Genomic DNA, 288358 nt, shown 5'->3' with positions numbered 1-288358 from the left:
GCTAGTTAGCTAGCTATCTCTCTTTGCTAGCAAACGTAACATTGCCTCCAAAACTGGTAAGGTGTCTCCACTACTATTTTTTTTGAAAACTTTTGTGCGGTCTCCACTTTCCTACTGTTCCAGTAAGACTGCAAAGTTGTAATGTAATTAGGGCTGTGGCGGTTATGGCATTTGGGGTAGTAGTTAATTGTCATGCAAATGACCAGGGTTATTGTTATTTTTACCAACAAATATGTTGAGATTATAATGTATTATAATGCTTACATCATACCTAATGAATGCAACACAGCTTTGGGTGACACCCCCATCTCAAAAGCAAATCGTTTTGACTGCTTGGAACTATAGAAAATGAAGCTTCCCCACCCGACAGTGACGTACTGCTCGTAAAATGATTGCTGTCCTTGTTGAGAAAATACCAACTTTACCCTCTTCATGTAAAAATGTGAAACTGCTATTGTGTAAACTAGATCTACTTGAAAAGGAAGTTGAATTCCCACCCCGCCTAAACTGAATGTATGAAAGCTCATCTTTTTTTGGGGGGTTCACGGTTACTGTTGATAATTGTCGATTACACTATTATACGAAAATTGTGTCAGCCCTAAATGTAATTATTATGGAACATTTGGTGCTAACATGACTGACAGTTGAACCTAACTGTATTCTATGTAGATTCTATACAGCTCTGAGTATCTTGGCTAACCGTTGGGCGGTCTGTCTGCGTTGGGGTGTTGTGTTAACTCCCCCATTCCCTCCCTCTGTCCCCCGTGGGACACACTGCTGTTACACACGCAGCCTGAGGAACTCACCCTCCTGCTGATTCAGCTCCGGAGGCATCAGGCAAAGATGGCCGCCGCGCGCCACCACACGCTAACCCAGCTACAGCACTTCAACTACAGCCCCTCTGGCCCTCACCTCCGCGCCACCAACAACAACCCCCTCTTCTCCTCTGGCCTTTCTTCTCTGGGGTCCTTACTAGGCCCCCCAGGCCCCATGGGCCACGGCAGCAGCAGCCAGGTGTGGGCCCCCAGTACACCTGGCCTTCTTTACCCCACTGATGTGAGCTCAACCTGGGCATGGCTGTTTGTGTGGCCTGGCTGGCTGCTCCCCCCCTAGCCGCCCATAGTGCCTTTCTATAAAGCCATGGCAACATGTCGTGGTTTTTGTACTCCCAGCTAGGCCGTCAAGTAGCAGTGTACTGTGTGTTAGCATGTTGTGCTAGCTAGCTTCCATACAGTCATCCCTGTCTGGTTGGCTTTAGGTGCAGTTCAATTTTTTTGTATCTGCCTGGGCTTTGATGTCTCTCGCAAATTTTTTGTGTGTTTTTGAAGTGTGTTTGGCTGAGATGTTGCTAGTTTGCTTCAAAGTGGAGCCGTATTTGGGCTTGTGATCTTGGAGCTGCTGCTTGTAGCGGGCTTCATTTCTTATTTGCACGTCTTGCGTCTCAGGTGGCATAACATAGAGAAGCTCATGGGTGAATTGTGTGTGTGTGTGTGTCTTTGTTCTCTCTCTCTCTGTGTGTGTGTGTGTGTGTCTTTGTCTGTGTGTGTGTGTGTGTGTGTGTGTGTGTCTTTGTCTCTCTCTCTCTGTGTGTGTGTCTTTGTCTCTCTCTCTCTCTCTCTGTGTGTGTGTGTGTGTGTGTCTTTGTCTCTCTCTCTGTGTGTGTGTGTCTTTGTCTCTCTCTCTGTGTGTGTGTCTTTGTTTTTGTGTGTGTGTCTTTGTCTCTCTTGTGTGTGTGTCTTTGTCTCTCTCTCTGTGTGTGTGTGTCTTTGTCTCTCTCTCTCTGTGTGTGTGTCTTTGTCTCTCTCTCTCTCTGTGTGTGTGTCTTTGTCTCTCTCTCTCTGTGTGTGTGTACGTGCGCGCGCTTTGGATGACATGAGGGTTTTGTTTGACTTTTTTGCAATTTAATGTTTTACTCATCTTATAACAAGCCTAAGAGATGACAATTATCAATAGCCTATTCTTGAAAATAGGCTTACAATCATCTCACCCATAATTCATAATCCATTATGAATGATTATAGAAGAACGTGCAAATCATTATTATGCATTCTATAACCCATTATGGTAGATTCTATGTTAATGAGTAGCGCTATAGACACTGAGTATACAAAACATTAGGAACATCTTCCCCTTTTGCCCTCAGAACAGCCTCAATTCGATGGGGCATAGACTTTACAAGTTGTCGAAAGCGTTTCACAGGGATGCTGGCCCATGTTGACTCCAATGCTTCCCACAGTTGTGTCAAGTTGGCTGGATGTCCTTTGGGTGGTGGACCATTCTTGATACATACAGGGAAACTGTTGAGCGTGAAAAACCCAGCAATGTTGCAATTCTTTAGACACTCAAACCGGTGCGCCTGGCACCTACTACCATACCCCTTTCAAAGGCCCTTAAATCTTTTGTCTTGCCCATTCACCCACTGAATGGAACACATAGACAATCCATGTCTCAAGGCTTAAAAATCCTTCTTTAATCCGTCTCCTCCCCTTCATCTACACTGATTGAAGTGAATTTAACAAGTGACATCAATAAGGGATCATAGCTTTCACCTAGATTCAACTGGTCAGTCTATGTCATGGAAAGAGCAAGTGTTCCTAATGTTTTGTACTCTCAGTGTAAATCCAATGTATTATTATCAATGATTCATTCAGCAACTAATATCGACTATACAGTTAGATCTCTAATATGAAAGTGTATAGATTTTAAAATTCTATACACTTCCATACCGGAATGCCATAAAGCTTTGATTGACACTTCTCTGTTTCTCTACTCCACCACGAAGGTTGACGATACTTACATGCAACTGAAGAAGGACCTGGAGTATCTAGACTTGAAGGTGGGAACTGGCGATGGAGAGTTGCTCTCTCTCCTCCTGTTGTTTCCCTTTTAACTCCTCCTCCACTTCCCTCTCTTCCTCCTCCTCTTCCCTCTCTCCCTCCTCCTCTTCCCTCTCTCCCTCCTCCTCTTCCCTCTCTCCCTACTCCTCTTCCCTCTCCTCCTCCTCCTCTTCCCTCTCTCCCTCCTCCTCTTCCCTCTCTCCCTCCTCCCTCCTCCTCCCTCTCTCCCTCCTCCTCTTCCCTCTCTTCCTCCTCCTCTTCCCTCTCTCCCTCCTCCTCTTCCCTCTCTCCCTCCTCCTCCTCCCTCTCTCCCTCTTCCTCCTCCTCTTCCCTCTCTCCCTCCTCCTCTTCCCTCTCTCCCTCCTCCTCTTCCCTCTCTTCCTCCTCCTCTTCCCTCTCTCCCTCCTCCTCTTCCCTCTCTTCCTCCTCCTCTTCCCTCTCTCCCTCCTCCTCTTCCCTCTCTTCCTCCTCCTCTTCCCTCTCTCCCTCCTCCTCTTCCCTCTCTTCCTCCTCCTCTTCCCTCTCTCCCTCCTCCTCTTCCCTCTCCCTCCTCTTCCCTCTCTCCCTCCTCCTCTTCCCTCTCTTCCTCCTCCTCTTCCCTCTCTCCCTCCTCCTCTTCCCTCTCTCCCTCCTCCTCTTCCCTCTCTTCCTCCTCCTCTTCCCTCTCTTCCTCCTCCTCTTCCCTCTCTCCCTCCTCCTCTTCCCTCTCTTCCTCCTCCTCTTCCCTCTCTTCCTCCTCCTCTTCCCTCTCTTCCTCCTCCTCTTCCCTCTCTCCCTCCTCCTCTTCCCTCTCTTCCTCCTCCTCTTCCCTCTCTCCCTCCTCCTCTTCCCTCTCTTCCTCCTCCTCTTCCCTCTCTTCCTCCTCCTCTTCCCTCTCTCCCTCCTCCTCTTCCCTCTCTCCCTCCTCCTCTTCCCTCTCTCCCTCCTCCTCTTCCCTCTCTCCCTCCTCCTCTTCCCTCTCTCCCTCCTCCTCTTCCCTCTCTCCCTCCTCCTCTTCCCTCTCCCTCCTCTCTCCCTCTCTCCCTCCTCCTCTTCCCTCTCTCCCTCCTCCTCTTCCCTCTCTCCCTCCTCCTCTTCCCTCTCTACCTCCTCCTCTTCCCTCTCTCCCTCCTCCTCTTCCCTCTCTCCCTCCTCCTCTTCTGTGTTCCCCCCCTTACCTCTAGGCTTAACACGTGGCCAAAGCTCTCTAACACACTCACCTTGCTGCTCACAGTGTAGGGTGAAGTTACCCCTAGACGCTGATCTTGGGTCAGTTTCACATTTTCCCCATTAAATGGCTAATTTTAGGATTGGGGTAGGGGATGCTTTACCTAGGGGAAACTTCATCCCGGAGTGGATGACGAACACATCCTGAAGCTGGGAATGACATGGCATAAATGGGGATGAACCGGGTCGTGTTCATTAGGGCACACTACAGAAAACATGTTTTTTTAATGGGACAATTATTTCTGATTTTTTATTCTTCTTCTTTGGAACGCTATGTGTCGTACACCGTTTAAGCTAGAAACGCCATTCAAACTTTAAAATGTGTAGACTAATCAGGACCAGTTTGCTTGTTTACAACTTTTTGATAACATTTATATTTTTTAAACTATTAAGCTTTTTGTGCTCTTAAAAAAACCTTGTCCACTTTAATGGGATTTCTTCAACAAAGGTCCTATTTGTTAAAAACTCCCAGACTTCCAACATTCTATTAAAAGTAAACATTGTAACTTTTGACACAAATCAGCTACTTTGACCACTTTCCCAACAAGTTAGACAAAAACTTAGGGCGTATGAAATCTTAGTCTGCTTTTCTGCTATTCAAATAAGAAATCAGAACAGAAAATATATTTTACCAATCAAACAATACAGCAGTTTTAGTAACCTCATTAATTACATTTTCTCTCAACTCTGACATTTTGACCACTTAAATTAGACAAACTTAGAGTGTTTGAAAGTCTACTTCTCTGTTTTACAAATAAGCAATCAGAAGATACAGCTGTTTTAGTATATATTTTAGTAATCTAGCTCTGTCTTTTTATTAAACCTTTGTTTCCTTATCTCTCAGAACATAAACTTTTTTAACCCTTTCCATTTTTTGTGTTTCATTTCTCTGCGCACGGTGCCTCTGTTGGAAAGAAGCATCTTGTATGGGGTGTGGGCACACACCAATCAGAGTGCTGAATTTGCCATCATGTTGAAAGAGCCTGCATGCTGGCCGTCACTGAGTCATTACTTAAGAACTACAGATGTATCATGTAAATCAAGTCTTAACTACATGTGAAAATGTAATGGGATGCATTTTCTCCACTGTTAACATTTTTGTTGGTGGCCCAGTCTTCACAAATTAAGGACTGTTACTTTAAGCATTCTCATCACAAGCTCCACAAACCCCCTGGCTTGCCAACTTCAACTCTGGTTTCAACCACATGGAATGCAGCCTAGCAGATCCTGTTGTGGGAATCTACATCTCCCTTGTTATAAAACCTTTGTTTCCTCAAATCTCTCAGAACATTAAAGTATTTAAAGACTAAACAGAACATTGTGGGGCTATGTCCTTGTGCTAGGACCTCGATATTCTGATGCAGCTTTAATTATGGGTCCTAGCACCGGTCCTTAGCACATTTCTACTAAACAGTATGTTGAAAATTGTATGTAGTATGATTAGTATGCAGTATGTCGTTTTAGTAATCAGTAGGCAAAGACAGATTTAGGAAACGACCTCTGTACTAGTCTAAAGACAGTTTGTGAAGGAATAGACGTTGCGTTCCAAGATGACTGCTCCACCGAGGGCTATAATGTCCATTTCCGATTTGTTCAATTTGATAAAACCCGGCAGGGTTGTAGAACCCACCAACAGTAACTGGCACTACTATTAGGCCTACGACTACTACCACTACTACTACCACTACTACTACTACTACTACTACTACTCCTACTACTACTACTACTGCTACTACTGCTACTACTGCTACTACTACTACTACTACTACTACTACTACTACTACTGTTACTACTAACTACTACTGTTACTACTAATACTGTTACTACTACTACTACTACTACTACTACTGTTACTACTAACTACTACTACTACTACTACTACTACTGTTACTACTAACTACTACTACTACTACTACTACTACTGGTACTACTACTACTACTGTTACTACTACTACTAGTAACTACTACTACTACTGTTACTACTACTACTAGTAACTACTACTACTACTGTTACTACTACTACTCGTAACTACTACTACTACTACTACTGTTACTACTACTACTCCTTCTCCTTTTTAATAATTGAGCTTACTTATTGACCTGAAGTCCCTGTTTCAGTAAGTTTTCTTCAGTTTAGTGCCTAATTAACACGGCCCTGGTGTCGTGTGTATGTTTCGATAATAAAACCTTTCTATCAAACCAAAGGACAAATGGTTGAGTTGCTGGATGTATGAAAAACGCTGGTGTTGTTACCAAGCAAGCCTTACTATGGGACCCGGGTCACGGCACCATTGTACCAGAGAGTATATTATGTTCTTCCCTGCCCAGAGCACCAATTTCTGCACAACAAGACACCAGTCAAATACAACCATCTTAACCAATAGAGTCTGTCAATCTGTGAACTACAGTTGGCTTTAAATCACAGAGAAGGTGAAGGTCACTGATGTAGTCCAGCCAACATGCTACGGGCGGGTTTCACAACCGCTAGACGACCATAATGCTGACTCCATACTGTTGTATATATGACGTAACAGTTGGTATATAAACTGATGTATTCAATTGAATGGTCAAATTGATATCTTGCTCATAGTGAACGGCAGCCATTTTGTAACGGTGGCTCTCTATCTCCTATTTGACGCAGATCAAAAGTTTAGAGCCATTGATCCTCATGGCTCACAGTGTGCTACTGCACTGCACTGCTGGGCCTCTCGGGCCCCTATGGAACGTAAGCACTGTGGAGACACTGTGTCTGTGTGTCTGTGTGTGTGTCTGTGTGTGTGCGTGCATCTCTGTGTGTGGCGTCTGTGTGTGTGTATAGCAATGTGTGTGTGTGTGTGTGTGTGCGTGTGTGCGAGATTGTGTGTTTGAGTGTATGAGCGTGTGTGTATACATTTTTATGAGAGAGACCATCCCATCGCTTAACACTGTGTGTCTATGTCCACGGCTGTGTGTGGGCACTGGCTTGGCATTGACCCCTCTGTAACCCCTGACCGTGACTCCTCAGTGACGTGATTGGTGGTTCTGGGATGGCTCTGCAGTGCATGTGCTGTGGTTGCTGTGGTTATTTCGGTGGTTGAAAAGCTAGCTGCTTGCACCATCGTGTTGGTCTCCTTCATGTATTCCCTAGTGCAGAAAAACACAGCATGGTTAACCCAGATCCCAGTTGGTTCAGAATATACTCTAAGAACGCAACAACAAAAAATGGTTGTACAAATCCTTGTATTTCCAGTGCTGAGAGTTTTCTAAGGAGTAAGCAGTGTCTCATTCTGTTTTTTTATTTTATTGCTTTGTTGTCCATCTTATTGTGATACAAGGCCATGAAAAGCTATGATTATATTTGTAAAATAATGAATGAAAACTCATGGTCATCATGATTAGTGTTCATGGAAAGAGCTTCTTTATCTCTCTGTGTCATATTCTACACCTGTCAGTGACTCTTTTCTCACTTTCTCGAAGTCTTCATGGTACATTCACCTCATTGTGCTTTCAGTGTAACCTTTCAGTGTAACCTTTCAGTGTCCTCAACAGCCAATAAACACAGAGCAACTCTATTTGAAATTGTCTTTGTTTTCTTGTTCCAAGGTGGTTGGAAGTCAGACGTTGAAAGAAGCAACAAAACCTGTCAAAATAGCCGAGAGTGACGTCGATGTAAGTATGAGCAGTTTTCCGCATTGCTCACACATGCACGCACATGAGTGCACACACACACACACACATACACACACTCACTCACACACACTCAATCACACACTTCCTTTCTCTCTCTCTCTCCCACCTGCAACCCTCAAGAACATTTTCCACTGTTCTCGCAAAAGGACATTGAGTTTTAGCTTTAGGGACATTTTGTTTTCGCTTGAACTTTTCTGGACGGGCACAGAAGAGATGAGGAGACACTACCGTAGACCCTTAGAGAGAGCAGTCTAATAAAACAATAAGAAAATAAGAGTCGACTAAGATGTGTACTGGGATTTTGTGGGCTATTTACCTCAACTTCAGGACCATTTTGTTTTCTCCTATCAGAGTGTAACTACTACAAAAGGAGTTAAAGAGTTGAGGGATTGTAGCTTGTCACGGTTGCACTTTAACAATTTATAAGGATGCTGGTATTCTTCTGTCCACAATGAATATTTCATGGCATCAATACAGCAATATTACTGCGCACCGAGACACAACAACAAATAAATGATGTATTCAACAGAATGGCAAATTAAGCTTAAACACTATACATATGTTTGTGCCTGCGAAAGAAACCATGCATCCTAATATACAGTTGAAGTCTGAAGTTTACATACACTTAGGTTGGAGTCATTAAAACTTGTTTTTCAACCACTCCACAAATTTCTTCTTAACAAACTATAGTTTTGGCAAGTCGGTTAGGACATCTACTTTGTGCATGACACAAGTAATTTTTCCAACAATTGTTTACAGACAGATTATTTCACTTATAATTCACTGTATCACAATTCCAGTGGGTCAGAAGTTTACATACACTAAATTGACCTTTAAACAGCTTGGAAAATTCCAGAAAATGATGTCATGGCTTTAGAAGCTTCTGATAGGCTAATTGACATCATTTGAGTCAATTGGAGGTGTACCTGTGGATGTATTTCAAGGCCTACCTTCAAACTCGGTGCCTCTTTGCTTGACATCATGGGAAAGTCAAAAGAAATCAGCCAAGACCTCAGGAAAAAATTGTAGACCTCCACAAGTCTGGTTCATCCTTGGGAGCAATTTCCAAATGCCTGAAGGTACCACGTTCATCTGTACAAACAATAGTACGCAAGTATAAACACCATGGGACCACGCAGCCGTCATACTGCTCAGGAAGGAGACGCGTTCTGTCTCCTAGAGATGAACGTACTTTGGTGCGAAAAGTGCAAATCAATCCCAGAACAACAGCAAAGTACCTTGTGAAGATGCTGGAGGAAACGGGTACAAATGTATCTATATCCACAGTAAAACGAGTCCTATATCGACGTAACCTGAAAGGCCGCTCAGCAAGGAAGAAGCCAATGCTCCAAAACCGCCATAAAAAAGCCAGACTACGGTTTGCAACTGCACATGGGGACAAAGAACGTACTTTTTGGAGAAATGTCCTCTGGTCTGATGAAACAAAAATAGAACTGTTTGGCCATAATGAACATCGTTATGTTTGGAGGAAAAAGGGGGTTGCTTGCAAGCCGAAGGACACTATCCCAACCGTGAAGCACGGGGGTGGCAGCATCATGCTGTGGGGGTGCTTTGCTGCAGGAGGGCCTGGTACACTTCACAAAATAGATGGCATCATGAGGAAGGAACATTATGTGGATATATTGAAGCAATATCTCAAGACATCAGTCAGGAAGTTAAAGCTTGGTCGCAAATGGGTCTTCCAAATGGACAATGACCCCAAGCATACTTCCAAAGTTGTGGCAAAATGGCTTAAGGACAAGAAAGTCAAGGTATTGGAGTGGCCACAAAGCCCTGACCTCAATCCTATAGAACATTTGTGGGCAGATCTGAAAATGCGTGTGCGAGCAAGGAGGCCTACGAACCTGACTCAGTTACACCAGCTCTGTCAGGAGGAATGGGCCAAAATTCACCCAACTTATTGTGGGAAGCTTGTGGAAGGCTACCTGAAACGTTTGACCCAAGTTAAACAATTTAAAGGCAATGCTACCAAATACTAATTGAGTGTATGTAAACTTCTGACCCACTGGGAATGTAATGAAATAAATAAAAGCTGAAAGAAATCATTCTCTCTACTATTATTCTGACATTTCACATTCTTAAAATAAAGTGGTGATCCTGACAGACCTAAGACAGGGAATTTTTACTAGCATTACATTTCAGGAATTGTGAAAAACTGAGTTTAAATGTATTTGGCTAAGGTGTATGTAAACTTCTGACTTCAACTGGAGCTATTTTCTCTTGTTTTCAAACTATAAATAATGATTATGCAACATCTTTATGTAAGAACTTTAATAAGATGGAATACTAGTAGTTCAGATGGAGCGGTGTGTTTGTGATCTTACTGCCCTTCGTGAGTTGACAGTCGATTGGTACATTAAGAGATGAAGATGAGTTGAACCTTTGTCATGACGGTTGTGTTTCTTAGGGTGCATCCCAAATGGTACCCTGTTCTCTATATAGTCCCTTACATTGACCAGGGCCCTATGGTAGTGCACTATATAAGGAATAGGGTGCGATTTGGGCCACAATCTTAATCAGGGATTAATTAAGAGGGCTCAGAGATTCTTCAAAATTTTGACAAAAGGGCCACGTGGGATGTGGGGTATTTGCGTAATGGATTCACTTCCGCATAATGAGACAGGAGAGAGGGATGCACGCACACACACACACACACACACACACACACACATATGCAAGCAGGTTAAATGTGAGAGGGGGTTGAGATGAGTACACAGAGGATAATGACACACACACACACTGGGTGCTGTGATAGGGGTTACATAGTGATAGAGGTTACATAGTGATAGGGGTTACATAGTGATAGGGGTTACATAGTGATAGGGGTTACATGGTGATAGGGGTTACATAGTGATAGGGGTTACACAGTGATAGGGGTTACACAGTGATAGAGGTTACATAGTGATAGGGGTTACATAGTGATAGAGGTTACATAGTGATAGGGGTTACATGGTGATAGGGGTTACATGGTGATAGGGGTTACATGGTGATAGGGGTTACATAGTGATAGGGGTTACACAGTGATAGGGGTTACATAGTGATAGGGGTTACATAGTGATAGGGGTTACATAGTGATAGGGGTTACATAGTGATAGGGGTTACATGGTGAAAGGGGTTACATGGTGAAAGGGGTTACATAGTGATAGGGGTTACATAGTGATAGAGGTTACATAGTGATAGGGGTTACATAGTGATAGGGGTTACACAGTGATAGGGGTTACATAGTGATAGGGGTTACAAGCTGGTTTTCCAAATGTAGGAAGGATTGAGAGCTACTGTGGACAGGCCAGCTCTGTAACAGCCCTCTCTGTCTGTCTGTCTGTATGTATGTTTGTATCTCTGTCTGTCTGTCCCTGGCCTACAGGTGAAACTCAGTGGACTATGTGAGCAGGACAAGACCCTGAAGGAACTGGAGGTCCGGATCAGCTCTCTGAAGGACGATAAGGTACTGACACTTCATCTCTATACTCACATAAGTCTCACAGCATTGGGGTCAATTTTAATTTGTAATCAGACATCATAGGAAATCAATGTCCATTCAATGTATGAGTTGTTAGAAAATATCCTCATGGAAAATATTCAAATTTAAAGGGTATTCTTTTGTATGGTTTTTCTTGCACCTTGACAGAAATACCAGCATTGTGTGCGTTTCCCATACTGAGTTGAAATGGAATTGACCTGGACCCTGCTGTCTCTGACCTCTAATCCCTGACCCATCAGGACAAGCTGGAGTCGGTTCTGGACCTGTCCCGCCAACAGATGGAGCAGTACAGAGACCAGGCGGCCCACCTGGAGAAGATAGCCTACCAGCAGAGACTCCTACAGGAGGATGTGGTGCACATCAGGGCCCAGATCTCCAGGGTGTCCACGGTAAGATTATCAGACACCTGTGTGTGTGTGTGTGTGTGTGTGTGTGTGTGTGTGTGTGTGTGGGACACTCAGAGGAGGCTGGTGGGAGTAACTATGGTGGATACGTAACCAGGTCAGTACAGCACGGTCCCAGTAACTATGGTGGATACGTAACCAGGTCAGTACAGCTCTGTTTGGCCTTATAGTGTGAATCAGGCTACACACCACGCACACCAGAGGAGGCTCGTGGGAGGAGCTATAGGAGGACGGGCTCATTGTAATGACTGGAATGGAATTGTGGAACGGAGTCAAACCTGTGGTTTCCAGGTGTTTGTGTTTGATACCGTTCCATTTATTCCATTCCTGTCATTACAATGAGCCCGTCCTCCTATAGCTCCTCCCAACAGCCTCCTCTGGTGTGTACTGACCTGATTACATATCCACCATAGTTACTGGCACCGTGCTGTACTGACCTGGTTACGTATCCACCATAGTTACTGGCACCGTGCTGTACTGGCCTGGTTACATATCCACCATAGTTACTGGCACTGTGCTGTACTGACCTGGTTACGTATCCACCATAGTTACTGGCACTGTGCTGTACTGACCTGGTTACGTATCCACCATAGTTACTGGCACTGTGCTGTACTGACCTGGTTACGTATCCACCATAGTTACTGGCACCGTGCTGTACTGGCCTGGTTACGTATCCACCATAGTTACTGGCACCGTGCTGTACTGACCTGGTTACGTATCCACCATAGTTACTGGCACCGTACTGGCCTGGTTACGTATCCACCATAGTTACTGGCACCGTGCTGTACTGGCCTGGTTACGTATCCACCATAGTTACTGGCACTGTGCTGTACTGACCTGGTTACGTATCCACCATAGTTACTGGCACTGTGCTGTACTGACCTGGTTACGTATCCACCATAGTTACTGGCACTGTGCTGTACTGACCTGGTTACGTATCCACCATAGTTACTGGCACCGTGCTGTACTGGCCTGGTTACGTATCCACCATAGTTACTGGCACCGTGCTGTACTGACCTGGTTACGTATCCACCATAGTTACTGGCACCGTACTGGCCTGGTTACGTATCCACCATAGTTACTGGCACCGTGCTGTACTGGCCTGGTTACGTATCCACCATAGTTACTGGCACCGTGCTGTACTGGCCTGGTTACGTATCCACCTTAGTTACTGGCACCGTGCTGTACTGGCCTGGTTACGTATCCACCATAGTTACTGGCACCATGCTGTACTGGCCTGGTTACGTATCCACCATAGTTACTGGTACCATGCTGTACTGACCTGGTTACATATCCACCATAGTTACTGGCACCGTGCTGTAAACAACAATATGAAAATAAACTTTCCGAGCCAGCACAGTACGGTTGGGGTCGGCCAACAGAGAATCGGGCATCTTCGTGTGTGTGTGTGTGTTAGGTACATGCAGATCCTAGTGTATGGTCTTCTGTGTCATTCTGGCCAACAACATTCCACGTTATGTGTTTATGAAAACTCTTACCTCGCTGCCTCATGTTTTGTGTAGGAGATGTCCCGGGCCTGGGAGGAGTACAGCAGGCTGGAGAGCTCAGTGGAAAAGCTGAGGACCGCGCTGCAGACCACCATGAACTACAGCGCCACCCCTCAGGTCAGAATGGGTACTGCATCTCAACATCACTTCAGTACAGCTCAGTGCGCTGTAGTTCTGCTATTCCACAGGGGTAGACAGTGTTATTATTCACTGTTTTGAAGCGTGTTCAGTAGATGGGTGTGTCTACTGTGAAAGTACTGTTGTGTTTTATAGCACAGTAGGAACCAGCTAAAGCGTGTGTGTTCTATATTCCAGCGGGAGAAAACTGAGATAAAGCGGGAGCTGTGGAGAATCGAGGACGTGATGGCAGGGCTGAGCGCCAGCAAAGCCAACTACAAGATCACCATCGACTCAGTGCAGAACCCAGGTTGGAGAATCATCTACTGCCCCAAGACTTCCACCAACTATGTTTTACCATATTTTACTCAATTCAATTCAAATCTGACAACTTTATTCGTCCCCTTGGGGGAATTCCTACAATACACTACATGGGAGACAAACGACAATAGTAGTTTTCCAAATAACCGAATCTAGTCTTGGTATACCATGTGCTTGTGTTACAAAAACAGTGATACCTTCAAATCCTAACACCTACCATGACAGACAGACAAGCACAGAGGTCAGTCATGTGTGAATGGGAATGTGTATGCACGCTTATTCATTTGCTTGTTCATTTTTATTTTCCAGAGAGGAAACTAGTGCCTTCAGTGTTGGACCCTGCAGCACCCTCCCAATACCCTGCACCCCCACTAGGGGAGGTTACGCCCCCTCCTCTCAGCTCCTACAAACTGCCTCACAACCCTGTGCCAAAGTGGGTGAGTGGAAGTTCAGTTTGTAAATCTGGGTTTACTGGGGGATTAGAACCTGTACATGGACCAAACTCTGTACATGGACCAAACTCTGTACATGGACCAAACTCTGTACATGGACCAAACTCTGTACATGGACCAAACTCTGTACATGGACCAAACTCAGTTGCCTTGTGGTTAGAGTGTCCGCCCTGAGATTGGAAGGTTGTGAGTTCAATCCCTGGCCGAGACTGTAACAATGGGACCTGATGCATCTCTGCTTGTTACTCAGCATTAAGGAGATAGATTGGGGGTAAGATCCTGCGATAGACTAGCGTCCTGTCCAGGGGGTGTACTTGTACGTTAAGTTAGTATCGTTGATCAACAACATTGTAGTTCCTCCACAATACTAACATAATTGACAGAGTGAAAAGAAGAAAGGCGGTACAGAATATAAATATTCCAAAACATGAATCCTGTTTGCAACAAGGCACTAAAGTAATACTGCAAAAAAATTTGGCAAAGAAATTAACTTTTTGTCCTGAATACAAAGTGTTATGTTTGGGACAAATCCAATACAACACATTACTGACTACCACTCTCCATATTTTCAAGCATAGTGGTGGCTGCATCATGTTATGGGTATGTTTTCTCCTATCACAGCCATTCAACTCTGTAACTGTTTTAAAGTCACCATGGGTTTCTTTCCTCTCTAGCAACTGATTTAAGAAGGACGCCTGTATCTTTCTAGTGACTGGGTGTATTGATACACCATTCAAAGTGTAATTAATAACTTCACCATGCTCAAAGGGATATTCAATGTCTGCTTTTTTTTTTTTTACCCATCTACCAATAGGTGCCCTTCTTTGCGAGGCATTGGAAAACCTCCCTTGCCTTATTGGTTGAATCTGTGTTTGAAATTCACTGCTCGACTGAGGGACCTTACAGATAATTGTATGTGGGGGGTACAGAGTTAGTCTTTAAAAAAACATGTTAAAAACTATTATTTCATACAGAGTGAGTCCATGCAACTTATTATGTGACTTGTTAAACAAATCTTTAGTCCTGAACTTATTTAGGCTTGCCATAACAAAGGGGTTGAATACAGTGAGATAAAAAAGTATTTGATCCCCTGCTGATTTTGTACGTTTGCCCACTGAAAAGGAAATGATCAGTCTATAATTTTAATGGTAGGTTTATTTGAACAGTGAGAGACAGAATAACAACAACAACAATCCAGAAAAACGCAGGTCAAAAATGTTATAAATTGATTTGCATTTTAATGAGGGAAATAAGTATTTGACCCCCTCTCAATCAGAAAGATTTCTGGCTCCCAGGTGTCTTTTATACAGGTAACGAGCTGAGATTAGGAGCACACTCTTAAAGGGAGTGCTCCTAATCTCAGCTTGTTACCTGTATAAAAGACACCTGTTCACAGAAGCAATCAATCAATAAGATTCCAAACTCTCCACCATGGCCAAGACCAAAGAGCTCTCCAAGGATGTCAGGGACAAGATTGTAGACCTACACAAGGCTGGAATGGGCTACAAGACCATCGCCAAGCAGCTTGGTGAGAAGGTGACAACAGTTGGTGCGATTATTCGCAAATGGAAGAAACACAAAAGCACTGTCAATCTCCCTCGGCCTGGGGCTCCATGCAAGATCTCAACTCGTGGAGTTGCAATGATCATGAGAACGGTGAGGAATCTACCCAGAACTACACGGGAGGATCTTGTCAATGATCTCAAGGCAGCTGGGACCATAGTCACCAAGGAAACAATTGGTAACACACTACGCCGTGAAGGACTGAAATCCTGCAGTGCCCGCAAGGTCCCCCTGCTGAAGAAAGCACATATACAGGCCCCTCTGAAGTTTGCCAATGAACATCTGAATGATTCAAAGGAGAACTGGGTGAAAGTGTTGTGGTCAGATGAGACCAAAATCGAGCTCTTTGGCATCAACTCAACTCGCCGTGTTTGGAGGAGGAGGAATGCTGCCTATGACACCAAGAACACCATCCCCACTGTCAAATATGGAGGTGGAAACATTATGCTTTGGGGGTGTTTTTCTGCTAAGGGGACAGGACAACCTCACCGCATCAAAGGGACGATGGACGGGGCCATGTACCGTCAAATCTTGGGTGAGAACCTCCTTCCCTCAGCCAGGGCATTGAAAATGGGTCGTGGATGGGGTATTCCAGCATGACAATGACCCAAAACACACGGCCAAGGCAACAAAGGAGTGGCTCAAGAAGAAGCACATTAAGGTCCTGGAGTGGCCTAGCCAGTCTCCAGACCTTAATCCCATAGAAATTCTGTGGAGGGAGCTGAAGGTTTGAGTTGCCAAACGTCAGCCTCAAAACCTTAATGACTTGGAGAAGATCTGCAAAGAGGAGTTGGACAAAATCCCTCCTGAGATGTGTACAAACCTGGTGGCCAACTACAAGAAAACGTCTGACCTCTGTGATTGCCAACAAGGGTTTTGCCACAAAGTACTAAGTAATGTTTTGCAGAGGGGTCAAATACGTATTTCCCTCATTAAAATGCAAATCAATGTATAACATTTTTTACATGCGTTTTTCTAGATAATTTTTTTGTTATTCTGTCTCTTACTGTTCAAATAAACCTACAATTAAAATTATAGACTGATCATATCTTTGTCAGTGGGCAAACATACAAAATCAGCAGGGGATCAAATACTTTTTTCCCTCACTGTACATATTGACTCAAGACATTTCAGTTTTTCATTTTCAATTCATTTGTAAAAATTTAGAAAAAACATAATTCCTCTTTGACTTTATGGGGTATTGTGTGTAGGCCAGTGACAGAAAAATCTCAATTTAACCCATTTTCAATTCAGGCTGTAACACAACAAAATGTGGAAAAGTTAAGGGGTGTGAATACTTTCTGAAGGCACTGTACATAAAACAGTAATCTGAAAATGAAATCTAGATAGCCCTGAGTTAGTAAAATACATGAAACAGTACATCTGAATATGAAACTAGATAGCCCTGAATTAGTAAAATACATGAAACAGTACATCTGAATATGAAACTAGATAGCCCTGAATTAGTAAAATGACTCCCTCCTAATCAGTGGTGGTGGCTGAAAGCGTTACTAGCTGACAAATCTTTGATTCCTCCCTTCCTCGATTCCTCAGTTTCTCCCCTCCCTCTCAATGCTCATTGGAGCAGAGGCTCCAAGGTTCCTCCCCTCATGCCTCTACCTCCAATGAACTTTGAGGTACTTTCCAATAAGGTAGAATCTCAATTGCATTTCCTTGATTCCTCACATCCTCTCTCCTCACCTCCTTCTCAAAACCCCTTGGATGAGAAAGTCAGAGCTCCTTCCCCTCTGACCATCTCATCTAACGGTTTTGAAAAGGAGGTGAGGAGAGAGGATGCGCGGAATCAAGGAAATGCAATTGAGATTCTCGCTAAGTACCAATTGTGACTGACTTCCTGAATGGGCGTGGCTCTGGTACAGGCAGAAGACGAAGCTCCTCCCAGGCCGCCCCTGCCCCACCTCTACGACTATGAAGACCCGCCACCCGCCATCCCACCCCTCCCCAAAGAGGCATCAGCGGTCGTAAGACATACGTCGGTTCGAGGGCTCAAACGCCAGTCAGACGAGAGGAAAAGAGACCGTGAGATCGGAGGGTGTGTCAACGGAGACTGTAAGGTCAGGACAAGCCATTATTTTAATTTATTTAAATAAGTAATTTATGTTTAAGACTAGCTTTTTTTGTGTATGCTGCACGTAAAAACAGTTCTTCATTGGGTGCCGTTTCTGAAGTTGAACAGTCAACAGGGAATGAGGGTTGAGGAAAAGGCGACAACGTTTTGAAATGGAATGCATCCTTAACCTCACTGAGAGGTAGCGGTTAAGAGTGTTGGGCCAGTAACCGAAAGGTTGCCAGTTCGAATCCCTGAGCAGTCTAGGTGAAGAATCTGTCGATGTGCCCTTGAGCAAGGCACTTAACCCTAATTGCTCCTCTAAGTCGCTCTGGATAAGAGTGTCTGCTAAATGATTAAAATGTCAAGTAGGGCTGTTACGGTGATCATATTACTGCCACACCGGCAGTCACAAGTCATGACCACAGTTAAAAACCACGTGACTGTTGAGTCATGGTAACTAGCCTTCTCTAAAACTGCGCTCTGATGTCGCTGATGGTCATTAGTAGCCTACCAAACTTGCTAACTGCCAGTCGCTAATGGCCTGGTAATCAGTGCTCTATTGTCCCTCTAATCACTCTGACATCAATGCAAATGCAATCGAAAATAAAATCAAACACTTCATGAGAGCCCTGGCATTGAGTTTGAGCGGAATAGGATCACCTGTTGCGCACCGAGAGCTAGCTCCTCATAGCTGGTTGATGCATGGAAGAAATAAGTGTTCTTATATGCCCATGTTGACAACATTTCTATAGGCTATGCTATGCAATTGCATGAGAAAACTGAGTTTTGATGGCCTCTATTAAAAAGAGGAGGATCCCATCAGCTTTCTATAGGCTAACAATATTTATTTAGGAACTTTCCTAATATTAACCACATTGCTTTGCTTTACAACCGGAGTCGCCTACCTGGCTGGCATGAAAATGAACCTTGGGAAAAGCGTCCTCCATTCCCTATTTAAGTGCATACGGATTACGTCTTTTTTTCCCTGCCCCTGTTCCAACAGGTGCATGATAATGGTCTATTCTAAATCAAAACTAATGTCACACATATTATATATAAAGACAAGATTAAATTGAGAATAGTCTGATGGGTGAGAATGTTATCACTTGTGAATGATGCCCAGTGTGTGCAGTCTAAGGCAAGAAACAGCGCATGCATTTTTGTGCGACTTTTTCATATCATAGTCGCAAGCATCATGTAGCTTAGCCCATAGGCCTATATGTTTAGATGAGCTTTGTATCACGACTAAAGTGTCCAAATAACACTAAACGTAGCCTATAGACCCAAGACCCCTGGAACGGCGTTGGAGAGCCCATAGCCTACAGAGCCTTGTGAAACATATGTTCTTATAAACCCAGTCATTGGGCAATTGCATGTGAAAACAGTTTTGTCTGGCCACTATTTAAAAGAGGATCCCAGCTTTCTCGTGCTGCTATATTTATTGCTAAATTCTTAACATTAAGCACATTAATCCGCTTTAAAACGGGTGTAGCCTACCTGGCATATTAAAAACGTGTGATATTTGTTTTTGGGTGGGCTATTATAAATCAAAAGACCAGATTAAATTGAGAATAGTCTGATGGGTGAAAATATTATCAAGTGCTTGTCAAATTGTGAATGAGAGACTGATGAAGTGTGTAGCATGTGGAACAAACAGAGCAGTACGCATGCCTTTCATGGGACTTTTTTCAAATCAACATTAGTCACAATGTATTAGAAATGAAAACATAGAGCCTAAGGTTTGTGTCACAAAAAAAGGTTTGTATCACAAACAAATATCCTTTGTACTTTATTCAGCTATAATGCAATAATGCAAATAGTCCGGGTAGCCATGATTAGCTGTTCAGGAAGCTGTTAAGAAGCCTTTTGGACCTAGACTTGGCGCCCCGGTACCGCTTGCCGTGCGGCAGTAGAGAGAACAGTCTATGACTAGGGTGGCTGGAGTCTTTGACAATTCTTAGGGCCTTCCTCTGACACCGCCTGGTATAGAGGTCCTGGATGGCAGGAAGATTGGCCCCAGTGATGTTCTGGGCCGTACGCACTACCCTCTGTAGTGCCTTGCGGTCGGAGGCCGAGCAGTTGCCATACCAGGCGGTGATGCAACCAGTCAGGATGCTCTCAGTGGTGCAGCTGTATAACTTTTTGAGGATCTGAGGACCCATGCCAAATCTTTTCAGTCTCCTGAGGGGGAATAGGCTTTGTCGTGCCCTCTTCACGACTCTCTTGGTGTGTTTGGACCATGTTAGTTTGTTGGTGATGTGGACACCAAGGAACTTGAAGCTCTCAACCTGTTCCACTACAGCCCCGTCGATGAGAATGGAGGCGTGTTCAGTCCTCTTTTTCTCCTGTAGTACACAATCATCTCCTTTGGTCAATTACAGTGAGACCGGGAGTTATTTGCATGACAGTTACCGGCTAACAAAATGTAATGACTGCCACAGCCCTAATTGAAAGCAATATGTATTGTATTGAGTATTAAGTTGACTCAAACCTCACTGGTCTAGTGTGACGTCTGCAGTGTGATTGCTGCTTTAACCTCTGTGGTTGTGGTCATTTCAGGTGGAGCTGCGGTCGTACCTCAGTGAACCAGAGCTGCCGGGGATGGGCCGGAGCAGCACAGGGTCTGAGGGGGGCTACCAGACCCTCCCAAACAAAGGTATCATCAGCTAGCCTGGAATCCAGACCTGTTTTAGGCTTACATTCCACTCCTTGCCACTCCGTGTTTCTTCAGGGCAGTGGTGCTGTGTCAGAATGAGTTTCCTCCCAAGCATACTGTGACAGTGTTTCCTGTTTCCTGTCCGTCCCAGGTCTGTCAGGCTCATCGTCGAGGCTGAACCAGTCCAGTAACATCTCCTCCTATGTGACCCTGAGGAGAGGGGCGGCCGGCTCTGCAGGGAGGGTGAGTCACCACACCTTCCAAAAGTAGTGCACTATGTAGGGAATAGGCTCTGGTCAAAAGTAGTGCTCTATGTAGGGAATAGGCTCTGGTCAAAAGTAGTGCACTATTTAGGGAATAGGCTCTGGTCAAAAGTAGTGCACTATTTAGGGAATAGGCTCTGGTCAAAAGTAGTGCACTATTTAGGGAATAGGCTCTGGTCAAAAGTAGTGCACTATGTAGGGAATAGGGAGGGTGAGTCACCACACAGGGGATGGAACGAGATATGAGCTGTATCCCAAATGGCAACATATTCTCTATATAGTGCACTACTGTTGACCTGGGCTTACAGGGAATAGGGTGGCATTAGGGAAGCAGACATGCAGTAACCTCAAACACACACACTATGAACACCACAGTGTTAAGGAACATACGCCTAACTCAAACACATACACTAAGACAGGTATCATCAACTAGATTCAGCCGCGGGCCAATTTTTTTATTGAGCGGATGGTCAGGGGGCCGGAACATAATTACAAATAATTTGTAGACTAAAAGTTGACCGCAAGAAGCCCAAACAGATATATTTGACTAAAACATAATAATTTCAAACCTTGCTTACATTTGTATACGATCACATATCTATTATGCGTGGGAATACTTTGGAAGAGATTTCCTCAATTACAATCACTTGGAGCTGATTTGCTGGTGTTTTACAGTTTTTTATGTCCAACAATAAACATTTACAAAATGTTTAAAAAATATTTGTTTTTGTTTTTGCTCAGAAAACCTGGGGGGCCAAATAAAATCACCAGTTGGGCAACCCTGCACTAGGGACACCATAGTGTGTTTTTTTTTTAGGGGTAGATCAGCTTTAATATTGCAGATAGATTGTGGCTTCTATCAATGTAATTGTCATCATCACTTCCAATCCCCCATATAATATTTGTTTTGTAGATATATATATATATGTATATACACTACCAGTCAAAAGTTTGGACACACCTACTCATTTTTCTTTATTTTTTACATTGTAGAATAATAGTGAAGGTATTCCAGGTGACTACCTCATGAAGCTGGTTGAGAGATTCCAAGAGTATGCAAAAGCTGTCATCAAGGCAAAGGGTGGCTATTTGAAGAATCTCAAATATAAAATATATTTGGATTTGTTTAACACTTCTTTGGTTACTACATGATTCCATATGTGTTATTTCATAGTTTTGATGTTTTCACTATTATTCTACAATGTAGAAAATAGTAAAAATAAAGAAAAACCCTTTAATGAGTAGGTGTGTCCAAACCTTTGACTGGTACTGTATGTTTTCTCAACAACAGGTTATGGTCAATAAAATCAAAGGATGCACTGAAATCTAACAGTACAGCTCCCACAGTACAGCTCCCACAATCTTCTTATTATCAATTTCTTTCAACCAATCATCAGTAATTTGTGTCAGTGCAGTAAATGTTGAGTGCCCTTCTCTATAAGCATGCTGAAGTCTTTTGTTAGTTTGTTTACAGAGAAATAGCATTGTATTTGGTCAAGCAGTAAAGGCCACTTTACCACTCTTGTGTAGCGGAATTACTTTGCTTTCCCTCCAGGCCTGAGGACAAAGACTTTCCTCTAGGCTCAGATTAAAGACACTGTATGACAGATAAGAGTGGCTATAGAGTCAGCTACCATCCTCAGTAGCTTTCCATCTAAGTTGTCAATGCCAGGAGGTTTGTCATTATTGATCGATAACAGTAATTTTTCCACCTCTCCCACTCTAACTTTACAAAATTCTAACTTGCAATGCTTTTCTTTCATTATTTGTTTTTTTTATGTATGAATACGATGGCTCAGTGTTCGTTGTTGGCATTTCCTGCCTAAGTTTGCCTAATTTGCCAATGAAGTAACCATTAAAAGAATTGGAACTTGGAGTGTTGCAACCGAGGACAGATGATTTTTACTCGCTTCAGCACTCGGCGGTCCTGTTCTGTGAGCTTTGTGGCCTACCATGTCGCGGCTGAGCCGTTGTTTCTCCTAGACGTTTCCACTTCACAATAACAGCACTTACAGTTGACTGGGGCAGCTCTGGCAGGGCAGAAATTTGACGAACTGACTTGTTAGAAAGGTGGCATCCTGTGACGGTGCCACGTTGAAAGTCACTGAGCTCTTCAGTAAGACCATTCTACTGCCAATGTTTGTCTATGGCGATTGCATGGCTGTGTGCTCGATTTTATACACCTGTCAGCAACGGGTGTAGCTGAAATAGCAGAATCCACTCATTTGAAGGGGTGTCCACATACTTTATGTATATATAGTGTAGGTACAAGGATATTTTTAGTATCGATTGACAGCGACTCGATGTAGTTAGAGGTGCAGTCGCCACTCAACTCGGCTATCATGTCCTGAGACTAAATACTGAATTAGTGTTGAAGATGTCTGTTTTTTCCTTTGTTTTCCTGTCTTCCTCCTCTCCTTTCCTGTCTTTCTCCTCTCCTTTCCTGTCTTTCTCCTCTCCTTTCCTGTCTTTCTCCTCTCCTTTCCTGTCTTCCTCCTCTCCTTTCCTGTCTTCCTCCTCTCCTTTCCTGTCTTCCTCCTCTCCTTTCCTGTCTTCCTCCTCTCCTTTCCTGTCTTCCTCCTCTCCTTTCCTGTCTTCCTCCTCTCCTTTCCTGTCTTCCTCCTCTCCTTTCCTGTCTTCCTCCTCTCCTTTCCTGTCTTCCTCCTCTCCTTTCCTGTCTTCCTCCTCTCCTTTCCTGTCTTCCTCCTCTCCTTTCCTGTCTTCCTCCTCTCCTTTCCTGTCTTTCTCCTCTCCTTTCCTGTCTTTTTCCTCTCCTTTCCTGTCTTTCTCCTCTCCTTTCCTGTCTTCTCCCCTCCTTTCCTGTCTTCCTCCTCTCCTTTCCTGTCTTCCTCCTCTCCTTTCCTGTCTTTCTCCTCTCCTTTCCTGTCTTCTCCCCTCCTTTCCTGTCTTTCTCCTCTCCTTTCCTGTCTTTCTCCTCTCCTTTCCTGTCTTTCTCCTCTCCTTTCCTGTCTTTCTCCTCTCCTTTCCTGTCTTTCTCCTCTCCTTTCCTGTCTTCTCCTCTCCTTTCCTGTCTTCCTCCTCTCCTTTCCTTCCCCCTCTTCATATCACACCCCTATGTCACTACCCATCTCATATCTCTTTCACTATGTTTCTCTCTCTCTCGCTCTCATCCCATCCTCCTCTCTCTCTCTGTCTCTCTCACTATCTCTCACTATCTCCCTCTCTCACTATCTGTCCCAGGAGAGACCTAGGAGTGCCTTGGAGCAGCTGTACTCTTCCGACCAGCAGCCCCAGTCTCTGGCCCAGGCCCCCCGGGGCCGCATGAGTGCTGAGGAGCAGCTGGAGCGTATGAAGAGACACCAGAGGGCCCTGGTCCGCGAGCGCAAGAGGAACCTCAGCCAGGGAGAACGTCACTCCACTACCACCACCCATCGTTCCTCCTCCTCCACCAGGCCTCTCTCCTCCACTGACCTGGGCTCAGTACGTTCCCCCCCTCCCCAACCCCGCAGCAGAAGCAGGGACCACTGCTGCTGTCACGCCCCTGCCGAACCCCTCACATAGGAGCCACCGCCACAAGCACTAACATGCTGAACGGCTTACGCTAACACCATTCTCCCACCCTCTCCCTCATGTATAACCAATGGCAGTAACAATAGTCAAGTTAGCATCCCGCTAACACTCTAAGGGCCGGTGGGGCTGGTGCTAAGCCGGGGCTAGCTGGGCTGCAGAGCAGTCAGACTGTGCGTGGTGGAGGCTGCTTTGGGGAGTAGGGGAGGGGATATCTGTCAGAGATGGACTGTAAGACAGAGCTGTTCCCTATATTAAGGTGTAGGGGTTGAGTTTACCCGATCACTAGTGCCCCCGTGTGGTACCTCAGTGACACACTGAATGTATATCAAGGAGAAGAAGTGGGCATCTCTGCCTTCCCTCCCTCTCTGTCAAGAGAAGAAAAGCCCATTCTATTTACACGTACATTTCTGTACATATACATTTTTATTCATTTACTGAAGGATATTTTCAGTAGCCTATACATTTGTAAAATTATATTTTATAGAGATTTGATGAAATGGGGATGGGGAAATGTGTGCCATGTTTGAACAAATCAACGAGGCAGTGGTACAAATCATGACCAAACACCCCTGCTCCCTCAATCATTACCAAACACCCCTGCTCCCTCAATCATTACCAAACATCTCTGCTCCCTCAATCATTACCAAACATCCCTGCTTCCTCAATCATTACCAAACATCCCTGCTCCCTCAATCTTTAGAATGACATGAATGAAATCAAAGTGCCTTTTTTTTGCTGATGAATCATAATTCTTTAATTCCACAATTCTTCTCACAAAATTCTCCTTCAACCTCACTTTTTCCACCCTGGTTGCCTTGGCATGCTATGGTTACCACAGAATCAGATGAATTGAGCCGAGGATCGTCAAAAGACAAGGGATGTCACATTACAAAGACTAATGTCTAATATCTTATCTAACACACAATCTTAACCAGATTGCTGTGAGATCATCAATAATAGCTTCAAACTCATAACTGCATTTCCCATCAGCCTTTGTGTTCCCAGCTCCTACTTACAGTTGACAATACTAACTTCATCAGCTCCTGCTGGTTACGGAGTTTCATTTTGTAGTTCTTCACCATAATAGTCAGAGCTTACACTAGTTCTCATTTTAGACTCTCTCTTTTAGGTCATTTGAATCTGCTCATCTTATACCACACCATGCCACACTAAACAGTCACTTATTCACACCATGTTGTTTGTAGTTGGTGCTACATTAACATTATCACAGCCTTTTTAAGACCACAACAAAGAAGTTTCTACTTGACCGCTACAATGGTCCACTTCCACGGTCAAGGTTATAGTGAGAGAGTACTCCAGTCTGAGTACCTTTAAGTGGCCTATTGGCCTGTTTTATTGTCCTCACTGCAGATGAAAGGACAGGAGAGATATAAGCAAAATGGTTGCCGAAAGCCTACCGTCAAGACAGGTGTAAATTCCACCATATTGCTTTCACCCATCCCAATTTGTTTTAAATCAGCAAGGATGAGAGAATAGCACAAAGGAAGGGATACCACTCTAGGGACAGAGAAGGCATTATGAAATAATGGACAGCTAATGTTAAATTCATCTGTAAAATGAAGAGGCAATACACAACTCCTTCACGCCTGTTATTTTCTAATGTAGAGATTTGCACTCGAGAATAAAGTAACGTTGCTTCTAAAAATCTCTTCTGGCTGTGTTTTTCCATTTGGCAGGTGTTTGATGAATATGTATGCATGTATTTTCCCTGTGATGTGTGATTTTCCTCCGTCCACCGAGCACAATAACGCATGTGATGCACTTTGTCCTCACAGCATGGGAATACATGCAGATGAGGCCTACACGCTCTGCAGTGGGAATGATGCATGCATGGGTCTAAGAGCTTGGACACACAAACAAATACACTCATACAGTGCACACACTGTCAAACAGACAGACAAACACACAAATGTGTTTATGGGTTTGGAAAAGCAAAGGAGTGTGTGTGGGTTTGTGGTCATAGGTTAATCAGTATCGTTTGGTGGTTGGTTCTCATGATGCTGTCATTAATCTAATTTCCTCATGAAACCAGGACAAAAAAATGTCATAATTTTTTTTTTTTTTTAAGGAAATCTATTTTTGCTTTTAGATATATATGTCAACAGTCCTTCCTCCAAAGGACCATTCTATGGATTAAAGTTCGTGAAAATCCCTAAAATCATGGTATTCATGGTATTTTTTTGTCCTGGTTTAGTGGTCAGATACAGTGGGCCTTTAAAATGTTCCTCCCAGGGTCCGAAACTTGATTTTTCTGGCCATGCACTGCCGAAGTCATAGTAAAACTCCTTATATGCTTTTTACATTTTTTACCTCACTCGGGTTATGTGTTATGAGGGGGGTCCCTGATGAATTTGCTATCACTAAAGGGGTCCCCAGCCCCAAAAGGTTTTAGAACCCCTTCTCAAGTGGTCAGATAAAGTAACTGTTGTTTGTCCCCCCCCTAGTGGAGGCGAGAGCAGCATGACTTAGACTTGCAGCAGAAGCAGAGAGCTCAGGTGGAGGAGCGACAGGGTGCCGAGGGCCAGAGCGACGAGGGGCGTAGAGAGCTGAAGGAAAGGGAGAGGATCCAATCAGATGAGTGGCTCACGGTGATGGCCACGCCCATGAGGGAGACTGACCTGGAGCCCCTTGACTACGACCTGGACCTCAGTCGTGAGGTACGTTCACGGATGGCCATTCAGAATCTGGTGCCGAATGATCTCCTATCAATACTCTTATTGATGAATATTATGCCTGTACACATAAGTGGTTAAAAAGAGGAAGTTCTGTATTTTACCTCACCCTGAAAGTAGTCTATGGGCCTGGAGAAACTGTAATCCATCCTTCTTTAAACAGCCACTACTAACTGTATAGTACTGAACATCCCCTTTAATACTATGCAGTCGTGGATGGTTTTGAATTAGAGGCTAGCCTGTAGCTCTCATTCTACTTACCATTCACCACATACAAAATTAACATACAAAATTAGCATACAAAATGCAAAGTGAACTGATGCTTTCAACTACAATCACATAACCTTGTTTTTGTGGAGCCTTATAACTGTGCTGAACCGCAAAGTATGAATTTATCTGACCCCAAAAGTATGACCACTTACAGTGCCTTCAGAAAGTATTCACACCCCTTGACTTTTTCCACATTTTGTTATGTTACAGCCTGAATTAAAAATTGATCAAATTTAGATTTTGTGTCACTGGCCTACATTCAATACCCCATAATGTGAAAGTGGAATTATGTTTTTAGAAATGTTTACAAATTGATTCAAAATGAAAAGCTGAAATGTCTTAAGTTAATAATTTACATGGACTCACTCTGTGTGCAATAATAGTGTTTAACATGATTTCTGAATAATTACCTCATCTCTGTACACCACACATACAGTAAGGTCCCTCAGTCGAGCAGTGATTTTCAAACACAGATTCAACCACAAAGACCAGGGAGGTTTTCCAATGCCTCGCAAAGAAGAGCACCTATTGGTAGAATGGTAAAAAAAAAAATGACATTGAATATTCTTTTGAGCATGGTGAAGTTGTTAATTACACTTTGGATGGTCTGTTAATACACCCAGTCACTACAAAGATACAGGCAGCCTTCCTAACTCAGTTGCCGGAGAGGAAGAAACCGCTCAGGGATTTCACCATGAGGCCAATAGTGACTTTAAAACAGTTACAGGGTTGAATGGCTGTGATAGGAGAAAACTGAGGATGGATCAACAACATTGTAGTTACTCCACAATACTAACCTAAATGACAGAGTGAAAAGAAGGAAGAAAAATGTGGCAAAGAAATAAGCTTTATGTCCTGAATTCAAAGTATACTGTTTGGGGCAAATACAACACAACACAACACAACACAACACATCACATCACTGAGTACCACTCTTCATATTTTCAAGCATGATGGTGGCTGCATCATGTTATGGGTATGCTTGTCATCGGCAAGGACTACAGAGTTTTTTTTAGGATAAAAAGAAACGGAATAGAGCTAAGCACAGGGAAAATCCTAGAGGAAAACTTCAGTCTGCTTTCCAACAGACACTGGGAGACAAATTCACCTTTCAGCAGGACAATAACCTAAAACACAAGGCCAAATCTACACTGGAGTTGTTTACCAAGACGTAATTGAATGTTCCAGAGTGGCCTAGTTACAAATCAAATGTTCAAGTTAAATCAACTTGAAAATCTATGGCAAGACTTGAAAATGGCTGTATAGCAATGATCAACAACCAATTTTTAAAAGAATAATATGCAAATATTGTACAATCCATTTGTGCAAAGCTCTTAGAGACTTACCCATAAAACTCACAGCTGTAATCGCAGCCAAAGGTGATTCTAACATGTATTGACTTGGGTGTGAATAATTATGTAAATGAGATATTTCTATATTTAATTTTCAATATATTTGCAAGCATTTCAAAAAATATGTTTTCACTTTGTCATTATGGGGTATTGTGTGTACATGGGTGAGAAAAAAGTCAATTTAATCAATTTTGAATTCAGGCTGTAACGACAAAATGTGGAATAAGTCAAGGGGAATGAATAATTTCTGAAGGCACTGTAAACAGATGATTGCTGAGTATTGTTCTAAGCCTTAAAGCACAGTTCTGCCAGTTTTCAACCTCATATTCATTATCTCCAGCACCAAACCAGTGTTTACTTATCTGAAAAAAGCGTGTTTCTATGATCTGTGGTTAAAAAGATAAGAAGAAAGGTCCTAAAGAATGCTTGTCTGTGACATCACAGGGTGGGATTGAAAGAAAAACAACTGTGATTTTTCAAAACCTGCAAAGAGTTTCTATCCAGAAGCAGGGTATTGTCTTGCTCCCCACCTCACCGCGAATCTGTGTTTGAAAATCACGTTTTTTAACATGTTTAAACTTTTGATGATGTCATCGGGTATAACTTTTTAACTAGATTAATATTACAAAAAAATGTATGTGGAAATGCGCTGTTTTCACATATGTAGACACTGGTATTGTGCTGGAGATTATGAAAATGAGGTTGAAAAGTGGTGGAATTGCCCTTTAATACGGATTGGTTAGTTGACTGGATGTCTTCACTATGATTGGTGTATGTAGCTGTCCAAGCCCCAGAAGGTGCCTATCTCAGAGCGCTATGTGGAGTCAGACCCCGGGGAGCCTCTGAGCCAGGAGGAGATGGAGGAGCGTCAACGCAGAGCAGCACGCATCAAAAACATCCTGGCCAAATCCAAGTACTACAGACTTAGTTAAATAACAATCTATTTTATATAGAACTTTTTTATTGCAAACAGAAATTCAAAGTTGCTTTTTAAAAAACGAAGGTACATTTAGGGTGATCTGGCAGATTCTTGATAAGAAATAGTAGTTGTTGTTTGTGAGAAATCTGAAGAAAACATATCATAAGTATTGTAATGACAGTGTGTCCCTAATCTTGGGTCTCTGGATCCACTGGATCCACTGTTGGGTGGGTTGTGGTTGATTCAATCCCAGTTGTGACTTAAAACTGGGTCCAAGCTTAAAATTTAAGCAAACTACAAAAACATTAGATCACAACACAAAAAGGTGAATGCAAACATTGTGTATGTCCCAAATGGCACACTATTAACTACATAGTGCACTACTTTGACCAGGACTGAATTTGTAGGGAAAAAGGTGCCATGTGGGACACAGACTGTGTTTCCTTTGGGTTTCGGACTCTCTTTTTCCTCATGTTTGTATTCCCTTCCCACCTGTGTGTCAGTGTTCAGAACATACATCCGTCGTCTGGTGTGGCTGTCCCACTGGACTTTACTGATCTGGACCTAGCCATGCAGCAGCAGGAGAGGATCATGAATGTGTCCCACGCCTTGGCCTCTGAAGCCTCCATCAAGAGCAAGCAGTTCACAGGTCAGCTCATACACACACATGGACACGTGTAAACACACAGGCAAACACATACACACTACATATACACTCAGTGGCCAGTTTAATAAGTACACCACCCCGTTCACGAAAATGGTTCGCTCCTACATATGTGGCCATGGCTTCCTATATAAAGCAGGCAGACAGGCATCGAGGCATTCAGTTACTGTTTGATTGAACGTTAGAATGGGCAAAACTAGTGACCTAAGCGACTTTGAGGCAAATAACAGCGCAGTACAACAGTGGTGTGCAGAACGGCATCTTGGAATGCACAACTTGTTGGCCCTTGTCACGGATGGGCTATTGCAGCAGACGACCACACCAGGTTCCACTCCTAACAGGTAAAAGCAAGAAGAAGCGGCTCCAGTGGGCACGCCATCACCAACACTGGACAATTGAGGAGTAGAAAAACATTGCCTGGTCCGACGAATCCGGGTTCCTGTTGCGTCATGCTGATGTCATAGTCAGGATTTGGGGTAAGCAGCATGAGCAGCATGCCCCGTCCTGCCTGGTGTCAACGGTACAGGCTGGTGGCAGTGGTGTAATGGTGTGGGGAATGTGTTCCTGGCACACGTTAGGTCCCTTGATACCAATTGAGCAACGTTTCCATGCCCCGAAGAATTCAGGCTGTGCTGGAGGCAAAGGAGGGTCCGACCCGATACTAGATGGGTGTGCCTAATACACTGAGTGTATATACTGCACAGTGTCCACACACAGCCTATACACATAGGCTACTCTAAGCATACTGTACACACACACACACACACACTTTTCCCACTGAACTGCCTACAGTATCTTTGATCCCTCCATAACCATTAATTCATTCCTTCATAAAACACTCCTTTAATATAGCTATAGATGGAGTATCTAGCAGGACATTGAGGCTTTGACGGTGCTCTCTTCAGAGAAGCCAACCCAGTTAGCGGACTGATTCTCCACCCTTCTCTCAAAGTGTGCAATTGCACATTTTCTTGTCTGGATTTATTAATGGTGGAAACTTCCTCCAGCCAATGCTTAAATCAAATCTATGATGGGGAGTGTGCCAGTGCACACTTCTGGAAAAAGAGAATCGGAACAGAGAAAGGGAGACAAATGCAGTTTCAGCTTTCCCTCCCCCAATCATAACCTTAACCATTAGTGGAGAAAATTGACCCAAAACTGACCCAATATCAGCGTGTAGGGGCATTTTCACTGTACAACACAGTAATCTGACCCTCTCTCATTGCCCCTGGTTGTGCAGACGGCGAGATGCTGGGGAGATGGTGAACAGATCTAGTGAAGGTACACTGCAGTGTCGTGGCCTTAAGATGCCTCTGTGATGTGTTTGAGGTGGCATCCCACTGGGGCACAAACTGGTTGAATCAACCTTGTTTCCACATCATTTCAACCCCCAAAAAATAGATGTGATGATGTTGAATCAACATAAGGGCATTCCGTCTTTTTTTTCAACCAACTTTTAACCTAAATCCAATAACATGGTGAATTGTTTTGTTGATTTCACGTTGAATTCACGTTAGTTGACAACTCAACCAAATGTAAATCAAAACTAGACGTTGAACTGACGTCAGTGCCCAGTGGGATAGCTGTAGTCTTTAGGTGTCATTTCAGCTCTGACAACTTTGAGTGCTTTGGTGGTTTCTTTTCTGAAGTGTGGTGGCTTTTGGTTTCCAAATGTTGTTGGGTCATGTGATCTTGTTGGGTCACGTGATTAGAATGTAAAAAGGATGTGGCTTATTGTTTCCACACAAACAAGCACTGCTTATTTAGGCTTTTTGGAAAGATGGTAGAACTATAGATTGAAGACATCACAGTCTGTATTTTCAATGTAATTAGTGTTTTATTCCCCCCCCTTTCAGCCAAAGCTCAGCTGAGTGCTGACTGACCGTTGACTCACAGACGCCAAGGCACGGACAGGACATCCGTGGATGAAAATAGTTTGGAGTTGATGGGCAAAGAATTTAACACTAATCATTTTCAGCAATTAATGCCAGAGTGATTTGTTTTAGAATACTTTTTATTGGAGTTAAAACGAGATGCATAATGTTTTTTTTAAAGAACCAAAAGGAGTTATTCGAAACTCAAAAAGAGCATTGAAACTGTGCGTGTACCTAATGTTAAGTTTGAATTGGAGTTGTGTTTTGCACTTTTATGGAATGTTGTGTGTAATTATTAACACTACTAGTTTTTGCAATAGATAATCATTAGCTGTGTTTTTGCAGTGTGGCCTATATTTCTAAATAAATAGGTTCTAAGCAATATTTTATAGGTCGTCGAGAGGGAAATGTAATGATGACATGAATCATATATTATATTTTATTTTGAGTAATGAAAGACAATCTTGCACCAAATTGTACCCTTTGTAGCTCAGCACTGCCATGTAATGCTTTTTCCAATCAACAGTATTGTATTATGTGTAATTTAAAAGGGAAAGAAACCATAATGGTGTTTTTATGGAAATAAATGTTTTAACAAAACATGTTGCCTCATGTCTAGTTCTTTCTCACTATTTAATCATGAACAAACTCTTATACTCTCAATGTGTCATACATCAACTCACTAGAAACACACTAAATGCAAGACAATTCAATCACAAGTATATTTATTTTGGGCTCAGTTCAATCCATAGCACTGAAGATCTGCTTTATAGCACGATTGACAATTAAAGGCAATGTTCCTGTGGTCACGGAGACTGCATTAACTGTAAACGCTATGTCGACTCAATCAGCAAATTACCTTTAAAATGTGAACCGCGCTACAACGCAGATTGAATCGACCCCTTTTGTTTCTTTAACTTTTTCCTCATCACTACTTTCTCCCCTACAATGCACCAGAACCACCCTGAGAGAACTGTATGGTAGGGATTAACACAGTAAACCTGGATCCCGGACTGTCCTGGGACCACACTTGTCATTTATTTTTTGGGGAAATTACAACATTGTCACACTAATGCATTTCCACAAAATACACAACATGCACAGCAGCAGACTGTCAAAAAAATATATAGCACATTATCCATACAGGTTGTTGCATGGAATCCTTTTAGCCTAGCATATTTACCTCACACAAAGTGGCCATCAATTCAAATCACACACATAATTAACACTACTGGACTGCACACCAGACCCGAATGCAGTTTAGAGTTCTCATCAGAACTGAAAATGTGATCCCGGGCCGACCCAAGCCAGGTGAGCTGAAGCCCGAGCCCAGGCCTGGTTCAACATCACAGAAATTAAATGAGCCTGAACCCGAAAAAAATATTGATTTTAAAATGGTTTTGAGAACAACGAGGCAGAGGCGGGTGGCAGCGGAGTGAGGAGACGAGGAAACAGCCAATGGGCCTAGAAAAAGCGCAGAGAGAGGAAAACTCACCTTAGTTATGATCAACTGAATAATGAAAATATAGGCTAATGCAATTGAAGGCATGTATCTAATTCTTGCGTATACTGAATATCCCTAAATCATATGCAACCGTTATACTCATTTAAAGAAATAGTCCTGTGTGGTCACCTACATTATCATTTCAGCACCTTTTTGATTGGGACAGCACCTTCGCACTGCTTTGCGACAAGCATGGGGGACTCGTCTAGATAAATCAATCATTGTCAGATTTTTGTTTTCAATGAATCTCAATTTAGATATTTGGTAACAATTAGGCTGAGGGAAATGTTAGGTAAATTGATCACCTTTATTCTAGTTTGTTCAGTGGGGAGAACTTTATTCAGTGGGGAGAACAAGTATTTGATACACTGCCGATTTTGCAGGTTTTCCTACTTACAAAGCATGTAAGTATCACATTGTATACTTAACCATGTAAAGCTTAACCATGTATTAGATCGTAGGTAGGTAGTTAGCTGTAGTTAGGTATTGTATTTATTATAGGTTAGTATTGTTGTTATTGTAGGTTTCCGTAGGTAATTGTAGGTTAGTATCGAAGCACGAGGCTAGCTAGCTAGCGGGTAGCTACTGGTAACGATTAGCAACGCTGGAGAGCTGTTTCCAATGTTAATGTAGTCCTAGCCAACGTTTAATTTTTTGCTTAACCATGTATTAGATCGTAGGTAGGTAGTTAGCTGTAGTTAGGTATTGTATTTATTATAGGTTAGTATTGTTGTTATTGTAGGTTTCCGTAGGTAATTGTAGGTTAGTATCGAAGCACGAGGCTAGCTAGCTAGCGGGTAGCTACTGGTAACGATTAGCAACGCTGGAGAGCTGGTTCCAATGTTAATGTAGTCCTAGCCAACGTTTAATTTTTTGCTTAACCATGTATTAGATCGTAGGTAGGTAGTTAGCTGTAGTTAGGTATTGTATTTATTATAGGTTAGTATTGTTGTTATTGTAGGTTTCCGTAGGTAATTGTAGGTTAGTATCGAAGCACGAGGCTAGCTAGCTAGCGGGTAGCTACTGGTAACGATTAGCAACGCTGGAGAGCTGTTTCCAATGTTAATGTAGTCCTAGCCAACGTTTAATTTTTTGCTGCGTTATGCGTTATGAAAGGAACTAGACACGGACTTGAATTATCTGTTTAGTGTGCTAACACACTCTTGGCAGTTTGTTGTAACCAAGTATTGATGCTAAATTGTGTGTTAATGGATGCTAGCTTGCAAGTTAGCTACGGCGTCATAGCTAGGCTTCGTGGGTTGTTGTGGGTAGTTACTGTGTCTTGGCAGTGTCCTCGGCCGTGCCGGCTGTAGCACGAAGCTAGCTAGCTAGCCGTTCTTCAAACAAAGTCAACACAGTGGCCATTGCTAGCTCCCCAACACGACCAGCTAGCTGTACTGTAGTAGCTAACTACAATATACTTGTCCTAGCTAGCCAACGTCTAATCATTGCTGCGTCATGAAAGGAACTTGACACAGACACGAATGATCTGTTTAGTGTGTTATCACATTATTGGTGGTTTGTTGTGACCAAGTGTTGGTGCTAAACGGTGTGTTATTGTTATTGGATGCTAGCTTGCTAGTTGGCTATGGTGTCATAGTTGGCTAGCTGAATAAAGTGGGTTGAGTCTATTCCTTAAACATTGAACCGCTGTGGTTCACAACAATTCTGATTTCTAAAGGCGGAAGTTGGGAGAGTTTTTGTTCGGGTGGTTCAGTGAAACAATTTTAGTTTCTGAGGTAGAAGTTTTTGGTGAGGGAGGCCCTGCTCTCTCCGCTCCCAGATGCTTAGCCCATTTCATTTCGATCTCCTCTGCATTTTTGTAGCCATTTGCTACAGCCTGTCAACTATGCCTCTGCCTATCCCTGTTCTCTCCTCTCTGCACAGGCTACACAAACGCACCACACCGCGTGGCTGCTGCCTCTCTAACCTGGTGGTCCCTGCACGCACCACCCACGTGGAGTTCCAGGTCGCAGGCAGCCTCTGGAACTGCCGTTCTGCTGCCAACAAAGCTGACTTCATCCCAGCCTATGCCAACCTCCAGTCCCTCGACTTCCTGGCGCTGACGGAAACATGGATCACCACTGAAAACACTGCTACTCCTACTGCTCTCTCCTCGTCTGACCATGTGTTCTCGCATACCCCGAGAGCATCTGGTCAGAGGGGTGGTGGTACAGGAATCCTCATCTCTCCCAAGTGGACATTCTCAATTTTTCCCCTAACCCATCTGTCTATCTCCTCATTTGAATTCCATGCTGTCACAGTCACTAGCCCATTTAAGCTTAATATCCTTGTCATCTATCGCCCTCCAGGTTCCCTTGGAGAGTTCATCAATGAGCTTGACGCCTTGATAAGTTCCTTCCCTGAGGATGGCTCACCCCTCACAGTTTTGGGGATTTCAACCTCCCTATGTCCACATTTGACTCATTTCTCTCTGCCTCCTTCTTTCCACTTCTCTCCTCTTTTGACCTCACCCTCTCACCGTCCCCCCTACTCACAAGGCAGGCAATACGCTTGACCTCATCTTCACTAGATGCTGCTCCTCTACTAATCTCACTGCAACTCCCCTCCATGTCTCCGACCACTACTTTGTTTCCTTTTCTCTCTCACTCTCCTCCCACACTACTCACTCTGCCCCTACACAGATGGTAATGCGCCGCCGCAACCTTCGCTCTCTCTCTCCCACTACTCTCTCCTCTTCCATCCTATCATCTCTTCCCTCTGCTCAATCCTTCTCCCTCCAATCTCCTGATTCTGCCTCCTCAACCCTCCTCTCCTCCCTTTCTGCATCCTTTGACTCTCTGTGTCCCCTATCCTCCCGGCCGGCTCGGTCCTCCCCTCCAGCTCCGTAGCTTGATGACTCATTGCGAGCTCACAGAACAGAGCTCCGGGCAGCGGAGCGGAAATGGAAGAAAACTAAACTCCCTGCCGACCTGGCATCTTTTCACTCCCTCCTCTCTACATTTTCTTCATCTGTTTCTGCTGCTAAGGCCACCTTCTACCACTCTAAATTCCAAGCATCTGCCTCTAACCCTAGGAAGCTCTTTGCCACATTTTCCTCCCTCCTGAATCCCCCTCCTCTCTCTCTGTGGATGACTTCGTCAACCACTTTGAAAAGAAGGTTGACGACATCCGATCCTCGTTTGTTAAGTCTAATGACACTGCTGGTCCTGCTCACACTGCCCTACCCTATGCTTTGACTTCTTTCTCCCCTCTCTCTCCAGATAAAATCCTGCGACTTGTGACTGCAGGCCGCCCAACAACCTGCCCGCTTGACCCCATCCCCTCCTCCCTTCTCCAGACCATCTCCGGTGACCTTCTCCCCTACCTCACCTCGCTGATCAACTCATCCTTGACCGCTGGCCATGTCCCTTCCGTCTTCAAGAGAGCGAGAGTTGCTCCCCTTCTCAAAAAAACCAACACTCGACCCCCACTGATGTCAACAACTACAGACCAGTATCCCTTCTTTCTTTTCTTTCCAAAACTATTGAGCGTGCCGTCTTTAGCCAACTCTCTTGCTATCTCTCTCAGAATGACCTTCTTGATCCAAACCAATCAGGTTTCAGGACTGGTCATTCAACTGAGACTGCTCTTCTCTGTGTCACGGAGACTCTCCGCACTGCTAAAGCTAACTCTCTCTCCTCTGCTCTTGTCCTTCTAGACCTGTCTGCTGCCTTTGATACTGTGAACCATCAGATCCTCCTCTCCACCCTCTCCGAGCTGGGCATCTCCGGCGCGGCTCACTCCTGGATTGCGTCCCTACCTGACCGGTCGCTCCTACCAAGTGGCGTGGCGGGAAGCTGTCTCCGCACCACGTGCTCTCACCACTGGTGTCCCCCAGGGCTCGGTTCTAGGCCCTCTCCTTTTCTCCCTATACACCAAGTCACTTGGCTCTGTCATATCCTCACATGGCCTTTCCTATCATTGCTACGCTGACGATACACAACTAATCTTCTCCTTTCCCCCTTCTGATAACCAGGTGGCGAATCGCATCTCTGCATGTCTGGCAGACATATCAGTATGGATGACGGATCACCACCTCAAGCTGAACCCTGGCAAGACGGAGCTGCTCTTCCTCCCCGGGGAAGGACTGCCCGTTCCATGATCTCGCCATCACGGTTGACAACTCCGCTGTGTCCTCCTCCCAGAGTGCGAAGAGCCTAGGTGTGACCCTGGACAACACCCTGTCGTTCTCCGCCAACATCAAGGCGGTGACCCGCTCCTGCAGGTTCATGCTCTACAACATTCGGAGAGTGCGACCCTGCCTTACACAGGAAGCGGCGCAGGTCCTGGTCCAGGCACTTGTCATCTCCCGTCTGGACTACTGCAACTCGCTGTTGGCTGGCCTCCCTGCCTGTGCCATTAAACCCCTACAACTCATCCAGAATGCCGCAGCCCGTCTGGTGTTCAACCTTCCCAAGTTCTCTCACGTCACCCCCCTCCTCCGCACACTCCACTGGCTTCCAGTTGAAGCTCGCATCCGCTACAAGACCATGGTGCTTGCCTATGGAGCAGTGAGGGGAACGGCACCTCTGTACCTTCAGGCTCTGATCAGTCCCTACACCCAAACGAGGGCATTGCGTTCATCCACCTCTGGCCTGCTGGCTCCCTTCCTCTGCGGAAGCATAGCTCCCGCTCAGCCCAGTCAAAACTGTTCGCTGCTCTGGCACCCCAATGGTGGAACAAGCTCCCTCACGACGCCAGGACAGCGGAGTCACTCACCACCTTCCGGAGACATTTGAAACCCCACCTCTTTAAGGAATACCTGGGATAGGATAAAGTATTCCTTCTAACCCCCCCAAATTGTAAAGTGGTTATCCCACTGGCTATAGGGTGAACGCACCAATTTGTGAGTCGCTCTGGCTAAGAGCGTCTGCTAAATGACGTTAATGTGCCCTTGAGCAAGGCACTTAACCCTAATTGCTCCTGTAAGTCGCTCTGGATAAGAGCGTCTGCTAAATGACTAAAATGTAAATGTAATGTAAAATGTATGATTTTTAAGTAATTAATTTGCATTTTATTGCATGACATAAGTATTTGATACATCAGAAAAGCAGAACTTAATATTTGGTACAGAAACCTTTGTTTGCAATTACAGAGATCATACGTTTCCTGTAGGTCTTGACCAGGTTTGCACACACTGCAGCAGGGATTTTGGCCCACTCCTTCATACAGACCTTCTCCAGATCGTTCAGGTTTCGGGGCTGTCGCTGGGCAATACGGACTTTCAGCTCCCTCCAAAGATTTTCTATTGGGTTCAGGTCTAGAGACTGGCTAGGCCACTCCAGAACCTTGAGATGCGTCTTACGTCTGGCTGTGTGTTTCGGGTCGTTGTCATGCTGGAAGACCCAGCCACGACCCATCTTCAATGCTCTTACTGAGGGAAGGAGGTTGATGGCCAAGATCTCGCGATACATGGCCCCATCCATCCTCCCCTCAATACGGTGCAGTCGTCCTGTCCCCTTTGCAGAAAAGCATTCCCAAAGAATGATGTTTCCACCTCCATGCTTCACGGTTGGGATGGTGTTCTTGGGGTTGTACTCATCCTTCTTCTTCCTCCAAACACAGCGAGTGGAGTTTAGACCAAAAAGCTCTATTTTTGTCTCATCAGACCACATGACCTTCTCCCATTCCTCCTCTGGATCATCCAGATGGTCATTGGCAAACTTCAGACTGGCCTGAACATGCGCTGGCTTGAGCAGGGGGACCTTGCGTGCGCTGCAGGATTTTAATCCATGACGGCGTAGTGTGTTACTAATGGTTTTCTTTGAGACTGTGGTCCCAGCTCTCTTCAGGTCATTGACCAGGTCCTGCCGTGTAGTTCTGGGCTGATCCCTCACCTTCCTCATGATCATTGATGCCCCACGAGGTGAGATCTTGCATGGAGCCCCAGACCGAGGGTGATTGACCGTCATCTTGAACTTCTTCAATTTTCTAATAATTGCGCCAACAGTTGTTGCCTTCTCACCAAGCTGCTTGCCTATTGTCCTGTAGCCCATCCCAGCCTTGTGCAGGTCTACAATTTTATCCCTGATGTCCTTACACAGCTCTCTGGTCTTGGCCATTGTGGAGAGGTTGGAGTCTGTTTGATTGAGTGTGTGGACAGGTGTCTTTTATACAGGTAACGAGTTCAAACAGGTGCAGTTAATACAGGTAATGAGTGGAGAACAGGAGGGCTTCTTAAAGAAAAACTAACAGGTCTGTGAGAGCCGGAATTCTTACTGGTTGGTAGGTGATCAAATACTTATGTCATGCAATAAAATGCAAATTAATTATTTAAAAATCATACAATGTGATTTTCTGGATTTTTGTTTTAGATTCCGTCTCTCACAGTTGAAGTGTACCTATGATAAAAATTACAGACCTCTACATGCTTTGTAAGTAGGAAAACCTGCAAAATCGGCAGTGTATCAAATACTTGTTCTCCCCACTGTATTAGCTGATCAGAAAATTTGGCTAGCATGTTATGAGAGTGGATTTTGATCTTCACTTGCGTAGTAGCTCTCCTGCTCCTGACTAAAAGCCTGTGACTTGTCTGATAATGTGATTTTGTTTCACTGAATCTCCATCTGTATATTTGGTCAATTGATCTCTGGCCGGACAAGAGGAAGTAGTAGCTCATTTATTTGTTTGCTCATTTATCACTGATCAGAAACATCTAGCATGCAATGTAGCCTAAATCAAGTGTATTATTGATCTATTGACTCACGTAGTAGCCTTATATAGAGCCTTGGCTATTTTCCTATCGTCCCAATCCCACTGAAACCCAAAATCCTAATTTTATTCTGTAATCCATAGGTTGCATGATCAAAGTGTAATGTGTTTTCTTTTTCCACTACTGCAGAAATTTTTATTAAATGTTTATGTATACTAATTGGTTGCTTCAAGTCAGATGTCAATACGGTGTAATGTCATTGGCTATGCTTGCAGACAGGGGGAGATGGCAAACATAACATCTTCCCAGTCTTACATTGACATGCAAGTGGTAGGTCACATTCTGAAATACTCTATTATATTTAAGCAATAAAGCCCAAGGGGGTGTTGTGGTATATGGCCAAAATACCATGGCTAAGGGCTGGATACAGTCCTTAGCCGTGGTATATTGGCCATATACCACAAACCCCCGAGGTGCCTTATTGCTATTATAAACTGGTTACCAAAGTAATTAGAGCAGTTTAGCCAAATACATTTAAACTCAGTTTTTCACAATTCCTGACATTTAATCCTAGTAAATATTCCCTGTTTTAGGTCAGTTAGGATCACCACTTTATTTTAAGAATGTGAAATGTCAGAATAATTAGATCATTATTTATTTCAGCTTTTATTTCTTTAATCACATTCCCAGTGGGTCAGAAGTTTACATACACTCAATTAGTATTTGGTAGCATTGCCTTTAAATTGTTTAACTTGGGTCAAACATTTTGGGTAGCCTTCCACAAGCTTGCCACAATAAGTTGGGTGAATTTTGGCCCATTCTTCCTGAAAGAGCTGGTGTAACTGAGTCATGTTTGTAGGCCTCCTTGCCCGCACACGCTTTTTCAGTTCTGCCCACAAATGTTCTATAGGATTCAGGTCAGGGCTTTGTGATGGCCACTCCAATTCCTTGATTTTGTTGTCCTTAAGCCATTTTGCCACAACTTTGGAAGTATGCTTGGGGTCATTGTCCATTTGGAAGACCCATTTGCGACCAAGCTTTAACTTCCTGACTGATGTCTTGAGAGGTTGCTTCAATATATCCACATAATTTTCCTTCCTCATGATGCCATCTATTTTGTGAAGTGCACCAGTCCCTCCTGCAGCAAAGCACCCCCACAGCATGATGCTGCCACCCCCGTGCTTCACGTTGGGATGGTGTTCTTCGGCTTGCAAGCTGCCACCTTTTTCCTCCAAACATAACGATGGTCATTATGGCCAAACAGTTCTATTTTTGTTTCATCAGACCAGAGGACATTTCTCCAAAAAGTATGATCTTTGTCCCCATGTGCAGTTGCAAACTGTAGTCTGGCTTTTTTATGCCGGGTTTGGAGCAGTGGCTTCTTCCTTGTTGAGCGGCCTTTCAGGTTATGACGATATAGGACTAGTTTTACTGTGGATATAGATACTTTTGTACCGGTTTCCTCCAGCATCTTCACAGGGTCCTTTGCTGTTGTTCTGTGATTGATTTGAACTTTTCGCACCAAAGTACGTTCATCTCTAGGAGACAGAACGCGTCTCCTTCCTGAGCGGTATGAAGGCTGCGTGGTCCCATGGTGTTTATACTTGCGTACTATTGTTTGTACAGATGAACGTGGTACCTTCAGGCGTTTGGAAATTGCTCCCAAGGATGAACCAGACTTGATTTTCCCATGATGTCAAGCAAAGAGGCACTGAGTTTGAAGGTAGGCCTTGAAATACATCCACAGGTGCACCTCCAATTGACTCATCAGAAGCTTCTAAAGCCATGACATCATTTTCTGGAATTTTCCAAGCTGTTTAAAGTCACAGTCAACTTAGTGTATGTAAACTTCTGACCCACTGGAATTGTGATACAGTGAATTATAAGTGAAATAATCTGTCTATAAACAATTGTTGGAAAAATTACTTGTGTCATGCACAAAGTAGATGTCCTAACCGACTTGCCAAAACTATAGTTTGTTAACAAGAAATTGGTGGTTGAAAAAGTGGTTGAAAAACGAGTTTTAATGACTCCAACCTAAGTGTATGTAAACTTCCGCCTTCAACTGTACGTCCTGATGTGTGTATATATGTGCATGGTACCTGTTAGATATTTGGGGCATCCTGGGATATGCTTTTGTATGTTATTGCTGGAAAGCTAGCATGCTTTAATTGTAATGGTCGCATTAGCCCCTGCTAACTGTTATTTCCATGCTAACAGACGAATCACGAATCTACAGCCATCAACATACTGTTGTCCTGCACATCTAATGTGCTTCCTTGTGTCCATCATCAGAATAAACGCCAATTAACTGGGATTGCTGGGTGGATAGTCCTTTCTTTGAAAACACAAAAGCATGTCTATACTATGCATGTCAAATACAGCTATAACATTTCCCCCACTTCTCTGCGCTGTCTCGTACTGCTGCCCATATGAGAGTTTCAGTAGAGAATGTGTTATCAACAAACGGTATGAGTAGATATGGATAAAACAAATGTTTTTAACAGAGTTGGTCCCCGTTAAGATACCTTGATATTTTTTTCAATATCCTCTCATCTCTCCATTATTCATGCACTGATCTGCTATCTGTATAGGCTAATCATCAACTCGATATTGCCAAATAGGATATTCTGTCATTGTTTGAAACTTAGCATCTTTGGTCATTTGACTGCCGTTGCAAAGTTTGTATGATTCGACAACGCTACAGCCTACTCAGGGTGCACACTCTGTGTCGAGATATCCTACTGCTGAAATGCGCTGAATTAATTGAGGAACATGATAGAGCTCTGAATTTATGAACGGCCAGTTTCGCAATTCACAACAATGTCATTGGCGATCAAAGTTACTCTATCATTACTAAATATCAGTTTCACTTGCTGTGAAATCATTACATAGTGGCCCAGACAAGCCGGCAATGTAGCGCAGCGACAACCTTATTTTTGGAGAACCCTGGCATAGTGTCCATATTTTGGTTTAAAACGCTTTAAAATGGCACTTACGATTTTTGCAGTTATTCCCGGTATTGTAACTTTGTAGATTTTCGAGAAAATATTCATCCCTACTGTGTGGTTCTTCAGTTTATTGATATTTAATTTGTAGTTTAAGTACATTTTATAACTCATGAGACATTCAACTGGACAGTAGAATATCTATAGTCCCATTTAACACAGAACCATTCCAACAGTCCCTCTTCCAGTTAGGAATTCCTAACAAAAATCGACAAGGAAACAACAGGGGAAGTCGGGCTCAATCAATGATTGTTACCTCCTTCAGCAGTACACTGCTGCTTTGCTGCTCAGCATTGAAACATAAAATACATCTTAAACCACAAAGTTACCATGTATCACCTTGGGAGTACTGCAGAGACACAAAATAACAACTTATGTACAAATCTGTGGTTCGATTTTAGAAAAAGGTGACTTTCTGTTTTTCTCCCAGTCTTAGGACGACTTCACAAAGGCCATTTTGAAGGTGTGTTTCTTGTCCTCATTCTTGTCTGTCCTCCTGTCCTCTGTCCTCCTGTCCTCTGGGCTTGGTGAGGGGGGTTTGTCTGGTGAGCCCTGGGGTTCTGAGGGGCTGTCTGGGGCTTTGGGACTGGCTGGTTGCTCTGCCTTGCTTTGGCCCTCTACGGGTGGTGGAGGTGGGGCTGGGTCAGGCTGTGGGGCGAACAGAAGAGACACAAAATGAAGATCTGAAGACTGGGGCAACACAGGCAACATGCGGGTGCGTACATTACATTTTGACTGTAGCAATTATGCCTCTGACTTGCGGCAATCACAAACTGTCTTAGTAAAGAGCGACACATTTTGATGTTGTGGAGCTTCCATATGCTGTGCTGTCATTAATCTTACATACACATTATTAATGTAATCTTCCATAGACATGCAAACATACAGGTCTAATAAGGAGCACAACCCCTAACTCGACTCTCTAAATAAGATTATATCAGTCAGTCAGTATTATATCACAGTCTAATCATGTCATTCTAGGCTTCACCTAGATGTAACAGCCCATGGTTGTGTTCATTAGGGCACACACGTTTTGCAACAGAAATAAACAGGTTTTTTATTAGCCAAATTCAGATAGTACCTTCTAGGCTTTGGAGCTTTTTCTTCCCTTTGGTGCCTAACAAACACAACCCAGCTAAATAGAATGAAAGCGTACCCAAACTTGCTTCAGCCATTCAACCCCATAGATAATATAACAGCAGATAGGCTGATGTCATAGAGCCCCTATTCATCAGAATGGAACAATTTGTCAGCCATCTTTGTTAGGACCGGTTCAAACCAACAGCAATAGGAACATATGGCAGAAGTGGCATGTGCACTCTGTGTCGATGTTCAACTCCTGTCCGTCTGTGATCGCTCACCTCGCTAAAGCCCAGTCCAACGTGTCTCCTGTTCCTGCCCGACAGCTTCCCGTCCAGCCCCTGCTGGTACTGCAGCTCCAGCTCAGAGTTCATCCTCCGGTCCTCCGCCCCTGCAGAGGACAAACTAGTGAAACACCAATCATACCCAATACAGTGCTATCTGGTCCCAGATAGTACTGTATTGATATGGGATAAGGTTAGATTAGATGAGATAGATACATCTGTGAGTAAAGTGTTTGAAAGGGGTGTAGAATAGGGTTGTCCCGATTCTAGTACCGTGACAACCCTTTTTCTATAATTCAATGAGGGTTACTCACCACTGCGGACATGGGATGTTGATTTGTGATCTCCAATGACTAGACGTCCAGTGTGTTCTTTCTGCAGGACCAAATACAGTAGACATAGAATTCTGTAATACCACAGTTCTGTTTCTCCTTTGACAATGCTGTATGGATTATAAATTGTAGCCTACGATAAAACGGTCTCAAACTAATACTGGAATAGAGGTAACCAAGTTAATAATAACTGTAATGATAGTCCAGTACCAGACTGGCACACTTGATTCAACTAGTCAAGGGCTTGGTGATTAGTTGACTTAGCTACATTTGAAATCAGGTGTGCCAGTAAGGGCTACAACAAATGTGTGAAACGTCTAGTGGTCCCCGAGGAGAGGGTTGGGAAACAAATGGTCTACATAGAATATGACCAAACGAACCTTCCCTGCACCCATCAACCGCAAAAACTTCTGCTTTCTCTCGTTGTCCCCCAGATCTGCAGCTGCCCATGGAGTAGGTCCATCCTGCAAGAAACCGACACAGAATGGGCTACAGTACACAAGTCCTGTGTAGCTAAAAACTAGATTCCCTGCGGACCTGTCATCTTTTCACTCCCTCCTCTCTACATTCTCTTCCTCTGCTTCCGCTACTAAAGCCACTTTCTACCACTCTAAATTTCAAGCCTCTGCCTCTAACCCTAGGAAGCTCTTTGCCACCTTCTCCTCCCTGCTGAATCCTCCTCCTCCTCCCTCTGTGGATGACTTCGTCAACCATTTTGAAAAGAAGGTTGACGACATACGATCCTCATTTATTAAGTCAAATGACACCGCTGGTCCTGCTCACACTGCCCTACCCTATGCTTTGACTTCTTTCTCCCCTCTCTCTCCAGATGAAATCTTGCGACTTGTGATAGCCGGCCGCCCAACAACCTGCCCGCTTGACCCTATCCCCTCCTCTCTTCTCCAGACCATTTCCGGAGACCTTCTCCCTTACCTCACCTCACTCATCAACTCATCCTTGACCGCTGGCCATGTCCCTTCCGTCTTCAAGAGAGCAAGAGTTGCACCCCTCCTCAAAAAAACCTACGATGTCAACAACTACAGACCAGTATCCCTTCTTTCTTTTCTCTCCCAAAACTCTTGAGCATGCCGTCTCTAGCCAACTCTCCTGCTCTCTCTCTCAGAATGACCTTCTTGATCCAAACCAGTCAGGTTTCAAGACTGGTCATTCAACTGAGACTGCTCTTCTCTGTGTCACGGAGGCTCTCCGCACTGCTAAAGCTAACTCTCTCTCCTCTGCTCTTTTCCTTCTAGACCTATCCGCTGCCTTTGATACTGTGAACCATCAGATCCTCCTCTCCACCCTCTCCGAGTTGGGCATCTCCGGCGCTGCTCACTCTTGGATTGCGTCCTACCTGACAGGTCGCTCCAACCAAGTGGCGTGGCGAGAATCTGTCTCAGCACCACGTGCTCTCACCACTGGTGTCCCCCAGGGCTCAGTTCTAGGCCCTCTCCTATTCTCTCTATACACCAAGTCACTTGGCTCTGTCATATCCTCACATGGTCTCTCCTGTCATTGCTACGCAGACGACACGATTAATTTTCTCCTTTCCCCCTTGTGATAACCAGGTGGCGAATCGCATCTCTGCATGTCTGGCAGAAATATCAGTGTGGATGTCGGATCACCACCTCAAGCTGAACCTCGGCAAGACGGAGCTGCTCTTCCTCCCGGGGAAGGACTGCCCGATCCATGATCTCGCCATCACGGTTGACAACTCCATTGTGTCCTCCTCCCAGAATGCAAAGAGCCTTGGCGTGACCCTGGACAACACCCTGTCGTTCTCTGCTAACATCAAAGCGGTGACCCGATCCTGCAGGTTCATGCTCTACAACATTCGCAGAGTACGACCCTACCTTACACAGAAAGCGGCACAGGTCCTAATCCAGGCACTTGTCATCTCCCGTCTGGATTACTGCAACTCGCTGTTGGCTGGGCTCCCTGCCTGTGCCATTAAACCCCTACAACTTATCCAGAACGCCGCAGCCCGTCTGGTGTTCGACCTTCCCAAGTTCTGGCCTGCTAGCTCCCCTATCTCTACAGAAGCACAGTTCCCGCTCAGCCCAGTCAAAGCTATTTGCTGCTCTGGCACCCCAATGGTGGAACAAGCTCCCCCACGACAGCGGAGTCACTGACCACCTTCCGGAGATACTTGAAACCCTACCTCTTTAAGGAATACCTGGAATAGTATAAAGTAATCCTTCTACCCCCCCCCCCCCATAAAAAAAAGAAGACACTTGCTATCCCACTTGCTATCATAAGTTGAATGCCCCAATTTGTAAGTGGCTCTGGATAAGAGCGTCTGCTAAAATGACTCAAATGAATGGGATCCCACCAGAATGTAGCCTAGGCCTATTATTACACCTTGGGCTCAAAGATCACAAACTGCCCAATTGGATTAGCTAAAATCACACCAATCTTAATATGACGCTAGCTAGCCACGTCATAGGCCTAGTAGTAACAGCATTGAGTTAATTTATATCAAAATCAATTTTATTAAATTGACTGGCTGACCTATATCTGGCTGGCAGGCAAGCGTCATCATGACATGTCAAACTGTCCACTTTAACAAGGTGAACAAGTTAGCTAAAAATAACACTTATGATGATTTGTTGACTAACGTTAATGAATTAATTAGCTAGCTAGCTGTTTTACTCTATGGCTTTGTTGAGCTAAGACGCATTATGTTACTGGCAGCATAGCTAGCTAGGATGCAAATTGACTGCATACTTCTTTTTGCTAAAGCAAACCAGACACGGGCCTTGCTAGCCAGTTAGCTAGCTATCTACGTTTGCTGAACTGCAAGGCTAGTCCCGTTCAATGCATTTAACTATAGTTCACCTACTTCATTTGGAGAGCCAGGTCTTTTTGTCCCGTGTCGATTCCCTTCGGAACTCATTTTCTTCGTAAAAATGGTTTGCTTTAGCTAGCTAAATCAAAAATATTGACATAGCAGTAGAGACTGGCTAGCTAGCTATGCGACCATCAACAAACAGCTGCAGTTGTGAACCTGACCGGAAACTAGCGATTCCAACTTCCGGTTGCGGTGTTTTCTTCTTCTTCTAATATAATAATAATATGCCATTTAGAGACGCTTTTATCCAAAGCGACTTACAGTCATGCGTGCATACATTTTTGTGTATGGGTGGTCCCGGGGATCGAACCCACTACCTTGGCGTTACAAGCGCCGTGCTCTACCAGGTGTATTGCCGCCACCTACTGTACGGGGTTTTGAAACAAAACAAAAATAATATATTCAAATGTGGGAAGGGGATAATACAAAAATAAATCAAACAATCATCCCATTCAAATCACATCCCTACACAGGCTCCGGTGCCGAGCCGCACTCACAATGCCTATTTTCTCAGATTTCTTCTCCGTTTGCGCTGTGCAGTTGATAACCAAACTAATAAACGCTACAGCGTTGACAAGGAACATCATCATTGTGTCTCTACTCCTGCTACCATTACTTCTTCAACTTCACTCCTTTCTTCCACTCTTCTCACCACCTCTGGATAGGAGACATTCTGGACAGTCCTTATTCTTGCCACCTCTGTCTCCTTCACCCTAACAGGACACTTCAGAAATTCGGGTGCATGTTCACCACCACAATTGCAGCATTTAGGCTCAGCTGGCATATAATACTCCTCCCGTCTACATACACTTGACACAGCCACCCGAGCCACGGCCTGTTCACCCCACTACCATCCAGAAGGCGAGGTCAGTGCATGTGCATCAAAGCTGAGACCGAGAGACTGAAAAACAGAGTCGAAACAACAGGTGCGGGACAAGGTACGTCTGTTGAAACTGGGTTTTAAAAAAATCAGTGGAAAAACTATTCCACTCCGATTCCCTCTATGGATGGGTGTATCTTTGAATTCGCTGTTGAATGGCCTGCTCCTTCTCCATTTTCGGAACACCGCCACTCTCTCTTTGGGCACTCAGGAGAGTCCGCTGGGATGGTCCTAGAGCCAGATAGAAGTTACACAAATCATTTTAGGTCATTTCTCTCTCTATAATGTCTACATCTGACATAATATAGTAGACTTACCATTGGCACAGCGGTCAACGATGCTGTGTAGGAGCTCAGACCGGAAACACCATGTCTTCTCCTCCTTGATGGTTTCACCACAAATGCCCTGGCTGCCTTGGAGAACTCTTGCTTCAAACAGAGCCCTGCTGTCTGTCCACTGAATAATTGCGGTCCAAGGCAGCCACATGGAGTCTTGCGACCATCCCCTGCTGGCCGAACTTGTTTCTCTTGGGCACGTATTTTAGTGTACAGGGCATGTACACTCTCGAGTTCACCGGTCACACTTCGTCACCTACAAAAGAAAATATCTAATTAATGAAACTAGAGATTAATAAGTAGGCTACTACAATTATTCTAGTACTGATTTGATTAAATAAATTGGTTGTAGTTATTCACATAGGAAGGCAAAAAGAAATAAGGAGTTGAAAAATGTGCTCATTAATGTACTTTTATTTACTCTTCTTGAGATCCTTCAACAACCTCCAGGACACCTACAGCACCCGTTGTCACAGGAAGGCCAAAAAGATCATCAAGGACATCAAGCACCCGAGCCACTGCCTGTTCACCCCGCTATCATCCAGAAGGCGAGGTCAGTACAGGTGCATCAAAGCTGGGACCGAGAGACTGAAAAACGGCTTCTATCTCAAGGCCATCAGACTGTTAAATATCCATCACTTGCCAGCCTCCACCCAGTACCCTGCCCTGAACTTAGTCACTGTCACTAACCGGCTATCACCCGGTTACTCAACCCTGTACCCTAGAGGCTGCTGCCCTATGTACATAGACATGGAACACTGGTCACTTTAATAATGGAACACTGGTCACTTTAATAATGTTTACATACCGTTTTACTCATTTCATATGTATATACTGTATTCAACTGTATTCTAGTCAATGCCACTCCTACATTACTCGTCCTAATATTGATATATTTCTTAATTTCATTATTTGACTTTTAGATGTGTGTATTGTTTGACACTACTGCACTGTTGGAGCCAGGAACACAATCATTTTGCTACACCCGCAAAAACATCTGCTAAACATGTGTATATGTTACGAACCCCGTGGCTCTAAACATCTAGGGTGGATGGACATGAGACCCGTAACATAAATTCATGTAAATTATAAGTGTGGCATGGAATAGTGAGAACAAATAAGACACAACTACCATGAACTACCGTCAAACACAAAGTGTTTATTTATGAACACACGGTAAGGGTTTGGGAAAAAGGGCTGAGCAGGACCCAAGAAATGAAACAATAGTGTAAAACCCCCTAAACTGATCTTAGCCTGCCTGAAGAACCGCTAGGCTACTGCTACCATACAAAAATACAGTGGGTGGTCCGCTCAGGTCTAATGGTGTTTAGTAGACAGATTTCTTCCTACGGGTAATGTACGCCCAAGGGCAACTAGCTTAAACCCCCCTTTTCCCAAAAAACACAGAAAACTACTAAACAGGGTACTCAGCAATTAAATAAGTACACAGGATACAACAGTATCCACACTCAGGTAAAGAAATATATTCTACTAATGTTACCAATAGGGTAACCAACAACTTAGTGCGAAAAAAACACGAACAACCGTCAATCCCATATGGCAAAAAGTCTCTCCCCAAAAAAAAAGTGGTTTTTAAAAAATGGGAATGAATTTAAAAACAAGTATGGGTGGTATATAAAAATGTTCACAGATTGGTCAGACAGACCCACCCACACAATGAACAGACAGACAGGTTGGGGGAAAAGAACATACCCTTATAAAGAAACAAAAATGCCAGCTATATAACACTATCAAAATCATCATTCTTTATCAAAAAAAACTAAATCAAAAAAAAAGTAAATATTACTTATTTTCTCGGTCTAAATAATTTATATTTCAGCATACGGGTAGCACAGAGGTAAGGTAGAGATACACTACCACTGGTAATGCACTGGAACCAACATAAACTTCAAAGTACTGCAGAGCTAACAACAAAGCTAGAGCTTCTTGTTCAATGGTGGAATAGTTTGTCTGACATTTGTTAAATTTCCGTGAAAAATAACAGACAGGATGGTCCACTCCACTCTGGTCTTGCTGCAGTAGAACAGCACCAGCACCTCTGGCACTTGCATCTACCTCCAGTTTTAAACGGCCGCTCAAAATCTGGGCGCAGCAAGAACAGGAGTACTACACAAGAGTGCTTTAGCAGTGTTGAAAGCAGTACAACAATCTTCAGACCATACAAATTTTCTCGCTCGGACTGAGCAAATCCGTTAATGGAGCAACTACCGCAGAGAAATTTTTACAGAAACTACGGTAGTAGCCAACCATCCCTAAAAAACGGCGTAGCTCTCTTCTGGTGGTAGGTGGGAAATGCGTTTATAGCTGAGACCTTGGCATCTACAGGGCGCACCTGACCATGGCCGACCTGTTTACCAAGATAAGTAACAGTAGCCTTCCCAAACTCGCACTTTGCTAAGTTCAGGGTTAGAGAAGCGGTTGCTAGACGTTCACACACTACCCTTAGAGTGTTAACATGATCAGACCACTCAGTTGAATAAATGACCAGATCATCAAGGTAAGCACTACAATTAGGAACTCCAGCCAATACTGTGTTAACCAGGCGTTGGAAAGTGGCTGGTGCGTTCGCATCCCAAATGCCATGACAGCATATTGTAGGAAGTGATCTGGGGTCACAAATGCAGAGATGTCGGAGGCACGTGGGGTTAACGGCACCTGCCAGTAACCTTTAGAAGATCTAATTTGGTTACATAGGTAGCAGCACCAACAGTATCAATACAGTCATCCAGTCTGGGTAACGGGAACGAGTCGGGCACTGTGACAGCATTGACTTTCCGATAGTCCGTACATAATCTGGATGTCCCATCAGGTTTAGGAACCAGAATGCACGGAGAACTCCAAGGACTTGAACTTGGCATAGCCAGGTTATTCTCCAGCAAATAACCGACCTCACCCCTCATTATCTTTCTCTTAGCGACGTTGACACGATAAGGATGTTGCTTGATAGGTGCAGCGTTTCCAACATTAATGTCATGTTCTAACACATTTGTACATGTAGGAACATCATTAAAAAGACATGGAAAGCTGTGTAATAGTCTCACAATATCATCTGACTGTCTGTCCGTTAAATGAATCAGGCTTGACGGGAGAGACAGCAGCATCTCTGAATTGGGCAATCTAGCACACTGCTGCTGAGTATTGCGCAACTCCAAACCATCTCCGTCCACATCATTAACATGACCTCCCACTACAGCCGTAGCAGCAACAGAGACAGCCGACTCGGCCAGTTTCTCTGGACTGTCTACCTGAGTAACGGGTCTGTTGTGGTATGTCTTCAACATGTTAACGGGCACACACGAGATTGGCGTTTTCTATCAGGAGTCTGTATCACATAGTCAGTTTCAGTTAGTTTCTTTTCAATGACATAAGGACCAGCGAAACGTGCTGACAATGACGCTCCTGGCACAGGCAACAACACAAGAACTCGGTCACCTGGCTGCAGTGAACGAGAAACAGCCTGTGTGTCATAGTGTCGTTTCATCCGTTTCTGTGAGGAAGACAGCGCTTCCTTTGCTAGAGCACAGGCAGCATGTAGGCGCTCACGAAAGCGACTAACGTAGTCCAACACATTTTCTTTCACACACAACTCTTGTGACAAAAACTGATCCTTAAGGACTTTCATAGGTCCTCTCATGGTGTGTCCAAACACCAGTTCAGCTGGGCTGAACCCTAGGGATTCCTGTACTGTCTCACGGACAGCAAACAACACTAGAGGAACTCCCTCATCCCAATCTTTCTCAGATTCCAAACAATATTTACGGAGCATAGACTTCAGGGTCTGATGCCAACGTTCAAGCGCACCCTGAGACTCTGGGTGATATGCGCTTGACACACGGTGTGTAACTGACAAGGATTTTAACACTTGTTTGAAAAGTTTAGAAAGGAAATTCGTACCCTGATCAGTTTGTATCACCTTAGGTAATCCAAAAGTTGAGAAGAATTTGATCAACGCTTTACTCACCACCGGAGCAGTAATCCTTCGCAGAGGAATGGCCTCTGGGTACCTGGTGGCGGTATGGGACAAAGAGGCGCGGGGAAATAACCTGGTTCGGTTTCCCAACTACTTGACAGGTGTGGCAAGTCCGACAGAACTGAGCCACATCTTGTTTTAAACCAGGCCAAAAGAAATGTCGCAAAACACGATCATAAGTCTTGGTGACTCCCAGATGTCCGGACCACTGGTGATCATGAGCGAGGATAAAACATTTTGTCGAAAGGCTGTAGGAATCACTATTTGGTAAACAGCATTCCAATCTCCGCCAGCGTCAACATGGGATGTCCATTTACGCATGAGGAGATTACCATCAATGAAGTATGCCATGTTTTTCTTCTTTAGCTCGTCTTTTGAGACAACACTAGAAAAACATTTAGCCAGGCTAATGTCAACCTGTTGGTTAGCGATCAGCTGCTCACGAGTAACTGGTAACTGTATTGCTTCAGCAACAAGTTCCACATCCTTCTTCCTTTCTCTGGGCTGTTGGTCAGACTGCACCAGCTTACCAGAGGTAGCACCCGAACTATCCTCTGGGTCACACTCTCTGAATAGAATCGTGTTCGACAAATCTATCACTTCACCCACTTGTCGTGCTTGAGCACGTGTGACAGCACAAGCGGGAACACATCTGGATAACCTTGTGCCAGCTCCTCAGAGAGAGACTGGTCACTTTTATCCAATACCTCCAATATGGGTATTACCTTTCCTCCGGCAATATCGTTGCCCATTATAAAGGTCACCCTTTTACTGGCAACATCGGACGTACGCCAACTCTGAACAATCCACTGACTAACTCAGAGTGTACGTTCACAAAGTGCAATGGCACTGGGACGAAACCCATTTCAATTCCTTGTACTAACACACTGGAACCACAATATGTATTATTAGACAAGGGCAACACATCAGCTAGTATGAACGACTGCGCCGCACCAGTATCTCTGAGGATTCTAACTGGACGCTGAGACGCCTTCATCATCTGATATAGAAACAAACCCCTCAAAAATGAACGGTTCATAACTGTGATCTGGGACAGGGACTTTCAAACCACATTCACTATGAGGCTTCTGTCTTGATTCCGGCCCCTACAACCGTCACGAATCAGCCCAACACCCGTTGGCGGCCTGGCGTGCTGAGGCATCCCCGGTTTGCGTTTTAGCAGAAAGCAATCATTAACTATATGTCCCACCTTATGACAATAGAAACAGTGACGCACATCTTTTGGGCGTGCTGGATGTACTGCTGGTCGACTAGGATTAAAAGTTAGCAACTCCGCAGCCCGGCTCTCCGTACGAGCCGAAAACACGCTCTTATGCGTCAACACAAACTCGTCTGCCAATACAGACGCTTCCGACAGTGAGGATACTTTCTGTTCGTTCAGATAAACTACAATGCGTTCCGGTAAACAATTTTTAAACTCTTCTAACAAGATTAACTCCCGTGAGAGAGTTAAAATCAGTTACCTTACTAGCACTGTGCCATTTGTCAAACAGATTTCCTTTGTCTCTAGGAAACTCCACATAAGTCTGAGTAGGAGACTTTTTATGAGACCTAAATCTCTGTCGATATGCCTCAGGAACAAGCTCATAGGCACGAAGAACAGTAGCTTTGACCACCTCATAATTCAAACTGTCTTCAAGAGGTAGCGCTGCCAGAACCTCTTGGGCTTTACCTGTTAGCTTACACTGAAGTAATAGGCACCATACCTCGTCGGGCCATTTCAATGCTACCGCTTATACGCTCAAACACACTGAAATAGGAATCAACCTCTGACTCCCTAAACACAGGTACCAAGGTGATCTGTCTACTAATATCAAATGTAGCAGACGACACCGCTGGTGAGGCTGGCTCACTAGCAGGCATAGTATGAGCAGAGACTAACCTCGCTGTTTCTGCCTCTAGTTCCATTTTACGCATCTCCAGTTCCATCTTACGCGTCTCCAGTTCTTGATCAAGCCTCGCGTCTCCAGTTCCATCTTACGCGTCTCCTGTTCTGCCTCTAGCTTACGCGTCTCCTGTTCTGCCTCTAGTTCCATTTTACGCATCTCCAGCTTGTCTTGCCTGAGTGTGTGCCCGCCTTCCGCCTCTATTTGGAGCCGTGTCGAGCGGACATCCATCCTGGCATCACTGTCAGTCAGTGGGGAGAGTGGGTCATAACGGGGCAATGTGGCTGGAGCCTTAGCCTCGTCCTCAGACACTGATGGGCTTACAGGAACAGCAACCACATCCCCTACAGGAGCAGCAGACTCAGGCGGCGGTAACACAAGCACTCGCTCGCTCAACAATATCGCTAGCACTACTTCCTTAACTTCTGCTTTCACTATACCCCTCGGTATGGGTACAGAAAAGTGGTCAGCCAAAGCCTGTAGATCCACTCTACGACAATTCTCAAAAACCTCCCACGTAGGGTTTTCCAAAAATGCCTCCAACTCAAAAGTAGCCATCCTACTAGCAACACGAGCCGTCGACTACTGAACACACAAAAAAAACAGGTAGTTACAGCTGCTAAGCTCAACACTGAACCAGACACTAACTAATTTACATGAGTAGCATGGGATAGATAGGATCCCGGACGAGCCCCCACTTTATGTTACGAACCCCGTGGCTCTAAACATCTAGGGTGGATGGACATGAGACCCGTAACATAAATTCATGTAAATTATAAGTGTGGCATGGAATAGTGAGAACAAATAAGACACAACTACCATGAACTACCGTCAAACACAAAGTGTTTATTTATGAACACACGGTAAGGGTTTGGGAAAAAAGGGCTGAGCAGGACCCAAGAAATGAAACAATAGTGTAAAACCCCTAAACTGATCTAGCCTGCCTGAAGAACCGCTAGGCTACTGCTACCATACAAAAAATACAGTGGGTGGTCCGCTCAGGTCTAACTGGTGTTTATAGACAGATTTCTTCCCTACGGGTAATGTACGCCCAAGGGCAACTAGCTTAAACCCCCCTTTTCCCAAAAACACACAAAACTACTAAACAGGGTACTCAGCAATTAAATAAGTACACAGGATACAACAGTATCCACACTCAGGTAAAGAAATATATTCTACTAATGTTACCAATAGGGTAACCAACAACTTAGTGCGTACACAACACACAGGACACCACCGTGTCCATACTCACATATGGCAAAAAGTCTCTCTCCCTCAACAAACACAAGTCTGGTTTTTTATAAAATGGGATGTGTGATTGAACAAACGAATAACAGGTGGTGCAATTAACAGGAATGTTCACTGATTGGTCCAATCAGCAGACACCTCAACGACCACCAATCAGGAACATACAGGACACCTGTGATTAGGGCAGAAAGAGTAGGAACACACAAAAACACAGGATACCTGTATCCGTAACAGTATATGACCAATAAAATATGATTTGAGGACGATTTTCCTCACTACCTCAAAAGCTGCTGACGATGTGTTCATCATGTTCCTTCTTCAGGTGTGTGTGTGTGGTGGGGGGGGTGCTCACAGCAGTTGAGTGTCTCCAGTGACCCACAGGTCATACTCATGCCAGATATCAGCATGCGAGTCCCTCAAGTGCACCCTCACATTTGGATGCCTGTCGGTGGCCAGGGTTTCAATACTGCATCCATGGGCCTGTTAGTAATAATGATTATATTATTATCCTAAAAAGGTACCTATGTCCTCTTCATACATCCACCAAATACCCACTTACAACCCTTAGGCTAGCTACAAAATGTAGGTTAGGCTACAGCTTACCTCAATGTGTTGCAGGCATCTCTCTGATCCCTCCGTCTCCAACTAGTAGCTGTTCTTCCCCTCGGTCACATGCACAGTCTCCTGGGCGAGGACCAAATCAAATCAAATTTTATTTGTCACATACACGTGTTCAGGAGATATTATTGCGGGTGTAGCGAAATGCTTGTGCTTCTAGCTCCAACAGTGCAGCAATATCTAACAAGTAATATCTAACAATTTCACAACATATACCCAATACACACAAATCTAGTAAGGAATGGAATTAAGAATATATACATATGGACGAGCAATTACAGAGCGGCATGGACTAAGATACAGTAGAATATTATAGATTACAGTATATACATATAAGATGAGTAATGCAAAATATGTAAACATTATTAAAGTGACTAGCGTTCCATTTCTTAAAGTGGCCAGTGATTTCAATAGGCAGCAGCAGCCCCTAATGTGCTAGTGATGGCTATTTAACAGTCTGATGGCCTTGAGATAGAAGCTGTTTTTCAGTGTCTCGGTCACAGCTTTGATGCACCTGTACTGACCTCGCCTTCTGGATGATAGCAGGGTGAACAGGCAGTGGCTTGGGTGGTTGATGTCCTTGATGATCTTTTTGGCCTTCCTGTGACATCTGGTGCTGTAGGTGTCCTGGAGGGCGGGTAGTTTGCACCCGGTAATGCGTTCGGCAGACCGCACCACCCTCTGGAGAGGCCTGCGGTTGCGGGCAGTGCAGTTGCCGAACCAGGCGGTGATACAGCCCGACAGGATGCTCTCAATTGTGCATCTGTAAAAGTTTGTGAGGGTTTTAGGTGCCAAGCCAAATTTATTCAGCCTCCTGAGGTTGAAGAGGCTCTGTTGCGCCTTCTTCACCACACTGTCTGCGTGGGTGGACCATTTCAGTTTGTTAGTGATGTGTACGCCAAGGAACTTGAAGCTTTCCACCTTCTCCACTGCGGTCCTGTCGATGTGGATAGGGGGGTACACCCTCTGCTGTTTCCTGAAGTCCACGATCATCTCCTTTGTTTTGTTGACGTTGAGTGAGAGGTTATTTTCCTGGACCACACTCCCAGAGCCCTCACCTCCTCCCTGTAGGCTGTCTCGTCATTGTTGGTAATCAAGCCTACTACTGTTGTGTCGTCTGCAAACTTGATGATTGAGTTGGAGGCGTGCTTGGCCACGCAGTCATGGGTGAACAGGGAGTACAGGAGGGGGCTGAGCACGTACCCTTGTGGGGTCCCTGTGTTGAGGATCAGCGTAGTGGAGGTGTTGCTTCCTACCTTCACCAACTGGGGGCGGCCCGTCAGGAAGTCCAGGACCCAGTTGCACAGGGCGGGGTCCAGACCCAGGGCCTCGAGTTTAATGATGAGCTTGGAGGGTACTATGGTGTTGAATGCTGAGCTATAGTCAATTAACAGAATTCTTACATAGGTATTCCTCTTGTCCAGATGGGATAGGGCAGTGTGCAGTGTGATGGCAATTGCATCGTCTATGGATCTATTGGGGCGGTATGCAAATTGAAGTGGGTCTAGGGTGACAGGTAAGGCAGAGGTGATATGATCCTGCACTTCATGATGACAGAGGTGAATGCTATGGGGCGATAGTCATTTAGTTCAGTTACCTTTGCTTTCTTGGGTACAGGAACAATGGTGGCCATCTTGAAGCATGCGGAGACAGCAGACTGGGATAGGGAGAGTTTGAATATGTCCGTAAACACACCAGCCAGCTGGTCTGCGCATGCTCTGAGGGAAGCACAGTGGCCTGGGAAGCACAGTGGCCTGGTGAATCACAGCGTGCGTCTCCAGATACGATCAGTGGACTGTCACCAATTGTAGCCAGAATGGCATCCGTGTGCTGGGTCCACATGTGGTTAACCTCTGGCACAGTGTAGATGCACTGTTGGTTTGCAAACTGTCGCAGCGACATGGACACGAGGCTGAGGAGGTGACATGTTTCCACAAATGTGGAGTGGGAGCCGCCAGTAAGTAAGACTGCTGATGGAACTACCTGCAAACAACTTTCCCACTCTGGTCTGGGCTCCCTCTTCCTCCTGTGGCCCACAACACACTGTCTCCATGGTGATGGGAAAACCATTTATTTTTAACTGATGACACCTGCTCGACATCCTGGCTCATGGCAGACGTTGAACAACTCCTTCAGCTTGCTATCAAAGACTATGTATTTAACATCTTACATTCAGCTTGCTATCAAAGACTATGTACAGTTGAAGTCGGAAGATTACATACAGTGAGGGAAAAAAGTATTTGATCCCCTGCTGATTTTGTACGTTTGCCCACTGACAAAGACATGATCAGTCTATAATTTTAATGGTAGGTTTATTTGAACAGTGAGAGGCAGAATAACAACAACAAAAAAATCAGAAAACCGCATGTCAAAAATGTTATAAATTGATTTGCATTTTAAATGAGGGAAATAAGTATTTGACCCCTCTGCATAACATGATTTAGTACTTGGTGGCAAAACCCTTGTTGGCAATCACAGAGTTCAGACGTTTCTTGTAGTTGGGCACCAGGTTTGCACACATCTCAGGAGGGATTTTGTTCCACTCCTCTTTGCAGATGCCATCTATTTTGTGAAGTGCACCAGTCCCTCCTGCAGCAAAGCACCCCCACAGCATGATGCTGCCACCCCCGTGCTTCATGTTGGGATGGTGTTCTTCGGCTTGCAAGCCGCCCCCTTTTCCTCCAAACATAATGATGGTCATTATGGCCAAATAGTTATATTTTTGTTTCATTATACCAGAGGACATTTCTCCAAAAAATACGATCTTTGTCCCCATGTGCAGTTACAAACCGTAGTCTGGCTTTTTTATGGCGGTTTTGGAGCATTGGCTTCTTCCTTGCTGAGCGGCCTTTCAGGTTATGTCGATATAGGACTTGTTTTACTGTGGATATAGATACTTTTGTACCTGTTTCCTCCAGCATCTTCACAAGGTCCTTTGCTGTTGTTCTGGGATTTATTTGCACTTTTTGCACCAAAGTACGTTCATCTCTAGGAGACAGAATGCGTCTCATTCCTGAGGGGTATGACGGCTGCATGGTCCCAAGGTGTTTATACTTGCGTACTATTGTTTGTACAGATGAACGTGGTACCTTCAGGTGTTTGGAAATTGCTCCCAAGGATGAACCAGACTTGTGGAGGTCTACACATTTTTTTCCTGAGGTCTTGGCTGATTTTTTTTGGTTTTCCCATGATGTCAAGCAAAGAGGCACTGAGTTTGAAGGTAGGCCTTGAAATACATCTACAGGTACAGCTCCAGTTGACTCAAATGATGTTAATTAGCCTATCAGAAGCTTCTAAAGCCATGACATCATTTTCTGGAATTTTCCAAGCTGTTTAAAGGCACAGTCAACTTAGTGTATGTAAACTTCTGACGCACTGGAATTGTGATACAGTGAATTATAAGTCAAATAATCTGTCTATAAACAATTGTTGGATAAATTAATTGTGTCATGCACAAAGTAAATGTCCTAACCGACTTGCCAAAACTATAGTTTGTTAACAAGAAATGTGTGGAGTGGTTGAAAAATGAGTTTTAATGACTCCAACCTACAGTGAGGGAAAAAAGTATTTGATCCCCTGCTGATTTTGTACGTTTGCCCACTGACAAAGAAATGATCAGTCTATAATTTTAATGGTAGGTTTATTTGAACAGTGAGAGACAGAATAACAACAAAAAAATCCAGAAAAATGCATGCCAAAAATGTTATAAATTGATTAGCATTTTAATGAGGGAAATAAGTATTTGACCCCTCTGCAAAACATGACTTCGTACTTGGTGGCAAAACCCTTGTTGGCAATCACAGAGGTCAGACGTTTCTTGTAGTCGGCCACCAGGTTTGCACACATCTCAGGAAAGATTTTGTCCGACTCCTCTTTGCAGGTTTCGAGGCTGACGTTTGGCAACTCGAACCTTCAGCTCCCTCCACAGATTTCTATGGGATTAAGGTCTGGAGACTAGCTAGGCCACTCCAGGACCTTAATGTGCTTCTTCTTGAGCCACTCCTTTGTTGCCTTGGCCGTGTGTTTTGGGTCATTGTCATATTGGAATACCCATCCACGACCCATTTTATATGCCCTGGCTGAGAGAAGGAGGTTCTCACTCAAGATTTGATGGTACATGGCCCCGTCCATCGTCCCTTTGATGCGGTGAAGTTGTGCTGTCCCCTTAGCAGAAAAACACCCCCAAAGCATAATGTTTCCACCTCCATGTTTGACGGTGGGGATGGTGTTCTTGGGGTCATAGGCAGCATTCCTCCTCCCCCAAACACGGCAAGTTGAGTTGATGCCAAAGAGCTCAATTTTGGTCTCATCTGACCACAACACTTTCACCCAGTTCTCTTCTGAATCATACAGATGTTCTTTGGCAAACTTCAGACGGCCCTGTATATGTTCTTTCTTGAGCAGGGGGACCTTGCGGGCACTGCAGGATTTCAGTCCTTCACGGCGTAGTGTGTTACCAATTGTTTTCTTGGTGACTATGGTCCCAGCTGCCTTGAGATCATTGACAAGATCCTCCCGTATAGTTCTGGGCTGATTCCTCACCGTTCTCATGATCATTGCAACTCCACGAGGTGAGATCTTGCATGGAGCCCCAGGCTGAGGGAGATTTACAGTTATTTTGTGTTTCTTCCATTTGCGAATAATCACACCAACTGTTGTCACCTTCTCATCAAGCTGCTTAGCGATGGTCTTGTAGCCCATTCCAGCCTTGTGTAGGTCTACAATCTTGGTGGAGAGTTTGGAATCTGATTGATTGATTGCTTCTGTGGACAGGTGTCTTTTATACAGGTAACAAGCTGAGATTAGGAGCACTCCCTTTAAGATTGTGCTTCTAATCTCAGCTCGTTACCTGTATAAAAGACACCTGGGAGCCAGAAATCTTTCTGATTGAGAGGGGGTCAAATACTTATTTCCCTCATTAAAATGCAAATCAATCTATAAAATGTTTGACATGCGTTTTTCTGGATTTTTGTTGTTGTTATTCTGTCTCTCACTGTTCAAATAAACCTACCATTAAAATTATAGACGGATAATTTCTTTGTCAGTGGGCAAACTTACAAAATCAGCAGGAGATCAAATACTTTTTTCCCTCACTGTAAGTGTATGTAAACTTCTGACTTCAACTGTATTTCAGATCTTGCACACACTCTTCGATAGTATCTCTTGGCTCGCACTGTGATGATTGTGATTCTGAGCTCTCTGGTTCATACAGTGAGTCCTGGTCGTCACTCATCTAACTCTCACTCTCCATCATCTCCATCTGTGGTGGATAGGGGCAGGACTCGGTTGTATACTGATGGTCGTGAGAGCAATCTAGCTGGGCCTCGAGCTCTTTAGTGATGGTCCCAGTGGACCTCTTCTCTACCGCAGCAAAGGAACATCCTGGCACCCAGGAGTCAGTTTGGCATGCTGTACTAATCATTCTTTCCTGTTGATGTAAAAATATTAAGGCATCTATTAGGCTATAGTTACATTCAAGAATCACTGCATATACTGTATATTGTCCATTTTATATCCAAAATGGCCTCAGGGATGACAGATTGTGTCTTGAAATAAATCATAGCCTTAGAAATAACATGGATTTGCATTTGCCTCCTCCTGCACAGTCTCCTCCAGGATGAAGGATGTCATCCTGAAAACAAAGAAACGTTGTGTTAAGACAACTGAACCGAAATATATCAGTTGGCGTTAACGGTCATGTTTGCTATGTCAACACACACGCACACACAAACAGCAAAGCAAATACAAGGACATTTATTTTTCAGCAAACATTAGCTGTCAACTTCAGTCTAGCTAAATAAGGTGGAGCTAACAAAGCATTCCAAAAACAAATCTGTCAACAAAATGTAATACTTGACTATCTGAGGTGGAAGCTAGCTAGCTACCTAATTAGAGCTACACGGAGAAACTGTTGCAATTTTAGTTGCAGTTGAGTTTCTTGCTAACGTTAGTTGCTGGGGGGGTGTTTCACAAAACACTTCAGACGCAATTAGCTAGTTACCTTCAACTAGAGTTACATCAAAGTTGTCCAGTGTCTAACGCTAGCCTAGTCAACAACAGTCATGACTCAAGATCGGTTAACGTTACCTCAGGCTCCATTGCCTCGCGTCGCCTCCTCCGTTCAGTCCGACTTTGTCTTGACTCCGAAGTCAGCGATGTTGATGATGGTCGGTCGGTAACCCCTACTGTACACCATAACCCTAGAAATTGAAAATGGAGGGGCAAGCAGAGGGATTCAACGTAGGCCTATGACTCCTTTCCATTCGGAAACTCCCGGTTGCCGCATCGAAAGTGCCTTTCATCGCGAAGTCTTCCTCCGCGAAGCGCTGCCTGCAGATCCTGCCAGCTCGAGTTGGCACGTCCTTCCTCTTCAGGACATGGAGCCATTTCTTCAAAAGTTGTGGGTCCTTGCGCAGCCGATGGTACCTTACCGAGGGATTTTTTTTTGGAGCCAATTCGTACAGCCTGGCGCTATACAGTTCATATTTGAATTACTAATTGTTGTTGCCATCTTAGTTGTCTGCACCTAACCTCACTCTCTTCGATTCTCTCCGCGCGAAAAATTCAATACCACAGACTGCTGATTCCTGCCAGTGACGCACTCGCGTCAGTCGTTACTATGGCAATAGAAAATGGCGCTGACCATAGCTCAAATAAACCTTGTCGACGATCAAAATACTAAATATAGATATGTTTTTATGTTAAATGCTCATGTTTAGTATTAGTTGATTGAATACATCTCTTTGCTTAGATTTACTTCCTAAAGTGTTTCCATTACCCCTTTTAAATGTTTGATCATAATATCGTCATTCAAATAAAATTTTACTTTATTTACATAGAACATTTTACAAAAGTACATCTCTGAAACCTACAACATGAATGATCTACAATTGATTTGATTTCCTAACAGTGATATCCATATCCTGCCTTTTTATTCCCAACTCCTGACAGAAGATCTTTGTGTTTCATTTTCTTTCTTCTTTTTGTTTTCATTCTGTTTTGTTTATTTGTGGACAACAAGTATATGACTCTCCAGGTTCACTTTGTGTCTGAAGCTTATGCCGCAGTCAGCACAGTTAAATGTCTCTCCTGTGTGAGTCGATATATGCTTTTTAAGGCTATATTTCTGTCTGAAGCTTTTCCCGCAGTCCCCACAGGTAAAAGGTGTCTCTCCTGTGTGCGTCAGTTTATGAACAGTTAGGTTTCCCTTATGGTTGAAGCTTTTCCCGCAGGCACCACAGCTAAATGGTTTTTCTCCTGTGTGAGTCCGTATATGCCTGTTAAGGGTAGCCTTCTGTCTGAAGCTTTTCCCGCAGTCACCACAGACAAACGGTTTCTCTCCTGTGTGAGTCCGTATATGCATGTTAAGGGTATCCTTGCGACTGAAGCTTTTCCTGCAGTTATCACAGTTAAATGATTTTTCTCCTGTGTAAGTCTGTATATGCCTGTTCAGGGTCCCCTTGCAATTTAACATTTTCCCGCAGTCATGTTTTTTAGACGTGGTGCTGGGTTTCCTCAATGGTGGGTTGGGATCCAATGGTGGGCTTATGTCAAATCCTACTAGATCACTGCTTGCAGCTGAACTGTGGCTGGAGACATTGTTTTGATTATCTCGAGGGTCATAGGGATTGTCGAGGTGGGTCACAGGGCCAAAAGGTTTGAGATCCAATTTTTTAGAGTCACTCTCTCTGTTCTCCACAGTCTTGGTTTGGGAAAGAGTCAAGGACTGAATTAGGTCGTCCTGATCACAATCACTTTTCACCCAGGGAGGAGTGAACATGAACTCTACAATGTCAGGCTCCAGCCCTTGAAGATGCCCTGCCACCTGAGTGGTCCCGACTTCCTCCTCTTCCTCTTTAATCTGTATGGGCTCTGGGTCATCCGTTCCCAGACTGGAGTTCCATTCCTCCTGGTCACAGTGCTGCTGCACAGGGTTAACCTCCTTCTCAGATACGGTAAGGGAGAACTGGAGGGAGTCTGTTCTACATCGTTTTATCTCCGGTGTGATCCGCAGCAGTCTGCGTAGCCTGTCATTCTCCACTTTAGATCTGGAAATCTCCTCCTGGTACTCCGCTAACACTTTCTCTACAGCCCCCATAATCTCTACGGTAGCCACTGTTAAACGCGTATTAACAAACACACTCAAAGACTGTAATTTAGCCATTTTCAGTGGACTGAGAGTTAACTGCGTCTAAAATCCACGTAAGGAATATTCCTGTTGCAAAATAAAAACAAAGCTTCCTCCAATTCTACTTCCGTGTTGTCTTATTCTTTAGTGTTTGTCAGCGGGTAGCGAGCCTGAAACGGACAACAGCGCCGCCAGCTGGATAGAGTTCTGAGCTGGGATAGATATACTACAGTACATAATAATAATAATATAATATGCCATTTAGCAGACGCTTTTATTCAAAGCGATTTACAGTCATGCGTGCATACATTTTTTTTTGTTTTGTGTATGGGTGGTCCCGGGGATCGAACCCACTACCTTGGCGTTACAAGCGCCGTGCTCTACCAGCTGAGCTACAGAGGACCACAAAATACCAAAAGTATGTGGACACCTGCTCGTCGAACATCTCATTCCAAAATCATGGACATTAATATGGAGTTGGTCCCCCCTTTGCTACTATAACAGCCTCCACTCTTCTGGGAAGACTTTCGCCAGGGTTGTGGGTTCGTTTCCCACGGGGGGCCAGTATGAAAATGTATGCACTCACTAACTGTAAGTCGCTCTGGATAAGAGCGTCTGCTAAATGACTAAAATGTAAATGTAAAATGGGACTTGCTTCCATTCAGCCACAAGAGCACAGGGGCATTGTCATGAAGAAACAGGAAAGGGCCTTCCCCAAACTGTTGCCACAAAGTTGGAAGCACAGAATCTAGAATGTCATTGTATGCTGTAGCGTTACGATTTCCCTTCACTGGAACTAAGGGGCCTAGCCCAAACCATGAAAAACAGCCCCAGACTATTATTCCTCCTCCACCAAACTTTACAGTTGGCACTATGCATTGGCATGTGCCAAACCCAGATTTGTCCGTCGGACTGCCAGATGGTGAAGCGTGATTTATCACTCCAGAGAACGCGTTTCCACTGCTCCAGAGTCCAATGGCGGCTAACTTTACACCACTCCAGCCGACACTTGGCATTGCGCATTGTGATCTTAGGCTTGTGTGCGGCTGCTCGGCCATGGAAACCCATTTCATGAAGCTCCCGACGAACAGTTCTTGTGCTGACTTTGCTTCCAGAGGCAGTTTGGAACTCGGTAGTGAGTGTTGTTTCAGCACTTGGCGGTCCCGTTCTGTGAGCTTGTGTTGCCTACCACTTCGCGGCTGAGCTGTTGTTGCTCCTAGACTTTTCCACTTCACAATAACAGAACTTACGGTTGACCGAGGCAGCTCTAGCAGGGCAGAAATTTGACGACCATCCTATGATGGTGCCACATTGAAAGTCACTGAGCTCTTCAGTAAGGCCATTCTACTGCCAATGTTTGTCTATGAAGATTGCTTGGCTGTGAGTCCGATTTTATACACCTGTAAGCAACGGGTGTGGCTGAAATAGTCGAATCCACTAATTTGAAGGGGTGTCCACATACTTTTGTAAATATAGTGTAAGAACGAAAGTGATTTTTGAAGGGTGATATGGTGAGTGACAGTTCGAGACCTTGGGACAATAAGGTTCTATCTGCATAAAGAATAGTTATTCTGAGATATTGAGCATTAACGTTTTCACATCCCATATCTCTGAACTGTTTTGTAGTGAAATCGTCTTTCATAACCCATTAAAGTCCTCAACTTAAAGGTACCTAAAGTGCAAAGTATCAAAATCCTAAAACCTGGCCTCCCGAGTGGCACAGCGGTCTAAGGCACTGCATCGCAGTGCTTGAGGCGTCACTACAGAACCGAGTTCGATCCCAGGCTGTGTCACAGCCGGCCGTGACTGGGAGACCCATGAGGCGGCGCACAATTGGCAATGTGTAGTCCGGGTTAGTGGAGGGTTTGGCCGGCCAGGATTTCCTTGCCCCATCGCGCTCTAGCGACTCCTTGTGGCAGACGCCTGCAAGCTGACTTTGGTCGCCAACTGGACGGTGTTTCCTCCGACACATTGGTGCGGCTGGCTTCCGGGTTAAGCGAGCAGTGTGTCAAGAAGCAGTGCGGCTTGGCAGGGTCGCGTTTCGGAGGACGCATGGCTCTCGACCTTCGCCTCTCCTGAGTCCGTAGGGGAGTTGCAGTGATGGGACAAGACTGTAACTACCAATTTAATATCACGAAAAAGGGGTAAAAAGTACAAACAAAATTCCTAAAACCTTATGGCTCTGAAATGTCAATCTGTGTTCAGCCATAAAGTTCTATCTGGCACCGAATGTTACAATTATTTCAATAGAAAAGTACACGCATTTATTGATTAAATCAAGATAATATCCTTCCTTCTTTCTAATCACATCATCAAATATATTAATTAATGTTCATCAAACATTTGTTAAAGCGATAGTTCCCTAAATTGACAAATATACTATATCCTATGGATAACTAGCAACATTGTGAAAGCTCTGGATGAGTAAACAGATATATTTTCTGGTTTCTGACACCCAAAGTCAGTAAACTACTTGCTAGTATTGTGAAATACTCCTTCCATGGAGGTTTTTGTATTGATATAGAACAAGACAAAACAGCAATGCCTCTCCTAAGGGCCTTAAACATGCTCTAAGGCACCTGTATTTATTCGTTTTTACCATAAAGAGCTTACATTATGGCCATTCTTCTGTAAAAGTGGTGGAAACAATCTAAATCATTTAAAAAGAGGACCAGAACCTATGATATGAATAATCAAGGACTTGGGACTATAAAGTTATATCGGCAAAATCTACAATTTTGATGTACATAGTGTACAGTTGAATCATTGAATGGCTCATGAACTGAACTTTATATCTGTGTTATTATCTGTAAATGATTCACTATGTACATCAAAATTGTACATTTTGCCGATATAACTTTATAGTCCCAAGTCCTTGATTATTCATATCATAGGTTCTGGTCCTCTTTTTAAATGACTTTTTCAGAAGAATGGCCATAATGTAAGCATAAGGTATCCTTACAGGAAAACAACCACTTGCTTTAAAGTAACTGTCCAGTGTTTCCAGAGTTCTATTAAATATGACTTACAGTGCCTTCAGAAAGTATTTCAGGGGCATGTTTGTGTACAATGTCTAATAGCTAAATACATTTGGGGAGAGGGGTGCACACAAACTTAACCCACTAGGCACAAACTGGTTAAATCAAGGTTGTTTCAACATATTTTGTCAATGTATTGTGATGTGGAATCTACAGTGCCTTCAGAAAGTATTCACACCCCTTGACTTTTTCCATATTTTTTTGTGTTACAGCAGCTGAATTTAAAATTGATTAAATTGAGATTGACATTTTATGAATTAGTAAAAAATGAAAAGCTGAAATGTCAATAAGTATTAAACCCCTTTGTTATGGCAAGCCTAAATAAATTCAGGAGTAAAAATGTGCTTAACAAATCACAAGTTACATGGACTCATTCTGTATTAAATAATAGTGGTTAACATGATGTTTGAATGACTGCCCCATCTCTGTACCCCACACATACAATTATCTGTAAGGTCCCTCAATCGAGTAGTGATTTTTAAGCACAGATTCAACCACAAAGACCGGGGAGATTTTTCAATGCCTCACAAAGAAGGGCAGATTGGTAGATGTGTAAAAAAATATCCCTTTGAATATGGTGAAATTATTAGTGTTTTATTTTTCATTCTTTTTTAAATGTTAGAATGTATCTTCCACTTTGACATTAGAGTATTTTGTGTAGATTGTTGACCAAAACTGACAATGAAATCAATTTTAATCCCACTTTGTAACACAACAAAATGTGGAAAAAGTAAAGGGATGTGAATGCTTTCTAAAGGCACTGTATAATTATTTACAATATGAGTGAAATAGTTTTCCTTTCAAAATATGGTAATTATCTATGTTAAAAAGCAGCTTTTCTGTGTTGGATTGGTGCGGGCGTACCCCAACAACAGAATGGCGTGGGTGTATATCGGTCATAAAAAATATTCACGCAAGTAGACCACTGATTGGTCAGCTCATCCTCCTCAGGATGACATCCTCCTCTATGAGGAAATAGAAAGCATTTTTGCAACCTTCTGTTTGAGATTCAAGTTTGAGCACAGGAGGTTGGTGGCACCTTAATTGGGGAGGACGGGCTCGTGGTAACGGCTGGAGCGGAATAGGTGGAATGGTATCGAATACATCAAACACATGGTTTCCATTTGATGCCATTCCATTTACCCCATTCCAGCCATTATTATAAGCCATCCTCCCCTCAGCACCCTCCACTGATTGAGGTGGGGTTTTTGAAGTGATTTTTCTATAATTTATGCTTTGGCCACAAATACGAGTATAGGATGAGTCAGCAACATTATTTGGGTATGAACTTTTAAAAGTGAGGTTTTCACTGGACAGTTACTTTAAAGGTTCTACAGAACTTCTTCCGGCAGTTTGAAAGTGCATTCAGTATACAGTTTTATGCTAAAATAAAGCCTATTGTAAGGACTCAAAGCTAATCAATTAAGTCAATTGATTAATGCAAAATTCTAATGTCATATTTTTCAAACATTCAGTCACTTGTTGATTAAAGGAATATGAACTAGAGTAGACAATGGGCTGTGCTTAAATGTTTTAAATTTTATTCCAGGCCATCAGTTAAAGGTGCACTATGCAGAAATCGCTCTGCCATTTCCTGGTTGCTAAAATTCTAATAGTTTGCCTAATTTCAGTTTGTGACAAAACAAGCAAGTATAGTATAGAGAATCATTGTACCATCTAAACTGCTGTGAAATATACTGAACAAAAATATAAACGCAACATGTAAAGTGTTGGTCCCATGTTTCATGAGCTGATATAAAAGATCCCAGAAATGTTCCATATGCACAAAAAGCTTCTCTCAAATTTTGTGCACAAATTTGGTTACATCCCTGTTAGTGAGCATTTCTCCTTTGCCAAGATAATCCATCCACCTAACAGGTGTGGCAAATCAAGAAGCTGATTAAACGGCATGATCATTACACAGGTGCACCTTCTGCTGGGAACAATAAAAGGCCACTAAAATGTGCAGTTTTGTCACAACACAATGCCACAGATGTCTCAAGTTTTGAAGGAGCGTGCAATTGGCATGCTGACTGCAGGAATGTCCATCGGTGCTGTTGCCAGAGAATGTAATGTTAATTTCTCTACCATAAGTTCTCTATTCTCGTTTTAGAGAATTTTGCAGTTTCTCCAACCGGCCTCCAACCACAGACCCCGTGTAACTACGCCAGCCCAGGACCTCCACATCCGGCTTCTTCACCTGCGGGATCGACTGAGATCAGCCAATCGGACAGCTGATGAAACTGAGGAGTATTTCTGTCTGTAATAAAGCCCTTTTGTGGTGAAAAACTCATTCTGATTGACTGGGCCTGGCTCCCCAGTGCATGTTGCGTTTATATTTTTGTTTAGTATATATTTTCCATAACCAAAAAGATTGTATTTTCAACTGGTGTACAAAACTGAAAATAAGACACAAAAACGAAACTTAAGAACGGGAAGCATAGAAATAGCACACATAGAAAAGTTACAGTCTTGTCCCATCGCTGCAACTCCCGTACAGACTCGGGAGAGGCGAAGGTCAAGAGCCATGCGTCCTCCGAAACACGACCCTGCCAAGCCGCACTGCTCGCTTAACCCGGAAGCCAGCCGCACCAACGTGTCGGAGGACACTCCGTACAACTGGTGACCGTGTCAGCGTGCATGCACCTGGCCTGCCACAGGAGTCGCTAGATCGTGATCGGACAAGGACATCCCGGCTGACCAAACCCTCCCCTAACCCGGACGACGCTGGGCCAATTGTGCGCCGCCTCATGGGTCTCCCGGTCACGGCCGGCTGTGACGCCTCAAGCACTGCGATGCAGTGCCTTAGACCGCTGCGCCACTCAGGAGGCCTTAGACTTGCTTTCAATGGGAATGACAGATCTATACCTAACATTTCTATGTGAATTTTGTTGGGTTGCCCAAAAAGTTACATATTGCAGCTTTAAGATTTAAATGAAGGGAATAAAATGGATCCACAAAAGACAATGTTGTCTAAAACAGCACCCAGGCAGCCTAGCGGTTAAGAGCATTGGACCAGTAACCGAAAGGGCCGACCAGGTGAAACATCTGTCGATGTGCCCTTGAGCAAGGCACTTAACTCTTAATTGCTCCTGTAAGACGCACAAGATAAGAGCATCTTCTAAGTGAAACTTCTTTTTTTAAAGTAAAAAAAATAAAATCAGGCAATAGAAGAGGTATAAAATTATAAAATGAGAAATATAGAACCATTCTTTCTGAACTAAGTGCAAAAAGTAACTTCAGACAAAGACAAAATGTGAACAACACAAGTATGGAAAACACTTGTTGTAATTGTTTGAGGAAATTAAAATGAAATTGTGCAAAACAAAAGTGCATAAACCTGTAATTGGTTTACTTTGTCTCGCAGTTGTGACAGATGTAGATCTCCTTCAGTGTAGGCCTTGTGTGCCCACCCATGACTGAACAAGCATTGCACCCAGATCTGCCCTGGCATAGATGAGCCTAAATCTACCCCACAACTTCCTGTTCATCCTACTTAGTTGCTCTCTTCTGAGCTCTCTTCATCACCACCTGGTATGGCAACTGCTCGACCTCCGACCCCAAGGCACTACAGAGGGTAGTGCGTACGGCCCAGTACATCACTGGGGCCAAGCTTCCTGCCATCCAGGACCTCTATACCAGGCAGTGTCAGAGGAAGGCCCTAAAAATTATCAAAGACTCCAGCCACCCTAGTCATAGACTGTTCTCTCTGCTACCGCACGGCAAGCGGTACCGGAGCGCCAAGTCTAGGTCCAAAAGGCTTCTTAACAGCTTCTACCCCCAAACCATAAGACTCCTGAACAGCTAATCATGGCTACCCGGACTACGCTGCTGCTACTCTGTTTATTATTTATGCATAGTCACTTTAACTCTACCCACATGTACATATTACCTCAATTACCTCGACTAACCAGTGCCCCCGCACATTGACTCTGTACCGGTACCCCCTGTATATAACCTCCCTACTGTTATTTTATTTTACTGCTGTTCTTTAATTATTTGCTTTTTAAATTGTTTTGTTAAACTGCATTGTTGGTTAAGGGCTTGTAAGTAAGCATTTCACTGTAATGTCTACACCTGTTGTATTTGGTGCAAGTGACAAATAAAATGTGATTTGATTAGATTTTTTGCCACACTGTTTCTCCAAGCTGCGCTATCACTATATTCTGTTTTCTCCTCCTCCAGGGCACCTTGACAGGGGTATCGGTTAGAATGGTGGTCGTTCTTCTCCTTCGCCTTGGGGAAAGGTCGGACAGCTACAGGGCTGAAGTTAGCCTCTACTAATCCGAGAGTGGAAGACTCCTCTCTCATCTCTAACATGTAGGCTCATGAAACTTAATTTGAACGTACTTTACCTGTTGTCCGCTGAGTTTGTCCTTATGTAGGAGGTAATCTGAGCCAAAATATCCACAGAGTAGTGTTATTACTTTCAGTACGCTGGTCTGTATGTCGGTTTGTATTTTCAATGCTGACACAATTCGCACGGGACTTGCACAATATGTCAACAATGGCCAAATTTAACCGAAGCACAGACCAAACGTTGTCCCACGCAATCAGATGGCACATTTCCCAAGCACTTTCAGCTGATTGAGAGGGAACAGGCTTTGGTCGACAACATTCGGTTACATTGGGTTATTGTTTACATATTGTGCATCACATGGAATGCATCAGGACATGGGATATACAAGCAACAGAACCTACCGGCGCCACAAAAGTCAGGTAAACAACACTTTCCTGTGGATACCCCATCTCCGCTTCCTACCACCAAAAGGACCAACAGCACGGAAAACCGGTAAAGTACGTTTAAATATCAATGTATTCAACATTCTGTCTTGTAGACTATTGCGTCTTTTTTACAGTGACTTCTTTCAGACTGAGATCCATGGCGTAACCATGGTAACGGTCTGATGTTTAGACAAGGCTGAAGTCATCTGTGGGGATGGATTGACTCAGCGCAGAATCACAGAAGAGATCTTCAGGTGTAGATGGATCTGAGACAGCGTGGAGGTGATCCCCAGAGGTGGAATGGGCTTGGACCTCCCCCTGCCCAGGAGAGACAGACCGCCCCGCAGGACTTGCATTGACCTCCACCCTGGGCTGGGCCTGTGGAGAGACACCATGGCCCCCTGGTGCTGCAGCTGGCTCCTCTGTGGCGGCGGGGGCAGGATGACCTGTTACAAAAGCCCGTGAGAATTTGGCTTCTGTAAAGACAGTAGGGTTAATGGCCATATCCGGTACAGTGAAACCCAGCCATGACGTTGGCTGGTGTTACAGCAGATGGTAGGGCTGTTGCCACAATTCCTGGTATGTCGTATTTGGAGACCGTTCTGCCAGGGTACGTCTTTATCCAGCAATCAATGGCACTGTTGATGTATCTCCTCTGGGGGCCGTAAACACTTCGATCCAGCATTGACCGCTAGTGCCGTAGTAACCAATGTTCCTCTCTCTGCAGATGTCGTTGGTCCGACCTGCTTCCTCTCTCTGTTGGCAATGATTTTGTCCGGCACTTGGTCTGTTGCGGTGCTGGTCTCATCCATGTTCCACACATCTTTGGCCTCAAAGTGGTGGCGGCCCAGAATAGTAGAAAGGTTGTTGAAGAACTGAGACACGTTCGTTGCATTGAAACTTGTCCCCCTCAATAGACTGGTGGCTTGAGGCTGTCGGATGGAGAGGCCGGGGTGCCTTTTGAGGAAGGAGGTGAACCAGTCTTTCCCTGCCATCTCCTTGGTGGCCCAGGTCTCAGGGTACTTGCAGCGGTAGTGTTGGGCAAGCTGGTATGCAAGTCTCCGCACCTGAAAAATAAAGACAATATTAATTATGAACTGTTATGAACCTCTATATGACCTTTTTAAATCTTATAGGTAATCAACTACCAGCACTATTGTAAGCTTACCTCTTTATGACTCAATCCAAAGTATATATCTGCAGCCCTCAACAGATACTCCTTCAGATTATTCTCCTGCTCCTGACTAAACACTCTGTTGTGGGCTCTGTATGCTGGCAGTCGGGCATTGGCGCTATCCTTTTTCCTCCGACAGTACCTAAACAAAGTAACATGGCATACACCATGTGCTTTCGCTGCACTCCTGACTGACTGGCCCCCTACCAGCACATCTTGGGAGGCTCTCTCAAATGTCTCTGGATGAAACAGACCTCTGTCTGTGGTTCTGACCCTAACTCTGGGCATGGGGAGTATATGAGTTTTTTTATACGTGGTGCTGGCTTTAGTACCGGGTTTCCTTAATGTTGAGTTGGGATCCAATGGAGGGTTTATGTCAAATCCTACTGGATCGCTGCTTACAGCTGAGCTGTGGCTGGAGACATTGTCTTGATTATCTGGAGGGTCACTGGTAATGTTGAGGTGGGTCACAGTGCCAAAAGGTTTGAGATCCAATGGTTTAGAGTCACGCTCTCTCTTTTCCACAGTCTCGGTTTGGGGAAGACTCAAAAGTGGGTCCTCCTGACCACAATCACTTTTCACACAGGGAGGAGTGAATATGAACTCTATGATGTCAGCCTCCATCCCTTGAAGATGCCCTGCCACCTGAGTGGTCCCGACTTCCTCCTCTTTAATCTGTATGGGCTCTGGGTCATCCGTCCCCAGACTGGACTTCCATTCCTCCTGGTCACAGTGCTGCTGCACAGGGTTAACCTCCTCCTCGGAGACGGTAAGAGAGAACTGGAGGGAGTCTGTTCTACATAGTTTTATCTCCGGTGTGATCCGCAGCAGTCTGCGTAGCCTGTCATTCTCCTCTTTAGATCTGGAAATCTCCTCCTGGTACTCCGCTAACACTTTCTCTACAGCCCCCATAATCTCTACGGCAGCCACTGTTAAACGCGTATTAACAAACACACTCAAAGACTGTAATTTAGCCATTTTCAGTGGACTGAGAGTTAGGTATTCAGTTAGCTGCGTCTAAAATCCACGCAAGGAATGACCATATTGCAAAAATAAAAACAAAGCTCCCTCCAATTCTACTTCCGTGTTGTCTTCTTCTTTTGTGTATGTCAGTGGGTGTCAAGCCCCGAAACGAAAAACAGCGCCGCAAGCTGGATATAGTTCTGAGCTGGAATAGAAGAACAAAAGTGTTTTTATAGTGTGACATGGTGAGTGGCAGCAGCTAGGTTTCCATCCAGATTTTCATGCGAAAATGCCAAAATCCGCATTTTCCAGCAGACACGATGATATGGTGTGTGGTCCTCCCACTACAATTTGGGAAACCATGCAGTTTATTAGGCTACAGATTAAATAAATGATGATGAACTTCTCAGGGTGGTGAGTGCACGGTGATCTTGATAACCTACTCCTTTCCAATAAATATTGAGGGTCTTATTCTGGTGACATGATGATCGATGCTTGACTGCCATTTGACAAATACAAATATTCTAGCTCTTACCCATAATAATTTCATCATGTAGACTAACCTACCCGTACAGCCTAGTTGACCTTACCCGCAATGTATCTGCAAGTTTTTGTTGCAAAACTATTGATAGAATTGAAAATGCGGTGAAAACATATCGAATTTTAGATTTTTATTCGGTACATGAAAACTTAAGCGGAAAAGTACATTTTGTGTGCACTATGTCATAATGCACGGATTTTTATCCACAAGTCCATTTGGTGGAAACACACCACTGGTGGAAAATGCTCATATTTTCATTATGCGTATTCTAGAATATTTGCATGAAGATCTGTCTCCAATTGCATGGAAACCTAGCGAGTGACATAGTGGACAGTGTATTGATATCATGGCTGTAACTACATATCAGGACACCAAGGTCCAGACCGCAGTAATCTTTTCTAATTTGAAAATAAATAATTACAAAAAAAAAATGTGTACAAAATAAAGAAAATCAATTATGGGTCAACATCTAGGCTAAATATTGCTCCCAGCGTTGATCAAAACTCAGATTACTTATACAGTTGAACTCGGAAGTTAAATACACCTTAGCCAAATACATTTAAACTCAGTTTTTCACAATTCCTGATATTTAATATTTAATCCTAGTAAAAATTCCCTGTCTTAGATCAGTTAGGATCACCACTTTATTTTAAGAATGTGAAATGTCAGAATAATAGTAGAGAGAATGATTTATTTCAGCTTTTATTTATTTCATCACATTCTCAGTTGGTCAAATAATAATTGCCACTTAGCAGATGCTGTTATCCATTTAGCGTCTGCTAAATGACTAAAATGTAAATGTAATGTTGCTTCAATATATCCACATAATTTTCCTTCCTCATGATGCCATCTATTTTGTGAAGTGCACCAGTCCCTCCTGCAGCAAAGCACCCCCAAAGCATGATGCTGCCACCCCCGTTCTTCACGGTTGGGATGGTGTTCTTCGGCTTGCAAGCCGCCCCCACTGACAAAGAAATGATCAGTCTATAATTTTAATGGTAGGTTTATTTGAACAGTGAGAGACAGAATAACAACAACAAAATCCAGAAAAACACATGTCAACAATGTTATAAATTGATTTGCATTTTAATGGGGGGAAATAAGTATTTGACCCCTCTGCAAAAACATGACTTAGTACTTGGTGGCAAAACCCTTGTTGGCAATCACAGAGGTCAGACGTTTCTTGTAGTTGGCCACCAAGTTTGCACACATCTCAGGAGGGATTTTGTCCCACTCCTCTTTGCAGATCTTCTCCAAGTCATTGTTTCGAGGCTGACGTTTGGCAACTCAAACCTTCAGCTCCCTCCACAGATTTTCTATGGGATTAAAGTCTGGAAACTGGCTAGGCCACTCCAGGACCTTAATGTGCTTCTTCTTGAGCCACTCCTTTGTTGCCTTGGCCGTGTGTTTTGGGTCATTGTCATGCTGGAATACCCATCTACGACCCATTTTCAATGCCCTGGCTGAGGGAAGGAGGTTCTCACCCAAGATTTGACGGCCCAGTCCATCGTCCCTTTGATGCGGTGAAGTTGTCCTGTCCCCTTAGCAGAAAAACACCTCCAAAGCATAATGTTTCCACTTCCATGTTTGACGGTGGGGATGGTGTTCTTGGGGTCATAGGCAGCATTCCTCCTCCTCCAAACACGGCGAGTTGAGTTGATGCCAAAGAGCTCAATTTTGGTCTTATCTGACCACAACACTTTCACCCAGTTCTCCTCTGAATCATTCAGATGTTCATTGGCAAACTTCAGACGGGCATGCATGTGCTTTCTTGAGCAGGGGGACCTTGCGGGCGCTGCAGGATTTCAGTCCTTCACGGCATAGTGTGTTACCAATTGTTTTCTCGGTGACTATGGTCCCAGCTGCCTTGAGATCATTGACAAGATCCTCCCGTGTAGTTCTGGGCTGATTCCTCACCGTTCTCATGATCATTGCAACTTCACGAGGTGAGATCTTGCATGGAGCCCCAGGCCGAGGGAGATTGACAGTTATTTTTTGTTTCTTCCATTTGCGAATAATCGCACCAACTGTTGTCACCTTCTCACCAAGCTGCTTGGCGATGGTCTTGTAGCCCATTCCAGCTTTGTGTAGGTCTACAATCTTGTCCCTGACATCCTTGGAGAGCTCTTTGGTCTTGGCCATGGTGGAGAGTTTGGATTGCTTCTGTGGACAGGTGTCTTTTATACAGGTAACAAGCTGAGATTAGGAGCACTCCCTTTAAGAGTGTGCTCCTAATCTCAGCTCGTTACCTGTATAAAAGACACCTGGGAGCCAGACATCTTTCTGATTGAGAGGGGGTCAAATACTTATTTCCCTCATTAAAATGCAAATCAATTTATAAAATGTCTGACATGCGTTTTTCTGGATTTTGTTGGTGTTATTCTGTCTCTCACTGTTCAAATAAACCTACCATTAAAAGTATAGACTGATAATTTCTTTGTCATTGGGCAAACGTACAAAATCAGCAGGGGATCAAATACTTTTTTCCCCTCACTGTATCCTTACAGGAAAACAACCACTTGCTTTAAAGGTTCTAAAGGACTTCTTCAGACAGTTTGAAAGTTAATTCAGTATACAGTTTGACGCATTTTCAACAGACCAACCACCATTCACATGCCAATTCCAGTAAAAGCTTCAAGTGTCTTCCTGAGAGCGCAGCCCTCTACCCATTTTCAGAATTCCCATTCACTGGGGTTTTCAACATTTCTCTGAGCACCTCTGAGGAGGCTAAGAACTTTGATAATTGTTTACTGTGTTTTAGTTCAGCCGTTGATGAGTAACCTCCCATGACACATCGAGTATAAGATTGAGACACATCGCTGCACATCGAGTATAAGACAGAAGCAATGTATCAGATCTGATGAGTCTGTGGAAAACCCTGTGAACTATCCCTCTAATATCCAAGGACCGGCTAATGCTAATGCTAATCCTACTGCTACTGCTATTGCTACTGCTATTACTATTGTTCAGTCAGTCTACATCATGGTTTCCACAAAACTCAACAGAACCACATGTTTTCTCTCCATCTCACGCCTTCTCAATATGAAAATGGTTGAAGAGGAGCAAGGCATGTTTGATCCGTCTGCCTGTTTTTTCTGGCACATCGTTGCATTTTTCGGACTCATTATTTTTCTATTTTCTCTGTCGATGAACAGCTACCTACTCATTGGGTTGTTGAGACATATAGGAACACTTCTGGCAGCCGTCCTATGGCTTGTTAAATCATTTATTGAGCTATAATCTTTTGCATAGCTTTATTATAGCTTTACTAGAGCTTTATTTGAGCTTTATTTGAGCTTTATTTGAGCTTTATTTGAGCTTTATTTGAGCTTTATTAAAACTTTTTTAGAGCTTTACTAGAGCTGTATTAGATCCTGTGTTTGTGCTTTCCCAGCCGTACTTAAGTTGTAAAACTCATAATCATTTATCCTTTGTTTATGATGGTTTGCAATTTGCTTCCCTAACTATGTTTGATTTGAGGTAATCTCATTCATACTTTATACAGTCTTAATGTTGATACTAGTTTATAAAGTCTTATTGTTGATACTAGTTTATACAGTCTTCATGTTGATACTAGTTTATACATTCTACATTTTGATACTAGTTTATACAGTCTTGAAAAAAATGTTGATATTGATACTAGTTCTTTCCTATGTTGTTTATTTGCAGATGCCATCCAATATCATCATTTTCACCATGACCTAAATAAAAGGTCAACTGAGAACTGAAAAAGGGATTTGTGCTCTTAGACACTCCACTGTGAAGCACTCCATCCTATGTCCTAATACATCAGACTGTGACACCTTTCTGGTTACACAGTGTGAAACAAAGCATTGCAAAAATGTGGAAAGCTTCTTTACAAGCCAGAATGTTGAATACAATTACATTTGCACTTACTCTACCGGTTGTCTGTGTTGTTGGTCTTTGTATCTCGAAATTTGACAAATATCCACAGGTAAGTACTATTAAGCCGGTACTGCTGTAGAGATACTCATCACCTGGCACATGCGCAAAATCATGTAAACACCTGCAAGACTTCGGTTAGTATGCATGCATCACGTAGTTACGTCTTGTGCGCGTGCCTCAGGTGATTAAGAAACAAATTGTGAGAGCCCCACACAGACCTGCATTTTAAAGTCGGTTTAATAATACTTTCCTGTGGATATTTATTATTTTCTAAAATGTCCAATGACATAAGGACAATAAGGTCGTATTCATTACACCGATTCAGTTGCAAAACGTTTCCTAAAAGGAATGAAATGGAGGGACCTACCTGAATGTGTCCAATAGAAACTCTTGTGTACTGTTTCGACTAATGATTACAGCCCAGGTAGAGTAAGTTCGAATGAAGTTTATTCAACATTCTGACTTGTAATGGACCTGTTTGAATTTGACCCTATGCTAGAGACCAGTGTGGGATTCGTAAGGAGGCTATGCCTACAGACCTACCATCCTACAGCCCAAGGAAAATGCTCTCCATACTACATATTCTCATTTTGATACATTGGCCAAAAGTGTGCTTGCTACTGGGCTCTGTGTTTTGGCTAATCATGTCACATGACCTGGATTTTAACCATTATTTTAAGCCTTTTCCAGAAATTAGAATTAGACCAAAAATGCACGAAATTGTCTGAGGATGTTGCTGGACCATCTGACATAAAAAGAAGAGGGGACAGTTTGTTGAAAAAGCTTTAAAGAAAAGTTAAAATCCAGGTTATGTGACATGATCAACCAAAACGCAGAGCCCTGATTTCATAGACACTGCTGGTCCTGCTCACACTGCCCTACCCTATGCTTTGACTTCTTTCCCCCCTCTCTCTCCAGATGAAATCTTGCGACTTGTGACGGCCAGCCACCCAACAACCTGCCCGCTTGACCCTATCCCCTCCTCTCTTCTCCAGACCATTTCCGGAGACCTTCTCCCTTACCTCACCTCACCTCGCTCATCAACTCATCCTTGACCGCTGGCCATGTCCCTTCCGGCTTCAAGAGAGCGAGAGTGGCACCCCTCCTCAAAAAACCTACACTCGATCATTCCGATGTCAACAACTACAGACCAGTATCCCTTCTTTCTTTTCTCTCCAAAACTATTGAGCGTGCCGTCTCTAGCTAACTCTCCTGCTATCTCTCTCAGAATTACCTTCTTGATCCAAACCAGTCAGGTTTCAAGACTGGTCATTCAACTGAGACTGCTCTTCTCTGTGTCACGGAGGCTCTCCGCACTGCTAAAGCTAACTCTCTCTCCTCTGCTCTTATCCTTCTAGACCTATCTGCTGCCTTTGATACTGTGAACCATCAGATCCTTCTCTCCACCCTCTCCGAGTTGGGCATCTCCGGCGCTGCTCACTCTTGGATTGCGTCCTACCTGACAGGTCGCTCCTACCAGGTGGCGTGGCGAGAATCTGTCTCCGCACCACGTGCTCTCACCACTGGTGTCCCCCAGGGCTCAGTTCTAGGCCCTCTCCTATTCTCTCTATATACCAAGTCACTTGGCTCTGTCATATCCTCACATGGTCTCTCCTATCATTGCTACGCAGACGACACACAATTAATTTTCTCCTTTCCCCCTTCTGATAACCAGGTGGCGAATCGCATCTCTGCATGTCAGAGGCATACATGGCAGACATATCAGTGTGGATGTCGGATCACCACCTCAAGCTGAACCTCGGCAAGACGGAGCTGCTCTTCCTCCCGGGGAAGGACTGCCCGCTCCATGATCTCGCCATCACGGTTGACAACTCCATTATGTCCTCCTCCCAGAGTGCAAAGAACCTTGGCGTGACCCTGGACAACACCCTGTCGTTCTCCGCTAACATCAAAGTGGTGACCCGATCCTGCAGGTTCATGCTCTACAACATTCGCAGAGTACGACCCTACCTTACACAGAAAGCGGCACAGGTCCTAATCCAGGCACTTGTCATCTCCTGTCTAGATTACTGCAACTCACTGTTGGATGGGCTCCCTGCCTGTGCCATTAAACCCCTACAACTTATCCAGAACGCTGCAGCCCGTCTGGTGTTCAACCTTCCCAAGTTCTCTCATGTCACCCCGCTCCTCCGCACACTCCACTGGCTTCCAGTTGAGGCTCACATCTACTACAAGACCATGGTGCTTGCCTACGGAGCTGTGAGGGGAACGGCACCTCCTTACCTTCAGGCTCTGATCAGACCCTACACCCAAACGAGGGCACTACGTTCATCCACCTCTGGCCTGCTAGCCCCCCTACCTCTACGGAAGCACAGTTCCCGCTCAGCCCAGTCAAAGCTATTCGCTGCTCTGGCACCCCAATGGTGGAACAAGCTCCCCCACAACGCCAGGACAGCGGAGTCACTGACCACCTTCCGGAGATACTTGAAACCCTACCTCTTTAAGGAATACCTGGAATAGTATAAAAGTAATCCTTCTACCCCCCCCCCCCTCTCCCACCCCCCATTCAAAAAACAAAACAAAAAAGTGGTTGTCCCACTGGCTATCATAGGTTGAATGCACCAATTTGTAAGTCGCTCTGGATAAGAGCGTCTGCTAAATAACGTAAATGTAAAAATAGACACCCTGGTAAACTTGAGCTGAGCTGTCTAAATTTACCACAGGGTGGCGTAAGAGTAACTGAATTGTTCCACATTTTTACCAGGCATATCTTCAAACGGCACTCATATTTCAAGTTTCAACTCCATATGCCCCTATAATAGTCTAGTAATCCATAATTGTTGAAGTAAATATAGAACCCCTACTAGTAATAACCATAACTTGAAGTCATTAGAAAACAATGGCATGCCTTGACTAACCATTTTTGTATTTTTATTATTTCAATACATTTTTATCATTGCATATGGATCCACCTATAGACTATCAGTTAGAGAAGGTGATGTTTACAACATTTGAAAATCTGATAACAGTAACTTTTATAAAAGTTTAGTAGTAGGCCTATCAAAGAAAATGTCCGTGATTGGGTCGAAATTGCAGAACAGTCCCACTGGGCACAAACATCAATTCAACGTCTATTCCACGTTGTTTCAACCAGTGGGGTGTAACACCCCAAATAGGCGTGATTTACCGTTAACAGACTAATCTCGTATTTTAAGAGCTGATTCAATGAGTTGACAACCAAATAGCCTACATGTCCGTATTAATAAGCTACAATTCATTAAAAATGTTCGATAAATGTCAAATTAATCAAAATTCTAGATTTGCTCATAGGCTATGGGAGGACTTACAAAAGCTTTATCCGTGAAACGTGCCTATTATATTGGAGTAAGCTAGTTATCTAGTCAACATTTAGAAAATAGCCAAACATCATTTCACTACGTATTATCCCTGTCATTATATTAAAATATAATTATTCGACAAACATTTATGCAAAAATGTCAACATGTCGTTATATTCTTCTTAACGCACGATTGAATGAAATGTATCCAAAAGTGATTTGATTATCCATTTGATTATCTTTTATAAACAGCATTAAACAAACGAATTAATTAAACAAGTCACCCGCCAAAACAATATTTGTTTTAGATGGCCACTATGTATAATGTGTGCCATGAATGGCATTGACATTAAACAACCAACTCAAGTCTGGTTGCATTGACATTGCAAAAGTAGCGGTAGTTTGATTTCCTTAGCAAGTCGTTTATTATAAGAGCCAGATTTTACAATTCACCTATTAAAAATAACCAAAAAGAAACTTATTTTACTGATAAAGCAAACGAGTCAACGCAGTTATGCACTGTGGTTATTGTATTTTGAAGCATAAATTAATCATTATATAAATTCCAATGGACCTATTTATAAAACGTTACACACACATTCTCTCTCTCAATTCAATTTCAATTCAATTCTCTCTCTCTCTCACAAACAGCACTCTCTCACTCTCACACAAATTCTCTCTCTCTCTCTCTCTCTCTCTCTCTCTCTCTCTCTCTCTCTCTCTCTCTCTCTCTCCGTCGTCCTTCTCATTCTTCATTCTCACTTTCTCTCTTCTTTGCATCCATCGGGGAGAGGGAGTCCTGTCCGTCCCGACAACACTGAACACTCACTCACTTCGCCTCACTTTGAGAGATTGTTGCACGACGGGAAATGCTTATACTGTATATGACATGGCCGCTCAAGTTGATAGCCAAGATTGACTAGCTGAAGACGGAGAAATTAAGTTATCAACGCGCCTCTCAATTCTGACAAGCGAAACTCACTTTGCGCACCGGAGTTTTAATTCAGTGGCCCATGGCCATACAAGTTAACTTTATTGCATTCTCCACCGATACAGACAATAGTGATATGATTGTCATTTGATAACACAACGGGATACCCACAGACTGGATGGGGCCCTACATCAAACCAAGGTAACCATAGCCATTGGCTATGTTGTTGGTTGTTGTTATTTCTCAACATTTCTATTAATATGATGCTTTGACTGGCTGTCTGTTGCCTCCCAGTCGAAAGTCCCGGCATTGTAGGTTATTAAGAGGTTCAGGTTTTATCTTTGCAGGTTTTATCATTGAGATTGATTTTTTCATTGCGTTTTGAATTGACAAATATAGGAATATTTTGTCAATGTTGTGCCTATAGTTACGTTAGTTGAGTGTTTCAGTCTGAACTACTTGGTTAAACTTGAGTGTTTAAACAACTAGGATGTAAACGTATATCATTCCTTGCAATCGGGTTTTTGTCAGCCCATTACTGTAATAGGCCCACAATCAATTTAATAAAAGTTGTTTTTTCGGCATTCCGGCTTTGCGAGCGAGCCCTGCTGCGTGCAGATGGCTGGTAGGTTATTGTAGTCTATTTTAGTAGGAGGTAGTTTCATGTTCGGCCACATAGTGGTACTATTCATTGAAAACGACGTGCGCTTTTCTTGCCACCACCTCAAGTGTAATTGCCTTTCAGAGTTGATTCGAAGTGTGCTCGGGAGTCCGGTTTGCTTCGGCGGCATGTCCAAATCAGAATGAATTTGATACAGTTCTAATCAACTGGAAATGGGAATATTGTTGACGCTGTCTGCGGAGTAGGCGATGTCTCTCTCACGGGTTTACTCTCTCGGGTCACAGAAACTGACCCTAAAATAATGCGTTGTGAGTCATAAATTAAAATAGACGTAACCCTTCGTTCTAAAACGGATCCATTGGGAGACAATACCGAAGAAACAAGACATTGGTCCCAGCGGAGAACACCGTGCGACGAAAGGGGAACTTATTGAAGTAAGTTGTTTTCAATTGGAATTGATTGCCTCTAGGCTATATAGCCTACATTGAAATGTATTTTTCGTGTTTAAGTTGAAAACAGCCTGGAGCCTAAAAACTTGATTCATTTTCTCTCTAAATTTGCTTTTGACTGAGGCTAGCCTACTGGTATAGAATCAAGGCAATACAATACCTATTAAGCCTATGGTAGCCAATGACGAAATGTAATTTAATTCATTAATGTCATAGCCTATGCATGTTATAAGGAGGAGCGTTAATTTAGTCAGGCTCCACACATCATTTAAAAAAAGTCAGAAGTGTAAATTTTGCCTTGCACTTGACAATAGCCTAATTGGTGTAGCCTATATGGCTATGGTGTCAGAGTGAAAGTTTCGTTGAGGTCATGGTGAGGATTCATGGGGTGAAGTAAATTATACGTTTACATGTCAGGGTATAGGAGGACAAGGTGCACATAACCACCATAGCCTTTCTGGAAAAGGGAGATAGGTCATCACTTTAGGGTGTTCCACAAATTTAGACGCACACAAGTTCTCAGATAACGCGTCTGGAGTGCTGCACACGCGACGATAACGTATTTAAAGAGAGCGCTCGTACGCACTGAGGACAAATGAATGCACGACGCGCGTGCAAGTGATGTTTAAAACCACTAAAAAGGAAATGTAGTTGATTGTGGCAATATCCAGATAATTGCCATACAGATTTCTTTTTTTGGTCCCACAAACATGTTAACACTGGGAGTGACACCCATTTAGACTATAAAGGGCACAACGTTCCACTTATTTTTTATTCTACAATTGAAATGCAGCAGCCTTATTGCCATTTGGACACGTCGATCGTTTATCCCGATTTAAATAGTTTCAATATTCTTAAGCGAATGTTAATTGCCTGTACTCTATGGTTGGCCAATTGAGAAGCACATCCCCGTTGTAAGCGAGTGTCTGTTTGAAAAACAATCTGACGATGGGACCATCCGCGGACCGCGGGGCTGAAGTTGATCTCGTATGGCATTTTGTTTTGAGCAGGTGCTGTGGGTTGAAGTTCCCTCATAAGGTAAAGTGGCATTAGAGTGCCGTCCACGTCCAAATGGCAGACTTATAAATAGGCTGCCAATTCAGCACATTGTCCCGGGACGGCATTTATACAAGGGCTGTGCTATCCACTGTCTGAGAAACCTTATAGTCGCTGCGCACTTGCAGCTCGCCTGGATTTAGCCAGCCTACTGTTGCATTATATTGACAGTTCGTTTGTCGTTCATTCAGCGGTCAATTCTGATATGATCTGCCACAAATTAAGCATTCCTCATCCTTTCGCACTGAACTTTTACAGTAGCCTAACAATTAATGTATTTTATTGAATTGGTCCCATCATACAAATGCTAATAGGTTTGGCGCTTGTAACTTTCCCCAAATGAGGCTATCATGTCCAACTATTTAGGCCTATATAAAAAAACACACATAGGCCTACCTAATATGATACATACCTTAAAGTAATGTAAAAAGCCACTATACACCTTGCATTGAGAACTGTGACACATTTTCTCATAATTAGGCTATGATTAGCAATTGTGTTTTTTAAAGTTTTTTTTTGTTGATCAATTTATATCAAAAGCCATTTCTGGATATCTTTGGTTAAAATAATAATTTTCGAGTTATGCCCAGTTTTTATGCTGGTGATCAAGAGAAAATGAATCGCTAGCTGTGCAATGCTGTCTGCTCACTGGGGATATTTCGACGCGTTTAATCTTGAAGTTCATTTGAAGATAGCCCTACTGTGTCGATACTTAACATTTATAAAGTCTTAATATTACATATACAGTATTTCAATATGCATTAGGCTAAACATGAGTTCAGATCCTTACCAATTTTGAGAAACAGCAAAGAGGATCGTCTCCCATAGACCCTTATCACATATCACATGTCCTTTAGCAATATTGTACCCTATAGCTGTTATTGTTACTTATGATTCTGACTTCCATTTTATATTTCATATTTAAAAAATGATAGGATCATGTTGTTTTAGCCAGATATACTATATAAGTATTCTATTTAATAATGAGGTTTTAGAACATGTTTTCCCCAATCTAACTGAAAGATGCAATTTGCATTGTGATTGTGTAGAAAATATAATAGGCTATAAAACTAAGGTTATTATCTTTTTCTTTAGATTCACTGCAGTTGACCTTCAAGACCCTTTGCTTTTCAGCTTGTTTCCCCAGATTATATCAGAACTTAAAAATCATTGAAACAGTTGCTGTGACTTGTAAATGAATGAGGATCAAGTGTTATTTTCAGAAATCTATGATAAACGCTGATGTCAAATTAGTTTCCATTTGCAGCAGAGTGAAAGAGTAGATGTAAGGAAAGGTTGTGGACCTTTTAGCTTTCTCTTTCATCTAGGGTGACATTCTCTTGGCAACACGAAAAGGGGCAAACAGTTGCAGGAGACTTACAGGTGAGGGTGTTTGACAGCTGGGATAGAGAGAATGTGAGTTATGGACTTAGATTGGCACAATTGGCTGCTCTCATTAGCAGCTTGCCTGCAGCCTTTCTGATGGTTATTACCATGGTAATAACATAGCAATGGCTACAGGTATGTTTCACTAAGACACGTAATAGTTTTCATAATGTCTAATATACATTTGTTAAAGAATTCATATTTATCAATGTTGCTTGTTTTTCATCCTTATTCTGGCCCTGTTCTTTTGTTGTCATTTTGTTTAGCTTGTCCTTATTAGATTAAACTCTTGCTGCTTTGAAACACCATGTATTCTATTTGTATTACTTAAATCAAGTGCACATTTGCATACATTTTTTCTGCATGTTGTTTTTAGATAAAGGATGTCAGTCATCTTGAAATTGGAAATAAACAAACAGCTTTATTCTAGGATGTCAAAGTCAGAAAGTCACAATTATTTGTCGAGCTCCTTCGAAAGACATCTAAATTGGACATGTTGTACAAACAGACATTAAACATTTAGCCGTAAGTATTTCTCTTCACGACGTAAGTAGGCTACATATTCGCCAGCCTATACTTATCTGCGGCTCTATGACACACCCAAATTGCAGTCTTGCTGCCGAAAAATAAAGGTTAAAGCTCTAGTGAATGAGCACTTGAAGTACAGCAGCAGATGCCTGTAAGGTTTTCAACCACAATGCCAGTTGAGGGGGGGATTGTATTGCTTTCTATTTTCCCTTCACCATATAACCTTAGAGCCCGATTTCCCATTTTGTCAGTTTTCTTTCTACTGCTTACTCTCAATGGTTCTGATGATGACCTATCCTTTTGGAGGCTGCTGCTGTAACAGCTGCTCCCTCACCATCCAATTATAAGTCTGAATGGGATCGTACCTGACAAACCAGCAATAATGACAACCCAAACTGTGCTTGGGCTTCGTCCTGCAAGAGCCACTTCCCACTGGGCACACCAGGTAATTTCAACGTGGAAATGTGGGTCATATTTGGTTGAGACGTTAAGAACAATGAGAGTGCAACCTTTATTCACCCACTCAAAGACAGCCAGAAGTTTGTTGAATTTCCAATGTGTTATCGCTATGCTTTCAACCATCTAAAAGCACAACCAAATTCCAATGGAAAAACAATGTCTGATTTTTTGTTTAGTTGTCATCTAAATGTGTTATCACTGCGCTTTCAACCATTTAAAAGCACAACCACTGCGCACACACCTGTCATAATGACAACTAGCGTAGCCATGTCAGCAAATGACTACAGTCTGAAGACAAATCACATTTGGTCACTTGTAACTTGCTGTTTGGACAGTCAGTATTCCTAAATGGATTTGAAAAACAAAACTGATTTGAGCATTAAGGCATGCAGTGTCTCCATCTCCACCAAGAATCAAAGTTAAAGAATAAGACTAAATCAAATCAAACTTTAAGTAAAGTGCATTTAAAGTTAGATTTTTTGGTTGAGATGGAGACGTGAATCCAACATATCAATTATTAATTTGTAGACAAACTGGAATTAAAGCCAGACTAAGTCAGTGGCACAGATGGAACTATCCAAGCAGAAGATACATCTCTTTAAATTTGTTATATTTGTTTGCTTTGACAACCAAACATAATTCAATATCCAGTTTGTTTACAAATTAATAATTTATATGTTGGAATCATGTCTCCATCTCAAGCAAAAAATAGAAGTTAAACAATAGGACAAAATTAATCTAATCAAACTTTAAATGCACTTTAAATAAAGTTTGTTATGATTTAGTCCTATTCTTTAACTTTTATTTTTGGTTTAGATGGAGACGTGAATCCAACATATTAATGATTAACTTCAAGAATACATTTGAAATCAACCAAAGCTTGAAATGCTAGGCCTATATGTATAGTGCATTTTTAGTTGAACCCTGGGTTGAATTTAAACAAAAGCTGTTGATGACTTAGCTAATTCTATATAGGCTTATCATTGATGATATACAGTACTATACCAAACATTAGGAACTCCTTCCCCACCCCCCCTCCCCCCTCACCTGGTCAGTCTGTCATGCAAAGAGAAGGCGTAATGTTTATATACTCAGTGCAAGACTTTAAAAGTACTATGGTTACATTTAGTTGGCCCTGTTAAACCTACTCTTTGGAATGACTGACGGCAACAGTGCATATATTTAGTTATTAAGACATCTCTCAACAATCATTCTGACAATAGCACATTGGTAGTAGTCAGTGACAAATATGAAAGCTAATCAGGGCTGGGATTGGTTAAAACCCTGGATAGGATACCAAATGAATAACTGAAGATCTCTAGTAGGAGGTGCTGCACAGTCAGTTTTCTTTTCAGATAGTGGATATAACGTTGACGATCTGACGTTGTTTCGAAGGTACAAATTCAAAATATTGTCTATGTTGAAAATGGTTTACAGTGATAACATAATCCTGTGGTTAATTCCACCCTCAAAACACATTGTTACTTATTCCACATTTTGTTGTGTTAGAAAATGTAAATTGCTTTGCCAAATTTTTTGCATTATTACTTTAGTGCCTTGTTGCAAACAGGATGCATGTTTTGGAATATTTGTATTCTGTACAGGCTTCCTTCTTTCACTCTGTCAATTAGGTTAGTATTGTGGAGTAACTACAATGTTGTTGATCCATCTTCAGTTTTCTCCTACCACAACCATTAACCTCTGTAATTGTTTTAAAGTAACCATTGCCTCATGGTGAAATCCCCGAGGGGTTTCATTCCTCTCTGGCAACTGAGTTAGGAAGGACACCTGTATTTTTGTAGTGACTGTGTGTATTGATACGCAATCTAAAGTGTAATTAATAACTTCATCTTGCTCAAAGGGATATTCAATATCTGCTATTTTTTTACCCATCTACCAATAGGTGCCCTTCTTTGCGAGGCATTGGAAAACCTCCCTGGTCTTTGACTAAATCTGTGTTTGAAATTCAGTGCTCGACTGAGGGACCTTACAGAGAATTGTGTGTGTGGGGTACAGAGATGAGGTAGTCCATGCAACTTATTATGTGACTTGTTAAGCAACTTTTTTCTCCTGAACTTATTTAGGCTTGCCATAACAAAGGGGTTGAATACTTATTGACTCAAGACATTTCAGCTTTTCATTTTTAAATAATTTGTAAAAATGTCAAAAAACATAATTCCAATTTGACGTTATGGGCTATTGTGTGTAGGCCAGTGACAAAACTCAATTTAATCAATTTTTAATTCAGGCTGTAACACAACAACATGTTGAAAAAGTCAAGGGGTGTGAATACTTCCTGAAGTCACAATACATTGACAAATCACATTGAAACAACCTTAATTTAAACTTTCACTGCAGTGAGCTAAATCAGGGCCACACAGAGTGAATCTTGGTAGTCTTAAACAAATCTACTTGAAACAAAAGTATACACCTCACACACATGGTTATGGGCTTTAAAAAAATAAGAAACCTGTATCATCTACCATGTCAGATCTAGAGTTGAAATATATTCAATTTTGAGTTTGCATCCCAATATTACACTTTATATACATCACAGAAGACTGACAAATAACAAAACAGTTTGACATAGAAACACCGTATTTTCGTCCTAAATAATAATAAGAACTTTATTAATTATGAAATTATGAAAAATATGAATAACATTCCACCCATGAGGCCAAAGAGGGCGCTTTTGGTCATTGACTGCAGGAAAGGGCTACCCAGTTTGTGCCCAGTGGATTAAGTGTGTTTGCGCCCCTCTCCCTAAATGTACTTCGCTATTAGATATCGTACAAGAACATGCCCCTTAAACTCACAGCAACCAAACCAGTGCTTTTTCATTCCCCAACGCATAGCAGTAGTTCTCCTGAGTCTCTAGTCTCCAAAACATTTATTTATCCTCTTTGTGATCCCTTTATTGCTCCCCTTCTACCCCTGTCCTCCTTGGAAAACATTGAACCCATGGTAGTCTTGTCTTTGAGGGAATCCTTGAATATGTTCCCAGCATTTCTGAAGCTAAAAGTGGCACATGGCCGTACCTACAGGCTGCAGCATAAGGAGAATAAAGCAGTACTTTTGAGCAAGTGGTTTTAGACAAAAGGCCTCAACAAAGGACCGTGGCAGTATCAACACAACCTCCAAACCGTGACTTCCACCACCATCCAACAGGGTGAAAATCATTGGCCACCATGTTTATTTAGGCTTTCAATGATAATACCACAGATTCCGTGTAAAGCCCACAGGAAATGACATGAGCCAACAATGAAGGAACCCAAAGTCAATCCAATGATGAATGACAAAGTTCCCCCTTACTAGCTCTGACTTTGCTAATAGCTACTTTATTGAGGAAAAATGTACTTACTATGACTGAGATATGTGGTTGTCCCACCTAGTTATTTTAACATGAATGCACTAACTGTAAGTTGCTCTGGATAAGGGTGTCTGGTAAATGACTAAAATGTCAAATGTAAAAACATTGTGTTGTATTGTCCTGAAATGACTTGTTACCTTCGTCCAGGACTTTCAAGAAAGGCTAGAGCAGGGGCTCAAATCTTAACCTACGAGGTCCGGAGTACTGCTAGTACAATATACAGAGTTCCCTACAACTAGATGTACTGGTCCCTCTCGGGACGTTCACATTGTTGATTGGAGATGTTTTGTAATTGTTGTATTATGTTGTATTTATAAATTGTGTATATGCTGGACTCCCTTGTAAAAGAGATCTAAATCTCAATGGGACTCCCTGCTAAAATTAAGGTGAAATAAAATCTAATTAATTGCATCCACCTGGTGTCCCAGGTCTAAATCAGACCCTGAATAGAAGGGAATAAAAATAAAAAGTGGAACTGGCGTCGAGATCCATAGTTGAATTTGAAGGATAATAATAATAATAATAATATGCCATTTAGCAGACGCTTTTATCCAAAGCGACTTACAGTCGTGCGTGCATACATTTTTTTTTTTGTGTATGGGATGTAGAGGCACTCAAACACCCTTGATACCCGCATGGTGTGTGCAAAATAGATCACTGTCACATATTTATATTCACCACTGTACTGTCTGGGGCCTCATTTATAACCATTTCGTAAATTTCACACTAAATATCTACGTGCGCCATTTCTGAAAATAATACGTACATCTAAAAATATTGAGATGTATCAACTTGGCCCACGCCATACATAAACTGTGCACTCATGAACGAACAATAAAACTCTGCCCGGAAAACGCCCTCCATTCACCTTTTATGGTGACAATAACGCCCTTTATTTTCTGTATCATTTGGCACTATTGGAATTATGCCACGGCAGTTAGTAAAAGAAAGGGAAATGGCATATTTGATCACATTTCTGAAGGGTAAAATGTTTTGATATTTTCAAACTAAACATGCATGCTGCATATAGCGAGTGCCTGTCTGTGCATTCTGCAAGATTGATTGTATATTGGAGACCATTTAAAAGTAGGCTACAGGTCACACTTCTATACAAAGGATGACATTTTGTTAAATATTTTGTTTATCAATAGATTATTGTGTTTCCTGCCTTGGTATAGGCTATGATGTCCCGCTCCAATTGCACAGCAGTACTGGAGCCTACCTTGACATACTGTCAAATATTTTACCTAAACTACCGGTCTATTTACTGTTTTTTTTGCAGTAATTTATGCTGTATCTGACAAAGGACCATGACAGTGTCTGAAAGAGAAAACAAAGGATGGTGAATTGGTGTGGAACTGTCAGCAGAACGTTTGAATTCAACAATGTTTTGCATCAACTTTTCCGCCAACCTAAATATGCTGGACTGCCCACGAATTCTGAAACATTGTCTAGGCTACTCAAAACAAATAGAAGTTTCAGTAGGCTACACACAGTAGTAGCATACATACATCAAAGTAAAATATCAACTGTCTTGATGTTCACCTGTTAGATGTGTCTGTAGGCCATAAACCACGCTGCCTATGGGATCACATACAGCCAAACCTATAGCCTATCTATTTACATTTAATTAAATGAGAGACACGCATGGTAATTTGTTGTATGGCTACTTCAGGAATATGAACTCATCACGGCCAGAAAATGTGAGGAATATATTCTGCAATGGTTATGAAAATAAAATAAATAGGAAATAGATTCCTATGTGAAATTATTTTAGATTTCAAAAATATAACACTCAATCAATATTCTCACTAACTTCATGCTTCATGTTCATATGAATAAGCGTGTCATCATAGCCCCCCCATTGGCACAAAATACTTGCAATACAATACAATACAATACAATACAATACAATACAATACAATACAATACAATACAATACAATACAATACAATACAATACAATACAATACTTCATCCACTAGATTAGAAGGTGTGCGTACACATGGTTTAAAGTTTGCGTGGAGGAAAGTACATTCTCACGTCAACATTTGCGGGAAAACTGGCGCACACACATTTTGGGGTATAGTCTGCACGTATGCACAGTTGATAAACTAGGCCCCTGGAACTCCCATCATCGTACATTTTTATTAGTGTGTTTTTTAAAGACAGAATCATTGTAAAAGAGAAAATACATAATTTTGCCTGGGCTTTCTCAATCGGTCATTGACTGATGTCTAAACTTGCGAGGTGCAGACAAAAGCATATGTCAAGGAGCTCTGGAAAAACATTCCTGTGGATGTAAACTGCTGAATTTGTTGGTCTCCTGGGTTTTAACCAATGGCGTGCTGACTTTTGGATCATTGACAGAGTGAGATGGCTGAGTAGTGACCTGAGTAGTGACTGGCCATCAGTCAAATGTAAAGCCCTCTTATTGCACTGCAGCATAAAAGTCTTCATTAGTAGATTGTCATAATACCTCATTAGCTGTTTGGAAGGCAGAAGGCGGCAGCAGATTTAGTTCAGAGAACTTTACTTTGCATCTTCAACTTCCAGTCAATACAATCCTAAATGATGAGACCTGCAACCTGAATGGGCTATGAAGAGGTTATAAATAGGCTATGAACAGGCTATGAATGGTCTCCAGGAATTATGAGATACGCAGCATGAATGGGCTATAAACAGGTTATAAACAGGCTATGAACAGGCTATGAATGGTCTCCAGACCAGGAAGCTTACATTCCCCGACCCCGTCTTCCACGAGCACGCCAGCCGACAGAATGCAGAAAGGGAAAATAGGAAAATATGAACACTTGACTTGGATCGAAATGGAAAACAAATCATAATGAAGCTAAGCCTGGCTTTCTTTCCCATGTGTCAAGCGAGGAAAAATGTCCTTCCTTCTGGAACAAAAGAGGCGCTGTAGAGGAAAGCTGTGAACAAGTTATCATATCAAATAACAAAACATAGACTACCTTTTGTAAGGCTCCGCTACCACGCATTTCATTGTGTGCTCTCCGCACGGTCAAAAGGCTGACACCAGACGTGGCTAACAAAGGGTGAGAAGGTGGTGATATTTGTCTGTCTGCGCCACATTGTCTCCAGGTGGACGTGTGTGTCACCTCAAGAGTTCTCTTGGGTCGTTGGGAGCAACACGGCTTTTGGCTAGATCATTGCACACGACAGTGTTGACCATCTGTAAGGCTGTCTAAGTGGTATTCCTATTTATTATCATGTCGTTACTAATATTACTACCGTTTGTGTTCAAGAACATACTGTTAACAATGGTTTGCAAGAATTAGATGTTGAGTTAAGAGCTTTATTAAATGAATGTGTTCCATGAATCCTATTGGCAGAGCTGGATTTGAAGATCCAATCTGAGTTGTGCACAATTTACAAATGGCTCATTTATGAGATCCTGTGATTTGTTCTCTACGCTATTAACATACTGTACATTTACAGTTAGTCTTATTCTGGATGTGGTTGAAAAAGGGAAATGTGCTGAAATGTTGTAGCGAGGGTTTGTGGTTTGGCCTCCCATGCAGTTACCATGAGCCTCTCTGACCATCTGAAAGGGCTGCTGAAGCTGTGACCCACCATACAGAGACTAATACACACAGACCGATACACTGGCATAAAACACACACACACACACACTTGCACACACACACACACAAAAAAGTATTCCAAGGTCTTCTAGAGAGAGGGCCTTGTGTGGTTGGGGTCTCGCCACAAACAGGGTATATATATATATTGATATGCGCCATAGTATGTGTGGTCATGTTGAGATGTTGTGCAACATATTTTGATCCCTGGATGAAAAGCTCCAGCCTTCAGCTCCACCAGCCCACACTTCACTACTTGCACAGCGGCCACTACTAATGGGGCGTGGCGGCACCGCTCAGGGTGTGAGGCCTCTGAAACGGGTGTGTGGTCAGAACGCCTGGGGAAGGACACTGGGGCATGCTGGGTGGAACACCCCATAGCCGACACTGATTGGTCGGTGGCCAGCTGTCGATGCAGGCTGTTCCCGTGGTTTCCAGCTTGGCGAGAGGCCTTTAATCAAACTGTGGTCGTTACGAGGTGGTGGGGAGAGCTGTGCCCACAGTAAGACTGGCTCTGTTTGGAGGCCTGGGAGGGGCCCACAGTAAGACTGGCTCTGTTTGGAGGCCTGGGAGGGAGATGGGCCCACAGTAAGTCTGTCTCTGTTTGGAGGCCTGGGAGGGGCCCACAGTAAGACTGGCTCTGTTTGGAGGCCTGGGAGGGAGATGGGCCCACAGTAAGTCTGTCTCTGTTTGGAGGCATGGGAGGGGGATGGGCCCACAGTAAGACTGGCTCTGTTTGGAGGCCTGGGAGGGGATGGGCCCACAGTAAGACTGGCTCTGTTTGGAGGCCTGGGAGGGAGATGGGCCCACAGTAAGACTGGCTCTGTTTGGAGGCCTGGGAGGGGGATGGGCCCACAGTAAGTCTGTCTCTGTTTGGAGGCCTGGGAGGGGGATGGGCCCACAGTAAGACTGGCTCTGTTTGGAGGCCTGGGAGGGAGATGGGCCCACAGTAAGACTGGCTCTGTTTGGAGGCCTGTGAGGGGGATGGGCCCACAGTAAGACTGTCTCTGTTTAGAGGCTTGGGAGGGAGAGTGAGGCCATGGGAAAAGGGATGGGGCCGGGAAACCCAGAATAAAAATGCACTAGTACGCTTTTATTGACAACCCTGAAATCTCTCCATGTGAGTTACATTTGAGCATCACGAGGTGTATAACATGGTATTCTGTGTTTTAAAAGTCCAACCATGGGACACAGTCCAAGAATGATGTAAATTAGAACTTGTAGTAGGCTACATGTTTCTCCCATGCCTTATTTGTGTACAGTATACAGTACAGCCATGTAAGAAGGAATCCTATTCGCTGGGCTGCTGAGGCATACTGTTTCTGGATGACAGAGTATTGAACAGGGGCTTTGGCACCGGTACAGCTGACGCGGCTGGACTGCTGCCGGACTGCATGTGACCTCATGTAATCTAACACACTGTATGTATACAATATAACCGATAGCAGTTGAGGTTCACTGTATTGAAGGGTATCTCAACCCCCCCCGTAACGGTAGCAGTGTGTACAGCAGCCCATCTGAATAGAATTACAGGCATTTCATGGGACTCACCTCTTGTGCTTTTAGCACCGCTAATGCTAACCTTGTGTTGCCAGGCCTTTCAGCACCAGCAGTAACGTTAGCCTTGTGTTAGCATTCACCATGAGAAACCACTAACCAACTCACCTACAATACGACCACAGAGTGGTTGCTCTGGCTTGTCGGACTTACAACGATTTAGAAGCAAGTGTAGCCATAGGAGAAGTACTTTTCTCAAGCCTCCCAACTTGGTTCCATCTGTAAAGGCCTCCCTTCAGTAGGACTGGAAAATAGCTGCCTCAGCTGGCTGTGCAGAGTGTAACCTCCTTCTCAGGGAGCTTACACTGTGTCCCCCTTTTTAATATGGCAAATATAGGCTGGCTTGTGATGTCAATTGCTATTGCTGGATGCACGCTGTAGGAAAAATCCCATCTGCTTTTCTAAAGAGCCACAGTGACAAGAAGCTTATGTCATAAAGACTCTATTGTGGCAGCCCAGACCTCTGTGTTGAAGTGTTGCTCGCTTAACTCGTACCCTACATTGTTAAACTTCACGTGTGTTTCCCTCACTAGTGTGCCTCCGCTCTCAACGCACAATGGGCTCTGTGCCTGTTTGTTCATGGTGCACACAGGAAAAGGGTTAAGCGCCAACCTTTTGTGAGACAGATTTGTGAATAAGAGCAGCCGTTGAAGCCGCCATAAATTATTATGTTCTTGTCCTCTTTTGTCATTGTGTAACACACTTCTGTAAGAGGTGGGGCCAGATGAAAGATGCTTTTGATGGTGTCGAACAACTTCAAAACACATACGCCCCCTTTCTGACAGGCAAGTTTGCCATGGGCAATTGAAAGCTCCCCAAACAGCCAATCAGGTTGTTATCTCTCTTCAAAGTCTAAGGCAGTGTTTCCCAACTCCAGTCCTCCAGTACCCCCAACAGTACACATTGTTGTTGTAGACCCAGACAAACTCACCTGATTCAACTCATTGAGGGCTTGATTATTAGTTGACAAGTTTAATCAGGTGAGTTTGTCTGGGGCTACAAAAAAAAGTGTGCTGTTGGGGGTACTGGAGGACTGGAGTTGGGAAACACTGGTCTAAGGTGATTGGTTGGGGTTGTGTCGAAGAGGAAAGAACTCACCATGTTGCACGTACACAATATTAGGATCCATAGGAATGATGAAGGTAGCAAAGTGGATACCATGAGGATCGATATATCTCTTTGTTTGCCTCTTATCTAATCATACCCTCTCAAGCACAACCATTCCTACTTAACCTGTTTAACCTCCTCAAATGAAGGGGCCATTCCGCAAAATGAGCATTTCACTTGATTAAAGCAGTGGTCAACATGATAGAAGCTTGTCTTTAGGAAAAAGGTAGTAGAGACAGTAAAGAGACTGTGGAGATGCCAAAAACTCGGGCACCACACATTACAGTCCTCACCCCTTTCCTGATTTGAGAAAGCAGCTTCAGCACCCCACTCTAAAGACGAGGAGGAACTTTACAGAGAGCACGCTTGTCTGACATTAACTGACTTAAGAAAGACTAGTCTTACTCCCCCTTCTCAAAGACTATTCTAACTCCACCATCTCAAAGACTATTCTAACTCCACCATCTCAAAGACTATTCTAACTCCCCCATCTCAAAGACTATTCTAACTCCCCCATCTCAAAGACTATTGTAACTCCCCCATCTCAAAGACTATTCTAACTCCCCCATCTCAAAGACTAGTCTAACTCCCCCATCTCAGAGACTATTCTAACTCCACCATCTCAAAGACTATTCTAACTCCACCATCTCAAAGACTATTCTAACTCCACCATCCCAAAGACTATTCTAACTCCACCATCTCAAAGACTATTCTAACTCCACCATCTCAAAGACTATTCTAACTCCCCCATCTCAAAGACTATTCTAACTCCCCCATCTCAAAGACTAGTCTTACTCCCCCATCTCAAAGACTAGTATAACTCCCCCATCTCAAAGACTAGTCTTACTCCCCCATCTCAAAGACTATTCTAACTCCCCCATCTCAAAGACTATTCTAACTCCCCCATCTCAAAGACTATTCTAACTCCCCCATATCAAAGACTATTCTAACTCCACCATCTCAGAGACTATTCTAACTCCCCCATCTCAAAGACTAGTCTTACTGCCCCATCTCAAAGACTATTCTAACTCCCCCATCTCAAAGACTAGCTAACCCCCATCTCAGAGACTATTCTAACTCCCCCATCTCAAAGACTATTCTATCTCCCACATCTCAAAGACTATTCTAACTCCCCCATCTCAAAGACTAGTCTAACTCCCCCATCTCAAAGACTATTCTAACTCCACCATCTCAAAGACTATTATAACTCCCCCATCTCAAAGACTATTCTAACTCCACCATCTCAAAGACTATTCTAACTCCCCCATCTCAAAGACTAGTCTAACTCCCCCATCTCAAAGACTATTCTAACTCCCCCATCTCAAAGACTATTCTATCTCCCCCATCTCAAAGACTAGTCTTAGTCCCCCATCTCAAAGACTAGTATAACTCCACCATCTCAAAGACTATTCTAACTCCCCCATCTCAAAGACTATTCTAACTCCACCATCTCAAAGACTATTCTAACTCCCCCATCTCAAAGACTAGTTTTACTGCCCCATCTCAAAGACTATTCTAACTCCCCCATCTCAAAGACTAGTCTAACTCCCCCATCTCAGAGACTATTCTAACTCCACCATCTCAAAGACTATTCTAACTCCACCATCTCAAAGACTATTCTAACTCCCCCATCTCAAAGACTATTCTAACTCCCCCATCTCAAAGACTAGTCTTACTCCCCCATCTCAAAGACTAGTATAACTCCCCCATCTCAAAGACTAGTCTTACTCCACCATCTCAAAGACTAGTATAACACCCCCATCTCAAAGACTATTCTAACTCCCCCATCTCAAAGACTATTCTAACTCCCCCATCTCAAAGACTATTCTAACTCCACCATCTCAAAGACTATTCTAACTCCCCCATCTCAATGACTAGTCTTACTGCCCCATCTCAAAGACTATTCTAACTCCCCCATCTCAAAGACTAGTCTAACTCCCCCATCTCAAAGACTAGTCTAACTCCACCATCTCAAAGACTATTCTATCTCCCCCATCTCAAAGACTAGTCTTACTCCCCCATCTCAAAGACTAGTATAACTCCACCATCTCAAAGACTATTCTATCTCCCCCATCTCAAAGACTAGTCTTACTCCACCATCTCAAAGACTATTCTAACTCCACCATCTCAAAGACTAGTCTAACTCCCCCATCTCAAAGACTATTCTAACTCCACCATCTCAAATACTATTCTAACTCCCCCATCTCAAAGACTAGTCTAACTCCACCATCTCAGATACTATTCTAACTCCACCATCTCAAAGACTAGTCTAACTCCCCCATCTCAAATACTATTTTAACTCCCCCATCTCAAAGACTATTCTAACTCCCCCATCTCAAAGACTAGTCTAACTCCCCCATCTCAGAGACTATTCTAACGCCACCACCTCAAAGACTATTCTAACTCCACCATCTCAAAGACTATTCTAACTCCCCCATCTCAAAGACTATTCTAACTCCCCCATCTCAAAGACTAGTCTAACTCCCCCATCTCAAAGACTAGTCTTACTCCCCCATCTCAAAGACTAGTATAACTCCCCCATCTCAAAGACTAGTCTTACTCCCCCATCATTCATTTGTTCAACATCCACTGAAGTAACTAGCAAGTTTACTAGATAGCTACAGTAGTTGCCTTGGTAACCAAACAAACATACTTGCTAGTTTAGCTAACCAAACCAGTCCTATCTTTTCAACAATGCCAATAATGTTGTCAATTAGACTTTTGCTTTCAAAAGCAGCTCAAACATAGAATGTGTAAGAATGAAATAGCCATCGAATTCTACCGTGCAAAAATACTGTGCGTTATAGGGAAATAATGCACGCTCTAGAATGCCCTTCAAGCCAATCAGAAGCGAGGATTCAACAATGCCATGGTACTAAAATGTTTTGCCCGCGAGGTGGGGGGGGGCAACTACATTTCGCTTAGGTTAGAATAGTAGAATACACAAGGTGCAATTTTGAAATGTGGTTGAAGATCAACAGTTTTTCTCTTGTTATGTCAGTCACTGATAGTCACTCAATCAGGCCATGTCAGCAACATATTTTTTATTGGTAAGTTAGTCTAGCGGCCAGCTATCTAAACTTAGTAATCATGGTCAAATTACCGGCTGCGGGCCCCCATTGATTTTGTTAGTCAGTCTCACCCAGATATCATATAAAAAATTGCAAACATTTCTCTCCACCCTATGGCAAAATGTGTAGAATTGCAACAAACTTGCTTTAAAACTGCAACATTTTCTCTACATCCCATGGCAAAATGTGTAGAATTGCACGAAATTAACTTTAAAACTCAATATTCTCTCCGCTGTCAAGAGGGGGGTCGCTAAATGCTCGCAGTGTGTGTGTGTGTGTGGGGGGGCAACTGTGGCCCCTCATGGTGAGTATAGATATTTTGTGGCCCTCACCCCTTCACAGTTGCCCATCCCTGATCTAGACAGTCGTTTCCCCACTGGACTCATTTACACAGCAATTAATTATAGGTCTGCTCTGGCCTTGTACATTAAAGCATGGTGGTTGCTAATTGCCCTGACAGTTTAAATAGTTGTTGGGGCCATGACACAGTCGACATAAGGTTGATGCTGTACAGTGCCTTGCAAAAGTATTCATCACCCTTGGCGTTTTTCCTATTTTGTTGCATTATAACCTGTAATTTAAATGGATTTCTATTTGGATTTAATGTAATGGACATACACAAAATAGTCCAAATTGGTGAAGTGAAATGAAAAAAATATTTTTTTTCAGAAATTCAATTTAAACGCTATGTCTGGCACAAACCCAACACCTCTCATCACCCCGAGAACACCATCCCTACAGTAAAGCATGGTTGTGGCAGCATCATGCTGTGGGGATGTTTTTCATCGGCAGGGACTGGGAAACTGGTCAGAATTGAAGGAATGATGGAAGGCGCTAAATACAGGATAATTCTTTAGGGAATCCTGTTTCAGTCTTCCAGAGATTTGAGACTGGGATGGAGTTTCACCTTCCAGCAGGACAATGACCCTAAGCATACTGCTAAAGCAACACTTGAGTGGTTTAAGGGGAAACATTTAAATGTCTTGGAATGGCCTAGTCCAAGCCCAGACCTCAATCCAATTGAGAATCTGTGGTATGACTTAAAGATTGCTGTACACCAGCGGAACCCATCCAACTTGAAGGAGCTGGAGCAGTTTAGCCTTGAAGAATGGGCAAAAATCCCAGTGGCTAGATGTGCCAAGCTTATGGAGACATACCCCAAGAGACTTGCAGCTCTAATTGATGCAAAAGGTGGCTCTACAAAGTATTGACTTTGGGGGGGTGAATAGTTATGCACGCTCAAGTTTTCTGTTTTTTTGTCTTATTTCTTGTTTGTTTCACAAGAAAAAATATTTTGCATCTTCAAAGTGGTAGGCATGTTGTGTAAATCAAATGATACAAACCCCCCAAAAATCCATTTTAATTCCAGGTTGTAAGGCAACAAAATAGGAAAAATGCCAAGGGGGGTGAATACTTTCGCAAGCCACTGTATAACCTCAGTTCGATACAGTGCTGTCAAATATTTGGAGTTCTGATACTGCGCTGGGATCTGTTCCCTTGGTTGTGTTTTGTGGTCTTCATGGGTTCTTCTGATATCTCCACACAGGTCAGGAACTGTTTCTTTGTGGCTGTTTTTCTTTCTCTGACTTTGTATATGTACTTTCAAAGGTTTCAAATTAAGGTGCATCACTTCTGGTATTGTTATCACTGTTGAACCTCTGATTTACGGACTCTACGAGTTCATAGGTCTGCCTTTCGGGGTGTGTCAGGGGTCTATTTTCCCAGAACTCTGTTTAGGCCTAAGAAGCCACTTCTTCTCACGGTAGGTATTTTCATGCGAAGACTGTCATGCTCCTCGACTGACTCCCTCACAGGTCTCCTCGACCAATTCCTTCAAAGGGCTCCTCGACCGAATCCCTCACATGGCTCCTCGACCGACTCCCTCACAGGGCCTCCTTTCTTCTCTCTCGCACAGTGACGTGCTTGTGCATACCTCTCTGGAACCAACAAAAGAAGAGAAATCCTATTGACGACTCCCTCTGACATTCACCCTTGTTTTTACAACATTCGGCGAGCGTTTGCAGAGTGGAACAGGCTTTGTCTTGAAGACCAGGGGAACAATGGCAGCGAGCATAATGTAATCTTGCCTAAGTGTACCGAGCGAGGGTGAGGTTGAGACTGATGTGTTGCCACTTGCCCCTCACCTCTGCAATATTTCATGTTTACGACTGCTTCAATAATGCTTGTTGTCAGTTAAGTCAGTCTAGTGTTAACCAGGTCTTTTGTGAGCGTGCACCAAAGCGTTTCAGTCATGCAAGGCATCCCTTACCTTGTTCCTCTCATTAAAGTGTTGACTTGGAGTTCTCATCCATACTCGCATCTTGCTCGTGTTCAGTGGGCACCAAGAAAGCATTCCGAAACGGAGAGATACTATTTCAACTACATATAAGAAACTCTTGTTTTCAGAAAACATTTTTCTACAGTTTGTCCTAATGAACACAACCCTGGTAGCTTGAAACCCCACAATGAGTGAAAGAGTGGCTTCAAAAAACGGGACATCAACCAGTAGAACGAATAGTGAGTTCTCAGTGGATCCACTGACCAGCTCATCATTTATGGATCAATTGACCTCTATTCTAGTTTAATTGACCAGGTGATTAGCTTGGTCATACTGTATCTGAGTAGAGCTGTGCTGGACATCGCAACGCCTCATTGAGATCGCAACGTCGAAGCTCATGGGCTGCAAGCGTTATCGAGACTCTCTCTCTCACAGTGTCTCTTTGTCTCCCATTGAATGTCTCTGTGTTTTTTCTGAGCAGCATTGACAACTGGGACTAGACAGCACATGGATGTTTTTGTGTGCTGGCATGTGTGTGTGTGTGTGTGTGTGTGTGTGTGTTTCTCCTGGTTGTTCCACTGTGCTGTCTTTCCTTGGTCCCTGTCTGTCTCTTGACCAGCGATGTAAAATACTTAAGTAAAAATACTTTAAAGTACTACTTAAGTAGTTTTTTGGGGTATCTGTACTTTACTATTTATATTTTTGCCAACTTTTACTTTTACTTCACTACATTCCTAAATAAATTTATACATTTTCCCTGACACCCAAAAGTACTTGTTACATTTTGACAGGAAAATGGTACAATTCACACACTTAACAAGAGAACAACCCTGGTCAACCCTACTGCCTCTGATCTGGCGGACTCACTAAACACAAATGCTTCGTTTGTAAATGATGTCTGAGTGTTGGAGTGTGCCCCTGGCTATCCGTAAAAAAAAGAAAACTAGAAAATATAAGACATTTGAAATGAGTTATACTTTTACTTTTACTTTTGATACTTAAGTATATTTGAACAATTCCATTTACTTTTGATACTTAAGTATATTTAAAACCAAATACTTTTAGATTTTTACTCAAGTAGTATTTTACTGGGTGGCTTTGACTTTTACTTGAGTCATTTTCTATTAAGGTATCTTTACTCAAGTATGACAATTGTATCTTTACTCAAGTATGACAATTTAGTACTTTTTCCACCACTGCTCTTGACTCACGAAAGGTATAATTTTACTACCTGAACTTTTGCCGAACATGTTGCTAGCTAGTCTACCCTCTCCTTTCACCATTGCCAGATCCTCACTCAGACAGGTGTGTTCCATAGCTGCCTGAACGTTCGCCTAACATGGACAGTCATGTTTTACAGCTGCTGGAACTCTTGCCAAACAGGTAGCAGCCATATCCCAGTTGTCAGGGGAGGCCCGAGACGGCTTCATCTCTGCCTTGCATGTCAAGACCTTAGAGTGGATGTGGGAAGTGTGTGTGTGTGTTTGAGTGTGTGTGTGTGGAGGGGGAGACTGGTTGTGTCGGTTTGTCTGTGTGTATGTGCATGAGATGAGTGAGTGTGTGTGTGTCTGTGCTTACGTGTGCATGAGAGTGCAGGTGTGTGTGTGTGTGGATCCTTACTGTCAGCCCAATGCTCCGACCAGCTGTGCCTGAGTGAGACTGGATGGGGTCCAGTGGGTAGTAACTAAATGATCTGCTGGATATTCTCTGAGGAGAAGGCCTGCCTTTGTTATTCCGGACCTCTGGGTTTTCCTGAGCAAATTTATAGACCTCAATTAATGAGGTTATCATAGCAGGGTTCTGGGCCTCTCTCCCTCGCCTTTATGCACACATGTACATGAAAACACATGAACACACACACACACACAAACCTCTGAGGCTACACACTTCTTTGGAGTGCTGCATCTTGAGTGCAGTGACATGTCACATGCCATATCCTGTAAAATAAAGGTCTTCATGTTAAGAAGTGTTTGCGTGTGAAGTGTGAGTGCCGGCTAGTGCACGTGTGTTAGTGTGTTAAGTGTGTTCCGTGGCTTGTTCTTGTCCTCCTGGGTAGCCAGCTGTCTTTCTGATTACCAATCGTCCTCCAGGTGTTGAGGCCACCAGCTGCAGATGATAGAGTGTTGACGGTGTGTTGAGCGGTGGAGAAAAAGAGGAGAGAATGGAGTAGAGAAGAGAAAGAGAGAATAACTGGTTCTGCAGATATTTGGAACGTGTTCAGACGAGCTGACAGGTTGAGAGTATGAACGGCAGTCGAGGGACTTTTTTTTTTTTAAGGTGGCAGTGATTGTTCTGCAACTGACTTTGAAACAGGCTCCGGGGTAAAGTTTTGCCTAGGTACAGATCTAGGATCAGCATGCCCTCCTCCATACCTATCCTTAACCATTAGTGAGGGAAATGCAAAACTGACCCAAGATAAGTGACTAGGAACAACTTCACCCTATTCCATGAAACAGAGCTATGAGTTGGATGGTTCTAGCTATGTTTTCTGCTGAGTATTTGTTAAGTAGATTAAGATCTTCTTAGAACACAAGGGCTCTGGGTTGTTCTTGTTGGAATTGCTCTAAATTGTGCCCTCAGAGAAAATAAGTTGGTTCTAAGAGAAAATCAAGCCATGAATAAAATATAATGTATGTATTTGCTTCTTTCCTTCATTGTTCTTAATTAGCTTGAAATGGTAAAATCACAGGCATGTTTGTTTCTACCTGTTTACACATTGCTCTTAGTTTCAGTATAAAGTTTACTTTGATCATGTCAGTTGGAGGTTGGTTGTGTGTGTGTGTGTGTGTGTGTGTGTGTATTCCATGATTGGCTACATGCATCCTCCTTCATCGTCTCTCTCTCTCTCCTCTCTCTCTTCCTCTGTCAGTTCAGTTCCCGTTCTCTCTGTTAATCAGTCATTTATTCATTATAATTTCCTGCACCTAATTAGGACCAACCCGTGTCATCTCAGCTCAGGGTCCTGTTCATTAGGACACCATCAAGCAAGGTCTTATAATGTTTTGCAACGGAAAGCGAAAATGAGCGGTCCCATTCAAGTCCAGGTAGTCTCTCCCTGTTTTTTCCTATTAGGTGCCTAATGAACATGGCGCTGGTCTGTCCTGTTCCCTTCCTCTCACCCCTGCTGGTCCTTGAAGCTTTAAGGCAGCAGCTCCTGCTTTGATGTATTTACTTGTTGCCGTGGTGCCACAAACCCAGGTAATTAGGGATGCGTGTGGATCAATTAAGGTTGACCCTAGTAACTCGCAGTAACCGGCAGAGCCACAGGCAGGAGAAAAGGCTCTTTAGAAGCTAAGTAGTCAGTGATCGCACGGCTAGTTGGTCCATTTCCACTGATGTGTGAGAGCAGTGTCGGGCAGTGACTCTTCGCTGTGTCCCAAATGGCATTTTATTCACTATGTAGTGAATTACTTTTGACCAGGGCCCATAGAGTTCTGGTCAAAATTAGTAAACCATATAGGGAATAGGGTGCCACCTCCTTCTCCCTCCAGGTTTATGAGGACAAAGTGACCTACCTCGGCGGCCTCAACAATAATCACGTTACGACAAGGCTTAACAAACTTCCAACTTCAAAGCTGCATTCAATAATCTTAATGTTGCATGTGTTGCTGGGTTTGTGTGCATACAGTGTGTGTTGTCATTTATGTGCTGCCGTGTGTGCACCATTACGTTACACTGCCTCTCATGTCCCACATAAAGGCTCTCTGTTGGATAGGCAGCAGGTATAGAAGCACATAGCTATGAATGGAGACGTTAGATAAACAACTAGAAGAAGTGTAATTTATTAACAATGCTCTGACATTTTGTTTTTAGGGGCACACACTGAGCGAATCCTAATTATACACACAGAACCTAATGAGATATTTCTCATTACAATCAAAACAATAGCAGATTAAGTGGCAATTCTGTGTGGCCTGGGTGGACTAGTGGTCAGTGTCAGAGTGGGTTCGAATCCAACCCACTACCTACGTTACACTCTTCTCCTATCTCTTCTCTGTTCAATGAAGAATACTCAAATCACACCATGACCAAATGTATACATGGCATAAAGGCAATTAAGTGTGCAAGATATGACCATGTAATTATAAATATACTGTCCGTATGTGTATACATTTGTAATATCAATGTAATGATGTGATTGTTTGTTTAAATTATCTATTGTTTTTGCTCTTTTTCAGGCGACGTTCATGAATCCAAAACCGACCCACAAGTGAGCTGAAGGTGTTGAAGTCTCTCTAGTGCTGTAAGTGTTAAGGCTATTCTAACTTCTACTCTGTAAGACATTATTTTATAGCGATAGTTCACTTTTTTTTAAAGTTAAGCTTATTCTGGATATTGTAGAATAACCAGCTAATGAATTTAATAAACGGTTTGGAGGAATTGACAAGGCCAAGGTTGAAAAAAAGCAGAAAATGTTAAAACGTGTACTTTCACTTTAAAGCATGGAATTCATGGTGCATATGTTATGTAAAAAAAAGGAAAGTACCTGTCTTGTATGAATGGTCATGTCAGTGGTGCACACGCCTTTTTATTTCTGCGTGTTGTCACATTTCTGGTGAACAAACTGTACCTGACTTTGTACGTGTCCGTTAGTTCGCCTTCATCGTTCATACAGAGTGCTTTTGATAGCAAACAACCACTCTGGTCAGGGTGTTTCTCTGTATTCGCTCTATAGGAGCTTTCAGTACAGTGTAGAAAGGCTTCTTTTAAAGACATACAGGCAGGCAACACTCCAGGAACCTGTCAGCTCTACGCTACAGTATGCCTTTAAATGGACTTTCTGTCTACGTTACAGTATGCCTTTAAATTGACTTTCTGTCTACCCGACAGTATGCCTTTTAATTGACTTTCTCTCTGTCTACGTTACAGTATGGCTTTTAATTGACTTTCTCTCTGTCTACATTACAATATGCCTTTTAATTGACTTTCTCTCTGGCTACGTTACATTATCCTTTTAATGGACTTTCTCTCTTTTCGTAATAAAGATATACATTGGGGAAAAAAAGTATTTAGTCAGCCACCAATTGTGCAAGTTCTCCCACTTAAAAAGATGAGAGAGGCCTGTAATTTTCATCATAGGTACACATCAACTATGACAGACAAAATGAGAAAAAAAATCACATTGTAGGATTTTTAATGAATTTATTAGCAAATTATGGTGGAAAATAAGTATTTGGTCACCTACAAACAAGCAAGATTTCTGGCTCTCACAGACCTGTAACTTCTTCTTTAAGAGGCTCCTCTGTCCTCCACTCGTTACCTGTATTAATGGCACCTGTTTGAACTTGTTATCAGTATAAAAGACACCTGTCCACAACCTCAAACAGTCACACTCCAAACTCCACTATGGCCAAGACCAAAGAGCTGTCAAAGGACACCAGAAACAAAATTGTAGACCTGCACCAGGCTGGGAAGACTGAATCTGCAATAGGTAAGCAGCTTGGTTTGAAGAAATCAACTGTGGGAGCAATTATTAGGAAATGGAAGACCACTGATAATCTCCCTCGATCTGGGGCTCCACGCAAGATCTCACCCCGTGGGGTCAAAATGATCACAAGAACGGTGAGCAAAATCCCAGAACCACACGGGGGGACCTAGTGAATGACCTGCAGAGAGCTGGGACCAAAGTAACAAAGCCTACCATCAGTAACACACTACGCCGCCAGGGACTCAAATCCTGCAGTGCCAGACGTGTCCCCCTGCTTAAGCCAGTACATGTCCAGGCCCGTCTGAAGTTTGCTAGAGTGCATTTGGATGATCCAGAAGAAGATTGGGAGAATGTCATATGGTCAGATGAAACCAAAATAGAACATTTTGGTAAAAACTCAACTCGTCGTGTTTGGAGGACAAAGAATGCTGAGTTGCATCCAAAGAACACCATACCTACTGTGAAGCATGGGGGTGGAAACATCATGCTTTGGGGCTTTTTGTCTGCAAAGGGACCAGGACGACTGATCCATGTAAAGGAAAGAATGAATGGGGCCATGTATCGTGAGATTTTGAGTGAAAACCTCCATCCATCAGCAAGGGCATTGAAGATGAAACGTGGCTGGGTCTTTCAGCATGCCAATGATCCCAAACACACCACCCGGGCAACGAAGGAGTGGCTTCGTAAGTAGCATTTCAAGGTCCTGGAGTGGCCTAGCCAGTCTCCAGATCTCAACCCCATAGAAAATCTTTGGAGGGAGTTGAAAGTCTGTGTTGCCCAGCGACAGCCCCAAAACATCACTGCTCTAGAGGAGATCTGCATGGAGGAATGGGCCAAAATACCAGCAACAGTGTGTGAAAACCTTGTGAAGACTTACAGAAAACGTTTGACCTGTGTCATTGCCAACAAAGTGTATATAACAAAGTATTGAGAAACTTTTGTTATTGACCAAATACTTATTTTCCACCATAATTTGCAAATAAATTTATTAAAAATCCTACAATGTGATTTTCTGGAAAAAAAAATCTCATTTTGTCTGTCATAGTTGACGTGTACCTATGATGAAAATTACAGGCCTCTCTCATCTTTTTAAGTGGGAGAACTTGCACAATTGGTGGCTGACTAAATACTTGTTTCCCCCACTGTATCTAGACTCAAATGTCACTGTAGGTACACAAGCCTAAAATTAAGCCGTCAATATTGAAGTCCTATAGATTGAAATGGTTTTACCAACGAGAGAAATATATCAAATGTAGAGCTGGGAAAAGTTAAAGAAAAGGCCATATGGTTCATCCCAGTTTTAAAGTAATAATAGTTGTCTTCTTTGTGGCCCTGGTGCCATGTCAGAGGGGGAGGGACTTTACGCTATAGGTCATCAGTTAGCTGATCCTCATTGGCCTCTAGCCCTCATCGTGGGAAGGCTTTAATGATTTACTGTTTGGGGATAGGCTACACGTGTCCACTTTGTTGGCCAGGGCAGGGAGGTCTGTTTCAAAGTCTTTGTTGTTTACGAGGTGTGCACTCCATACTACTTAACTCATTAATTGAAATCACTTAAATAAAGCTAAAGTCAACTCTATTTCTTCCAATTTGGCTGCAGAGCCCGTGTCACTATCCCACCCAAGGTCCATATGGTTCTGTTTTGAACGCGCTCATTGGTTGCAGATGGCGAGCCTATAGGTTGGGCCTGGGATGTGGTTCCTCAGAGCCAGCGAGAGAATCCACCAGCCTCATCCCACAGCGTCTTCGCAAAACCACCAGCTCTATCCCTCTTTCACTTATATTAGCCTTGAAATGGGGCCTGTTCTAAATATGATCTCCTTCTAGTTTATCCCTCTGGTTATGTAGGAGTGGAGAGAAGAAAGGAGCCACGCGGCTTAGTCACTTTTTCCCTCTCTCGGCCTCCAAACCACAAGCGAGGGCAGCTTCCTCGGGATGAGTTCTTTTGTCTCTTCTATTACCACTGTGGCTTTAAGGAGATCCTCCTTCCATGAGGTCATGCAGTGAGACCGTCTCTGATACAAGGAGAGAGGGAGAGAAAGAGGGAGAGATAGAAAGAAAGGGAGGTGGGGGGAGAGAGAAAGAGTAATAGTGGAGTGGAGAGTTGGAGGCCTCTGTTTCTTACACTACAGAGTAAAGATGTACTGTGAGTGTTCGTGGCACGAAGTATGTTGTGGTGCTCACTGCCATGTCAATCATCATCATCATAGTCATTATCATCACCGTCGTCGTCATCATCATCATCACCATCATCATCATCATCACCATCGTCAACATTGTCATAATTGTCATAATCATCAACATCATCATCATCATCATCATCATCATTCCTATCCTCAATCATGACTGACATCCTTCAAACACCTGATTTTGATTTTCCCATGATGTCAATCAAAGAGGCACTGAGTTTGAAGGTAGGCCTTGAAATACATCCATAGGGACACCTCCAATTGACTCAAATGATGTCAATTAGCCTATCAGAAGCTTCTAAAGCCATGACATCATTTTCTGGCATTTTCCAAGCTGTTTAAAGGCACAGTCAACTTCTGACCCACTGGAATTGTGATACAGTGAATTATAAGTGAAATAATCTGTCTGTAAACAATTGTTGGAAAAATTACTTGTGTCATGCACAAAGTAGATGTCCTAACCGACTTGCCAAAACTATAGTTCGTTAACAAGAAATGTATGGAGTGGTTGAAAAACGAGTTTTAATGACTCCAACCTTAGTGTATGTAAACTTCCGACTTCAACTATATATATATATATATATATATATATATATATATATATATATATATTTATTTATAAACTGGGTGCTTCGAGCCTTGAATGCTGATTGGCTGACAGCCGTGGTATATCAGACTGTATACCACAGGTATGACAAAATATTTATTGTTACTGCTCTAATTACGTTGGTAACCAGTTTATAATAGCAATAAGGCACCTCTGGGATTTGTGGCTCAATCAGTTATAGAACCAAGTGCTCTATATGGCAGCGAAGTATGGGGTCCGCTCTCTAATAATGAATTTCTCTCTGTCTCTCTCTCTCTCTCTCTGTCTCTCTCTCTCTGTCTCTCTCTGTGTCTCTCTCTCTCTCTCTCTCTCTCTCTCTCTCTCTCTCTCTCTCGTCTCTGTCTCTCTGTCTCTCTGTCTCTCTCTCTCTCTCTGTCTCTCTCTCTGTGTCTCTCTCTCTCTCTCTGTCTCTCTCTCTCTCTGTCTCTCTCTCTCTGTCTCTCTCTCTCTGTCTCTCTCTCTGTGTCTCTCTCTCTCTCTCTCTCTCTCTCTCTCTCTCTCTCTCTCTCTGTCTCTCTCTCGCTCTCTCGCTCTCTCTCTCTGTCTCTCTCTCTCTCGTCCTTTTTTGTCTCCCTCTCTCTATATCTCTCGTCATTTTTATCTTTGTACTGTGTCATCAAATACTTTGTGAAAAGTCTGTCCCTCTCTATCCCCCTTCATGTTTTACCTTTGCATTTTGCTGACTGTTAATCATGCGGGTCCTTGCTCTTTAGCCCTGATGCAGTGAAAATAGAGTAATCTAAGGACAGAAAAGGAATATACTGTAGCTATTTGGTTAACTATTTAGCAGTTTTATGGCTAGGGGGTAGAAGCTGTTCAGGAGCCTTTTGGTCCCAAACTTAGCGCTCTGGTACGGCTTGCCGTGCGGTAGCAGAGAGAGCAGTCTATGACTTGGGTGACTGGAGTCTTTGACAATTTTTAGGGCCTTCCTCTGACACCCCCTTGTATAGAGGTCCTGGATGGCAGGGAACTCAGCCCCAGTGATGTACTGGGCCTTATGCACTACCCTCTGTAGCGCCTTGGGGTCAGATACCAAGCAGTTGCCATACCAAGTGGTGGTGCAGCCAGTCAAGATGCTCTCAATGGTGCAGCTGTATAACTTTTTGAGGATCTGAGGGCTCATGCCAAAATCGTTTCAGCCTCCTGAGGGGGAAGAGGCGTTGTCGTGCCCTGTTCATAACTGTGTTGGTGTGTTTGGACCATGATAGGTCCTTAGTGATGTAGACACAGAGGAACTAGAAGCTTTCAACCCGCTCCACTACAGCCCTGTCGATGTGAATGGGGGCGTGTTCGGCCCTCCGTTTCCTGTAGTCCACAATCATCTCCTTTGTCTTGATAACATTGAGGGAGAGGTTGTTGTCCTGGCACCCCACTGCCAGGTCTCTGACCTCCTCCCTATAGGCTGTCTCATCGTTATCTGTGGTCAGTCCTACCACTGTTGTGTTGTCAGAAAACGTAATGATGGTGTTGGAGTCGTGCTTTGCCACGCAGTCGTGGGTGAACAGGGAGTACAGGAGGGGACAAAGCACACAGCCCTGAGGCACCACAGTGTTGGGGGTCAGCGTGGCGGATGTGTTGTTGCCTACCCTCACCACCTGGGGGCGTCCCGTCAGGAAGTCCAGGATCCAGATGTCAGAGTGAGGTGTTCAGTCCCAGGGACCTTAGCTTAGTGATTAGCTTGGAGGGCACTATGGTGTTGAACGCTGCTGAGCTGAAGTCAATGAACAGCATTCTCACAGTTGGGAAAGGGCAGTGTGGAGTGCAATAGAGATTCCATCATCTGTGGATCTGTTTGTGCAGTATGCGAATTGGAGTGGGTCCAGGGTTTCTGGGATGATGATGTTGATGTGAGCCATGACCAGCCTTTCAAAGCATTTATTGGCTACAGATGTGAGTGCTACGGTGTGGTAGTCATTTAGACAGGTTACCTTGGCGTTCTTGGGCACAGGGACTATGGTGGTCTGCTTGAAACATGTAGGTATTACAGACAGGGTCAGGGAGAGGTTGAACATGTTAGTGAACACAGTGTAGTCATTGTGTGCTATGAATATGAGACCAAATACTTAACTTTTTACTACTTTAATACACATACAGTATAAGTGAATTTGTCCCAATACTTTTGGTCCCCTAAAATGTACAAAAAGTGCTGTCATTTCTAAACGGTTCACCTGATATGGATGAAAATAACCTAAAATTAAAGCTGACCGTCTGCACTTTAACCTCATAGTCACTGTATCATTTAAAATCCAAAGTGCTGGAGTACAGAGCCAAAAGAGCAAAATGTGTCACTGTCCCAATACCTTTGGAGCTCACTGTATTTATATTCTGGTCTCTGGTCTGGAAGCTAATTTCCAGTAATTCTATCCAATTTGCTATGGGGTTTTGTACCGTGTATATAAATATTGTATTCTCGACATAGCTCATTCTAATATATCTACTGCTGTACATATCATTCCTAGTATATATTTTGTAAATTCATCCGGTGTATATACGTATAGATTGCATTTGAATTACTGTTACAGTGCTATTTGGGCTATTAATTGGATTCGTTCCGACGTTTGTTAATTGTTATATTTTTTTGTATCATTTGTGTACTTGTTTGACATTTTATTGCATTGTTAGGAGCTAGAAACATAAGCATTTAGCTGCACCCGCTATAACATCTGCGAAACTGTGTACACAACCAATAAACTTTGATTTGATTTGATTTGAACAAAAAAATGTGGAAAACAGATTGGATTTGCAAGTCATCAACGTAAGGGAATTTCTTTCACCCAACTTTTAATCTAAATCCAATAACATGGTGACATTATTTATTGATTTCACGTTGAATTCACGTTAGTTGACAACTCAACCAAATGTAAGTAAAAACTAGACGTTGAACTGACGTCTGTGCCCAGTGGGATGGCTCAAGACACATATTTTACAAAGTGCAGGAGAAGGAGCATCCTCCGTATCCTCAAGTGACACCTGGGTCGTGTCCATTATGCATCAAACAGACTGAAACAGGGAGGGACTACTAGGACCTAAACAACCAATAAGCAACGCTCATTTTTGCTTTACAATGCAAAAGGTTTTGAAATGTTTTGCCCTAATGAACATGGCCTAGAGGTCTGGTAATAATAGCGCAGGGAGGGATGACCTCTTTCAAAGCCACGACTAAGTCCCCCTGGTCAGTGACTGTGTGGAACCGTCAATCCCCTAATCGTCTCCTTTGTTCTTTGTCGAACTCAGTTAACCATATGGACATACAGTATATATGGACACTGTGATCCGAGGAAAAAGTGTGTGTGTGTGTGCGAGCATGTGTGTGTGGTGCGGTGTGGTGGTGTCTGTGCTTGTTTGGTGTGTGTGTGTGTATGCCCATGTGTGTGTATGTGCGTGTGTGTGTGTGTGTGTGTGCGGGCGCCCTAGTGTAACTATGAACCAGCCATGTTCTTATATCACTGTAAAGAACGAAGTGTGTAACTAACAGTGGTCTAATGAATTTAACCTCCAACAGGATCAGAGTAGATTAAGAACAGGAAGGTTGACAAGGCAAAGAGGCTCTCGCTCTTCTTCAACCCCTCTCTTCATCACAATGGAGTTTCCACTTACTAAATTTAGACCTAACTAGTTGAACTTAACCCCCGTAATCAGTAAGTAATCCTTGCACTATTCTAATAGTTCTCTGAAATTTCACCTGACCTGTGGACGGACCATTATGGTCTTAAAGAGTAAACAACATGCTGACTGACACGCAAGGGGAAAGAGAGAGAGAGAGAGAGAGAGAGAGAGAGAGAGAGAGAGAGAGAGAGAGAGAGAGAGATAGGGGTAGAGAGGGGGGGAGAGAGAGAGAGAGAGAGCGAGAGAGAGGGAGAAGGAGAGGGAGGGAGAGAGAGAGAGAGAGAGGAGAGAGAGAGAGAGCGAGAGAGAGGGAGAAGGAGAGGGAGAGAGAGAGAGAGAGAGAGAGAGAGGGGGGGGAGGGAGAAAGAAAGACAAGTCATCAAGGGTCAAATTAGGATTTTGTAGCTGTAGGAAAGTCCCATGGTGACATTTTCCTCACCTGTGCAGTGTGCAAACGCACTGTAACATTTAAAATGGAACAAGTGAAATTCAAATATGCAGAGATTTATGTTGTAATCTTTGAAGTTTGGAATACACACGGTACACAAGCAATGCAATCGTGAGTTGCAGTATCAGATCTCCCGTTTATTTGAAACGTAAAGTTTACTCACAGCGCGTGTCGGTTTGCTAGAGGAATATCCCGCCCCCACTATATTCACTGTCTCCCTCTGTCTCCCACTGTCTCCCTTTGTCTTCCACTGTCTCCCACGGTCTCCCAACGTCTCTTACGGTCTCCCACTGTCTCCCACAGTCTACCATGGTCTCCCACTGTATGCCACTGTGTCCCATCCTATGATAGTTCCACTTTGTTCACTCCCAATGTAACCCTTGGATGCCATGTGAATACGCACTAGCAGTGACATACAGTGGGAGACCGTGGTAGACTGGGAGACAGTAGGAGACAGTGGCATACTGTGGGAGACCGCACCAAAATGTTCTCAAGTGTAATTTTCCACGAAATTTCCTCTTGGCTCACTGAGATTAGGATCTGTACTATTTCATAATAATTATTATGTTTTTATTTAAATTTTTTATCAGCTATTATGCATTTTACCACAATTTCCCAAAATGTCTCATTACCGCAACAGTCCAAAAAAGTAATAAATAAATCAATTTCTAATATTTTTTAAACATTGCTCTCATAATGAAAAGGCCTGAGTTAAACATAACAGTGAAAATAAAAATATTTTAAAGGATAAAATAAATCATAAAATTAAAATCGGACCTTTTCCCAATTTGAGCTGTTTACCTGTTTCGGTAATGAGAAGGCCAAGTGGGGTAACCAGGGTGTTTGAGAATAAGAACCTCATTCTGAAGGCATATAAGAGAATATATTAATTTAACTTAGGACTACTCCCATAGATTATGCTTTATTGGTGAATAAAACTTTATTTAAAAACTGATTGGAGTTTTTACAGGAACTTTAAAAAGTGTTACCATAATGAGACATGTCCACAGACACTTTGTTTGTACGTAATAAATATTATAGTTTAATGTAAACTTCAACTAGTATACAATTTGTATGATTTATGGACAAACTACAGCAACATATTTTGTGTTTTATTCAAAATAAGATAGGTTTTTCTAAAGTACAATTTTATAAAATGACCTGAGAATATAATCCGGACACATTTCAGTAATGGGAATTTGGGGTGAAAATGTACAAAATTCTGGCGAAAATGTATTTAGGGCACTTTGCCAAAAACGAAACATCTTATTTCTCAGAATGATAGTTGATTTTTGCAAATGCATCATGGTTTTTGTAACTCAATTTGTTATAGACATTGTATAAACTGGTTTCATGAGAATCACCCAGTAGTTTGAGTTAATTAGTTCTCACTGGTCAAGTCACTCATATGTACACCTCGCTCACTCACCTGTTTGACACACACAACACATGCAGTTACAGAAAAGGTAGAACAATAAAAGAAGAAAGAAAATGGTAGAATGGAGGTAGAGTATGATAAATGGACTAGGATAGACAGAGCTTGGGTCCCTAACTGTACTCCCTGTTCACCCATGACTGCGTGGCCACGCTCACGCCTCCAACTCAATCGTCAAGTTTGCAGACGACACAACAGTAGTAGGCCTGATGACCAACAATGACAAGACAGCCTACAGGGAGGAGGTGAGGGACCTGGTGGAGTGGTGCCAGGAAAATAACCTCTCCCTGAACAGTTTGATGGCCTTGAGATAGAAGCTGTTTTTCATTCTCTCGGTCCCAGCTTTGATGCACCTGTACTGACCTCGCCTTCTGGATGATAGTGGGGTGAACAGGCAGTGGCTCGGGTGGTTGATGTCCTTGATGATATTTTTGGCCTTCCTGTGACATCGGGTGCTGTAGGTGTCCTGGAGGGCGGGTAGTTTGCACCTGGTAATGCGTTCGGCAGACTGCACCACCCTCTGGAGAGCCCTGCGGTTGCGGGCGGTGCAGTTGCCATACCAGGCGGTGATGCAGGATGCTCTCAATTGTGAATCTGTAAAAGTTTGAGGGTTTTAGGTGCCAAGCCACATTTCTTCAGCCTCCTGAGGTTGAAGAGGCTCTGTTGCGCCTTCTTCACCACACTGTCTGTGTGGGTGGACCATTTAAGTTTGTCAGTGATGTGTACGCCAAGGAACTTGAAGCTTTCCCACCTTCTCCACCGCGGTCCCGTCGATGTGGATAGGGGGGTGCACCCTCTGCTGTTTCCTGAAGTCCACGATCATCTCCTTTGTTTTGTTGACATTGAGTGAGAGGTTATTTTCCTGGCACCACACTCCCAGAACCCTCACCTCCTTCCTGTAGGCTGTCTCGTCATTGTTGGTAATCAAGCCTACTACTGTTGTGTCGTCTGCAAACTTGATGATTGAGTTGGAGGTGTGCTTGGCCACGCAGTCATGGGTGAACAGGGAGTACAGGAGGGGGCTGAGCACGCACTATGGTGTTGAATGCTGAGCTATTGTCAATGAACAGCATTCTTACATAGGTATTCCTCTTGTCCAGATAGGATAGGGCAGTGTGCAGTGTGATGGCGATTGCATCGTCTGTGGATCTATTGGGGCGGTAAGCAAATTGACGTGGGTCTAGGGTGACAGCTAGGGTAGAGGTGATATGATCCTTGACTAGTCTCTCAAAGCACTTCATGATGACAGAGGTGAGTGCTACGGGGCAATAGTCATTTAGTTCAGTTACCTTTGCTTTCTTGGGTACAGGAACAATGGTGGCCATCTTGAAGCATGTGTGGACAGCAGACTGGGACAGGGAGAGATTGAATATTTGGCTTGGCACCTAAAACCCTCTCACATTTTTACACATTAACAATTGAGAGCATCCTGTCGGGCTATATCACCGCCTGGTACGGCAACTGCACCGCCCACAACCGCAGGGCTCTCCAGAGGGTGGTGCAGTCTGCCAAACGCATTACCGGGTGCAAACTATCCACCCTCCAGGACAGCCAGCTGGTCTGCGCATGCTCTGAGGACGCGGCTAGGGATGCTGTCTGGGCCGGCAGCCTTGCGGGGGTTAACATGCTTAAATGTCTTACTCACAAAGCGGGCGAAGAAGGTGTTTAGCTTGTCTGGAAGTGAGACGTCGGTGTCGGCGACGTGGCTGGTTTTCCTTTTGTAGTCCGTGATTGTCTGTAGACCCTGCCACATACATCTTGTGTCTGACCCGTTGAATTGATCTATGGTAAATAGTTAATGGCCATTGGTCAGTGATACTGTACATTAACTTTGATTTATGTACAGTACCAGTCAAACGTTTGGACACACCTACTCATTCAATGGTTTTTCTTTATTTTTACTATTTTCTACAGTGTAGAATAATAGTGAAGACATCAAAACTATGGAATAACACATATGGAATCATGGAGTAACCAAAAAAGTGTTTAACAAATCGAAATATATTTTATATTTGAGATTCTTCAAATAGCCACTCTTTGCCTTGATGACAGCTTTGCACACTCTTGGCATTCTCTCAACCAGCTTCACCTGGAATGCTTTTCCAACAGTATTGAAGGAGTTCCCACATATGCTTAGCACTTGTTGGCTCCTTTTCCTTCAATCTGCCGTCCGACACATCCCAAACCATCTCAATTGGGTTGTGGTTGGGGGATTGTGGAGGCCAGGTCATCTGATGCAGCACTCAATCACTCTCCTTCTTGGTAAATTAGCCCATACACAGCCTGGAGGTGTGTTGGGTCATTGTCCTGTTGAAAAACAAATGATAGTCCCACTAAGCCCAAACCAGATTGGATGGCGTATCGCTGCAGAATGCTGTAGTAGCCATGCTGGTTAAGTGTGCCTTGAATTCCAAATACATCACAGACATAATACCATAACACCTCCTCCTCCATGCTTTACGGTGGGAAATACACATGTGGAGATCATCCGTTCACCCACACCGCGTCTCACAAAGACACGGCGGTTGGAACCAAAAATCTCCAATTTGGACTCCAGACCAAAGGACAAATTTCCACCAAATGTCCATTGCTCGTGTTTTTTGGCCCAAACAGGTCTCTTCTTCTTATTGGTGTCCTTTAGTAGTGATTTCTTTGCAGCAAATCGACAATGAAGGCCTGATTCACACAGTCCATTCTGAACAGTTGATGTTGAGATCTGTCTGTGACCTGAACTCTATGAAGCATTTATTTGGGCTGCAATTTCTGAGGCTGGTAACTCTAATGAATGTATCCTCTGCAACAGAGGTAACTCTGAGTTCCATTCCTGTGTTGGTCCTCACGAGAGCCAGTTTCATCATAGCGCTTGATGGTTTTTAAAACAGCAAATTCTTGAAATGTTCCGTATTGTCTGACCTTCATGTCTTAAAGTAATGATGGACTGTCGTTTCTCTTTGCTTATTTGAGCTGTTCTTGCCATAATATGGACTTGGTCTTTTACCAAATAGGGCTATCTTCCCTATACCCCCCCCCCCCCAAGAGTGTACAAAGCTGTCATCAATGCAAAGGGTGGCTATTTGAAGAATCTCAAAAATAAAATATATTTTTTATTTGTTTAAAAGTTTATTTGTTTAACGCTTTTTTGGTTACTACATTATTCCATATGTGTTATTTCATAGTTTTGATGTCTTCACTATTATTCTACAATGTAGAAAATAGTAAAAATAAAGAAAAACCCTTGAATGAGTAGGTATGTCAAAACTTTTGACTTGTAATGTACCTCCATCACTCAAACAAACAGTTTATGGTTTAAACCATTTAAATCCCCCCCACACACATGCGCATGCACATACACACATTTAGACGCACACACGCAACAAACACACACATTTATCCCGTTTTAAAACTCATTTCCTGCCATTCTATGTATTTTGACATGGCTTAGGCCTATGACCAGAGAAAAAAAAGTTTACAAAATATAAAACACAGGTCAGGTGTGTTCAGGATGCTTTGAATAATACATTAACACTCAAAATGCAAAAACTGTGTTACTTTGAGATTTTTTGGTGATGACATGTTAAGTATGCTAATATTTTTTTGGGGGTGGTTTGACACTTTATTCAGGCATTAAGGAAATTAGATGGGGAGACAGGCAAATGGGAGAAACAGTGAGAAGGTTGGAATTAGGGATTGATCCCTGTTCTCTTGTGGAAAATTGTATGCAGAACGTGCCGGAGAGCGTTACCACTACACCAAGGCTCTGCACAGGAAACACTAACATTAATGGTTGATGGCAGTGGGAAAGCAAATCATAGATTGCAGTCATTTTATCCATAGACTGCTTTCAAGTTAGGGATACAAACATTTTAGATTTAGTAATTTGTGTGAACTATCTCTTTAATATAGGGCTGGAAGAAGCTCTTGCTTGCTCTCCGGGAGGGTTGGCCACCCCTGAGCTATGTTTCCCAAGTGCTGGGTGTTTGAAAATGTTATTGATATAACAATGCATCACTTATGTCTCTACTCCATCACCTATGTCTCTACTGCATCAACTATGTCTCTACTGCATCACCTATGTCTCTACTGCATCACCTATGTCTCTACTGCATCACCTATGCCTCTACTGCATCACCTATGCCTCTACTGCATCACCTGGGTGTTGGTAAACCATGGGGGTTGTTTGCATTTGAAATTAGGAAAGGTGTTAAACAATGTAAGTTGTAATAAATTTACTTGCAAAAAAAGCAGAGAACCATTTACACAGCCCAATACCTGCATTTTCGTTACAGGGCCTGGGAAAATGCAGGAATCATGACTAGGTCTTTAGGTGGCTTTTATTTCCATGTTTTTTACCCCCTACCTCTTTCAGATATACGAAAAAGCTGGTATAAAAATGCAGGCATGGTAAATAAGTGGGATTTTGGTCTGTGTATGAAAGGGTTATTAGCCTGGTTTTGGATTCCTCCCTGACAAAGATGGCTGCCATTTTCGCACCATTATGGAACTTTGAGGGTTTATGACATAGCTCTTCTAGTAATTTAATAGGATCTCTATGGGTGTTACTCAATACACAAAAGTCCTCGAGTATATCCTGATGTCGATGGTGATTTGAGGTCTTAGCCACATGTGAATAAAAAGGCTACGGTTAGCCAGATTAGCGCCTGTGGCTGTATGAGTTAAACGAAGGTCTTCTGTGCTCTGTACAATGTACAGCATGTCTGCGGCTACAGGGGACAATGGCTACCTTGTGTAGGAGCCAGGGTGACGGCCTGCCATCTCACTCTTACACCTCTCAATGCCAGGGAGGTTTTAAGTCTGTGTGTGTGTGTGTTGTATTTAAGGGCGTCTGTCTGTCTGTCTGGTCTGTCTGGTCTGTCTGGTCTGGTCTGGTCTGGTCTGTCTGGTCTGGTCTGGTCTGGTCTGGTCTGGTCTGGTCTGGTCTGGTCTGGTCTGGTCTGGTCTGTCTGGTCTGGTCTGGTCTGGTCTGGTCTGGTCTGGTCTGGTCTGTCTGGTCTGGTCTGGTCTGGTCTGGTCTGTCTGGTCTGGTCTGGTCTGTCTGGTCTGTCTGGTCTGGTCTGTCTGGTCTGGTCTGGTCTGGTCTGGTCTGTCTGGTCTGGTCTGGTCTGGTCTGGTCTGGTCTGTCTGGTCTGGTCTGGTCTGGTCTGTCTGGTCTGTCTGGTCTGGTCTGTCTGGTCTGGTCTGGTCTGGTCTGGTCTGTCTGGTCTGGTCTGGTCTGGTCTGGTCTGTCTGGTCTGGTCTGGTCTGGTCTGGTCTGGTCTGTCTGGTCTGTCTGGTCTGTCTGGTCTGTCTGGTCTGTCTGGTCTGGTCTGGTCTGGTCTGTCTGTCTGTCTGGTCTGTCTGTCTGGTCTGGTCTGTCTGGTCTGGTCTGTCTGGTCTGGTCTGTCTGGTCTGGTCTGGTCTGGTCTGGTCTGGTCTGTCTGGTCTGGTCTGGTCTGTCTGTCTGTCTGGTCTGTCTGGTCTGGTCTGGTCTGTCTGGTCTGGTCTGTCTGGTCTGTCTGGTCTGTCTGGTCTGTCTGGTCTGGTCTGGTCTGGTCTGTCTGTCTGTCTGGTCTGTCTGGTCTGTCTGGTCTGGTCTGTCTGGTCTGGTCTGTCTGGTCTGGTCTGTCTGGTCTGTCTGGTCTGGTCTGGTCTGTCTGGTCTGGTCTGTCTGGTCTGGTCTGGTCTGGTCTGGTCTGTCTGGTCTGTCTGGTCTGGTCTGGTCTGGTCTGTCTGGTTTGTCTGTCTGTCCGGTCTGTCTGTCTGGTCTGTCTGTCTGGTTTGTCTGATCAGTCTGTCTGTCTGTCTGTCTGTCTGTCTGGTCTGTCTGTCTGGTCTGTCTGTCTGGTCTGTCTGGTCTGTCTGGTCTGTCTGTCTGGTTTGTCTGTCTGGTTTGTCTGGTCTGTCTGGTCTGTCTGTCTGGTCTGTCTGGCTTGTCTGTCTGGTCTGTCTGTCTGGTCTGTCTGTCTGTCTGCTCTGTCTGGTCTGTCTGTCTGGTCTGGTCCGTCTGGTCTGGTCTGTCTGGTCTGTCTGTCTGGTTTGTCTGTCTGTCTGTCTGTCTGTCTGTCTGTCTGTCTGGTTTGTCTGTCTGGTCTGTCTGTCTGGTCTGTCTGTCTGTCTGGTTTGTCTGTATGTCTGTCTGTCTGTCTGGTCTGGTCTGTCTGGTCTGTCTTGTCTGTCTGGTCTGTCTGACTGTCTGTCTGTCTGTCTGTCTGTCTGTCTGGTTTGTCGGGTCTGTCGCGTCTGTCTGTATGTCATGTCTGGTCTGTCTGTATGTCATGTCTGTCTGTCTCTCTGTCTGTCTGTCTGTCTGTCTGTCTGTCTGTCTGTCTGTCTGTCTGTCTGTCTGTCTGTCTGTCATGTCTGGTCTGTCTGGTCAGTACTGTATGTCTATGCTAACAAATCTAAATGTGTGTCTGTGCAGGCCTTTGCCCGATCCTCCATAATTAACCTTTAACGTGCCCCACACAGACAGACAGACAGTGTGGTGCAGGCCAGGGCAGCAGTGGGGGACGGAGGCCATACAATGTCCTGGCCTGGCAGGGGGATACCTTGGAGGATTAGCTTGCATTCTGACAGCTGGCCATGCCAAGGGGACACTGCTGACGTGCCTGCAACCCAACAACAACTGTTCTGGGAGGGGAGAGAACTAGAGTTTCAGGGGCTAAGAGTGCTTCTCTCAGTGCTACCTCAGACTTCCCTGATCTGCCTTTCCTCCTCCGCTGCCCTCCAGTCCTCCAAGCATTATTTAACTCTGCTTACACCAGTTACTCCTGCTCTCTCCATCTACGTTTTAGTCTGTGACTCGTGATTAAGAGGGAAGAAAGTAAGAAAGTGTGTGAGACTCCTCTTCTTGGTAGAAAGCAGTGCAGTTTTCTATTGCTACTGTATGGGCCTGTATTCAATCAGAGTGCTGATTTCGGATCATTTTTAGTCTTTTAAATCATAACAAAAAAGAGATGAGACCTGATCCTAGATCAGCACTCTTACTCTGAGACACTTTATGAATATACGCCCTGATTTCTACCCCTAGTATGCATTCATTTATCTTGGCCTGTCAGACGGGTTGTGTAGCAAGGTACTTTAAACACGCATCAGTCTCCCCAATGTCTCTCCATTGTGTATCGTATTCCCTGAAAAGCCTTCTCGTGTGTAAACTATTCATTCTCAAACTAAGTTCATTATTTACTGTCTAAAAACTAGAACAAATGTACAATGTCTCGAATCGGAGACCGTCTGCGGACGTTATGCTTTCATGCCATTCAATAATTTAATGAAGATTTTTTTTTGTTTATCTCCTGTTAGAAAGCAGTTTTGTGGTGAATAATACAGCTGTTTGATGCAAACAAACATTCAAATGGTGCTGTTTTTTTCCGGTGACAAACAACGCGTGCTTTGAGCTTTGAGATGGGAGACAGCCTGGGACTACAATGGAGTTGTATTCCCAGTCCAGTGAAGACTTGTTGTCAGTCTTAATCTAGGATTACGCCTCTAGAGCTATCTAAAAGCCACCTGTTTGTAAGCTTGTAACATGGATTTGGCATTGATAGGATTTGACCCTAGGTACAGTCCCTTCAGAAAGTATTCATACCCCTTGACTCATTCCACATGTTGTTGTGTTACAGCCTGACTTCAAAATGGATTAAATATATATTTTTGCTCATCCATCTACACACAATACTCCATAATGACAAAGTGAAAACTTGTTTTTAGAAATGTTTAGAAATGTATTAAAAATGAAATATCTCATTCAAATAAGTATTCAAACCCCTGAGTCAATATTTTGTAGAAGCACCTTTGGAGCTGTGTGTTTTTCTGTGTACGTGTCTATGACCTGGATTGTACAATATTTGCCCATTATTCTTTTTTAAATTCTTAAAGTTGGTTGTTGATCATTGCTAGACAGCAAGTCTTGCCATAGATTTTCATGCTGATTTAAGTCAAAACTGTAACTAGCCACTCAGGAACATTCAATGTCGTCTTGGTAAGAAACTCCAGTGATTTGGCCTTGTGTTTTAGGTTATTGTCCTGCTGAAAGGTGAACTTGTCTCCCTGTGTCTGTTGGAAAGCAGACTGAACCAGGTTTTCCTCTAGGATTTTGCCTTTGCTTATAGCTGTATTCCGTTTGTTTTTATCCTAAGAAACTCCCTAGTCCTTGTCGATGACAAGCATACCCATAACATGATGCAGCCATCCCCATGTTTGAAAATATGAAGAGTGGTACTCAGTGATGTGTTGTATTGGTTTTGCCCCAAACTTAATGCTTTGTATTCAGGACAAAAAGTACATTTCTTTGGCAATTTTTTTTTTGCAGTATTATTTTAGTGTCTTGTTGCAAACAGGATGCATGTTTTGGAATATTTGTATTCTGTACAGGCTTCCTTCTTTTCACTCTGTCATGTAGGTTAGTATTGTGGAATAACTACAATGTTGTTGATCCATCCTCAGTTTTCTCCTATCACAGCCATTAAATGTTGTAACTGTTTTAAAATCACCATTGGCCTCATGGTCAAATCCCTGAGCAGTTTCCTTCCTCTCTGGCAACTGAGTTAGGAAGGATGCCTGTATCTTTAACTTTTCTTTTTAAACATCTACCAATAGGTGCCTTTCTTTGTGAGTTATTGAAAAACCTCCCTGGTCTTCGTGGTTGAATCTGTGCTTGAAATTCACTACTCGATTGAGGGACCTTAAAATGTATGTGTGGGGTACAGAGATGGGGTAGTCATTCAAAATTAATGTTAACCACTATTATTGAACACGGAATGAATCCATGCAACTTATGATGGGAGTTGTGAAGCACATATTTACTCCTGAACTTACTGTATTTAAGCTTGCCATAACAAAGGGATTGAATACTTATTGACTCAAGACAACAAAATTCCACTTTGACATTATGGGGTATTGTGTGTAGATCAGTGACACACAACATTTAATACATGTTTAATTCAGGCTGTAACACAACAAAAATTTGGAAAAAGTAAAGGGTTGTGAATTCTTTAAAAACCTGCTGTATGTAAAATATTGTGTGCTATAGCTTGGAAAATAAATGTGACTCTGGATGACAACATAATGATGTTTGTTTCCAACATTAGGGCTATTTTCCTAAAGAAGTTAAATCTGCTTTGTGTTTTGTTTCCTTGCCACGATACTAACGAGTATCGCCATACTGGTATCGTCCCGGCCCTATTGGGTATACCTGTCAGCAGCTGAAACCCAACAGCAGTGAGAATGGACATATTTCCACTTCAGTTATCTGTGGCCCTCTCTTGACTGAGTGGGACGTGGGCCCTCTGTGGCATTCATGTCAGCTCTACTCAATGTGTCCTGAATGATACATATGGATGTGTGTGTGTGTGTGTCTGACGAAAACAAATGCAAAATGCACCACATAGCATCTTTGACTTAGCTTCACTATGAACACTTGGTGATTGTTTTAACTTCAGGGAAGGTCTAATTATTTATTAAAGCTTACTTTGTCTAGGCTTTAGCCTCAGGGCTAATGCAGTCACTCTGAAATATGCGTGGAGGCAGCTGTTGCAGTCAGCCTGCTAGTCACTGTCTGTATTCACGCTCTCATCTCTATATCAGTCGCTAGCCCAAATTGAATTATCTAATAACACGTTTACCATCGGATCACATTACATACAGTATAGACCCAGGTTTTCTTCTAATCAAATAACCATCAGCACTTTTCAATGGATGACATTTTAGACTCTCATTTGAAAGTGTTTTTTTGCTAACACACTTGGCTTTTATATTAATATAACCTGTTTGTCTCTTTTAAATGTACATTTACATTTTGGTCATTTAGCTCCAAAAAGGTTCCTGGTTGGTCATTTAGCAGACGCTCCAAAAAGGTTCCTGTTTGGTCATTTAGCAGACGCTCCAAAAAGGTTCCTGGTTGGTCATTTAGCAGACGCTCCAAAAAGGTTCCTGGTTGGTCATTTAGCAGACGCTCCAAAAATGTTCCAGTTCAATCCCTCTAAGAAGGCTTTTGTAGTGTTGTTTGCTACACAGTGTCTGACAGACAGCAACCAGCAGCAAAGCCTGACAGGGTTATTTAAGAATGGAAAAGGGCTCTTGGCTTCGTCTATATTATTAGAGTAATAGGATTGTTTACTCCCACTGTTAAGTTAAGGTAAGTTAAGGTCGCCCAACGGGCTTAAACTTGTGTAACAAGCTTAATTGCGCCTCTGAGTGGCATTGTGTTGACCCTGGGCAGGGCACTAGGGGTCACAGGTCAGAGGTGAGAGCTGATAAGAGAGGAGGAAGCCTCTACAGGACATAAGGAACAGCTGGGTTTGTACAGTATCAGGCCCAGACCGAGCATTATGCTTCACACACAGGTCCGTACGCTCTTACACATGCACAAAGGTATGCAGAACTACACACACACACACACACACACACACACGACACACACACACACACACACACACACACACACACACACACACACACACACACACACACACACTGCTGAGCTGTATGATAAAGGTGGAGAGAAAGAGATACAGTACCAGTCAAAGGTTTGGACACATCTACTCATTCAAGGGTTTTTCTTTATTTTTACTATTTTCTACATTGTAGAATAATAGTGAAGACATCAAAACTATGAAATAACACATATAGAATAATTTACTAACCCAAAAAGTGTTAAACAAATCAAAATATATTTTATATTTGAGATTCTTCAAATAGCCACCCTTTGCCTTTATGACAACTTTGCACACTCTTGGCATTCTTTCAACCAGCTTCACCTGGAATGCTTTTCCAGCATTCTTGAAGGAGTTCCCACTTATGCTGAGCACTTGTTGGCTGCTTTTCCTTCACTCAGTGGTCCGACTCATCCCAAACCATCTAAATTGTGTTGAGGTCGGAGGATTGTGGAGGCCAGGTCATCTGATGCAGCACTCCATCACTCTCCTTCTTGGTCAAATAGCCCTTACACAGCCTGGAGGTGTGTTGGGTCATTGTCCTGTTGAAAAACAAATGATAGTCCCACTAAGCCCAAACCAGATGGGATGGCGTTTGGCTGCTGAATGCTGTGGTAGCCATGTTGGATAAGTGTGCATTGAATTCTAAATAAATCACAGACAGTGTCACCAGCAAAGCACCCCCACACCATAACACCTCCTCCTCCATGCTTTACGGTGGGAACTACTCATGCAGAGATCAACCGTTCACCCACACCGCGTCTCACAAAGACACGGCGGTTGGAACCAAAAATGTCAAATTTGGACTCCAGACCAAAGGACAAGTTTCCACCGGTCTAATGTCCATTGTTCGTGTTTCTTGGCCCAAGCAGGTCTCTTCTTCTTATTGGTGTCATTTAGTAATGGTTTCCTTGCAGCAATTTGACCATGAAGGCCTGATTCACACAGTCTCCTCTGAACAGTTGATGTTGAGATGTGTCTGTGACCTGAACTCTGTGAAGCATTTATTTGGGCTGCAATTTCTGAGGCTGGTAACTCTAATGAACTTATCCTCTGCAGCAGAGGTAACTCTGGGTCTTCCATTCCTGTGGCTGTCCTCATGAGAGACAGTTTCAATATAGCGCTTGATGGTTTTTGTGACTGCACTTGAAGAAACTTTCAAAGTTCTTGAAATTGTCCGTATTGACTGACCTTCATGTCTTAAAGTAACGATGGACTGTCATTTCTCTTTGCTTATTTGAGCTGTTTTTGCCATAATATGGGCTTGGTCTTTTGCCAAATAGTGCTATCTTCTGTATAACCACCCTACCTTGTCACAACACAACTGATTGGCTCAAACGCATTAAGAAGGAAAGAAATTCCACAAATTAACTTTTAAGAAGGCACACCTGTTAATTGAAATGCATTCCAGGTGACTACCTCATGAAGCTGGTTGAGAGAATGCCAAGCGTGTGCAAGTCTGTCATCAAGGCAAAGGGTGGCTATTTGAAGAATCTCAAATATAAAATATATTTTGATTTGTTTAACACTTTTTTGGTTACTACATCATTCCATATGTGTTATTTCATAGTTTTGATGTCTTCACTATTATTCTACAATGTAAAAAATAGTAAAAATAAAGAAAAACCCTTGAATGAGTAGGTGTGTCCAAACGTTTGACTGGTAGTGTACATGCAGAGATAGAGAGTTGATGGAATAAGATAATTTCAACGAACGAAGACTGAATGAGAGAGGGAGTGATGAGTGTTAGACTAGTTGTCTATAGACTGGGTACTGGGTGAGTGTTAGACTAGTTGTCTATAGACTGGGTACTGTGTGAGTGTTAGACTAGTTGTCTATAGACAGTGTACTGGGTGAGTGTTAGACCAGTTGTCTATAGACTGGGTACTGAGTGAGTGTTAGACTAGTTGTCTATAGACTGGGTACTGTGTGAGTGTTAGACTAGTTGTCTATAGACTGGGTACTGAGTGAGTGTTAGACTAGTTGTCTATAGACTGGGTACTGAGTGAGTGTTAGACTAGTTGTCTATAGACTGGGTACTGGGTGAGTGTTAGACTAGTTGTCTATAGACTGGGTACTGGGTGAGTGTTAGACTAGTTGTCTATAGACTGGGTACTGGGTGAGTGTTAGACTAGTTGTCTATAGACTGGGTACTGTGTGAGTGTTAGACTAGTTGTCTATAGACTGGGTACTGGGTGAGTGTTAGACTAGTTGTCTATAGACTGGGTACTGGGTGAGTGTTAGACTAGTTGTCTATAGACTGGGTACTGGGTGAGTGTTAGACTAGTTGTCTATAGACTGGGTACACTCCCAGCACAGTAGTATCATTGACTTATCCAATATCTGTATGACCTTCACATGCGATTTACATTTTATTTGGCTATTTAGCTACAGTATGAATATTTTAGCCTGAAATTAGCAAAATTACCAAAGATTACAACGTAGTATTTATCTTTCTGCTGTTTTGTGATCATAGCAAAATCCCTAAAGCGTTTATTTTTCTCTTCTGAAGTTTTTGTCAATTTGTGTTTAATGGAAGGATATCTGAGCAGAGGCATTGGAGGCTACATTGACAGTAGGAGACGATATTCAAATCAAATCAAATCAAATGTTATTTGTCACAATACAGTATTCTATAATATTCTGCCATTGACTAAGGCTACTGACTACAGCAATAGAGAATGACAGACAGACGGCCCTTTAGCGCCGTTGCGTGTTGACTTTGGTCATGAATGAAAGACTCAAATGTAATGTAATGAATGGTTTTACTCTGAAACCATAAAGCAGATATATGTATGCTGTGTCTGTGTTAACCTGGGTGTGTTCCAATGTCAGGAAAATAAAAGCACAAGGCAGGGTGTTGGTCAACAGGACTGCTCCTGGGGGGGGGGGGAGGGGGACTAGTACAGAGAGACCCTGCATAGAAGGGCATGTATGAGTGGAAATAAGAAACAAACGATTGAGTCTTTTAATATTTTAGAGGGTTCCATTACATTTTCACTGAGATTTTGCTTTTAGAAAACCACGAATCCGCATGCTCGTGCCAGACCAAGGTGTCTATCGGTTGTGATTTACAATTTCGGGCATCGCGCACACATTTAAAACTTGGCATCCTGAGGGCCAGAGCTGGATCTGTTAACGTTGATTCAAGAAAGATGGCACCCTTGGGGAATTGGTAACTGGTCTTATTAATGCCAGGGGTTCTATGTATCAAGCGTCTCAGAGTTGGAGCTCTGATTTAAAGGCGCAATGCAGCCATTGTTCTCTCAATATCAAATCATTTCTGGGTAACAATTAAGTACCTTACTGGGATTTTTTTAATAAAAAGAAACAAAAATGGCTTCTTAGCAAGAGCAACTTCTCAAGCAAGAATTTAGCTAGGACTGTCTGGGAGTGGTCTGAGTGGGGAGAGGAAACCTATCTGTTATTGGCACAGAGGTTTGGAACTCTCTTTCTTATTGATCTGTTAACTAATTTACCGCCTGGTGATGTCACCAGGCAGGACGAAACTCCATCCCACCAAAACAGGCTGTGTAATTTCATGTGGTCTTTTCAAACAGCTCTTACACTGAAAGGGCATTATCATACTTTTCTAAATGTCACAGTATTATTCCACCCTCATAGTGTGGAAATATATACACTGCTCAAAAAAATAAAGGGAACACTTAAACAACACAATGTAACTCCAAGTCAATCACACTTCTGTGAAATCAAACTGTCCACTTAGGAAGCAACACTGATTGACAATACATTTCACATGCTGTTGTGCAAATGGAATAGACAACAGGTGGAAATTATAGGCAATTATCAAGACACCCCCAATAAAGAAGTGGTTCTGCAGGTGGTGACCACAGACCACTTCTCTGTTCCTATGCTTCCTGGCTGATGTTTTGGTCACTTTTGAATGCTGGCGGTGCTTTCACTCTAGTGGTAGCATGAGACGGAGTCTACAACCCACACATGTGGCTCAGGTAGTGCAGCTCATCCAGGATGGCACATCAATGCGAGCTGTGGCAAGAAGGTTTGCTGTGTCTGTCAGCGTAGTGTCCAGAGCATGGAGGCGCTACCAGGAGACATGCCAGTACATCAGGAGACGTGGAGGAGGCCGTAGGAGGGCAACAACCCAACAGCAGGACCGCTACCTCCGCCTTTGTGCAAGGAGGAGCAGGAGGAGCATTGCCAGAGCCCTGCAAAATGACCTCCAGCAGGCCACAAATGTGCATGTGTCTGCTCAAACGGTCAGAAACAGACTCCATGAGGGTGGTATGAGGGCCCGACGTCCACAGGTGGGGGTTGTGCTTACAGCCCAACACCGTGCAGGACGTTTGGCATTTGCCAGAGAACACCAAGATTGGCAAATTCGCCACTGGCGCCCTGTGCTCTTCACAGATGAAAGCAGGTTCACACTGAGCACATGTGACAGACGTGACAGAGTCTGGAGACGCCGTGGAGAACGTTCTGCTGCCTGCAACATCCTCCAGCATGACCGGTTTGGCGGTGGGTCAGTCATGGTGTGGGGTGGCATTTCTTTGGGGGGCCGCACAGCCCTCCATATGCTCGCCAGAGGTAGCCTGACTGCCATTAAGTACCGAGATGAGATCCTCAGACCCCTTGTGAGACCATATGCTGGTGCGGTTGGCCCTGGGTTCCTCCTAATGCAAGACAATGCTAGACCTCATGTGGCTGGAGTGTGTCAGCAGTTCCTGCAAGAGGAAGGCATTGATGCTATGGACTGGCCCGCCCGTTCCCCAGACCTGAATCCAATTGAGCACATCTGGGACATCATGTCTTGCTCCATCCACCAACGCCACGTTGCACCACAGACTGTCCAGGAGTTGGCGGATGCTTTAGTCCAGGTCTGGGAGGAGATCCCTCAGAAGACCATCCGTCACCTCATCAGGAGCATGCCCAGGCGTTGTAGGGAGGTCATACAGGCACGTGGAGGCCACACACACTACTGAGCCTCATTTTGACTTGTTTTAAGGACATTACATCAAAGTTGGATCAGCCTGTAGTGTGGTTTTCCACTTTAATTTTGAGGGTGACTCCAAATCCAGACCTCCATGGGTTGATAAATTTGATTTCCATTGATAATTTTTGTGTGATTTTGTTGTCAGCACATTCAACTATGTAAAGAAAAAAGTATTTATTCATTCAGATCTAGGATGTGTTGTTTAAGTGTTCCCTTTATTTTTTTGAGCAGTGTATATAAAACACAGGAAAATCACGTTTTTGACTGCACTGGGCCTTTAAGATCATTTTTGTATTTTGATCACAATGAATAAGATCACGTGGATGAATAAGATCACGTGGATAGGGGGGACCTGATCCTAGATCAGCATTCTTACTCTGAGATGATTGATACATACGGCCACAGGTTCATTACAATACATATTATAGATGTACAGTACTCTACATAGGATGTGGACTTTGCTACCAAGTATTGATTCAGCAAGTTTTGATTAACTTTCCCCTGCCACCCATCCCGCAAGCGGTCAGCTTTCAACACACTCTCGACCAGGCCCTCCATTCACTAGGGGCCAGATTAATTGGTCCTCGCAATAGGTCGGGACTCCTTTACCAATAAGGTAAATACATAGAGGTCCCATTGCAACACACTGTTGACGACAACCTAACTTTCCATTGAATGCAGCTCCTTTGGTTTTGAAGTGTTTTATTGATAAATCACCAAACACACAATATACGCACAATTGACGCAGCCACCATACACAATATCTGCTTCCTTCACAAGTTCCTTCATCGTATCATGAAATTACCCCCAGTTGCATCTGATGCGATGCCATGATGCAGTGAATTAATAGTGTTATTTGTTAGCCACCTTGCAACCGCCCAAAGAGTAACCCCATAATGGACGCAATGCTGAAGTTCATTTCCTCATTCCCTCCCCACAGAAATCCATTTATGGGATCGGTATGACAGGAAACACAACTGCTTTTCTTGTCATTAGTGCACTAGCTGACAAAATTGGCCCGTTTTTGGTGTGGCTGACTGGTTGCTAGTGAACGTTTCTATTTCGGGAAAAGGGAGGGGAATGGGGGAATCTCTGTGGAGAAAGCAGGGCCTGTGTGTGCCTGCATTCCAACATGTCTGAATGACAGTAACCTCTGTTTAGGCCGCTCAATCACCATTTAACGAGGGCCCAGACTTACCAATGAAAAACGTATTGATCTATGCATCCCAAATGGCACCCTATTCCCTTTATAGTGCACTAGAGTTGGGAAAAGTAGTGCACTATATATGGAATAGGGTGCCATTTGGGATGCAGTCTCTGTGGAACACGGTAGTAGGAAGAGGACTTATTATGTTTGGGATTCAGTGGAGGCTGCTGAGGGGAGGACGGCTCATAATAATGGCTGGAACGGAACAAATGGAATGGCATCAAACACCTGGAAACCATGTGTTTCATGTATTTGATACCATTCCACCTATTCCACTCCAGCCGTTACCACGAGCCCATGATCCCCAATTAAGATGCCACCAACCTCCTGTGTTGGGATGGTCTGTAGAGTTCAGCCTGTTGGACCAAATTGGTGCTGTACTGACCTCCTTTTCCTCATTCTACTAACTCACCTCATGCTTGTTGGGATTGTCCAGGAGACCAAGAAGATCTCTATTTTTTATCCGTCTCTCTCTCGCTCTCTCCTTTCTCTCTCTAGCTCCCTCTCTTTCTGGCATTTCCCACTTCCTCAGCTCACTTCAGCAGGAATTGCTGAAGATTTTACACCCAATTGGGTGAAGCAGAGGCGTTTGTTGCCACCGTCGTCGCTCCACAAGTGGCAGAGGGGACTCGGGCTGCTGAATGGCGCTTTGTGTATTCCTAAGAGGGGCCTTCGCTCTCCCTCTCATCTGTCACAGACAGGTCCCTGTGTCTCCATGCTCCACAATGGCCAATTGTTTCTCCAGAATAGCCAGGTTTCCAGGTTCCAGGAGAGAAGTAGTGAATGATGAACTCCTGCCAAATTCCGACCCCCTTTTTCTTTCACTTGAGCTCACAAAGGGATTATAAATTACCCTGGACTTTTTGGGGGAGTTAAAATGCTCCCCTGTCCTTCTCCTCCAGCAAACAATGTCCATTGATATTGGTTGGGGGAGAGGGTTTTTGGAACTACATCACCCAAAAGGCTTTTAGACATTTTCTATGGTGAGTCGGAAAAAACTACATTGACCAGAAGCACCCCAAATGTAGAACCGTGAGAAGACAATATGCCCCCTTGGCCTCATTGTGGAAAGAAAACTTTGACTACATGCAGCTGTTTTGTATCCAGCAATGAAATTAGATTGTTTTGTTGCAGCTCCTTGTTTTAGTGGAATATCAGCAGTCCTTTTTCTTAACATTTGACTCTGTCTCACAGTGTCTGGTCTGTTTGCTTATCAATCTTGTAATCTCTTGTGTAATGGAGATACAATGCATTTGATACGTTGGCTCGACTTTCCAAGAAACTTCCTAGACTTCAAGGGAAGCGATTTGTTCCAATACTCTAATAATGTATCAACTGGAAACGTGCGGTGGTCATTCGGGGATGTTGGCCTAGGTTGGCCTAGTCGGTAATCATGTGAAAAAGATGAATAGAGTGTTTTGTTTGGACCACTGTCTAATCATGGGCTCATCAGTCCCTCCAGGAAGCCATACTCATTATTTTGTTGGGCTCCCGGCGGGAATGATTTCTACTTCAGGGAAAATGTCTACCGCCGCCTCGACTGTAATCACTCAATTTCTACTTTCCTCTCCTGAGGCATCCTCCAGGCAAACTGTAGTAATATTTAGTTTACAGTGAAGTAATGGCTGACGTCTCCAGGTGTTTCTCAGTCTCTTTCTATCTGTGTGCCTCATCAGATGTGTATCAACAGCCGTTTCACCAAGCTAAGTGGAGTAGAGGTGTGTGTAGATGGGAGTTTACTTCATTCATGGTCCTTTGTGGCCAGATCTAGATACTGTGTAGAACTATTGATGTCCTGGTCATCTTTCATCACATATCATCTGCAATTGTTATAGCTAGGTGACCTTAGTGTCCATTTGAAGACTAAACAGCAATGCATTGTTGATATTGTAGTATATTTTGCCACTATTGCCTCACTCAATCATACTGGACCATATATTGCCATTGAAATTTATATTTTCTGTGATTGGGTCTGGCTAATTCTAACTAATCACATGCAGTCTGTTGGTCTCGCTAACGCTAACAAACAGCTCGGGGTCTGTTGCGTGATGAAACTTGATCAGTGGCAGCGATTTATGAGGTCCAGGCATTCCGGGCCATATGAGATCTCAGTTTCTAAGAAGCTAGCTAACTCTTAAGCCCCCATAAACAGGCAGCAATATTGTCAGCTAAATATATCCCCCCTTCTTTCTTCTCTTCTTTTTCCTCCACCCCTCCGCTTCCCCCATTCCCCCCTTCTTCGTCTTTCTCCTGGGGGGTGTGGTGGTGAGATTGTGACTGTTGGGTCAAGGAAGGCTTAGTTTCGCAACGCGCTTATCTATTTGCGAATTATGATTGTTGTCTGTAGTCAGTAGCCATATGGGTCTATATGTGAACTCTTCTAGTATGACTGTCTGTCTGTCTCTTTCTGCCATCTCTATTCTGCTAAGCAGGGGGCATGAACGTTCATATAGCTAACTCTGACTGGTGGGCCAGACTATCTGGCTCCTTGCATGAAGGATTGTGATTTTGTATGGAATGGCATTGGGAGTTGGCACACAGTTTTTTGTTTTTGTTTGTGTACAGTTTGTGTGCTAGTCTATGGGCCTAGGTTCGGTGCATATTCCATATCAGTTACTTACTAACCTTTGCCTGCTCATATATTTTTTTACATCATATGATACACACCAGATGATGTCATCAGTTTCTCCGGATGATGTCATCAGAAACACTTATCTTTTTCTATCTCTTTGACTACAAAACATAGAAACCCGCCATTTTCACGTATGTTGACATTGCGGTGGTGCTGGAGAGGATGAATTTGATGTTGAAAAAGGGTGCATTTTCCATTTAAAGGAAAACTCCACCCAAAAACTAGCTTTTGATATTTGTTTCATTAGTCCATTGTTGATATAGTCACAAAATGTTTTCCATGTCGCCAATCAAGTTTTCAAGATATAGAACTTTCATAATACAGAAATACAGCCGGTAGGGTCAGAACTGGTGTCAGATGTCATCTATGCAAGGACGGCCATATGACATTATGCAAGGGACCTCTTCTGTCCAAGTTTGGCTTTTAATCATTTCACACCCTTTGAACACAGACACATATGTAAGCATACACGTACACACAAACACACACGGAAGCACACACACATGTGTGCACACGTACACACACACACACACACACACGTGCACAAACACAAGTACACACGCACACGCACACACTGCTAGTGCTGACCCTGTCCCCGCTCCCCAGGTTTCCTTTCAGCACTTATGATGTATAATGTTCTCCAGTTGAGAGTTACAGACCCCCCACCTCTGATCCACTGTATATGCTCCTATCAAATCACTGTGGACACCTGCTACTGTGGGAGTCACTCTCAATTCCCCCTCCCCCCTATTTTTTTCTCTTTCTCTAACTCGCTTCTTTCACTCCCTTTCCTTCCCATTTAATCACATTCTCTCGCTAGCTTTCTTTCTCAACTTCTCTCTCTCTCTCTCTCTCTCTCTCTCTCTCTCCCTGTCTTAGATAGTTGAGTAATGGTTAGATTTACGTGTTAGGGGGCCCAGGAGATGGAATACTTCAGAGATAAACTATCCTGCGTGATTTATGGAGTGCTAATACTGAAGTGGCGATCAATTTTACTTTTTAGAAACTGAGGTTGGTTCTCGTTGGCGTAAAACACAACTCTCATGTTCCCACCTTTTAATCCCATTTGAGTTCTGATTCTCCAAACTTCTCCTCAAGTGTGCACTTGTACACTCTCTGTCATTGATTTAATATCATAGGATCGATGTAACCATTATACCATTGTCAAATTCATGACAGGAAGTTTGCAAGTGTACACTTTGGGAGAAGTGGAGAATAAGCATGCAGCTTTTGTATTGGCAATGAACACTATACAATATGGAGTTTTGAGGGGTTTTGTGTGTAAAGTAATTGCAGCAAATTATTTATTGACATGGTAAGGTCAGTTGGAGGAAGTACAGGTTTACACAGAAACCCACTTGAATCAAGCCCAATGTATTTTCACTGCTGCAAGGTGATTCGTGATCTACAAGTGATACAGATGTAGGATCTTAATTTGATCGCTCTTTTGTTGCTAAGACTTTTCCTGCACCACAGGAAATGCAGATGAGCTTTGTAATTTACATAAATACTGAAGACGTGCACTAACACATGATATTAACAGTATTGCACTTTTCATGTAGCCTACTTTTGCCCAGCTAATAGCCTAACCACCGATCAAGCAACATTATGGACTAAATGTTCAAATCCTGTTGCTGCAGTATTATTTTACTTGGCTCAACGTGCTCTAGCGACTTCTTGTGGAGGGCTGGGCGTCTGCCGGCTGTTGGGTGGTGTTTCCTCCGACACATTGGTGCAGCTGGCTTCCGGGTTAAGCGGGCGGGTGTTAAGAAGCGCGGTTTGGCGGGTCATGTTTCGGAGGACGCATGGCTCGACCTTCGCCGAGCCCATTGGGGAGTTGCAGCGATGAGACAAGATCGCAATTGGATATCACAACAAAAAAAACGACATTAAAGACAGGCACTGGAGAAGGTTTGCAGTGTAGGCTTGCTTGTCTTCCTAATGATTGACCTCAATACTCGACTTCTAGGAATCAGTAGGTGATGGAATCACACCACTGATAAACACCCAAACTCTGATGTGGGTTTTTTAACTCCATGCCATCTGCCAACGGCAACATAAGCTTAATCAAAGCAAACTTTATTTATAGAGCAACATTTGTTACAGGGGAGGCATTTCAAAGTGCTTAACAAATAAAACAAAACAAGGGGAGGAAAATAAAAACAAGGAAGTCTTCCTGTAGTTCACCATTCCTCCATCACACTTCTATCCATCAGTGTGATTGTAATGTAGAAGAAAAGGTATTTTGTACACACACGTGTGTGTACGTGTGTGTATGTGTGTACGTAAGTGTGTGTGTGTGTGTGTGCTCGCCTGTACATGGACATGTTTAACTATACTTGAAGACCAGAAGTCCCCACAAGAATAGTAAACAAACAGAAATTTGACCAACTGGGGGCATTTTGTCGGTCCCCACAAGGAACAAATATATTGTGTTAGGGAAAATAGGATTTTGAATGGGAATCAATTGTGTGTCCCCACAAGGTTAGTTAAACAAGACTGTGTGTGTGTGTTTTCTTGTCTTTTTCTTGCAGTGTGAGAGCATTCTACAGTATCATCCCACCATCTAATCCTGCTAGTCAGTGTTATGGGGTGTTTCGTGGTTTTTCCCCAACAGGTGCATAACAGAATGGATACAGATATGAATGAACGTCGAAGAAAGTCATACATTTTTTCATAGTTTCCTTATAGAATGATGTCTTCCAAGCAAGCCACACCTCCGTTTCCCCCAGCGACAGAGGAAGAGGATGCAATGGGTGAGGACAATGTGGGCTGGGCAAATGAGGACAGAGAAAGCCAGGACCAGCCGTCCATGCCCGCTCTGCACGGCAAACCCCTCCCAGAGGAGTACCAGCCAATCAGAGACAGCCAGCCTGAGTCAGTATGGGAGAGAATAGGCTCTACTCAGACGGTGAGACACACGGACTCACACACACACACACACACTTCATCAGATTGACACTGTCACTGATCCCCATTACAGAGGAATCTTCCTCTTTAAGACAAATGCCTCTTGGAACAGTTTCAAGGACGTCTTTAGATGTCTCTGTTAGCCAAAGCCCCTTGTGTTTGTAACATAAGCCATCTCAAGTTCTTGGAGATCCCCCCCACTCTGTAAGAGGAGGAGACAACATTCAGAAATAAAAAACCTCTGGTCAGGCCACCTGTGCTAGAGTGTGTGCTGAGGGACAATGTCGGTTCACTATTCAAAACAGTTTGTCTGCGTCCCAAATGACACCTTATTCTCTATATAGTGCACTACTGTCCTCAAATTGAATACATTTTGATTTGATTTGATTTTTGACAACGGCCCATAGGGCTCTGGTAAAAAGTAGTGGATTATATGGAATAGGGTGCCATTTGGGACACATTCTATCACTGTGCTACAGTATTACTTGCCCATGAATGCCCTTTGACCTATGATGTCATAAGTATACAGATGTAGGATTTTAATTGGATCTCCCTGTTTCAGGAGAACGTTCCTGCAATGCAGGAAATGTAAAACTTGTAGTATATTTGAGGTTTAAAAAGGCTTCTGAAGTTTGTCATTTCCACTTTGAAATTTCAGACTTTGATTTTCTCTTATGAAAAATGATTCAACCCCTTACAATAATGTCCATTAATTACAATCCACATAATAATTAACATTTCCTGTAGCTGCGGGATTCTTTTCCTGCCGTAGCAAACTGGCTCAAATTAAGATCCTACATCTGTAGCACCTAACTTCATAATAATAGCTAAAAGACTACAAATAAATGTAGTTCTGGACTGAGAGACTGTTAGCACAAGGCAGATATGTTAGCTGATGGAAGGAAGATGTAAGTTGCCTTTATTTAATGTCACAAAAAGTCCTACAAAAAACATGGCTCATTCACTCGCCCCAAATGGCCATAGTCAGTCCTGTGGGATTTTGCTTTGCTGTACGGTCAGAGTTGGCTCTTTTTAACCTGAAAAGCACAGCTATCTCCATGCATGACAGGTGTGTACCTCTTACCCTTGCCCCACAGGCTATGACCTGTGGCATTCTTCTGTATTGAGTTTAATTTGTCGATCACAAGATGGAGGGAGTGGATATCTGTAACCGTGTTCTTGGTACAGGCCCAAAAGGGGACTGCCTTTGTAGCAAAACCCATGAGTTATGGACTTGTCCCAAATTGCACCGTATTCCCTATATAGTGCACTACTTTTGACTAAAGGCCCTATGGGTAGTGCACTACATAGGGAAAAGGAAGCCATTTGGGATGCAGATATCAACTTGGCCTTTCCCCACTGCCGTGCCAAGGTGTCATACTCTGGCTGCCAATACAGGAGTCTAGATTCTGCTGTAAGATGATTTAAACAACAACACCCACAGCAGCAACAACCACAAACATTAGTCAATAGAGAGGTGGTGAAAAGTAAAAAGTAAAAAGCAGTTATAGAAATAGGGATTGTAGTTGAAGTTACACTTTACTTTGTGGTGAGTTAGTTATTAGTTGACGTAATGTCCAGTAATAATTAGTTGAAGTAATGGCCATAAAAGCTAAAAAAAAAAAAAAGTCATAGTAATTCCAAACCCCCCTGTTGTATTTGTTCCTACAGGACAATAGTAGCAGCAAGGGCTGTTCCTTGTACTCCTACCGGAATAACTCTACCTCTCCACCAAAGCCTGAGGAGTGTTCCCGGGAGCGGGGCGAGCAGCTAGGCGGATCTGCCTTTGGAACACCGGAGCGCCGCAAAGGAAGCCTGGCCGACGTGGTGGACACACTGAAACAGAAGAAACTGGTGGAGCTGACAAAGACAGAGCAGGACGGTAGGAGAAGGCCTATACCCCCTGTGTGTGTACGTGTGTGTGCTCGCCTGTACATGGACATGTTTAACTATACTTGAAGACCAGAAGTCCCCACAAGAATAGTAAGCAAACAAAAATTTCACCAATTGGGGACATTTTGTCGGTCCCCACAAGGAAAAAAGGTATTGTGTTAGGGTTAGAATGTTATGCTTAGAATTAGGGTTAGGTTTTTAAAGGTTAGGGTTAGGAGTTAGGTTTAGGGTTAGGGTTAAGGTTAGGTTTTGGGGTAAGGGTTAGGGTTAGAGTTAGGTTAGCGGTTAGGGAAAATAGGATTTTGAATGGGAATCAATTGTGTGTCCCACAAAGTTAGTTAAACAAGACTGTGTGTGTGCAAGCTCTCCTGTATCAAATCAAATCAAATTGTATTGGTCACATACATGTGTTTAGCAGATGTTATTGCGGGTGTAGCAAAATTATTGTGTTTCTAGCTCCGACAGTGCAGTAATATCTAACAATTTCACAACATATACCCAATACACACAAATCTATATAAAGCAATGGAATTAAGAATATATAAATATATGGACAAGCAAGCGGCATAGACTAAGATACAGTAGAGTAGTATAGAGTACAGTTTATACATATGAGATGAGTAATGCAAGATATGTAAACATTATTAAAGTGACTAGTGTTCAATTTATTAAAGTGGCTAGTGAAGGCTATTTAACAGTATGATGGCCTTGAGATACAAGCTGTTTTTCATTCTCTCGGTCCGAGCTTTGATGCACCTGTACTGACCTTGCCTTCTGGATGATAATGGGGTGAACAGGCAGTGGCTCGGGTGCTGTAGGTGTCCTGGAAGGCGGGTAGTTTGCCCCCGGTGATGCATTGGGTAGACCATACCACCATCTGGAGAGCCCTGCGGTTGCGGGCGGTGCAGGTGCCGTACCAGGCGGTGATACAGCCCGACAGGATGCTCTCAACACTGTCTGTGTGGGTGGACCATTTCAGTTTGTCAGTGATGTGTACGCCGAGGAACTTGAAGCTTTCCACCTTCTCCACTGCTGTCCCGTCGATGGTGGATAGGGGGGTACTCCCTCTGCTGTTTCCTGAAGTCCACGATCATCTCCTTTGTTTTGTTGACGTTGAGTGAGAGGTCATTTTCCTGGCACCACACTCCCAGAGCCCTCACCTCCTCCCTGTAGGCTGTCTCGTCATTGTTGGTAATCAAGCCTACTACTGTTGTGTCGTCTGCAAACTTGATGATTGAGTTCGAGGCGTGCTTGGCCACGCAGTCATGGGTGAACAGGTAGTACAGGAGGGGGCTGAGCACGCACCCTTCTGGGGCACCAGTGTTGAGGATCAGCGAAGTGGAGATGTTGTTTCCTACCTTCACCACCTGGGGGCGGCCCGTCAGGAAGTCCAGGACCCAGTTGCACAGGGCGGGGTTCAGACCCAGGGCCCCGAGCTTAATGATGAGCTTGGAGGGTACTATGGTGTTGAATGCTGAGCTATAGTCAATGAACAGCATTCTTACATAGGTATTCCTCTTGTCCAGATGGGATAGGGCAGTGTGCAGTGTGATGGCGATTGCATCGTCTGTGGATCTAAGTGCGTGCTGGTGCACATATGTATGCGTACAGCGTGCGTACAGTATGTTTAGCTTTTCCTTTGTGTCTATGTCCTCTTCAGAGGAACTTTGAACCATTCAATTACAAGTGACAGATCCCCCACCCATAGATCATAGATCTGTGAGAAGTGAAATCACTAATTTCCCTTTTCTCCCCCTCAGATCTGGCTCCTCACATCAGGCCAGTGGTTGACTCCCACTGCATGCCCCTGCATGCTCCTGTACCCCACAGCTATGGAGATCTTACATCTCTCTGTACTGCTATGCTACACATGGTAATTGTCGTGATATCAGAGGCCCCACTGATCTATCGTCTTAATGCATCACTTTGTTATTGATATGGTACAGTGTAGAGTAGTGATCTCTAGAGCCAGATAGCCAAAGGCATCACAGCTACATCACAGAATTCACTGTACTGTAGATAGTCTTTGGTTTACTGTGAGTGAGCCACATTCTGTCTGTTTGTGGGTGTGTGTGGGTGTGTGTGTGTGCGTGCGCGTTCAGCATACCATTATATCACTATTGTGTCATCCTCCTGTCTAACAGAAGGGATGTACATCAATGCTAAGGCAGGGAGACAAAGCACACAGAGCTGAGAGTGTCTTGAAGCAGTGTCAGCATTCCCCCATCAGTTTTTTGTCAATTTGTTTGTCTTTCATTTTTTACTCCCATACAGGGGATACATTTGACTGAGGTGCCCCTCTTGGCCAGGTCTCCCTTGGGTAAGAGGTCTTCTGACCTCACTGTGAATAAGGTTAAATACAGGTTAAATATAGATATTTTTTATAATATAAATAGTATTCATAGGTATAAAATTATATTAATTCATATCATCAAAACACTCATCTACTGTAACGTCCCAAATGACCCTCTGTTCTGTTCCTATACAGTGGGGAAAAAAAGTATTTAGTCAGCCACCAATTGTGCAAGTTCTCCCACTTAAAAAGATGAGAGAGGCCTGTAATTTTCATCATAGGTACACGTCAACTATGACAGAAAAACTGAGAAAAAGAAATCCAGAAAATCCCATTGTAGGATTTTTTATGAATTTATTTGCAAATTATGGTGGAAAATAAGTATTTGGTCACCTACAAACAAGCAAGATTTCTGGCTCTCACAGACCTGTAACTTCTTCTTTAAGAGGCTCCTCTGTCCTCCACTCGTTACCTGTATTAATGGCACCTGTTTGAACTTGTTATCAGTATAAAAGACACCTGTCCACAACCTCAAACAGTCAGACTCCAAACTCCACAATGGCCAAGACCAAAGAGCTGTCAAAGGACACCAAAAACAAAATTGTAGACCTGCACCAGGCTGGGAAGACTGAATCTGCAATAGGTAAGCAGCTTGGTTTGAAGAAATCAACTGTGGGAGCAATTATTAGGAAATGGAAGACATACAAGACCACTGATAATCTCCCTCGATCTGGGGCTCCACGCAAGATCTCACCCCGTGGGGTCAAAATGATCACAAGAACGGTGAGCAAAATCCCAGAACCACACGGGGGGACCTAGTGAATGACCTGCAGAGAGCTGGGACCAAAGTAACAAAGCCTACCATCAGTAACACACTACGCCGCCAGGGACTCAAATCCTGCAGTGCGAGACGTGTCCCCCTGCTTAAGCCAGTACATGTCCAGGCCCGTCTGAAGTGCATTTGGATGATCCAGAAGAGGATTGGGAGAATGTCATATGGTCAGATGAAACCAAAATATAACTTTTTGGTAAAAACTCAACTCGTCATGTTTGGAGGACAAAGAATGCTGAGTTGCATCCAAAGAACACCATACCTACTGTGAAGCATGGGGTTGGAAACATCATGCTTTGGGGCTGTTTTTTCTGCAAAGGGACCAGGACGACTGATCCGTGTAAAGGAAAGAATGAATGGGGCCATGTATCGTGAGATTTTGAGTGAAACCCTCCTTCCATCAGCAAGGGCATTGAAGATGAAACGTCGCTGGGTCTTTCAGCATGACAATGATCCCAAACACACCGCCCGGGCAACAAAGGAGTGGCTTCGTAAGAAGCATTTCAAGGTCCTGGAGTGGCCTACCCAGTCTCCAGATCTCAACCCCATAGAAAATCTTTGGAGGGAGTTGAAAGTCTGTGTTGCCCAGCGACAGCCCCAAAACATCACTGCTCTAGAGGAGATCTGCATGGAGGAATGGGCCAAAATACCAGCAACAGTGTGTGAAAACCTTTTGAAGACTTACAGAAAACGTTTGACCTGTGTCATTGCCAACAAAGGGTATATAACAAAGTATTGAGAAACTTTTGTTATTGACCAAATACTTATTTTCCACCATCATATGCCAATAAATTCATTAAAAATCCTACAATGTGATTTTCTGGATTTTTTTTTCTCATTTTGTCTGTCATAGTTGACGTGTACCTATGATGAAAATTACAGGCCTCTCTCATCTTTTTAAGTGGGAGAACTTGCACAATTGGTGGCTGACTAAATACTTTTTTTCCCCACTGTACATGCTTTAATGGCCATGGTGAAATGTACAGTAACGGTACGTTGTTAACAAAAAACAAAAAAATCCACTCCTAATTAGTAGGACTGGAGTCCCCAAGGACCCACCAGTCGCATTGATCGTACTGGGAGCACTTAACCAAGGCAGAAGGAATTAGACAAACCCAAACACTGCAGTGTAGATTAGGATTCATCCATCCATCTATTTTAACCATCCATCTATTCATCCATCCATTGGCTACAAGTAACATCTCTCCGTTTTAGCTCCCTATTTGAAGTCTAAGATCATGATGAAATGAATTACAGTTACAGCGATGATTCCTAATTGCACTTTACTCTAACCGTTAGAATTTCAGTCCTTCACTCGTTGTATATTAAATATTGTTGATGATGCGTTTCATTTACGTTTTTGGCATTTGACCCTGCCCAGTTGGGTTCATTTTATGTAATGTGTTTGGCTTAAGAGAGCAGGAGATCAATAAATCACTAAGGCTGAGAGACTTCTACATTAATGCATTGATTGGCTCTGCGAACATCTCTCCACAAATTCGAATGCAGCCATAAACGTATACTGTAGATCCAGATTGATGTGGATTGAAGTGCTGCTACGTCTCTTCACAGAAACCCATCTCTAAAACTACTGTACCTTGTTTCCTTTTTTCTTCCTTTATCTTCCTTTTTCTTTTTTGAAGGGTTCACTTTTTAAGAACACTCGGCATTTCATAATTTTAGGCACCTACGTTTTTGGCATTCTTCTCCCATTCAGAGCGTTTTATCTGACATTTTCTAAATTCTGACCCATTCCCCTTGACCTGTTCTGCGATTATTCGTAAAAAAAATATTAAGGTCATTACTTTTGTAGCTATGCTTCTATTTTGGTTTTAAATTGTTTCGATTTATGAAGAAGTAACATACGCCTTGTTAATTTTGCTATGGACATTGCCTTATTCATACAGGTTTCTAAAGACAGAGAACAAGGGAGTCTTTATAGCTGGGTGTGTAGAGGCATCATTGTAAAAAGGCAGATGTGGTAGGGTAGAGTGGGGTAAGTTGAGCCATCCTTGTTTCTCGGAAACCATAGACAAAAGTAATCATTTGACAAAATATTTAGGAAGAGGTCATTATTTCATGGAGTATGTGAATGGAAGAAACCACATGGAAAAAAGTGGTAAGCAAGTTAGCTCCAAAAAACAGATTTTCACCATGTCAAATGAATATATTGTGTTAGAGGTTTCATGATGCTTGTATCTAATTTAATAATTTAAAATTTTTATACGTCAGTTGGGGTCTCTATAAGCTTCAATATGAGGTCCTAAACCTAGTTTGAAAGTGCATACTTGTAGCTGTGTGGGCTAATATAGTCAAAATGTTTGCCTTGCAAAATGCTGGGTTGTTTGGTTGACCCAACTGCTGGGTTGCAGGCGTTGGGTCACTTAGCTGGGTTGTTTTCTTTGCTGGGTTATTGATGCTGGGTGTTGGGTTATTGGTGCTTGGTTATTAAGATATGACCCAGCGGGTCAGGTCAGAAGACTGGAGTTGTAGTTTTGTAGGGGCGTGGCTTTCAGATAGTTATTTTTAGCCACCCATGGGAGTATATGCCATTCCTGTTAATGTGTTTAGTTGCATAGTTATCACATATTAAGGTCAAACATTTATATTTTTGTAGCTTCGATGACATATACAGAAATGTATGAGTTTTCTAAAAGCCTATGTAAATCCCATTGTTGGGATATAATAAGGTGGTATACCTTATTATAATATGTAATAAATAATCTTAATATTATAGAAATTTGAATTTGCAGTATGAAAACTTAACATGATGAACAGGAATGACATTTAATCTCACAGGTGGCCAATAAGATAACTTTAGGATTATGTTCAAAAAGACCCAGCTGCTAGGTCAACCCATTATGAGAGTGAAAAATACCCAACTGAAGGTTAAATTAACCAATGTTTGGGTAATCCCAACAAAACAACATGTTGGGTTATTCATGCAACCCAACTGGCTAGGTCAAAATAACCCAACATGTGTTCTGTCCACTATTTAACCAGCTCTGGGTTACCAAATTATTTTTTGCCAATAGTTTTTTTTTCATTTGGGGTAAATTGAGCCAATGGCCATGGGGTAAGTTCAGCCAATGGTTGAGCCAATAGCAAGTTGAGCAAATGTAAGTGTTTTCTTCCCAGGCATAATGCAAGGCATTATCGCTGGAATATGAGGTAACAACAGGGCCTGGCCTATGTTAAAAGTGTTAAAAAAAAGTACAAAGTGTTTGTAAGGTGTTAAGCCTGTGTTAAAATGATTAAAATACAAAAAAGTGATTGCGATTGTGTTGAATTGTGTTTGCGAAATAAAGATAGACATGGTTTTAAAAATGTTGTTGTAATAGTTAATTCAGTACAGACATTTGTAGGCGGCTTAACTTACCCTGTCCCATGGCTCAACATACCCCATACATTGGACAAGCTATATATTCTGATTATTTTTAGGGATACACAACATCCTGAAATATATGTAGATATCCTTGTTAGAAAGAATACTATATTTCCCTTGACTGACTGATGCTGAATGTAAAAAAGGCTGAACTTACCCCACTCTCACCTAGTGCTGTACCAATTAAACAACTTTTAGCACCACAGAACTGTGTATTACTGGAAGGTTTTCAAATTAAATCAAATCAAATGTTATTTGTCACACGCGCGGAATACAACAGGTGTAGACCTTACCGTGAAATGCTTACTTACAAGCCCTTAACCAACAATGCAGTTCAAGAAATAGAGTCAAGAAAATATTTACTAAATAAAATGAAGTACAAAATAAAATAAAAAGTAACACAATAAAATTACATAACAATAATGAGGCTATATACAGGGGGTACCAGTACCAAGTCAATGTGCGGGGGTACAGGTTAGTCGAGGTAATTTGTACATGTGGGTAAGGGTAAAGTGACTATGCATAGATAATAAACAGTGAGTAGCAGCAGTAGCAGCATAAATACTCTGTTAAGTATTTATGCATAGTCACTTTAACTCTACCCACATGTACATATTACCTCAACTACCTCAACTAGCCGGTGCCCCCGCACATTGACTATGCAACGGTACCCCCCTGTATATATAGCCTCCCTACTGTCACTTTATTTTACTGTATATATAGCCTCCCTACTGTCACTTTATTTTACTTCTGCTCTTTTTTTCTCAACACTTTTTTGTTGTTGTTTTATTCTTACTTTTTTGTTTAAAATAAATGCACTGTTGGTTAAGGGCTGTAAGTAAGCATTTCACTGTAATGTCTGCACCTGTTGTATTCGGCGCATGTGACCAATAAAATTTGATTTGATTTAGTGTAAAAACAAAGAGGGGGAGGTCAATGTAAAGGAAGGCGGAGGAGGAAGGAAGGCCCTCAAAATTGTCAAATTGCCACCCTAGTCATAGACTGTTCTCTCTGCTACCGCACGGCAAGCGGTACCGGAGTGCCAAGTCTAGGTCCAAAAGACTTCTCAACAGCTTCTACCCCCAAGCCATAAGACTCCTGAACAGCTAATCATGGCTACCCGGACTATTTGCACTGCCCCCCCACCCCATCCTTTTACGCTGCTGCTACTCTGTTAATTATTTATGCATAGTCACTTTAACTCTACCCACATGTACATATTACTTCAACTACCTCAACTAGCCGGTGCCCCCGCACATTGACTCTGCACCGGGACCCCCCTGTATATGTAGCCTCCCTACTGTTATTTTATTTTACTTCTGCTCTTTTTTTCTCAACACTTTTGTTGTTGTTGTTTTATTATTATTTTTAAATAAATGCACTGTTGGTTAAGGGCTGTAAGTAAGCATTTCACTGTAATGTCTGCACCTGTTGTATTCAGCGCATGTGGCCAATAAAATTTGATTTGATTTGAAATAGTCCGGGTGGCCATTTTAATAATTTTTCAGCAGTCTTATAGCTTGGGGGTAGAAGCTGTTAAGGAGCCTTTTGGACCTAGACTTGGCGCTCCGATACCGCTTGCCATGCGGTAGCAGAGATAACAGTCTATGACTTGGGTGACTGGAGTCTTTGACAATTTCTTGGGCCTTCCTCTGACACGCCTAGTATATTGGTCCTGGATGGCAGGAAGCTTGGCTTCAGTGATGTATTGGGCCGTACGCACTACCCTCTATAGCGCCTTACGGTCGGATGCCAAGCAGTTGCCATACCAGGCGGTGATGCAACCGGTCAGGATGCTCTTGATGGTGCAGCTGTATAACTTTTTGACAATCTGGGGACCCATGCCAAATCTTTTCAGTCTCCTGAGGGAGAAATGGTGTTGTCATGCCCTCTTCACGACTGTCTTGGTGTGTTTGGACCATGATAGTTTGTTGGTGATGTGGACACCAAGGAACTTGAAACTCTCAACCCGCTCCACTACAGCCCCGTCGATGTTAATGGGGGCCTGTTCGTCCTCCTTTTCCTGTAGTCCTTTTCCTGTCTTGCTCACATTGAGGGAGAGGTTGTTGTCCTGGCATCCCACTGCCAAGTCTCTGACCTCCTCCCTATAGGCTGTCTCATTGTTGTCAGTGATCAGGCCTACCACTGTTGTGTCATCAGCAAACTTAATGATAGTGTTGGAGTCGTGCTTGGCCACGCAGTCGTGGGTGAACAGGGAGTACAGGAGGGGACTAAGGGAGAGGTTGAAAATGTCAGTGAAGACACTTGCCAGTTGGTCCACGCATGCTCTGAGTACAGACCCTGGTAATCCGTCTGGCCCCGCGGGCTTGTGAATGTTGACCTGTTTAAAGGTCTTGCTCACATCGGCTATGGAGAGCGTGATCACACAGTCGTCTGGAACAGCTGGTGCTCTCATGCATATTTAGGTGTTGCTTGCCTCGAAGCGAGCATAAAATGCAATTATCTCATCTGGTAGGCTCGCGTCACTAGACAGCTCGTGGCTGGGTTTCCCTTTGTAGTCCGTAATAGTTTGCAAGCCCTGCCACATCTGACGGGCGTCAGAGCCGGTGTAGTAGGATTCAATCTTAGTCCTGTATTGACACTTTGCCTGTTTGATGGTTCGTATGAAGGCATAGCAGGATTGTCCGGATTAGTGTCCTGCTCCTTGAAAGCGGCAGCTCTAGCCTTTAGCTCGGTGCAGATGTTGCTTGTAATCCATAGCTTCTGGTTGGGATGTGGACGTACGATGCACTTATTGATGAAGCCGGTGACTGAGGTGGTGTACTCCTCAATGCCATTGGATGAATCACGGAACATATTCCAGTCTGTGCTAGTAAAACAGTCCTGTAGCGTAGCATCCGTGTCATCTGACCACTTTCGTATTGAGCGAGTAACTGGTACTTCCTGCTTTAGTTTTTGCTTGTAAGCAGGAATCAGGAGGATTGAATTATGGTCAGATTTGCCAAATGGAGGGCGAGGGAGAGCTTTGTATGCATCTCTGTGTGTGGAGTAAAGTTGATCTAGAGTTTTTTTCCCGCTGGTTGCACATGCTGGTAGAAATTAGGTAAAACAGATTTAAGTTTGCCTGCATTAAAGTCCCCGGGCACTAGGAGCACCGCTTCTGTTTTGTGGCATGCACTGCTTTTACAGACTGCATAGAGTGGGTTGTATAATGAGCTACTGTTTGTCAGCTCACTGCTGCTAGTTAGAGGTCAAATAGGGGATGCTTATATTTGTCCTGTTTCACACATGTACAAGTGTGTAACCTGAACAAGTGTATGCTGTGAAATGTGTTTTTTGCATATCCCACTCTCCCTGATACACCCCCAGAGAGTGGGGTCTGGGCCATTATTGGCAGTGACCCTGGAGCAATTAGGGTTAAGTGCCTTGCTTAAGGGCAGATTGACAGATTTTTCACCTACTAGCCCGTGTTGGACAGAGGAGACTGTGTCCGTTTACCCGATTGTACAGTTGGTTTATGTTTTTTGAGTGAATTATTTTTATCCACAGAACTCGGTGAACAATGTACCCAGCATAAATATCTCCAAGTCTTTATTTATGTTGAAATGCCAGCATTATAAAAAGCACAAGAGACCCATAACTATCAAATTGATCTTAACATTGACAAAAACTCAATTGTTGAACAACAGGTGGGAAAGAGGGTTTGGAATGTAGAAATGTCCCAAGCGTAATAGGAGAAGAATGCATGGAACGTATGTAAAAGGTGGAGTGGTTCTTCATATAGGTGAAGGATGGGAAAGGAAGAAAATAAAAACTTACTTGAAAGAAACAGAGGAAAGAAATTAACTTACTTGAAAAGAAACTGAAAAGAAACGGACAAACCTACTGTATACATCAAGTTCCAGTCAAGAGAGTTTACATAGCGCTTCAATCCACATGGATCTGGATTCTTCTAGCCTGCTCATATGACTCTCAGCATTTTTGGTGAGGACGCTGTCACCAGGTGAAAATCATATTTGAACATGTCAATGGGCTGCATCTTAAATGGTACCCTATTTCTTATATAGTGCACTATTTTTGACCAGGGCCCAAGTCTGAACAAGTTGGAACCCTCATTAAACCCTCATCTCGTGTCGTTACTGATTATCACGAATAGTATAGCCAAAGCCTCCAGCGGCCCTGGCATCGGTACAGCACCCCCGTGCCAATTTAGTCAGCCATCTAATGTGCCCAGAGCAGCTCTGGCGCCTGGCAAGCACTTGATCTTTCTAATCTACGCTTATACCCTGCCTAGTCTGATTTACTGTACAGAATTATAACCGTTTCTGTCCCCAGTGTGGCTCTGGAGCAGCTCGGCTACTGTACAGTAGATTCAAAGTATAGTCACTCCTTATACTGCTTCTTAAAAAAAATATGTTTTACACAGGAAGTAGTCCTAGTTTGTATTGGGTTAGCCATCACAATAAATAATTTGAATAAACTATATTTCAGTAAAACAATATGTAGAAAATACTTTTTCTATAAAAATAAAAACTATATTATTTTTTAAGTTTTTTGTAAAATATATTTTTTTAATGCAATGTGGGATCAAGTCCCTTCAAAGCCTGTCAGTTTCATACATGACAAAGGGGGTTCGTTGCAGCCTTTAGTTGATGATATGCAGAGTTATGGGGGGTTGACACATGCATCTCTCAGATGTAGCGATGTAGCAAGACAGCTCTCTCATGCCTTGTTTCAATTCTGACTGACACAGTCACACACATGCAGTGCTAGTATGGGCTCTCATTGGCAATGTTCACCGCTGTTTGGACAGAACTTTTGCACGGCATCTCCCACCAAATGTTTTGAAAGACTGATGGCATGGAACACAACAGATTCACAACAGATTAGGCTAGAGGCTAAATGATTTATTCATTTCGATATGTAGTTGTGGAGAAATAGTTTATCTTAACCGTCAAAACACACAGAAGAGAGTGAAGTGCAGAGTAGGCTAAACACAATATTATAACTGGGTGGTTCGAGCCCTGAATGCTGATTGGCTGAAAGCCATGGTATATCTGTGGTCCTCTGTAGCTTAGCTGGTAGAGCACGGCGCTTGTAACGCCAAGGTAGTGGGTTCGATCCCCGGGACCACCCATACACAAAAATGTATGCACGCATGACTGTAAGTCGCTTTGGATAAAAGCGTCTGCTAAATGGCATATTATTATTATTATTATTATTATATCAGACCGTATACCACATGTATGACAAAACATTTATTTTTACCTCTGTAATTACGTTGGTAACCAGTTTATAATAGCAATAAGGCACCTTGGGTGTTTGTGGTATATTGCCAATATACCACGGCTAAGGGCTGTATCCAGGCACTTGTGTCTTACGTAAGAACAGCCCTTAGCCATGGGAAGAAGGAAACCTGTACAGAATAAAAATATTGTGAAACAACAAGACAGTAAAGTAATACTGCAAAAAATGTGGCAAAGCAATTCACTTTTTGTCCTGAATACAAAGTGTTATGTTTGGGGCAAATCCAATACAACACATTACTGAGTACCACTCTCTATATTTTCAAGCATAGTGGTGGCTGCATCATGTTATGGGTATGCTTGTAATCGTTAAGGACTGAGTTTTTCCAGGATAAAAAAGAAACAGAATGGAGCTAAGCACAGGCAAACCTGGTTTAGTCTGCTTTCCACCAGACACTGGGAGATTAATTCACCTTTCCGCAGGACAATAACCTTTAACACAAGGACAAATCTGCACTGGAGTTGCTTACCAAGAGGACAGTAAATATTCCTGAGTGACCAAGTTAGTTTTGACTTAAATCTGCTTGAAAATCTTGGTCAAGATCTGAAAATGGTTGTCTAGCAATGATCACCAACCAATTTGATAGAGCTTGAAGAGTTTTGAAAAGAATAATGGGCAAATGTTGCACAATCCAGATGTAGAAACCTCTTAGAGACTTGCCCAGAAAGACTCAAAGCTGTCATCGTTGCCAAAGGTGATTTTAGCATGAATTGACACAGGGGTTTGAAAACATATCTAATTTAACTATTCTCTCTTTTTAAATGCAATTTGTACTGCTACAGCAGTAAATATTAAAATAAAAGCTGATTCCAAATTAAACAAAACCCCCACCAATAAAATATACATCCTTGTGTCTGCACTTGTCATCCCGGGACATCCCGTATCTCACCCCCTTTTTACTTTAGGTGTCCCAACTTTACTTTCAACAAAAAAAGTATTTTTGTCAGCAAGACGCATAAATTATTTCAGGATACACCCAATAACAATCGACAAAACTTTTTGGTGTTTTGTAACAGATGTTTCTTTTCATTCATCCAATGGCGCGAGCGCACAGTGTACTGTTTGGATGCTGGAATTATTTTGGAGTGGACAAACATGCACAGGTAGCCTACTTTTTGAAATGATTTGTTTGAATGTCACGATATAATCGCACTCTGCCTTTGTGGAACCCACAGTATGTGACATGCCCTATCCCATTCTAATCGGTGAGGGACGTGTGTGTGCGCGCGTGCATGTGCACATGTGTGTGTATTTGTGTGTGCGTGTGTGCGTTCATGTGCGTGTGTGTGTCGGGCTTTACTGGGTGCAGGGAGGTGATGGTACAGTGGTAGAGGTACAGTGGTCAACATGGTACAGATAAGAATAGGGTCAGCCTAAGGGTTAAGCCTATAGGCTAATTAAACTGGCTATTTGACTCAAGGCTTGGCATTGCCAGTCTGTTTGCCCTTCTCTATAGGATTGGGTGCTTGGGAGTGATTGTGTGTGTGTGTGTGTGCATGTACATTTGAGAGTGTGTGTATTTTACAAGTGTGTGTGTGTGACTGAACATCCCCCAGCCTCCTCCACCTCTCTATTTGGTGGTCTTGGGGTCTGGTTCCCTGTCTTCCCCTGTAATGAATAGGGATCTCTGCTGTAATGATCTGTGGCAGAGGGCCTTAATTAAATCAAGCCACATGGGATGCCCAGTAGCCTTTTCCATGGCTTGGCAGTTGGCCAAACGAGCATATGGTTATCTCTGCCATATCTCCTTCAGTCCACATACATGAACACACCTCCTTGCAGTACCAGGTAGACTAGATCAGAACTCCCTCTCTTTTCAAACAATTGTTAATGTTTATTTACCGAATACATTTTGTAGCCGTGATTTAAAAGAGTATTAGGCCCCAGTGTGTGGTGTAAAATACACAATGTAAGTGGTTCAAAGTTCGTTTTGAAAGCAAGAGACTGTGACAGTGGCTGTGAGAGGGTTTGATGATGCACTTATAGATTACAGAATGAGCCAGCTGCTTGTGTGCTGTTCTGTTCTAGTGGGCTATTCTCTCTCTGTTCTGTTCTAGTGGGCTATTCTCTCTCTGTGCTGTTCTGTTCTAGTGGGCTATTCTCTCTCTGTGCGGTTCTGTTCTAGTGGGCTATTCTCTCTGTGTGCTGTTCTGTTCTAGTGGGCTATTCTCTCTGTGTGCTGTGCTGTGCTGTTCTAGTGGGCTATTCTCTCTCTGTTCTGTTCTAGTGGGCTATTCTCTCTCTGTGCTGTTCTAGTGGGCTATTCTCTCTCTGTGCTGTTCTGTTCTGTTCTGGTTGGCTATTCTCTCTCTGTGCTGTTATAGTGGGCTATTCTCTCTCTGTGCTGTTCTGTTCTGGTTGGCTATTCTCTCTCTGTGCTGTGCTGTTCTGGTGGGCTCCTATTCGGACGTGTTAACAGCAGTAGCGGCCCTGCTGCACTCAGCTGTTGAACTCCCCCCACCAAGAACCCCTCCACCTCTCTTCTACCCCCTGTGAACCCAACCACCAGCACCCCAACACCCTGTTACCACCTGTGAACCCAACCACCCACCCCAACACCCTGTTACCACCTGTGAACCCAACCACCCACCCCAACACCCTGTTACCACCTGTGAACTGAACCACCAGCACCCCAACCCCCTGTTACCCTATGGCCTCCCACAACAACGCTTCTATTGTGTCTCTGCCTCACATGGCATTGGGGGTGGCGAGAGTGTGTAGGGTTTCCTCAAATCACGTCTAAAGTGGAAACAGAAGCTAATGGACTTGTACCCACATATTGGAAGGGTGCGGAGATGTGAGCTATTCTGAAAGATGACAGGGGTGAGACATTCTCTTTCCTTGAATTGTACTATCTGTATTTGCATTGGGAGATGTCAGGTGAAATAAGCAAGTCGAGAGTGAATTTAAACCTAGGGTTAAAAGCTTAGTGTTAAGTTTCTTTGTACTATAATTGTGCTACAGTACAATGGACACCATGACTGTAGCAAATAACTGAGGTCTACCCAGAACAGGATGATGTTCATTCAGTGGGGTTAAAAGTTACAGAACGTTCATAGAGCTACTGATATGCCTCTGTCATGTAGACTAAGGACTCATGTCATCTCTATACAATATTTTCTATCTGTAACTGTCAATGTAGCACAACCACTATTTTTTCCAGAAAACTTTGACTGCGTTCCTATTGCCTCTAGGTCTACCCTTCTGCTCCCTACACTTCTGCCCTTCTCTACACTTCTACCCTTCTCTGCCCCTCTACCCTTCTCTATCCCTCTACATCCCTCTACCCTTCTCTACACTTACATTTACGTCATTTAGCAGACGCTCTTATCCAGAGCGACTTACAGTTAGTGAGTGCATAAATTTTTTCATACTGGCCCCACGTGGGAATCGAACCCACAACCCTGGCGTTGCAATCGCCATGCTCTACCAACTGAGCTACACTTCTACCCTTCTTTGCCCCTCTACACTTCTACCCTTCTCTACACTTCTACCCTTCTACATTTCTACTCTTCGGCATTTCTACACTTCTACACTTCTACCCTTTTACACTTCTACCCTGTACATTTCTACCCATCTGTACATTTGTACCCATCTGTACATTTATACGCTTCTACAGTTATACCCTTCTGTACACTTCTACCCTTCTCTACATGTCAACCCTTCTACACTTTTACCCCTCTAAACTTTACCCTTCTACACTTCTACCCTTCTCTACCCTTCTACCATTCTCTACCCATCTACAATTCTACCCATCTCTACACTTCTACACTTCTCTGCACTTCTACCCTTCTCTACACTTCTACACTTCTACCCTGTACATTTCTACCCATCTGTACATTTCTATCCATCTGTACATTTCTACCCATCTGTACATTTCAACCCTTCTACACTTCTACCCTTCTACACTTCTACCCTTCTACATTCCTGCCCTTCTCTACACATCTGCCCTTCTCTACCCTTCTACACTTCTACCCTGTACAGTTCTACCCATCTGTACATTTCTACCCTTCTACAGTTTTACCCCTCTCTACACTTCTACCCTTCTACCCTTCTCCACCCTTCTACCCTTCTACACTTTTACCCTTCTCTGCACTTCTACACTTCAACCCTTCTACACTTCTACCCTTCTCTATACTTCTACCATTCTCTACCCTGTACATTTCTACCCATCTGTACATTTCTACCCTTCTACAGTTCTACCCTTCTCTGCACTTCTACACTTCTCTACACTTCTACCCTTCGCTACACGTCAACCCTGCTACACTGCTACCCTTATACACTTCTACCCTTCTACACTTCTCTACCTTTCTACCGATCTACACTTCTAGACTTCTACCCTTCTCTACACTTCTACCCTTCTCTATATTCCTACCCTTCTACACTTATATCCTTCTGAACTTCTACATTTCTACATTTCTACCCTTATCTAAATGTATACCCTTCTCTGCCCTTCTAAACTTCTACCCTTGTCTAAACTTCTACCCTTTTACACTTCTACCCTTCTCTACACTTCTACCCTTCTCTACACTTCTACCCTTCTCTACACTTCTGCCCTTCTAGACTTCTAGACTTGTACACTTCCACACTTCACTTCTACCCTGCTACACTTCTACCCTTCTACATTTCTACTCTTCTACCCCTCTACACTTCTAACCTTCTCTATACTTCAACCCTTCTCTACCCTTTTAAGTTTCGACCCTTCTACACATCTACCCTTCTCTACACTTCTATCTTTCTCTACACTTCTACCCTTCTACACTTCTACACTTCTACTCTTCTCTACACTTCTACACTTATACCCTTCTCTAGACTTCTACTCTTCTACCCTTCTACACTTCTACTCTTCTACACCTCTACTCTTCTACACTTCTACCCTCTCTACCCTTCTACCTTTCTACCCTTCTCTACACTTCTACCCTTCTCTACACTTCTACCCTTATACACTTCTACCCTTCTCTACACTTCTACCCATCTCTACACTTCTACCCTTTTCTAAACTTCTACCCTTCTACCCTCTACCCTTCTCTACTTCTACCCTTCTACATTTATACCCTTCTCTAAACGTCTACCATTCTACATTTCTACCCATCTCTACACTTCTACCCTTCTCTACACTTCTACCCTTCTGTCCACTTCTACACTTCTTCACTTCCCTTCATACACCAATCCAACGGTTTTGAATTTCAAATAAAATAAAATTGTATTTGACATATGCGCCGATTACAATGGGTTTAGACTTTACCAAGAAATGCTGGCTTAGAAGCCATTCACAACGATGCAGAGTAAGAATGCCTATTAATAAAAATATGCATTTAGCACGTTTGGGATTTCCGCATCACTGGGCATGTCACGGCTAGGTTTCCCTTTGTAATCCGTTATCGTCTGCAAGCCCTGCCACATACGACAAGTGTCAGAGCCGTCTTCCAACATTTTTATTTTGCATGTTTGATGTCTCGTCGGAGGTCATAGCAAGCTTTCTTGTACGCGTCCATGTCTGTGTCCCTTTCCTTGAAAGCAGTAGCGCTAGCCTTTAGCCATGCACGGATATTGCCTGTGAACCATGGTTTTTGGTTTGTGTGGGACGACTTCATCAATGCATTTATTGATGAAGCCTGTGACTGATGTGGTAAACTCCTCAATGCTATTGGATGAATCTCGGAACATAGCCTAATCTGTACTAGCAAAATAGTATTGTAGCCTCGCGTCTGCTTCACCGGACCACTTCCGTATTGAGTGCGTCACTGGTACTTCCTGTTTGAGCTTTTGTTTGTAAACACGAAGCAGGAGAAGAGAGTTGTGGTCAGATTTGCCGAAGGGAGGACGATGGAGGGCCTTGTATGCATTTCTGTGGTTAAAATAAAAGTGGTCTAGAGTTTTACTGCCCCTAATGGAACAGGAGACGTGTTGGTAAAATTGAGGTAGAACGGTGGAAGCTTGTGGGTCAATGGCTGATTAGTTGATGAGGTAGTACAGAGAGACTAGTATGCTACTACCCCCTTCAACCAGCCCCCATCCACCCTCTCTAAAAGAGCTGCTTGCAGGCATTCTCCAACCGTAGCCAGGGTAAAGTTGCACCAAGATGTTGATCTTGGGTCAGTTTTACATTTCCCCCACTGATGGTTAAGGGTAGGATCGGGTAAGGTTGGCTGATCCTAGATCTGTACCTAGGGGAAACGTCACCCTGGAGCCTGTGGCCGGTAGCTCCAACAAGAGCGAGAGGCAGACCAGGTGTCATCTAACAGATGAAAATAGTGTCTCAGTAACGGACACCATGCTAACACACATAACACACATCTGACTTGGGCCTCTAATGGTTTTACAGCATTTAGCTCTTGTAGTGGCTAGCTGGCTATAGTACACATCCGGCCTGTTTTCCATAGGCTACTTGTGTGTGTGAGAACGAACTCTGTGGGTGAGCTGTGTGTGAAGTTTGGTTGCTATAGGTTTTGTGGCTCTATCTAAGTGAGAGCAAGTTTGTGCCAATGTGTGTGTGGGTGTGTGAGTGTGTGTGTGTTTGTTTGTTTGTTTGTTTGTTTGCGTGTGTGTGTGTGTTTGCGTGAGTGTGGGGTGGGTGTGTTTGCGTGTGTGTTTGTGTGTGTGGGTTCACACATGTTTTCCCTCTCAATGGTTAATGCATGATACCTAGAGCACTGACACCTAACTAGAGAGCCATCAGAAACCACCACCCAAATCAACTCTCCTCCCCTCCCACAGCAAATGGAGTGAGGAGAGAAATGAAATGACAGCTACCAGCTACTGTTACCCCAACTAATGTTACCCCAGCTACTATTACCCCAGCTGCAGTTAGAGAGAGCGCGAGAGAGAGAGAGCGCAAGAGAGAGCGAGAGAGTGAGAGAGGAGAGAGAGAGAGAGAGAGAGAGAGAGAGAGAGAGAGAGAGAGAGAGAGAGAGAACAGCTGGCAGGAGGATTTATGTCAAAGTGAAAACATAAAACTCAACATACTGTATGCCCAAACACAAGGAGTCAGGCCAGAGAGAAAAGGAGAAATCCTCTCTTTTGCCCACTACAGCACAGTCCCTTACACACACACACATGCACACACGCAAACACACTCACACAAACACACTCACAACCTTAAATCAGTGTTTAGGACAACTGCTAGTGTGTGTGTGCTGCGTGCTTGCTACCAGGTGTGTATGTGAGAGACAAGGATGATATCTCTCCTCTCTATAAGTGGTGATCTCATGGTAGGCTAATGTAGGCTGGATCTAAGCTCCTGGCAGTGTCCTCCCTCCAGGACTGTTGATGTTTGCCTGCCGTACACCGTCACACGCCTGTGGTTTCTGTTAAACACCATAAACACTTGCTTTTGGCACAACGCTGAGACAGCCAGGTGATAAAAAGTCTGTTTACACCAAGCACAATCTCTGATACTTGGCTGGCTGGGCCCAACAGATTTACAATGACAGCTCTGCCTGTGTGTGTGTGTGTGTGTGTTGGGGGCGGGGGTCTGTGTGTGTGTTTGTGTTGGGGGCGGGGGAAGGAGGGAGAAGGGGAAATTTGCCTTCTCCCTCTCTTCCCTTCCACCTCCTCCCCTTCTCCCTCTCTCCCCTTCTCCCTTCTCCCCTTCTCCCTCTCTCCCCTTATCCCTCTCTCTCCTTCTCTCTCTCTCTCCTTCTCCCTCTCTCCCCTTATCCCTCTCTCCCCTTCTCCCTCTCTCCCCTTCTCCCTCTCTCCCCTTCTCCCTCTCTCCCCTTATCCCTCTCTCCCCTTCTCCCTCCTCTCCTACCTCTCTCCCCTTCTCCCTCTCTCCCCTTCCCCCTTCTCCCCTTCTCCCCTTCTCCCCTTCCCCCTTCTCCCCTTCTCCCTCTCTCCCCTTCTCCCTCTCTCTCCTTCTACCTCTCTCCCCTTCTCCCTCTCCCCTTCCCCATTCTCCCCTTCTCCCCTTCTCCCTCTCTCTCCTTTTCCCTTCTCCCCTTCTCCCTCTCTCCCCTTCTCCCTTCTCCCCTTATCCCTCTCTCTCCTTCTCCCTCTCTCTCCTTCTCCCCCTCTCCCCTTCTCCCTCCTCCCCTTATCCCTTCCTCCTTCTCCCTCTCTCCCCTTCCCCCTTCTCCCCTTCTCCCTCTCTCCCTCTCTCTCCTCCCCCCTTCTCCCCTTCTCCCTCCTCCCCTTCTCCCCTTCTCCCTCCTCCCCTTCTCCCTCCTCCCCTTCTCCCTCTCTCCCCTTCTCCCTCTCTCTCCTCCCCCCTTCTCCCCTTCTCCCTCCTCCCCTTCTCCCCTTCACCCTCCTCCCCTTCTCCCTCCTCCCCTTCTCCCTCTCTCCCCTTCTACCTCTCTCCCCTCCTCCCCTCCTCCCCTTCTCCCCTTCTCTCTTCTCCCCTTCTCCCTCTCTCCCCTTCTCTGGACTTTGTTCACAAGTCGTTCATCACCTGAATAGCTCCTCTGCTTTCGGAAGGTGTGGACAGTGTGGAATTTTTATCCATTCCCCAATCTAAACATCACTTGATCCTCACTCTGTAGGGGAAGAAAGGAGGGAGGGCTAGAGACCCATCTAGGGTAAAACACATCTCATCCTCCTTTCCTCTCTTCTCCCTTCTTTCTCCTTCTCTCTTCAGATGTGTTCATCAGTGTGGGGGGTATACATTGTATAAACCCCCCACACACACACACGCACACACACACACACACACACACACACACACACACACACACGTGCGCACACAGACACGTTTCCCTCGTACAGCGCCAAAGCACAGACGTAGAGTAGAGTTACAGGTTGTATTTTCTTCCCTAAGTGCGTCAATAAATCCTCCCTCTAATTGTGTTTTATGCGAGGCCTAGCAGACTGTATGTTTAGCTCTCATAGTGGAGAAAGACACTCTTCCCTTGGTTGTAAATAGTCTACCAAATATATACAGTACATATCAAGCTAGGCGTCCTTTCAGGTTGAGAAGACAAATGATCAACAAATTACGGGGGATTTTGACAGCAAAATTGTATCTTGTTATTAGGAATTGGACTTCCCTGTTTTGAGTACACAGGATGGGAAAGGCCTTTGGAACTTGAAATACGTTTTGAAGTTCGCCTCTTTTGTAAGCATTTACATTCTGTGTCTTATGGGCTGCATCTCATATATATGTCACGGTATACTACGCCAGAACCCAGAAGCAGACCAGGACAAGGTACTTAGAGGAAAAGGTGAGTGTTTATTAATTGACTCCCGAGTGAGGCTGAATAATCCAGGGACAGAGCGGGTGGCGTGGATGGGTTGTTGAGGGTGCAGGGGTAGGTCCAGACATGGCTCGGCAGCCGCCGACCATCAGGCAGAGGTTGGGTGAAGGTTCCGGGTGAGAGACTGCAGACAGAACAAAACGGAGGTGAGTACACAGCAATTCAACAAGGTGCAAAACAACAAAAACTAACGCTAGAACTCAAGGCTGATACGCTGACAAACATACTGTTCATGGCTAACGATCCGGCAGGAACTGGATGTTTGGCCAGAGCCTAAGAAGGGTGATGATCAGGACCAGGTGTGCAGATTGCTGATGGGATGCAGGTGCGGAAAACAAGAGAGCTCCCCGGAGCGTTCCCGAACCCTCGGGAAACTGGAGATCACGAACAGGAAAAACTAGTCACCAGACAGGACCCGACTCAGACTGCCGGGATCGTTACAGTACCCCCCCTCCGACGGAACGCCACCGGGCGGACCTCCCGGAGCGCCAGGATGGAGGCGGTGAAATCACTGATGAGGTCAGCATCTAGGACCTGTCGCCGCGGAATCCAACTCCTCTCTTCAGGACCATACCCCTCCCAGTCCACGAGATACTGGAAACCCCGGCCCCGCCGTCTGGAATCCATGATGCGACGCACCGTGTAGGCAGGACCACCTCCGATCATCCGAGGAGGAGGAGGAGGAGGCGGAGGAGGCAACAGAGGACTGAGGAAGACAGGCTTGAGGCAGGAGACATGAAAGGTGGGATGGACTCTGAGCGTCCTCGGTAGTTTGAGTCGAACTGCCACTGGATTGATCACCTTCTCCACCACAAACGGACCAATGAACTTCGGTAACAACTTCCCTAGACTCAGTCCGTAAAGGAAGATCCCGTGTGGCCAACCAGACCCTATCTCCGATGGTGTAGGTGGGAGCGGGGATCCGGCGACGATTCGCCTGGAGCTGATACCGGTCCGAAACTCTAAGGAGTGCCTTTCTGGCCCGATGCCAGGTCCGGTGGCAACGACGAATATGGGCCTGAACAGAAGGCACTGAGAGCTCCTTCTCCTGAGAAGGGAACAAGGGAGGTTGGTAGCCATACAGGCACTGGAAGGGAGACATCCCAGTGGCAGATGTAGGGAGAGTATTGTGGGCATACTCAACCCAAGGCAACTGAGAGACCCAGGAGGTGGGGTTGGAAGAGACCAGACAGCGTAGCGTGGATTCCATCTTCTGGTTGGCTCTCTCCGCCTGACCATTGGATTGGGGGTGAAAACCAGATGTGAGACTGACTGTAGCTCCAATGGCCAAACAGAAGGACTTCCAGACAGCAGAGGTAAACTGAGGGCCACGGTCGGGAAACGATATCACTGGGCAACCCGTGGACCCTGAAAACCTCCCTAACCAGGATCTCGGACGTCTCCGAGGCAGAGGGAAGCTTGGCAATAGGCACAAAGTGGGCGAACTTGCTGAATCTGTCCACGATCGTCAGAACGACCGTGTTCCCCTCAGAAGCGGGCAACCCAGTGACGAAGTCCAGGGCCAGATGCGACCATGGTCGCCGGGGAATAGGAAGGGGGGTGAAGTAGTCCAGAGCTGGGCCGATTGGTACTCTTATTCTGCGCACACACTGGACAGGCAGCAACAAAACCCCGAGTATCCTCGGCCATGGCAGGCCACCAAAAAGCGTCTGCGGAAGAAACGCCATTGTCCGAGCCACGCCAGGGTGACAAGCCATCTTGCTGGCGTGGGACCATTTGAGGACAGCAGGACGAACCGACTCAGGCACAAACAACCGACCGGGTGGACCGTTACCGGGACCGGGCTGAGTCCGAGAGACGCCAGCACCTCCTCCTCAATCTTCCACATAACTGCTCCCACGACGCAGTTCCGGGGGAGGATTGTCTCGGTCTTGGACCCACTCTCCTCCGTCTTGGAGAACATCCGGGACAAGGCGTCCGCCTTGCCGTTCTTAGATCCAGGTCGGAACGTCAGGGCAAACTTGAGATCGTCCGAAAAACAACGCCCACCTGGCCTGACGGGAGTTGAGACGTTTAGCCGATTGCACGTAAGCAAGATTCTTGTGGTCAGTCCAGACAATAAACGGTTGCTCCGCCCCTCCAACCAGTGGCGCCACTCCTCCAAGGCAAGTTTCACCGCGAGAAGCTCCCGGTTACCCACATCGTAATTCCTCTCCGCAGGCGAAAGGCGACGAGAGTAGTAGGCGCAGGGATGGAGTTTACTGTCCGTGGAGCATCGCTGCGACAGGATGGCGCCAACTCCCACATCAGACGCGTCCACTTCAACGACGAACTGACGGGCCGTGTCCGGTTGAGAGAGAATCGGTGCGTTGGTAGAATCGCCTCTTCAAATCCAGAAACGCTCGATCCGCCTCCGGATTCCACTTGAAGGTCCTGATACTGGAAGTCAAGGCAGTTAACGGAGCGGCCACACGGCTGTAATCCCGGATGAATCTGCGGTAGAAATTCGCAAACCCCAAAAATCTCTGGAGCTGCAATCTCGTACCGGGCTGGACCCATACCAGAACCGCTCTAACCTTCTCCTGGTCCATCCTAATCTCTCCCCTGGAGATGATGTACCCGAGAAAGGATGTCGTGTGGGCGTGAAACTCGCACTTCTCGGCCTTCACGAACAGGCGATTCTCCAACAATCGCTGCAGAACCTGCCGGACATGCTGGACGTGGTCGGAAGGTTCCTTCGAGAAGATCAGAATGTCATCCAGGTAAACAAACACAAAGAGACCGATCATATCTCTCAGGACGTCGTTCACCATACTCTGGAATACCGCTGGAGCATTGGTCAGTCCAAACGGCATCACCTGATACTCGAAGTGACCCATCGGTGTATTGAAACCCGTCAACCACTCGTCCCCCTCTCTGATCCGGACCAGGTGATACGCATTGCGTAGGGTCTAGCTTGGTGAACACCGTAGCACCCTGTAAGGAGTCGAAGGCAGAACTCATCAAGGGCAGGGGATACTTGTTCTTGATCGTGATGTCATTCAACCCCCGATAATCAATACACGGTCGAAGAGAGCCATCCTTCTTACCCACAAAGAAGAATCCTGCCCCCAGGGGTGATGACGAGGGGCGAACGAGACCAGCAGCTAGGGACTCCTTGATGTAGGTCTCCAACGCCTCACGTTCAGGTCGGGAGATACTGTATAACCTTCCCTTGGGGTAGACAGCTCCAGGGACCAGGTTGATGGCACAATCATATGGTCGGTGGGGAGGGAGTGACAGAGCCTTCTGCTTACTGAAAACTTCCCCCAAATCGTGATATGTCTCGGGAACCAGGGACAAATCTGGGGGGTTTAGCCTCAATCACCTGACTGGGAACCGAATGGGGGCAGGCAGTCTTGAGACAGTTAGCATGACAATCAAGGCTCCAACTCGTTACCTTGCCCGTCACCCAATCGAACGTGGGATTGTGTTCCTTCAGCCAGGGGTATCCAAGGACCAGAGGAACATGGGAAGACGGCAGAATGAAGAATGAAATCATCTCAGAATGATTCCCCGACAACCGCATCTTAACCGGTTCAGTCCTCATCGTGATACGTGCCAGACTACTGCCGTTCAGAGTGGTCGCTTCAATGGCTTCCGGCAATTGCTCCTTGGAAAGCCCCAGCTGTTCCACCAACTCGGCATCAAGAAAGCTTCCATCGGCACCTGAATCGATAAAAGCGTTAAGCGCTAAGCTCTGATTCCTGTTCACAAGGGTAGCCGGGAAACGGGGTCTGACAGAGGTACTGAGAGGTTGAAACTGGCTCGCTAAAAAGTCCTCCCAACTTTAGCGAGCCGGGCAGTTTGACGACCGCCGGGAACAGGTGGAGATGTAATGTCCCGAGCTACCACAGTAGAGACAGCAGTTGGTCTGACGTCTATGTTGACGCTCCTCCTTGGTTAACCCGTGCCGCCCCCACTTGCATGGGTTCAGAATCGGGAGAGAGGAACTCTCCACTAATCCATTGTGGAGGAGAATGATCGACGTGTTCTGGTCCACCACCCGACCCGACTGGGAACTGAGAAGCTGATCGATTGGACGGACCCCCATTGCTTCTCCCTCCTTCGCTCTCGGACTCGATTATCCACCCGAATAGACAAGGCTACCAAGCTGTCCAGGTCACTAGGCTCCGGATAGGAGATCAACTCATCCTTGAGCTGCTCCGACAGACCCTGGTAAAAGGCCGCTTGCAGAGACTCCTCGTTCCACCCACTCTCCACAGCCAACGTCTTGAACTCGATCACGAAGTCGGCCACGCTGCGAGTTCCTTGGTGAAGCGAAAACAGGCGCCTAGCTGCGTCCCTCCCTCGGACGGAATGGTCGAAGAGCTTCCTCATCTCGGCCGTGAACCCCTGGTATGAAGCCATGCAGGGGTCTTGTCGTTCCCAAACGGCTGAAGCCCACTCCAGCGCTCGACCACGCAGCAACGCAATCACAAAGGCTATCCTAGCCTTGTCTGTGGCATAAGAGTAGGGCTGTAGATCGAACACTAATCCACACTGCATAAGGAAGGAACGGCATCTTCCCAGCTCCCCCTCATATCTATCCGGCGTCGGAACCTCGGGCTCACGGAAGGACACAGCTCCCGAAGCGGCAGGCGAGATGGGGGAAACCGGTAGTGGATCCTCCACCGGAAACTTGCGTTGGTTCTGGACCTCCGTCAGACCGGTAGAAAGGTTCCGAACTGACAACGCGATCTCCTGTAGTACCGTGCTATGATGGCCCAACATCTTCTCCTGATGGGTAATGGCATGGCGAACAGAGTCCAGGTCCGCTGGGTTCATTACTGGCCGGATCGTTCTGTCACGGTATACTACGCCAGAACCCAGAAGCAGACCAGGACAAGGTACTTAGAGGAAAAGGTGAGTGTTTATTAATTGACTCCCGAGTGAGGCTGAATAATCCAGGGACAGAGCGGGTGGCGTGGATGGGTTGTTGAGGGTGCAGGGGTAGGTCCAGACATGGCTCGGGCAGCCGCCGACCATCAGGCAGAGGTTGGGTGAAGGTTCCGGGTGAGAGACTGCAGACAGAACAAAACGGAGGTGAGTACACAGCAATTCAACAAGGTGCAAAACAACAAAACTAACGCTAGAACTCAAGGCTGATACGCTGACAAACATACTGTTCATGGCTAACGATCCGGCAGGAACTGGATGTTTGGCCAGAGCCTAAGAAGGGTGATGATCAGGACCAGGTGTGCAGATTGCTGATGGGATGCAGGTGCGGAAAACAAGAGAGCTCCCCGGAGCGTTCCCGAACCCTCGGGAAACTGGAGATCACGAACAGGAAAAACTAGTCACCAGACAGGACCCGACTCAGACTGCCGGGATCGTTACAATATAGTGCACTACTTTGGTTAAAAGTAGTGCGCTACATAAGGAATAGGGTACCATTTGGGACACATCCATTGCCTCCCTTTATTGACCATTGTTCATGCTCATCACATGTGATCCCGCGCAGCATTAACTTATTTACAATAATCCTAATCCTGTGTTAACATGCTAGGCTTTAATGGGACTGAATAAGGGTGTGTCTCAAATGGCACCCTATTCCCATAGGGCTCTGGTCAAAAGTAGTGCACTACAAAGGGAAAAGGGTGCCATTTGGGACACACTCCAAGTTAGTTGTATTCCCACTTTGAGGGCCTCATGACCACAATAGCCTATGCGCAAACCTCTCAAACCAAAAATGAAGCCATTCACAATGCCCATATGCTTATGAATACTTGTCCTTTGGTTAGAATCCAGTCCCACAGATGAGCCATTGTCCACTTAACCATTTTTTATCTAGAAAATCCATTTGGGGGGTTTCCATACTGGAAGAGAAGAATGCCGTCTTGACTACTTGACGTCTCCGATATCGCTCTCTCTCTCTCTCAATTCAACTCAATTTCAATTTAAGGGCTTTATTGGCATGGGAAATGTATGTTAACATTGCCAAAGCAAGTGAAGTAGATAGTAAACAAAAGTGAAATAAACAATAAATATTAACAGTAAACATTACACTCAGAAGTTCCAAAAGAATAAAGACATTTCAAATGTCATATTATGTCTATATACAGTGTTGTAACAATGTGCAAATAGTTAAAGTACAAATGGGAAAATAAATAAACATAAATATGGGTTGTATTTACAATGGTGTTTGTTCATCACTGGTTGCCCTGTTCTTGTGGCAATAGGTCACAAATCTTGCAGCTGTGATGGCACACTGTGGTTTTTCACCCAGTAGATAAGGGAGTTTATCAAAATTGGGTTTGTTTTCTAATTCTTTGTGGATCTCTGAGGGAAATATGTGTCTCTAATATGGTCATACATTTGGCAGGAGGTTAGGAAGTGCAGCTCAGTTTCCACCTCATTTTGTGGGCAGTGTGCACATAGCCTGTCTTCTCTTGAGAGCCAGGTCTGCCTACGGTGGCCTTTCTCAATAGCAAGGCTATGCTCTCTCTCTCTCTCTCTCTCTCTCTCTCTCTCTCTCTCTCTCTCTCTCTCTCTCTCTCTCTCTCTCTCTCTCTCTCTCTCTCTCTCTCTCTCTCTCTCTCTCTCTCTCTCTCTCTCTCTCTCTCTCTCTCTCTCTCTCTCGTTCTCTCTTTCTCTCTCTCACACACACACTGGGGGCATAGAGATGAATGCTGAACACAATATTTTAAAAAATTTAAAGAGTCCCATTGAAAGATTTAGAGTAGAGTGGCTTCCATCGCATTCTGCTTAGCCAATAACATGTACCTTGATTGACAGAACCAGGATACTAACTTGTGTGTTCCTCTCCTCCTCTCTCCTCCTGTAGAGTCGACCTGTGTGGAGAGACTTCTGTCTAAGGACTGGAAAGACAGGATGGACAGACTGAATGCCAGCAAGCTCCTAGGAGAGGTCAAAGGTGAGACTTTGCATCAAAGATGGCTGTTATTCACGGGGTACATCCCAATAACATCTCCTTTCTCCTAAAGTATGCACTCCTAAAGTATATACTTCCCACAAATCTAAAAGCGTTGGATTGGTTGAGGCATGGACTATTGGGAGTTTCCACAATATTTCTTATACCAGTAATTTACTTTCAAATCAGTGTAAGGAATGAACTAGTGCACATTTTGGGAGGTAGGAGAGATAATTGTGACAAGGAAGGACCCCACATATTGCTGAGGTGCCCTTACATTTACCTGATATAGTCCCAGACTTCAAATCAGAACACTGCTGGTTTCAGACCTGGATCAGTCACTGTTTAGAATGGCAAAAAACAAAACCCCTTTCTTTGTCCAAATTGAGATGGTTTGGGATGAGTCAGACCGCAGAGTGAAGGAAAAGCAGCTCAGCATATGTGGGAACTCCTTCAAGACTCTCAAATATAAAATATATTGCGATTTGTTTAACACTTTTTTGGTAGGTGTAGTGAAATGTGTTGTTTTACAGGGTCAGCCATAGTAATACGGATCAAATTAGGGTTAAGTGCCTTGCTCAAGGGCACATTGACAGATTTTTCACTTTTAGGTTACTGGTCCAACACTCTAGCCGCTAGGATAAAAAGCTTGATTGAGGGAGATAACATTATGTCTGTGTCCCAAATGGCGCCCTACTCCCTACATTGTGCACTACTTATGAACAGAGCCCTATAGGTCCTGGACAAAAGTAGTGCACTATATAGGGAATAGGGTACCATTTGGGATGCACCCATGGTGAGCTTTCTGAAGCCAACCCTCTCATTCCTCATCAATCTGCTCCTTCTTAGCGACGCTCTGAAAGTGCCATTTAGATTGGCCACTTAGAAATGGCAAGCATTTCCTCTGCGGAAAGCGTAAAAAATACACAGAAACACGAATTGGAACAGGATCGACATTGAGCCTCCTCACTTCAACTCTCATACTTAAGCAGCTGGAGCTGTCTCTCTCTCCCTCACTCTTTTTCTCATGTATACTCACTCTCGCTTGCTCTCTCTCTCTCTCTCTCTCTCATTTTCTCTCTGTCTCTCTCTCTCTCTCGTCTCTCTGTCTCTCTCTTTGTCTCTCTCTCTCTCCATCTCTCTCTCTCTCGCTGTCTCTATCTATCTCTCTCTCTCTCTCTCATTCTCTCTCCATCTCTCTCTCTCTGTCTCTCTGTCTCTCTATCTCTCCGTCTCTCTCTCTCGCTGTCTCTATCTATCTCTCTCTCTCTCATTCTCTCTCTGTCTCTATCTCTCTGTCTCTCTCTCTCTCTGTCGCTCTCTCGCACGCTCTCTCTCATTCTCTCTCTGTCTCTCTCTCTCTGTCTCTCTGTCTCTCTATCTCTCTGTCTCTCTCTCTCTGTTGCTCTCTCGCACGCTCTCTCTCATTCTCTCTCCGTCTCTCTCTATCTCTCTCTGTCTCTCTCCATCTCTCTCTGTCTCTCTCTCTCTCTTACACACAGAGCACTCTCTGTTCCACCAGCTGCGTTCTCACTCCAAAACACTGTGATTCAATTCAAACGGCCGACTCACTTCTTAATGCCCGACATGGAACTGGGACTAACCACCAAGATAGATAGAAGGATAGAGATATGACTGTTTTGCTGTGAATCATACACAACACCGTCAACATATTTGTTCAGTCTCAGTTATTTTTAGTCTTGACGAATCTTACAATATTCTCCCTGATTTTTCCTCCCATTGGCCTGAGAAAATCTGTGTGCTAGAAATGTCCGGTTAAGTTCATTTTACCACTCTTGGGTTTGTATCTGTGCCGTTTAGTTTTTTTATTGATAAAGGTTTAGGGAAGGAACCAGCCTAATATACAGTAGCAGTTGAGGTTAATTGACAGAATGGTATGACAGAATGGCGCCGGAGGAGATGGCTGCCGTTTTACGGGCTCCTAACCAATTGTGCTATTATTGTGTGTGTTTTTTCGCGTTATTTGTAACTTATTTTGTACATAATGTTTCTGCCACCGTCTCTTATGACCAAAAAGAGCTTCTGGATATCAGGACAGCGATTACTCACCTCGTACTGGACGAAGATTTTTTCTTTAACGAGTCGGACACAAAGGATTTTCTTCAGACACCCGACAAGGCCCAAATCCCTGTCATTCGCATGAGAAAGAGATGGAGATCTCTGGGACGTAAGTCGGGGTGCCTTGTAAGGATCCGATGGCGAGTGGGTAATCTGCCTCTAACATCAGTCCTATTAGCCAACGTACAATCATTGGATAACAAAATAGATTAACTACGATCACGGATATCCTACCAACGGGACATTAAAAACTAGAATATCTTATAATATCTTATGTTTCACCGAGTCGTGGCTGAATGCCAACATGAATAACATACAGCTGGTGGAATATACACTGCATCAGCAAGATAGAACAGCTGACTCCGGTAAAACAAGGGGTGGCGGTCTGTGTATATTTGTAAACAACAGCTGGTGCACAAAATCTAACATTAAGGAAGTCTCAAGGTTTTGCTCGCCTAAGGTAGAGTATCTCATGATAAGCTGTAGACCACACTATTTACCAAAACAGTTTTCGTCTACAGTTGAAGTCGGAAGTTTACATACACTTTAATAATATAATAATATAATAAATAGAACTTAGCCAAATACATTTAAACTCAGTTTTTCCACAATTCCTGACATTTAATCCTAGTAAAAATTATCTGTCTTGGGTCAAACGTTTTGGGTAACCTTCCACAAGCTTCCCACAATAAGTTGGGTGAATTTTGGCCCATTCCTCCTGACAGAGCTGGTGTAACTGAGTCAGGTTTGTAGGCCTCCTTGCTCGCACACACTTTTTCAGTTCTGCCCACAAATGTTCTATAGGATCGAAGTCAGGGCTTTGTGATGGCCACTCCAACACCTTGACTTTGTTGTCCTTAAGCCAATTTGCCACAACTTTGGAAGTATGCTTGGGGTCATTGTCCATTTGGAAGACCCATTTGCGACCAAGCTTTAACTTCCTGACTGATATCTTGAGATGTTGCTTCAATATATATATATATATATATCCACATAATTTTCCTTCCTCATGATGCCATCTATTTTGTGAAGTACTCCAGTCCCTCCTGCAGCAAAGCACCCCCACAGCATGATGCTGCCACCCCTGTACTTCACGGTTGGGATGGTGTTCTTCGGATTGCAAGCACCCCCTCCAAACAATGGTCATTATGGCCAAACAGTTCTATTTTAGTTTCATCAGACCAGAGGACATTTCTCCAAAAAGTATGATCTTTGTCCCCATGTGCAATTGCAAACCGTAGTCTGGCTTTTTTATGGCGGTTTTGGAGCAGTGGCTTCTTCCTTGCTGAGCGGCCTTTCAGGTTATGTCGATATAGGACTTGTTTTACTGTGGATATAGATACTTTTGTACCTGTTTCCTCCAGCATCTTCACAAGGTCCTTTGCTGTTGTTCTGGGAATGATTTGCACTTTTCACACCAAAGTACGTTCATCTCTAGGAGAACGCGTCTCCTTCCTGAGCGGTATGACGGCTGCGTGGTCCCATGGTGTTTATACTTGCGTGCTATTGTTTGTACAGATGAATGTGGTACCTTCAGGCGTTTGGAAATTGCTACCAAGGATGAACCAGACTTGTGGAGGTCTACAATTTGTTTTCTGATGTCTTGGCTGATTTCTTTTGATTTTCCCATGATGTCAAGCAAAGAGGCACTGAGTTTGAAGGTAGGCCTTGAAATACATCCGCAGGTACACCTCCAATTGACTCAAATGATGTCAATTAGCCTATCAGAAGCTTCTAAAGCCATGACATTTTCTGGAATTTTCCAAGCTGTTTAAAGGCACAGTCAAGTATGTAAACTTCTGACCCACTGGAATTGTGATACAGTGAATTATAAGTGAAATAATCTGTCTGTAAACAATTGTTGGAAAAATTATTTGTGTCATGCACAAAGTAGATGTCCTAACCGACTTGCCAAGACTATAGTTTGTTAACAAGAAATGTGTAGAGTGGTTGAAAAACTAGTTTTAATGACTCCAACCTAAGTGTATGTAAACTTCCGACTTCAACAGTATATTTTTCATAGCCGTCTATTTACCACCACAAACCGATGCTGGCACTAAGACCACACTCAATAAGCTGTATAAGGCCATAAGCAAACAGGAAAACGCTCATCCAGAGGTGACACTGCTAGTGGCCGGGGACTTTAATGCAGGGAAACTTAAATCCGTTTGACCTCATTTCTACAAGCATGTTATATGTGCAACCAGAGGAAAAAAAACTCTAGACCACCTTTACTCCACACACAGAGATGTGTACAAAGCTCTCCCTCACCCTCCATTTGGCAAATCTGACCATAACTCTATCCTCCTGATTCCTGTTTACAAGCAAAAACTAAAGCAGGAGGCACCAGTGACTTGATCAATAAAGAAGTGGTCAGATGACACAGATGCTAAGCTACAGGACTGTTTATTGCTAGCACAGACCGGAATATGTTCTGGGATTCTTCCGATAGCATTGAGGAGTCACTGGCTTCATCAATAAGTGCATCGATGACGTCGACACAACAGTTTCTGTACATACATACCCCAACCAGAAGCCATGGATTACAAGCAACATCCGCACTGAGCTAAAGGGTAGAGCTGCCGCTTTCAAGGAGCGGGACTCTAACCCGGACGCTTATAAGAAATCCCGCTATGCCCTCCGACGAACCATCAAACAGGCAAAGCGTCAATACAGGACTAAGATTGTGTCGTACTACACTGGCTCCGACGCTCGTCGGATGTGGCAGGGCTTGCAAACTATTACAGACTACAAAGGGAAGCACAGACGCGAGCTGCCCAGTGACACAAACCTACCAGACAAGCTAAATTACTTCTATGCTCGCTTCGAGGCAAGCAACACTGAAGCATGCATGAAGGCATCAGCTGTGATCACGCTCTCCGTAGCCGATGTGAGTAAGACCTTCAAACAGGTCAACATTCACAAGGCCTCAGGGCCAGACGGTTTACCAGGACGTGTACTCCGAGCATGCGCTGACCAACTGGCAAGTGTCTTCACTGACATTTTCAACCTGTCCCTGACTGAGACTGTAATACCAACATGTTTCATGCAGACCACAATAGTCCCTGTACCCAAGAACACTAAGGTAACCTGCCTGAATGACCACCGACCCGTAGCACTCACGTCTATACCCATGAAGTGCTTTGAAAGGCAGGTCATGGCTCACATCAACACCATTATCCCAGAAACCCTAGACCCACTCCAATTTGCATACCGCCCCAACAGATCCACAGATGATGCAATCGCTATTGCACTCCTCACTGCCCTTTCCAACCTGGACAAAAGGAACACCTACGTGAGAATGCTATTCATTGACTACAGCTCAACGTTCAACACCATAGTGAATATTAACCTGTTTAAAGGTTACACATCAGTTACGGAGAGCGTGATCACACAGTCGACAGGAACAGCTGGTGCTCTCATGTGTAGTTCAGTGTTGCTAGCCTCAAAGCACGAATAGAAGTTATATAGCTTGTCTAGTAGGCACTCATCCCTGGACAGCTCGTGGCTGGGTTTCCCTTTGTAATCCGTGATAGTTTGCGAGCCCAGCCACATCCGACGAGCGTCAGAGCCGGTGTAATAGGATTTGATCTTGGTCCTGTATTTACACTTTGCCTATTTGGTAGTTCGTCGGAGGGCATAACAGGATTTCTTATAAGCGTCCGGATTATGGCCCGCTCATTGAAAGCGGCTGCTCTAGCCTTTAGCTCAGTGTGGATGTTGCCTGTAATCCATCATGGCTTCTGGTTGGGATATGTACGTACGGTCACTATGGGGACAACGTCGTCAATGCACTTATTAATGAAGCCGGTGACAGATGTGATAAACTCCTCAATGCCATCAGATGAATCCCTGAACATATTCCAGTCTGTGCTAGAGAAACAGTCCTGTAGCTTAGCATCCGCTTCATCGGACCACTGGTACTTCCTGTTTGAGTTTTGCGTGTAAGCAGGAATCAGGAGGATAGAGTTATGGTCAGATTTGTCAAATGGCGGGCGAGGGAGAGCTTTGTATGCATCTCTGTGTGTGGAGTAAAGGTGATCTAGAGTTTTTTCACATCTAGTTGCACAGGTGACATGCTGGTAGAAATGAGGTAGAACGGATTTACGTCACTGGCCACATTAAAGTCACTGGCCACTAGGGGCGCAGTCTCTGGGTGAGCATTTTCTTGTTTGCTTATGGCCCTATACAGCTCATTGAGTGCAGGAAGGTTGCTGGTTTGAATCCAGGACCGGGTGGAAAAAGTTGGACAGGTTTTGAGCCAACTATTAGAGGGTTGTTAGTGACAAATCACAGAAAGATCTCCTGCTCTTGTGCCCTTGAAGAAAATGTCTGTCTCGTATGGATTCATAAAGTATTCTTCTTTAATTCAATAACATACATTTATAATGTACAGTATAATGGGAAAGGTATTACTCTTTACATGCAGTGGAGAATGGATCAATGGAATGGAAAAGTTAACCATGGTTAACCATATCTGTATGCATCCCAAATGTCACCCTATACCTTATGTAGTGCACTACTTTTGACCAGAGCCCTATGGGGATGCAACCCTACATATGCACTAATATCACTCCTTAACCTAGCCTAAGATGCAGTCCACCCTAGTCATTTTCTATACCTACTGTAGGAAGGAGAGGTCGGGGTAACACAAGTGGCACAGTTCAGAGATGGGAGACCTTGTAGATGAATGGAATATAGCAGATATTATGTATACATTCATATCTCACTTACATGTATGTACTCTCTCTCTCTCTCTCTCTCTCTTTCTCTCTCTCTCCCTCCCCCCGTCCCCGTCCCCGTCAGGTACCCCAGAGAGTTTGGAGGAGAAGGAGCGGCAGCTGTCCACCATGATCGACCAGCTTATCAGCCTGCGGGAGCAGCTCCTGGCGGCCCACGATGAGCAGAAGAAGATGGCCTCCTCACAGATGGAGAAACAGAGGCAGCAAATGGAACTGGCCCGCCAGCAGCAGGACCAGGTGTGTGTGTGTGTGTGTGAGAGAGAGACGAGTCTGAACATGTATGTTGACAAATGATGTTTGGACAAGTTCTTTATTCCCATCACCCTATTATGAGACAACACATTCCATCACATCACAAAAGAATAGTGAGCATGAGTAATAGACGGACAGATTTCAATATTAGCCTGCTATTAAGCTGTTCAGACATGATGGGATAATGACCTATATTGACACCACTGAGAAGGCATGCCTAAATGAATCCTGACACATGTTTGGATGGGCGACGTCCTGCAATGAACAGCCTGTAATTAAATACATCAAAATAAATATTGAAAATGGGGGCAGCTGTTTGTATTCAATTTATTTCTCACTGAGTAGCTGGAGTAAACACTCCGCCTTTGGGAGTTTGACCTTGTGTGATTGGGCAATTCTAGCTGTCAGTCATTGCCTACGCTCTGCCCCTGACGACAGGTAGCCGAGGGGGAGTCAGGCTTGTGCCAGTCAGTCGTAAACATGTCAATCTCACCGCTTCGCCGTTGATAGCATCTCTTGAACACGTGCTACTGCCAGTGTTGATGTGGGTTACATAATACACTCTTGTCTCCCAATATATACATCTTTGTCTCATTTTTGACTCCCCCAGTCTCAGCCCTTTCCCCCGATTACTCTTCTCCCTCCTGTTGCTGCTCATGTTTCTCACTTAAATATCCTATCTCTCTGTTCTATCACCTTAAATGTCAAAAATAAATATTTGTTCAAGCTCAAATTCCCTTCTTTCAAGTCATCTCTTTGTCCTAATAATAATAATAATAATAATATGCCATTTAGCAGACGCTTTTATCCAAAGCGACTTACAGTCATGCGTGCATACATTTTTACGTATGGGTGGTCCCGGGGATCGAACACACTACCCTGGCGTTACAAGCGCCGTGCTCTACCAGCTGAGCTACAGAGGACGTCATCTCTTGTCTTTGGTCGTCCTCTTATTTTATCATGTCTTGTTCTTGTCTCATTCTGTTCTGTCGATCTTGTATCCTTAGCTTGCTATGTTCAAACTCAAAACTCAAACTTTAAAGGATGTTTGAAGGTATTCCTTCTGTTCTGTGGTTTGTCTTTGCCTCCCCAACATCTCACATCTCCTTTTCTCCTTCATGTCTCATTCTTGTCTCACTCCTTCCTTCTCAGATTGCGAGGCAACAGCAGCAGCTCATGCAGCAGCAGCACAAGATCAACATTCTCCAGCAGCAGATACAGGTCAGTGCTGACTAACGTTCTCCAGCAGCAGATACAGGTCAGTGCTGACTAACGTTCTCCAGCAGATACAGGTCAGTGCTGACTAACGTTCTCCAGCAGATACAGGTCAGTGCTGACTAACGTTCTCCAGCAGATACAGGTCAGTGCTGACTAACGTTCTCCAGCAGATACAGGTCAGTGCTGACTAACGTTCTCCAGCAGATACAGGTCAGTGCTGACTAACGTTCTCCAGCAGATACAGGTCAGTGCTGACTAACGTTCTCCAGCAGATACAGGTCAGTGCTGACTAACGTTCTCCAGCAGATACAGGTCAGTGCTGACTAACGTTCTCCAGCAGATACAGGTCAGTGCTGACTAATGTTCTCCAGCAGATACAGGTCAGTGCTGACTAACGTTCTCCAGCAGATACAGGTCAGTGCTGACTAACGTTCTCCAGCAGATACAGGTCAGTGCTGACTAACGTTCTCCAGCAGATACAGGTCAGTGCTGACTAACGTTCTCCAGCAGATACAGGTCAGTGCTGACTAACGTTCTCCAGCAGATACAGGTCAGTGCTGACTAACGTTCTCCAGCAGATACAGGTCAGTGCTGACTAACGTTCTCCAGCAGATACAGGTCAGTGCTGACTAACGTTCTCCAGCAGATACAGGTCAGTGCTGACTGCTTACTGTACCTATTCAATCTCTCTTATCTTAGTAATGTGTTCATACACACACACGTGCGCATGCACACACACACTTACACATACGTATGCATGCATGCAAGCACACACACACACACACACACATGCACACACACACATACACTCACACACGTGCATCAATCAAATCAAATTGTATTTGTCACATGCTTCTTAAACAACAGGTGTAGACTAACAGTGAAACGCTTACTTATGGGACTTCCCAACAATGCAGAGAGATTTTTTTTTATATAATAGAAAGATAATAACAGGAGGAATAAATACACAATGAGTAACGATAACTTGGCTATATACACGGGGTACCAGTACTGAGTCAATGTGGGGGGGTACGAGGGAATTGAGGTAGATATGTACATATAGGTAGGGGTAAAGTGACTAGGCAATGGAATAGATAATAAGCAGTAGCAGCAGCCTATGTGATGAGTCAAAAGAGTTAGTGCAAAAGGGGACAATGCAGATAGTCCGGGTAGCTATTTGGTTAGCTATTTAGCAGTCTTATGGCTTGGGGTAGAAGCATTTCAGGGTCCTGTTGGTTCCAGACTTGGTGCATCGGTACCACTTGCCGTGCAGTAGCAGAGAGAACAGTCTATGACTTTGGTGGCTGGAGTATTTGACAATTTTTAGGGCCTTCCTCTGACACCCCCTTGTATAGAGGTCCTGGATGGCAGGGAACTCAGCCCCAGTGATGTACTGGGCCTTATGCACTACCCTCTGTAGCGCCTTGGGGTCAGATGCCAAGCAGTTGCCATACCAAGTGGTGATACAGCCAGTCAAGATGCTCTCAATGGTGCAGCTGTATAACTTTTTGAGGGTCTGAGGGCCCATGCCAAATCTTTTCAGCCTCCTGAGGGGGAAGAGGCGTTGTCGTGCCTTCGTCGCGACTGTGTTGGTGTGTGTAAGTAAGTAGCCTTGCCTTGTGCGAGCCGGAATGGCTCATAAGGAAGGAGCCTATCTCCTGTTTCTGTAGCGTGAGGCAGCTTGATGTAGTCCCGTGTAGCTCAGTTGGTAGAGCATGGCGCTTGCAACGCCAGGGTTGTGGGTTCGATTCCCTCGGGGGATCAGTATGAAAAAAAAATAATTATGCACTCACTAACTGTAAGTTGCTCTGGATAAGAGCGTCTGCTAAATGACTAAAATGTAAAATGTACAAGTACACCCCCTAGACAGGACGCTAGTCTATCACAGGGCCTTACCTCCGCTCTATCTCCGTAATGCTGAGTGCCAGGTCCCTTTTTTACAGTTTTTGGTATGTCTCGGCTAGGGATGGAACTCACAACCTTCCAATCTCAGGGCGGACACGCTCTGTGTTTATTCCTTAGCGATGTGGACACCGAAGAACTTGAAGCTCTCGACCCGCTCCACTATAGCCCCCCGTCGATGTGGATGGGGGCGTGCTCGGCCCTCTGTTTCCTGTTGTCCATGATCAGCTCCTTTGTCTTGCTGATGTTGAGGGAGAGGTTGTTGTCATGGCATCACGCTGCCAGGTCACTGATCTCTTCCCTATAGTCTGTCTCATCGTTGTCAGTGATCAGGAATGCACACACACACATTTGCTGGGTCATTGATCATGTCTTGATCAATACACTATCGTATCCCTGGGGTTCTCTCTATTACCTCTTCTGTTTATTTTACACCGTTTCCTTCCTTTCTCCACACCTTTACTCCTCTAGTTCGCTCAATCATACATTTTTCTCTAGCTACAGTACTTGCTACTCCCCCCACCCCGCCACTCCATTTTTCACAACTCTTTCACTCTCTCACCTACGAATATTCACCGCTTTTCTCTTTCATTCTCGTTCATTCTATTGTAAACTTTTGCAGAGTTTTCTTTCGTTCTCCCTCTCTCTCTAACTTTTCCATATGACCCGTCTTCACCACTGGTGCTGACTGGTTGCAAAGACACTGAGCCAGAGAGTGAGCCACACGGGAGCTTATTCCTCTCCCACACCCCCAAAAAGGCTCACTGTGGCTGGGGAAGGCAGTGAGCAAAGGCCCCTTGTTCTCTGGAGCTCTGGAGGTGTTCTGCTTTTAACAAGGCTTTCTTTTACAATGCCCCTCTCTGCTTTTAATAAAACACAGATCTGAGTTCATTAAGACCGGGCCTCAGCAGAGTGTGTGTGTGTGTGTGTGTGTCTATCTGTCTGTCTGACAGTAAAACTACTACTCTCTACGGCCTCACTTTGTCCTTAGGCTACGGGGTGTTTCAGTGTTGTTGAGAGAAGTTTGGTGTTGGCCCGTCTGCAGCTGTTAAGAAGTGAAAACATAACACACACACATACAGCAGACATGGGTTCAAATACTATTTGAAATCTTTCAAGTACTTTGAGCGTTTTCCTTTAGCCTCCCTGGAGTGTCAGGTGGGCAGGCTTTTACACTTTTCAGACTTTTCTATTTTCTCCGTTGTTACAGGCAAGCTCAATCGAGCACAGATTAAGTTTTTGAAATAATTTCAAATAGTATTTGAAACCAGGTGTGTCATACAGTGCCTCTCATTGCATTGTTAATGCTCTTAAACATGCTAAGTCATTTGAAAGAGCTAAGTAAACTTTGATTGCATTGAATAATGCCCTTGAGCACACATCAACTCCATCATCCCAGACACCATAGATCCACTCCAATTTGCATACCGCCCCAACAGATCCATGGATGACGCAATCTCAATTGCACTCAACACTGCCCTCACCCACCTAGATAAGAAGAATACCTATGTGAGAATGCTGTTCATTGACTACAGCTTAGCGTTCAACTTCATTGCCCCTCTAAGTTTGTCACCAAGCTTAGGACCCTGGGACTGAACACCTCCCTATGTAACTGGATCCTGGACTTCCTGACAGGCCAACCCCAGGTGGGAATTGTAGGCAACATCACCTCCGCCACACTGACCCTCAACATGGGAGCCCAACAGGGGTGTGTGCGTAGTCCCCTCCTGTATTCATGTTCACCCACGACAGCGTGGCCACGCACGTCTCTTACACCATCATCAAGTTTGCTGATGACACAACGGTGGTAGGCCTGATCACTGACGACAATGAGACAGCCTACAGGGAGGAGGTCAGTGACCTGGCAGTGGGGTGCCAGGACAACAACCTCTCCCTCAACATCAGTAAGACAAAGGAGCAGATCGTGGACTACAGGAAATGGGGGGGGGGAGAGCACGCCCCCATCCACATCGACGGGGCTGCAGTGGAGCGGGTCGAGAGCTTCAAGTTCCTCTGTGTCCAAATCACTAAGGACTTAAAATGATCCACACACATGCGTGCAGTTGTGAAGAAGGCGCGACAACGCCTCTTCACACTCAGGAGGCATGTGCCCTCAAATCCTCAAACAGTTCTACAGCTGTACCACTGAGAGCATCTTGACTGGCTGCATCACCGCTTGGTATGGCAACAGCACCGCCCTCAAGTCTGACACCCACAGGCTCCTGAACAGCTTCTGTCCTCAAGCCATAAGACTGCTAAATAGCTAACTAAATGTCTACACTGACTATCTGAGTTGACCTTCCTTGTATTTTAGAGGAAAAACACATCTACAGTATGCACACACACAAGACTCTACACACACACACGCGCACACACACACACACACACACACACACACACACACACACACACACACACACACACACACACACACACACACACACACACACACACACACACACACACACACACACACACTGACACTCCAACACACACACACACACTGACACACACACACACACTGACACTCGAACACACACACACACACACACACTGACACTCCAACCCACACACACACACACACTCTAACACTCCAACACACACTTAAGTTGCTCACACACACATAACATGTGTGTGGCGCAGCGGTCTAAGGCACTGCATCTCAGTGCTCGAGGCGTCTCTACAGACCCTGGTTCGATTCCAGGCTGTATCACAATCCGGCCATGATTGGGAGTCCCATAGGGCGGCGCACAATTGGCCCAGCGTTGTCCGGGGTAGGCCGTCATTGTAAATAAGAATTTGTTCTTAACTGACTAGCCTAGTTAAATAAAGGTTAAATATATACAGTGCTATGAAAAAGTATTTTCCCCCTTTCTAATTTTCTCCACTTTTGCATATTTGTGATACTGAATGTTATCAGATCTTCAACCAAAACCTAATATTAGATAAAGGGAACATAAGTGAACAAATAACACAACAATTACATATTTATTTCATTTATTTCATAAACAAAGTTATGCAACACCCAATTCCCCTGTGTAAAAAAGTAATTGCCCCCTTACACTCAATAACTGGTTGTGCCACCTTTAGCTGCAATGACTCCAACCAAATGCTTCCTGTAGTTGTTGATCAGTCTCTCACGTCGCTGTGGAGGAATTTTGGCCCACTCTTCCATGCAGAACTGCTTTAACTCAGTGACGTGTGGGTTTTCAAGCATGAACTGCTCGTTTCAAGTCCTGCCACAACATCTCAATTGGGATTAGGTCTGGACTTTGACTTGCTGCCTCAGGACCTGGACGACTTGCCTTAATAGAAGGAACCATGAATTCTGCTCTGTATCAGAGAATTTTACAGGAGAATGTCAGACCACCGTCTGTTAGCTGAAGCTGAAGCGCAGCTGGGTCATGCAGCAAGACAATGATCCAAAACACACAATCAAGTCTACATGAAAATTGCTAAAAAGCAACAAATTGGAAGTTTTGGAATGGCCTAGTCAAAGTCCAGACCTAATCCCAATTGAGATGTTGTGGCAGGACTTGAAACGAGCAGTTCATGCTTGAAAACCCACACGTCACTGAGTTAAAGCAGTTCTGCATGGAAGAGTGGGCCAAAATTCCTCCACAGCGACGTGAGAGACTGATCAACAACTACAGGAAGCATTTGGTTGGAGTCATTGCAGCTAAAGGTGGCACAACCAGTTATTGAGTGTAAGGGGGCAATTACTTTTTCACACAGGGGAATTGGGTGTTGCTTAACTTTGTTTATGAAATAAATGAAATATATATGTAATTGTTGTGTTATTTGTTCACTTATGTTCCCTTTATCTAATATTAGGTTTTGGTTGAAGATCTGATAACATTCAGTATCACAAATATGCAAAAGTAGAGAAAATTAGAAAGAGGGCAAATACTTTTTCATAGCACTGTATATATATTTTTAAATAACATGCACACACATTTATACTGACTCTATACACAAACACACACACACTCACATACAATCATCATATACGCTGCTGCTACTCTGTTGATCAAATATCCTGATGCCTAGTCACCTTACCCCTATACATATCTACCTCTATCACTCCAGTATCCCTGCACATTGTAACTATGGTATTGGAACTGACCCTGGAACTGACCCTGTATATAGCTTACTTACTTCTAATGTTCTTCTTATTTCTTATTTTTATTTCTCTGGTTTTTGTTCTACCTTGTTATTTTTAGTATTACATTGATATTGATTACTGCATTGTTGGGTTTAGAGCTTGTAAGAAAGGCATTACTGTCACGATCGTCTATGAAGTAGGACCAAAGCGCAGCGTTGGTAGCGAACATATTGACTTTAATGCAATACACGAGAATACAAAACAAAACACGATCATGAAGTCCTCAGTGACAACGACTGAACATAGAACAAAAACCCACAACCCCAAGGTGAACAATGACAGTTTAAATATGGCTCCCAATCAGAGATAACGAGCCGACAGCTGACACTCGTTACCACTGATTGGGAGTCACTGGACCAAACAATGAAACAACCAATAACAACCCAACTAATCCCCAAACACAACAAAAATGAACACACCCTGGCTCAATAATACAAAGTCCCGGAGCCAGAGCGTGACAGTACCCCCCTAAAGGCGCGCGGACTGCGACCGCGCCTCAAAGAACCCAAATAGGGGAGGGCTGGGTGGGTGTTGCTCCTCGGAGGCGGCTCCGGCTCTGGCTCCGGGCTTGACCACCATCCTACATCCATCCCCCGTAATGGCCCCGGTCCGATCCCACCCAGCTGGCTGGATCCGGACTGATGACGCGCACCCCCTAGCTTGGCGCGTGAGGCAGGGACGGACCGGACCTGGCTGACGATACGCATCCTCGGCTTGGTGCGTGGAGCGGAACGGACCTCCTCAGGCTGACGACTCGCCTCCCTGGCTTGGTGCGCGTAGCAGGAATAGGCTGAACCAGGTTGACGACTCGCCCCCTTGGTTTGGTGCGAGTAGCCGGAACGAGCTGACCCAGGTTGACGACTCGCACCCTTAGCCTGGTGCGAGTGGCAGGAACAGTCCGGGTTGGGCCGGCGACGCACACCGTAGTTTTGATGCGTGGAGCAGGAACCGGCCGGGCTGGGCTGGCGACGCACCCCTTTGGCTTGGTGCGTAGAGCAGGGACAGGCCGGGCTGGGCTGGCGACGCGCACCATTGGCTTGGTGCGGGGAGCAGGGACGGGCCGGACAGGGCTGACGAAACGCACCACAGACTTGGTGCGGGGAGCAGGAACAGGTCGAGCTGGCCTAGCGACGCACACCGTTGGCTTGGTGTGGGGAGCAGGCACGGGCCGGACAGGGCCAACGAAACGCACCACAGACTTGGTGCAGGGAGCAGGAACAGACCGAGTCGGGCTGGCGGCGCGCACCACAGGCTCCATGCGAGGAACAGGAACGGGCCGGACCGGACTGGTAACACACCCCAGTCCCCTTCGCCGTGCCTCCACACCTTCCTTCCCCTTCGTGACCAGTGGCCCCCTTAACCTGGCTGCCTTTTCTGCCAACCTACTGCACTCCTCTAACCCGTACTCCTGCTGCCCCGACGTCGTGAGCCCCCCCCTAAAAATTTTCTGGGGGTCTCTCCTCTCCGTGGACCAGGCCTCTATAGTCCTCTCCCAACCTTCTCTCTTCTGTCTCCACCACTCGTCATCCAACTCCTGGAAACGCTGCTTGGTCTCGTTGTGGTGGGTTTTTCTGTCACGGTCGTCATCTAAAAAGGACCAAGGCGCAGCGTTGCGAGCGAACATATTACTATTTATTTAAACGTTCACACGAACAAAACAATAAACAACGAAAACGTGACGTCTAATGGTACAACACGAAACCACACGAACAAAAACCCACAACCCCAAGGTGAACAATGACAGTTTAAATATGGCTCCCAATCAGAGATAACGAGCCGACAGCTGACACTCGTTACCACTGATTGGGAGTCACTGGACCAAACAATGAAACAACCAATAACAACCCAACTAATCCCCAAACACAACAAAAATGAACACACCCTGGCTCAATAATACAAAGTCCCGGAGCCAGAGCGTGACAATTACACTGTACTCGTGTATGTGACATTAAAACTTAAAACTTGGGTGTCTTGAACAGTGCTTAGGAAAAATCTATTACATTATTATTATTATTATTATTATTATTATTATTATTATTATTATTATTACCAGTTTCTAACAATAGTGACTGTAGTAGTGTAGTTTAGTATGAGATAACGAGTATAGGGTAAGTTACATTTATTGACTCTAACACAATGCATTTTATACAAGCAACGGCCCATACTTAGTTAATGAGTAACAGCATATTAGATCCATGAAAAGCACTATATAAAATCCATAATTATTAGAACAGTATTCTGATAATAGGAGTAGGAGTAGCCTATATATTATAATCTGAGGTCCAGCCGTTGACTACAATGCCTTGTATTATCACATCTTTGTACTCCCTGAGTAACATGCAGCCGAAACGCTGTTTTTAAACTTTGTTTCCATTGAACATGCCATACAAATAAAGGCATTTTAATTAATTATATGAAGAGTGGCTTGGTCCTCCTTTCTTTATGATGGCCTTGAAATATGGATTCACTGCAGAGCCTGGCTACTGTGCTGTTTCTGCTGTGTTGAAAGTGTTTTGGACGTAGCCCTTCTTTTACTCGTAGCCCCTGTCATCCCCTAAACGGGTTGAACATGGCCGATTTGGGCACTGATAAGTTCCTAAATTGGAACGCAGTGGCTGTACAGTAACATGCTATAAATGACGTCAGAGCTCAGGCTCTGCGCTTCACAGTGCTGTATGAGTTTTGACTGACAGCCGTTCTGAACTTGAGCACCACACGCGACAAGAAGTTTCCCCCATCCCTGCCGCTAAATGGGCAACTTTTGCAATGTTTTTGTTGTCTGAGTGAGGGGACATGCTGTAAATCAACAGAAGTCTATGTGTTCTGAAGGATGAGACGTTGAGGATTATAATAAATGCCGCTTTGATGTCATATAAGCAAACCAGACACCCATGAGTCCAAATGTGCACTTGACATTTCCATATTTGAAAACTCATGTCATTTACAGTATCAACGTTTATGATCGCTATGTTTGAGCCACAGTTACAAGATGACATGTGTTATACTCTGGGTTGTCCTGAACATAATGTTTGTCTATTTGTGAAGGAAATTAGCTGCGTAACACACACTTGAATGGACTCAGGTCTGTGTTCCAAACAAAATACTTGTGTTTTGTACTCGCTTCAGTTCCTCAACGGCACAGCTAGGATGCATTGAAATGACTTCGATATTAGATGTTGTGCGAGGTGTGTGGCCACTTGGAGACACCAGTTAGACCTCTCACTCAAACCCTTCTAATCGTTTTTTCTTATCTTGCACCTACTTCAACATTTCAATAAATATTCTTATTATGTTACTGAATGTATCCAGAATATTTTCAGATTTCGTTATTGACAAATGCTGTGAAAAGTACAATAAATATAAAATGCTAATCCATTTAGGCCAATTTCCACCAGTGTAAAGGGTTAAACACACTGGCAGCGCAGCTACACAAGAACAGACAGTCAGCTTCTACTTATCACCTCCAGACCTGCTTATTCTAGGCTACTGGGCCCAATGCTCTAAGGGACTCACCAAGGGCTACTGTTTGGGGTTCATACCCTGGGCTGTGTCCCAAATCGCACCCTATCACCTACATTTGGTACTACTTTGGAGAGAGAAAAAGAGTAGTGCACTACATAGGGAATAGGGTTCCATTTGGGACGCAGCCTTGGACTGTACTGTACCTCGGGGCCAGTGTTTCACAGCGGTTTCATCCAGATGACATCAACATGATCCTGTGTTAAATTCTGTACCGCCGTTCAGATCTATACTTCCCAGAAGTAAATTATTAAACAGAATAAAGATGATTAGAGGCATTTACTGTAAGTCCTTCATTCATAGCAATTTGGATGAATGGAAATTACCTAACTTTTCCCTTTTTATGAATGCAAAAGTACAACCACTTTAATAGAAGTTGTTGTTTTCCTTTCTCTGGGTGTAATGAGTGTTTGTCAGTCTTGTGTTTTATTGTGAGGGAGTGCCCAGTTCAAAGTGACACCGGTTTCCTCTCATGTGGTTTTAAATGTTCTGTAGAAACAGTAGGGAACTTCCAAGGGTTAAAGGAAAGCTTCCGAGAGCCTCCTGGTGAAAGATACGGTTACACACACACACACACACACACACACACACACACACACACACACACACACACACACACACACACACACACACACAACACACACGCGCTACACGCGCCACACACACACACACACACACATGCCACACGCACGCACACATTTCCTTCAGGGCCACAAAGGCAGGCCCAAACCACAGATGCCGGGTCAAGTTAACCAGCCTAATTAATGACTGCAAACCCACACACCTCCTCTTTTCATCCCTTCATTCTGTCCTCTCTCTGTTCTTCCCCTACCTCCTCTTGCTTTCATTTCCACTCACTTTTTTTTGTACTCCTCATCCCTCCCTTGTTCTTCACCTCCTCTTGGAAGAAATGTATCTGCTCCTCCTCTCCCCTTCGCGGTTGCTTTTTCTCATCTCTTGTTGTTCTCCATACTTGATCTTGATATTTTTTTTGTTGCTTATTTTTCTTCTCTCATCACAATCTTTTCAAAATGTTTTTTCTTCACCTCCTATTTTCTATTTTCTATTTTTCTATTTCTCATTCAGAATAGTTTTCTTCTCTTTCCGCCCTTAAACCTGACCTTGTCCATTCTACCCAGTAGCTAATGTCGTCGCTCCTTAACAATCAGAGGTAAAATTAAGTGCGCTCTCTTGTCAATAGTCAGTATAAGAATTGCTGCCATGAGGTGAAGTCTGCGCTGTTAGTCCACTAAAGCCACGTTAAGACCTAATGGTGCACACAAATGACCAATAGATACCACCTCTGCAACCAGTACTGGACACAATGGCTCGGAAAGCCGTTGGGCCAACTGTAATGTTGACACAAATTCAGCAACTATGGAAAATGGCAAGAATTACAGTGTAATGTTGCTGGCAATGCACACAGTGTGTTTGTGCTAGGGCAAAAACTAAAATGTGCGGCCCTTTGGGTCCTCGGGACCAGGATTGGGAAACACTGGTTTAGAGTATTATGATTTAAAAGCTGCTGATAATCTGTGGGTGGAAAGCAATACAAACAGTAGCTCTGCCTACCAAGCTAATCTAATCTAGCCCCAGAAAGCATACAAACAGTAGCTCTGCCTACCAAGCTAATCTAATCTAGCCCCAGAAAGCATACAAACAGTAGCTCTGCCTACCAAGCTAATCTAATCTAGCCCCAGAAAAATGCAGACGGACAGGAATATCTCTCTCTCTCTCACTCTCACTCTCACTCTCACTCTCACTCTCACACACACACACACACACACACACACACACACACACACGTTACTGCCCCCACCGCCCACCCCACCACACCCCACCCCACCCTTTACACAGTAGGACCATTAATACCGTGTGCACGTGTGTGTGTGCATGCGCTTGTGTGTGTGTCTGCGTATGTGTGTATCTGGTGGGCAGTTGGGGAAGGGGGCCCTATGTTTTCTTAGGGCTGGGGGAGAGCAGGCCAGTCCATTCATCCCTCTCCTAGCAGCTCTCTCCTCTAGAAGAAGGCCTGTGCTTTGTGTTTGGTGGAGGGGAGGCATTCCCAGAGGAACACAATGAATGGAGCATTCTGCCCCCCCCCCTCCACTTGGACACACAGACTTGTTTTTCTTCTCCCTTCATTCTTGCCCAGGTCTCTCGGTGGTGTCACAAGACGTGTGTCTGTGTCTGTGTCTGTGTCTGTGTCTGTGTCTGTGTGTGTGTGTGTCTGAGCCTCCCATGTTTGTGCAGTGAGAGTGAACATTATAGGACCTCCAGGAGCTTGCTTCCAATTGTTCAGTGGAATCTGATGGTGACTGTGTTCTTAGAAAAACACACACACACTCTCACACACACACACACACACACACACACACACACACACACACACACAGACGCACTCCTATGTAGAAATATGAGAGAGCATGTTTTGCCCTTTCCAAGCAATGGCAATCAAGAAAAAGTGGTCTGCAGTCTTTGAAAGAAGCATACCGTAAAACTTAAATTAAACGCTAAATCTCAAATAGCCGCCTGTCCCTTTTAATAGCGGGCAACAGCACACATTTAGGAAATAAACGCCTGTTTCAAATAAACGCTGTGTCTGAATGAATTGTTTACGAGGTTACCATGAGTTGTTTACGAGGTTTAATGTTTGATTTGTTACATTAAATAATTCTGTAATGACTCGAAAAAATTATGGCATGGCCAGTAAGAAGCTGCTAACAGCTGAGAACTGCTGCTAGCTAACTTGCAAGCACAAGAAGTCAACAACATCGGGAGGAGAGACCCCCAGAAATCAGCCAATTGCCCTCTAGTGGCGAAAGTAAGGACTGCCGAAAATGCACAGTCAAAGAAGATAATAATTATTCTGTCAAGGAAATGTGTGTAAATGATAACACATTAGTGCAGGAAATGAAGAAATTGATTAAAATTATGGAAGTGAATGCTGGAATTAAACAAATAACTATGCAAATGAGTAAAAGCTGTGTGCATTAAGGAAATAGACGCCTGGCTCAAATAGAAGCCTGTCTCTAATAATAATAAGCACCTGTTAAGTTCAGCAATTGAAGAAAATAAACGCCTGGGCTATTAATTTAAGTTTTACGGTACGCAAGGCTGGGATGTTTGTGTCTCCTGTCTGCTCTCCTCATTACCCATGCTCTTTGAGTCACACTCTAGAGACACCACTCATTTAACCAGTTGAACTGCACTCGCACATATTCCCCTCATAGTCTCAACTTCTACTGCTGTCTGACCAGACCACCATGTTACCTTCTTTTCCAGTGAATATTTAGTTAAATAGTTGAGATGAGATAATCAAAAAGTTCACTTATTATCCGATGACTAGATGAGAAGGAATGAGTAAACAAGTCAGGATAAGGAGAGAAAAAGAGATAGACAGGGAGAAACACAAATGAGTTGAGAGAGAGAGAGCGAGAGAGAGAGAGACTGAGAGAGAGAGAGAGACAGAGAGAGAGAGAGAGAGAGAGAGAGAGAGAGCGAGAGCGAGATACAGAGACAGAGAGAGAGAGAGAGAGAGAGAGAGAGCGCGAGAGAGCGAGAGAGCGACAGAGACAGAGACAGAGACAGAGAGAGCGAGAGCGAGAGAGACTGAGAGCGAGAGACAGAGACAGAGAGACAGAGACAGAGAGAGAGACAGACAGAGAGACAGACAGAGAGACAGGCAGAGAGACAGACAGAGAGAGAGAGAGAGAGAGACGGAGAGAGAGAGAGAGAGACGGAGAGAGAGACGGAGAGAGAGAGAGAGAGACACACACAGAGACAGAGAGAGAGACAGAGAGAGACACAGAGACAGAGAGAGAGAGAGAGAGAGAGAGAGACAGAGAGACAGAGAGACAGAGAGACAGAGCCAGAGAGGGAGAGAGAGACACACAGAGAGGGAGAGAGAGACAGACAGAGAGAGAGAACTCATTAACTCTGCATACTGTATGTACAGTACTAATAGATGACTCAAAGAAAAAACTTACCCAAGGCTTATCTTTGATACCATCTAGTTCAATACCAACCTCATTGCTTTAACTACTTAGCTGTTCAGATAAAGTAATACAAGCTTTGTTGAAACCACACACATACAACTGGTTGGTAGGTGGGTGTGTGCATGTGTGTCTACTCTCTTACCGCTCTCTCTCATCTCTCAGGAAGATATGAGCATGTGAATTGTGGCCGAATAGTAAAGCTATTTTGATGTGATGATAGTTAGTTCGTTCCACAGGATGTTCCACAGGATATAGATCACTGGTGTCAAACTAATTTTGCCCCTGGGTCTGCATTCGGTCATAGCTTTAATTTCAGTGATGTATTAGTGAGCTGGACACAGTCAACAGACGGTATAAATGTAGCTCCATTATCATTTCCACACAGTTTCCATTTGGTTTTAGTCTTTTTAAAGTATATTGAGTTTTTTTTTTAAACCATATGTTTGACACCCCTGATCTTCAGTCAGTCAGTCAGTCAGTCTCTCTCTCTCTCTCTCTCTCTCTCTCTCTCTCTCTCTCTCTCTCTCTCTCGCTCTCTCTCTCTCTCTCTCTCTCTCTCTCTCTCTCTCTCTCTCTCTCTCTCTCTCTCTCTCTCTCTCTCTCTCTCTCTCTCTCTCTCTCTCTCTCTCTCTCTCTCTCTCTCTCTCTCTCTCTCTCTCTCTCTCTCAATTCAATTTAAGGGCTTTATTGGCATGGGAAACGTGTGTTAACATTGCCAAAGCAAGTGAAGTAGATAGTAAACAAAAGTGAAATAAATATTAACAGTAAACATTACACTCAGAAGTTTCAAATGAATAAAGACATTTCAAATGTCATATTATGTATATATACAGTGTTGTAACAATGTGCAAATAGTTAAAGTACAAATGGGAAAATAAATAAACATAAATATGGGTTGTATTTACAATGGTGTTTGTTCTTCACTGGTTGCCCTTTTCTTGTGGCAACAGGTCACAAATCTTGCAGCTGTGATGGCACACTGTGGTTTTTCACCCAGTAGATAAGGGAGTTTATCAAAATTGGGTTTGTTTTCGAATTCTTTGTGGATCGCTGTAATCTGAGGGAAATATGTGTCTCTAATATGGTCATACATTTGGCAGGAGGTTAGGAAGTGCAGCTCTATTTCCACCTCATTTTGTGGGCAGTGTGCACATAGCCTGTCTTCTCTTGAGAGCCAGGTCTGCCTACGGCGGCCTTTCTCAATAGCAAGGCTATGCTCACTGAGTCTGTACATAGTCAAAGCTTTCCTTAAGTTTGGGTCAGTCACAGTGGTCAGGTATTCTGCCACTGTGTACTCTCTGTTTAGGGCCAAATAGCATTATAGTTTGCTCTGTTTTTTTGTTTGTTCTTTCCAATGTGTCAAGTAATTCTCTTTTTGTTTTCTCATGATTTGGTTGGGTCTAGTTGTGTTGTTGTTGTTGTTGTTGTCCTGGGGCTGTGTGGGGTCTGTTTGTGTTTGTGAACAGAGCCCCAGGACAAGCTTACTTAGGGGACTCTTCTCCAAGTTCATCTCTCTGTAGGTGATGGCTTTGTTATGGAAGGTTTGGGAATCGCTTCCTTTTAAGTGGTTATAGAATTTAACGGCTCTTTTCTGGATTTTGATAATTAGCGGGTATTGGCCTAATTCTGCTCTGCATGCATTATTTGGTGTTTTACGTTGTACACGGAGGATGTTTTTGCAGAATTCTGCATGCAGAGTCTCAATTTGGTGTTTGTCCCATTTTGTGAATTCTTGGTTGGTGAGCGGACCCCAGACCTCAGAACCATAAAGGGCAATGGGTTCTATAACTGATTCAAGTATTTTTAGCCAGATCCTAATTGGTATGTCAAATTTTATGTTCCTTTTGATGGCATAGAAGGCCCTTCTTGCCTTGTCTCTCAGATCGTTCACAGCTTTGTGGAAGTTACCTGTGGCGCTGATGTTTAGGCCGAGGTATGTATCGTTTTTTGTGTGCTCTAGGGCAATGGTGTCTAGATGGAATTTGTATTTGTGGTCCTGGCAACTGGACCTTTTTTGGAACACCATTATTTTTGTCTTACTGAGATTTACTGTCAGGGCCCAGGTCTGACAGAATCTGTGCAGAAGATCTAGGTGCTGCTGTAGGCCCTCCTTGGTTGGTGACAGAAGCACCAGATCGTCAGCAAACAGAAGACATTTGACTTCAGATTCTAGTAGGGTGAGGCCGGGTGCTGCAGACTGTTCTAGTGCCCTCGCCAATTCGTTGATATATATGTTGAAGAGGGTGGGGCTTAAACTGCATCCCTGTCTCACCCCACGGCCCTGTGGAAAGAAATGTGTGTGTTTTTTGCCAATTTTAACCGCACACTTGTTGTTTGTGTACATGGATTTTATAATGTCGTATGTTTTTCCCCCAACCCCACTTTCCATCAATTTGTATAGCAGACCCTCATGCCAAATTGAGTCAAAAGCTTTTTTGAAATCAACAAAGCATGAGAAGACTTTGCCTTTGTTTTGGTTTGTTTGTTTGTCAATTAGGGTATGCAGGGTGAATACGTGGTCTGTCGTATGGTAATTTGGTAAAAAGCCAATTTGACATTTGCTCAGTACATTGTTTTCACTGAGGAAATGAACTAGTCTGCTGTTAATGATAATGCAGAGGATTTTCCCAAGGTTGCTGTTGACGCATATCCCACGGTAGTTATTGGGGTCAAATTTGTCTCCACTTTTGTGGATTGGGGTGATCAGTCCTTGGTTCCATATATTGGGGAAGATGCCAGAGCTAAGGATGATGTTAAAGAGTTTAAGTATAGCTAATTGAAATTTGTGGTCTGTATATTTTATCATTTCATTGAGGATACCATCAACACCACAGGACTTTTTTTGTTCAGAAAACTTGGGGGGCCAAATAAAATCACGGGTCGCCAGTTGGGGAAACCTTCTATAGAGCATCTACAGATGGACTATCTAAATGAAGTGTTACATAAATACTCTAAGAATCAATCATTAGAAACAGAAGAACAAGAAGAAAATATAGAAATATAAATTTAGAAAATATTCATCAGAATAATTATAAGTATAACAACTATTAAACTCTCTCTGTCTCTCTCAGGTGCAGGGTCACATGCCTCTGATGATCCCAGTGTTTCCTCACGACCAGCGATCTCTGGCTGCTGCCGCCGCCGCTGCACAGCAGGGCTTCCTCTTCCCACACAACATGTCCTACAAACCAGGTACACACACTCGCAGACCCACACACACACACATTTATAGAAACACACATACACATCAAATATTTGAGTTACATGTGTTTAAGTCAAGATTTAAGTAATGATTTGGCTCTCAGTCTCCCTCTCTGCAGTATTTCACTCTCTCTCTCTCTCTCCTTTCTCTGTATCATGCTTTTCTTGCAGAAGCCTTCTTATCTATTGTTACTGTGCTGTGTCAGACAAGGTCCTGACAGGTTTTGACCCCACGTTCACTTCATACACAGCCCAGGATGTGAACCAAATGGCACCCTATTCCCTTTATAGTGCACTACTTTTGACCAGGGCCCATATACTGCCGTGAAAAATTAATTGCCCCCTTACACTCAATAACTGGTTGTGCCACCTTTAGCTGCAATGACTGCAACCAAATGCTTCCTGTAGTTGTTGATCAGCCTCTCACATACCTGTGGAGGAATTTTGGCCCACTCTTGCATGCAGAACTGCTTTAACTAACATTTATGGGTTTTCAAGCATGAACTGCCATTTCAAGTCCTGCCACAACATCTCAATTGGGATTAGATCTGGACTTTGACTAGACCATTCCAAAACTTCAAATGTGTTGCTTTTTAGACATTTTCATGTAGACTTGATTGTGTGTTTTGGATAATTGTCTTGCTGCATGACCCAGCTGCGCTTCAGCTTCAGCTCACAGACTGATGGCCTGACATTCTCCTGTAGAATTATCTGACACAGAGCAGAATTCATGGTTCCTTATATTAAGGCAAGTCGTCCAGGTCCTGAGGCAGCAAAGCATCCCCAAACCATCACACTACCACCATAACGCTTGACCGTTGGTATGAGGTTCTAGCTGTGGAATGCAGTGTTTGGTTTTCGGCAGGCATAATGGCATCCAATAGTCTAAAAAGTTGTCTCAAGTTTGCCAAAAAAGCACCTGGATAATCATCAAGACTCTTGGAAGAATGTTCAATGGACAGATGTATAACTTTTTGGATGACATGGGTCCCATTGTGCCTGGCGAAAACCAAACAATGCATTCCACAGTAAGAACGTCATACCAACGGTCAAGCATGGTGGTGGTGGTGTGATGGTTTGGGGATGCTTTGCTGCCTTTTAGGCTATATGTGCAGATAATCTAGTATAATGGTATTTTACCCAATATTTTGAATATAAAAGTACAATAATCACACTCTCAACAACCATCATTACCATATTTCCCAGCATGCTCTATTGGAATTTGTTTAATTGTTTCAATATGTGTTTTTGCATGCAAATTAATTGATTGATCTTATGGTACACAAAGGTAAATAACATTCATGTACATTTTTGCCACTTAAAAGGAACAAACAGCTTTGTCACTGTGGTGGTACCCTAAAAAGACACATTTGAACCTTTTCCAAAGGTATGCTTTTGTACCTGTACCATCTTGTCCCCTAAGGTACACTATTGGCTCTTTTAAGGTACGAACTGCAAGGGTACAATTATGTACCTATAACAGTGGAGGCTGCTGAGGGGAGGACGGCTCATAATAATGTCTGGAACGGCGCGAATAAAATGGCATCAAACACATGTTGTTGATACCTTTCCACCTATTCCACTCCAGCCATTACCACGTGCCCGTCCTCCCCAATTAAGGTGCCACCTCCTGTGACCTACAGTATAACTAAAGGTACAAAGGATAAACCTTACAGGGTACCACTAGAGTGACAAGCGTTTGTACCCCTTTAAAAAACAAATCTGAAGTGTAGGGCTCTGGTCAAAAGTAGTGCACTATAATAGGGAATAGGGTGCCGTTCATATTTTAGGACACAACAGTGTTGCAGTCATTCTTGTCTCCCCTTATCAAATGTGTCACATTGGGAATGTTGGAGGTTTCATATGGAGATATACTGCTGTCAAAATGTTGTAAATGAACGATTAGTGATTCACAAACAAATGATGTGTCGTAGAACTGAGTTTGTTTGTGAATCATTATTAATTAATTTACAACATTGTGACATAGTTTCAACCAAGAAATGTTAATATCCTTTATCATTTAGGGAACGATAGATTGGCAACAGCTAACGGTGGAATGTTGCTGTTTATGATGTGCTGAAAGCATGTCAGTTACACAGCACATCACATCTGCGACATGGAATTTCACTCTTTCACACGCACGCTCAGACACACACACACACACATACACACACACACACAGACACACACAGACACACACCACATACACACACACACACACCACAGACACACACACACACACCACAGACACACACACACACACACACCACAGACACACACCACAGACACACACACACACACACAGACACACACACACACAGACATACACCACAGACACACACAGACACACAGACACACACAGACACACAGACACACACCACAGACACACACACACACACACACACCACAGACTCCCTCTCTAGGCAGGATTCTAATCACCACCTGCTCTCTCTTTTCTCCTCCTCCTTTTCCACATTCCATTATTTTCCCATAGCACTCTGGTCAGAAGTAGTGCACTATGTAGAGAATAGGGTGCTGTTTGGAATGCTACTCTAGACACAGCACATGCATTCAGAACCTACTCAACAACATGCTAATTAATAGTTTATGGGGCTCAAAATAATAGATTCTAACATTTTTAGAATACAGTTATGAAACTAACAGCAAGGATACTTGTCTTTGAGCAAGAACATAAGATATCTATTTTTTTAAACGATAAAATACAGTAATAAAGTTATCCCTCCAAGAAGTATGGGCTGTGGTTATGGTTATATATTTATTTGCTTACAGTATTTTTATTTTAACAATGAGTTGGACATGGAAAGCCTTTTAGGACAAACAGTGGGGGTTCCGCAGAACATTCTGGCGCTAGGTTGTTAAAAGCCTGCTGGATTCATGAGTGCATCGCAATCAGGAATCTTACTGTTAGAAGTTAGAAGTCGTACTGCTCGGAGAGAGCAGTGGTGCGTCCACTCTACTGGGACCCATGAGTACAGACATGACACATTAGTAACCTTTGACAAACACTCACGCCACAATTTATTATAGGCCTGGACGGGCTCGTCGAGAGGCTAGTAGGCTAGGTGTTTTTGTGTGGAGGAAATAGACATGAGGAATGCATCGACCGTAACTTGTGGGTGAGCAAAACAGAGTGAGAGAGTGTGAGGGACAGAGCGAGAGAACCAGAGAGCGATAAACAGACAGAGAGAGTGGAACCAGAGAGCGATAAACAGACAGAGAGAGTGGAACCAGGGAGCGATAAACAGACAGAGAGAGTGGAACCAGAGTGCGATAAACAGACAGAGAGAGTGGAACCAGAGAGCGATAAACAGACAGAGAGAGTGGAACCAGAGAGTGAGACAGAAAGAGTAAGAGTGAGAAAACAAGTGTTGGGAGGGAGAAGGGGAGAGGGAGGGGGGCAGGTTTGCCCAGGTTTGCCCTCTCTCTCCTGATAGGTGATAACTACCCCATGCAGTTCATTATATGTTTTGTTGTCTCTCTCTCCTGATAGGTGATAACTACCCCATGCAGTTCATTCCATCCACAATGGCAGCTGCAGCCGCGTCAGGACTGAGCCAGCTACAACTACAGGTAGACCCATGTGCTACTTCAGTGAAACATTTCCCCTAGCTACACATCTAGGATCAGCTTCCCCTCCCCAATTCAAACCTAAAGCATTAGTATTGGAAATGCAAAACTGACCCAAGATTAGCATCTAGAGGCAACTTCATCCTACACCCCCATGTGCTGCTCCACAAAGGAAAGATACTGACATGCTAACAAGCATTTACAGTACCAGATTTAGGCCTACTAAGTATCTGTACCAGGTGCAAACTTGGAACCGGTTTGGTTTTTTATTTGTTTTTCCAGAGGGAATTACATCTTGAGGGTAGATCCCAATAAGCCAATCTTGTTATCAGAAACATGCTAGTCCAATAAGTCCTGCATGAGAGTTGTTAAACAGTCTAACCAGAAAAGACTAGCCCGGCATTAGTAACAGTGCTAACTGACCAAGCCGCCTATAGACTCCCATGTTTACCAAGCCTATTGTCTCTATACGCTAGATATTGAACCCACCACTTCCCTTATCTGAAACATGTCGGCTGAGTCAAACAAAGGCCAATGTGATAAATCACTTTGATATTCCAACCCACCAGCACAACACCTGGCCTAGGCAATTTATCATATTTTTATTGGTACTTGACACCTGTGGTTAGCGAATGGCACCTATAGATAATAGTTATCATTGAACATAGCTACCAAAAAAAAAAATGCCTCTACTCCAAAGGGCGTACCCGAATTTCACAACATGGTCGTCCACCCCTCCTCTACAGCATATAGGAAAATAACAGAACGTCTCAAATGGTTCTATTCATAGGTAAACAATATCGCTTTGCGGCGTCAATCATTATTTCTGGTATCGTTGCTGTCAGCTGTTAAACATAACAACTTTGCCTTAGGGTATTCAGGCTGTAATATGGCTTCCCCTAGCAGAGCTCTCATTAAACGTTATTGACCTAACAAAGCACTGTGTGGCGTAGTTGGGAAACGGAACCTGCTGTTCAGTTAGACAGAATATCTCCACGTATGCCTTTTGAAATGATCAAAGCATCCGTACCTCACAGTGGTGTTGATGTGTGTGTGCGTTTGTGAGGTAGAATGAAGAGGATGAATGAATCGCGAGATGTGTAATCATTCATATTGAAACATCTCAGCCATGGAGAGAAGGAGAACCTGAATGAAAGAGGAAGACGCTCATTACGCCGTTAGTTTAGAACCAAAAACAAAGGGAAAGGGATAATGAAGAGAGAGTTGGAGATTTAGAGACAGATAGGGTAAGCGGCAATGAAGGAAAGAGAAGGCTAGGAATGCTGGAAAAATTATACAAAATCATAATCTTAGTTTGTCATGACAAAAATGACTTCATAAGAGTTCAGTAGAATGACATACGTCTAACCTCATCTAAAGATTCAGCCTGTAGTGCCAATGTATGTAGAGGAGTTGCACTATTAGTAAGCCTTGTGGTCTGTGGGTGGCCATATGGGTTACATTTATAGTACTACAGTACACAATCTTTACTTCAGTTTGTCTTGACAAAAAGAACATAATCATGTAGTAAAGTAGTGATACATGTCTACATCAAAGCTATGCATGCATATCTCAATCAGCATCATGGTATCTCTCCTGGCCTTTTGCAGTATTATTAAGCATCTGGTCTGTGTGTGGCCGTTGGGGGTATGCTGTAGTGCTATAGAAGTTCTCCCTCTCTCAGGTCAGGCTCTGCTTCATATGTAGACAAGTCACAGTGAGGATACAGTGAGACACGGAGAGACATGGAGAGACACGGTGAGACACGGTGAGACACGGTGAGACACAGAGACATGGTGAGATACAGTGAGACACGGTGAGACAGGGAGGGACACAGAGGAACACGGAGAGACACGGAGAGACACAGAGACACGGTGAGACACAGAGACATGGTGAGACACGGAGAAACACGGTGAGACAGGGAGGGACACAGAGGAACACGGAGAGACACGGTGAGACACAGAGAGACACGGTGAGACACTGCACAAATGCTTCAGGTGTGAGATGATTTCCACACAAGATGAAGATAATGTGGAACTGGAAAATGGACAGGGATTTGTCTGCCCTAAATGCAACACCATCAAAGGGAAGAGATCCTCCGGCTGTTAGCTCGGCTGCGATTAAAGGAAACCTGATTTCTAAGTACACCGACCTTGCTGTAACCCAGGCAAACCCAATCTCAGTTTTAAATGGCTCCTATAGCAAAGCTGTTGATGAGTCAGGTGGCGTTGATCTGTCCCAATCCAACGGACAGATGTTAAGCTCAGCTCCGCCCATGGAAGACTGGACACTCGCAAGGCGTAAGAAATCGGGAGGCAGTCTGGCCACCCATCTGAGAAGATCTGACCCAGCTATCAAACAGCTTTGCCCCGCTTGAGACGAACCTACCAGCCCCGGGAGTCAGCACAGATCAAAGGGTATATACCACCAGCCAGCGGCCGCTCAGTGGCACCCTCCCCATGGCCATCACAGTTCAGCAGGTCGTTTCCCCATCGGATTCCATCACGACCATCATCATTGTGGGCAGCTCGATGGTGAGAGATTTTGGCCTGCCTACGGTCTGTGGACCGACCAAGGTCCACTGTCACCCAGGATCCCGTTTCCATGACATCAACTCTCTCTTGCGCACGGTTCTGGCAAACTACTCCAATATTGACACCATCGTCACTCACGTAGGTTTTAACGAGGACTCCATTTTTTGATTTAAGACCCTCGCTAGCACATGAAAGAGTAATTATCTCTGGCCCCCTCCCGTGCTACCGAAGGGATTCGGAACATTTCAGCTGACTCTTTGCCCTAAGTGAGTACCTGAAGAAACTTTGCAATGACAGAATGTCTCTTTTTGTGACAACTTTGATTTGCTGTGGGAGCAACAAGCACTTTTTAAAAGAGAAGGGATTCATCCTAACCACAGGAGTTCCAGGATTATTTCCAGCAACATTGCAAACTGTTCTAGAGACTGACGGACAGGGTCTGGTAGTGCTCCAGTTCTCCCTGTCAGAATAAGCAACAGAGGACTTGGAAATCATATAAACTCCTATAGAAATGGCACTACGGTTATTGTGAGTAACCTAATTTATGTTCCTTTAACTCCGCCTTCTAGTGAGTTTATACAAACTGTAATCTCCTACCATTCTGAAAGATTGGAGACTGTCAGAAAACGTGGTTGTAATGGTAATAATTTGGTTGTTAATCAATTGGTTACCTCTAGGCAGATGCCTCAGGGGCAGAGTGCCAGAGTGCCCCACACTCATTGAATATGGCACATTTAAATGTTAGTGCAATCACTAGTAAACCCTTTCTTGTGAATAAACTCATTACTGGACTACAGCTTTTCATACTCTATCAGAAAAGGGAAAAGGGGTGGGCGGACAGCCTCTATTTTTACTAATGCTCTCAGTTGTAAGAACATTTCATTTGGTGACTTTTGGTCTTTTGAGCATCATGCTATATTGTTTAAATGTCAGCCACCAGTGCTGGCCATAACCCTGTATAGGCCACCAAAGCACTGTCCCACTTTCTTTACTGATTTCTCTGAACTATTGTCTGTTGTCCTTCAGAACTATGATACAATCATTGTGTTGGGTGATTATAATATTCATGTTGACAAAGAGATTGACTCCAAGGCCATTGAATTTATGATTCTTTTGAGCTCTATGGACTTTATCCAACATGTTATTGGGCCCACCCATTATCGCGGCCATACTCTGGACCTGGTTATTACCAAGGGGCTTTCTATTGACATATCCTGTATTGTTGATGTTGCTTTATCTGATCACCACTGTGTATTTTTTACTACCTTGTTGCCCATAGCACAGGGTAATACTGAACACATTATTAAGAAACGCTATCTTACCTCTGAAGTTGCTACAGATTTTATTGAGTGTATGAACAATACTCCATCACCTATTCTGCCTTCCTCTTGTGATGATTTAGTTGAGAACTTTAATAGAAAATTAAGGGCAACCATTGTTGCCATAGCTCCAGTAAAGTTGAAAAAGGCCACATCCAAACGGAGAGCCCCTTGGATGAGTGAAGAAACTAATAAATTAAAGAGAAATTGAAGAAAGGCTAATCGAAAGTGGAGAAAGTCAAAGTTGCAGGGTCCATTATTATATTCTGAGAGAGCAACTTGGCATATATAACAAGGCAATTAGAAATGCCAGACAGGCTCATTTTTCTAACTTGATCACTAATTAGAGAGTGCTCTTCTCGAACATTGATGACCTGATAAATCCTACCACCTCAAACCTATGTGAACTTTCCTCCACATCTAAATGTGATGAGTTTGCAGCATATTTCAGAGATAAGATAAACATTAGGCTGGGTATCAGTCAAGCAAGACCTGATGAGAAGTTTGATGATATGTGCCCTAGCCTACCATGCAAAGTCACTATGGATTTATTTTCCCTGGTTGACACAGACATGCTCAGGAAAGTGATGTCACAACTGAAGCCTTCTACCTGCGTTCTCGATTCTATCCCCACCACCTTCTTCAAAACAGTTTTTAATTGCATATCTGAAGAAGTGCACACTATTGTTAATCATTCCCTGCAGTGGCACTTTCCCCACTGCACTAAAAACTGCTATGGTGAAACCCCTTCTGAAGAAAAGTAATCTAGATTCTTCAGCTCTTAGCAATTTTTGGCCAATCTCCAACCTTCTTCCATTCTTAAGCAAAATTCCGGAGAAATTGGTTTTCAAACAGCTAAATTATTTTTTAATAATCTTGTCCCTGACATCCTTGGAGAGCTCTGTGGTCTTGGCCATGGTGCAGAGTTTGGAATCTGATTGATTGATTGCTTCTGTGGACAGGTGTCTTTTATACAGGTAACAAGCTGAGATTAGGAGCACTCCCTTTAAGTGTGTGCTCCTAATCTCAGCTCGTTACTTGTATAAAAGACACCTGGGAGCCAGAAATCTTTCTGATTGAGAGGGGGTCAAATACTTATTTCCCTCATTAAAATGCAAATCAATTTATAACATTTTTGACATGCGTTTTTATGGATTTTGTTGTTGTTATTCTGTCTCTCACTGTTAAAATAAACCTACCATTAAAATGATAGACTGATCATTTCTTTGTCAGTGGGCAAACGTACAAAATCAGCAGGGGATCAAATACTTTTTTCCCTCACTGTATCACGTGGTGTTCCACAAGGTTCGATTTTGGGTCCGGTACTGTTCAATTTATATACTGTATGTTACCCCTTGGCAGCATTATCAGAAAGCACAGCATTGAATTTCACTGCTACGCAGACAATACACAACTTTACATTTCTGTGTCACCAGAGGATTTTAGCTCCATGGATAAATGATTAGACTGTATTAGTGATTTAAATACTTAGTTGGCTCACAACTAAATCTAAATCACGACAAGACCGAGGTACTTATTGTTGTATCCAAATAAATAATCTGGCCGCACGGGCAGTAAAGATAATTCACGGGCAATAAAAGTAAGTAAAAAACCTTGGTGTTATTTTAGATTCTGAACTCAATTTCGATTAACACATTAGGAATGTGACCAAAATAGCTTTTTACCACCTGAGGAACGTTGCCAAGGTGCGGCCATTTCTCTCTCACGCTGATACAGAGAGACTCATCCATTATTTTATTTCAATCAGGCTTGACTACTGTAATGCTCTCCTTTCTGGTCTACCCAAGAAAGCCATTGGTCAACTGCAAAACATACGGAATGCTGCAGCACGGGTACTGACCAAGACCAGACGGAGAGCACACATTACACCGGTTTTAAGGTCTCTGCACTGGCTGCCTGTGAGTTTTCCAATTAATTTTAAGATTCTTCTATTCGTTTTTAAATCAATCCACGATTGTGCACCCCAATACATGTCAGACATTCTTTTGAGATATTTACCCAGTAGGTCCCTCAGGTCTGTCACGATCGTCATTTGAAGAAATGGGCCAATGCGCAGCGTGGAATGCGAACATCTTTTATTTATATATCACCACACGAACAAAAACAACAAAACGATACGTGAAGTCCTTCGGTACATAAACAAACCAACACGGAACAAGATACCACACCACACACATGCCAAACGACTACCTAAGTATGGTTCCCAATCAGAGACAACAAGCAACAGCTGATTCACGTTGCCACTGATTGAGAACCACCCCGGCCAACATAGAAACACATCAACTAGATCCTGAACATAGAAACACAAAACATAGACTCTACACACCCTGGCTCAACATAACAGAGTCCCCAGAGCCAGGGCGTGACAGTACCCCCCTCCCAAAGGCGCGGACTGCGACCGCGCCAAACATAAACCAAACAGGGGAGGGCCGGGTGGGCATTCCTCCTCGGAGGCGGATCCGGCTCCGGGCTTGACCACCACCCTCTAACAACCCCCCCGTAGTGCCCCTGGTCTGGTCTGGCCCCGCTGGCTGGAGCTGGACTGGACATCGGTGGAGCGGATTGCTTAGGTTCCGGTGTGGAGCAGCTGACCGGTACCTGACCAGGCACCGGTGATACGGGCACGGGCTGTGCCGGACTGACGACGCGCACCACAGGCTTGGTGCGGGGAGCAGGGACGGGCCGGACCGGGCTGACGACGCGCACCATAGACTTGGTGCGGGAAGCAGGAACGGGCCGGACCAGGCTGGCGACGCGCACCATTGGCTTGGTGCGGGTAGCAGGAACGGGCCGGGCCGGGCTGGCGACGCGCACCACAGGCTTGGTGCGGGGAGCAGGAACAGGCCGGACCGGACTGACGATGCGCCCCACAGGCTTGGTGCGGGGAGCAGGAACAGGCCGGACCGGGCTGGCGACGCACACCATTGGCTTGGTGCGGGGAGCAGGAACGGGCCGGGCCGGGCTGACGACACGCACCATAGACTTGGTGCGGGGAGCAGGAACGGGCCGGACCGGGCTGGCGACGCGCACCACAGGCTTGGTGCGGGGAGCAGGAACAGGCCGGACCGGACGGACGATGCGCCCCACAGGCTTGGTGCGGGGAGCAGGAACAGGCCGGGCCAGGCTGGCGACGCGCACCATTGGCTTGGTGCGAGGGGCAGGAACAGGCCGGACCGGGCTGGCGACGCGCATCATTGGCTTGGTGCGAGGGGCAGGTACAGGCCGGACCGGGCTGACGACGCGCACCATTGGCTTGGTGCGGGGAGCAGGAACGGGCCGGACTGGGCTGGCGACGCGCACCACAGGCTTGGTGCGGGGAGCAGGAACAGGCCGGACCGGACTGACGATGCGCCCCACAGGCTTGGTGCGGGGAGCAGGAACAGGCCGGGCCAGGCTGGCGACGCGCACCATTGGCTTGGTGCGAGGGGCAGGAACAGGCCGGACCAGGCTGGCGACGTGCACCATTGGCTTGGTGCGAGGGGCAGGAACAGGCCGGACCGGGCTGACGATGCGCACCATTGGCTTGGTGCGGGGAGCAGGAACGGGCCGGACCGGGCTGGCGACGCGCACCACAGGCTTGGTGCGGGGAGCAGGAACAGGCCGGACCGGACTGACGATGCGCCCCACAGGCTTGGTGCGGGGAGCAGGAACAGGCTGGGCCGGGCTGGCGACGCGCACCATTGGCTTGGTGCGAGGGGCAGGAACAGGCCGGATCGGGCTGGCGACGCGCACCATTGGCTTGGTGCGAGGGGCAGGAACAGGCCGGACCGGGCTGACGACGCGCACCATTGGCTTGGTGCGAGGGGCAGGAACCGGCCGGGCCGGGCTGGCGACGCGCATCACAGGCTTGGTGCGAGGGGCAGGAACAGGCCGGACCGGGCTGACGACGCGCACCATTGGCTTGGTGCTGGGAGCAGCAACGGGCCGGACCGGGCTGGCGACGCGCACCACAGGCTTGGTGCGGGGAGCAGGAACAGGCCGGACCGGGCTGGCGACGCGCACTATTGGCTTGGTGCGAGGGGCAGGAACTGGCCGGACCGGGCTGACGACGCGCACCATTGGCTTTGTGCGAGGGGCAGGAACCGGCCGGGCCGGGCTGGCGACGCGCATCACAGGCTTGGTGCGAGGGGCAGGAACAGGCCGGACCGGGCTGACGACGCGCACCATTGGCTTGGTGCGGGGAGCAGGAACGGGCCGGACCGGGCTGGCGACGCGCACCACAGGCTTGGTGCGGGGAGCAGGAACAGGCCGGACCGGACTGACGATGCGCCCCACAGGCTTGGTACGGGGAGCAGGAACAGGCCGGGCCGGGCTGGCGACGCGCACCATTGGCTTGGTGCGAGGGGCAGGAACAGGCCGGACCGGGCTGGCGACGTGCACCATTGGCTTGGTGCGAGGGGCAGGAACAGGCCGGACCGGGCTGACGACGCGCACCATTGGCTTGGTGCGAGGGGCAGGAACCGGCCGGGCCGGGCTGGCGACGCGCATCACAGGCTTGGTGCGAGGGACAGGAACAGGCCGGACCGCACTGGGAACACACACCACTGGCCTTATACGGGGATCAGGAACGGGCCGGACCGGACTGGCAACACACTTCCAACACACTGCCAAACGACTACCTAAGTATGGTTCCCAATCAGAGACAACAAGCAACAGCTGATTCACGTTGCCTCTGATTGAGAACCACCCCGGCCAACATAGAAACACATCAACTAGATCCTGAACATAGAAACATAACATAACAGAGTCCCCAGAGCCAGGGCGTGACAAGGTCCTCTGGCACTGGTCGTTTAACTATCCCAAAGCCTAGGACCAAGAGGCATGGAGAGGCAGCCTTTAGGTACTATGCCCCCAGCCTCTGGAATAGCCTGCCAGAGAACCTGAGGGGGGCTGAAACTGTGGATATATTTAAAGGAGATCTTAAAACGCACCTTTTTAGCTTTGCTTTTCCTTAAGGTGCTTTTAAGTCGATCAGTTTTTATTGTTATTATTTTGTTTTTTACCCTCTTATGTTTGTTGTGTAGTAAATATTTCATGTTATTTTCATTGTTTTTATTCGTTTTTTCCTGTGAAGCACATTGTGTTGCATTCATGTCTGAAAATGTGCTGTATAGATAAAGCTTGATTTGATTTGATAAGACACAGTGAGACACGGTGAGACACGGTGAGACACAGTGAGACACTGTGAGACACAGATAGAACAGATAATAGCAATAGCTCCATGTGTCTGAACAGTATGAAACAGCTTCTACAACATTAAAAAAATAGTGCGTTTTACTCTAACTTGGCTTTCCAGTCAAAGAGCTGTGGATGAATGTGTGTCAGTGTCTTTGGCTGTTTACGTCTACTGTATGCATCAGAGCCAAATTATTTATTTTTCTTAATGAAAGCTGGCTACAGTGGAGCCCACCAGATACCAGATGCCAGCAGATGAGACAGACGTTTGACCAGACTGGAGTAGCTGCCCTGTGGCACTACCCCCTCCCTCCCAACAGCTGAATGGGAACGGGCAGCCTGCCTACCTAATGGCTAGTGGGCATGGGCTGTCAAGGGCAGGGGCATGTGTATGGGCAGTGCCAGGCAAAGAGTTGGGTCAGAGACGGAAGCAAGGTCACAAAGACTGACTCGGGGACAGCTGTGGTCCAGGGGGAGGCTTCTACTCATAGTGAGAAATAGAGAGATAGTAATGGAGAGAGATAGAAAAATGGAGAGGAGGAGATAGAGAGATGGAGAGGAGAGAGATAATAATGGAGAGGAGAGAGATAGTAATGGAGAGGAGAGAGATTGAGAGAGTAATGGAGAGGAGCGAGAGTAATGGAGAGGAGCGAGATAGTAATGAGAGGAGAGAGATTGAGAGATAGTAATGGAGAGGAGAGAGATTGAGAGAGTAATGGAGAGGAGAGAGTAATGGAGAGGAGTGATATAGTAATGAGAGGAGAGAGATTGAGAGATAGTAATGGAGAGGAGAGAGATTGAGAGAGTAAGGGAGAGGAGAGAGTAATGGAGAGGAGCGATATAGTAATGAGAGGAGAGAGATTGAGAGATAGTAATGGAGAGGAGAGAGATTGAGAGAGTAATGGAGAGGAGAGAGATAGTAATGAGAGGAGAGAGATTGAGAGATAGTAATGAGAGGAGAGAGATTGAGAGATAGTAATGGAGAGGAGAGAGATAGTAATGAGAGGAGAGAGATTGAGAGATAGTAATGGAGAGGAGAGAGATAGTATTTGTATTTATTAAGGATCCCCATTCTTCCTGGGGTCCAGCAAAATTAAGGCAATTATATACAAAAATATTACATGACATTATAATTTCATAACACTTTTCACAACACATTAAGTGTCTTCACTCAGTCCACTACTCTACTATCACATATCTACAATACAAAATCCATGTTTACGTGTGAGTAGCGTGCTTGTCTTATCATGTGTATGTGTGTTTGTGTCTGTGCCTGTATGTGTCTCTTCACAGTCCCCACTGTTCCATAAGGTGTATTTTTATCTGTTTTTTAAATCTGATTCTACTGCTTCCATCAGTTCCCTGATGTGGAATAGAGTTCCATGTAGCAATGGCTCTATGTAGTACTGTACACCTCCCATAGTCTGTTCTTGACTTGTGAAGAGACCTTTGGTGGCATGTCTTGTGGGGTATGCATGGGTGTCCGAGCTATGTGCTAGTAGTTTAAACAGACACCTCGGTGCATTCAGCATGTCAACACTTCTTACAGAAACAAGTAGTGATGAAGTCAGTCGCTCCTCCACTTCTGGCCATGAGAGATTTACATGCATATTATTAATGTTAGCTCTCCGTGTACATTTAAGGGCCAGCCGTGCTGGCCTGTTCTGAGCCAATTGTAATTTCTGAGGTCCCTCTTTGTGACACCTGACCACCCGACTGAACAGTAGTCCAGGTGCGACAAAACTAGGGCCTGTAGGACATACCTTGTTGATAGTGGTGTTAAAAAGGCAGACCTGCACTTTATTATGGACAGACTTCTCCCCATCTTAGCTACTGCTGTATCAACATGTTTTGACCATGTCAGTTTACAATCCAGGTTTATTCTAAGCAGTTTACTCACCTCAACTTGCTAATTTTCCACATTATTTATTACAAGATTTAGTTGAGGTTTAGGGTTTAGTGAATGATTTGTCCCAAATACAATACTTTTAGTTTTTGAAATATTTAGGACTAACTTATTCCTTGCTACCGATTCTGAAACTAACTGCAGCTCTTTGTTAAGTGTTGCAGTGATTCCACTCACTGTAGTAGCTGACGTGTATAGTGTTGAGCCATCCGCATACATAGACACACTTGCTTTACTCAAAGTCAGTGGGTGGAATCACTGGTCCTCTGTAGCTCAGCTGGTAGAGCACAGCGCTTGTAATGCCAGGGTAGTGGGTTCGATCCCCGGGACCACCCATACACAAAAACATTTATGCACGCATGACTGTAAGTCCCTTTGGATAAAAGCGTCTGCTAAATGGCATATTATATTATTATGTCAATAGTAAAGATTGAAAAAAGTAAGGGGCCTAGACAGCTGCCCTGGGGAATACCTGATTCTACCTCGATTATGTTGGAGAGACTTCCATTAAAGGACACCCTCTGTGTTCTGTTAGACTGGTAACTCATCCACAATATAGCAGGGGGTGTAAAGCCATAACACATATGTTTTTCCATCAGCAGACTATGATCGATAATGTCAAAAGCCACGCTGAAGTCTAACAAAACAGCTCCCACAATATTTTTATAATAAATTCCTCTCAGCCAATCATCAGTCATTTGTGTAAGTGCCGTGCTTTTTGAATGTCCTTCCCTATAAGCGTGCTGAAAGTCTGTTGTCAATTTGTTTACAGTAAAATAGCATTGTAATGGTCAAACACAATTTTTTCCAAAAGTTTACTAAGGGTTGGTAACAGACTGATTGGTCGGCTATTTGAGCCAGTAAAGGGGGCTTTACTATTCTTGGGTAGCGGAATTACTTTTGCTTCCTTCCAGGCCTGAGGGCACACACTTTCTAGTAGGCTAAGATTGAAGATATGGCAAATTGGAGTCGCAATATCATCCGCTGTTATCCTCAGTAATTTTCCATCCAAGTTCTCAGACACCGGGGCGGCAGGTAGCTTAGTGGTTAAGAGCGTTGTGCCAGTAACCGAAAGGTTGCTGGTTCTAATCCCTGAGCCGACTAGGTGAAACATCTGTCGATGTGCCCTTGAGCAAGGCACTTAACCCTAATTGCTCATATAAGTCGCTCTGGATAAGAGCGTCTGCTAAATGACTAAAAATGTAAATGTAAAATGTTGTCATTGTCACCTCTTCCACACTCACTTTACGGAATTCAAAATTACAACGCTTATATTTCATAATTTGATCATTTATACTTGAATGTCAGCGTTTGTTGCTGGCATGTTATGCCTAAGTTTGTAAATCTTGCCAATTAAAAAATCATTAAAGTAATTGGCAATATCAGTGGGTTTTGGGATGAATGAGCCATCTGATTCAATGAATGATGGAGCTGAGTTTGCCTTTTTGCCGAAAATGTCATTTAAGGTGCTCCAAAGCTTTTTACTATCAGTCTTTGTATCATTTGTCTTTGTCTCGTAGTATAGTTTCTTCTTATTTTTATTCAGTTTAGTCATATGATTTCTCAATTTGCAGTACGTTTGCCAATTGGGTGTGGAGCCAGACTTATTTGCCATTCCTCTTGCCTCATCCATCTCAACCATACAGTTTTTAAATTCTTCATCAATCCATGGGGATTTAACAGTTTTTACCTTCATTTTCTTAATGAGCGCATGCTTATTAGTAACTGGAATAAGCAATTTCATAAATTTGTCAAGTGCGGTGTCTGGTTGCTCCTCATTACACACCACAGACCAACAAATATCAACAACATAAGAATCACTACAACACTTATACACTATATTAGGCCCAGCATTTGGAACTTTGGTTTTCATAGATATGGCTACTATATTGTGATCCCTACATCTGATGGATTTGGATACTGCTTTAAAGCAAATTTCTGCAGCATAAGTAAAGATATGATCATTATAAGTTGATGATTTAATTCCTGTACTGTTTGTAACTACCCTGGTAGGTTGACTGATATCCTAAACCAGGTTGTAGGCACTGGTTACAGTTTGAATCTTTTTCTTGAGTGGGCAGCTTGATGAAAGCCAGTCAATATTTAAATCACCCAGAAAATATACCTCTCTGTTGATATCACATACATTATCAAGCATTTCACACGTTATCCAGATACTGACTGTTAGCACTCTGTGGTCTATAGCAGCTTCCCAAAAGAATGGGCTTTAGGTGAGGCAGATTATCAAAGGTATTATCTAAGTGAGTTTCAGAGATTGTCAGAATATGAATGTCATCTGTTACTAGCAAATTATTGATTTCATGAACCTTGTTTCTTAAGCTACATATGTTAACGTGGGCTATTTTTAGCTCTTTTCTGGGATGCTTGATTATTTTCATTGCTTTACTGGGAAGCTTAGCAGAAGTAGACATGCACATGTAATTTATGTTAGTGCAGGGTGAGCTGCACACAGTGGGCTTCCTACTGGGGCACACTGCCTCAGTGCTAACAGTATAACTCTGGTTCATATGCACATGATTACTGCATATAATAGCTGTAGGATCAGCAGAGGCATTCAGGTCAGTTAGAGGGACATACATTAGGTTACTTACATTGTGTCTACCAACGCCCCTGAGATAATGTACATTTGCTGAAGCATTATGACAACTCAGCGCCACAATGGTAGGGATTAACTGAGCTGGGCTTGGGTCATTGATAAGTCATTGTCTCAACGCAGCCTTATAATGCTGTGAAAGGATCCGGGATCCCAAATGATTTGGGTGGATCCCATCCTTCTTATAAAACAAGCTTTGTTTCCAGAAGGTATCAAAATTGTCAATAAATGTTACACCCACAGAGATGCAATAGTCACAAAGCCAGCTATTGAAGGCTAAAAGTCTGCTGAAACGTTCAATGCCATGATTTAGGGAGGGCACAGGGCCAGATATTATGGGGCGTTTGTTGATGTCAAGCAGAGACCCAATCAGTTCTTTAAAATCCATCTTCAACTGTTCTGAGCTGCCCTTCATAATGTAATTGAATCCCACATGAACTATGATAGACTCAATTCCCTGATGCAGGTTTAAAAAGTTTGGGAGCAACTTATTGATGTCCTGTACTCGTGCTCCTGGATAGCACAACGTTTTTGCTCCAGGGAATGAGACATTTCTCACCATTGAACTGCCCAATACAACGGCCGGAGAAGGGGATGGAGAAATCCACCCATTCCTACCCCTCACACAATTTGTGGAACCTTTCACGGGCCCATGAGAAGCAAGATAGCATACGCCCGCAGCTCCCGGCGATAGGTCCAGACCTCCCACAGCAGGCAGAGCCCAATCAGATCCAGAGAGAGGGAAAGGAGCCGAGCTCGACGACGAAGCCGCTGTTGGAGTCAGCATAGTTGGAGTCAGCACCACCATCCCAGACACAGGCAGTCCCAGCGATGAAGGCGCAGGTAGTTCAGGCACCAGGGCGGCGAAGCTATTCTTCATGTTGATCTGCTCCGGACCTCTCACAGACACTCTAGTCCGTTTGGCAGCATGCCGCTGCCTTCGGTTTCCACGACTTGTGACATGGGACCAGCGCTGATTGGAACAATCCTCTTGCTGTTCTCCGTCTACTCCACTACACGATGGAGGAGGAGAAGCAGATGGAGACTACTTCCTTGGCAGTAATAGAGAGGAGAGTGATAGTAATGGAAAGGAGAGAGATGGAGAGATAGAAATGGAGATGGAGAGATAGAAATGGAGAGGAGAGAGATATAAATGGAGAGGAGAGAGATAGAAATGGACAGGAGAAAGATAGAAATGGAGAGGAGAGAGATAGAAATTGAGAGAGATAGTAATGGAGAGGAGAGAGATAGAAATGGAGAGAGATAGCAATGGAGAGGAGAGAGATAGAAATGGAGAGAGATAGTAATGGAGAGGAGAGAGATAAAAATGGAGAGAGATAGAAATGGAGAGAGATAGTAATGGAGAGGAGAGATGGTACTGGGAGGAGGGGGATGTTATGGAGAGGAGAGAGATGGTAATGGAGAGGGGAGAGATAGTGAGATAGTAATGGAGAGGATAGAGATGGTAATGGACAGGAGAGAGCTATAAATGGAGAGGAGAGAGATGGTAATGGAGAGGAGAGAGATGGTAATGGAGAGGGGAGAGATATAAAGATAGTAATGGAGAGGAGAGCGATGGAGAGATAGTAATCGAGAGGAGAGAGAGTGATAGTAATGGAGAGTAGAGAGATAGAGAGATAGAAAAGGAGAGAAATAGAGAGATAGTAATGGAGAGGAGAGGGATAGTAATGGAGAGATAGAGATATACTAATGGAGAGCAGAGAGATAGTATTGGAGAGGAGCGAGAGTAATGGAGAGTAGAGAGATAGTAATGGAGATAGAGAGATTGAAATGGAGAGGAGAGAGATAGAGATATAGTAATGGAGAGGAGAGAGATAGTAATGGAGAGGAGATAGATGGAGAGATAGTAATGGAGAGGGGAGAGATAGAGAGACAATAATAGAGAGGGGAGAGATAATAATGGAGAGTAGAGCGATAGTAATGGAGAAGAGAGAGATAGTAATAGAGAGGAGAGAGATAGCGAGATAGTAATGGAGAGGAGAGAGATGGTAATGGAGAGGAGAGAGATGGAGAGATAGAAATGGAGTGGAGTGAAATATATAATAATGAAGAGTAGAGCAATAGTAATGGAGAGGGGAGAGATGGTAATGGAGAGGATAGATAATAATGGAGAAGGGAGAGCTAGAAAGATATTAATGGAGAGGAGAGATATAAAGAGGGACTAATGGAGAGAGATAGAGAGATATTAATGGAGAGGGGAGAGATAGTAATGGAGAGGAGAGAGATAGAGAGATAGTAATGGAGAGGAGAGAGATAGTAATGGAGAGGAGAGAGATAGAGAGATAGTAATGGAGAGGATAGAGAGTAATGGATAGTAGAGAGATAGTAATGGAGAGGAGAGAGATAGTAATGGAGAGGAGAGATAGAAAGATAATTGAGAGGAGAGAGATAGTATTGGAGAGTAGAGAGATTGTAAGATAGTAATGGAGAGATAGAGAGATAGTAATGGAGAGGAGAGATATACTAATGGAGATGAGAGAGATAGTAATGGAGAGGAGAGAGATAGTAATGGAGAGGAGAGAGATAGAGAGATATTAATGGAGAGGAGAGAGATAGAAAGATAGTAATAGAGAGGAGAGAGATAATACTGGAGAGAGGAGAATGTATGTGGTTAGGAGGGAGAGAGGGAGGGGAATACCAAATCCATTACAATCTTATAAAGTTATGCATCTACAGTGGGGGAAAAAAGTATTTAGTCAGCCACCAATTGTGCAAGTTCTCCCACTTAAAAAGATGAGAGAGGCCTGTAATTTTCATCATAGGTACACGTAAACTATGACAGACAAATTGAGAAGAAAAAAATCCAGAAAATCACATTGTAGGATTTTTAATGAATTTATTTGCAAATTATGGTGGAAAATAAGTATTTGGTCACCTACAAACAAGCAAGATTTCTGGCTCAGACCTGTAACTTCTTCTTTAAGAGGCTCCTCTGTCCTCCACTCATTACCTGTATTAATGGCACCTGTTTGAACTTGTTATCAGTATAAAAGACACCTGTCCACAACCTGAAACAGTCACACTCCAAACTCCACTATGGCCAAGACCAAAGAGCTGTCAAAGGACACCAGAAACAAATTGTAGACCTGCACCAGGCTGGGAAGACTGAATCTGCAATAGCTTGGTTTGAAGAAATCAACTGTGGGAGCAATTATTAGGAAATGGAAGACATATAAGACCACTGATAATCTCCCTCGATCTGGGGCTCCACGCAAGATCTCACCCCGTGGGGTCAAAATGATCACAAGAACGGTGAGCAAAAATCCCAGAACCACACGGGGGGACCTAGTGAATGACCTGCAGAGAGCTGGGACCAAAGTAACAAAGCCTACCATCAGTAACACACTACGCCGCCAGGGACTCAAATCCTGCAGTGTCAGATGTGTCCCCCTGCTTAAGCCAGTACATGTCCAGGCCCGTCTGAAGTTTGCTAGACTGCATTTGGATGATCCAGAAGAGGATTGGGAGAATGTCATATGGTCAGATGAAACCAAAATATAACTTTTTGGTAAAAACTCAACTCGTCGTGTTTGGAGGACAAAGAATGCTGAGTTGCATCCAAAGAACACCATACCTACTGTGAAGCATGGGGGTGGAAACATCATGCTTTGGGGCTGTTTTTCTGCAAAGGGACCAGAACGACTAATCCGTGTAAAGGAAAGAATGAATGGGGCCATGTATCGTGAGATTTTGAGTGAAAACCTCCTTCCATCAGCAAGGGCATTGAAGATTAAACGTGGCTGGGTCTTTCAGCATGCCAATGATCCCAAACACACCGCCCGGGCAACGAAGGAGTGGCTTCGTAAGAAGCATTTCAAGGTCCTGGAGTGGCCTAGCCAGTCTCCAGATCTCAACCCCATAGAAAATATTTGGAGGGAGTTGAAAGTCTGTGTTGCCCAGCGACAGCCCCAAAACATCACTGCTCTAGAGGAGATCTGCATGGAGGAATGGGCCAAAATACCAGCAACAGTGTGTGAAAACCTTGTGAAGACTTACAGAAAACGTTTGACCTGTGTCATTGCCAACAAAGGGTATATAACAAAGTATTGAGAAACTTTTGTTATTGACCAAATACTTATTTTCCACCATAATTTGCAAATAAATTCATTAAAAATCCTACAATGTGATTTTCTGGAAAAAAAATTCTCATTTTGTCTGTCATAGTTTGTCTGTCATAGGCCTCTCTCATCTTTTTAAGTGGGAGAACTTGCACAATTGGTGGCTGACTAAATACTTTTTTCCCCCACTGTATTTATAACACTCTAAAGATGGAAGACAAGATAGCCTGATCTCCAAATCTCTTGCATTCCACACCCTTTATTTATTTTACCTCAACAATATGTTGCACTTACACTATAGTCATAGGAGGGAAACTAGAATACAATATATTGACTAATCGTATTGGATCATTCATGACCAGCACAACAAGCGGCAGAATGTTTTAGGAGCCAGGGGCTGCGTCCCAAAGGCATGGGCTCACGTCAAAAGTAGTGCACTATAAAGAGAATAGAGTGACATTTGGGACTCAGCCCGAATGTCCCTTACCACTGTGGGAACTTCGTCAGGCAATTGTTTCCAGTCCTTATGGCCGGTGCCTGGCATCTGCAGTCCAGTTCAATTGAAGAATAACCCCCTTTGTGTCCTGCTAATGCGAGTGCAACACAGTTACTTAGCAGACGTTCTCGTTGTCATCACAAGACGTCTCTCACTCTCTTCCTCTCCGGCTCAATTAGCTATTTCTGTCCTGTCTGTTTCATAGCTCTAAAGGTGAGGAATTGACGCAACACTGATATGCGGAGTCAAGGGTTTTCCCCTACTTTGCTAAATATAGGCGTTTGCAGATTTTTTGCCCTGTGGGATTTCATTCATCACAGGACATTTGTGATTTACGAGTTTAATAGGAGAATCAAATCAAAATGTTTTGGGGCAGAGGTTAAGGAGCGTACATCTGACCCTTTGAAGAGATTAGAGCATAGGCATAACTTGAGGACTAGTGATGGACGTATTCTCAATGAGACTCAGCTGTGAATCTATGAGAGTGCAACTTATGCAATATATATACAGACACGCTTACTGTGAAGGTTTACACACATGTATGTTTACACACGCACACATACTTGTGCAAGCGCGCATGACGCACTCACACAAACACACATGCATAAGAATACACACACACACACCAGAAAGTGCTAATTTAGCCTTTCCTTAGTGAGCGTCAGGCAGTCAGGCAGTCATTCCATTTTCCTCCTTTCTCTCCCTGCTAACCTGCTGAAAAATTCCTGATACTGAGATCAATAGAAACCCGAGGCTAAAAGAAGCTAGCTAAGGGGATTGTACCACTCCCCCTAGGGGCAGGTATAGAATCCATGTCATCTTATTCATTATGATCTAAAAGGTCATACTGATCCTAGATCAGCACTCCTACTCAGCCCCCTATAAAGCACAACAACATACCATTCTCTTAGCATATTATCGCGCCTACCTGACTATCAAAACCAGCACTTATCGAGGAAAATTACAGACTAATCATTTAGTTTCAGTCAAATTAGCACTAACAGCCAGAGCCCCCGTCCAATAGCGAGGGGTCTTTTTGAAGACTGTTTTTCAATTTGTAATTTTAAAAAATCACTGCATTGTCTTCCCTCAGGGTTTACTGAACAGTGAGAGGTCCAATTGCCGTTGTTTACGTTGCACATTGGCTTCTAACCGACCATTGATCCCGCAGGTTTTTTGGGGAAAAGGGAGAAAAAGGCCTGTCTTGAACACTTTTGTTTGTTTGACTTTAAACAGCATTTTGCCAGTTGGCAAGGACAGGGTCAATGTCAAGTAAACAATAGTGACATTATACATTTACAAGGCTCAATGTGGCTAAAAATGACTGTGGCAATCTTTTACTAGGTTACTAGAAAGGTGCACCGTTTGACTCCCTAGTTACGGTCGACTGGTTGCTTTTGTCAGCTCTCTGTGTAAAGCGCTTGTCTGATGATGTTTTGGCAGCCATATTGAAAGCGGCAGGGCTATCTCTGTTTTAGTTTGTGTGGGGGTATGAATGTGAATGTTTGTTTGTGTGTGTTAAGTTTGTGTGAGTGTGCTTGGGAATAGGGGCCCATAGCTCAGTCTACCAGTGTCTAACTGTCTAACTCGTTCCCATACATGATCCTTGCTCAGTAGAGAGAGACAGTGTGTGTGTTTGTGCGTGTGCTTGGGCCTCGGAGACTTTCAGCGTCAATACCTCAACCTCAGCTCTCCTCTTCTCCCCAGTTGTATGAACAACAGCCATCACCACACCGAGTTACTCTTGTGGTCGTGAATGATAGACGTGCGAGGCACTACCAGTCATTCAAAGCACATTCTTGAGCGGATCTCATATCGCCAGAGGTTGGCCCGGGCACTCCTCATATTCTCCAAGGAAAATAAGCGACGTGACATCAGGGCTTTGTTTCATCGCGGCGAGGGCCCCTTCTGTTTGTGTTTAATATCGGCTCGGGAGAGGGCTGTCCAACTTGCTGCCTGAACCGCAGAATGAGACGGCGCGGCGGTCCTCCCCTCTGCTCTGCTTCTCGTGTGTCTGCCGCCCTCCACGGACCTCAGAGCTCCCGCGAGGCCTACCGGTTTAGACTGAGAGGAAATCAGATCTCACAACACTGGGGCAATGATACACTGGGGAGAGAGGAGGGGGGGAGAGAGAGGGGGAGAGAGAGCGAGAGAGAAAGAGGGGGGGAAGAGAAGAGGGGGGGGGAGAAAGAGAGGGGGGGAGAGGGGAGGGATGAGGAGGTAGGAGGAGAGGGGGGTGGAGAGGTGGACAGGGGGAGAGAGAGGGGTAAAGAGAGGGGGAGGTAGGAGGAGAGGAGTGGTGGGAGGAGATGAGGGAGAGGAGAGAAGAATGGAGAAAGGTGAGATTGGAGGAGAGAAGAGACAAGAGAGAGAGAGAGGAGAAGAGAAAAGAAGAGTGATATTAGAGGAGAGGAGGAGGTAGAGAGGAGAGAGGCAGGCCAAGTATTACTGAACACAAGCCATGTCTGGGTGGTTTTCCTGCAGGATTGGGGCTTTGATATGTTGTCAAGTCCTCAAACGGAGGTTGACAGTGGTTTCAGGCAGTGGTCAGAGCTTTGATTTAAACTGCTGGACCTCAGACAGTGACTGTGTTTCTCTTTTCTAGATTGGGTTGTTTGATATTTACTAAGTATCTTGGACTGTCTTGGAGCTTTGTAGGATTTCTCTGAAATGTAGGTTTATCCTCCATTAATTCTTTGAAAGAGTTAAAAAAATATATTTACCTGAAACTTTACTCTGACATTTAACTTGAATAATTTCTCTGACTTTAAGTTTTGAGGAACACTCAAAACCTCAAACTGGATCCAACCATTGATATTAATCGATAAGCAAGCCGCTCTGAACACCACCATCTGTTGAATGAATCAGCATTGTAGCTAGATTGTCGATGGTTTGAGTTAAATGTGTTTTCTCTGGATCTGAACCTTGACAAACAAACACATGCCTCCAACAATGCTCATAGTTGTGTGTGTCTTTTTCATTTTAGCTTCAAGTCACGACCAACTATAGACAGGCCCTCTGTATGTTTTTTCTCTGAATTTTGTTTGTGCGTGTGGGCATGTGACACACAGCGAGGGAGGCGGCAAGCAAGCCGGTTCTAGCGGCTGGCTGCTGATGTTAATAGCTTAACAGTTTCCCTATTTCCTCTCATTGCAGCAGCTGTACGCCACCCAGCTGGCCAGCATGCAGATCTCACCTGGAGCCAAAATGGCCTCACTGCCGCAGCCTCCCAACTCCTCAGGCCCCCTCTCGCCCTCCGCCTTGAAGAGTGAAAAGAGAGCATTGAGTCCTGTCGCTCACGTTAAGGTGAGCTTTCTCTGTATGCTTGACTTTGTGTGTTTTGTTTTGGATCTTGGTTATACAGTATATAACTCACTGACTGAATCAATGATTCAAGTGAAAGGGAATGAACACTTACACACACACACACACACACGCACACACACACACAGTCGTTGGCGCTGGCTGCTGTTTACAATGGGCCCAGACCTCTTTACTGGAGTGAGCTCGAGAGCATACGCCTCATCTTGACTCGATGAGGCAATAATGGGAGCCATGTGTCTATGTGGGGTCGCTGCAACCAGCATCACAATAGACTGGAGTCAGAACTCACCACAGCTCCACAATACTACTCAACCAACATCACAATAGACTGGAGTCAGAACTCACCACAGCTCCACAATACTACTCAACCAACATAACAATAGACTGGAGTCAGAACTCACCACAGCTCCACAATACTACTCAACCAACATCACAATAGACTGGAGTCAGAACTCACCACAGCTCCACAATACTACTCAACCAACATCACAATAGACTGGAGTCAGAACTCACCACAGCTCCACAATACTACTCAACCAACATAACAATAGACTGGAGTCAGAACTCACCACAGCTCCACAATACTACTCAACCAACATCACAATAGACTGGAGTCAGAACTCACCACAGCTCCACAATACTACTCAACCAACATCACAATAGACTGGAGTCAGAACTCACCACAGCTCCACAATACTACTCAACCAACATCACAATAGACTGGAGTCAGAACTCACCACAGCTCCACAATACTACTCAACCAACATCACAATAGACTGGAGTCAGAACTCACCACAGCTCTAAAGTAGTTACTCTTCCCTTGAAACTTGAAACTTCCACCTTGAAACTTCCACCTTGAAACTTCCACCTTGAAACTTCCAACTTGAAACTTCCACCTTGAAACTTCCACCTTGAAACTTTCACCTTGAAACTACCACCTTCCCTAACTCCTTTCCACTCTCGCTACCCCCCACACTGGTATCCCAATGTCCTCCCAGCCTCCAAAATCACGTTCCTTCTCCTCTCCTCAAGACCGGTTCCAAATTAAATCCATGTTTGTTAGTGTTCCCTTTCACGGCACAGTCAGGTGGTGTTGAAGGATTCTCTTCCAGTTTCTATCCCCTTCCAGGGATTCCTCACAAACTTTATGTGAGGCGATGTGGTCATGAACCTTTGATTAGGAAAGAGGAGGAGATGGGACGACTGGCTTTTGTTGATCAAATGTATTTATAAATGGCCACAACTTGAGAGGGGGATAATTGAGTGAAGACCTTTTTTAGGCAGCAATCTGAGGGTCAAAGCATGGTGGTGAAGCCTTATTTTTCCCAACTTCTGAATCATGTGCGGTCCCAACACAGTGCCCTGGGGAACACCACCAAAGTATTAAAGCATTATTGCATTCTCAAACACATCATTCATACTGGTCTACACTGAGTATAAACAAACACAACTTTTCTGTCTGCTTCAAATGTTTTTGCTCTGTCAATCTCGACTCCCAGACAGACATGCTTCAACATAATTCAGAGGCTGAGTTGAATAGATGAGTCAGACTGAATCAGGGCGAAAGACTCTTCAGTCAGTTGGATAGAGAACTTATCCTCCTCAGCAGAGCTTAGACCACGACAGCTACACTGAGTGTATAAAATATGAAGAACACCTGCTCTTTCCATGACACAGACTGACCAGGTGAATCCAGGTCTGAAAGCTGTGATCCCTTATTGATGTCACTTGTTAAATCCACTTCAGTGAAGGGGAGGAGACGAGCTAAAGAAAGTTTTTAAACCTTGAGACAATTGAGACATTGATTGTGTTTGTGTGCCATTCAGAGGGTGAATGGGCAAGACAAAAAAAGATTTAAGTGCCTTTGAACAGGGTATGGTAGTAAGTGCCAGGCACACTGGTTTGTGTCAAGAACTGCAAAGCTGCTCGGTTTTTCACACGCAACAATTTCCTGTGTGTATCAAGGATGGTCCACCACCCAAAGGACTTCAAGCCAACTTGACACAACTGTGGGAAGCATTGGGGTCAACATGGGCCAGAATCCCTGCGGAATGCTTTCGACACCTTGTAGCATAACCCAACGAATTGAGCCTGTTCTGAGGGCAAAAAGGGGGGGGGGGGTGCAACTCAATATTAGGAAGATGTTCCTAATGTTTAGTATACTCAGTATATACACACTCCAACTAACAACTACATTTTCACCAGGTCTTCACTTGAAGCAGTCTGTCATAATGCCCTCATAACACCGTCAAAATAATTGTGTTTTGTCCATGTAACAGGTCCACGGTGTGTTTTCAGCCTTTGCTTACCCCTGTGCTTGCCCCTGAGCCCATAGACATCCTGTCCAGCCTTCGCTTACCCCTGTGCTTACCCCTGTGCCCGCTCTTTCTCCTCGTCTTCCTCAGGAGGAAGGGTCGACGCAGCCCCTGAACCTCTCAGCCCGATCCAAGACTGGCGAACCCCACCGCTCCCCGTCCTCGCCGTCACACTGCCTGTTCCCCAGCAACAAGACCAGCCCCATCAGCCTGGGGAAGGGGCGCATCCCCAGCCCCCTCTCCAACATGGGCAGAGGCTCACTGGGTGGGTGCAATGAACACCCACACATGCATGTGCACACACTCACAGGTACACATAAACAAAATGCACACAAAACACCTTCACATTGCACACAAACATTCCTAGCATCCTCCGCCAGTTCAAGTCAACCCCAAAGGAGACCTGTTTTTTTTTTACGAGAGCCCAAAGCTCTGTATTTAGCACCAATGAAAACCCAGGCAGCGGAAGCAGTGAAACCCAGCACACGTTTTTTGGTTTAAAGAGACTTCCTCACATCATTGTCTGCCCAGTACCATAAACCTTAGTGCTCTACCTCTGCTATCTGTGATTAAGCACAATCTAAAGCCTCTCATTACGCCATAACAATTTTGCTAGCTCCTCTAGAGTGGCTTTGAGGATGCGCCACTTCACTTGTGTTCCTTCCTGTGGGTTATTTTTCACCCTTTTTTTGACGGCCACCCATGCATGCAGTACTTCCTCTTCATCTGCTAATTAGACAAGGAAGGTGCCGGAAAGTTTGCACTCTCGTTTCTTATTACATACACATAGGCTTCAAAAACATACTGTACACAAAAAAGGGGGGCAGAGGGGAATGTTGGGTGCTTGTTGAGAAACTGCCATTCGAAAAAAAAGTATTTCATTGTCTAACCACAAATAAAGCCGTATCCCCTACCCCCTAAGCACCTGTGTAGATCTGAAAGAGCTGGATATCTAAAAGCAATATGGTAACAACTCCACCTTTTTTCTATATTGCTTACACCTGTCCAATCCTCTCAGCTCTACACATGTCTAGAGAGGAGGAACCAATCCTCTCAGCTCTACACATGTCTAGAGAGGAGGAGCTAAGGGTCCATTTGGAATCAGTCATTTGTCAAGATCTTTTCCTGTGAGGTCACGTACAGCAACAATACTGATTGGTCTGCTGCTGTGTCCGTCAACAGTCAGACACTGACAGCCGATGCTTTCTGCCCACAGACATCCTGTCCAGCCTGAACTCCACTGCGTTGTTTGGGGACCAGGACGCAGTGATGAAGGCCATCCAGGAGGCAAGGAAGATGAGGGAGCAGATCCAGAGAGAACAGCTTCATCACCAGCAGCAGCAAAGCCTGGAGGCCAAGCTCACGGCCCTGAGCGGCATGAGCCTCAGCAATGGCAGCAAGGTTAGAGTCACGACACACATAAAGACGTACACACACACACGAACGCATGCACAAACTCACACTCAAACACGTAGATGCATACATACACATACATATATACGAATGCACATGTGTGTTTATGCATCTAAAACTAAAAGCATTGTATTTAGTTAAAAACATTTTCTAAAACCTAAACTTCAACTGGAGTTGTAAATAAAGGATGTGACCATTGAGCAAGTTAAGGAAGCTAAACTCATAGGTATAACATTGGATGGTTAGTTATTATAGTCAAGTCATATTGACAAAGTTGTTGTGAAGATGTGGAGGAGTACAGTATGTCTGTTATAAAAAGATGCTCTGCGTTTTTGATACAAAGATCAACTGTACTAGTTGTTCAGACTCTGGTCTTGTCCCATCTTGATTACTATCTGGTAATATGGTCAAGTGCAGCCAGGAAAGACCTAGCAAAGCTGCAGCTGGCTCAAAACAGAGCAGCCCGCCTTGCCCTTAACTACACATACAGAACTAACATCAACAACATGCATGCCAGTCTTTCCTGGTTGAGGGTTGACGAGAGATTAACTGCTTCTCCTCTAGTTTTTATGAGAAATATTACTTTGATGAAAATTCCAGATTGTCTTCATAATCAAATGACATTCAGCTCAGAAACCCATACCCCACAAGACATGCCACCAGCGGTCTCTTCACAGTCCCCGTGTCCAAAACGAATTCACGGCAACGCACAGTATTATACAGAGCCATGACCTTTAAAAAAACGATTAAACAACATCTCATGGAACGGCAAGAACTGTGAGGGGACACACACACACACACCCACACACACACACAGACACACTAAAACACGCACAGACACACACACACACACACACACACACACAGACACACAGACACAGACACAGACACACACACACACCACACACACACAGACTTTTGTAGTTGTATGGTTTGTATAATTGTTTTATTGTTTCTATATCGTTGTATTTTACATATGTGTGACTGTCCTTGTCTATCAGTGTTTTGTTACTTGTCATGTTTTGTGTTTTGTGTTTTTTGTGGACCCCAGGAAGAGTAGCTGCTGCTTCTGCAAAAGCTAATGGGGATCCAAATAAACAAATAAACACCCATGAGCACGCACACACACACACACACGCACACACACACACACTCTACATGTTTTCAATGAGCACTATTAGCCTCAACAGACAAGGTTCACAAATGCATACAGATGCCTGAACAATGTACAATTGCTCTAATTATATGCTGATTCTCTGATTGACACGGGGCAAGCCCAATTCTGTAATTTTGTCACTTTCTCAATTCATGCATGTACTGTTGAAGGGAAATAGTTGTGTCTGCTTTTTGGCCGGTGCTCTTGAGATCCTCTCTTCTTTCATATCCACGGCCACCCAGAAGCCGACTGCTTTGAACAGACAGCAGCTGGGTCTATGATAGTGATGGTTTTGGTGTGTGAGTGTGTGGTGTGTGTGTGTGTGTGTGTGTGCGTGTGTGCGTGTGTGTGTGCGTGTGTGTGTGCACATGTCTGAGTGTATGTGCATGTCTGTGGGAGTGTGGTTGTGTGGTTGTGGGGGGGATTGTGCCTTAGGGGTCTATACTCAATTAGAACCAAAGTCTGGGCAGAGGGCCTTCAGATGGGCCACTTTGTAGCAGGAACTCCTATACCCATGGGGTCCCCCATGTTAAAAAATGTCTTCCAAATATAAATCAGATCAGTCAATCATGGATAGACTCAAGGGAAAATACATTTTGAAAAGAAGAAATGATCCCTCCATCTTCCTAAAAGAGATTGATCCCCATGTTGGCAGGGAGGAAGGACGAAGTCAAAGATGAATCATTAATATTTTAGTGATGGATACTTTGAACCCCCTCTGCCACATCTTCAACTAGAGGCCACATCTTCAACTAGAGTCCACATCTTCAACTAGAGGCCACATCTTTACATTTACATTTTACATTTACGTCATTTAGCAGACGCTCTTATCCAGAGCGACTTACAAATTGGTGCATTCACCTTAGAGCCAGTGGGATAACCACTTTACAATGTTTTTTTGGGGGTAAGGGGGGTAGAAGGATTACTTTATCCTATCCCAGGTATTCCTTAAAGAGGTGGGGTTTCAAATGTCTCCGGAAGGTGGTGAGTGACTCTGCTGTCCTGGCGTCGTGAGGGAGCTTGTTCCACCATTGGGGTGCCAGAGCAGCGAACAGTTTTGACTGGGCTGAGCGGGAACTGTGCTTCCGCAGAGGTAGGGGAGCCAGCAGGCTAGAGGTGGATGAACGCAATGCCCTCGTTTGGGTGTAGGGACTGATCAGAGCCTGAAGGTACAGAGGTGCCGTTCCCCTCACAGCTCCGTAGGCAAGCACCATGGTCTTGTAGCAGATGCGAGCTTCAACTGGAAGCCAGTGGAGTGTGCGGAGGAGCGGGGTGACGTGAGAGAACTTGGGAAGGTTGAACACCAGACGGGCTGCGGCATTCTGGATGAGTTGTAGGGGTTTAATGGCACAGGCAGGGAGCCCAGCCAACAGCGAGTTGCAGTAATCCAGACGGGAGATGACAAGTGCCTGGATTAGGACCTGTGCCACTTCCTGTGTAAGGCAGGGTCGTACTCTCCGAATGTTGTAGAGCATGAACCTACAGGATCGGGTCACCGCCTTGATGTTAGCGGAGCTCTTCGCACTCTGGGAGGAGGACACAACGGAGTTGTCAACCGTGATGGCGAGATCATGGAACGGGCAGTCCTTCCCCGGGAGGAAGAGCAGCTCCGTCTTGCCAAGGTTCAGCTTGAGGTGGTGATCCGTCATCCATACTGATATGTCTGCCAGACATGCAGAGATGCGATTCGCCACCTGGTTATCAGAAGGGGGAAAGGAGAAGATTAGTTGTGTGTCGTCTGCGTAGCAATGATAGGAGAGGCCATGTGAGGATATGACAGAGCCAAGTGACTTGGTGTATAGCAAGAATAGGAGAGGGCCTAGAACTGAGCCCTGGGGGACACCAGTGGTGAGAGCACGTGGAGCGGAGACAGCTTCTCGCCACGCCACTTGGTAGGAGCGACCGGTCAGGTAGGACGCAATCCAAGAGTGAGCCAAGCCGGAGATGCCCAGCTCGGAGAGGGTGGAGAGGAGGATCTGATGGTTCACAGTATCAAAGGCAGCAGACAGGTCTTCAACAAGAGGCCACATTTTCAACTAGAGGCCACATTTTCAACTAGAGGCCACATCTTCAACTAGAGGCCACATCTTCAACTAGAGGCCACATCTTCAACTAGAGACAATGCTTCCTGTACATATTAAACATGCTATAGGAGTCCCCTGTAGCTCAGTTGGTAGAGCATGGCGCTTGCAACGCCAGGGTTGTGGGTTCGTTTCCCACGGGGGGCCAGTATGAAAAATGTATGCACTCACTAACTGTAAGTCGCTCTGGATAAGATTGTCTGCTAAATGACTAAAATGTAAAGTATCTGTTTTGATTGGGAGTTGTTTGTTTAGCATAAAGTTGTAAAAACATTAAAAGGGGAGAAAAATATGCTGCTTTTTATCAGTGTTTTGAATGTTTTTCTTTGTAGATGGGTTGACATTATCCTAATCAAAACATCTATATGTATCAATGATCTTAAATTATCAAACGAAGCCAACACTTTATAAGGACAAACCGAGCAATGCAGCAATTTACTTTATGGCTCCGTTCCTCCTAATAAAACGCTCATTTGGAAACTCTCAAAGTTATTGTTTCCGGTTCTAAAACACCACAGGCCAGTGTTTGTTGTTCAGTGTTATTCGTTACCTAACAACGGTTCCTCGAATGTGCTTTTCTTAGCTTTAATTGCATAATTTTTCTGTAGAAGGGAGCTTTTTTTTTGCCACTCATAGGATTGTCTCTGTCCTAGTCAATTCATGGAGAAAGCTGACATCTCACCTCCTCCATTCTGCAGATATGTAACTAATGTAACTAATCCAATCCGATGGAGATGCTACACTTTGTACTTTGTATTCATTCTATTTGAGTCCGAGCATCATGCTTTCATGAAAAGCATTTTTTCTAGCAATATTTCTTGCTATTTTGGGGACATCTTCTAGACATTCTTTAGAAATGCATTAGATTAGACAGTATGAAACCACATGAAACATGTGATCCTCATCTGATCTCCGCTACAAGAGGTTGAGTGAGGTATCACACAAATGACTGTGTTCTAAGGCTACACCTCGGGGTGGAGAGAGTGTGTGGTGTAACTTCATATGGAGCTATGATGATGGGTGTGTGTGTGTGTGTGTGTGTGTGTGTGTGTGTGTCTGTCTGTCTGTCTGTCTGTCTGTCTGTCTGTCTGTCTGTCTGTCTGTCTGTTTGTCTGTCTGTATGCATCCATGTGTGTGCGGGCCTTAACCTTAGTCATCCTTCAATCAATTTTAGCAAGATCCCCTTAGCTATACGTTCTACTAGTGATCCAGGAGTCCTCTTTCTGCTGCTGTGTCCTGGCACTGGGCTGGCCGTGCTAATGTCATTATAGCACACCTTGCGCACAGACGCTAGCTCCGGCCAGCGAGTTGCATTGTTGAGTATTGCATTACGCTTACGTTGCTTCCAACAACCCGCCCGCAGCTGCCAAGCAAACACACTGAAATAGCCACTGAGTGTGAGTGCGTGCTTTTGTGCCTGTGTGTGTGCCTGTGTGTTTGTGTTTGTGTGTGTGTGTGTGTGTGTGTGTGTGTGTGTTTACATGTATATTAGTGACTGTGTGTGTGTGTGTGTGAGTATGTGTGACTGTGTGTGTGTGTTGAGTAAGTTTAGGCCAGTTTTGAGTGAGCTGGCCTTGCATAGAGCATTCAGTGCACTGGTACTTTACTTGAACGCCCCTGTCACTAAGCCTACTTAGCTCTGTCGGTAGTTGACATCAGCTGTCGGGACTACTCAACTACGTTACACCAGCTCTTTTGTGTGCCACACTGCAGGGAAAAGAGGGACCGTTGAGGAGTATATTAGAAATGTGGGTGACTTGAGTCAAGCCAGGCCAGTCACCACACAGCAGTCTCTACACAAAATGTGTAGTGGTATTCACTGGCTGTTCTGGTGTGCATTCTCATTGCACCTCATCGTTTTTGAGCAAAGTCATATACAAGTACTTTAGCGTTAGTGTTGACGTCCAAATTCAAGGCCTTATAGATATTTACACAAACAATGTATTATTGGTGCTACAACTGGATGAAACAGGGTGGGTGTGAGCTCCTTCAGTTTCAATGGACAACAGGACAAGGGGTCTGAATTGAGAGATGACAGGCACAGTGAAAGAAGGGAGAGGAGGAGGAGGAGGAGGAGGAGGTGGACTTCACTGCTCCTTCAGTTTCAATGGACAACAGGACAAGGGGTCTGTATTGAGAGATGACAGGCACAGTGAAAGAAGGAAGGAGGGAGGGAAGGAGGGAGAGGAGGAGGAGTGAGGGACTTCATTGCTCCTGGAGGAGGCAGTAAACGTTGTGGGTCGGTTAGAGCAGGGTTTGCCTGTACACGTCGCTGCAGTAATGAGCTGAACATGACGCTGATAAAACTCCTCGGCCGGTGCAGTGTTTATAGCGCTGCCATAGCAACCCGTTAAAATGTGTGCCCAGCCAACGAGTTCAGGAGATCCCAGGCAATAGAGGAGCTCTGTGTGTCTCTTTAAGTTCCGAAATATAGATTGAGTTGAATGTTGGACAAGCCCCAGTCCTGTAAAGTAATAATAGTATATTTTAAGATGTTATTTTATAGCTTTGAACTATGTAGCTAAAGTTGATTATTAGTCATTGTTGTCATTTACGAGCGACCATATTGGACTGACTCTAGGCCTACTGTCATAATCCAGGCTCTGTCGCAGCCGGCCGCGACCGGGAGACTCATGGGCGGCGCACAATTGGCCCAGTGTCGTCCAGGGTAGGGGAGGGAATGGCCGGCAGGGATGTAGCTCAGTTGATAGAGCATGGCGTTTGCAACGCCAGGGTTGTGGGTTCGATTCCCACGGGGGGCCAGTATAAAAAAAATAATATATATATATATATATATTCACTAACTGTAAGTCGCTCTGGATAAGAGCGTCTGCTAAATGACTAAAATGTAAAATGTAATAATGAGTCCTGTTACAGATTAAGTACTAAATTGCTTTTCTGTGATTCCTGATTTGGTCTTGAGTTAGTCCTGTAGACTGTTCCCCTTATTTTCTGTAAGTCTTTAAAAGTCTTAAAATTGTCTGAAAGTCCTCTTCAGTTTCTATGCACTAGTCTCTTAAAAAAGTCATTGTAGGTTACATTTATTAGTGTCCTATAGGTCTGGTCTCTGACTGTAAATACCCTGTGTTGTAGGTCCTCTTTAGCCTACTCTCCAAATAATATGGTGGTCATGTGTAAGTTCTCAGTAGATCCTGTGTTATCTCTAAGTCCTCTGTACTGTAGTCATCAGTAGGTCCTTAGTTGGTCCTGTGTTAGTCCTCTCTGTAAGTCCTCTATTGGTCCAGTGTTAGACCTCTCTGTAAGTCCTCTATTGGTCCAGTGTTAGACCTCTCTGTAAGTCCTCTATTGGTCCAGTGTTAGTCCTCTCTGTAAGTCCTCTATTGGTCCAGTGTTAGTCTTCTCTGTAAGTCCTCTATTGGACCAGTGTTAGTCTTCTCCGTAAGTCCTCTATTGGTCCAGTGTTAGTCTTCTCTGTAAGTCCTCTATTGGACCAGTGTTAGTCTTCTCCGTAAGTACTCTATTGGTCTAGTGTTAGTCCTCTCTGTAAGTCCTCTATTGGTCCAGTGTTAGTCCTCTCTGTAAGTCCTCTATTGGTCCAGTGTTAGTCTTCTCTGTAAATCCGGTATTGGTCCAGTGTTAGTCCTCTCTGTAAGTCCTCTATTGGTCTAATGTTAGTCCTCTCTGTAAGTCCTCTATTGGTCCGGTGATAGTCCTCTCTGTAAGTCCTCTATTGGTCCAGTGTTAGTCCTCTCTGTAAGTCCTCTATTGGTCCAGTGTTAGTCCTCTCTGTAAGTCCTCTATTGGTCCAGTGTTAGTTCTCAGTAGGTCTTCCAGTGTTAGTCCTCTCTCTTAGTTCTCTGTGAACAGCTTCTGTGGTGTGTGCAGCGCTGCCCAGGCACATGTTCTGTGGTGGCCTGATTACAGCCCTTAACGTCGTGCTGACATTGGCCCTCCCTGGATCCCTACATATATATGAAAACAAAAGGCCCCAAGTTCCACCGGCGCTGCCAACGTCTACCGCGGCATGACTTCATCCAGCAACCATTCCCTCCGTCAAACAAAATGCCTTTGTCACCAGAAAACGGGGAGAGGAGGAGGAGAGGTGGAGGAATGAGTGGATGTGTGGTGATTCTGGAGGCCCTTGTTTTCCACCACAGTTCGGGAGCGTGGCAGGGTAATTTTAGCTGGAGGGCTACAGACGGCATGCTGGACTCATTTGAGGGAGAGGGTGGGCGGGCAGGCGGGCGGGCGGGCGGGCAGCGCAGAATAATCAGAGACAGTAGGCAGGATGGGTGGGGAGCACTGAGTCAGAGTCAGCTTACATGGTAGCGCTGCGCTGGATAGATCTGGCGTATTGTCTTTTTCTGTGGCTTTAAATACTTTTTTTGGAGCCGCTCTCTCTCTTTTCTCTCTCTCTCTCTCTCTCTGTCTTTATTTTTCTTTATTTATCCCATTCTCTTCTCTTCTACTTTCCTATCCTTTCTTTTCTCAAAGCCTCCTTTCTATCCCCTCTAAGCTGGCATGGCTGTCCTTCTGCAACTCTTGCCTCTCGCCGAAAGCTGCATGTGTGACCACGTGGAGTTTGTTACACGATCACAACCATCCTCATGTAGATCCACTCTAAGATCACAGAGAACAACAAGACCTACAAATGTCTATGCATCGAAAAGATGTAAACTTGTTTACTATGTTTGTTTGCTAAATTTCTGTAAATCTTTGAAAATGTGTGTTCTGTGATGTGTTGATTGTGTTATTCTCTCTGAGCTCTTATACCACAGCTTTACAGTCAGTTCAATTGGACTTTTAATAGTATTTTCACACTATTAGGCAGACTCGAACCGTACTGTGCTGGCTTGGATATTTTAATTTCACATTAACCTTTCCAGCATGGTTTCAACAACTATGATGAATGTCTAAACCAAGGCAGCTTGGCTTGGCTCCGTAGTGTGAATCAACCCTGATTGACCTTTGACCTCTTTGTATTTTAGGAGCGGATGCACTTTGAGAGTTTGAGTCAGCACCTGGGCAAACTGGGAGAAGATGGAAAGATGGGCCACAGGGTCATTGACCTCACCAGACCTGAGGATCTTGATGGTGGGTTTCGTCTGTCTCTCTCTTTCTTTCTTTCTTTCTTTCTTTCTTTCTTTCTTTCTTTCTTTCTTTCTTTCTTTCTTTCTTTCTTTCTTTCTTTCTTTCTTTCTTTCTTTCTTTCTTTCTTTCTTTCTTTCTTTCTTTCTTTCTAAATTTCTAAATTTCTAAATTTCTAAATTTCTAAATTTCTAAATGTCTAAATTTCTAAATGTCTACATTTCTAAATTTCTGATTGTCTTCATACACAACTATCTCTTTCAGTTCTCCATACTTTTATGTAAGTGCATTCTGTTGATGTTTATGACTGTGTGCTTACGACCTGTGTCTATACGGCTAGGTGCATAATAGTAGGAAAACAGAGAAGAGAGAGGTCAGATGGATATTTATAAAACGGTAACATAGCTGCAGGAAGTAGGGGTACTGAAGGTGCTTCAGCAGCCCCTGAAAAATCACAATAAAAATCATAATAATAATGTACAGTGTATATATATTATTTTTGTTTTTTATATATATATATTATTTTTTCTCACAAAAGTAGTGCACTGGGCCTTTAATAGTCCTGTATTAGCGGACATATATAGCCGTCTGCAGCGCAGGCAAAGACCCCCCTCCCCTGTCGAAGAAAAAAATTGCGGCTATGGACAGTAGAAGAGGTTTGAGGTAAAAGTGGGCGCATCCTGCTCAGGCTAAATGGATGCCAGTGACCCTTCACTTCAGGCCCTTGGTTGGGTGGCAGCACTTTTTTGGGCCTTTTTCAGCTGTGTTCCCTATAGTAGAGACACAGACAGAGAGTTTGCTCTGCACACAGGTATTCACCAGACACAAATATGCATTGTGTTCCTCTCGGAACGCCTCAGAAGTGGACACTTGACAGTCCAAGCAAAATGTTCTCCAAACCGCTGCCTTGCACTTAAAGCGGCAATCAGCAGTTGAAACAATAACAAAACATAATCTCCACCACGGTTTCACTAAAAAGCTGAGGGATAGGGCTGGAGAAATGTAACCATTGATAGACAGAGCTATGGATGCAAGGACTGACCATCCATAATATAAAAACTACAGTTTTAACAATGTTTTGAGGCTATACAGTGTTTGTTTACATTTACTTTGTTTACAAACATCGGAGTAAAACAAGCTTATATTTTGGGTTCTGATGGGGTACGACAGTTGAACTAAGCTCATGAGGCATTTATAAGTTATATTAGTTCATTTAAAAGTCAAAAAAGTGATGTAGCAACTTCAGATAGCCCCTTTAAAGGCCCACTCTATGATATTTACAGCCGTTTCTGATAATTTAAGGCCTAGTGAGCTTTGTTCAATAACCCCATCACAATCCCTCAGCTAAATACAAATAAAGTGGCAGGGTTTCCGTTTTGTTGTTTTTCAAATGAAGGACTTAGGTCTACGGGGGAACAAGAAACATTATTCTAGATTCTCCCCCTCTTTCCAACCCACAAGCACTGTTTGTGTCTCAGACAATTCCACCCTGCCGAAGTATGCAAGCAGAAGCAAGGCAGTTAAAACAGATTGGGGACTTTTCTCTTTTCCAGCCCAGAAGCCCACCTGTTTTCCATAAAACCCCAGTGTTTACAGGCTACGGTGGATTGGGAAGCATTCGTCACGCTGTAGCTTGAAATCAGAGCTGTAAATACAAGAACATAAATGGAGATCTTATCTGGCTGATAATCGTAGCGTCGTCCCCGCTCTTGGACATACTGTGCAGTACATGTACTTGTGACATTTTGTGGCTTAACAGGTCTTTGCACAAACGAGTGAGCGATTGAGTAAGTAATGCAATGTCCCTCCCTTCCCACAGGTGGTGCCAGCACTACGGAAGCACGGGTCTTCAGGGAGGCCAGGGGCAGGAACAGTACCGAGCCCCACATCAAGAGGCCCATGAATGCCTTCATGGTGTGGGCCAAGGATGAGAGGAGGAAGATCCTGCAAACCTTCCCCGACATGCATAACTCCAACATCAGCAAGATCCTGGGTAAGATAACCTCTTTTGTGCAGAGCCGTGGTGTAGTGGTAATACACCCCGGCATGTCGCATATAAAACTCCCCACTGGCTTCCAGGTTTCAATCCTTGCGTCCATCCTTCTCACTGTTTCTCCCACTTGCCTGTCTCCCCCTCTAATTTCCTAACTGTCTTTAAGGGATACTTCGGGATTTTGGCAATGAGGCCCTTTATCTACTTCCCCAGAGTCAGACGAACTTATGGATATCAATTGTATGTCTTTGTTTCCAGTATGTAGGAAGTTAGAGGTACTTTCGTGAGCGTTAATGACTGGAAGTCTATGGGTATCTGCTAGCATGCTAGTTAGCAATTGTGGTAGCGCTAGTTAGCAACTTCCCTCAAACTGCACTCAGAGACGTAAAGATGGTATCCACGAGTTCATCTGATTCTGGGGAACTACATAAAGGTCCTCATTGCCAAAATAATGAAGTATCCCTTTAATAAAGTGTAAAAAACACATAACAATATACAAATATATATTTTTAAAGATGGCATCCATACACTGTGGCCTTGTTATGGTCATACAGGGCCTTTCATTTACAAAAATTAAGCGTATTGATTTACCACAGACAGCAATTTAGTGGTTTTGAGTGTGAAAACATAGCAAATCACCCCAGACTGGGACACGGTCCGGTAGGGCTTCCGAACAAGTGGTGTATAGTTAACAAATACTCAGGATGTGACCCAATAGTCACGGTTGGGTAGGTTACTTTTTTGTGATATCCAATTGCGATCCAATTACGATCTTGTCTCATCGCTGCAACATCCCAACGGGCTCGGGAGAGGCGAAGGTCGAGTCATGTGTCCTCCGAAACATGACCCGCCAAGCCGCGGTTCTTAACACCCGCTCGCTTAACCCGGAAGCCAGCTGCACCAATGTGTCTGAGGAAACACAGTTCAACTGACAACCGAAGTCAGCCTGCAGGCACCCGGCCCGCCACAACGAGTCGCTAGAGCGCGATGAGCCAAGTAAAGGCCCCCCGGCCAAACCCTCCCCTAACCCGGACGATGCTGGGTAAATTGTGCGCCGCCCTATGGGACTCAGTTACTTTCTAAATGTAATCCGTTACAGTTACTAGTTACCTGTCCAAAATTGTAATCAGTAACGTAACTTTTGGATTACCCAAACTCAGTAACGTAATCAGTTACTTTTAGATTACTTTCCCCTTAAGAGGCGCAGGTTAGCATTTTTTGTCATGAATCTTGTTGAGGCAGCTCTGCAGAGTGGTCACTAGCTGGCACAGCCACAAAGTCATAAAATCCGATTTTAACCCTAACCTTAAATTAAGACCAGAAAGCTAATTCTTGTTTTAATTAATATTTACAATATAGTCAATTTTGCCTTTACAGATGGCCCATCTAGCGGAAATCGCTCAGTTCTGCCTGAAAGACAAGACTCATCCCAATAAACGTCAACCTGCTTAAGAGGCATTAAAAGAAGACAAAAATGAATATTACCAACTGAACGACATCTATTGCATGATAAATCAATGTTAGAGTTTACATAGCTGGCCATAAATAGATGTTGCATTTTACTTTATGGGTTGGTTATGTATGGTTATGTATGCATGTTCTAACCCATTTCTACTACATATAATAATATGATTAAGCCATGATTAGGCTATATTTTTACATTAAAAAACAACAGTCTGTCAGATTTCCAGTCATTCCAATTATTTAGTATCCCTTGATCTTCAAGAATAGGACTTGGAAATATGGAAATATAGATTAGTCTAATTGTTTGGTATTGTTATTTAATATTGTTATTTATTAGGATCCCCATTAGCCGTTGCAAAAGCAGCAGCTACTCTTTCTGGGGTCCACATGAAACATGACATAATACATAGTACAAAACATTATTAGTCAAGGACTTAACTACATACATTTTAAACGTCACACATAGCCTACATATCAGTACATACACACAATATCTAGGTCTAATACATAGTACAGTGCAAATTACAAGACAAGATATATAAAATGGCTGTGTCTCTTCACAGTCCCCTTTGTCCAGTAAGGTGTTCTTTTATCTGGGGTTTTTCTGGTTTTATTGCTAGCTTGAGTTATGTGGTGTGGCAGAGAGTTCCATGTAGTCATGGCTCTATTTAATACTGTGCATTTCCCAGCCTCTGTTCTAGACCTGGGGACTGTGAAGAGAGCTCTGGTTGCATTTCTTGTGTTGTACCGATGAGTGTCCGAACTGTGTGCCAACTGAACAGACAGTTCGGTACCTTTAACACACCAATACCTCGTACAAAGACCAATAGTGATGCAGTCAATCTCTCCTCAACTTTGAGCCAGGAGAGACTGACATGCATGTTACTGACACTTAACTATCGTGTACATCTAAGTGTGATACCTGCTGCTTTTGTTCTGGACCAACTGCAATTTACCTATGCACTTCTTTGCCGCACATGACCACACAGCTGGGCAGTAGTATAGGTGCAACAAAACTATTAAGGCCTGTAGGAACTGTCTGGTCGACTGCAATGTCAAGAAGACAGAGCAATGCCCTATCATGGACAGAACTATTCCCATTTTAGCAACCATTGAGTCTATATGTTTTGACCATGGCAGCTTGCTATCTAGTGTTACACCCAGCAGTTTAGTCTCCTCAACTTGCTCAATAGACACATTATTCAATAATAGAACTAAACGAGGTTTAGCGTTGAGCGAGTGATTTGTCCCAAATATGATGCTTTTCGTTTTTGAGATACTTAGCTCTATGTTAAGGGTGTCCGTTATTTATTTTACTGTTGCAGCCGACTTGTATACTGTTGAGTCGTCAGCGTACATAGACACAAAGGCTTTATTTAAGGTCAGTGGAAGGTCATTTGTAAAAACAGAAAACAATAATGGCCCTAGCCGACTGCCCTGCGGTACACCACACTCAACTGAATTTGCATGAGAGAGGCTTCCATTAACGAAAACCCTCTGTGTTCTATTAGATAGGTAACTCTCAATCCACAATAAGGCATAGGATGCAAATCCATAACACCTACATTTTTTCAGCAATAGGTTATGATCAATGAGCTGCACTGAAGTCTAACAGAACAGCTCCCAATCTTCTTACTATCAATTTCTTTCAGCCAATAATCAGTCATTTGTGTCAGTGCTGAGCATATTGAGTGCCCTTCCCTTTAAGCATGCTGAAAGTCTTGTTAATTTATTTTCTGTAAATTAACTTTGTAGTTGATCAAACACCATTTTTTTCAAAGGTTTGCTAAGCACTTGTACAACAGGCTGATTGGTCGGCTACTTGAACCATTAAAGGATGCTCTGCTATTCTTGGGTAGTTGAATTACCTTTGCCTCCCTCCATGTCTGAGGGCACACACCGTCTTCTAGGCTGAGCATAACCCAAAAACGAAGGACTAATTAGCCTACTCTGTTGTTTATTATCTTGTTGTCATGGAGGACTGATTGGGCTCATTGCTTCCAGTTGAAAAATAAATGCTGCTATTGGAATGGTATGCTTTGTAGGTCTATCAAAAGTATACGAGTTTGAGAATGTCTGTTAGGCCTATGGATTATTTATCTTTTATAATCAGTATGAATTAGATTGCGCAATAAAAGCCCCACTCATGGTGGTTAAATTAAACTAGTTTTTGACAGGATGGAGCACAACACCACGGGGGAGTTTAAAAGGGAGGAACTCCCTCAAACTTTTATTCTATAGGCTGGCATCTGCACTATGCAGCTGTTGCAAGAGTGCATTTTATACTGGCTGTCCACTGGGGCATATTCATTACACCGATTCTGTTGCAAAACGTTTCTTAAACGGAAGCAAACAGAAAGAAACGGGGATGGACGTACCTGGATTTGTCCAATAGGAACTGTTGTTTTGCTCTGCTTCCATTTGGTTCTTAAACGGTAAACGGTTTCCTTAATGAAATTGTTGATGGCCCCATAAATAGAAAAGATGGTGGCCCATTAAATAGATAAGATGGTGGCCCATTAAATAGATAAGATGGTGGCCCATTAAATAGATAAGATGGTGGCCCATTAAATAGATAAGATGGTGGCCCATTAAATAGAAAATATGGTGGCCCATTAAATAGATAAGATGGTGGCCCATTAAATAGATAAGATGGTGGCCCATTAAATAGATAAGCTGGTGGCCCATTAAATAGATAAGATGGTGGCCCATTAAATAGATAAGATGGTGGCCCATTAACTAGATAAGATGGTGGCCCATTAAATAGAAAATATGGTGGCCCATTAAATAGATAAGATGGTGGCCCATTAAATAGATAAGATGGTGGCCCATTAAATAGATAAGATGGTGGCCCATTAAATAGATAAGCTGGTGGCCCATTAAATAGATAAGATGGTGGCCCATTAACTAGATAAGCTGGTGGCCCATTAAATAGATAAGATGGTGGCCCATTAAATAGATAAGATGGTGGCCCATTAACTAGATAAGATGGTGGCCCATTTATATAGATAAGATGGTGGCCCATTAAATAGATGGTGTGTAGGCATGCTCTTTTATAGAGGTAACTGTGCACACTGTGTGCTTATGAAACAGAAACAGACAGTTTTACTAATACCCCACATCTCCAAAATATTGTTAATCGGTCAACTACCAATCGATCGATGAATCAATCAATTAATCTGACCTTATTTAATTCAATCTTATTTAATCATTCAAACACTATATTTGAATAAATTATATATTTTCCTTACAAAATTCAGTATTCACATAGAACTCTCTTTCTCACACACACACACTGCACTGAGACCCCGACTGGGGTGATGGATGTGTGCAGTGAAAAGTGCTTCTTGTGTTGATACTAGCTAGCTAACTGACACAGATAGCTATTCACAGAGCACTAAACTTTGCTGTACACAGAATGGCTGAAGGGCTCCACTGTCTTGTGACTCGAGTCCTAGCTGCATCCCAAATGGCACCCTATTTCATACAGTATATAGTGCACGACTTTTGACCAGGGACCATATTCCTAAATAGGGAATATGGTGCTATTTGGGACACAGCCCTTATAGTTCATAGACTGAATGAAATTGGAATGTTGCTTGGCAACGTGTAGGAGCTGGTTTTTAGAAGGGGGACTATGTGCCTGGTCTTTAGGTGCAGCTTTGTATATACTTAGAGGGAAAATAGTTTTCTGTCGTGTATTGGTGTTCTACTGTTTGGCTTTGAGCAAACGGTGTTAAGTGACTTTGCTCGCTATTTTAGAGGCAAACTGAACGCTGAATTAAAGAAATACAATCTTAGCTCTTTTCTCATCCATAGACCAGTGTTCAATATCACCGAAGTTATCATTCTAAAGAATTAGATAGTTCAAACCTCATCACTCGAAGTTGGGGTCAAACATTGAGGGTCTCCACCCAATCAGGTGGAGACAGAACATTCCGGATATTTACCTAGCTAGCGGTTTGTTTTTTGGCAACACCAGGGAAATGCCCGACCTGAGAGGCGATCAGGAGAGGATGGAGTGTGTGCTGCCCAGACAATAACACAGCTGGAGACGTGGGACATGATGAAAAAAAGGAGTGTCCTCACTGTTTCCTGTTTCCTTAGTTAAAAAATAAGGGAGTCTCGATAAACGTTGGTAAACAGATTCCTGGGCGGCATCCCAAATGGCACCCCAATCGCTATATAGTGCACCACTTTTGACCAGAGCCCTACGGATCTTGGTCAAAAGTAGTGCACTAAATAGGGAATAGGGTGCGATTTGGGACGCAGTCCTGGATTCCTCTCTGTGTGTGTCCTATCTGCGGTGTGTATAATGGCTTGTCAGAAAGCAGATGTGCTCCATTCCTGCGGTAACGGACCTGTCCACTTGTTCTGTCAGCTGGGTGCTTATAGGAGAGACATGTTGAGAACACAATGTATCAGAGATCCAGTGCCAATCCTTAAGACTGTTTTCAAACTAGTAGATTATCTTATTAGAGGCTCCTACCTGAAGAGATGTCCTGCTATGATAGAAGTAAGACAGTATACATTTAGTGCAGTGGAGGTGCTGACACATACAATTCAATGGCTAAATTAACCACATTATAAGAACATAAATAATCAATTTACAGAACATTGTAATCCACTAAATGGTGAAAAAATACCTATTTACAGGACCAAACTGGACAAACTTTGACTCCAATATACTCTACAAACACCAATACCCTCATGCTGTCTTTGAGTGTGTGCGCGTGTGTGTGTGAACATGTGTGCACGCATGTGTGTGTGTGTGAACATGTGAGTGTGTTTGTGTGTGTGCGTGCGTCTTTACACTGTAGTTTGTGTTTCAACCCTGACTCTTGGTGCGTGTGTCCTGTTATTTTACATTTACATGTTAGTCATTTAGCAGACGCTCTTATCCAGAGCGACTTACAGTTAGTGAGTGCATACATTTTTGTGTACAGGCTCTCGCTGGAAGTCCATGAGCAACCAGGAGAAGCAGCCATACTACGAGGAACAGGCCCGTCTCAGTAGGAACCACCTGGAAAAGTACCCCAACTACAAGTACAAGCCCCGGCCGAAGAGGACCTGCATCATCGACGGGAAGAAGCTGCGCATCGGGGAGTACAAGCAGATGATGCGCTCGCGGCGCCAGGAGATGAGGCAGTTCTTCAGTGTGGGGTAAGAAGAGAGAGACACTCCAACTTATCTACTGGGATACACTTTTTAGGCTAACTGGTAGTGTACTTAAAGGGACATTACACTCCAAAGTCCAAGTGTGTCAGATGTTTTCAAACCTCAAAATGGTCTTCTGTTGACATAAAGCCATGTCCTAGGTCATCGGTTTTGTAGATTCAGCTCTATGCCACAATCCAAAATGGAAAAAGATAAGCACCATGTAATTTCAAAATGTCCATAACAAAGAGATGTTGTTCACTCATTTGAATATAGCAGGAAAAACACAACCAATGTAGTGGTACGTGGATTCATCTTGACATTAGACTTATTTTGAAGTCAGAAAACTGTTTGGAGTGTAATTACCCTTTAAAGCAGCAATCAGCAGCTCAAATTATACAAAGTATTATCCACGCCCCTGTTTTAGATAAAAAGCTGACGGACGGGGCTGGACAAAGTTTGTAACCACTCTCAAATTCATAGACAGAGCTATGGATGTAAGGACTGACCATCCATGATATCAAAATTATAGTTTTAACCATGTTTTGAGGCTGTATAGTGTTTGTTTACATTTACTTTGTTTACAAACATTGGAGTAAAACAAGCTTATATTTTGGGTTCTGATGGGGTACGACAGTTGAACTAAGCTGATGAGGCATTTATTAGTTATATTCTTCAAGAATCAATGGGTACATATCATTCATTTATAAGTCCAAAAGTGGATGTAGCAATTGCACATTCCCCCTTTTAATACTAAGTTTAAAGGGATAAGCAAACAGTGATCCTGGGATCAACAATCCCTTAAAAAAAATGTCATGGACTGCTCACATTTTCGGATGGTACACTTAAATCAACTGGTCCTAATCATTTTGTTAAGGGAAGTTGTTCTTTGTTTGGCTAATTCCCACTGTACCAAGTACTGACTCTGATTTGGACTATGTCCCTCAAGCAATAGTGCTGAGCTATGAGCTGAATCAGTAATCCAAACTACTAGTTTAACGATAATGAGGTCATTATGCTTTTCTCATCCTCTCATGTCAAACTGAAGGCAACGCTGAGAACAAGGTAGTGTCACAAATTGCACCCTATTCCCTAAATAGAGCACTAGTTTTGACCAGAGCTCTATGGGCCCTGGTTGAAAGTAGTGTGCTTTATAGGGAAAAGGGTGCCATTTCGGACTCAGACGAAACCAGTGGCTTGGTCTTAATAGAAAACAGGCATTGATGTGTTTTAAGTCATCACGGCGAGCCTCATTTCAATGGATTTACCAGGGGCACAGCTTTGAATTGGAACGATTTTTAATAGTTGTCATTTATTAAATTAGGACAATGGCGGGCGCTTGTGGGCGGTAGAAATTGGACACAGACATTACACTAGCAAGATATAAAACGTAAGCAGATGTTTGAGAGAGCGAGCGAGAGAGAGAGAACGTTAAGAAACAATGTTCTTCTGTGGGAATTTCAGTACTTCAGCATAACGTTTCCTTCAGGTTTCCATCTAAAGTCATGTTCTCAAATTGTTCTGAGAATGTTAAGAAACAATGTTCTTCTTTGTGAATTTCAGTACTTCCACAGAACATATCACACAAGTTCCCATGTGGATCTATTTAATGTCATATTTTTACTACATTCTGGGAAAGTTCTCAAAAATGTTGTGACTTAAGTAATGTTCTCAGAACGTTCAGAGAAGGTATGATTGTCTTTTATGTCAGTTCTTGGCAACATTCTGGAAATGTAAAAAATAAATTGAATTGTATACATTAACATCAATAAGTTCTAAATTCCATTCTCAGAACATGAAGAAAACGTTCCATGAAAACCACAAGACAACTCTAGTAATGTTCAGAGAACGTTCTAAGAATATTATTTAAAAACATATTTTCTCAGCATCAACAAAACTGTCTCTATCCTCCATCTTGTTAAGTGTGTTCAGGTGTGTTGGCCACGCCCACTAATTGGCCACACTGATCTTAATGAATGCTTGTTTCCTTTCAAATGGGTCTGTTTGAATAGACTAAAATGAACAGCTTTATTTGCATAAAAAACATGGCATGCTAGCTTCATCCTGGTGGCGCAGTGGACTTATTCCATGGATAGAGAACAAAATCAAATCAAATTGTATTTGTCACATACACATGTTTAGCAGGTGTAGCGAAATGCTTGTGCTTCTAGCTCCGGCAGTGCAGTAATATCTAACAAGTAATATCTAACAATTTCACAACATATACCTAATACACACAAAACTAGTAAGGAATGGAATTTAAGAAAATATACATATATGGACAAGCAATGACAGAGCGGCATGGACTAAGATACAGTAGAATATTATAGAATAGAATGCAGTATATACATATGAGATGAGTAGTGCAAGATATGTAAACATTATTAAAGTGACAGTAAACATTATTAAAGTGACTAGTGTTCCATTTCTTAATGTGGCCAGTGATTTCAATAGGCAGCAGCAGCCTCTAATGTGCTAGTGATGGCTATTTAACAGTCAGATGGCCTTGAGATAGAAGCTGTTTTTCATTCATTCGGTCCCAGCTTTGATGCACCTGTACTGTCCACGCCTTCTGGATGATAGCGGGGTGAACAGGCAGGGGCTCGGGTGGTTGATGTCCTTGATGATCTTTTTGGCCTTCCTGTGACATCGGGTGCTGTATGTGTCTTGGAGGGCGGGTAGTTTGCCCCCGATAATGCGTTCGGCAGACCGCACCACCCTCTGGAGAGCCCTGCGGTTGCGGGTGGAGCAGTTGCCGTACCAGGTGGTGATACAGCCAGACAGGATGCTCTCAATTGCGCATCTGTAAAAGTTTGTGAGGGTTTTAGGTGCCAAGCCAAATTTCTTCAGCCTTCTGAGGTTGAAGAGGCTCTGTTGCGCCTTCTTCACCACACTGTCTGCGTGGGTGGACCATTTCAGTTTGTCAGTGATGTGTATGCCAAGGAACTTGAGGCTTTCCATCTTCTCCACTGCGGTCCCGTCGATGTGGATAGGGGGGTGTTTTGTTGACGTTGAGTGAGAGGTTATTTTCCTGGCACCACACTCCCAGAGCCCTCACCTCCTCCCTGTAGGCGGTCTCGTCATTGTTGGTAATCAAGCCTACTATTGTTGTGTCGTCTGCAAACTTGATGATTGAGTTGGAGGCGTGCTTGGCCACGCAGTCATGGGTGAACAGGGAGTACAGGAAGGGGCTGAGCACGCACCCTTCTGGGGACCCAGTGTTGAGGATCAACGAAGTGGAGATGTTGTTTCCTACCTTCACCACCTGGGGGCGGCCCGTCAAGAAGTCCAGGACCCAGTTGCACAGGGCGGGGTTCAGACCCAGGGCCTCGAGCTTGATGATGAGCTTGGAGGGTACTATGGTGTTGAATGCTGAGCTATAGTCAATGAACAGCATTCTTACATAGGTATTCCTCTTGTCCAGATGAGATAGGGCAGTGTGCAGTGTGATGGCGATTGCATCGTCTGTTGATCTATTGGGGCGGTAAGCAAATTGAAGTGGGTCTAGGGTGACAGGTAAGGTAGAGGTGATATGATCCTTGACTAGTCTCTCAAAGCACTTCATTATGACAGAGGTGAGTGCTACAGGGCGATAGTCATTTAGTTCAGTTACCTTTGCTTTCTTGGGTACAGGAACAATGGTGGCCATCTTGAAGCATGTGGGAACAGCAGACTGGGAAAGGGAGAGATTGAATATGTCCATAAACACACCAGCCAGCTGGGGATGCCGCTAGGGATGCCGTCTGGGCCGGCAGCCTTGCGGGGGTTAACATGCTTCAATGTCTTAATCACGTCGGCCACGGAGAAGGAGAGGCCACAGTCCTTGGTAGTGGGCCTCGTCAGTGGCACTGTGTTATCCTCAAAGCGGGCGAAGAAGGTGTTTAGCTTGTCTGGAAGCGAGACGTCGGTGTCGGCGACATGGCTAGTTTTCCTTTTGTAGTCCGGGATTCTCTGTAGACCCTGCCACATACGTCTCGTGTCTGAGCCGTTGAATTGCGACTCCACTTTGTCTCTATACTGATGTTTTTGCCAGTATAATTGCCTTGCGGAGTGAGTAGCTACACTGTTTGTATTCTGCCATATTCCCAGTCATCTTGCCATGGTTGAATGCGGTGGTTCGCGCTTTCAGATTGGCACGAATGCTGCCATCTATCCACGGTTTCTGGTTAGGGTAGGTTTTAATAGTCACAGTGGGCACAACATCACCTATACACTTTGAGCTCTGTCAGTGTGACCATCAGGTTCTTGGTCACCTTCCTGACCAAGGCCCTTCTCCCCCGATTGCGCAGTTTGGCCGCGCGGCCAGCTCTAGGAAGAGTCTGGGTGGTTTCAAATTTCTTCCATTTAAGAATGATGGAGGCCACTGTGTTCTTGGGGGCCTTCGATGCTGCAGACATTTTTTGGTACCCTTCCCCAGACCTGTGCCTCGAAAACAATCCTGTCTCGAAGCTCTACAGACAATTCCTTCGACCTCATGGCTTGGTTTTTGCTCTGACATGCACTATCAACTGTCTGACCTTATATAGATAGGTGTGTGCCTTTCCAAATAATGTCCAATCAATGGAATTTACCACAGGTGGACTCAAATCAAGTTGTAGAAACATCTCAAGGATCAATGTAAACAGGATGCACCTGAGCTCAATTTTGAGTCTCATAGCAAAGGGTCTGAATACTTATGTAAATAAGGTATTTCTGTCAAACCTGTTTTGGCTTTGTCATTATGGGGTATTGTGGGTAGATTGATGAGGGAAATTCTTTATTTAATCCATGTTAGAATAAGGCTGTAACGTAACAAAATGTGGTAAAAGTAAAGGGGTCTGAATACTTTCCGAATGCACTGTATATACGGGTTGAAAATGGCAGATTTGGGCACTGATAAGTTCCTAAATTGGAACGCAGTGGCTGTACAGTAACATGCTATAAATGACGTCAGAGCTCTGGCTCTGCGCTTCACAGTGCTGTATGAGTTTTGACTGACAGCCGTTCTGAACTTGAGCACCACGCGCGACAAGAAGTTTCCCCCATCCCTGCCGCTAAATGGGCAACTTTTGCAATGTTTTTGTTGTCTGAGTGAGGGGACATGCTATAAATTAAGAGGACTCAATGTATTTTGAAAGATGAGACGTTGAGGATTATAATAAATACTTATTTGATGTCATACAAGGAAACCAAACACCCGTGAGTCCAAATGTGCACTTTATAATTCCATATCATAAAACTCAAGTCATATACGGTGTCAACGTTTATCATGGTCACTATGTTTGATGTACAGTTACAAGATGATATGGCGTCATACTCTGGGTTGTCCTGAACAGAATGAGCCTATGTTTGTCTATTGTGAAGAAAATTCACCTTGGAACACACACCTGAATGCACTCATGACTCCTTTCTATGTGCACCAAAATGATGATCTGTTTCTGTGAATTGCCTTGTGAAGCCTAACACTGTAAGATCGTCTTTTAGAACTTAGATGTTGACAATAGATCAAGCTTTCAATTGATGACTCTTCTTTGAGTCATAAAAGTGCATTGAAATTACTTAAGAACTGTGCACACTTTGGAGAGGTGTGTGGCCACTTGGATATTTTATTTTGTCTTATGTTGCACCTACCCCACATTTTCCAGGAATATTATTATCATGTTACTGAATGTATCCAGAGTATTTTCAGATTTCGTTATCAACAAATGCGGTGAAAAGTACAGTAAATGTAAAATATACATACAATCAATTGTGTAATGTTCGGATTCAGTCTTGTGTCAGGTGAACTTTGGTCTAATAATTTTCCCATAATCTCCAAACTGTTCCCTTTCAATTGCTACCATAATCTCCAAAATGTTCACTTCTCAGAAAAACTATCGATTTTACCGGTCAGGAAATGTATGGCTTCGTTCCCACAACCAATGTGAAACGAAAAACATACATTCCCACATCTTCCATGGAGCCAAATGTGCTAGCTGGGGAGAGTGGTGGTATAGGTAACTATGTAATTTGCTGTGTGTGGTCAAGAGAAAGCAAAGCCTGATTTGCCGTAGCGGCTGGAGTTTCACTCATGACTAAATCAAATAACTGGGGGGGAGGAGCTATAAATTGAGGTATAACCAATTTCGACCAGGCTCTCCATATAATGAAAACAGGGTCGTTTTTTTAAGCAGTTTAAGTCTGTTCTCCGCTGTAATTGTTTTCTAGAAGGGGGGAGGCGGAACTGTTAGGTGAGGAAACTGACAGCAATTTTCTTGGTTTATGTGCTTCATTTGAGGAGCCAGAGGGCTTGCTTGAGTGATATGCGTTTACCTTCATTCCGTCCATTTCTGGAGAGGTTATTTAGCTGACGTTGACAGGATTACTGTGTGCTGGCAGAAGCTCTGTGTTAAGGCTTGCCCGAAAGAAGAGAGTGAGCTACTGTTCAACTTGTTTTAAATAGCTGAAGAATTAATGCGCCGTTCAAAATCAGGCTGGGAAAGAATTCATCTGTTTTTCTAATACACCCTCTCTGTCTCTCTAACTCTCTTTTTCTCATTCTCTTGCTACTTCTACCTCTCACTTTATCTCTCTTTCTCTCTCTCTCTCTCTCTCTCTTTCTATCTCTCACCTCTCTCTCTCTTTCTCTCTCTCTCTCTCTCTCTCTCTCTCTCTCTCTCTCTCTCTCTCTCTCTCTCTCTCTCTCTCTCTCTCTCTCTCTCTCTCTCTCTCTCTCTCTCTCTCTCTCTCTCTCTCTCTCTCTCTCTCTCTCTCTCTCTCTCTCTCTCTCTCTCTCTCTCTCTCTCTCTCTCTCTCTCTCTTTATCTCTCTCTCTCACCCCTCTCTCTCTCTCTCTCTCTCTCTCTCTCTCTCTCTCTCTCTCTCTCTCTCTCTCTCTCTCTCTCTCTCTCTCTCTCTCTCTCTCTCTCTCTCTCTCTCCCTCCCTCCCTCCCTCAGGCCACAGCCTCAGATCCCCATCAGCAACAGCGCTGGCGGCCTCTACCCGGGCGCCATCACCATGGCAACGGCCACACCTTCGCCTCACCTGACATCGGACTGCTCCAGCGCCTCGGCCAGCCCCGAGCCCGCAATCCCCGTCATCCAGAGCACGTTCGGCGTGGTCAAGCCCGATCCGGTTGCCATGGTGACCGGTGACCACCCGGTCAACGGGGAGGACGAGATGGACAGGTACGAAGACTTTGAGGTCAAATCGGAATACAGCAGCGACCATGAGACACGGGAGCCTGTCAGTGCCAACTAAGTGTGCTCAGAAGAACTTCTGAACTTTTATAACTTTTTTTAAGCAGGACAATATGACAGAGACTGAGTTCTGCTCAGAACAACTTTTCAACAGTACGAGGGGGGCGGAACAGTTCCGTCTGGGATTTGATGCACCACGGACTGAGCATGCTCAGATTGACTCTGGACAGGACGTGACATACACTGAGCATTCTCTGATTGACTCGGGACAGGACTTGACATACACTGAGCATTCTCTGATTGACTCTGGACAGGACGTGACATACACTGAGCATTCTCAGGTCTCACAGATCGCCCATGTTTCTCAAACTACCATTTTGGAAAATAACACTTCTTCTGAACAATCCCATACCGAGTGATTGGGCTGAGACAACCTCCAAACAGATAGACAGTGAACATGCTCACACCAAGACAATCTAACACAGACAAGAGCTAGTAAGAGTCAGGGCGATGAGAAGAGAATGTTCGGACAAAGAGATAACTGACACATTTCTGCCTGTGGTTTTTTAAAGGAGCATCCATGGATTTGACTGAGACATCAGAAATTTGTCTTCAACAGCTATCGGTCTTAAATGTTTATTTTAAGTGTGATTACGTTTTTATGATGCGTTTCCTTTGATTGTGGGTTTCTTGATTTCCATGGACATTTTCCTGACAGGTTACTTACTGCCTGTAAAACCTTGAACTGTCAGGACTTTAACATTTGAAAGTTAATATAAATCCTTAGCTCTCGTCTTACATTATTATTTCTTATGAGTACAGTACATCTACACCTTTCTCGACAAATACTTACAATATGTTACAATACTGTTCATGATGGGGTTTTATATCCTTGCTCAGGTATGCTTTGCCAGCTTGTGAATGTGGTTTTGATTTCATACAAGTGAGTGGTAGGAATTTTCAGACTGACAATGAAACATAGGAGAAAATACTTATTATTATTATTATTATTATTATTATTATTATTATTATACTTATTATTTTCTGAGATATTGTACAGTTTTTCTTCAAATGTGCCAAACCTACATTCACATCCCTCTGAAATATTCTAGTCTTAATGTTGATGCTGCAAAAAGTCTTATACAATCAGTTTTTATTGCTGAGGTGTCCATATTAGGAGAAAGCTGCTGCTTTATCTGACATCCGCATTGCAGATGTTTTGGTGGTGTCAGAGGTGGAACTGCGTTAACGCTGTCAAATCCACAAGTGGGTCATGGCATTATACCTAAAGCAGACATTGCCATTGGCTGCACGGAGTCGCATGAAGAGAAATCCCATGCAGCCTTGTTTACAAGTTCGAACACTGGAATGTGAGATGTAATCTACACCTCAATTAGGCTGATAGAAATCATTTTTTAAATAATTTTATTTCTACATTATATAGCCTACACTTTCTCGTTCTGAACTTCTAACGCGAGTTGGACGGGTGTGGCTTCGTGACAATGATCAAAAGCAGCTGCTCAATGATTTGACAGCTCCAACGCAGTTACACCTCAGACACCACCAAAACATCAGCTATGCGGGTGTCAGCTATCGCCCGCTAACGCTTGACCTGATTGAATATAGCCTAAGTTTGTATTGGCTGTTTAGAGAAAACCAAACAATGGGTTACAGTTTCTCCTGGCCCATAGAATACTTTCAGGGTGAGGAATCATCTAACATCAAGTTGTAAAATCCTGAACTTCCCCTTTAATTCACCCATAATGCATAGGGGCCAAAAACTATCAAATTCGTTATTTTGGTAAACTGTTACAGTACATTGACGTTCAGTTGGAGTGGCTTTTAGGTTTGAAATCAATTTTTTTGTGTAGAGGTTGTGAAGATAAAATGTGTTAGATAGACTCTGCAAATGCTGATAAAGACACAGTACATCTTAATAGGCACAATAAGTCTTAAATTTGACTTGTGGGAATCGAACCCACAACCCTGGCGTTGCAAGACCATGCTCTACCAACTGAGCTACAGGAGCTATTGTATCTAGGTACAGAAGATCAGATTTGTTTCTGTGAATTGATCAGTTTACAATTATGTTGCCAGAGATGTTTTTCAAAATACAAACCAATGTTTTGTTTTTGTAAAATTGGTACATTGGCAAAAGAAACGTGGGTCAATATTAGCTCTAGCATTTCAAAAAGGTAGTTCATTAATATTTTTAAACAGATGTTTCAAGTAAATTAAAATATACCCATAAAAGTCCTATTTTCATATGCCCATCTCAACTTTTAAAATATGTATACTTTTACAACCTCTATTTAGGCGGGTTTAGGTTACTCTGTTTTCTGGTTGATTTGTATGTGATTTGTATCTCTTTATGACCATGTCAAATGATATTTTGCAGATTGGTAGAAAATAACATTTTTGTTGCGACTGAAGTTTGATTTTGCTTTACAGAAAAAAAGGAGAGCTATACTGTTCACCTCATGCATAGACATTGTTTCAAGTTTTACAAGTATCACAAGCACTGGATATGAATTGTATTTTTTCAGTACTGTCTAATGTGAAGTTGTCGTTAGAAAAACAACAACAACATTTCTGACAAACAAAACATCACCTGAATGGACGCCAGAGTGGAGTACATTTCCAGTTTAGTAAGATTTGTATTATTTATGCAGAAATTGTTGTTTTAGCTTCAGTCCTGCCTGAGGTGCTCTGACCTTTGACACAAATTCAAAGGTCACTCAGACCACCATTAGGTTTTGACCTACAGAAGCAGACATCATTTTTCCTGGTCACACACATTTTGTGTTGAGTATTGTATTTGAAATTCAATTGTGCGTTTTAACATTTCATTGTATTTATTAGCCGGTGTTGGCTCTAAAAGTGTCAGTACAACTTGGTGAGAAAGACAATCAGAAAAAAATAAAGACTGAGATTTCCTTACAAATTCATTATCTAATCATTGACTTGTATTAAGTGTTTATCAGTGGACAGAAGGCAGCATGTACTTTTTGCTGTAAGTTATTGTTTTTACTTGTTTTTTAGTGATTATAACACTTAAGCAGTATCTTCAACAAGAGACTAATACCAAGCTGATCTAAACAAGTACACACACAGTAGGAGGTTAGTTGCAGCAACTGGCTTTCTATAGTAATGTTGGCTTGAGTCCATGCAGACATTTTACTAAGAATGAACATGCCATATAAAGGATATTAACATTTTCAATATGGTGTGATGAGAAAGAAAGTGCAGCGTTTATAAATTGAGGTCTGAGGAAATGTTTGACATTTATTGATTAAAAGGTGGATTCTCAGAAATAGTATTGACTCTGACACAAGTTATTATCAATGGTTAAATTGGATTTTCGTGGAGGAACTGCTTTCAAAACTGGTTGTTTTTCTATGTTTTTTTCTACAGAAGTATATAATAAATTCCAATTGTATACCGTCTCCCATCCATGTCGTCCCCCATCCAATATTATTAGATAATTACCCTTTCTATTCGTATAATTTTGGGAACTGATTTCAACATGGCCTATGGTTATTTTCCTTCATAATAAGTTATCCTTGTGTGTGTGTGTGTGTCACGGTTGGGCTCAATTCAGAATTGAATTTGGAATGCCTCATAAATTCCAATTCAATTCTTGAATTTGAATTGAAGTACTAAGGATACAGAATTACAATTCGGATTTGAATTTTTATTTATTTAACCTTTATTTATCCAAGTGAGTCAATTAAGAACAAATTCTTATTTACAACAACAGCCTAACCAATTATAAAGTGTAATTCAATGAAATTCAAATCCCTCTTCTATTCTACACTAAACAAAAACATAAACGCAACATGCAACAATTTCAAATATTTTACTGAGCTACAAGTTCATATAATAAAATCAGTCAATTGAAATAAATTAATTAGGCCCTTATCTATGGATTTCACATGACTGGGAATACAGATCTGTATTCCCAGTCATGTGAAATCCATAGATAAGGGCCTAATTTATTTATTTAAATGCATCTGTTGGTCACAGATACAGTACCAGTCAAAGGTTTGGACACACCTACTCATTCAAGGGTTTTTCTTTATTTTTTTACTATTTTTTACATTGTAGCATAATAGTGAAGACATCACAACTCTGAAAAAACACATATGGAATCATGTAGAAACCAAAAAAGTGTTAAACAAATTGAAATATATTTTATATTTGAGATTCTTCAAATAGCCACCCTTTGCCTTGATGACAGCTTTGCCCACTCTTGGCATTCTCTCAACCAGCTTCACCTGGAATGCTTGAAGGAGTTCTCACATATGCTGAGTACTTGTTGGCTGCTTTTCCTTCACTCTGCCGTCCTACTCATCCCAAACCATCTCAATTGGGTTGAGGTCGGGGGATTGTGGAGGCCAGGTCATCTGATGCAGCACTCAATCACTCTCCTTCTTGGTAAAATAGCCCTTACACAGCCTGGAGGTGTGTTGGGTCAGTGTCCTGTTGAAAAACAAATGATAGTCCCACTAAGCCCAAACCAGATGGGATGGCGTATCGCTGCAGAATGCTGTGGTAGCCATGCTGGTTAAATGTGCCTTGAATTCGAAATAAATCACAGACAGTGTCGCCAGCAAAGCTCCCCCACACCATAACACCTCCTCCTCCATGCTTTATGTGGGAACTACACATGCAGAGAGCATCTGTTCACCCACACCGCGTCTCACAAAGACACGGTGGTTGGAACCAAAAATCTCCAATTTGCACTCCAGACCAAAGGACAAGTTTCCACCGGTCTAATGTCCATTGTTCATGTTTCTTGGCCCAAGCAGGTCTCTTCTTCTTATTGGTGTCCTTTAGTAGTGGTTTATTTGCAGCAATTCGACCATGAAGGCCTGATTCACACAGTCCCCTCTGAACAGTTGATGTTGAGATGTGTCTGTTACTTGAAGCATTTATTTGGGCTGGTAACTCTAATGAACTTATCCTCTGCAGCAGAGGTAACTCCGGGTCTTCCATTCCTTTGGCGGTCCTCATGAGAGCCAGTTTCATCATAGCGCTTGATGGTTTTTGCGACTGCACTTGAAATGTTCTAGATTGACTGACCTTCATGTCTTAAAGTAATGATGGACTGTCATTTCTCTTTGCTTATTTGAGCTTTTCTTGCCATAATATTGACTTGGTCTTTTACCAAATAGGGCTATCTTCTGAAGCTGCCAGTTGAGGACCTGTGAGGCGCCTGTTTCTAAAACTAGACACTCTCATGTATTTGTCCTCTTGCTCAGTTGTGTACCGGGGCCTCCCACTCCTCTTTCTATTCTGGTTAGAGCCAGTTTGCGCTGTTCTGTGAAGGGAGTAGTACACAGCGTTGTACGAGATCTTTAGTTTCTTGGCAATTTCTCACATGGAATAGCCTTCATTTCTCAGAACAAGAATAGACTGACGAGTTTCAGAAGAAAGTTATTTGTTTCTGGCCATTTTCAAACCCACAATTGCTGATGCTCCAGATACTCAACTAGTCTCAAGAAGGCCAGTTTTATTGCTTCTTTAATCAGCACAACAGTTTTCAGCTGTTCTAACATAATTGCAAAAGGGTTGTCTATGATCAATTAGCCTTTTCAAATGATAAACTTGGATTAGCAAACACAATGTGCCATTGGAACACAGGACTGATGGTTGCTGATAATGGGCCTCTGTACGCCTATGTAGATATTCCATTAAAAATCAGCCATTTCCAGCTACAATAGCCATTTACAACATTAACAATGTCTACACTGTATTTCTGATCAATTTGATGTTATTTTAATGGACAAAAAAATGTGCTTTTCTTTCGAAAACAAGGACATTTCTAGGTGACCCCAAACTTTCGAACGGTAGTGTACATGGATGAATGCTTCACGGCAGACAGGAACAATTTAACCCCGTTTTGTTTGTAGTTACATTTGTTTGGCCAGCATTGTGTCAAGTCACTTTGCTTCACACTGACCATGGCGTGTGCAGAAAGTAGCCCATCGCTTTTTCCAACGGATCTGTCGATAGCGCCTGCTAAATTCAGGGCATCAATGTTGTTGAGAAAAGTAGCAAAACTTTTGTGGTTCTCGATGGCTAACGTTATATCTTTCAAAAACAGTGCGGTAGAAAGGACTATCAACACATACTGAGCAGCTCACGTTTTAGACAGAAGCATGCTATATGGTAGACCAATCCAAACTCATCTCCCAGCATGTCCAGCCCATCCATTATCTCAGCCAATCATGGCTAGCGGGGAGGTTCCTGTGTTTTTCCATGGCTAAACCAACTAGGCTCGTAATTTAACAATTGTATTCATATTTATGGATAGAATACAAGTTTGTTATTAAGGCACATGAAAGTTCACGTTTCAGAAGGCATTTCTGCCCAAAAACTATTTTTTATAAAAAAATACATGTTTACGTTCAAATTAAGTAGTGACATACACCAAATTTCCTGAAAGGAGTCACATATGGGGAAAATACTACTTCTCCCATAATGCATTAGTTTAACCCTCATTGACCCTTCAAAAAGAAGCCAAGCAGATGAAATAGTTGGTGGAAACATTATTAGCTATATTCTTTGGTATCTGGAAGTGTGACCTGTCAGAATCAGTGTAACTCTCATGTTCTGAGTGGAATTTATTTGAATTGCACTGAATTCAATTCTACTTCCTGTCACTCAAATGCATGGTGTGGCCAATTCAATTTTAATTTCAACTCATGAGTTGAATGGGAGTCAATTATTCTCACTACGCTGTGGTGTGTATGCGTGGCGCCGGTGCTCACTACATGGAGTCCCAGCCATCCAAGGAGAGATGGAAAAATGTGCCATATGCAGCCACACAATAAATCTTATTGCAATTCCCAAATTGACTGTAGCGTCACCCTAAGAGGGGCGCCGGGAAGTTTGTCACACTGCTCTGTGTGTGTGTGTGTGTGTGTGTCTGTGTGTGTGGCTCCCAGGAGACGAGCCTGCTTGAAATCATACTTGTGCCGTCGCCATATTAATCTCTTTAAATAAGTCATAATAATTTACATTTCCCCTTCCTTTTCTATTTTGTAATAGGATATACAGTTTGTCGTATGCCAGATAAATAGAAAAGGATCATTTGTATATGTGTGTGTGTGTGTGTGTGTGTGTGTGTGTGTGTGCGCAATTGTGTTTGCATGTGTGCGTGTGTGTGTGTGGGTGTGGGCTTTGCCGGTGTGTTCCAAATACTAGGAATGATTACTTAGCTCTTAAGTGCAGTCTTTGGATTGCCTGTAAAGTTAGTGTTAGCACAAAGTCCTGGATGTTTGGGCTGCAGATCATTAACATTAATGCATTGCTATGCATCTACAATGGAATCCCATGTGCTGACTACACAATTAGGGGAGAGTTCTAGACAAGCTTGAGTGGGACAGAGCTGGGTCGTGTTCATTAGGCACCAAACTGAAGAAAATGGACTGAAAAGGGGGGGACTACTGGGACTTTCCAATTCACAGGTTGCAACCCTGTCACTCGGTCGCGTCATTTCATTGTTATGAAAGTTCTCAATCTGCCCTCTGCCATAGAGGTGCCCAAAAGTCGTGATAAGCTCAGTCATTCTGAACTGAGGCTACCCACTGGGCACAGACGTCAATTCAACGTCTATTCCAAGTTGGTTCAGCGTAATTTCATTGAAATGACGTGGAAACAACGTTGATTCAACCACTGTGTGCCCAGTGGGTAATTACTGTTTCGTCTAAATTACACTATAGTGGCCTGGAAATACGATGACATTGCTAAAGTAGGCAAGTATTTAGCTGGAAACAACTTTGCCATCATTATCATGTCGTCAAATGTATTTTAGACTGATGGAAATGTTGTCATTAGCTAGCAAAATATGTCAAAAATAGCTGCCAATGCTAATGTTAGCTAGCTAAAATCTGGTTGTCTCCCCTCAATCTTAACTAGCTACCTGATGTTATACTGCATCTAAAGTCAATCTGGCTACATCAAAATTATGACAAATGTTTTTCATACTAATTATTTGCCTCCTTTTGAAATTACATTATATTTCCAAGCCACTCTAATGCACTTTTTAAAAAATCAAATCTTCACTGTTCAAAACAATATTGTGACGAAACCTGCAACCCATGAATAAGTGTTTTCCGTTGCTTGCCCTGATGAACACGACCGGTAATGGCATTTCCAGAGTCTGATCTTCCCCCACTTAAGAAGAAATCCTGCAGGTCTGATTTTCTTTTGTATGTCTCACTTTACTGTATGGCAATAGTCATAAAGTGTTGAGCGAAATGGTAGGATAATTTGACACAAGGGCCCAAGGAGTTGTAATTTTCTGATTTCATTGTTTACAGACTCTAAATATGTTGGTTTCTATTGATTTATATAAATGAATTTGTTAAACAGAGACACTAAACCTTAAATACAAACATAATCAAGTTTGGCAAAGAACTGGTGTAAAAAAACGAGGCTACCAAGAATTTAGAGTTTAGTGCTAGAACTACAGAAAAATTTACTTGGACATTTTTTTAGTTGACTACAGGTTTGACAGAGATCATCCAGAGGCATGTTCAATCCACCAAGTTGAGAAATAATGTTTGGGCATTTACCTGGTGCCTCACTTGGAAATATGCTGAGAGATTTCTAATACATCACTTGAGTACAAATCCACTATCTTCAAATGAATCAAACATCTAAAAAGGCAGATGAGTTCTACTCTTGTCTAACACTGGTTCTTATGCTAAAGAGAAAGATTGACACTAATAAACTGACGTTAATTACACAGACTTTGAACATACCTTTCTTCTTCTATGGTTACAGAGGAACTGTGCCATAATCACATGCTCTGCTCTTGGGTGATCTTCTTATGAAAGACTCTCCTGAAGATGGACCCTCAAGGCACAATTTCAAAAAATCATTTAAAATGTACAGTACAAAATAATATATTTTTTTCTCACAAATTTTTGCTTCAGATCAAGAGAATTATAAATCATTATTATAAAGGCAGGCTGTTCAAGCATCTTGGAGAGGCTCTCTCTTCCCGATGAGGCATCAAAGGTAGTTGTATCTGATGAGGGAGGTCATTATAGTAGAAGATTTGGTCATGCTAACACGCTTCTATAAGCCAATGTTGTCTCATTAGATGTCTTTGTTACAGCTAGAAGGTGAAGTACAATAAACAACTATCAGTTCATCAATTCAGTCCAACTAGGTCCAAATACAGATGCAGTCTTTTTTTTCACAGCACAGCACAGCATGCCGCACTCACCTGCAGGGATCGATATTTTACTTCATTCAATTGCAATAACAAATGCCACAGAAAGGAGATTATTTTGTGTCTGCCTTCCCCTCCTGGATCTTGACCCAGGTGAGTGCAGCATGCTGTGCTGTGCGCAAAAAAACAAACTGCATCTGTAGGTCTATTGTCCCCATGACGTAGCACTAGCAATCATCATCAGCTTTGATAGAAAGGCCTTCAATAAGGTCACTGTAAGGCGATTCCACGCCAGTAGGAGCGGAAAATATTTTTGGTAGGCCTATCTCAGATTGTTCTGGCAATTCTCACATAGAAACTTCATTGGGAGGAAGGATGTTTGAAAATGCTTTTTATACACTGAGTGTACAAAACATTATGAACATAGACTGAACAGGTGAAGCCAGGTGAAAGCTATGATCCCTTATTGATGTCACCTGTTAAATCCACTTAAATAATGTAGATGAAGGGGGGGAGATAGGTTAAAGAAGGATTTTTAAGCCTTGAGACATGGATTGTGTATATGTGCCATTCAGAAGGTGAATGAGCAAGACAAAATATGTATGTGCCTTTGAACAGGGTTTCTTCAACGAGGCGTTCGCGAAGGATATTCTACAGACTCCCGACAAGGCCCAGATCCCCGTCATTCGCGTGAGGAAGAGACGGAGATATCGTGGACGCAGATCCGGGTGCCTTGTAAGGATCCGACGGCGAACGAGTAAACTGCCTCTCCCATCAATCCTATTAGCCAACGTTCAAGCTTTGGAGAATAAAATGGACGATTTAAGATTACGGTTATCCTACCAACGGGACATTAAAAACTGTAATATCTTATGTTTCACGGAGTCGTGGCTGAACGACAACAATGACAACATTCAGCTAGCGGGCTATACGCTACATCGGCAGGACAGAACGGCAGACTCGGGTAAGACGAGGGGCGGCGGTCTGTGTATATTTGTAAACAACAGCTGGTGCACAAAATCAAATACTAAGGAAGTCTCAAGGTTTTGCTCGCCCGAGGTAGAGTATCTTATGATAAGCTGTAGACCACACTATTTACCAAGAGAGTTTTCATCTATATTTTTCATAGCTGTCTATTTACCACCACAAACCAATGCTGGCATTAAGATTGCACTGAATGAGTTGTACAAGGCCATTAATCAACAGGAAAACGCTCATCCAGATGCAGTGCTCCTAGTGGCCGGGGACTTTAATGCAGGGAAACTTAAATCCGTTCTACCTCATTTCTACCAGCATGTTAAATGTGCAACCAGAGGGGAAAAAACTCTAGACCACCTTTACTCCACACACAGAGACGCATACAAAGCTCTCCCTCGCCCTCCATTTGGCAAATCTGACCATAACTCTATCCTCCTGATTCCTGCTTATAAGCAAAAACTGAAGCAGAAAGCACCAGTGATTCGGCTAATAAAAAAGTGGTCAGATGACGCAGATGCTAAGCTACAGGACTGTTTTGCTAGCACAGACTGGAACATGTTCCGGGATTCTTCAGACAGCATTGAGGAGTACACCACATCAGTCACTGGCTTCATCAATAAGTGCATCGATGATGTCGTCCCCACAGTGACCGTACGTACATACCCCAACCAGAAGCCATGGATTACAGGAAACATCCGCACTGAGCTAAAGGGTAGAGCTGCCGCTTTCAAGGAACGGGACTCTAACCCGGACGCTTATAAGAAATCCCGCTATGACCTCCGACGAACCATCAAACAGGCAAAGAGTCAATACAGGTCTAAGATTGAATCATACTACACTGGCTCTGACGCTCGTCGGATGTGGCAGGGCTTGAAAACTATTACAGACTACAAAGGGAAGCACAGCCGCGAGCTGCCCAGTGACACAAGCCTACCAGACGAGCTAAACCACTTCTATGCTCGCTTCGAGGCAAGCAACACTGAAGCATGCATGAGAGCACCAGCTGTTCCCGGACGACTATGTGATCACGCTCTCCGTAGCCGATGTGAGTAAGACTTTTAAGCAGGTCAACATTCACAAGGCCGCAGGGCCAGACGGATTACCAGGACGTGTACTCCGAGCATGTGCTGACCAACTGGCAAGTGTCTTCACTGACATTTTCAACATGTCCCTGACTGAGTCTGTAATACCAACATGTTTCAAGCAGACCACCATAGTCCCCGTGCCCAAGAACTCTAAGATAACCTGCCTAAATGACTACCGACCCGTAGCACTGACGTCTGTAGCCATGAAGTGCTTTGAAAGACTGGTCATGGCTCACATCAACAGCATAATCCCAGAAACCCTAGACCCACTCCAATTTGCATACCGCCCCAACAGATCCACAGATGATGCAATCTCTATCGCACTCCACACTGCCCTTTCCCACCTGGACAAGAGGAACACCTACGTGAGAATGCTATTCATTGACTACAGCTCAGCGTTCAACACCATAGTGACCTCAAAGCTCATCACTAAGCTAAGAATCCTGGGACTAAACACCTCCCTCTGCAACTGGATCCTGGACTTCCTGACGGGCCGCCCCCAGGTGGTAAGGGTAGGTAACAACACATCTGCCACACTGATCCTCAACACGGGGGCCCCTCAGGGGTGCGTGCTCAGTCCCCTCCTGTACTCTCTGTTCACCCATGACTGCATGGCCAGGCACGACTCCAACACCATCATTAAGTTTGCCGACGACACAACAGTGGTAGGCCTGATCACCGACAACGATGAGACAGCCTATAGGGAGGAGGTCAGAGATCTGGCCGTGTGGTGCCAGGACAACAACCTCTCCCTCAACGTGACCAAGACAAAGGAGATGATTGTGGACTACAGGAAAAAAAAGAGGACTGAGCACGCCCCCATTCTCATCGACGGGGCTGTAGTGGAACAGGTTGAGAGCTTCAAGTTCCTTGGTGTCCACATCACCAACGAACTATCATGGTCCAAACACACCATGACAGTCGTGAAGAGGGCACGACAAAGCCTATTCCCCCTCAGGAGACTAAAAAGATTTGGCATGGGTCCTCAGATCCTCAAAAAATTCTACAGCTGCACCATCGAAAGTGCATCCTGACTGGTTGCATCACCGCCTGGTATGGCAACTGCTTGGCCTCTGACCGCAAGGCACTACAGAGGGTAGTGCGTACGGCCCAGTACATCACTGGGGCAAAGCTCCCTGCCATCCAGGACCTCTATACCAGGCAGTGTCAGAGGAAGGCCCTCAAAATTGTCAAAGACTCCAGCCACCCTAGTCATAGACTGTTCTCTCTGCTACCGCACGGCAAGCGGTACCGGAGTGCCAAGTCTAGGTCCAAAAGACTTCTCAACAGCTTCTACCCCCAAGCCATAAGACTCCTGAACAGCTAATCATGGCTACCCGGACTATTTGCACTGCCCCCCCACCCCATCCTTTTTACGCTGCTGCTACTCTGTTAAGTATTTATGCATAGTCACTTTAACTCTACCCACATGTACATATTACCTCAACTACCTCAACTAGCCGGTGCCCCCGCACATTGACTATGCAACGGTGTCACGGTTCAGACAGACGACAAGAGGACCACAATTGCGTCACACCAGAAAGTTTATTTAAACTTAAGGGAAAAGGGAAGTAGGGAGTGAGTGAAGGCTCCAGGGGTTATCCCGTCCAATGTGCTGGGTCTGTGCCTCCCCCCAGTGGCAGCGATGCGTCCGATGACGCCGGTGGTTGGTGGTCCAGAAGTCCTGGGGGGGGGGAGGAAACACAGACACAACGGGGCGGATGAAAACAGGCAGAAGTACAGTTCAGGGGAAATCCAAATACGTTGTAGCAAGGCAGAAGGCTGGTCAGAGTTACCGGGGTCGAAGAGTAGTCAGGAGTCGTAATGGCAGAAAGCAGGTCTGGTTTTCCTGGGGCAGAAGAGTATCCAAGAATCAGGCAGGTCCGGGGTCACAAAACAAGGGTGAGCCAGAAGCGCGAGCACACAGGTTCCGGGTGTGAGCTTTGCAGACGATCTGACAAAGGAGAGCTGACAGACGGGGCTTTAAATACTGGGAGAGGTTAGTGGGTAATGCAGCGCAGCTGGCAGAGTAATTAGAGCCGAGCAGAGCAGGGACAGGTGGAGCTCGTTAGGCTGAGTAGAGAGAGAGAGATGAGCAGAGTGGAAGATAGTGGAAACACATTAAGGTGGTAACCCGGTGGAGTGAGAGGGCTCATGACAGAACCCCCCCAAGGGGACGGCCCCAGATGTCCCAAGAGCAACACCACGCCGGGCGGGAGGAGGGGAGCCGGAGGAGGGCTAGAACTCCTCCGAACGGTCCGAGCGAACGCCCTCATCCTCGGAGGAAGCCGGAGGGCCGTGGTCGGGGAGATGGGACAGGTCCCGAGACAGGATCAGGCACAGGACAGGAAGCCGAGCGGGCAGGACGGTTAGGGATCCCTCTGGGGCGGCCCCTACGGATTGCAGGTTGATCAGGATGCCGTTGGTGGAAGGCGGTGATGAGAGTCCTATCCACAATCCGACTAGCTGGCACCCAGGTCCTTTCCTCAGGTCCATAGCCCTCCCAGTCAATGAGGTACTGGAGACCCCTACCCCTCCGTCTGGACCGAAGCAGGCGGCGGGACGGTGTAAACCAGACCACCATCGACGAGCCGTGGAGGAGGAGGACAAGGCGCAGCAGGGACCAGCGGACTCTCATGAATGGGCTTAATCTTAGACACATGGAAAGTGGGGTGCACCCTCATGGAATTAGGCAGTTGGAGCCGGACAGCAGTTGGGCTAATCACTCTTATGATAGGGAATGGGCCAATGAACCGAGGTGCCAACTTCTGCGACTCCACCCTGAGTGGCAGGTTCCTTGACGACAACCACACCCTTTGACCAACATGGTAGGTGGGAGCAGGGATTCTCCGACGGTTGGCCCCGGTAGTGTAGCTGGCAACGGATCTGAGAAGTGTGGCTCGGGCCTGTGACCAGGTGCGGCGACATCGACGGGCAAACGCAAGTGCAGATGGGCAAGTAACCTCCCCTTCCTGACTGGCAAATAGAGGAGGCTGGTATCCATAAACACATTGGAAAGGGGACATACCGATGGCAGAGCAGGTCAGAGAATTGTGTGCGTACTCCACCCATGTCAATTGCTGCGACCAGGAGTGGGGGGTTGCGTGAAGTCATGCATCGCAGTGCCTTCTCGAGCTCCTGATTTGCCCGCTCTGACTGCCCATTGGATTGGGGATGGAATCCGGAAGTCAGACTGACTGTGGCTCCCAGCAGGTGACAGAACTCCTTCCAAAAAGCGGAGGAGAATTGTGGACCACGGTCAGAAACTACATCCTTTGGCAGTCCGTGGATCCGGAAGACGTGTTCCAGGACCACCTGGGCGGTCTCCTTGGCGGTTGGGAGCTTGGGGAGGGGAATGAAGTGTGCCATCTTGCTGAATCGGTCAACTATGGTGAGAATGACGGTCTTGCCCCTTGAAGGGGGCAGCCCCGTGACAAAGTCAAGGGTGATGTGAGACCAGGGACGTCTGGGCACAGGCAGGGGCTGCAGCAATCCGGCTGGGGGCTGGCAGGACGACTTGTGTTGGTTGCAGATGGGGCAGGCTTGGACGAATTCCCGTACATCCTTTCTCAGAGCGGGCCACCAGAACCTCTGGGCGAGCAGGTTGTAAGTGCGGGTGGAGCCAGGGTGACAAGCTAGGCGGGAGTCATGTCCCCACTGAACGACCTGGGACCTTAGGTTTTCGGGGACAAAAAGGCGGTCAGCTGGGCAAGTGCTGGGACCGGGCTGGTTACGGAGAGCTTCCAGCACCTGTTCCTCAACAGCCCAGGTCAGAGCTGCTACGATGCAGGGACTTGGCAGAATCGACACAGGATCCTTGGAGGGGTTGTCATCCTTCTGGAATTGACGGGAGAGGGCGTCTGGCTTGGTGTTGCGTGATCCAGGCCGGTATGACAGAGTGAAATTAAACCTGGTGAAGAACAGGGCCCAGCGGGACTGCCTGGAGTTCAACCGTTTGGCCGTGCGGATGTACTCCAAGTTCTTATGATCGGTCCAAACGAGAAATGGAATGGTGGACCCCTCCAGCCAGTGACGCCACTCCTCCAAGGCAAGCTTCACAGCCAGCAGCTCTCGGTTCCCTATGTCGTAATTGCACTCAGAGGGGGACAACCGACGTGAGAAAAAGGCACAGGGATGGAGCTTCCTATCCTCCGCAGCCCACTGAGAAATCACAGCACCAACTCCCACATCCGAGGCGTCCACCTCCACAATGAATTGCCGGTCCACGTCAGGCATCTGGAGGATGGGAGCGGAGGTGAACCTTACCTTGAGGGTACTGAAGGCCTTGTCGGCTGCTGGGGTCCAGGTGAAGGGTTGCTTGGTGCTGGTTAGAGCAGTGAGAGGGGCAGCAACGGTACTGTAGTTCCGGATAAACTTTCTATAGAAGTTAGCAAACCCCAGAAACTGTTGCAGCTTCTTTCTGTTCTCCGGAACTGGCCATGACGTGACTGCTGATACTTTGGCAGGATCCATTTGGATACTTCCCTCTGCCACTATGTACCCCAGGAAGGCCACTGTCTTGACGTGAAACTCACATTTCTCTGCCTTGGCGTAGAGGGAATTCTCCAGAAGACGATGAAGGACTTGCTGGACATGGCGGGTGTGTTCAGACAGGTTTCTGGAGTAGATTAAGATGTCATCCAGGTAAACGAAGACAAACTTGTTTAACATGTCCCGCAGTACATAATTCACTAGAGCCTGGAACACAGCAGGAGCATTGGTGAGGCCAAAAGGCATAACCAGATACTCGTAGTGGCCTGTTGGTGTATTGAATGCGGTCTTCCATTCATCTCCCTCCCGGATCCGCACTAGGTGGTAAGCGTTTCTGAGATCCAACTTGGTAAAAACAGTGGCTCCCTGGAGCAACTCAAAAGCAGAGGTGAGCAGAGGGAGAGGGTAACGGTTTTTCACTGTGATGTCGTTGAGTCCCCTGTAGTCGATGCAGGGGCGAAGAGATCCGTCCCTCTTCCCCACAAAGAAGAAGCCAGCACCAGCCGGAGATGAAGATGAACGGATCAATCCTGTGGACAGAGAGTCATTGATGTAGTCCTCCATGGACCTTCTTTCAGGAGCAGACAACGAATAAAGACGGCCCCTTGGAGGGGCTGTTCCAGGGAGGAGGTCGATGGCACAGTCGTACGGTCGGTGAGGGGGCAGAGATGTGGCTCTTGCTTTGTTAAACACTTCTCTGAGACCATGGTAGCATTCTGGGACATGGGAGAGGTCAGGGGCGGAGTTAGTAGGTACTGGCCGAGGGGGTAGTGCGGCAGCAAGCAGGCAGGTTCGGTGGCAGTCCTCTCCCCACTCCCTGATCACCCCGGTCACCCAGTCGAGCTGAGGGTTGTGCCGGGCGGAGCCATGGGTAACCCAGGATGAGGGGTTGGCCTGGAGAGGGGAGCAGGTGAAACTGGATAGTTTCTTGATGGTTTCCGGACAGACCCATCAAGACCGGGGCCGTGACATGAGTGACCGATCCGAGTAAGTGTCCGTCCAGTGCCCGGGCAGGAATAGGAGGTGTCAAACGGAGGTTCTCCAGTCCCAGTTGGCGTACCAGCTTGATGTCCATTATGTTGGCTTCGGCGCCAGAATCCACCAGAGCAGCCAGGGTGTGAGTAGAGTCAGAGAGGCGGAGGTGAACTTGCAGCAAGGGTTTGCGGTCGGAGGACTGGATGGTCATTGAGCTCAACCGGACTCCCCCTATGCCCGGTGAGCTTCGGCTTTTAAAGGGCAGGTTACCACACGATGTCCATCACCTCCACAATAGAGGCAGAGGTTTGAGGTGAAGCGGCGCTGGCGCTCTGCAGGAGTGAGAGAGGCTCGCCCAATCTCCATAGGCTCAGACTGATCAAGCTGACTTGGGTGAGTGGCAGTAGCTGACAGGAGCCCAGTCGGATCTCTCCGAATGCCGGTAGTTGGTGGACCTTGGCGCCCCCTCTCACGACGACGGGTCTGTATCCTTCTGTCGATCCGGACAGTCAGTGCGATGGCTTCATCAAGAGTGGAAGGCAGTTCATGGGAGACCAACTCGTCCTTGATATAGTCAGCCAAGCTATGGAAGAACGCGTCCACCAACGATGGTGTGTTCCAAGAACTTCGTCTTGCCAGGGTTCGGAAGTCGATGGAATGGTCTGCGACTGTACGTCTGCCTTGTCGAATACTGAACAGTTCACGAGACGCCTCTGCGGTTGGTGAATCCAGGTCAAACACCTTCAGCATCTCCTCAGCAAACAGGTCGAAGGTTGCACATGCGGGGGTTTGACGTTCGAACTCTGCTGTTCCCCAGAGTCGAGCTCGGCCCGTCAGGTGAGTGATGGCATACCCGACCCTAGCCCCCTCCGTGGCGAAGGTCCTTGGCTGCAAGGAGAACTGAAGTCGGCAGCTAGTCAGGAATGGCCGGACCTGGGTAGAATCGCCGTTGAACCGCTCGGGGTTTCCAATCTTGGGTTCCGGGGCAGCGGCTGAAATGACCGGGGCAGGTAACTCGGAGGCAGGGCTGGTGGGCAGACTGGCTGGGGTAAGGTTGGTGAGGAGTTGGATGATCCTGGCGAGTTGTTGTTGCTGCTGCTGGGACTGCTGCTGGTGCTGCTGGAACTGCTGATGCTGTTGGTAGCCGACCTGAAGCAGAGAGGTGATGTCGCCGCTCATGCGGCCTAGCTCTCTCTCAGTGTGTTCCAGGCGTAGCATGGCGGTGGGTTGCTCAGGTTCTTCGGTTTCCATGTCGGGGGAAGTGTGCGCTGAGTCCATGATGGTCAGATCGTACTGTCACGGTTCAGACAGACGACAAGAGGACCACAATTGCGTCACACCAGAAAGTTTATTTAAACTTAAGGGAAAAGGGAAGTAGGGAGTGAGTGAAGGCTCCAGGGGTTATCCCGTCCAATGTGCTGGGTCTGTGCCTCCCCCAGTGGCAGCGATGCGTCCGATGACGCCCGGTGGTTGGTGGTCCAGAAGTCCTGGGGGAGGAAACACAGACACAACGGGGCGGATGAAAACAGGCAGAAGTACAGTTCAGGGGAAATCCAAATACGTTGTAGCAAGGCAGAAGGCTGGTCAGAGTTACCGGGGTCGAAGAGTAGTCAGGAGTCGTAATGGCAGAAAGCAGGTCTGGTTTTCCTGGGGCAGAAGAGTATCCAAGAATCAGGCAGGTCCGGGGTCACAAAACAAGGGTGAGCCAGAAGCGCGAGCACACAGGTTCCGGGTGTGAGCTTTGCAGACGATCTGACAAAGGAGAGCTGACAGACGGGACTTTAAATACTGGGAGAGGTTAGTGGGTAATGCAGCGCAGCTGGCAGAGTAATTAGAGCCGAGCAGAGCAGGGACAGGTGGAGCTCGTTAGGCTGAGTAGAGAGAGAGAGATGAGCAGAGTGGAAGATAGTGGAAACACATTAAGGTGGTAACCCGGTGGAGTGAGAGGGCTCATGACAAACGGTACCCCCCTGTGTATGTATAGCCTCCCTACTGTCACTTTATTCTATTGTATATATAGCCTCCCTACTGTCACTTTATTTTACTTCTGCTCTTTTTTTTCTCAACACTTTTTTGTTGTTGTTTTATTCTTACTTTTTTGTTTAAAATAAATGCACTGTTGGTTAAGGGCTGTAAGTAAGCATTTCACTGTAATGTCTGCACCTGTTGTATTCGGCGCATGTGACCAATAAAATTTGATTTGATTTGATTTGATTTGATTTGGTAGTAGGTGCCAGGCGCACTGGTTTGAGTGTGTCAAGAACTGCAATGCTGCTAGGTTTTTCATGCTCAACAGTTTCCCATGTCTATCAAGAATGGTCTACCACCCAAAGGACATCCAGCCAACTTGACACAACATGGGCCAGAATCCCTGTGGAATGCTTTCGACACCTTGTAGAGTCCATGCCCCGACGAAATGGGTGTTCCTAATGTTTTTTACATGTTTTTCAGGCCGGCTACTTGCAAATACGTTTTTGTATTTAAAATACAAAATACATGTATTTTAATTAAATACATTACAAAATACAAGTATTTTGTAGTTTATTTGGATACATTGATCTTTATGATATTTTGCATCTTTATTTTGTCATTGTGTTTAGTAATTTTTGCCCATCCCTGATCACGGTGACATCCAGATGGTTACTAGTACCAAATACCAATATTACAAGTTATTTCTCATGTAGGCTATTATCCTACTCAAAGTAAAATCAAGTGGGATGGAACAAATTTGCCACTTTAGCTACCGCCGGCGACTTGTGATACAGCTTCCCGATGGGAAGCAACTGCTCCCCAGTGGGAAGCAACTCACATCGGCAAGCACTAGCCTCTTCGCCCAACCATATTGAAGACGCTAGCAGGCACCTCGATACAACACCGTTGCACTGGTCATCTTGTCGTTATGTTAGCTAATTGACATGTCATGGTGACATCCAGATGGTGACCAATAGGCCTACTACAAGTTATTTCTCCCTCGCCCATCGAAATAAACATAACTTTATTTTACAAGTTTTAACTAGCACCATGCTGCTGTTGTAGCCAGCATAAATTAGCTTGCAGGGAAGGGCTCATCAGGACGACTGACTGAACCAAATCCATTCATCTCCACTCGACTCTCAGCTGCTCAACATACGACATCAATTTGGGCACCAGGCGTGTCTGTATAGCCTCTCCCTGTTGGTGGTGATCCTATAATTGATTAGTACTTCAGAATTAGAATTAGCAGAGAGCCCACCCTGGAAATGTTATGTACTTGTAGTAGAGTATATTGTTCCAAACAATATGTCTTAAAATGAACACAATCAAAAAGGGTAGTTTTGAGATGTTCAAGTTAATATTATTAATGTGTATTTCAGAATGTAGACATACTCCATATTTTAGAGCTCACTATAAGGATTATGGTCCGTGCACATTTTGGCCAATTGTTTTCTGAGTTAAAACTGATTTTTTCTTGTTATCACGTTTTTTGCATATAAACCAAAAAACTACTTGATATTTAGACTTTCACAAGTGGGTGGGGTTAAATGTGGAATGCCTGTCATTGGCCAAATGCACAACCAACACTTCCTGTGTTGGTTAACAATGAAGTTAACCCTTTTAACTTCATTGTATTCATCTACTATCTACTAACTCATCTATTAATGCCAAGATATAGTGATATTTTCCATTTCTATTTTAGATTTAAGATTATAAAATAGTAACAAAAATGATAGTGTATATTGACCTATTATTTAACTGCTGTTACTGTAAATCGTTAGCTATCTGATATATGCTAGCTCCCTAGGTAACCATTGGTAATCTGAGCATCATTTCTGAAGAGGTGTCATTTCAAAATGAGGGGTGCTATAGCTCTGCTGGTATTGCTATTCTGTCTGTCGAGGGCATGTGCTCAGGTAAGGACGAGAGTGGAGGGGTCAGAGATTGACATCAGTCCTGAGGCTACAGAGACAACTCACAAATTACTGTCCAGGCCACCACACACACTCCTGCAGTACACTCTTCTCCCCGCCTCCTTCCCCTGCCTGCCAAGTACTCAAATTTAGGGAAGATCTAGGCCTGTATTCACAAGGTGTCTCAGAGTAGCATTGCTGAACTAGGATTACTGATCAGGTCCCCTTTGTCCATGTAATTAACAGATTCAGCACTCTTCAGACTAAGAAGGGGTCCCCTGATTGAGTCCCCTGATATCATTATAGGAAAAGGCCCTTTTAATAAATACTTTTGTATCACTATGCTTTCTTTATGGTTGCATTGCATTTTGTCCACCCACACTCTAGCTGTCATAGCCTTGCTTCATACATCCTTCTTTCTTCCATTCCTCGCCTCTCTTTAAAGCACATCGGAGGAGGAGGCCTAAGGGGAGGAACCTTCAATCCTCTCCCCCAATGAGCTTTGAGAGGGAGGTGAGAAATGAAGGAAACAAGGAAAGAGGAAGCAAGGATATGACAGCTAGTAAAACATTTTGACAGTGCCTGAGTGAGTGAGTGAGTAGCTGTGTTACCCAGGCCCTGTCCAGACACAACCCCTAACCTGAGAGGGATTGATGGGTGGTGACATGGTGAGAGCTCCACCTTACCCTCTGATAGGCTTGGTGCTAATTACATGGACAAGGGGGCCCTGGTTAGTAATCCTAGATCAGCAATGCTACTCTGAGACACTTTGTGAATACAGCCCTAGATCTTGCCAAAATGTTAGGTGTGTGAGTGAGTACATGGCAGGTAGGGGGCGGGGAGAGGAGTGTACTGCAGGTGTATGTGTGGTGGCCTGGCCAGTCATTTGTGGGTCGTCTCTTAATCTGATACTCCCACCTTGCTCACTACCTCTTCATTGTCCCTCTGTTAAATTATGTCATTCTCTGACTCCTCCACTCTCCTCCTTACCTGAGCCCATGCCCTCGACAGACAGAACAGCAACACCAGCAGAGCAACAGCACCCCTCATTTTGAAATGACACCTTTTCAGAAATGATGCTCAGATTACCAATGGTTAACTAGGGAGCTAGGATATATCAGATAGCTAACCATTTACAGTAACAGCAGTTCATTAATAGGTCAATAAACACTATCATTTTTGTGACTATCTTATCATCTTAAATATAAAATAGAAATGAGAAATATCACTATATCTTGACATTAATAGATTAATTACTAGCTATTAATAGATGACTTATTAGATAGTAGATGAACACAATAAAGTGAAAAGGGTGAACTCCTATTTTGAAGGGACGGTAAGTGTTTGCTGTGCATTTGGCCAATGACAGGCATTCCACATTTAACCCCAAATTGCCACTTTCATCATGATTTTCTCAAAAATGGTTTGTGATACAAAAGTAAAAAGCATGTCAAACATCCTTCCTCCCAATTACATTTCTAAGTGAGAATTGACAGAACAATTTGCGATACCAAAAATATTTTGGTGTGGAATCGCCCTCTAAAGTTTTAAAGTAGCAATGTACATTTTGAAAAAGTTCAGTTCAGGAAAACTAGTAATTAAAATACCAAGCGTCAACCTTGGAGATCCTAAAACACTAAATGCAAGTTACACAAATAAAATAAAATGTTAAAACATTGCCTTTGTAAGACAGGCTTTAGTAATGCCCATATTTCAATGTCGCCAAAACACTGTATAAAATTCTATACTTACATTCATTCAATTGAAAAATGAAACATTCAAAGGAAAATGGTCAATGGACAAAAGGCCAAAAAAATATTATTGAATCAAAGTCCTTGGTTGCTTTCACATGCTCAGTTCATTAATTAAATATCCTATATTCAACAATGTTCCTTTGAAAGCTTGTCAGATTGTGTGACTCAAACACGTTATCGTAGCCTTGATAAGTGGAATTGTGTGTAGCTGTATTTCTAAAGTTGCAAAGGAGTGCATTGTCATATGTCCAAAAAATAACGGCCCATCCATCAATAACCATTTTACAATAGCTTTTGTATTTGCATCTCTTTTAATAATAGATAAAGATACAGAAATTAACCAAAATATTTTGGCATGAGAATGCATGAGCAGAAAAGAACCCCATACCTACTGTAAAATATGGTGGTGGATCTTTGATGTTATGGGGCTATTTTGCTTCCACTGGTGCCCTTGTTAAGGTCAATGGCATCATGAACTTTACCAAGTACCAGGACATTTAAGCCATAAACCTGGTTGCCTCTGCCAGGAGGCTAAAACTTGGCCGCAAGTGGATCTTCCAGCAAGACAATAACCCCAAGCACATGTCAAAATCCACAAAGAAATGGTTAATTGGCCACAAAATTAACATTTTACAATGGCCATCTCAGTCTCCAGACTTGAAACCCATTGAAAACCTGTGGTTTGAAGTGAAGAGTGCAGTCCATAAGCACAGACAAAGGATATCAAGGATCTGGAAGGATTCTGTATTTTAGGAATGGTCTAAGATCCCTCTACGATTCCTCTCTTCTACGACTCATAAAACATTTGAGAAAAAGGCTCCATGCCATTATCCTCACAAGAAGAGGTATTAATAGGTATTGGAAACAGGACGGGGTGTCAATCATTTTGACCTCTTCCATTTTGAGAAAAAAAATGTATTAAACTCTTTCACTAAGCAATTGTATTAGCATAAACTAATATAATTTCCAAATTTTGGGAGCATACAATATACAGTAGCTCAGTATTTTAATTATTAACTGTATATAATTATTGCTCACCTTTATCAAGGGTGTCAATAATTATGGACCCCACTGTATATGGATAGACAACACTTCATTTTATGCAAACATAATTAAGTGGAATTCACCACAAACAAAGACTTGTCTATGTATGCTGCTGATATACAATACTTTTCAATGTACAGCATAACATTGTATGAACAGTATCGCTGAGTGATTAACCAAAATGTCGTATTTTTTTAACCCATGTCCGTTCAATTACTTGAATTCCATTTAGTTCGTTTTTTTTGTGAGCCCAACGCGCCGTTTTGCTAGAGAGACATCAAATAATTCACGAGAGAAATCAAGTCATTAAGTATGTGGGGCGCTGGGCTGAAGGGAGTTGTAGTTTTCATTAAAGGGAAAATTCATATTCATATATTCATATTCATCATCTCAAGCACCACTCCAACATCAACATTATGTGAAAATGGCGAATTTCTAAGTTTTGTAGTAAAAAAGGAAGATAAGTGTTTTCAATGACATCATCAACAAATTAGTAGATCATTAGTAGGCAACGTCTAAAATCACATGATGCACACTGATGATGTCATTGGAAACACTTATCTTCCTCTGTCTTTTTCACTACAAAATGAGCAATTTTCACATGCTGAATCAAATACTTATTGAGTGTATGTAAACTTCTGACCCACTGGGAATGTGATGAAAGAAATAATTCATTCTCTCTACTATTATTCTAAAATGTCACATTCTTAAAATAAAGTGGTGATCCTAACTGACCTAAGACAGGGAATTTTTACTAGGATTAAATGTCAGGAATTGTGAAAAACTGAGTTTAAATGTATTTGGCTAAGGTGTATGTAAACTTCTGACTTCAACTGGAGCTAGCCTACCTAAACATGCTGCAGAGCTCCAGTTGAAGTCAGAAGTTTACATACACCTTAGCCAAATACATTTAAACTCAGTTTTTCACAATTCCTGACATTTAATCCTAGTAAAAATTCCCTGTCTTAGGTCAGTTAGGATCACCACTTTATTTTAAGAATGTGAAATGTCAGAATAATAGATGAGAATGATTTATTTAAGCTTTTGTTTCTTTCATCACATTCCCAGTGGGTCAGAAGTTTACATACACTCAATTAGTATTTGGTAGCATTGCCTTTACATTTTTTTACTTGGGTCAAACGTTTCGGGTAGCCTTCCACAAGCTTCCCACAATAAGTTGGGTGAATTTTGGCCCATTCCTCCTGACAGAGCTGGTGTAACTGAGTCAGGTTTGTAGGCCTCCTTGCTCGCACACGCTTTTTCAGTTCTGCCCACAAATGTTCTATAGGGTTGAGGTCAGGGCTTTGTGATGGCCACTCCAATACCTTGACTTTGTTGTCCTTAAGCCATTTTGCCACAACTTTGTAAGTATGCTTGGGGTCATTGCCCATTTGGAAGACCCATTTGCGACCAAGCTTTAACTTCCTGACTGATGTCTTGAGATGTTGCTTCAATATATCCACATAATTTTCCTTCCTCATGATGCCATCTATTTTGTGAAGTGCACCAGTCCCTCCTGCAGCAAAGCACCCCCACAGCATGATGCTGCCACCCCCGTGCTTCACGGTTGGGATGGTGTTCTTCGGCTTGCAAGCGTTCCCCTTTTTCCTCCAAACATAACGATGGTCATTATGGCCAAACAGTTCTATTTTTGTTTCATCAGACCAGAGGACATTTCTCCAAAAAGTATGATCTTTGTCCCCATGTGCAGTTGCAAACCTTAGTCTGGCTTTTTTATGGCGCTTTTGGAGCAGTGGCTTCTTCCTTGCTGAGCGGCCTTTCAGGTTATGTTGATATAGGACTCGTTTTATTGTGGATATAGATACTTTTGTGCCTGTTTCCTCCAGCATCTTCACAAGGTCCTTTGCTGTTGTTCTGGGATTGATTTGCACTTTTCGCACCAAAGTACGTTCATCTCTAGGAGACAGAACGTGTCTCCTTCCTGAGCGGTATGATGGCTGCGTGGTCCAATGGTGTTTATACTTGCTTACTATTGTTTGTACAGATGAACGTTGTACCTTCAGGCATTTGGAAATTGCTCCCAAGGATGAACCAGACTTGTGGAGGTCTACAATCTTTTTTATGAGGTCTTGGCTGATTTCTTTTGATTTTCCCATGATATCAAGCAAAGAGGCACTGAGTTTGAAGGTAGGCCTTGAAATACATCCACAGGTACACCTGCAATTGACTCAAATGATGTCAATTAGCCTACCAGAAGCTTCTAAAGCCATGAGATCATTTTCTGGAATTTTACAAGCTGTTTAAAGGCACAGTCAACTTAGTGTATGTACATTTCCGACCCACTGGAATTGTGATACAGTGAATTATAAGTGAAATAATCTGTCTGTAAACAAGTGTTGAAAATTACTTGTGTCATGCACAAAGTATATGTCCTAACCGACTTGCCAAAACTGTAGTTTGTTAACAAGAAATTTGTGGAGTGGTTGAAAAACAAGTTTTAATGACTCCAACCTAAGTGCATGTAAACTTCCGACTTCAACTGTAAATTAGATGACTAAAGACAGTACAGTATGGGAGCACAGACATAATGTTGTCTGGCTGGCTGCTACTGCCTGAGCAGAGATGAGATGATGACTTTAAGGAACGAAAAATAATAGAGTCATCTAATAAAAACTGAGTAATAAACTGAAATATTTTATTTCATAGTAGTTTCCTATTTTTCTATTGATGTCTACCCAATGTGGACCTGACAGAGACAATGGAATATTTTTAATGTTTTGGCAATTGAATGTTCACTATTTTTGGCATTGGAATTTTCATTAAAAAGTTCTAAAATAATTGTAATGTCATTATTTCATAATGCATTTAATGTTGAAAACAATTAATAGAAACCTAAATCAAAAAACCGTGATTTCTTAGGGTTTTTCGAAACCGAACAGATCTCAAAAAGCATTAATCACTCAGCAGTGATGATCATATTTTGGGCAACAAAAGAAAGCAGTCCTCTAACTGAGCTTAATGTTGAATGAGGCTGCAAATAACCCTCTTATAGTTTTATGATCAGTCTTAATTATTGTGGCTTTGAGTAACGTGGTTAAATACAGGAACAAGTCATGGCTTTCTATCCTGGAAGCCATCTCAATTCGCCAAATGAGTTTATCTCCAAACAAATATTTGGAGAATCAGTTGGAATTACACAAAGGAAGAGTAACTGTAACAATCAATTGTAAATTTTCGGGAAACTAAGATGGTTAAATTGCCCCCATTTGTTTGCAACATTTCAACAAATAGTGGGGGAAAAAAGTATTTAGTCAGCCACCAATTGTGCAAGTTCTCCCACTTAAAAAGATGAGAGAGGCCTGTAATTTTCATCATAGGTACACGTCAACTATGACAGACAAATTGAGAAAAAAAAATCCAGAAAATCACATTGTAGGATTTTTTATGAATTTATTTGCAAATTATTGTGGAAAATAAGTATTTGGTCACCTACAAACAAGCAAGATTTCTGGCTCTCACAGACCTGTAACTTCTTCTTTAAGAGGCTCCTCTGTCCTCCACTCGTTACCTGTATTAATGGCACCTGTTTGAACTTGTTATCAGTATAAAAGACACCTGTCCACAACCTCAAACAGTCACACTCCAAACTCTACTATGGCCAAGACCAAAGTGCTGTCAAAGGACACCAGAAACAAAATTGTAGACCTGCATCAGGCTGGGAAGACTGAATCTGCAATAGGTAAGCAGCTTGGTTTGAAGAAATCAACTGTGGGAGCAATTATTAGGAAATGGAAGACATACAAGACCACTGATAATCTCCCTCGATCTGGGGCTCCTCGCAAGATCTCACCCCGTGGGGTCAAAATGATCACAAGAACGGTGAGCAAAAATCCCAGAACCACACGGGGGGACCTAGTGAATGACCTGCAGAGAGCTGGGACCAAAGTAACAAAGCCTACCATCAGTAACACACTACGCCGTCAGGGACTCAAATACTGCAGTGCCAGACGTGTCACCCTGCTTAAGCCAGTACATATCCAGGCCCGTCTGAAGTTTGCTAGAGTGCATTTGGATGATCCAGAAGAGGATTGGGAGAATGTCATATGGTCAGATGAAACCAAAATATAACTTTTTGGTAAAAACTCAACTCGTCGTGTTTGGAGGACAAAGAATGCTGAGTTGCATCCAAAGAACACCATACCTACTGTGAAGCATGGGGGTGGAAACATCATTGTTTGGGGCTGTTTTTCTGCAAAGGGACCAGGACGACTGATCCGTGTAAAGGAAAGAATGAATGGGGCCATGTATCGTGAGATTTTGAGTGAAAACCTCTTTCCATCAGCAAGGGCATTGAAGATGAAACGTGGCTGGGTCTTTCAGCATGACAATGATCCCAAACACACCGCCCGGGCAACGAAGGAGTGGCTTCGTAAGAAGCATTTCAAGGTCCTGGAGTGGCCTAGCCAGTCTCCAGATCTCAACCCCATAGAAAATCTTTGGAGGGAGTTGAATGTCCGTGTTGCCCAGCGACAGCCACAAAACATCACTGCTCTAGAGGAGATCTGCATGGAGGAATGGGCCAAAATACCAGCAACAGTGTGTGAAAACCTTGTGAAGACTTACAGAAAACATTTGACCTGTGTCATTGCCAACAAAGGGTATATAACAAAGTATTGAGAAACTTTTGTTATTGACCAAATACTTATTTTCCACCATAATTTGCAAATAAATTCATAAAAAATCCTACAATGTGATTTTCTGGAATTTTCTTTCTCATTTTGTCTGTCATAGTTGACGTGTACCTATGATGAAAATTACAGGCCTCTCTCATATTTTAAGTGGGAGAACTTGCACAATTGGTGGCTGACTAAATACTTTTTTCCCCACTGTACATACAGTGCCTTCAGAAAATTTCCTTCCTCTCCGTCTGTCACGATCGTCATAATGATTGGACCAAGGCGCAGCGTGATATGCGTACATCTTTTTAATAGTGTACATGATACAAAATGCAAAACAACCAAACGAAACGTGAAGTCCTCGGTTAACAACACGGAACAAGATCCCACGAATCACAAGTGCACAACAGGCTGCCTAAGTATGGTTCCCAATCAGAGACAACAAGCAACAGCTGATTCTCGTTGCCTCTGATTGAGAACCACCCCGGCCAACCTAGAAAACACATGAACTAGAAACTGAACATAGAACACAAAACATAGACCCTACACACCCTGGCCAGGGCGTGACCCCAGAGCCAGGGCGTGACACCGTCAACTCAGTTAGGAAGGATGCCTGTATGTTTGTAGTGACTGGGTGTATTGATACACCATCCAAATTGTAATTACACTGAACCAAAATATAAACGCAACATGTAAAGTGTTGGTCCCATGTTTTATGAGCTGAAATAAAAAATGTTGTGGACAAATTTGTTTACATCCTTGTTGGTGAGCATTTCTCCTTTGCCAAGATAATCCATCCACCTGACAGGTGTGGCATATCAAGAAGCTGATTAAACAGCATGATCATTACACAGGTGCAGCTTGTGCTGGGGACAATAAAAGGCCACTCTAAAATGTGCAGTTTTGTCACACAGCACAATGCCACAGATGTCTCAAGTTTTGAGGGAGCGTGCAATTGGCATGCTGACTGCTGGAATGTCCACCAGAGCTGTTGCTAGATAATTGAATGTTCATTTCTCTACCATAAGCCGCCTCCAACGTCACTTTAGAGATTTTGGCAGTATGGCCAACTGGACTCACAACCGCAGACCACGTGTATGGCATCGTGTGGGCGAGCGAATTGCTGATGTCAACGTTGTGAACAGAGAGCCCCATGGTGGCGGTGGGGTTATGGTACAGTGCATTCGGAAAGTATTCAGACCCCTTGACTTTTTCCACATTTTGTTACGTTACAGCCTTATTCTAAAATTGATTAAATAGTTTTTTCCTTTACCAATCTACACACAATACCCATAATGACGAAGCAAAAACAGGTTTTTAGACATTTTTGCAAATGTATTTAAAATAAAACACTGAAATGTCACATTTACATAAGTATTCAGACCCTTTACTCAGTGCTTTGTTGAAGCACCTTTGGCAGAGATTACAGCCTTGAGTCTTCTTGGGTATAACGCTACAAGCTTGGCACACCTGTATTTGGGGAGTTTCTCCTATTCCTCTCTGCAGATCCTCTCAACTATGTCAGGTTGGATGCAGAGCGTCGCTGCACAGCTATTTTCAGGTCTCTCCAGAGATGTTAGATCGGGTTCAAGTTCGGGCTCTGGCTGGGCCACTCAAGGACATTCAGAGACTTGTCCCGAAGCCACTCCTGCATTGTGTTGGCTGTGTGCTTAGGGTCGCTGTCCTGTTGGAAGGTGAACCTTGGCCCCAGTCTGAGGTCCTGAGGGCTCTGGAGCAGGTTTTCATCAATGATATCTCTGTACTTTGCTCCGTTCATCTTTGCCTCGATCCTGACAAGTCTCCTGGTCCCTGCTGCTGAAAAACATCCCCACAGCATGATCCTGCCACCACCATGCTTCACCGTAGGGATGGTGCAAGGTTTCCTCCAGACGTGACGCTTGGCATTCAGGACAAAGAGTTCAAGCTTGGTTTCATCAGACCAGAGAATCTTGTTTCTTATGGTCTGTGAGTCGTTTAGGTGCCTCTTGGCAAACTCCAAGCAGGCTGTCATGCCTTTTACGTAGGAGTGGCTTCCGTCTGGCCACTCTACCATAAAGGCCTGATTGGTGGAGTTCTGCAGAGATGGTTGTCCTTCTGGAAGATTCTCCCACTTCCACAAAGGAACTCGGGAGCTCTGTCAGCGTGACCATTGGGCTCTTGGTCACCTCCCTGACCAAGGCCCTTCTCCCCAGATTGCTCAGTTTGGCCGGGCAGCCAGCTCTAGGAAGAGTCTTGGTTGTTCCAAACTTCTTCCTTTTAAGAATGATGGAGGTCATTGTGTTCTTGGGGACCTTCAATGCTGCAGAAATGTTTTGGTACCAATCCCCAGTTCTGTGCCTCAACACAATCCTGTCTCGGAGCTCTACGGACAATTCCTTCGACCTCATGGCTTGGTTTTTGCTCTGACATGCACTGTCAACTGTGGGACCTTATATAGACAGGTCCCACAGAAACATCTCAAGGATTCATCAATAAGTGCATTGATGACATCATCCCCACAGTGACTGTACGTACATACACCAACCAGAAGCCATGGATTACAGGCAACATCCGCACTGAGCTAAAGGGTAGAGCTGCCGCTTTCAAGGAGCGGGACTCTAACCCGGAAGCTTATAAGAAATCCTATGCCCTCTGACGAACCATAAAACAGGCAAAGAGTAATACAGGACTAAGATCGAATCGTACTACACCGGCTCCGACGCTCGTCGGATGTGGCAGGGCTTGCAAACTATTACACACTACAAAGGGAAGCACAGCCGCGAGCTGCCCTGTGACACAAGCCTACTAGACGAGATACATTACTTCTATGCTCACTTCGAGGCAAGTAACACTGAAACATGCATGAGAGCATCAGCTGTTCTGGACTACTGTGTGATCACGCTCTCCCTAGCCGATGTGAGTAAGACCTTTAAGCAGGGCCAGACGGATTACCAGGACGTGTGCTCCGAGCATGCGCTGACCAACTAGCAAGTGACTTCACTGCCATTTTCAACGTCTGCCTGTCTGAGTCTGTAATACCAACATGTTTCAAGCAGACCACCACAGTCCCTGTGCCCAAGAACACTTAGGTAACCTGCCTAAATGACTACCGACCTGTAGCATTCACGTCTGTAGTCATGAAGTGCTTTGAAAGGCTGGTCATGGCTCACATCAACACCATTATCCCAGAAACCCTAGACCCACTCCAATTTGCATACCGCCCCAACACAGATGATGCAATCTCTATTGCGCTCCACACTGCCCTTTCACACCTGGACAAGAGGAACACCTACATGAGAATGCTATCCATTGACTACAGCTCAGCGTTCAACACCATAGTGCCCTCAAAGCTCATCACTAAGCTAAGGCCCCTGGTACTAAACACCTCCCTCTGCAACTGGATCCTGGACTTCCTGAAGGGCCGCCCCCAGGTGGTAAGGGTAGGTAACAACAAATCCTCCACACTGATCCTCAACACGGTTGCCCCTCAGGGGTGCCTGCTCAGTCCCGTCCTGTACTCCCTGTTCATTCATGACTGCATGGCCAGTCACGACTCCAACACCATCATTAAGTTTGCTGATGACACAACAGTGGTAGGCCTGATCACCGACAACGACGAGACAGCCTATAGGGAGGAGGTCAGAGACCTGGCCATGTGGTGCCAGGACAACAACCTCTCCCTCAACTTGATCAAGACAAAGGAGATGATTGTGGACTACAGGAAAAAGAAGAGGACCGACCACGCCCCCATTCTCATCGATGGGGCTGTAGTACAGCAACTTGAGAGCTTCAAGTTCCTTGGTGTCCACATCACCAACAAACTAACATGGTCCAAGCACACCAAGACAGTCGTGAAGAGGGCACGACAAAACCTATTCCCCCTAAAGAGACTGAAAAGATTTGGCATGGGTCCTCAGATCCTCAAAAGGTTCTACAGCTGCACCATCGAGTGCATCCTGACTGGTTGCATCACTGCCTGGTATGGCAACTGCTCGGCCTCCGACCGCAAGGTACTACAGAGGGTAGTGCTTACTGGGGCCAAGCTTCCTGCCATCCAGGACCTGCATACCAAGCGTTGTCAGAGGAAGGCCCTAAAAATTGTCAAAGACTCCAGCCACCCTAGTCATAGACTGTTCTCTCTGCTACCGCACGGCAAGCGGTACCGGAGCACCAAATCTAGGTCCAAGAGGCTTCTAAACAGCTTCTACCCCCAAGCCATAAGACTCCTGAACATCTAATCAAATGGCTACCCAGACTATTTGCATTGTTCCTCCCCCCTTCTTTTACGCTGCTGCTACTCTCTGTTTATTATCTATGCATAGTCACTTTAATAATTTTACCTACATGTACATATTACCTCAATTACCTCGACTAACCGGTGACCCGCACATTGACTCTGTGCCGGTACCCCCTGTATATAGCCTCGCTATTGTTTATTTTACTGCTGCTCTTTAATTATTTGTTACTTTTATTTCTTCTTTTTTTGTAGGTATTCTTTCTTAAAACGGCATTGTTGGTTAAGGGCTTGTAAGTAAGCATTTCACGGTAAGGTCTACACTTGTTGTATTCGGCGCATGTGACAAATAACATTTGATTTGATTTGGTATTTTTGTACTCGTCCATGTCCCAGTCACTTTACTGTGGTTAAATGCGGTGATTCGCACTTTCAATTTTGCACGAATGTTGCCATCTATCCACAGTTTTTGGTTTGGATATGTTCTAATCCTCACTGTAGGAATAACATCCTCTATGCACTTCCTGATTAACCCAGTAACAGAGTCAGTGTAGTCGCAGATGTTGTTCCCAAAGGCGACCCAGAACATATCCCAGTCCACGTGACAAAACAGTCTTGTAGCATGGATTCTGATTAGTCAGACCAGCGTTGAACAGACCTTACCAAGGGGGCTTCCTGCTTTAATTTCTGCTTATAGGCGGGGAGGAGCAGAATGGAGGCGTGATCTGATTTGCTAAAGGGGGCGGGGGAGGGCCTTGTAGCCGTCCCGGAAGAGAGAATAACAATGGTCAAGTGTCTTCTCGCCGCGTGTTGCACAGGCAATGTGTTGGTGGAATTTCAGGAGAATTTCCTTTGTCAAAGTCCCCAGCTACAACAAATGCGACCTCAGGATATGCGGTTTCCTGTTTGCTCAATGTCCCATATAGTTATTTGAGTGCCACCATGGTGTCGGCTTGAGGGGGGATGTAAACGGCCATGACAATAACCGATGAGAATTCTCTTGGGAAGTAATGGGGTCGGCATTTGATTCCAGATTGGGAGAACAAAAGGTCTTTAGTTTTTGTACCTTGCCACAATCACACCATGAGTTATTAATCATGAAACATACCCCTCTACCTTTGCTTTTCACAGAGAGTTCTTTCTTCCTGTCAGAGCGATGTACGGAGAAGCCAACAGGATGTATGGCAGGAGAAGGTGTAGCCAGGGAGAGCAATGTTTCTGTAAGACAAATTATGTTACAATCTCTCGTGTGCCTCTGGAAGGAGAATAGATCCTCCCCCTGAGCTCGTCTTCCTTATTGTCCAGAAACTGTACATTAGCAAGAAATATATTTGGAAGCGGTGAGTGGTTTCTCCGCCTACGGAGTCTGACTAGAATGCCAGCTCTCCTACCTCTCCTTCAACATCGTCTTTTTGGCAGAGAACCCGGGATGAATGGGGCTGCTTCGTGTAATCCAAACCAAGGGTCAGTTCAGGGAATTCGAATTTGTGGTGAGTGATTGCCGATCTAATGATATTAGCACTTCATATATTCGCGGGTAATAACATTCAATCTGGATAATAACACAAAACAAATCATAAGGCTAGAGAAATGTATCGACAAATATTACAACAACAAGCAACACTCAAACATGACGGAGGATAAACGAGGAGAATCAATCTCCAAGAGAAAATGCGACTCCTCGACTGATACAGATTATTTATGCTTTTCACCACTGGGACTGGTAAGTGTGGAAAGCAATCTGTTGAAGTCGAAAAATGACAAACTAGGCATACTAGAGTTGGTCAGTAATGATGTAAAAGAGTTGAAGGCTAGTCTTGAAATGAGTGACTGAAAAGCTGCGATAATGGAGAACGATACAAAAAAACTAAAAGGGACAGTAACTAAGATAGAAATGGTCAAAATCATGTATAGTATCCCTAGGTGTAAAATAGTAAATAATGGCTATTTCTCAGAAAGTTTTAAACTGTCAAGAGGCGTGAAACAAGGTTGTCCACTATCGGCATATCTATTTATTGTGGCCATCGAGATGTTAGCTATTAAAATCAGATCCAATAATAATATCAGAGGATTAGAAATCCAGGGCTTAAAAACAAAGGTGTCATTGTACGCTGATGATTCATGTTTTCTTTTAAATCCACAACTAGAATCCCTCCACAGCCTCATAGAGGATCTAGATACATTTTCTAATCTCTCTGGATTACAACCAAATTATGACAAATGTACTATATTACGTATTGGATCACTAAAAAATAAAAAAATTACATTACCATGTAGTTTACCAATAAAATGGTCTGATGGTGATGTGGATATACTCGGAATACATATCCCAAAGGAAATAAATGATCTCACTTCAATATATTTTAATAGAAAGTTAGCAAAAATAGATAAGATCTTGCTACCATGGAAAGGTAAATACCTGTCAATTTGTGGAAAAATCACCCTGATTAACTATTTAGTATTATCCCAGTTTACCTATTTGCTTATGGTCTTACCTACGCCTAGCGAACAGTTTTTTAAATTATATGAGAAAAAAATATTCAATTTTATTTGGAACGGCAAGCCAGACAAAATTAAAATGGCCTATTTATATAATGAATATGAATTCAGAGCACAGAAATTATTAAATATTAAAGCATTAGACCTATCACTAAAAGCTTCAGTCATACAAAAGTTATACTTAAATCCGAACTGGTTCTCTAGCAAATTAGTAAGATTGTCTCACCCAATGTTCAAGAATGGCCTTTTTCCCTTTATTCAGATTACAAGCGCTCATTTTCAGTTATTTGAAAAGGAAATAATCTCCCAAATATCACTATTTCTAAAACAAGCCATAGAAAGTTGGTTGCAATTTCAATTTAATCCTCCAGAAACGACAGAACAAATAATGCAACAAATATTGTGGTTAAATTCAAATATACTAATTGACAAAAAACCTTTATTTTTTGACAAAATGTTTAAAAAAGATATAATCTTCGTAAATGATATCATCGGTAGGACTGGTGGAGTTATGTCACACATGCAGCTAACAAAAACATATGGAAATGTCTGCTCTACCCAAAATTACAACCAAATAATTGCAGCCTTACCGCAAAAATGGAAGAGGAAAGTGGAAGGGGGAGAAAGTAAGGAACTTGTCTGTCGGCCTTGCATTAAAGAACATAATTGGTTAAGGAAAACTGTGATAAATAAAAAGTATATCAGTTTCATTTAAGGACCAAAGGATTGACAGCCGTCCCATATAGATTGCAAAATAGTTGGGAAGAGATTTTTTACGTACCGATCCCATGGCATAGTGTTTATGAACTGACACGCAAAACGACGCCGGATTCAAAACGTTGAATTTTTCAATTGAAGTTATTATATAAAATTCTTGCTACCAATAGAATGTTATTTATATGGGGGATACAATCTTCCCAGCTCTGCAGATTTTGCAGCGAAGAGACAGAATCATTAGATCATTTGTTTTGGTACTGTCCATTGGTAGCTTGTTTTTGGACACAGGTCCAGGAATGGCTAAAGGACTGCAATATTTACCTGGAGCTAACCCTGCAGATAGCACTACTGGGTGATCTGAAAAGTCATAGTCAATCGATCAATAATATAATAATACTTCTAGCAAAAACGTTTATTTTCAATTTACAATCTGTAGAAACAATGAGAATAGAAAGGTTCAGAACTTTTGTAAAACATCACAGTACAGTTGAAATATATATGGCAAATAGAAATCCTATATGGATGGTGTTAAGTGATAGATGGGAGGTGTTGAATGGAGTTGAAGGATGGGACTAATAACAAATAACAACAAATAATAACAAGATAACTAATAATGTAAGCATACTGTGTCCATAATAAGTATATAGGTTTTATGTTGGGAGCTTTTGGGAAAGAGCACAGTTAGAAAGATATGGCATATAGAAGCAAACCGGATGGACATCATCAAAATGATCGGAGAGGTTGAGAGTAGAAGAAGTTCAGGAGCAAAAACAAATAAAATAGAATTATTGTAAAATGTGGATAGTAAGTATAAGCTGGAAGTAGAGGCCTAAGCATTGTTGTTCACTAATTTACCCCCCTCCCCCCCAAAAAATAATAAAATAAAACAAATAAATAAATAAATAAAGATAGAAACAAACGTTAAGGAACTTAAAAAGGAGAAGAACTTTCTGAGAGAAGCCTTACTAGACATACAAACTAGATTGATGAGAGAAAATCTAGTATTTACTGGTATCCAAGAAAAAGAAAGAGAGGTTACCAAAATAAATTGTGAAGGACTTCTTTCTTACAGCGCTTCAAATCCCACTCGAGGCTGTCGATAAAATCCAACTCAAACATGTACATCGTTTCGGACAAAGAGGACAGAGATATGAGCGTCCAATCGTTGCCAAATTTGCTTTTTTAAGGATAAAGTAATGGTTAAAAGCCTAGGTAAAAGACTTGCTGGCACGAAAATAGGCATGAATGATCACTTCCCGAGGGAGATTGCAGAACGGCGCAAAGTTCTGTACCCAATCTTCAAGGAAAATAGATTAAAAGGGAAGCGTGTTGCTCTCGTTGTCGATAAACTGTATATTGACAACCGAATGTTCCGCGACACAAAGACTACTCCATGGCTATTCTGAAAGTTCTAATAGAGGAGTGGAATAATGGAACACCCAATACTAGCCATGTTAGGGATTGTAATAATAAAGCACATTTATAGTATTTTATAAAGGGATAAGACGGTATTACAAGAAAAGATAACAAACAAAATAATACATCTTCAAATACAACTAATTAGAATACAAGTACTCAATCAACATAGTGGAGATAAAAACATAGCAAACAGAAGACATAGAAGGCACAGTATGTGGGTATGTGTGGATGTATTGTGATGGAAGGTGTGGTGTGTGTTTTTGTGTTTGAAAAAGTGTGGCGTTAAGTGTGTCCCCATCTGTTTCATGGCCTTGCTTTGAATTGCCTATATGCAGACAAAACAGAAAAATAAATGCGGACAGAGACCTACTTGAGCAGCACCGCCCCCTCAAAATTCTGAGCCTGCCTGGCAGGGTTGGTCCTACAAAGCCAGACCCCCCTGATGGGAGAGCATAATGTAAAAGGACATTCTCAAAGCTGCTAATGAAAACCTTGACGACCTTGTACCTAGCCGGTGGGGATTCCGGTGGGGTACCCTCATCCAGGTAGTGGCCGTGCTGGCAACACTGGCTGCAGTAACCCATGGGGAGGGGGTCACACTTGGACAATCAGAGAGGGGGAATATTATTGTGGCCCTGGTGGCACAAAATAATCAAAGGTCTGACTGCACAGAGATGCTTGGGAAAAATGGTTACAACGGGGGACCAGAGTGTTTGTGTCTCAGGGGAAGAGGGTGGATCTGATCTCCATCACCTAGGACTTGACATAGATTAATCAAATCTCAAATTGTTGTCAAGTTTTGCTCAATCTTGCATGCATTCTCAAACAGCTGTAACTGTATATGCTTTCGTAAATCAGGTATTTTCTTGAGTTGGGCTCTGGGATGTAACAACCGTTGAGCATCTGATCTTATGGTTGATTGTGGAGGAAAAGGGTGGAGTGTGTTAGAGTATGTGCGTGTGTGTGTGTGTCTATCCCACATCTGTTGCAAGGGGCGAAGGATGTTAGGGAGAATATAGGATGAACCACAATAATTGTTTGCTAAAATAATAATTGCTTGACAAAAATGTAATGTAATACAATGGCAATCCGGGTTATAGGTAACAATCCTACGCATGAACTGCCAACATTATTACGCGTATTAATTGATAATGATGGAAATTAAGATATGCAAGATATTTGAATAGATATATATTTTTAAATAGCTACAGTGAGGGAAAAAAGTATTTGATCCCCTGCTGATTTTGTACGTTTGCCCACTGACAAAGAAATGATCAGTCTATAATTTTAATGGTAGGTTTATTTGAACAGTGAGAGACAGAATATCAACAAAAAAATCCAGAAAAACACATGCCAAAAATTTTATAAATTGATTTCCATTTTAATGAGGGAAATAAGTATTTGACCCCCTCTCAATCAGAAAGATTTCTGGCTCCCAGGTATCTTCTATACAGGTAACGAGCTGAGATTAGGAGCACACTCTTTAAGGGAGTGCTCCTAATCTCAGCTTGTTATCTGTATAAAAGCACCTGTCCACAGAAGCAATCAATCAATCAGATTCCAAACTCTCCACCATGGCCAAGACCAAAGAGCACTCCAAGGATGTCAGGGACAAGATTGTAGACTTACACAAGGCTGGAATGGGCTACAAGACCATCGCCAAGCAGCTTGGTGAGAAGGTGACAACAGTTGGTGCGATTATTCGCAAATGGAAGAAACACAAAAGAACTGTCAATCTCCCTCGGCCTTGGGCTCTATGCAAGATCTCACCTCGTGGAGTTGCAATGATCATGAGAACGGTGAGGAATCAGCCCAGAACTACATGGGAGGATCAATGATCTCAAGGCAGCTGGGACCATAGTCACCAAGAAAACAATTGGTAACACACTACGCCTTGAAGGACTGAAATCCTGCAGCGCCCGCAAGGTTCCCCTGCTCAAGAAAGCACATATACAGGACCGTCTGAAGTTTGCCAATTAACATCTGAATGATTCAGAGGAGAACTGGGTGAAAGTGTTGTGGTCAGATGAGACCAAAATCTAGCTATTTGGCATCAACTCAACTCGCCGTGTTTGGAGGAGGAGGAATGCTGCCTATGACCCCAAGAATACCATCCCCACCGTCAAACATGGAGGTGGAAACATTATGCTTTGGGGGTGTTTTTCTGCTAAGGGGACAGGACAACTTCACCGCATCAAAGGGACGATGGACAGGGCCAAATCTTGGGTGAGAACCTCCTTCCCTCTGCCAGGGCATTGAAAATAGGTCGTGGATGGGTATTCCAGCATGACAATGACCCAAAACACACGGCCAAGGCAACAAAGGAGTGGCTCAAGAAGAAGCACATTAAGGTCCTGGAGTGGCCTAGACAGTCTCCAGACCTTAATCCCATAGAAAATCTGTGGAGGGAGGTGAAGGTTCGAGTTGCCAAACGTCAGCCTCGAAACCTTAATGACTTGGAGAAGATCTGCAAAGAGGAGTGGGACAAAATCCCTCCTGAGATGTGTGCAAACCTGGTGGCCAACTACAAGAAACGTCTGTGTCATGAGCACTCTCTCTCCCTGGTAGCAACATTAATTGCATTCAATTATCTTCCACTCTGCTCACCTCCCTCTCTCTACTCAGCCTAACTAGCTCCACCTGCCCTGCTCTGCTCTTGTTACCTGGCCAGCTGCACTGCATTTCCCACTCACCATCCTCACCTTGCCTCACTCTGTTCTAATTACTCTGCCAGCTGAACTGCATTTCCCCACTACCTCTCCCAGTATATCAAGCCCTGTTTTTCAGCCAAGCCCTGTCAGATCGTCTTCAAACCCGGACCAGTAACCTGCCTGTCTGCGCTCTGACTCCTGTTTGTGATACCGATCCTTTCTTGACTGCCTCCTTGTTCTACTGCCCCGTCTATCCCAACCTGCCTTCTGGACCTCGACTACTCTCCGATCTTCAGCCCCTCCGGTAACTCGTTTCTGCCTTCTGTCTCTCACCACGATATTTGCCCAGCCCTGTTCTGTACTTCTGCCTGCCATTCATATTGCTGTTGTGTGTGTGTGTTCCCCAGGTCTCCGACCACCAGATGAGCGTGCCCAGACGTTTCACCACCCTCAGCCCGATACGCCGCTCCATCACTGGGGAACACACACACTAAGCACTTGGACTGGACACCCCCGGACATTTGGTGACCCCCGGAGCACAGGTACCCACAGGAGGACCCTGAAAGACCCCTGACACCCCTGGGACTCCTCTTCCCGCCTGTAACCTTGAATAAAGAACTCTGAATTTGAACTTGCGCTCTTGGGTCCTCTTCTGTTCTTGACAGAACGATCTGACCATCATGGACCCAGCGCACTCCCTGACCACGATGGAGGAAGAGCCAGAGAGGACTGCCCTACAGCGACTGGAACGCTCTGAGGGAGACATAAATCGGATGGCTGGCGACATCGCTTCCCTTCTCCAGCTATTCAACCAGCAGCAACAACAGTTCCAACTGCAGCAACAACAGCTAGCCCAAGCCCTGCAACTACTCTCAAACCCGGCTACTCCACCTGCACCCCCCTGGTCCTTTTGTTCCTGTACCACCGATACTCCTTCATCCCTCCGCTGGAGGTCCCAATGCTGCAGGCCCGGCAGTGCTGCCACCAGATCCCCACGCTCCTGAACCAAGGATTGGGAACCCGGAACGCTTTGATGGCAACCAGAAGCAAGTAAGACCATTCTTGAGCAGCTGCCGAATCCAGTTTGCACTACAGCCCAGGACTTTCTCAACAGAGGGAGCCAAGGTGGGGTATGTCATCACACATCTCACCGGTCGAGCTCGGTTGTGGGGAACGGCGGAATTCGACCGGCAAACCCCAGCCTGTGCCTCCTTCAGTGCCTTTGAGGAGGAGATGTTAAAGGTCTTTGACCTAGGCTCGCCAACAGCCGAAGCGTCACAAGCTCTGCTCACCATCCGTCAGGGCAATCGGACAGTGGCAGACTTCTCCATTGACTTTCGTACCCTGGCCAGTCAAAGCTCGTTTAACCCAGAGGCACTGGTGCAAGCCTTCCTCCATAGCCTGGCGGACTATATCAAGGACGAGCTTGTTTCCCATGACCCGCCCTCAACGCTTGATGCCGCCATTGACCTTGCCGTTCGCATTGACCGCCGTATACAGACCCGGAGGAGGGAGAAGGGCCGTCTCAGTCAACCTGCCATCCGTACTCGGTCGATACCGCTTCTGTCCAGCCCCTGCCTGTCAAGTCCCATAGCCAACTCAATCAGCCTGAGCCCATGGAGATTGGCCGTGCCTCTCTGACTCCCGAGGAGCGTCGGCGCCGTCTAAGCTCCAACCTTTGCCTCTACTGTGGTGGCGAGAATCACCGTGTCGCTACTTGTCCGGCAAAAGCCGCAGCTCACCAGGTGTAGGGGAGATCCGGGTGAGCTCAACAAGCCTTCAGTCTCCCTCCATCCGAAAGACCCTGCTTCATCTCCGCCTTCAGCTTTCTGACAAGACTCATACATTGGCCGCCCTTGTGGATTCCGGAGCCGAAGCAAACATCATGGACCCTGAGCTTGCACAGCAACTGGGCGTGAACCATCATCAACTGACACAACCCATTCCTGCACGAGCCCTGGATGGGCATCATCTTGGCACTGTCACTCATATCTCCGCCCCTGTGACAATCCTGCTGTCAGGAAACCACCAGGAGTCCATCCAGTTTCACCTCCTACACTCACCTGGCCAACCACTCATTCTTGGATACCCGTGGCTCCGTCAGCACAACCCCCCACATCGACTGGGAGACAGGAACAGTCCGTGAGTGGGGAAGGAGTTGTCACCAGACCTGTTTAAGGGGGGCCACCCTGCCCGTTCACCGGGAAGGATCTAGCGCTACCTCCGACATATCCAATGTTCCGGCCTGTTACCACAGCCTGAAAGAGGTGTTCAACAAATCCAAGGCGACATCTCTACCCCCACACAGACCCTATGACTGCGCGATTGATCTCCTGCCTGGCACAGCACCTCCCAAGGGTCGTCTGTATTCACTGTCAGCCCCGGAAAGAAAGGCCATGGAGGACTACATTAATGACTCTCTTGCCTCCGGGATAATTAGACCGTCGTCTTCCTCGCAGGAGCCGGGATTCTTCTTTGTCGGCAAGAAGGACGGTTCTCTTCGTCCATGCATAGATTACCGGGTCTGAACGACATCACGGTT

General features: G+C 44.1%; 4 protein-coding genes across 15 annotated transcripts in view; 2 read left to right on the top strand and 2 right to left on the bottom strand.

The window, feature by feature from the left end:
* LOC121540091 (pleckstrin homology domain-containing family A member 7-like) overlaps positions 1-32473 on the top strand; it is a 171218-nt gene extending 138745 nt beyond the window's left edge. For 4 of the 9 annotated variants that reach the window (XM_045207833.1, XM_045207830.1, XM_045207836.1 and 1 more), the window contains 16 exons: positions 793-1056; positions 2782-2835; positions 7625-7690; positions 11097-11177; positions 11453-11602; positions 13141-13242; positions 13441-13552; positions 13873-14000; positions 17459-17653; positions 20209-20305; positions 20457-20548; positions 23770-24009; positions 26565-26777; positions 29194-29327; positions 29837-29982; positions 31854-32473. In XM_045207833.1, the coding sequence (XP_045063768.1) occupies positions 793-1056; positions 2782-2835; positions 7625-7690; positions 11097-11177; positions 11453-11602; positions 13141-13242; positions 13441-13552; positions 13873-14000; positions 17459-17653; positions 20209-20305; positions 20457-20548; positions 23770-24009; positions 26565-26777; positions 29194-29327; positions 29837-29982; positions 31854-31879 (2100 nt within the window). In that variant the 3' untranslated portion in view covers positions 31880-32473. Of the gene's footprint in view, positions 1-792; positions 1057-2781; positions 2836-7624; positions 7691-11096; positions 11178-11452; positions 11603-13140; positions 13243-13440; positions 13553-13872; positions 14001-17458; positions 17654-20208; positions 20306-20456; positions 20549-23769; positions 24010-26564; positions 26778-29193; positions 29342-29836; positions 29983-31237; positions 31279-31853 lie in introns of those variants that run through there. The other 5 variants (XM_045207838.1, XM_045207837.1, XM_045207831.1 and 2 more) reach the window with 4 other exon arrangements.
* A 10621-nt stretch (positions 32474-43094) lies between these two features.
* Positions 43095-47757, bottom strand: LOC121539984 (small acidic protein-like). The gene is made up of 5 exons (XM_041848635.1): positions 47577-47757; positions 45115-45198; positions 44717-44777; positions 44400-44509; positions 43095-43686 (listed from the first exon to the last, which is right to left on the bottom strand). The coding sequence occupies exons 1-5, from the start codon at positions 47628-47630 to the stop codon at positions 43471-43473; spliced, it is 525 nt and encodes a 174-aa protein (XP_041704569.1). The 5' UTR covers positions 47631-47757; the 3' UTR covers positions 43095-43470.
* A 24031-nt stretch (positions 47758-71788) lies between these two features.
* Positions 71789-74710, bottom strand: zgc:113274 (uncharacterized protein LOC552925 homolog). The gene is made up of 2 exons (XM_041849762.2): positions 73624-74710; positions 71789-73522 (listed from the first exon to the last, which is right to left on the bottom strand). Exons 1-2 carry the CDS (start codon positions 74605-74607, stop codon positions 73085-73087), a joined length of 1422 nt encoding a protein of 473 aa, XP_041705696.1. The 5' UTR covers positions 74608-74710; the 3' UTR covers positions 71789-73084.
* Positions 74711-83129: 8419 nt separating this feature from the next.
* LOC121540719 (transcription factor SOX-6) lies at positions 83130-247577 on the top strand. Of its 4 annotated transcripts, none has more exons than XM_041849764.2 (16): positions 83130-83469; positions 106934-106998; positions 138390-138620; positions 140291-140501; positions 168272-168361; positions 175244-175416; positions 176584-176652; positions 193305-193425; positions 196946-197025; positions 218323-218472; positions 220896-221070; positions 222022-222206; positions 230405-230510; positions 232324-232497; positions 238908-239124; positions 246034-247577. In XM_041849764.2, exons 3-16 carry the CDS (start codon positions 138402-138404, stop codon positions 246335-246337), a joined length of 2274 nt encoding a protein of 757 aa, XP_041705698.1. In that variant the 5' UTR covers positions 83130-83469; positions 106934-106998; positions 138390-138401; the 3' UTR covers positions 246338-247577. The 4 variants fall into 4 exon arrangements, with proteins under 4 accessions (XP_041705698.1, XP_041705699.1, XP_041705697.1 ...); XM_041849765.2 differs by lacking the exon at positions 83130-83469 and adding an exon at positions 83481-84324 and having other exon boundaries at positions 138401-138620; XM_041849763.2 differs by lacking the exon at positions 83130-83469 and adding an exon at positions 83481-84324.
* Positions 247578-288358: the final 40781 nt, after the last annotated feature.

This window comes from Coregonus clupeaformis, chromosome 26 (genome assembly GCF_020615455.1).
Source record: "Coregonus clupeaformis isolate EN_2021a chromosome 26, ASM2061545v1, whole genome shotgun sequence".
Classification (NCBI taxonomy): Eukaryota; Metazoa; Chordata; class Actinopteri; order Salmoniformes; family Salmonidae; genus Coregonus; species Coregonus clupeaformis.
This window is presented reverse-complemented; position numbering and strand designations above follow the sequence as displayed.

Coding starts and splice junctions, on each gene's coding strand:
- zgc:113274 (XM_041849762.2), bottom strand. CDS start 74,607: ATGGCTAAATTACAGTCTTTGAGTGTGTTTGTTAATACGCGTTTAACA. Junction 73,523..73,623: donor TTGGATTGAGTCATAAAGAG/GTAAGCTTACAA, acceptor TTTATTTTTCAG/GTGCGGAGACTTGCATACCA.
- LOC121539984 (XM_041848635.1), bottom strand. CDS start 47,630: ATGAGTTCCGAAGGGAATCGACACGGGACAAAAAGACCTGGCTCTCCA. Junction 44,510..44,716: donor AACATCCCATGTCCGCAGTG/GTGAGTAACCCT, acceptor TGTCCTCTGCAG/GGGCGGAGGACCGGAGGATG. Junction 43,687..44,399: donor TTGGACTGGGCTTTAGCGAG/GTGAGCGATCAC, acceptor TTCGCCCCACAG/CCTGACCCAGCCCCACCTCC.
- LOC121540719 (XM_041849764.2), top strand. CDS start 138,402: ATGATGTCTTCCAAGCAAGCCACACCTCCGTTTCCCCCAGCGACAGAG. Junction 221,071..222,021: donor CATGGGCAGAGGCTCACTGG/GTGGGTGCAATG, acceptor TTCTGCCCACAG/ACATCCTGTCCAGCCTGAAC. Junction 222,207..230,404: donor GCCTCAGCAATGGCAGCAAG/GTTAGAGTCACG, acceptor TTTGTATTTTAG/GAGCGGATGCACTTTGAGAG.